The sequence below is a fragment of the Hippoglossus hippoglossus genome, chromosome 1 (genome assembly GCF_009819705.1).
Source record: "Hippoglossus hippoglossus isolate fHipHip1 chromosome 1, fHipHip1.pri, whole genome shotgun sequence".
Taxonomy (NCBI): domain Eukaryota; kingdom Metazoa; phylum Chordata; class Actinopteri; order Pleuronectiformes; family Pleuronectidae; genus Hippoglossus; species Hippoglossus hippoglossus.
The window spans coordinates 918,521-1,152,500 of record NC_047151.1 but is presented as its reverse complement, the minus strand read 5'-3'; the positions used below and the strand labels follow the sequence as shown (position 1 = coordinate 1,152,500).

Below are 233,980 nucleotides of genomic sequence, written 5' to 3'. Positions count from 1 at the left end.
TATGGGTGTAGGCAAAATGTGTAAATGGTGTGTGTCGGCCTCTACACATAAAGTGCATAATATTACACAAGGAAAGCATCATTTCTGTTTAATTAATTAAGATGATTTATTTTTTTACAATGGACCCTTACAGCCTACATTGTATTATCCGGTAGTGAATTACAATGTGCATGTGCTGCTCGCCTGCCGTCTCCTGTCACAGTCGGGGCAAACAGTTCAAAAACACTCTGACCCTCCGCCACCCCGCAACAATCCATCACACACACACACACACGCACGCACACACACACAAGCACACGCGCAACCACACGCGCACACACCAGTAGGGACGTCAGGATTGGACGCAGCAGGGGATCCCCAGCATTCCGCTTCTGCCTCGCTTGGCGTATCAGCAGCATCCTGCAGCGGGGGAAGAGACTCTCGCCGGCTCCCACTTCACTTGAGGAGGGCAGCGGTAACAGAGGACGCGCTTGTTTCTCTGCCCGTGTCTCAGTTTGCCTGTGGCCGCCGGGCCAGCGCAGAGAGCGAGGGAGAGAGCTCAGGAGAGAGGTGGTTGTCCACCACAGTGACTTCTTCTTAGAAACAAAGCGACACTTTGGAGCGGCTCGCAGAGAGAGAGAGAGGAACGTGTCATTACGAGACTTCGTCATTGCACTGCGCGTGCCGCTGACAGCCGCGCGCACCGCGCTGCCTCTGTTGTTGTTCCGCGCGCGCCCCTTTATGTTTTACAGAAAAGATCCAAAGAGCCCAAACAACGAACTAACCCGTTGTCTTCTTTCTGCTTCTCCAAATGAGCTCGGTGGGAACTAACTGATTGTGACGCGAGTCAATTGAAAAGGACGGTGCGTCGCTCTCATGTGCTGAACGCGCTTTTTATTCTTTTGCGTAATTTGCCAGCTTCGATAAAGAGTGAAGTCGACGCTGAAGAAGTCGCAGAAGTTGTCTTGGGGAAACCAGAAGAAAAGCAGCGAGCGCATGGCAGCGAGGACCCGCCGCAGCCCCGCGAACAGGTAGGACCCACGCCGACAGACACGCCTGACACAGAGCACAGCGGGAGGAGCGCTGCGTGGCGGCGCGGGGACTGTCCGCAGCTCCCCGCGCCTCCACTGTGCACGACAGATGCGCGTCTGTCCCTCGAACCCGACCGGTCCATTCAATCCAAACACCGCAGCTCAACACGACTGGGACTTCCATGAGGTTCTTGTTTGTTTCCACCGCCGCGAAGAGCGAGACGAGCGGTGGACGTGTTCGAAAAGTTCTGTTGATTTGAGCAGACTTGGCACTTCTCGGAGAATCTACCTTCTAACTGTTTTACATTTGGAACAAGCCCCGAAGCTGAATTCCCTGTCATGGCAGAACGTCCCGTGTAAGATACAAATCATAGCTTTGTCTGCGCACTTAATATCTCGTGTTTGGGTGGATGCTCGGGTCGTAATGCGTGTTACTGTCTCAATGAATTGGCAAATTGTCGAGACAGTGTGAACCTGATACTTGTCCAATAATAATGAAGGCGATCATGTCAGCGTGTGGAGGGACACGTGAAGGTCACACACAAGAGGAGCTGGGTTTCCGACTGAAACAATGAGTTCTTTAGGCTTAAAAAACAAACGCACATTAGAGTGAAACCTGTGACAGGAAGCTGTGTGCATCTGCGGAATTCTGCTAAAGTTTGCATCACAGCACACACTCCAATTTGATAGAATAAATTCCCACACTGTCATATGGAATGACGGGGATTTTATTAATTGAATTTAGAAGTGGAGGGATCAGTAATACAGGTAAAACAGTTAATGCGCACTGTAACGTTGAGAATTTCTTGTGAATGAAATAAAACCGGAACGCACGTTCCTCCTCTGCACAATCCACCGGCACACAGTTAGACAGATTATTACCAGTGTGTGTGTGTGTGTGTGTGTGTGTGTGTGTGTGTGTGTGTGTGTGTGTGTGTGTGTGTGTGTGTGTGTGTGTGTGTGAGAGCGAGAGAGAGAGTTTGAAAGGGGAATGTATTGCCATCTTGCTATGAAGTATTTCACAGGATAGTGAATGAGTAGGTGTCCCTCGCCTTGTACTTCATCTCTTCTCCTTCTCTCATATTTCTAGTGGCTATGTTTCCTTAATTCCCATCATTTAAAATGCACAATAGGTATTTTTACAATCCTGTATTTGCATTTTTGTACTTTAATTTTTCGGACTATATATAAACATTCAGTCCTTCTTCTCTATGGATTGTATAGTACAGAATGTATGTCCTTGTTTCTTTTGACAGCATTTGATGAGCGGTACTAACAGCATCTTTGCTCCGCTCTATTATTTTGCTTTGGGATGGATGGATACGGTCCTCAAGTTAAATTTCACGGAGTCACTTGTGTAAAGAAGCTGGAGCTTTTGTAGTTACTGTACAGCAACCGTGTGGATGTTGCAGCAAATGTGTAAGGTGTGTTAAAATATCCAAGTACAAAGGTTTTATCTTTTTTATTCAAAGAAATCATATCCTCATATGGCTTTTGTTTGTTTTGATTCTTTTTAATTCTTGCTACTCGTGTCCTTGATAAAATTAAACTTATCCCACACGCACATCATGAGAAATATGATAAAAGGGCAGTTGTGTGGAAGCAGGAGTGTTCTATATTGTGTAAAAAATGTAAGCTCATTTTAAGTGCATTGTACATATATTCAGAGATTACTGTAGAGCAAGGCACTATATTTATATGATATTGATACTATCTACTCTGTATCTGTAGGATACCGATTCCAAAACATTGTCTTTTCCTTTAAGTGGCTGCATTATCCCTGAACTACAGAGGTTAACTTGATGTTTATTAGTACCTGAAGTCCAGAAAATGTGTTATTAATCTGTACCATGATCTAGATGTAGAGTCCCACACAGAAGAGTCATGTATTAGAGCAAACAGGCTGAAGAGGAGACAAATGACTGTACACTACTGTAAGTTTCACAGATGTCTCAAGCAGCCCCCTTGCTACACGCACAAAGAAGTGAGCAGGTGTAATACTGCTTGATGAAGACAGAACTGAAAACATTTTTTTCTTGAAATTAATAGTAGGTGATAGTTTCTGGTTTAATAGAACAGATGGCAAACAGGTATGTGTCTATGTAGATGTTCTGTTTAAAGGATACTAAATGCCGTATACAGTATATATTATTTCACACTTATATACATTTATTCAACCCTGCAATGTTGTGAAGTTGCCATCACAACAAAAAAAGACAAAGGAAGTTACACGGTGACACCTGAGGTGAGAAAGTACATGTATATTCAGCAGCAGCAGCTGAAGCAGAGAGGGAGAAAACAAAGCAAGAAAAGAGATAAAGCAAGGGAGAAAGGTAGATTTTAGAAGAACAAATGAACTTTGATTGATCTTTATAACCTTGTGATATTTAGTTCCACTGCTGCCGTACTCTGGTGGCCACGCATCAGGCATGCTGGGAGACATGGTGTCCAGTCGCAAAAATGCTTCCCCCCTCTGCTGGAATTTTTTTTTTTTGTGATTACTGAAAGTTAATCTGCAGGTATGATTAATATGGCAAGAAAATCATGAACATATATATTATTTTTGTTATACAGTATTACTTTCACACCTCATTCAGGTCAATATAAACCTTTCACTTAATACTATAGTTAAAATGAATTACTGTGAATAAGAATAAAATCTGGAGCTAGAAGCTCCTAACATGAGAATATTTCTTTAGATTTTATTTCTTGCATTTGCCTAGTATAACAAAAACAAAAAAACAGGGACTCCATTCTTCGTTAATTTTATTTGAAAAGTCTGCAGGCATGGCTGTATTTAGGAAGATGTGGGAAGTTTTTACTCAATGACATTACTCGGGAAAAATGAAGTTCCTCTTGTAAAACGACTTAAATTAGGCACTACTTTTTTAAGGAATTATAAAATCAAGTGCATCATTTTTTAAGGTTAATTATTATGGTTTGTATTGGATGCTTTGTTTCACAGTCAGCTTGAAATGCTACATGTTAAAACTTAGCTATAGCACTTTTAGTAGAAGAATGTGCACCACTATCAAGTGATTTTATTCACATATCCGTTTGGTGCATCTCTCCAACTGCAAACACGTTTCAACTAACCTGGAAACCTATCAAAATGGATTCCATGTGTGTTTTTCTTACAAATTCTAATAGAGTAAACGTTTATTTTAACTTTCATTTGTTTTACTGGTTGATCACCAGTTGATAAATGAACATAGCGCCTTCAGACTGATCACATAGATGTACAAAATATCTCAGTCTGATCTTCTGAAATTCAGGATGTTCTAGTCATTGAAAGTCACTGTGTGTAACTGTATCCGGTTCAAAATCCCTTGATTTGCCTTGGCCTTATTGCAGCAGAGAAAGATCTGCTGGTCTGTGGATGTATCTTCTTACAGTGAAGTGCTGCTATGTGTTTACATCACATTGTGTTGTGAACATTAGACGTGAGACTTCACCTGATGTAAATATAATTGTAATTGTTCGAATGAACTTGTCTGCTGTGTGTGTGTGTGTGTGTGTGTGTGTGTGTGCGTGTGCGTGTGCATGTGCATTTGTGTGTGTGTGTGTGTGTGTGTATATGTTTGTGTTATTGTTGCACTGTCTCTTGCTCTCTAACTGGTTGTGCTAATATATTCACACACACACACACCTATGTGTGCGCCTGTTGTTGGCTTGTGCCTCATGTGTGCTTGTGCCTGTTGTATGCTTGTGTGTGTGTGTATTTTCAATGATTGCCATGAGAGCCCTCAAACTGAAGATTTATCCGCATAGTGTGTGTGTTTGTGTTTGGGTGTATTATCCAGGGAGTGCTCAGACTGAAGATCCAGCTGATGAAAGCTACCTGGAGCTTCATAAATGGATCCTTTGTCGAACGGTGGAGCCTGCGTGCAGGGCTTCAGGGCTTTCCACAATTATATAGAGTAGCACGGCAGTGGGAAAAAGGTAGCCAGCTAAGGGGGTCTGGAGGCATGTGAAAAACTTTGGCCATAAAAAAGTCTAAATTTGGTGGACACTGGATCAAAATAATGCCACTATTCAATCATATACACTGATCGTTTCCTACCTGCTCTATAAAACAAAAATACTTAGTCTTATTCATGTCGCAGATACATTTCAATATTCTACATATCATTTAACATGGCATCAGTCAAAAAAACAACACAACACACAATATGTCAATCCTGTAGCCTTCATCGAAAATGTAGCATCATTGTGACTGTGGCAACTGTAATGCTGTTTGCATTTTTCAGAGAGATGTTTTAGGTCCCGCAAAACAGCAAAGAGGTGAAGCAGTAAAAGACATGACTTACACCACATCCAGTTAGTCAACTCTGTTTCTCATAACAAGAGCGGTAAAAGCACCGGGTGTAAACTCGTCCTCATCACTTGCCGCTGCTGAATCTGTAAATTGAGTCGGTCCGGACCAAGCTCCTTTCTACTCTTTTCTTCATGTCGGGGTGTTTTTGTAAAGAAATCACCGGATTTGTCGCAGTTCCCCTGAAGCTGGTCGGCTCGCAGGTGAATTTACTGGCGGACGTACCTGAGATGGAATCGAGGGTTGACCAGTCACATTAGATACGTAAATCAATACCTATTGACTGTAAATAAAAGTTGGAGTGTCCGGGCTGCAGAGAGCTGCGTCCCGTGGAAAATCTGCAACAACCAATTTAAGAGCATCCATAGGTCCCGTGGTTGCCAAAACTATCAGGACCTCCATTTACTTTCATTTGTACGGCGCCCGACGCCAGGAAGTATATGTATTTAGACAGAAATTTACCAAATACGATTTGAAAACAAATAATATTTAATGCTCACAGCAATTACGGTCTACCAGGAGCATTGTGCGAGTAAACTATTATTATGTAATTAAATTATGTTTAACATTTGTATATAGGATTTTTTGTCTCAGGGTGTTGCATGGTGCGGCGCCGCAGCGCCCCGTATTAACCAGCCGCCACTGGTGTTGAGTAGATAGAGTGAATGAACATTTTTCGGTGAATGGTTTGCATTTATATATCGCTTTTTTAGTCTTGATGACCACTCAAAGCGCGTTACAGTACAGTTTGCCATTCAGCCATTCACACACCCATTAATACAGTGCATCTATTAGCAGCCCTTTTTTTGTTCTATGAGGGGCAATTCAGGGTGCAGCATCTTGCAGATGGGCAAGACTGGGGATCGAACTGACGACCTACTGGTTGGAGGCGAATGCTCAACCACAGCCCCCCCCCAACTATCCCTTTCAGAAGGCATGCGCTGCCCCTGCATTTTGTGGAGATGCTGACCAGATTAACAAATTTGGGGACATTAAAATTGACCCCTAAACTTATTTAACGTTAAGAAATACTGTGGCAAAAATGAGAACACATCACAATGGCATTTCTGCAAATGTCACTGGCCAGCCAGCGCCAAAATGTGGGTGTATTGCCACCCTAGTGGTCTCTTTCTTACACACACACGCGCATACACACACACACACACATCACCATCACCACCACCAACATGCAGTGCGTTTCAGCACATTAGTTGTGTGTGTCTCTTGCTGGCTGGTTGGTTATATTAAACGCTGGCTCATTGGTGCTCAGCCACTCGTAAAGAGTGTGTGTATATGCTGGTGTACTGTAGTGTGTGTGGGTGTCAGTGAAATATTCAACTGGAACATGGTAGGCCATAAGCCCCTTTTAAACAGAGATCCCACTATATTGCCATAAAGAAGACTCCTCATTATTCTATTTTTGCTTGTTTACACTGATCCAAACGAGCAGGTTTATTAGTGCCTATTAGAGCAAGAAGATGGAACTGCAATGCCTATAGCGATAACAATTTTTTATAACTCAAGTGAGTATAATACTTTTTATCATATATTTTGTTTTATAATAGCCAAATTTTATTGGATATTTCATTATTTCCTCTTGCACATTTTTCATTTCAAGTGTTTATTTTTTTTAATTTAAGTTTCTTTGAGTTTCATATTTTTCCTAGTGGCACTTTTTCTTCAAGTCAAGGTTTTTTTTATTTTCATGACAATGCCGTTGTCCCTGCCCTCTCCCCTTTCAGCCACTCATGTGCTCCCTGTCTCTTCAGCATGTAAACTTAACTAGATGTAGCCAGTTACCCAGAGTAGCTGAACTGACAAAGACCCCATTCAGACCTGGCATTGACATCCTTCCTGTGTGGTTTGATCACAAGTGGACAGTGCTAAGTACATGTGTGAACACACCCAAATGCACCCTCAATGGATTGTGAGATCCGATCCCTCAGAACACCCTCCGGATGTGGTCTAAGATGCATGTGGCCTCATACCTTAAACTGTGTGAACACAAATGTGTTCTCCTAAGCAATATATGAAGAACCGCCTACTCAACCGATGTTCCCTGACTCGCTACAGCAGACCTAGTCAACTACTGGCCTGTGGCCCATTAGATTTTTCTAGGGCCCACATGACTGCCTGCAAATCAGGCTGGTATGTCTGTGATATGATAAACCTCAGGAATATTTGAGCATTTTGATGCGGTCCTATTAGCTTTGATTCTCTGTCTTCTCTTCCTATGGCTGGACTGCATATGCGCACATACGCACACAAACACTGCCACAAGACTTGACTTTCACTCCCACACTCAAACCATTTTCAGAAATGACCTGCGGTTAAAGTCCAGAGAATTGAGTCTGGAGTTTACCCAGAGTCTGTCTTTCACATATGCACAATGCAGCGGAAGGTTCTCTGCACAGACGCATTCACAACAGCAACAAATCCTCTGTATTATTCAGGTGAGAGGTGGAGCAGCTGGTTGCAGCAGACAGAGGCAGGAAGTGATGTATAAACTCTGTAGAGATCATGTGATCATGTTTACAGCACCTCAAAGTCTCTTGACATCTTCGTCAGTGGCACCGCTTTTTATCTATCTCTCTAGCTATCTATCTATAGATTTGATAGATTTGATAGATAGAGAGATAGACAGATAACATGCACACACGCACAGAAACACACATGAATGCACTGAGAACAAAACACTTCTGCATAGTAAAACTAGATAAAACATAATTTCGTCCTAGTAAGAAAAAATGCACGAAGTGAGACCTGATCTGGTCACAGGAGACACATCAGGACGCATTTTAATGGCAGGATGAACAGATAAACTTAGCACCCGATGTATAGAGGATTTAATCCTCTTGCACTGGCTGCAGGTTTGGTTCCAACCAATCTGTCCAATCAAAGAAAGGATAAAATGCCAAGAAAGTGTGTTATCAAACAAACCTCAGACTCAGATGATGCAAGATGCTTTTTCCCTTGAAACACCATATGGCAAAGAATCATGAAAAACAGCTGCTGTTACATCTCAACATCTGCAAAAACATGGACACAATTTACAGAGCAGAGAAAAGGTAGTAACAAGTAACAAGAGTAGCAAGTTATTAGCAACGACATACATCCTTAAGTGGATATAAAATGACCTCTATCAGGATACAAGGTTTTGGTAATAATGACGATATTATCAGGGTGATACTCCATGTCATTTCGATGGATTTTGATTTTTTTGGGTGTTGGAGGTGTTGAAAAGTGGATGACAATCCCTTGTGCAGTCCTTTCCTCAAGGGCTGGGTGTTGGCCAAATAGCTGCTTCTCTTTAAAAGTCCAGCCTGCTCCTTTATTAGGCTCAAATAGTGAACAGAGGGTAACAAATAGAGCTTTATTAGGTGCGGGCTTGCTTTTGCTTTTCATTTTAATTCCCTGTTTGATATGTATAGTTGGCCATATTAAAATAAGAATTTTGATCCACTCACATCTGCCCTGATTCTCCGTCCTCTCCCATTAGGGCAGGGCTGCATATGAATGCACACAAACACACACAAACGCACACAGAGGGATCAGAGCAATGCGCTTTGGTGGACACCACTATTCAGTTCAACATATGGACATGTTTTAATTTTCTGTCTCTCACCTAATATAGATAAGCTGATCTATGAAGCAACATCGTCCAAACCATGAATAAAATACGTGAGCTTCTCCAGAAACTTTTAGACCATTAAACAAGACATTTTACAGACTTTTTTAAGAGCTATCTTCTGATGTGGAGAGACAGATATTGGTAAAGACTGTTTTGACAACACCTCTCCAAGGTGTTTGAAATCAAGCTGTCTCTTTCTGATTGACCTTACAAATTTGGGCCCAAATTTAACTAAAAATTTTGCACGATTAGCAGGGCTTGCAGCAGTGAAAGAATTGGTCCCTCTCTTATTTGTGTGTTCTGATGTATCTGGACATTTTTTACTTTGAGGCAGTGACTGCTCCACAGAGCCACAGAGCAATCAGGTGTAGAAGCCTAGTTGTCAACTGTACACTCAATAAACCTCAAAACATTTTACAATGATGTCCCATAAGAGAGGATGGCCCTGATCCAGCTGGGTGGGGTGTGCCTGGGTTAGAATAATGAGTATAAATCAAATGAGTGTGGACAGACGATGTCACACCTTGTTAAAGCCCTATGAGACAAATTGTGATTTGTGAATATGGGCTATACAAATAAAATTTGATTGATTGATTGATTGACACATGTAAAGCATAGAACAGCAAAGTGATTCCACTGATCTATTTATTTATTTATTATTTCTCATAGCCTAAACACTTTTAATCATGTCAGGATAGTGGACAATGATGACTCCAGTGATGTTTCCATTGATCTGATCGAGCTCTTCTCCGGTCTTCTCAAACTTAACTTTGCCCTAGTAAGACGAGAGCTGCCCCAGGTCCTTAGTATTGTGTAGTATTGTGTAAGTTCAGATTGGATGGCCAATGCGTTTTCTCCCTTTTACTCTCCTAGCTGCTACTTTTTCCCACTGGCTTGCTACACCATATTCTAGCAGAATGTCCTGCTTATGAGAATTCCTGATGACAAGAAGGGAAGGTCAGTTACAGCTTGACCACAGCAGTGGGCTTACATTGACCTGCACCCAGAGAGTTGTTGCATTGGCTGCTGGGGCAGCAGAAGTCCAGAGGCTCTCACTCAGACATTTGTGTTCTCACATACAGCCCCTCTGGAGAATATCCTGAGCAAAGCACACAAAAAAAGAGTAAAAAAAGGAGTTTAAGAGAGAAAAGCCCAAAAGTGAGCGAGAGCTGCTACAACAGGCTGCCACTAAGGAGGCAGCATCGTGCCATTTTAATATCTATGCTTTGCATTTTAGTATCTGTGCTTTGCATTTTAGTATCTATGCTATTTTAATGGGTTTTTGCGTCAATGCATTTCTTGTGTTTGTTACCTGCATTGTAAATTCTGATTATCTTGTGCTACACACCAGCTCAATGTTCAGACAGAGCTGAGTACACACAGCATGATGTGCAGTTTAATAGTATGGTATCTTTCATATCTTCCAACAACCAAAACTTACTGGACCAGCAGCCAAAGAAAAGCAAAAAAAAATAGCAACATATATAAAGTAAACCCTTGTTGTTTTGACACAATTATTTTTGTTTTATTCCATAACTCTGGTACAGCAAGTTAATCCAATGTCCCCTTGTCTGTTTGATATAATAACTTAGATTATTCTTACAGACCTTGTTGTTGCAGAGTTATACTATATTCATTTTGGCCATGTCCTTTTCGAGCAGGGGCCTGGGAAAAGGCCTGATTCTAGTTACTAAATGTTGGTTACACCCCATGCCCTCATCATCTGCATGTGGGTTAAAATATTTTTAAAATAAAATTAGTTTTGAATTGATTGATTTAGTGACTGCAATTTATTGGTGATCCATTCATTAGTCAACATTACACCTGACCAACCACAGGTATGGAAGAAAGATTCAGTTGTATGCTCAACTATTAATACTCTTACTCACGATGAGTTACTTCTTTGTGATCTCTTTGTGATATAAGAACAAATAAAACAAACATGTTGGTTCAGTGAAAAGCTGAATGACCTGCTGTCTGTGTTCAGAATTAGATCCGACCTTATGGGTCCATTTGGTGCTAAATCATCAAAACAGTCACCTGTTCAGCTGGTGCTCACAAGCACAGATTTACAGGCGTGAATTGTTACTCTAATGTGACATGGTTATATTTAAATATGAGAAAACATTGCAGATTGTTCAATTCTAGCCCAGGTAATTTCAGCAGGTCACTGTAAGACAGAAAGACTGCTACATGGGATTTACCTGTTATTTTCTGAGATTTATCTGTTTTAATAATTTTATAATCAGTACAATTTTTATACCTCCCCACCAGCAACATCCAGTGGCCAGAGGAATTATGTTTTTGAGTTGTCTGTACATAAGTACACCCCAAACATGATATATTTAGAACGCGTAGAGGGAATTCCTTAAAATGTGGCACAAACGTTTAGTTGAACTCAAGGAGGAATTTATTATATTTTGGTGGTCAAAGGTCAAGGTAACTGTGACCTCACAATCACAGTTTTTGTCTTGTGAATCTCAGCAACACCTTGAGGGAATGGGTTGGGCCTCTTGAACTTGATATCTAAAAGTCTGGAATATCTTACAATTTTGACCAGTTGTCACATGGACTCGAAGATTAACTGATTTGATTTCAGAAACTGTTGACGGAGGTATACTACGTCATGCCGCTAATTCTAGTTTTTTATAATTTATTATAATTATTAATTACGATTTTTGTCATTCTTTCTCCTGTTTATCTCCTTTTTCTTTGACAGTGAAATCTCTCAAGTATTGAACTAAAAACGCTACACTGTTTGTATTGTATTGTTATGTAGTTTCATAACAGTGCATTCAAGTAACTCAACAAAGAAACCCGTTTCTCCTCAAATTCATGACAATCTTAACCTTCCATGAAATGTAAAATTACTTGTTACAAATCTTTACAGTAGGTTATAACTTAAAACAAGTTACTGAAATATGTAAAAAAAAAAAAGAGCAATATTTCAATAATAACCTAAACCATTGGAGAAAGGCTCTTTCTGACCAATTGCTTTATACATGTAAGAAAACTGCAGGTACTCAACAAGAATAACATTTCTCTTCTAAAGTAACTTGAATCTCCCAATACTTTAAATAAAATATTAATTACTGAGCTTATAAGGAAAAAACATTTTCAAATCAGAGAATGTGACTCCCTTCAGCAAATTTCTTACCAACATGTTTGTTTGTTATTACCGCTGTGCACTGCTGAACAACACTGATGCTTCAGTGTAAGGCTCCCCTCTGCATAACACCTGCCAGCACAGGTAATGATGTATGACAGAACACATACAGACACATAAAAACACAGGCTACGTCTGCTGCAAGGGTTGGTAAGGAGCTACGGTTGCCAAATAGGCCAGTGTGTTTACATGAGTGTGCATGCTTGCGTGCAATGGTGTACACACAGCCCACGTGGACCAGAGAACAACTGGCTGAGTTTAGTGCACAGGGAGTTGGTGGAACTCCTGAAAAACGTGTTTTAAGCCATACAACACCCATCACACAGAGCTAGAGCTCATTATTCAATTTTCACAAAACATTATCCCAGCAGTGCTGTGGTGTCAAGTTTCCCTATGGCAAAGTTTAGGTGCATTCCTGTTTTTTCCGCTTCCCTCTTCCACCACCACTACTATTGGGGATTGGAAGTTGTGCAACTATTTGCCCTTCTTCATCTTGGAGAATTAAATTGATAAATTCCATATTTCCTTGGGGGTGCATAAAGCCAGACAGGTTATCCTGGATAGCTTTCAGCTTTGAGCTTCAGCTTTTTTTGGGGAGGAAACCCTTTTGCCAGTGTCGGCACCATATGTAGGAAGTTTACACCTCATGCAACATGTGTGTTCAGACTGGTTATGAAATTACATTTTTGGCATTTGTGTTTGGAATGTATGGCACAGTCTGGCAGTGGGGGATTCTTATCAATTTTTTATATCCTAGAAAAATATCCAGAGCTTGAAAAATTGGCCCTATCGATCCCACAATGCAATCTACATAAGTCATGAATTTCAATATGAAATAAGAGAGCTGATGAGGAAATTGGTAACAAAACATACTATTGAGGAAACAGCTTTTAATGGACTATTGTTCTGCGTTTTGTTGATGAAAGCTGCACCATTAAAGAGACACTCCTGACAATCTCAAATGTCAGATGCAAGTGATGCAACCTTCCTACACAGACTTTTCAGTTTGGAACTTAAAAGAGACAAAATACAAATCACAATGGGGCCTCACTTATGTCAGGGGGACTTGGTGGGTTTCAAAGACTCTTTCATGTTGAGCTGGACAGAGGATTCCCATATGTTCACTCTTCACTGCATCAACCACCAACTTTACTTGGTTGTTGTTTTGCCATGTCCTCAGAGAGGGCTTTTAAGGATTTCTTCAGTATCTGTAATGTCCTCCACAGGTTAACAAGAAAGCCCAGTATCAGAGGAACTCACTGAAGTGTATACTTGAAGAGTCCTTTCACAATATATCTGAAATACTTGCATAATAAAAACTCTGGTTCCAGCAACGGGCAAAGGATGGAGTCAAACGGGTTATGAGAGTTATTCCTTTCTCCTTAAAACATGGGATGTACTGGGAATGCTGGGTCTAGATGTTCCAAATAAATGATGATATGTAATCCCATCTTTAGCCTTCATGCTGTTATGGTGTGTAAGATATTATCCATTCTTCAGCCAATTAATAGAATGCTAGACAGTTGTCAATACTGTTACACAGTGTGTTATGGGCCTGCACACTGAATACATATTCATGGAGTTGTGGCGTGTGCAGACAGAGGCTACTGACTGCTGCAAGAGTAAGAGAAAGTGCACTGTCAACAGAAACTCAGATGTTTTGTTTAGCAGAGATGAAAGAACACAAGAAAACCAGATTTCAGCTGCGTTGATGCAGTTCCAGGGTAAATGGTGCACTGCTTCGGAGAGTGAAACAGTGCATTTATTGAATGTACTGCTTCCCTTTGCACAGAGAGAAACACTTTTCAGGATCCAGAGGGAACTATGCTCATTGATGCAAACTTCACTGTCACTTGACACCTCATTCACAAGCACAAAGATTGAAAAGCTGACCAAAAAATGCATGACAGAGACGAAACACAGTTTACTGAGGAGATTCCATTCATCAGCAGTTTTATGTTCAGTCTGAGCCACTTCTATTAAGAAGACCACAGTTGTTTTACTGAATTGTCATCTTGATAAGTTGTTGTAATATTCAGACTGTTTCATCTTACCAATATTAAGTAATAGATACCTAAGAGGTAGAATAAAACACATCCTGAGCTGGCTACAAAGTGTTATGGTCCTCCTTGTTTGGTGTGTTTTGTTGGTCATGCTTATACAACTCTCACAGTGTCCTTTTTTTGTGACTTTAAGTGAGATCAGTGCACTAATTGACTGAGTGTTTGTTTCCGTGTTAGTCAATTTTTTCAATGTTTCAAAAGAAAGGATCACGAGCGCAATAAAAGACTTGGTATGAGTTTCAAGGTGAATTAATCTTCCCCATTGTTATTTATGACACAGCAGCATAAACCATGAAATAGGCTGCTGTGTTTTCAACTATTACCTTTACTTTAAGCTCTTTCCCTTTATAGTATGTTTCAGATTTGATTGAATTGCTAAAGGTTGACCGCTACCCCCTAATCCACTTTTCTCTCTCCTTACTTCCTGATTTGGGCCCCTGAGGTTTGCCCTGTGGTAGCATAAAAGTCAATCAAGTGGCTTTAACTGTAGAAAGGTGGTTCCTGTGGGACCATAAAACCACTACAATGGCCAGGAAATATTAGAGGAAAAGATGAAGAATTCTCTTGTTTGGTATTAATCACCACCCTCTTTCGCTTCTTACATGTGCTTGTGTTGTGCACATACAAATGCTCTTCAGCTCTTGTGTAGTTACTCTGGGTGCTTTGTTCCAGTCTTTTTCCAAGAGACATGAGTGATGAGAATGATCGCATCCATCCATTTCTATTGTTCTGTGACAATAGTCTTTCACCTCCATGCTTTGAAGTGTGTGTCTATGTGTGTGTTTGTGTGTGCTTGCATGCATGCATGTTTTTGTCAGTTGTGGACAGGGCTGTCTACAATGAATTAAAGTCAATACAAAGTCTAACAAGGATAGCTGATAGAAAAAGATGAACATATGTTCATTCTAAGTATGGGGAGGATGTTAAGTTCTATAAACCAGTTCCTGTCTTTACGAAAGTAACTGAAATGGAAGCTCCATCAGTGAATCACAGTGGGACACACAGTAGCATGTCTTGCTTACTTTCATTACGCTGATGCTTTCTGCTTTGGCCCTGAATTTAGCTAAAATAATTTTGAACCAGATGCTGGTACAATTTCATCTATAGCTATCCCATGTGAGTAACTCTGTAGCTGACATAGTTGTAAAAATTGTTATATCAAGTGTATTTCCTGTGTTCTATTTGCGAATATGCAATGCCTTCATGCACAACTTACATCAATGCTAATGAGTCCAAAGAAGATTATGACAATGATTGCAATGAGCCAGACAACTACCATATATACAGAGGGGTATATAGTTATATATATACCTATATACTATAGTATAGTAGTAGTGATTTCTTTAAAAAATATAACACAACTGTCTTATTTTAAATAAAACAGCAAAACATCCATGTGTAGTATTTTTACAAGAGTAAATATAAATGAAACCTTCAATGAACATTATTGATGTTACCTCCTGCCAGTTTATTGACCCCGAACTGTAGTAAGGAGTGCAATGGTTTTGTAGCTTTGCTCGTTATTAGCTGGTAACTAGCTTAGCGGTCCGAGCACTTGGCTGGAAGAGGGGGAGGAGTTGGCGTGCTGTGTTCAGGAACAGGCAACTTTATTTCCATACACAGGGGCAAACATAACTGTCAGCCTCCAAACACTGTTCAGCTGTCTCGATGAGCTAAACTTTGAGCTAACTATTCGCTACGTGGCATACACTCTGACTGCAGCTGCAGTAACATGTGGCACTTCACACTCAAACACAAACACATGTAGCGAACACTCTCCTGCGCACACACACACACACACACACACACACCTTAACACCTCTAGAGGCCTACGTCACACCCTCATGGCTGCCGTACTTAAAGGGAAGGCTTGGCTGGTAACATTGACAAGCTATTAGTAAGTTAGACAGACAAATTATGACATTTCTTCTCACTCTCCAATAAAACAAGACTATTGTCACTGCTTTCGACCATGTTTTCATTGAAGCAAACCCATGGTGCATGAGTGGTTTAGCTTTAACTTCTTGTGTCATCCCATGTTATCTGTCATGGTTTTTGGGCTAGTCACAACACAGATACAACAGCATACCCATGTAGTTCTTAAAAGAGACAGTGTGCTGCAGCTGTGCTGCACGTTTAATGGTGCTGTAAAAAGCAAGCGAAAAGAAGGAAAGGGTTAACATTATTTGTTGAAATGAAATACAATATCATAAAAACATTATTATAATTGATGTAAATCCCATTGCCCTGACTGCCTGTGTGGTCCTGGACTTGATTCTGTTTGATTCCATATGGATTCATACTGTTGTTCAGTTCATTTAACACACGTGTTTTATTAGAGAATAAAACCCATTGAGGCCCTCTAGTTCCACAGTAATCAAAGCCCGCTGTTAATTACAATCCAGCTAGTTATTAGCAAGGTCTTGTTAATATATAGTTGATGTAATTGCATAGTTAATTACTAATTAGGTGGCTAATTGCTAATTGCATTGGTTGGACTTGTAATTGATGTGTGGGGATTTTCTTGATACACTTGTGAAGTGTGGAGAAGATTTCATTGGGTGTGTCTCTGCTGATTCCTGACTGTTTTCAGTTACAATATTTCAAGTGTTTGTGATTGCAGGTTGAATTCATTGCCTATATAATATTGTGCAGGATCAAATTCTGCCTGTTGAGACCAGTTTGATCATTTCATATTTTTGAAAACCCATTTATGTCCATGCTGCATCACAAACTGCATTACAATAGGTCAACGCTTCAACACGCTGTCCTTTGTTGTGTAGATTCTGTTGTGTAGCTCTTAGCCTTGGTTGCCATGGTAAGAGTGCACCCTGTATAATACAATTAGTACACACACACACACACACACACACACACACACACACACACACACACACACACACACACACACACTACAAAGTTGTTTCTGTGTTGGCACATAGCTTACAAGAAATAAAGGGAGGGAGATAGCTAACTGAATTCATCAGACTTACAGTGGAAGGGCAAGGGAGAAAGCTGACATTTTTTAGACTGTTGAGTGCAAACTTAAACAAAATATGATTGCAGTTACAGGAACACAAATAGGACGTCTGTTACCATGGTAACTTGACATAGAGTTCAATGTTTAGTTTAACAAACCTTATTTCATATTGATATACAATTTATATGATTGAACTGATGTATATACATTGAGTGATACAAATCAGGATGAAATAATTTTGAGCATGCACACATTTATTATTGATTAGTTATTATTTGTTTGGGTCAGTGTTGGTAACACTTTTATCTCTTTAATTTCATATCACACAACGGAGCGTCGGAATGGATCTAAATATATTGTTGAAACAAAACAACATGAATACAGCTACAAAATGATTAACAATAGACTATTATTTTGAAATTATTATTCATTGTATTAGTATTATAATTTAATTTATTGATTACCTGGACAGGTTTTTTATATCCACTGTCTCCAATTGTTTGCTTATTGTGGGTTGGGTGGTGTTGAGTGTCTCTCTATAATATTGTGTAAGATCTTGACACTATTAAGTTGATGCACTCTGCTACACGTGGCATCTATCTTCTGTCCGTCCTGGGAGAGGGATCCATCACATGCGGCTCTCTCTGAGGCTTCTTTTAATTGAATTAAAAACAGTATTGTTCTGTTATGTGCATCAAGCCTGTTGCCGATAATGTCGTAGTGGCATTTAATTATTTATAATTACACAGGCCAGGTTCCAACACGCAATGACTCAGGGCCTGTTTCCGTGGCGTATTTTATTCTAACTCAGGATTTTAAAAATTGTTCCCAATGAGGAGATTTTATAAATAGCTGCATGCAGTCGGCTTGAGAATATTTTCTGCACCCAATGTGTTTTTTAGAGCTCTAAAGCTTTTTTGGGTGTCTATTCTGAGCACTTCAATTTCTGTCCTTTTCAGCCTTTAGTGTCATTAATGTAGCTACTTTTCAGGCAACCACTCAGATGGGTGAGACTCATCACCTGGTAACCAAGAAAATGGATGAAAAGTTCGCTCTGGTCTTTTTATCTACACCAAGCTGAATGTTGTAACAGACACTATCAGAACAAAGACAGATAATTCAATGTGTGGGTTCTCTGAATGTTGCTTTTGTTTTGTTGACATATAAATAAAAACTATGTGCAGCACTTTTTTGATGAAACACTGAGATGAAGCACTTCACAGAGCCCGCCAGCTCTTTTCTGCGATAGGACAATGTATCTGTAATTAGTGAGGGTACACTCGTAGCTACAGTGCAGGCTGGTTACAACAGTTAGGATCAGAATCTGTTTTATTAGCCAAGTATGCAAGCATACAAAATGTGTCTTAGTGTTTGCATCACAAATACAACATAGAAGAATAAGAATAAAAACAGTGAGGCAATATTTATTAATAAGACCTTAAAGACAGGAATTGGATACACATGTGTAAAATTAAATATGGACTGTGCTGTGGAACAAAACTGAGATAAATTATATATTAAAGTGATCAGAGCTAAAATTAACAACACATGAAATTGTTAGGTTAAATAACAGTTGGAGGTGGAATGGAGGAGGAATGTGTACTCTGTAAAGTCGGTGATCAAATGACAACTGTGCAGCCCCTAAGTCAATGATATGAAAGTGGAGGTGGGGTGTAATGTTCATTGTAGTCCGTTTGTTAATCATTTAGTTCAGCTGTTTATCTCTCCAATGTGTTCTTGGAGAGATGCTGCTTCTTTCTGCACATGGAGGCTTTCATGGTTCAGTGTTTGCATAAGGGAAGAAATTCAAGTCCATGTCTTGGGTGGGATAGGTTGGAAGTGATCTAGGCCTGCATTGACCCTGCTGGAGTGCAGCTGCTACATGGCTGACAGTTTGCAGCCAATCTTCTGGGCTGAGCGAATTATGTGCTATAGCCTCTGAATAACTGAAAATGTGCAGCAACAACAAATTATTGGTTAAAATGAAAATGATCTATATCTAATTATGTTGAAATAAACTGTTTGTTACAGTATTTGTTGTCCACAGCTGCTTTGTATTGATTTAATTCCTTTAGCATCTGAGGGCAGCAGGACTAATATGGTATAAAATCAGCAGTGTTCAAAGTGCTGTTTTAGAACACAGTGCTGCTACACACACCCGTTTACCACACAGGCTTTCGGTCACACGTGTGTGTGTGTGTGCGCATATACATAACTGACTTGGATTAATCACACACAGAACAGGCGGCTGGGGCTCAGGAGGTAGAGTGGGATGGTTGGTGATTGTACTTGCATGCCGAAGTGTCCTTGGGCAAGACAATGAACCCCAAATAGCTCCTGACAGCTGTACCGGGCCGCGTGTGAATGAGATGCCTGACTGGTAGACAAAGCACTGGATAGAAGCACAGTGTGAATATGTGCATGAATGTAAATCTCTTTGAGTGGTGGTTAAGACTAGAGAAGTGCTACATACATTTTTTACCCTCAACTAACACGTCATATCTATTTTTTATTGTGAACACATGACAAGTTGTATATATAATGGAAGGGGATGTTTTTGCATCTCGTCCTCCATTACCTTTTCAAACCCCATAGTCATAGCGTGTGTGTCTCAGATTGTGCATTGATGGCTGAATTTGTTTTTGATGTACCAACAGCGGGGCAAAGCACATCAGTTTATGAACTCAAAGGCACATCACATTTTGTTTCTGGTGGATTTCGATTTTCAAGTGGGAAAAAAGTTTTTTGCTTCATTGTTCCCCAGCGAGTGGGTGAAATTGACTTGTCACAATATGTTACTTTAGTTCCATCAGCCTATCACTCCATTTCTCTGTGCCTCTGTCCACTTGTCCCTGATGCAGTTATACCACATATATACTGACAATTGATGTAATCTGTGGTTTGGTTCTCTGTGCCGTAGTGTATGTGTGTGTTTTCAAAAGCAACACAAGGGGAACCAGCCTGCCAAATGCTGAGTCAAGGGTAAGGCATAAACACTTAAAATTGCTATTGTAGTGTGTTTGCAATTTCATATACATACACAGAGACACAATGACATTGTCATCGGCTATTCCATTTTGTACCTGCTTCCATTTCATTTTGACCCAGGTCTGGGGAATGGAAAATAATTTCAATACAATATTGAGCTTGCATAAACAGTATTTTCCATGGCTTTAATTAGAGGATGAGAATGCAGAGACCACTTTTATCACAAAATGCCTTTTAGATGCAATGGCAAGTATGTGTGTGAACTATTTGGGATGAACTGTTTTTGTATTAATTGTGCTTAAGTGCTTAAGATGACAACTCCTAATGAATTCCAATGGACCATTCCTCCTACAGAGCTGCTCTTTGGCAAACTCTAGGTTCCTTGTTTTTGTTTCTTCACAACATGGTGTCCAGCGACCCTGCGTTGTGACATAGCATTAGCTCTCTCTGTCTCACTCACTCATCTACTCTAAACACTCTCTCACACACACACATACACAGACCAATTCGAGCTCCTTCCTGGTTTTTTACATCTTAAATAGTTAATAATCCACTCAACTTTCCAGTAAAAGTTCAAACAATGAAAACAGTGGACAAGGATAATACAAGAATTTTAATTGTAACTTCAATCTCACATTTTAAGACTAGTTTATAAACAATTCCACAGGGTAAAACATTTTTTTGGAGCTTTATGATAAGTTATTTATCAGGCCTTTTGAAGCGTGTTTATTAAATTTGATCATGTACTTCAAGCGATAGTTCACCCAAAAATTTAAATGTACTCATTATCTATTCACCACTATGCTAATGGAGGGGTGGGTGAAGTGTTTGAGTCCACAAAACACTTTTGGAGTTTCAGGAGTAAAGAACATTGCAGCCAAATCCAGTACAATTAAAGTAACTGGGGGACCACTTCTTCAAATGTAAAAAAATAACAGAAAAACATAAAATGCCTCCATACTGCTCCTGTGGTGTCATCCAAGTGCGACATTCAAATTCGACTCGAAATGGCGTCATTTACACCGTGTTTTTATCCTAAATGTCCTCTGTTATCCTCAGCCTGGAGCTGCTCGCGCCTCCATGCTCTTGCCCAAGGGCCACGTTTTTTCTGTTTTATTCTATGTTCCAAGAAGTGGTCACCATTTGTTTCAATTGTATTGGATTTGGATGCAACGCTGTTTACCCCTGAAACTCCTAAAGTGTTTTGTGGACTCAAACACTTCACCCACCCCTGCACCGGCATAGTGGTGAGTAGATAATGAGTGAATTTTCATTTTTCGGTGAACTATCCCTTTAAGACTAGAAACATTTCCATATATTCCTTGCAACAGACAAAAAAGTTAACCAAGTCACTGTACAAGTCGCCATGTAACCTGCCCCCAACTCACCTGAATGAAATGCAGACCTGCATTGATTTGGCATTCAGCGTAATGTGTTAGTGTTTTCTAAAGAGAAAACGTAGGAATAGAGCAGCCTTTATGTCCTGATTCATTATTATATTTTATTTTGTTACTGATGAAAAAAGAATATTGCCTTCTACTTTCAGCAGCATCCTGGGACTTGATGCTCATTGAACTATATAAGTGGGCTCATCATGTTGGAGCCCACCAAAAGCAGGGCAGCAACACTTTGGGTCCCAAGCCATAATAGATGAATCACAGATCCACTGCAGGTATTTAGATCTGTCCCAGTTCAGCTGAACAATATGCATGTGCCTCTAATTGGCTCTCAGCTCTCTTCAGAGGCTCAAATTGCCTCAGGGACGTCATCAACCATCCAACTTGCTTGGGTTAATCCAGGAGGGGGGTCTCCTGAAATGCACTCACCTCCACTTTTGCGGACTTTCTGCAGATGTTGTTCTAGGGGTCCAGGCAGAAAAAGTCTGCAGGATCTTTGGATACTCTCACACAGACATTTGCGTTCACCCATACTTCTGAGATATCACATTCTTTATAATTTAGGTATATATATATATGTTGCACCAACAACACACTTAAAGTGGTTAAAAAAAGACCACAATCACCCAAATGGACGACTAACAATTAATTTATGATTGATTATTACTATTGATTTTTGATATGGGTGACAATTAATTGAAAATGAAGGTAGGTGCTATTAAAAAATGTCAGCATCATGATATTGACAACATTTAAATCAGGTCAAATTTAACCAAAATAAATCTGATTCAAAGAATTCCTACTGCCTATAGTATTTGCTTGTATCACTGTAATTTTACTTTATCTCCTGGCCCTTCAGTAATTGCTAAATTAACTACAGATAATTATGGTCCCTCACGGCCTCTTAAAATGTTTTTTATGTTCTGTCAAATATTATTTTTTATTATCCCTAGATGATGGAATGTTATAGTCTTTAGCCTTGGACCAGGTTTTAATAAAAAATCAATATCACACCCATGTATCTTCATAATGCAAAAAATGCATTACCATATTAACAAACTTGAACCCATTCTAAACAAAGTAACCAATCCTCCCAGTTCTGTAAGAACACTATGTTTGTATGATCACATACAGTAGATCAGCCCAAGGAATGAAATGGATGTCAGTGAAGACATGAGCAGCTTCTGTCTGGATTACCAAGCTGCTGATTTTACATATCTACTGCTCCTTGGTGCCCTGTATTTTTGATCATGGAAGTGAAAAAGGCAGAGAGAAACAAAATGTGACAGGTCTGTGTGTGTGTGAGGGAGAGAGAGGAGACGTATTTGTTTGTCTCTGTATTGTGTGCACGTGTGCGTATGTGTTCATGTATAACATAACTGCAGGCGCTGATCACAGATAACCTTCTTGGTGTCCTCTCACTGTCCCTATCACACACCTCCAATGTGTGTGTGTGTGTGTGTGTGTGTGTGTGTGTGTGTGTGTGTGTGTGTGTGTGTGTGTGTGTGTGTGTGTGTGTGTGTGTGTGTTTGTCCAGATGCTGAAACCAGATGCTTTCCTTCAGACTGCAGGCGCCTCTGATAGTGACAGGGAGCGAACACGCACAAGGTTATCACCCACAGACTCTCAGGCACACACATCTCAGCTAGATTTCCAGGTCACATTTTGTGCTCTATGATATATCATTGTATTACAGTATTCATTTGTTATTATTATCAGTACTCTACTAAAGGACACGTTATTTACTTATAGGTATTTAGAGATGAAGACATGAAGTAACCCAATCTAGGTTCTTTTAGTTTTTTCACAACATCCTGTTTTCATACATATTCTCCTATCTGCAGAGTAGCATTACTCTAATGCTGAGGAATATGTCCTATACAGATTATTTGAAGCTGTATGTAGGATTCACATATATCTACTTTAATACTTAACTTTATACTTACTACTTATATATGTGTAATAACAGAATATCCACCTCTGCTGACCCACAACTGAGTCAAAATGTTTCCCTTTAATTTGTTTTTCCTGTATTTTTAAATAAAATGATGCTACTTTCTTGTTATGGTGGAAACGCCTTTGAGCATAATCTGATGCATTTATGTGAAAAGTTCTTCCAGATTAAGGAGCAACATTTTAAACATCTCTTTAAAACATGAACATCATCCTAAATGACAAAGTTGCAAACATTCCAACATGTATTACTTGTTGAATGAGCAGTCCCAATCGGGCCAAGGATCCTGATAGTATAAATTACAAAGATAAAAATTCTGTCATTTGTATGTACTTACCTCTCTAAGCCTAGTTTCAGCTTTTACTATGACTGCGAGCCTTTGCATGCTGGTGCACAGTCTGTTCAGATGTAGCATCTGTTGAGTGTACACATAAATAGTTTTTCAATGGAGTGTGATCACAGCCATTTTTTCTTTATTTAACTTTTTTTCAGCATTAAGTTTGTTTAGCCCGTTAGGCTATTTGGACAAGCAGTTTTGGTTGCTTAGTAACGGCAGCCGCACATGTAGTGCAACTTCCTAAGCGACGTCCATTGAAGCATGAATGCAGCATGACTGGTATTTCTCACCTGATGTACCCACTCCACCTGAACAGCCCCTAATACATCTAGCACACACATGCACACGAGCATACAAAAACAATCCTTGAACACATATCCACATATTTGCTATCATTTTCAAAAGCAGAAATTATCTAAATTCCTCACACGCACACACACACACACACACACACACACACACACACACACACACACACACACTTTCAGACACACAGTGACCCTGTAAAGTAATGGTTTCATGAATAAATTACATTGCGGTAATGGAACAGTGTGGTGTTTTGAGAAAAAGGCTGACGCTGCCATGACAACCTCAAGGGTCATGTGAGGTCAACCGGAGCTGTTGCTGCGAGGCCATCAGACATTTACCTCTCCCTGAATGTTTGGATTCTGGGGTAACCATTACGGCTGCACGATTAATCGGGATAAAATTGCACATGGTTATGCAATCTCATTTCTAACTGTAATTTTAATTGAGAGAGAGAGAGAGAGAGAGAGAGAGAGAGAGAGAGAGAGAGACAACAGAGTCAGGAGGAACTGAATAAATAATGAGCTGAAGATCTGCAATGAAGAAAGATTTGACACAATTTAAAAAATAATTGAAATTATGTGTTGATCAGTGTTGTTAGTGTGGCAGTGGCCACAAACAAATCAACTTCTGATCACTGAAATTCATAAAAACACTTTTGATTCATAGTGAAACTGTAGCAGGCCAACAAAGTCACCTGAGTAGGTGGTCCTTCATATGTGGCCCAGGATGCATTTGCTTTCACACTGGTAAAAGAATGAGGCCCCTTAGGACTGAATGGGGTCTGAGTGATTGGATCTCAAGACATATTGAGGATGTATTTCCGTGCGTTCAGACTTGGGTTTTTGGATTAAGACAAGAAGATTAAAGTCAAAACCATGTACATTGCAAGCAGTGTTTTGCCATAGTAGCAGTACTGCAGGGAGACACCACACATTTATATAATCACCTTAAACATCACCACAAAGCAATGTGGATGCAGTAATATAATGAAGCAGTAAAGGCCAAGAAAACATTGATCCCTGCCACCAAACAACACAGACATCCATAACAGATAGATATTTTTGTTTTTTCCATTTGCAGGTCAACGATCACAATAAACATTTATATAAAAAAACAAATTTCTTATCTCAATACAGAAAATCTCTCAGAAAATGGTGATTCAATTTTTTTTCCAAAATTGATATTTTTTGGAAAAAGTGTTACTTAACAAATTATCTTTTGATCACAAGAACAATTGGCTGGAACATGTATTGTTTCACCTGACTCATGACACAAGGCAGATGTGTGCATCCATGTGTAGGCATATTGGGGGCAGTGTGTTTTTGTTTTCCTTCTCCTTTGATTGGACATTAACCCTGCAGTGCCCGTTCTAGTAAAGTAAGTAAAGACCAGCTGCAGGTCTAAATGTGCAGAAGCCTGAAGCCACAGCACTGCTAATGCACATAGAGCTGTTCAACCCAGAACTGGAGAATCAGATGCTGTTGCCATTGTCGCGAACACACTGTTGTTGTAAAAGATAACCTCATGTTAATGAGTCCGAGTCCCACTGCTACAGCTGGTCGGTGGTTTATTAATATTTTATCAATATTGAATGTATTATGTGTCTAAATTGCATCAAAATCGGCACTGCACTACATTGGGCCTTTAACCATACACATGCAAAGTGTGAAGCCGATAACAGGTGCAGTTCTCAAGATATATGAGCCACAGTCAGACATAGATATAGATATAGATATATCTATATCTATATATAATTAGAGTAATAACAATTAGTTGTCATCCTAGTGTTATATTTATAATATTTATATTTATATTTTATTTATAATAGTAGACACACGACACCCATAATCTAAACTAAAGCTAAAAATATAATTTATTTTATTTTATTTTCATGAAGCAGATCTCTAATATTACACTGTCAATAAAAGTCCAAAACATTATGAAGCCGGAAACACACTGAATATATATTAACAAGTTTTTTTGGAATAATTGTGTCTTTTTTTATTAATCAAATCTTTATTTATTTCCAAAATTAGACAGGAAATTACACCATGGCAGTCGTTTCACATGCAGTAAGAAAAAAATGTACTCAGAATCTAACTCAGAATCTAACGATGCTTCTAAAGTATGACTGTACAAAAGATGACTAATTGTGTGCGCTACAAATAGGAACCTATGTACTGTCAACTAATCTAAATATACAAAATATGTTGTATGTGTTGTTATTTATCTGTTTTGCTGTTGTATATGTGAATGCAATGTAAATGAGGTCAAAAGATAAACTAAATGAGTAAATAAATAAATAAACTAAACTGAGTGCAGGAGGGTTACCCACATTTAAAGGGACTGTTTGGCAGCAGGTGCAGCCATCACATGTTCCATAGATGTACCCTGAAATCTTTCCTGTTCCTGGAACATGGTTTGAGGGGATTTGAGTGTCAATAGATGATGGTTCAGTTTGTGTTTAACCACACAATTAAAAAAAAAATTTGAGTTAATAATTTTTTTAGGATTTTTGTCATTGTTCCACATCATACTGCCCCATTTAATGTCTGTCATGATGTGTTTTGCTGCAATATGAGTCCGCAGAAACAAGACATTGATACAGATTGTAGACAAAAAAATGAACTGTCAGGATATGAAAAACAAAAACAAGGTGGATTTTTGTTTGAAAATGAAATACTGTTGCAAATGTACTTACAGCAGTTTGGATAATTTCACTGATCAGCAGGTACTATGGGAAAATGGACAGATGGATAGATGGTTGGAAGATGAAGAGATAAAGTGGGAGGGGGTGTGGAAGCAATTCCTTGCACACCTCTCAGTCATAAATATGGAAAAGGAACAGTGCGGCTCAGCCAACCCTCCTACGAGCAGAATGTTATCTTGCTTCTTTGGCAGGGTAAAAAATACCTCTAGCTAAGAGAGATGCAGAGCATAGATAAACAGATGAATGGATTTACTTACAGAGAGAGAAATACAAATAAACATACCAATGGAGATCTTTGTTAAGTTGCTTTGATTCCATCTATCTATGTGTTTAGTTAAGTTATGTTTGACATTTTCTCAAAATGAACTATTAGACAGTTGATGCTGAATCACAAGTGACCAGTTGCTAAATATGAAAAACAAAGAACACTAACATATCTTTATCAAAGTAAAGATTTAACAGCCTCAATGTTAAAACTGTTAACTGCTTTTAATGATGTATACCTAGCTACTGGAGGACACAATTGGTCACAAATCATTCATATTAGGAACCCTTAATACTGCATTTATGTATATTTATTGTCATTCCAAAGCAATAGGCAAACCTCTGCTACCATAATATCCTCCACTCTTCTGCACCAGATGTTGTATCCTGGCTGCAGTGATTTGATCCTGTTCAGCCATGAGAGCATTAGTGTGGTCAGCCACCATGATGATGGGCAAAAAGGGCTGACTTGCAGTCAGGGTTCCTGTTTACTCTTCAGTATAGTTAGCTTTCTATCTCGTTAATTTTGCTGAAATTGTTCATTCTGTTCTCACCCTTCATCTGATTAAAGAATAAGAAGATTAACACCAATTTGCCTTGATTGGGCCATTCTTCTCACAGTTCACAAACAAAAACGCCGAAGAAAAACAGGCTCTGCAATCAGCCAGTTCAAATAAGTTCAAAAGTTATTTTATGGCTTTGAATTTTTCTGTGAAATGGTTAAAAGTGTTAGAGGTCAAACAGAGTTCTCCATGGGGAAAATGAAAGCATGTGTTGATACCTTTATCTTTATCTTGATAACTCACTGATGTGTTTGCATGCTTATGTGAAGAACTGTTAATAGATTCAATATAAGTTGCAGAACAGGTCAAAGATGGAGAGCTTTTGCTGAACTGGAGACTCAAAGGTTTCAATGTGTTTGCTTGAGTGTGTAAACATGAGACAGACTCTTTAGCCATTTTCAGACAGGCTGTGTGCACAATTGGGTCCGGACTTTCTCTGGAGTTTGTCTTTCATACATTAATAATCTGCTGCGTTCACAACAGCACGGAAATCTCTGGAGGATTCAGGTGAGGGGTGGTGCAGCATGCTGAGGCAGGACGTAACGTATTAATTCCAACGCAGAGATCACATGTTTTTGTTGACAGCTCATTGACACGCGTGTCGGCCCTTTTCACCAAAAGTTTTCTTGACATCTTCGTCAGTGTCTTCTATATATGGCAACACTTTTTTATCATGACACATTTGTATTATATATTTTTTTTTTTTTTCATTTTTGCATCATAAGTATGCCAACTCACTCTCTGATGAATCCTTCTCAGGATCCCCAGGCTGTGTTCACACATTGGCTCATTCTGACATTCTTTTGAGTTTTTTACAAGAGGGTTGGCAGGAGAGACTCCTGAGAAACAGACATTTGTGTTCTCCCATACAGCTAGTTTACAATATTCACTACAGTAACAAGTGTATTCCCTCACATACAATAAATTATATTTGTCACAGGAGAAAGCACACATTTTCTTTCTCTCTATAGCATTTGTATTATTTAACTATACCTTTCTCTAAATGTAACTGCATTTAATAGCGAGCTGTGTAAGAAATGCCAAGGTCTAGTGTGATAAACATTGTATGGACAGCTTGAGGCCTTTTTCAAACATAATCAGAGTCAAATGTGTCATTGCAATTCAGATTTACTTCATACTGCTTTTCAATCGGGTGGTGGTGCCCTGCTGCCTAAACTTTTTGTATCTTTTGTAAAGGAGTTGGCTTTTGAGTGTGAAGAGTGGTTATGGGGTAAATAGTTGTTTATTCATCGTCTTGGAGTAGATGTGGCTGTTGACATGCATTAGTGAGTAAATAGGAATGCTTCTCTGCACTCTAAAAGCTCTTCTACTGATTAGTGAGAACGTAGGGGAGAGATAGAGAAGAGAGGGATTTGTTTATCAAACACTTCCCTCCCTCAAATCTGATTAGCTCAATGTCACATTGAAGAGCTGGACCTCTCCAGTCTCCGGTGCGTTTGTGTATGTGTGTCTTTTCCGACATGTAACTGTTTTGGCTCACTATAAAAACACAAGTTGCCTTTTCTCTCTCACTCAGATCTGTTGTGTATGTTCTGTGCCTTCCTCTTCCTGTTAGCCAAAACCCTTTTCTCAGCCCACCTTTACACACCTTTACTTTGTAAGTGAGTGTGTGAGTGAGGGGGGGGGGGGGGGGGGGGGGGGGGGGGGGGGTACTCATGTGTATTTAACCTTGACATTGACAAATGCTGTCAAACTCAAATGGAATAGAAATTAATGAAAAAATTAAATATTCATACACTTTTATTAGTGACCAACAGGAAAGTGGACACCTTACCACATGATTACAGGATTTTCTTTTTCCCTCTTATAGGACACGTTTCAACATCAATTCCTCTTTTTGTCATTCACATTTTCTTGCCTATCACCCATTTTATCAGAATTGATCACACTTTGTTTAAAAGTTCGAATAATAAGAAAACCCTTGATCTTTATGGAAAATGAGACCGATTTGCCACAATGAAGGCCATATTTTATTGAGGTTGCCTTTACCGAGCGAATTCCTCACATCTCCAGGATCAATGTGTGTCGTGTTTTGTATTTTGAGCGCAAACAAAAAAGTATATGAATTCAAAAATACTGCACCTGTTGTTGTGCACTAATGTCCTTATACTCTCAGTTCTGTCATCTTGACCGTTGTTTAAACGATTAAATAAACCTGCCACTCCTCTCAGTGATCCTGTTTGTGTTGAATCTAGATCAATCTAGTTTATCTAGAAAGGATTGTGTTTTTCTTGTGTGTGTGTGTTGCCACCACTGTCAGACTTCACCAAAACAATCCCACAGACATTCCTGTTCCTTCTTATCTGGTCATCCTCTGTACACTTACAATATCCTTCTAACACGTCTGTAAACAATATCTCAACCTAAGTCAGTTGCTAAAAGTTGTCAAGTCAGCCTGAACTAATCCGAGCTGTGGACTATGATCCTGATGTCAGATGAACCAGTTTCACAGTAAAAGGAAATAAAGAAAAACTTGCTTACAGTCTCATTAGATATGTTTAGCATTTCCTGCCAAGAGACCTCCTGCGGTTATGCATATAGCACCAGTTGTTTACTAAAACAGCATATGTAGCCCTGTAGAAGACAGAAGAATCATGTCTTTATATGTCACTGAAAACTGGGGGAGGGTCGGAGAGGATGTTTTGAATGGTGGCATGTCATTTTTTTTGCTGTTTACATTCATAGTCAACCCAAAGTCAACATTGGGTTCTTTGAAACAATGGTAATGGGGATTTTTCCCTTGTCTTAATTCAACCAATGGGGTTCTTGCCGTGCCAAAGGGCTTAAAGTGTTCCAGTTGTTATTGTCTTTTCCATTGTCACAACTTTGCTAATAAGAAGAAATGAACAAATTCTAAGATATGGTCGTACTGTGTCAACAATGAACTACACTGTCTGGAACCGACAAGCATATTGGAAATAACTTGTTTCTGATGTTATACTTTTCCTTTTTTTCTGTCCTTAGCTTGGAAAGTACAGAAGGGAATGACACGACTTAACAGCAGATCAGTTCCACTCATCTGCTAGACCGCTCATCAAGTTGGTAGGTTCAACTCAAACCTTCTTCTTGTCTGTGCCTTCATCTGTTTCTCACTCCATCACTGTATAGCTTTTGTCTATCTGCCTCTCGTCTGTCTCTTCAGTATAGTTAGCTTTCTATCTTGTTCATTTTTGCTGAAATTGTTCTTTCTGTTTCTCACCCTTCATCTCATTAAAGAATAAGAAGATTAACACCAATTTGCCTTGATTGGGCCATTCTTCTCGCAGTTCAGAAAATAAAAACGGAAGAAAACATGCTCTGCAATTTGAACACGTGCAGCAAACAAGTGATTGCAATCAATAAAAAAGAGAGAAGGAAAAGTGGGGAAAATGAACAAGTGAAGCAATGAATTGCCAATTTTTGTTCCTGTCAAGTGCTTTTGGAAGGCAGCTCTTGAGGAAAAGCTGTTTCCGCTGAAGGACTGACAGCAATTCTGTGTGTGTGTGTGTGTGTGTGTGTGTGTGTGTGTGTGTGTGTGTGTGTGTGTGTGTGTCAGTCAGAGGGGGTGAGGATGGTTGCTCAGCATTCAACAGAGCCTTATTATTAGCCTTTTTTATTTTATTTCCACAATGGTAAATGTGAGATTACAAATGCTACTTTTTATGATGCATGACAAGAAAAAACAAGTGTTAAGGTCAGTGTGATTCCAGGTGCTGTTTTTGTGTTTCACATCTTTTTAAAATGCAGCTTGCCGTCTGCTTCAGTGTTTTGGCAGCACAAAGGATGTAAAATAATCAGCATAAATTCTTACTTAGTGACACTGTGGGCACCAGTGTAACTCTCATTTGGTTGTGATGGAGATACTGCTGTCATATTTCTGTTTCAGTGACAAGTCAACAGCACATGGTTGCAGTGCTGCAGGGAAATAAACTGACTTTTGTTGACATTGTATCATGGTACTCAGGAAGAAAAGGGAAATGTATACATAATGACAGGCTATTTCCATGTCTCCCCTTACACTTCAGACTTGAAGTAGGTTTAGTTTAAATCAACTAAGAAAAGAACATGGTGGAGATATAGACTTTTTAATCCATTGCTTGGGCAGCTGTGTGTCATTTTAATGTTATTTTAGGCATACAAATTGAGGGGAAGTTGTCATGAAATATGAGGAGTAAAGACCTGAGACTCAAAAAACTAAATCTCTAAGTTGGTTTGCCAAAATCAATGGTTGGATAGATTCTGATAAAGCAGTTGCTCAAATGAAACCAAACCCATGTCAACCAATCACATTGAACTTCACTCTACCAAGACATGTCAGAGGTAGACCCCCTATTTTCCCTGGAATTATTCTTCTCATTGCAATTGATAATTGTTTATTGCCTTTTATGTAGTGAGACAGTCAGCACAAATGTAGGGAAGTCAGATGGGTGAGGAGGGAAATCGATAAAAAAATGTTACCCAACAGACAGAAAGGAGAGGGGACAAATGAGAGGCGCGTGAGATAGGAGAGATGGAAGACACAGGAAGAAAGACCGTGAAAGACTGAGAAGTTGTGAACTTGAAATCAATAGGCTTATTGTTAACAACACACATAAGACCTTCACTCTCCCTCCATCCATCACTCCAGTGGCTAAGGGTATCTGCTTATGTGTTAGTTACTGAATCCATCAGCCACCTCACATTTAAGCTAAAAGCGCTAAACAGATGCTTGTGGGAAGTACTGCTGTTTGCATACTGAGTTCAAAGTTTCAAAGCTCTTAATAAAAAGCTCATTAATAAAGGCAGTTGGTGAAGCTAGTTCTTCAGTAACTGCAAACCTCAAATGATGAAAGACCAAGTGGAAAACTTGATTGAAATACTGTTTAATGTATTAATTTCTGTTGGTTTCTTAGATACAATTCATAAATTTGGTTGGAGATGCAGGTTGCATTTACGGTATCAGTTCGAGTTCAGTACAACAGACATATATACATTATATTTCTAATTTCTGCTGGCTCCAAAACATTTGTTTTAAATGAACTAAACTAATGTAAATATAAATAAAAAGTAAGCAGATATTATTAAGATCTTTTTAATTTCACATATCCTGCAAAACTGATGATATTATTCTTGCTTGTGAGGCACCACTGCTAAATTAATGTACATGACAAAGCTCTATTAAAAGAAGTTGGGACTGCTAAATTACCACTAAATTTCTATGTTTGGCCAAATTAAATCTTTGGTTGGTTTCATTGTTAGCCTGTAATAATAACAAAGCCCATGTGTCTACTTGTCTATTTTTATCAATGGCAATGCCCAGTGGTGGTATAAATAAAGACAGCACAGCACAGCACACTGCTGCCACCTTTCTGGTCTTCCGTACCTGCTTATCTCACTTCTATGTCAAGTCAATTTACATTTATTCACAGTCAAATGACATCATATATTATCTCAGGGCACTTTCATGTAGTGCAGGTCTAGACTGAACTCTTACTGATATATTTACAGAGACACACACTTGGAGACGATGGCAAGGGAACATTTTTAGTTTTCCAATTTTTTCACCACAGATGTCCATGTGAGCGTGTTGTCTCACAGACGGTGGCATCCATGCAACTGTCTTTCTTTTATTCATCCCTCTCTCTTTTTTAATCCCAGAGGAGAGAGGGGGATTAGATGGGAGAAGGGGAAAGGTAGGGGATGGAGAGAGAGAGAGAGAGATTATCCCAGCAGATTTGCACTTGTAAACTCTCTGAAACTCAGGTCAGATAATGTGGGAGTTATATGAACAGAAGGAATGAGAGAAAGAATGGAAAAGAGGAATAAGACAAACACCAAAGATAAACAGGAAAAGGGGAGGGTGAAATGATTGGTGGAGTAGATAAAGAAAAATAAATGTATGGATTATTTCAGATGAGCATTGTTGACTTGATTATTGTGCAGCTTGGACAGATGAACAGACATCCTAAACCTAAGAAAACCTAACCTAACTGCTTCTTCTCAATAAAGCACTTACAGAACCCCCCCCTCTGATATTATCTATGATAGTTTTTACATAGTGTTTACATTTTGCTGCATTTTAAAGTCTGTGCAATTTTATCTGTAGCTGAACTATTAGTTTTTGTTATTGTCTTTTCGTGTACTGTGGGAATTCTTCTTTATTTAAGAGTTGGATGCAAGTGTGGAGTAATAGATTTGTGCAAACACCATTGTTAACAATTATTTACATGAAATGACACGTGTCAGCTCAGTATCTGCAGAGCTCTTACTTTGATCTTTAACATTAGATCTGGCTGTAGGCAGCCTCACTCTTGTGGTGCACTTAAAGTTGTGAGTTTGTTGATAGAAGTCCTACCTCCAGAGGCTGCCACCTTCGTCGCACTACAAGTTTGTGGATTGCCTCAATAATGTCATAAGGCTGGATGGATGATCTTTTTTATCCCCAAAGGGCAATTTGACTTGCAGTTGTAAACACCAGTGCACACATTATAAACTAGAAGGGAGTTCAGAAAGCGCATATACCTCCAACAAGCTTAACTGTCTATAATGCTATGTTAAAGAGTTTATATGAATCTGCTTGAAAATGCAATGCGTTCTTTTTGCAGTCATGCCTACCCCTCCACCAAATTTCATGGAAATCGGTCAAGTAGTTTTTGCATAATCTTGCTAACAAACAAGCAAAAGCAGATGAAAACATAACGTCCTTGGCGGATGTAACAATATATAAGACAAAATAATAAACACAAACCAAAAAATACATAGACATACACATGAAAATACAATGAAATTGAAAAAGTGCTGCTAATACTAGTAAAAAAAAAATACTTCTAAAAAGACTGCTCATTCCTCCTTAGAGAGGTGTTCTTTCTTCATATTGGCAAGAGACAAAACTCTGGGTGAAGAGGGTGAGTGTCAGCCGAAATGGCATTTGCCCTCTGAGTGGCTCCAACTTCATAAACATAGTGGATTATTATTCAAGTTAGAGCAGATGGTATTCTGGCAGAGTTTTAAAATCTCCATCAGTCTGTTCTTGTTAGTCACAAGGGTTGCCAAACCAGCAGATAATTGCAAAAGCTAAAACAGACTAAATAAAAGATAAATAAGAGATTTTCTAGAGCAATCTGTCAAAATGAAATCCCCCCAAAGCTGTTCTCTTCTAGCATCAGGTTAAATCTGAAATGTGACAGCTTTTTGCTTCTCCACCGAATCCTTTCCTTGTTGTCAACTCTCCTCTCATCCACTGATATGTGATGTGACTCTGCTGCTACACTTAACAGTTTATAGCTGCAGTGTCAGACTAAGTAGTTATAACTGTATTTTACAAATAAGAGTTTTTTTATTTGATCAACATTGGCATCTTTACTGCAAAAATTTACCAAATGGATTTCATGTCTATAAAAAAAGACAGTTATCTAATTGAGGTATTATTGTTTACTTTGTAACACCAGGAACATGGCGGCAACTACAAATAATTATCTCAGGCCTAAAAGATAGTGATCGAAAAATGATTTGCTAATGTGCTGAAACTTGGGCAATGCCATAACAAAAGGTAGAATAAATATAATTTTTGTACCACTACTTCAAAAGGCCCACACTGAGCAAAGTATATTAAGATTGTAAGTCATACACAACAACGTCCTTACTTAGCATCAATAAACAGTAATTAGGAGGCTATTGAGGGAAAACTCTTAGTTGTTGGCCTAGTGGTTTTAGAACGTTATCATGCAGAATACAAAATGTATAATTAATAACAAATAAAGAGCAAATACGCTTTTGATATGAAGTGAATGGTGAAGTGTACCACTATGTGTGTTACCAAAAAAATCAACTGTGGATAGCATCATTATCACTACCATCTGACATCAGGTGTCGCGTACAGAGAAGCAGTTCAAGATGTTCATTAGAAGGGTTATGTGTGATATTTGCTCAATGATTGACTGTAGCTCTCGAAAGATGTTATAAAAATTGACATTGCCTTTTGGAAAAGGTCCCTCGTCTTCACAAGAAGATATCTCTCCTTCACCCATTTAAAAGCTGCTATTCGGCTGTCCAAAATCATGCCTCCCGACAGGTACTTTGAAAATATTGCACTTTGTGTTGTGCATTGATCGTAAAATTCTTTGCAGAATTACAAGAGACATTTTCTCCCAACTCCTCCATCATCATTCCCCTTCTCATCTGTTCCATCTCGCAGTACATGCTGGATGTTGATATCATCTTGGAGTCTTTCATAACAGGAATGCGTTATGAGCTCTGGCAGTACCTGGTCTCCATGAACAACCAATATTCTCCTCGCTCTCTCACCAGATGCCATGGTTTGTGTTGAAACAGGCAGTGTATCATCCAAATTCTGGTGCTCATTTTCAAAAAGTCTATGAAAACAATGTTGCTGCTCTTAAAACCATCCCCACTGGGCACCCTCTGTGGAGTATAGTGAAATGACATTAGGGTCACAGTGCTTTCAGAAATATCTCTTGAGAGCTGACATGAAGAAGTTTACAGGGCTGTGGCCACACTGAGAGATGAAGTGGAAGACTGAATCTGAAACCCAAATCTCTCCAAAGAGCCAAAACTGTGCTGTGACTGAAAAAGTCACTGAGGTCATCCATCCTGTGAAACAAATTTACACTCATTACACCTCTGCTATAGCTGGTGAAGGGTCATCTGTGGCATTTGTCTGTCCTCTCGTCAAAAGACAAGGTCACAGTGTGGGATCCAATTTTTGATGACAATTGAAAACACATATACATACATATACATATCACAATTCTCTTTAATTCAGTTACACATTGTTTAACTTTTTCACATCTTCTTCTGCAGCATTGTATTAATATCTACACCACACATATATCAACACAATAAATATATTCTGCTCATCGGTCTGTTTTGCTGGCCTGCATTTCTCTTTTATTTTTCAAGTTCATTTTAACAATGTAGCACATATTCAACATTAAAAACATGCTGCATGGCTCTAACATTTCTTTGAGTGCATTTCTAGTTCTATTTGTCATCATCATAAATCCATTATATACCAAACAAGAGTCTTGAGTTTATTTTTTTAAAATATTTTTTATACCTGCAGCAATCTCACCATCAGAACTTTAATTATGTCTGTTGAGACCGTCTGCTACGCACATTTATACACAGGCCACACCCTTCCCTCCTACCACTACAATGATTGGAAACTCAAAATTTCCACCAGGTTAACATGAGAAGTCTTTCCACAGTGAAAGACTCAGGGCAACTCCTCAAACAGTCAAATGTACTGTCACTTGTTTATCGTTCATGTGCTGGACATGGTGTGCAGAGCTTTTTATGTACACTATGGTGCAGAGTCAAGTTAGAAAACTTTGAGTTTATCATATTGTGATAAATTAAGATTGTTTTTCATAAAATGAAATAGAATTTTCTTAATTGTTTTCACGTGCCTGACCTCTGTATAATGATTCAGATAACAGGTCTTATTTTTTTACATCGAATGTGAGCTACTTCAGAGGCCTGTTAAGGTTCTTACTGTTACAGAGCGCTGGTTGCTGGTTTCCTACATTTTTATTAATGATGAATGTATCGCATTTCCAAATCACACCAAACTCAGCACTGCACTTCCCATGACCACTGGGAATACACATGCCAAGTCAATTAGATGAATAGTTTGCAAGGTATGCGTTCCAAATACAGAATTTCAGACAGACAAAAAGAAAGACAGACATTTGTTGAATTTGTAGGTAGATTGAGATGAACATTTTCTATGGTTTTAGGGTTAATGGAATATTATTTGCTGCTAAAATATATGAATAAAGATGACAAGTAAAACCAATTTCATCTGTCAGCAGTTAAAAATTAATTAATATACTCAAATAAAGAGGAGGGCTGAGCTGTCTATTTAATCCCTATTAGTTTTTTTTCACTGTTCATTGATGCACAAAGTTCTTAATTAACAATTTGATTATTGATGATACATCTGATCAAACTCTATTAATTTACACATTAAGCTAAAAACAACAGCAAAGATGTATTCACTCATATTTTCTCTTCCCCTCTGCTCCCTTCCCCTCCCTTCCTCTCCGTCTCTGTTTCCCCTCTCAACCTCTCATCTCCTTTTTCAGCTCTTCCCTCATCTTAATAAATTAAATATACCTGACACATGTTCAACATCGGATCCACACTAGAGAATAATCAGACAGATTCCGGGACTAATTCACCCTTCCCAACAATTGCAGGGGTGTTGCTGATTCATGGCTGATCCGAAAATTCTGGCCAAATTATTCCATAGTGTGACAGGTTTCTCTGTAGAGGCTGTATGTGTGAATGCAAACTTCAGAGTGAGAGCCTCTGGAGTTTCTGTGGAGTTTCTTTGGACTCTCTCCATTCGGCCCCCTGGTATAAAGTCCACAGAAAGTCTGAAGGAGCCGATGTGAGAACACAGCGAGTAAAGCGCTTTGGGTGGTCATCAAGACTAAAAAAGCGCTGTATAAATACAAACCATTTACCATTTACAGCTGGAGATCCTCCACAGGATTCAGTGAAGGGGCTTGGTGTGTTGATGACATTTCTAACACACAACAGAAGCAAAATGAGAAAACAAAAGCAAAACCCCCACAAATATTTCATGTCAAAGCGGTGCTATACTTAGAAGACACAGACGAAGATGACAATAGAGTTTGTGGTGAAAAGAGCTGACGCTGTACACAATGTGCAATGTGCTGTAAACGAAAACATGTTATCTATCAGAATTAATACAATACATCCTACCTCTGCCTGCTGCACCAGAATGTACTCTTATTGATGTATTTTGTATTCATTTATGTTAAGTACAGTAAACTACATGCAAAAATACATAGATAAATAAAAGTAGAGGTACTTATAAATCCTATTTCACTACAAAACTACTTTATTAATTATTATTTATTTTTATCTATGTATTTAAGTATTTATTAATGAATGCCATTTACTTCTTTATTCATATGTTATCAAGTTGTTTAAATCCATCTTTTCATCCATTATTTAAAGCTCTGTCTCAGGAGGTAGAGTAGCACTAACCAGAAGTTTGGCGGTTTGACTCCCGTGTCCCCCATACCACGTGTGTTTGGGAAGGATACTAGGCCCCAAATGGCCCCTGATGGTTGTGCTGGCAGTGTTTGATTGATGCACGATAGAGGAAGAAAATGCAAACTGTGAGGCAGCAGTGCTAACCACTGAATGACCGCGCTGACCAGTTTATATGTTTATTATTTCTGATATTAGCCGTTTCAATCCTACATAGTATGCTGTGGAGAAAGTCAAACTAAATTTCTAGATCTGCACATGTATTTGGATGTGCACCAAAACGTAACGGGTTCTCACCTGACCTAAAGATACTGCATTCTTCCACCAAATGTCACGGTAATTTGTACTGTAGCTTTTGCATTGTCCTGCTCATCAACGACAGACAAACATAACCTCATTGGCTAAGGTAATTCAAAAATCTTTGGAAAGTTCATTACAGAACCATGACAAGGAGTGGGAATCTCCAAGGTTTCATGCATATTAAACCTGTGAACCAGGACCAAGTACTGCATGAAACTTTAGTTGTGTAATTGATCTGATCAACATTTAATATCATGCAGTTCTTTCAAGGGAATGTTTTCAGTCTGTTGCTACAGGTTGTGAGATTTTTCATTAGCTGTATTAACTTACACAAAGATTGAGAGCTTAATCAAAATAGATTTGATAAGAGATGTCAAAGATTTTAGAATGAATATGTTTTGAACCAAAGCTTTGACACCATTCAATTGTAGCCCTAATCAAGTGTTGCTGTGACTAATGTTTTATGTTGGGGTCAAGTCAAGAAAAAAGAGGAGCTATTTGTTGTACAGCCAGCAATCAGTGCATGACCAAACAGACAATAGATAATACAATGTAAATAAATACACTACAAAAATCACATGGACTTATTTGAATGACAGCAGGGACAAATTAGCTTTTAAATCTGCTTGTCCTGCACTTAGTGAATCTTTTCTAAGGAGTTTTATCCCAGCAAGAGTCGGAGGCATACAGTGAAAAAAGTATTTTATTTAAGTACATATAGAGAAATGGTCAAAAAGAAAAGTTTAAAAAGTACATCCTATGGAGAATAGCATATTTCAAAGTGACAGAGTTATCATTGCTACTGATACTATGTCACAGGATATGCACGGATGTATCAAATTTGTATCAAATGAGCTGAGCTCAAGTTTTCCATTTAAATTCATGGGTCTGCCGGCCAGGACCAAGATAATCATTCACTCTTCTTAATTATACAAACAAATTATTGATTTATCCCTGAATTGAATGAATATATCCTGTTCATTCATTACAGAATAAGATGCAGAAGTAATTTGTTAAGAACTGTCTGTCCTGTCATCATTCATGTTGTGTGAAAAGAGATGGGAAACAGAGAGACATGGTGCATATGAATTAAAAATTAGGAGTGAGGAGATTGAAAAAAGAAAGAGGGTTGGATGTCACTGAATAAAGAATGTATGTGTTCCTGGGAGCACTTGAAGTCGAGCAATGCACTGGACATAAAAATCAAGAGCAAAGTGATTAACAGTAGCAGCAGCACACAGCTCGACTCGACAGAATATGTGCTTCTTACAGTACGTACTGGTCACAAGCCGGGTCAAAATGGGATTTTTAAAACAAGCTGCGTTTTTCAAACTAATTAACTTCATGATAAACTAACTGATAAAAGTAGATATCTTTTTCTTATATTTGCCAGAGAAATCATTTTGCAGATCTGTTATAGGAGGTATTGAGTTTCTCCTAAGTGTTGTGAGACTCAAAGGTTTAGGTGAAATGTTTTAATGAAGTTAAACATATTTTGAGTAGGAATGTAGATCACAGCATTATGCTTTAATAATGTTATGGCATTTTAAAGAAAATTCCACTAAGTTGTAAATGGACCAGATACTTTCAGTGAGTAACAATATATGCATTATATACCTAATGAATACAGGTGTGAAATTAAAATCCTGTTCTGCTGAGGGTTGATTTCAGATCAGTAGTTAATATGTGACTATGATCTGGCTTCATGGTGAGCACTTCTTTATACTCTGACGTTCTTGTTATGTCTGTGTAGGCTTCTGCCTGGTGCTCCTGTTGTTCTTCTAGGACCTCAGGTCGTGTGAAGTGGGAGGTGGAGACTCTGATGTCCAAGGTTTCACTGACACAGACATATACTGACTAGAAATAAGAACATGTGGTTAATGAATGATTAGGGTCACTCCTGATCAGCTTTATTCCTCATCCTGCTCTTATTCAAGATGTGATCATACAAAATGAGATTAATTCCCATAGGCACATGGTTAAGTAAACACTGAGTAGAAGGTAATGGACAAACCAAAGACTCTGGACAGTAAAGTGCATCACACAAACAAACCTACACATCAATAGCACACATGCATAACCATCCAGAAGGAAGGGGATTTAAGGCTCAGTGTCTCAGATTAAGTTGATGGTTTATAAAGCTGTCTGGCCACGACTGGCTGTCATTTCTTCCCCCCCTTTCACTGCTTTACTCAACCTCTTGTTATACCTGAACTCAAGAGGTTGTTCTGAACTCAGTGATCAATATTTAATTTGAGTTGTAAAGAAAAAAATTCAAAAAAAAGAAAAATTTGATTCTCGCACATTTTTGCATTCCTGTCTCTGTGTGGGGAATACAAATCCAGCAAGTCTGGCAACCGATTGTACAATAATTTTGTGTGGAGGCAATTTAAAGCTTTGTGTAGCAATTGAAAGCTAACTAGTGCAGTGCCTGTTGTAAACCTGCCTGTTTGGAATAGGTTGTTTGTTTGGCCTGTGTTGATGCTCTGGAGCTAGAATTATTTCTTGTCATTAGTGAGTCCTTCTCAAACAGTTCGACTTGTTATTGTTTGTGTGCTGGACGTTGTGTGCAGAGCTTTTTATAAACAGTCTATGGTGCAAAGTGAAATTAGAAAACGTGTTTATCGTAACTGGTTTAAGATTGTTTTTATAGTCAATGGTTTTTTCATAAAATTAAACTGAATGTGTTTTATTACTCTTCATGTGTTTTTTATTGAATTTTGGATGATTTGATTGTGTTTTTATACATGCACGTCACCAATACCTTAAATTAAATCCCAGAAAGGTGTGTGGCCTTTAATAGAAATGGTAAATTACTGGGATCTATTTTTTAATGAATCATTTGAACAATTGATTAATTCAGATATGCAGCTGCATAAGAGTGATGCCGTCAGTGAAACTGACAAATATTACACTTGATTAGGAGGAATAAACAGTGACAGGTTGTTAAGTCTTAAAGGGATAGCTCACAGAAAAATGAAAACTCACTCATTATCCACTCACCACTATGCCGATGGAGGGGTGGGTGAAGTGTTTGAGTCCACAAAACACTTTAAGAGTCTCAGGGGTAAACAGTGTTGCAGCCAAATCCAATACAATGTAAGTAAATGGGAACCCTTCTTCAGACATAATAACACAACAGGAAAAAAACATAACATGCCTCCATGCTGCTCGTGTCATTCGACTCGAAACCAGGTCATTTACACCGTGTTTTTAGCACACGAGCAGTATGGAGGCATGTTGTGTTTTTTCTGTTGTTTTATTACGTTTGAAAAATGTATCACCAGATGCTTCAATTGTATTGTTGGTGTATTAGTGTTTTTCACCCACCCCTCAATCGGCATAGTGGTGAGTGGATAATGAGTGAATTTTCATTTTGCGGTGAACTATCCCTTTAAGCTTTGTCACATATTGTACAGAACTGGGAGAAGTCTTACTTTGTAAAGACTTTCTGTGAGGACAGGAAGGGGGTTATTCATTTACATTCATGAAAATAACTTCACATGATAAATATGAACATACATGATATGTTTTACAGTTGCATTCATGCATTGATGAATATCAGAGCAGGAAGCTACATCACACATTACACAGTACATTTAGATTGAAAGGTATGATGGTGGCTTTGTAACCTCCATACTTAGTAGGTTTTTTAGGTGTTTTTGCTATTCAGTAGATATAGAATCCACATTAAAACTTTGATTGAAAAATCAATCAACGGAGAAGCATTAATACAAAAATGAATAGAAGCATACGACATGAAGTGAATGTCTTATTGTTAATTAGGTGAAACTACAAATCAATATTTCTTTCCAAGCTGATATGCATGTGCCTCTCTACATCTTCATCCTTTTTTATGAACACACTGGATGTGCACGACTCAGAATTTGTTTCCATGTAATAAATTAGTGCAGTTTTAATGCGGATCATACAAAAATACTCAGTAATCAGACTGTGGATTGTTAATGTCAGCATCAGCATGTCAGGAGCCCATAATGTACACTGTAGTTGAGTAACATGCATTGATGTCACTTTACAGTATAACAGTCACTCTGGAATGGTGCCTTGTTGTTTTGGCACTTTTCTGGTCTTGATGACCACTCAAAGAGCTTTACAGTACAGTTTTGCCATTCACACACACAATTCATACAATGCATCTATGTGCAGCAAGGACACTAAGCACACGGAATGGTGCAGACCATGATCAAACCTCCAACTGGTTAGTAAACAACCCGCTCTAACCCCTGAGCCACTGCTGTGTATCATTGTGTTGGCTACAGTCCAACAGCGCCTTCCTCTCTCTATCTGAATTTCTCTGGCTTCATCCTTTATCTTCTTTTGTCTTTGTTCCTCTCTGTGTGTTTGTCTTTCTACCTATGCAGCTGTACAGCAGCATGCCTCTATGTTTGCCTCCAGCACAAGCAGAAGCATTATGGAAGTGAAAGAGCGACGTCCATACTGCTCACTCACCAAGGGCCGCAGGGATAAAGAGGGACCGTACACTGGTGAGAATGTTCAGATCGCTCAGTGATTCCTATTCATTTATTTTTCTCTCCATTCACTTGTTAGTTTAGTCATTAAATGTCAGAGATCAGTTCATTCAGAATCAAATCCAGAGATCATTTGCTTTAGGGAATAACACTTTCCAGAAAACAATTTAAAGTTCGCCATTGTCTGATTACTGCTGCTATGATTACTGCAAGAGCAGGAAGTATTTATTAAAGTGCGTCATTTTCATATATCAAGAAGAGGACCAAGCTGATTATACAATATTATAGAGGGGAAAGTCTCTAAATTTAGAAACAATTTATGTTCAAGTTTTGATCCAGAACTTTGGTGAATACAACAGTGTGGTAAAATAGAAATTTCAAACTAAAAATAAATAACAAATATTCAAAATTCTTAATAAAAAATAAACTGTCAATTAAAAACTAATTTAATTTTGGACTTCTTTTAAATAAAATGCTTAATTTCATTTTTGATATTTGAAGTCTTAACTTTTCAGATACAGTTTCAAACATTTGGCCTGGTTCTGGCTTGGGTGGTGTGGCATCTACTGAGAGCATGCATTTCTTACCTGCACGCTGGTACCAGCAGGTTGTCTTGGTGAATTTTAGGTGGATATTACGCTGCGTTGACAGTTGTGTAGAAGTGGGAAACATCAGTTCATAAAACTCTTAATTGTTTTACTACTAATTACAACGGTGTCAGTTTGCAAATCTCTTCAATAAGGTGTATATAAAGTATAGAGTCACACTTTTTGCAGTATGTTCCCAGAAGGCAACTTGATCGATAAAGTTCCCCAGCTTTTTGTGTTGGACTGTCACTCAGGAATCCACACTCCTCTCAGTTGATGCAACGCACCCCACGCTAGATCCAGACCTAAAGTTTTGAACTTTATTGAAAAAATACAATCTCAAAGTAAAAGTCCTGATTTGGCTCCAAATACCTCCCCCAGTTTGTCATCAGACAAACCAGCATGAAAGTAGCAGATGGTTTACAAGTCACAACCAGTAGCAACAAGGAGAATCAATGTCCTAGCATAAATAGCCCATTGAAAAAGTGAGGACTGGCAAAACTGTTCTCATTTTCCAAAAATGTCCTCGTATAGAGACTGTGGTCCTGAGTAACATATCAGTACAAGTACACACACACACAGTGGTGGTGTTTTGTCATAACAGCCATGTCCTATCATTCTGCTTGTTTCAATCTAAAAGTGCCAAATGAAAATACAATATTAGAAATATAACCTCTGAAGGCATAAAGCATATCATTATTATAAGTAGTAGTAGTAGTATTAACATTCAACTAACTAACATTTCAATTGAAAATTCATGATACTTGAGTGCTTGTGAATGTCCCTACTAGGTTCATCAGGGGACAGTGAAGACTGTACCATTGGCTCTCAGGGACTACGAGTCCCTACTCAGAAGTCCTACTCGTCCAGTGAAACACTCAAGGCCTTTGACCAACACCAAGACCAGACCAGGTAAGAACTGCCATTACACACAAAATGATGTCTGCTATCTTGCACTGAGAACATTGTTATTTTATCTTGAACAATGACGATTAAGGCTTCCATTATTTCATAATCCAATGGATATTGTTAGACCTGTATTGTGGATATATCAAGCATCAGAACATATATTTAAATGACCATTTCTACTGTACAGTTTTTGCTCTTCTGGAACGATTAGAGTAATGACTTTTTCTAAATTCCCATATGTGCTCACTAATGTCTACTTCTTTAAGCTGTTATTACCAATGATTCTGTCTATTTTGATTATTCAGTAGGCTAATTGGCTAAGACACAATTGAAGTCAAAATGTTCCACTCTTTGGAGTTTATGTATATTTGGTTGAGAATGGCAATGTACTATATGAGGTGCAGCACATGCTGAATGGATATAGACTTTATTATCACCTTTAACTGGAATCTTACTTCAATTTGAAATATATATTTAAAACTTGAAAGCCACCTTAAAAAAATATTTTATGAAATGTTTTACAAGAATCCTTAACTATTCAGTTAAGGTCAGTGGCTGTCCTTTATTATAGTAACACAACTGACAAATTCTGTCCCTGGTCGTTGATAGGTTACTGTACGGGACAACCAAGGGACACAAGGACATGGTTCACCGTGAACAGGATGATTATAACAGACAAGGTGAGTCCATTCACACAGACACAGACACAGATGCTGTCTTCTTTCCTCTCTGTGGTTATCTGTGCAGACTTATAGCAATAGGCCTCACCTGATTAATTAAACAGGTTACCTGTACTGCCTTGCCATCGACTCCTTGAAATGTCACGTTAATTACAAACATTTTGTCATCTGTATTTTTTTCCTAATATGGGTTATTTTTAAATGTATGATTACTATGACATTGACACACATTTAAATGTCACACCATGTAAATCCTGATGGAGTATATCCAAACCTAAAGCTGTAGTATTTTATTATTATGTATTAGGGCATGTATTTGTTGACAACTTAATTGTAGTTAAAACTTGCTTAACTCAGGAATGGTCCACAATAAGAAGGAGCATGTTAAAGTGATATAGATTATTAAGTTTGTTTGATGGAGGCTTTAATGAGCCATTGAAAGTGACACATCAGCACATTAAAAGAGAAAAATACTTAACTAGAGATACGATCCATTGTTCTCCAGCTCCAATTAACACAGCGTCAGTATTTGAGGAAGGAAAAAAATCATAATTACTCAGTCTTCTTATCACCTTCGTTTTCATTGCTGGCCTAATTGGAGCTAATTTAAAATTAATATAACTTTTAATTGAACGGCAGTACTCGCTATCTCTTGTTGTGCCATTAATTACAGAAAGCTTTTATAATTTCCCTTTTCATATGCTGATTAAAGATGAAGAGGCACAAACTCAGATTTTACAGATACTTTGTTTGTCTTCTTTTCATTTATATTTTAGAGGATTGTCACACATGTTTTTTGAACCTGAATTCAGCCCATTTCCAACTGATGTGAAATAGGTACACTTGATGATTTATTAAATTTAATTTCAAAGGAAATCCGTAAATTTAATCTACTTATTAAATACTTTCCCCAGTCCACATGCTTTACAATATTGCTGGCAAATGGAAATAAACAGAAGCCCATTTTAAATAAATGACACTTTTAACTGGTAAAACAATAATTGTAGACTTGCACTGGTGAGATGACAGGCAAATTGGATTGGCAATTGTGCAACAACAGTCTATGGTGCAGAGTGAACTTAGAAACTTTACATTTATCATGCTTGGTTTAATTGTAATGAAGATTTTCTATAAAATGAAACTGAATTGTTTTTATTATTGTTCTTGTGTGACATAAGTTTGAATGATTAAAAAAGTAAAGTGCCGTAACTCAGCTCGATATGAAGCATTGCAGCAAAAAACAGTTGTACATAATAATGATAATAATAATAAATGTACAGTTGATTATATTAATGTTAATAAAGATGAACATCAACATAATCTGAGTTGCACTACCGTCTCAGTTTATCTCTCCAGGCCTCTTCTCCAGTAACGAGGTTTTTAAGGAATCCAATCAATTCAATTAAATTTTACTTGTACAGCATCAAATCATAAGATACATTTTTTAAGGTGCTTTACATAGTGAGGTTGAGACATTAAAAATGTATGTAATTGAATGTAGTCAAGCCTATACTCACCTGTGTGGTTTGCTTTCTTGGTGTCTGCTTCTGTTCTCTATGGCTGCAATTGTATTTTTAGGAAAATTGCAGTGTGCGAAATACCCAGTCAAAATCGGAGGGCCCCCCCAGAACCTAGTGCTCCAGTGCAATGCTGAAGTACCCCCCAACCCAGATCATAATCTGCCCCCCTGAAAAAAAAGATAAAATAGTAACATCAAAAGTGATGATTATATTTTGATTATTTTGACACGCTCCACATGATCGTTATAAAAACCTGCTGAATTCATATTAATGTGTTGATGGATAAACGGGGCGTCGCTTCTTCTGCAACGTTGAAATTAAAACACTGCGCTGTGTCATAATCTGCGGAAAGAACTCTCCTATCTGCAGGAGTGTGTGTGTGTGTGTGTGTGTGTGTGTGTGTGTGTGTTTGTCTGCCCGTCTCCGTCACTCTTCAAACATACTGACTGTCACATGTATTTAGTTATTAATTGATGGTGTCGGATAATGAATCAGATTGCATGCGCGCAAAATGTTGATCTGTGTTAAACCAATGTGTGTCTGCCCCAATCCTGAAGCAGCGACGGGCCGCCTTTGAAAAATTAATGTAGCGTAAACCCTGCCTACCCTTTTTTTTTTCCAGAGACCCTCTCAGAATTTTGCGAGGTGTCAATCAAGGGGTCTTGAAATTGTCTCATATTATTTACCATTAGTTTGAAGGGAAACATACTCACTAGTGTGTATAATGAAAAATTTAGATTTCAAATGAATTCCAGGCTGTCTAATAATTGTATTTATTTCAGGTCAGCATTTCAGTCTTCGTCAGCTGGGAATCTGCGAGCCACCGTCACGTCGTGGCCTGGCATTCTGCTCTGAGATGGGCCTTCCTCACCGTGGGTTCTCCGTTGGAACAACCCCTGACTTAGATACTGAGAGTCAGGCTGTGATGTCACCGGACCGTGCCATGCGGCTATGGGGCCGCGGCGGTCTGGGTAAATCATCCGGGAGGAGTTCCTGCCTGTCCAGCCGTTCCAACTCGGTGCTGACTCTTACTGATACCGAGCATGAGAACAAGTCAGACAGCGACAATGGTAGGGAATCATCTTAACCTTTTCTCTCTTTGTTTTTTCTTTCTGTATGCTCAAACCCTCACCTAATAGATTTTTGTACTTTTTCTATTTCTTAAATTGAATGGCTTTGATTGCGGTTAAATTGTAGTCTGTTATTGACTGGAATACCTCCCCTAGAGTTACTCATTCAATTTCTACTTTTCAGTCTTGATTGTGGTGCTTTGGAAGTATGCATAGGAAGCTTGTTTCGATTGGATAGGTATATGTCCTGACAACTCTAATGTTCACCGCCAGCATGTCTAAATACTCTCATATGTATATTTGGACATTCCTTTCTTTATTCTACGCGCTAGAAGTGGCTGCCTAAGTCATTCCAATGCCCTGTCTTAACACTAACAGGATACACCACGTTTCAAGGAAAATATCTTTGGGCTGGAATCTGTTTTTAATGCTCACATTCAATTATTAATAAAATTGAAGAAATTGAAGAAGATTTGAATGCTAAAAATAAAATGCTGGTTTTGATCTTATACTCTAGAAGGAGTATGGGACAAGAGTCCTTGGATCTTGTCGTTTATTTAATCAGAGAATTGAACTTTTTCTGTAGTTCAATCAGAATGTGGCTCTGCTGGATGTGTGTGAGAGAGAACAGGAATAAGGTGTGCTTACCTTTTTTGTTCTGGCAATTTTTCTTATCTCATCATTCTCTAAAGACAGTAGCAGTGGTTAATGCCATTGGATGTTGTCAAGTAGGTAACATTTGAACAATTACACAAAGCTTATTTCCTATATTTGTATTTATTTTCACTGGAATATTTGCGTGGTCTGAGACAATTTGATTCCATTCATTAAATGCTAAATAAAATAAGAAAGTATGATTTAGATGCTCAACCCTGCAGTAGATGTGATATGTTTAATTTCTCATTGACTAAATACAATTAAATATAGTAATAAGTAATGGCCGTTTTTTTCTAGTTTGGTAATATTAATGTGATTGTGTTTCTGAAAACATTAAAATGATTTGTTGCTGAATAAAGGATTTTGAAATTGAAGCATCCATTTAAATACATGAAACAGCCACAATGAAAGAGGGGAAAAAACTTGGATCAGGGTGAAACAGGGACCTCTCACAGTGGGAATTACTGTAATTGTAAACGTCCACTGCCTGCCTGGTTTTGGGGGGAGGAGGCAGTAAATGGGGTCAAAGGGGGGGGTGCTGAACACAAAAAGTTCAGAAAATTAATTTAATGTGTCTTGATGTGTGTCATGTGTATGTATGAATTATATTCAGCATCCTCAAGTTAGTTTTCTTTAGCAGGAGTAAATTATCTTCTTCATAAAGGACTTTATTATTACACACAAAGACAGTCTGACACACATAAAAACACAAAGAAATACACGATGAGCTAAACAATTTCACACAATGGATTGTCATTAGGAGATGTAATGTTGTAATTAACAGGGAGATAAAGTGCTGACTCATTGTATTTGTAATATTAAGTTTGATAATGTTTTTATTAAATGGCATTATGCTGTCGACATTAATGCTTTGGAGGTTTCACCCATTTCTAAAAGTGAGTCGTCGTCAAGTTTTCAGAGGCTAATTGACTCTTTATAATGCAGCTGTGTGTGTGTGTGTGTGTGTGTGTGTGTGTGTGTGTGTGTGTGTGTGTGTGTGTGTGTGTGTGAATGTTTGTGTGTGTGTGTGTGTGTGTGTGTGTGTGTGTGTGTGCGTGCGTGCGTGCGTGTGTGTGTGTGTGTGTGTGTGTGTCCCTTCTTGCTCTCATTTGTTTGTGCCTATGGACTGCAGCTTGTTGGTTTTGAACATTTTAATATACGAAAGGTAGACAGGGAAAACAGAGTTTTTAATCAAAACTGGACAGACATATTCATTCTTCCCACGGGCAGTTCAAAACCAGTAAGTCTCATATGTTCTGAGACCATGGTGATTGTTAAAAGTAGCAAGGTAAAACCAAACTTAAACATTCCAGCTCGGCTTTAGAATCCTTACAGGACAAGAAGATTTGTGAGAGAGAAACCTGATTTACACTATATGTAAAACTTTCTTGTAAAATTAAGTAGTTTTATGTATTTTATTTTTTACTTGGCATTAAAAAAGAACATTTATTTACTTAATTATAGTCCATCCGGCTCAATGTGGGAATTCAAAATAAATAAAATACTACTGCTTTATACTTTCTTTGAATCGACAGTCAGTCAAACGGACATTGATACATCTAATAGTTCAATATATATTGCATTGAATCATACCTCTATAGACATTATGGTCTTCTGGACCTTTGCTTGCAGACATGGTCTCTATCTGGACCTCTGAATTTTAAATGAATACCTCTTCCTCAGGGTATAAGAGTAAATTACTGTGGTGAAAACACCTCACTTCATGTCTTACTGCAACAGCGAATTGTCTTGTAGGAAATTACCGACTTTCTTTCCTCAGACCCAATGTTATTTTAAAGAGTGAAGCTGCAGCATGGATAGCAGGTGACCTTTGATTTAGTCAACTACAGGTCTTTGGTTAAGGTCAGTGAAAGATGGGGGTTAGGTTAAAAGTATATGAAGAGGTTAAACAGTATAGTAATGCTGGAGTCACTACAAGTGGTTATTGAACTATCAGGATATTGAAAGAAAACATATTGTCTGTGAATATGCCACTGATACATTGAGTGTAATGTTTTTGCATCTTATCAAAAACCTCAATTAACAACATGTCCACATTATGTTAATAGAAAATACAATGTAGTCCTAATCATGTTTCCTATTATAAGATGTATATAATTGTAATTTGTCAAAGACAGGATTGCAAATGGAGCTTAAAGTGATGTTATTGTGCTTTAAACAGCAGAACATCACATTACATATCATTCAGCTAACGTTAACAATTGGTTAACTCCACTGAGGCACCTATTGTTGCTCAGTATCTTGATACTGATCCTGGTTCAAAGCAGACTGTGTGTGTGTGTGTGTGTGTGTGTGTGTGTGTGTGTGTGTGTGTGTGTGTGTGTGTGTCTGTGTGTGTGTGTGTGTGTGTGTATTGTTGCATGTTTGTGTCTATGTGTGTACAGCTACAACAAAAAGTATGAGATTCTATCACCAGCTCTTTGCACTTTGTTCCAAGAGGAAGTGAGAGAAAGAATAGATATCAGTGGAGGAGGGTAAAATGGGAGAGAAGAAGATCAGAGAGGAGGAAAGTTATTCAGTGGAGAATTTTTATTGAAAGAGAAGCAGGGAAAGTTGAGAATAAAGGTAGAAATGGGGAAGGGAGAAACCTCTGCATTGTTTGTTCTCCTGAGAGGAAACTTTAGACCAGAGACGTCTGGCTAGCTCCCCAGTGGACACACACACACACACACACACACACACACACGCACAGGCACACACACACACACAAACACACGCACAAGCACACACACACACACACACACACACACACACACACACACACACACACACACACACACACACACACACATGCGAACATAAACTCTTTTGTGGCATCAGGATCCATGGGTGCCCAGCTGCTGCTTGCCTGGTTACTTGATACTGGCGACCTCAACTACAGGGACATAAAACAGAAGGTATATTTACTGTTTTAGTAGCCAACACACTGTTGCAGATGTGGCTGTCTTTGCAAAAGTCCTCTGGTGTACATAAGGTGAGGCTTTTTAAATATAAACTAATTGAAATGTCTGACATTGAAGGAAAGCTGAAACAACGATGTAATACACTCAAATATTGTGAAGATACAGCATATGTGAATTAAACAACAGATGAAAAGGGCAACATTTTGGAGGGACCACAGGCAGATGAGCAGTAAATGGTGAATGATCTGTATTTATATGGAGATTTTCTAGTCTCCATGACCACGCAGAGTGCTTTGCAGTACAGTTTTACATGCATCCACTAACACACACATTCATACAGTGCATCTTTGTGCAGCACTTTCTTCTCTATCAGACGTCACTCACACACATCCGTCAGGGGCATTTGTGTCAGTGTTTATCCCAGGGACAGTGCAACACGTGGAATGGGGGAAACTAGGATCGAGTGGCCTACGTTCTGGTTTGTGGACAGCCCGCTCTACCTCCTGAGCCACAGCAACCCCCTTAAGTTATATTGGCTGACCCCCACTGTCTAAACGCTTTGAGGTTAAATGTGTTCTCTCGAAAGTGTGTGTTTATGGCATGTGAAGACAGCAATACACAAGAGATAAAGTGGGGGAGTGAGAAAAACATGATGTGATGGAAATTTGAAAAAGACCAACAAAGGAAAGAGTGAATAGGTGAGATGGAAAAAGATAGAAAGATAGAGAAGAGGTGTGTATTTTGTCTTGCTAACCAGATTACTTCACTATATGTCAACAAAACACTTAATCCATTTGGCTGCACTAAGCTGCTTAACACACACACACACACACACACACACACACACACACACACAGCTATCTTTGTTAGGACATTATAGTTATGACATTTTGCCTCATTGGTCTCAGTGTGTAGGGAAGTCAAAGTTCAACCTTAAAGCCCTTACAAGTAACTTTTCAGTTTCGTTGATATTGGCCCCTCTGTTGACCAAAGCAGTGTTTCCACCGTCTCCAGTCGTATAAACCTCGGTCTGTCCAGCAGGTGCATTTGTTTGGAAAGGTGTGAAAGAAAAAAGACACAGCTGTTTGAAGGATGCATTGCGATGAGGTCATGCATCTTTTTGTTGCTGTATGATTGATAACTAATATAACAACATTATGAATTTGTTTTAGCACTGTTCATCTCATCTGACCTTGCCAGTGGTCCGACCCGACCACAGACATTTAGAATAGTTTATCAAAAAAGCCAATTTTCTTTCTTCCGTGGTGTTGTAGGTCACACAGAGGCAGTACTGTTAAAATGAGACAGTTTCATAACCAGTTAAAAACAGGTAGTATGTTGAAATTAGAGCTGCATACTGCCCATGTGTGGAGTAGGTGTGAGGCATGATGTGATGCTGAGTAATGGGGAAAGACGGAGATTACTAAATTGAGTTGATTAAGCAAGTCCACATTATTTTAGAAAAAATATCCATACATACATAGGAACTAACATACTTTGTTAGTTCCTACAGTTTTTTGGGCAGAGGTTTACTTCATTAATTTAATCCAAAATAAATATCTAGGCTTGATAAGACATGGGATTAAAACATGTTACCATAAAATAAAGATTGCAGTGATGGTTCTAGTCAAACGATACCGAACACCATCATCCTGACATATCTTGATAAATCTTACTGTGAGGGTGTCTATGAATAAAATCAATAAATGAATAAAAATATAAAAACCTAAATGTTTTTTTTTTCCCCTACTGGCCCTCCTATGCAATTTCCTTGTGGAAATCCACTGCCACCTGTCAGCTGCAGACCTTACAGTGTGTCAGCCAGAGGGTGGGATGTGTCAACTGAGAGGGTCTCCAGTGACATAGCCACAAACAGGAAGGTAGACAGATGGAGACAGACATTGATGGATGGATCTTTTCACACCATGATTTCTCCCAGTCTTTCAGTGAAATTTGTTGGTGGTACTTTTTTGAAAGGGATGCAATCGATGGTGTGATACAAACAGAAAAATACCAAACTAGAACGGGATACTGTAAATATCCTGTAGTCATTTTACATTTATTATTGATTTTTTTTTGTCACACTGAATAACACACTTATACTGAAGCAACAGTATTAGGATGTTTTGGAGAGAATAAGTCAGTCACAATGTTCTTCACTATGTGTGTGTGACTGTGTCTACTCCCACTCATTCTAAACAACAGTGCCATACCCAGAAATAATGTTATAGATGGGCACAAAAGTGGGTGGGCCATCTTTTTTGCAAAAAATAGAACTATAAAAATGTAAAATGAAAGTGAAACAAAAAATAAAACTAATTTGACTTAGCAACACTCTGCATTACAAAGACAATAACAGGAAAACACTGCCTAAACAACCCGTTTTGGGTTTAACCCTCACAAGTCGACGATGTCGAGTACGACATCAAAAACTAAATACTGTATCTCAGGAACGATGCATGCTCGAAACTTACTTATTTTGTTCAAAAGGGTCGTATTGTGCCATTTCAATAAGGGCTCTGTGGTGATCGTATCCCTTTCAGAATGTTTTTAATCCAGCCTTGAACTTTACTGTCTTTTTGGAGACGTAAATCCATAATGACTAATCCAACACTGGATGTTTTCTGTGATTGTTTATCCATTGCTCCGTGTTTAAAACAGTTACTGTTGTTGTTAGCGTGGTGGTTCCTGACTTGTCGACCAATTAGTGGCTGTGTTTCTGACTGGGCATGTGTGTAGTAGATCTGCAGGTTGAGGTTATACAAGCATTATTACACAAGGAGACCAGGCAAACCAAAAATAGGAAAAAATGACTTAGACTCCAGAGGATTAACCCTGATTTAAAACTATCCATCGTGACACCAACAAGAGTGGGCTTTATCTTGATGCTGCGGATGGTCAGTCTGACTCTTTTTTTAAATTTTCTCTTGAATTTGAATTTTTCTTCATTTCAACGGTTCTGTTTTATTTAGAAGACAAATAAATGTAAACTTTCTTTCACCTCTTTTGATTTCACTACTGTCCTTATGTGTGAAAGTGTTATTATGTTATGTTAAATATTATTATCAAGCCACCACTGAACACAATTGGCAGGATATTTAGAAATCATCTTCGCTATTAAAAGGGATGAACAATGGCCACAGCTGAAGTGCTCTGTGAGGCTGTAGAAGTGGCATGACTCTAACTACTGTGTAGTAATGACATATTCTTGTTCTTTATGGTTTATTGCATTCCAAAAAAAAACTTGCACTAAAAATCAAAGAATCTGCTTCCAGCAGCAGTATAGAGTCACATCATAGAGTAGTTCAGTCTGATCATGTGACCAGAGGAGATGATGAAGGAGGATAAGAATTTGATGTTATATTACGCTAATAACTCATGGATGTTTTGAAGGTCCAACAGTTCATCGACGTGTTAGATAGATGGATAGAGAGAGAGAGAGAGAGAGAGAGAGAGAGAGAGAGAGAGAGAGAGACACACAGCAGTATACTCTTCATTGAGGGGCTGCCTGCAGAGACAATTAATTTGACAGATTTCCATAAGCGCCTAACAGACACTGAGCCAACTCACATCTTTTCTTCAGAGTGATGGGTAGCACCAGTTTGTCATACGTTTCTTACTGTGGCATCCCTATTTACAAAGTAATATTGTCATTAGGAGAGGCAGGGACTTCTGCTGTTAAGCAGCAGTGCTGACTTTTCATCCATAATTACCTGAGATGCATATGAAGGATTTGATTTGTTTAACTAATATTCAGATTTCATATCATATATTTTATCATGTACTATTATCTAAGTTACTATATTACTATAACTTTAGGCTATATATTACATATTTTATTATTAATGTTTTCCAAAACTTTTTTTTTTATATAAGATGGGTATGCACCATTATATAATACCAGAGAATGACTCTCATTCTGTATTATTTTACAGCATAAGTATATCAAATTATCACTAAACCCCTCAAAAGACACTAGAACATATGAAGTGCCAAAGCAGACAAAATCCAAGCTAAAACTTTCATGCGAAAACAACCTTTTTTTGAACCGTTATTAAAATTCCCTGTGGCCAGGAGACACACTACCCGGACAATCAATCATTTCTGTGTTATGTGAGGCATGAGATGAATGCATATTTCCAACTTGCAAGTTTCTAGGTGGAAAGGAAAAGCACCTTTTCAAGGAAAGAAAACTTTCACAAAGGGTTAACTGAATAATTGAGTGAAGAGGGCTCCCAGAGCTAAATACATAAATAAAATAAACTATATATACACACACACACACACACATATATATATATATATTGGATTGAGTACCAACCCACAGCTGTAATAATAACAGTAGTAGTAATTAGTAATCATAACCAGTAACTCTCTCTCACATGTGTATCACTTAAAGTTTTTACACAGTATTTGGTACAGATTGAGGGGAGATTGTCCACTAATCATGGATAAAATAAATAAAAATGACAGTAAATAAATACTTTTGCAGCCATTTGTTATGTAAATTATAATTATTATCCACTTCAATGATCAACTTTTAGGATTGGTATCATATACTTAGCTATGCACTTATTTGTCCATGTAAGTATAATCATTATAGTTCTGTTTTTCTGATTTCAGAAAGTTATTCCTTTTAATATTGCACCAGTGCTGCTGATACATTATTATATTCTCTCCCAGGAATGTTCTTGAGTGTGTGTGTGTGTGTGTGTGTGTGTGTGTGTGTGTGTGTGTGTGTGTGTGTGTGTGTGTGTGTGTGTGAAGTTCCCTCTGTGCCAGGTGTACACTGAAAAATTGGAAAAAAGTTTTCCACCAATAACTCAAGTGTTCAGTAGCTGAGTTCACAGGATACAAGCCCCTCACACACACACTCACACAAAGCCCTGGTGCCAGTCATATTCAATACAAATCTAGTGCTGACCAGAGAAATCAATGAATAAGAGACTAACTGACTAGATGGTTTAACTTTGGCGCCACTAATGAAGACACTTCATTCCATCAAGTGCCTTATAATAAATCATTAACCATACAGCATCACTCTCTGTGCCCCCCCCCCCCATCTATTCTTCTATTCCCTCCTCTCCTTTCCATCTGTGGAACAATACAATTCCTTCTGTTTCAGATGAGTTTTACTCACAGCACAGTGGAGACAGACATCACAACAAGACAGTGCAATTCTGTCTGATAGTCAACATTCAGAGTTAAGGTTTTATACCAATACATCAAGGTGAGTCTGAAACCAATGGGTTGTGAGCTGGGATAATTTAGGGGCTGTGTGACAACAAAACATGAATACAATTTACACAGACATTTGTGTCCGTAGGTTAGTTGGTAAATGTTTCCAATGTGATCAAATAAAAAGCAGCACACTGATACACTCCTGTCCCATGAGGATCCATAATGATAAAACATTGAGAATTGTCAATATTTGACAGAGCTTTTCTACTCTGACAGGTGCAGCTTTTCTAGCCTTTATTGCAGAGATTTTGCAGCCCAGGACACCCACAGACCAATTGCATCTAATTTACATCATCTCACATGGCACCACCCACCCAATCAAGGAGGAGTGAGTTACAGAATAGTAAGAAAAATAACATAACATGGCTTGCTCTGAAAAGAGAAAAGTAGACGAGTCCTTATTTAAGACTGGACAGACTCTTACATGTTCATTCTTCCAATGAGCAGTTCAAAACCAGTATGTCTCATATGTTTGGTGACCAAGGTGATTGTTAAAAACAGAAAATAACATTTCTGCACAGATTTAAAATCCTGGCGGGACAGGTGAGAGCTCATTGGCTCTCACTGAACATGAAAAGTGGGGGTGAAAAATTAGAGGAAAAGAAGAGAAAAGCAGTGTTAAAGCTGTTCAGTTATTATTATTTATTATTAGGATGCGTTTTTAGCAAATTTGTTGAGGCTCTTTTATATGATGCTTACGTTAGCCAAGGAGTTTTTTCTTCTGCATTTGTTTGTTTGTTAGCAGGGTTACGCAAAAACTAGTCAACCGATTTACATGACATTTTATGGAAGGATAGGGGACCACCCAAGGAAGAAGCCATGCAATTTTGGAGCAGATCTGGATAAATGGGCAGATCCAGGAATTTGTCTCTGTATTTAACATGGCGAAATGGGCCATTAACCACTCTAAGAAAAAAAGGTTCTTCACAAGTACTCTGGAGTACTTTGAGTACTGTGGGGAACCTTTTCTCGCTTAAGAACCTTTTTTTGCTGTTTATGGTTCTTTGAGGGAACTGAATTCAAAAGAAGAGTTCTTCAACCCACACCTAACTGCTCTTTTGGTGTTTTGAAGAACCTTTTCATGTAAATCATCTTTTTTGGAGAGAAGAAGAATGTAACGTCGCCATTTTGTCTGTTTCCTCTGGTCTGGAGCTGGAGATCTACAGTCACAGTAAATTCAGTCAAACGATGTGATGAAATCCTTCTATCTGTGGTGGAGTCTAGGTTAACTGCGATTAAATTTCACCCAGAATCACACTTTTACCTCATTGTAATGTTTTTGTCTCACATCGTGTGATTAAAGAGCGAACTATGCATTAGCTTGCTAGTTAGCGTTAGTGTGTTAGCATTAGCTACATTAGCATTAGCTGTGTGAGCTAACATTACCCACTAACCCCCATTCATGAGGCTGTAAAAGTAAAGGTCATGACTGACACACAATTCAACAAATAATAAAGCATGGACATCTCCCTTGACCTGGCTGCTGCCTTTATAATCTATCACTTCTTCCATGTTGAGTACCCCAAAACCTGAGAAAGACAATGCCCTTTCTGGATGCCTTGTGGTGTCCTGGATGGTTACTTATGTTCAACCATACATGTTTAACTTGTTTTTGCTTTTACATATGTTGTAAGGAGAAGCTAAAACTGTTATTCTGATCACCAACACAATGGGGAAAATGCTATTGTCAAGGTAAGGTCTCTATTTCCATTGTGAGGTTGAACTACTAATTCAAATGAGAAAAAAAACACTGGACTAAATTGCTTTTTCAATTTCATTTGTTCAAATAGTTTTTATTTAATCACTTATGTTCTGTTGTATTTCTGAGGGAAATACCTGAAGGTTCCTGCGGAACAATTTTGTTCAAACAAGTAGATTTCAAAATAATGAGTTTTAGTTTTATAAAAAATACAATTGTAGATTTTCAACAAACTCTTTATGAAAGGTTCCTGATTATGTATGTATGTATGTATGTATGTATGTATGTATGTATGTATGTATGTATGTATGGATAGATAGATAGATAGATAAAAGGATAGATAGATAGATAGATAGATAGATAGATAGATAGATAGATAGATAGATAGATAGATAGATAGATAAAAGGATAGATAGATAAAAGGATAGATAGATAGATAGATAGATAGATAGATAAAAGGATAGATAGAAGGATAGATAGATAGATAGATAGATAGATAGATAGATAGATAGATAGATAGATAGATATATTTATATATAGATAGATAGATAGATAGATAGATAGATAGAACCACTTTTGGTTCTAACTTGAACCTATGGTATTTGCTCTTCTAGTTTATTATGTTATTCAAGTACAGCTCATTGTTTTTATAATATACTACATAGCAAAAACTGCCAAACATTGAAACTAATCTATCTATAAATATATATCTATAAATTTTAAACTTATTAAAACACCAATTATTATTATTACCAATTACCATTATTAGATTAACACGAACAACAAGTCTTCCATTCCCCTTGCCTTGCCTTGCCTCCCCTCCCATCTTCTTCCTCTCTTGACCTGTGTTTCTCAGAATCCATTCAACTAAATCCATTACCAGAAGTGCAGAGGGAGAAGGAGTGAGTGAGGTATAGACAGAGGGGAATGGAGAGAGGGAGATAGAGGGAGAGTTCAGCCTAAAATATTCTACAACCATCTTTGTGAGTTTCCCTGAGTCTTGGGATCTGATCACTGCAGCTTGACACACAATTTATCTTTTGAAAAATATAAATAAAACAGCATTTCTCTGTGTTTTGCCCAACTGCATCTTGCATATGCAAAGAAGGTGTTGAACTTCAAATATCTGGAATTTGAATGTTGCCTGGCTTTTCGGGGACAGTCGAATGTCAAGATTTTCATTAAAAATCCTAAGAAGGCATCCCACCCAACTCTGTTTTCTCATATTAAAATATACAATATGCTTATTCATACAGTTATAAATCAATCAAATTGTATTTGTATAGATAATATTCACAAATCACAGTTTGTCTCACGTATACTTTTAGCGTATAAGACACATGTTATTCTTTTTCTTTTGCTTCTTTTAAACATGGGTCTTGTGTTTTTGTGATAACATGAAAATTAGGTATTTGAATCAGAGGTGCAATTCTTTCATCATGTGAATAAGTAGTACAGCTGGGAGATTTCTGATAACTATAAAGATGTACTGTGTGGTGTGCACATTAATGCGTATGAGTGTGCGTGCAAGTGTGTGTGGGTTGAATGCGATTGAAAATATTCAAGGTGAGAACTAAGATCGGCTTTCAAGCAGATCAGGTTCAGATTGGGTTTCATATCTGTCACATTGTAATAGGAGAATTGTTAGAAGATACACACGCACACACACACAGACACCCACACAAAACATCTCCATAACATTTGCTGTTTGAAATTGTTCTTCTCTTTTCTTTATACTATTCTCTTCTATTTATTTCTCAAAATTAAATTTTGTATTCATTCTGTATGTCTTTTGTAAAAACTGTAAACTACCTGTTTTTTTTACATGGTTGTTCCATCTCTCTGTATCACAAAAATGCATGCGTGCATGTACACACAAGCACACACACACACACACACACACACACACACACACACACACACACACACACATACACACACACACACACACACACACAATCATTAGTATGTTGAGATGTGTAATAGCTGGATCAATAGCCATGCTGGTCTTACAGGATCATTTGCACTCTGAAGCAAATTCTCTGACAGCCACTACATCATTAGGACATTGCTTCTCGCCTGCGCCCTCTTACCTTCTCCTCTTCTCTCTCAGTCTAACACTGTCCTGTAAAAAAAATGTTATGCGACCTTTTGTGGCCGGTGAGGTGGGATATAGGAGGGTTTCTGAAGGATCGATTTCTACACTGGACTTTGACACAGGAGACAGCTGTAGGATATTGTATTGTTGTTTCCTTCGATCATTATTGGTCTTCAACTTAAACTGTGTGTATTGTTGTAATGATGACAGCATACCTATCCTAATGGAAGTATTTATTTATATTCCATATCAGGATCTTTCCAGCTCTAACCAGCTATTTTTTTATGGCTCAACCAAACAATAACCAATTCCCAAGCTGAACAGTGTGCCTGCTATTGGTATGCTCCTATGTGACGCATTATTATTACCCTGATAACACAGGTGTGGTACATATGGTACAATCCTACTGGATGTATCAAGACTAGGGTGCAGGAGAAATTCCTATTGAATATGAGGGCCGAAAAAAACGCTTTACTTAATTTTGCATGGAGAGGAGACCATGGCTGTTCTTTCAAAGAACTTCTAGAATACCGTGTGTTGTATGTCATTATGAAGAAAAAATACTCCTGATGAGATTGATCCCGTTAGTCATACTTTCCATCCTCTACACAATGGCCCTTCGATGTTAACTCTCATGTTTCTCTCACCGACGGCCCAGCAATTTATAACAGAGAATTACATCATCATATACTAATGTTTTTCCCCAAGGGAAAAGGGAGCCATGTGGTCATTGAAAGGATCGTTCAGTGTTTATTTGCCTCTCTGTGTCTTCATTCCTTCCTTTTGTCAGTTTGTCATTTCTACTGTTTACACCATTATGATCCTTTTCTTCCTCTTCGTTTGATACTTTTCAATTATATTGCACTTACTTTACTTTATTTATGTTTAATTTGTACATCATTGAATATAACTTAGGACTAACATGGGAATGATAGTCATTTGGAGTAATGTGCAGTTGTGCCTTTGCTTGCAGAGAATGAAATTATTTGTGGCCTCCCAGTGTGATTACTTTTAAGATTAACCTTTTACCAAACTAAGACAACAATGCCGAGCATAGTCAGCTAATACTGCTGATATTGAACCCTATAGCAAACTGAAGGGATACAAAGGAGCATTGCAAATATACACTTAGATTTCAATTTTTTAATTAGGGAAAGGAGACTTGAATTCAATGTATCAATGTTGTTCACAGTGAATGGAGAGATAACTACCATTTTCTGAATGTCTCACCCTGCCTCCCTCTGTTTCTCACATACACTCACACACTGACATGCTAGTCTGCCCGAAAGTGTCTGTGACGCTAGTGATAGTGTGGCTGACCTGAGCATATGGATTATTTTACTGAGAAACACACACACACACACACACACACACACACACACACACACACACACACACACACACACACACACACTCCTTTTTTTTTAACTCTCTTAGTTGCATACAAACTCACACTACCACATCGCCTTGTCTGTCCTTGGCAGCTATTTCTAGTGTCATATGGCTCCTAACGTGATTATGACACTAACAAAGGCGGTTTAGCTGAATATGTGTGTGTATGAAAGTGTGAGTGTATGCAGGCCTGTTGAGTGGGTTGGCCAGTCTGTCTGTCCCGCAGACTAGTCAGCTTAAAATGACACTTAGATTGTTCCGCTTCTTTCACATACTGTCTTCTATATAGCCTTATGGTAATATAGAGAACAGCATTAGGTAAACAAGTAAATAAATAAAGACAAAAAAACTGTAATATTTCAGTGAGACATGTAGCTCACAGCCAAAAATGTAGAAATATCCAACAGATACTGCAGATATTTGGTTGGGTTCCAAGGTTGGGTACCGTTCACATTTAAACAGATACAGAACCGGTACTGTTGCCTGGAATTCAAGACCAGTACCAGACGTAGACCAGACTATCAAACATGGTACAATCATTAGTTTTGTACCAGTACATATTTTTGTTGTTGGCCTGCAGGGCCACCATTGCATTTTCATCACAAATATTGCAACTGCATCAACTTTTAAAAAGTTAAACCTTCCTTGCAACCTCTTTTGACATGCCCTGTCTTACTATGTCCTCATGATAGAGCTTCTGTAAATGATTATTGTGACCAAAATAATTCACAATAGCAATATTAACATAGTAACTGTAAAAAAAAACAATTGAAAAAATATTAAAGATGATGCCATCAGTCACTTTCCTCAGAACCAGATCCAAAAAGAGGCTGGACCCAAGGTGAAAAGATGCTCCTGACAGTCCAGCACATAGCAGCGGGGTGTAAGATGCAAGCTGGGACAGCATGAGGCATAACTGGTGGGTGGGATAGTGTACAGAAATATCTGTGCAGAGTATAGATTAGAGGTACCCAATGCGACATACCACTGAAAGTGGTTGAGAACAACAGAGCTTAGATCCTGTGCAACTTCAAGTTCCATACTGACAAATAGTCACTGACTAACCAACCAACCAGACAGGTTGACAAAGAGCAGAAGAGGGCAGTATAGATGAGGCAATTCAGCTGATATCAGGAGGAAGGAGCACAATAAGATCGAGAAGAACAACTGAGGTGAAAGTGAGCCCTGTGGGAGGAGTATTAAGGAATCAATACCACAAACTGGGAGAATGGTCCCAGAAGATTCGAGGTAAAACATCTGAGGGCTATGTCTAGAAGAGGAACTGCTAAGAAACTGTGCAGTACCCTCAAACTCCAGGCATCTATTTGAGGATGGAGCTTGAGGAAGGCATTCACACCAGCTCCAAAGAATGTATTATTTATGTGTATATTATGAACGATTAAGTAAGAATGTAATCTAATTAAATTAATACAGACCATAAACATAATTATTCAATATCTTAAACCCTAATTCAAACCTGCCTGTATACTAAATAGGCCGTGTGTGTGTGTGTGTGTGTGTGTGTGTGTGTGTGTGTGTGTGTGTGTGTGTGTGTGTGTGTGTGTGTGTCCGTGAGAGAGCGAGAGAGAGAGAGAGAGAAAGAGAGATGGGACAGGTTAGTGGTTTGTGCAACAGGAGGTGAGGAGGAGGTTTTTGAATGGCACCTCTGCTGTGAGCCAAACACACTCACACACACAGTTCAGAAGGGCATTCATATGTTTCCACCCCCATCATCATGATGAGCGGATGGAGGCTTTTAAGTAATCACATCATCTAAAAGGAGAGAACAAAGGTGAGAGAATGAGAAGAACAGGAGTGAGACAAAAACTCTAAAGCTTGTGTGAAGGGAAGGTGAAATATGTTGTATGAATGAGTCATGCACTTTTTATTCCTTCATTTTTTTTCTCTCTCTCTCCCTCTCTTGGCCCCTTCTCCCCATCCACTCCCCCAACACCACCCCACTCTCTCAAGTCTTATCTCCCTCATATTGCACTCTCAAGGTATTTGTAATCTGCTTATACTTGTTCAACCTTCTTCTACATTGTAACTTAATATGGGTCATGCCCCTGTATGTGTGTGTTAGATATAAGCTGAGAGTATTACAGTATTTGCCACCTGCCATTTTTCATCTCGACCTCTCTCACAACACATGCAATGTGAAAGGTTCACACCATACAGAATTTTTGGATGGATAAGATCTATGAGAGCGATTGAGAACAAAGAGCAAAGGGGGAAAAGAATAGCAAAGTGCTTACTTTGAAGGTAGTATGCAGGCTGTCGTTCCATCTGTCCATTCACTGCTCCAGTGGTGACTTTATGTGTGAGTGGGGCACCTATTTCATGTTGTCTTAGACACACACACACACACACACACACACACACACACACACACACACACACACACACACACAGAGAGAGAGAGAGAAAGCTGGTACTGAAATACAAAGCCCCTATCTGAAACTCTCTGTTTGTTTATAACCCTGCTCTCCTTACACTCAGAAGACAGCATTCCAGGAGCCAGAAAAGGAAAGAGTGAGAAAAGGAAACTGTGTTTATTAAAATGCATTTTCAGTTGCTGTTTTAAATAACGTGGAATTTGAATTTCAGTTTGTTCCTTCAATCATTTGGTTTCATTACAGCTCAGATCTGATTAAAATGACCTCAGTGACCACTTAACTCTGATTACTTTGACCAGCTCTGCTCCGGAAACACAATCCACATCAAGATCAACATCTACCAAAAAATAAAGTACTGGTTAATGTTTCCCAACCTCGGATTTGGATAGAAATAAATGTTTTAATACAGTAGAGTAGTAGTAGACAGCAACCATAGCAACACTCTGAGAACAGGAGTTTCTTGATTTTTGATTAGGAACATGGGATTTGTGCACCTGTAATGAAGACATTGAGAAGGTGTGTGTATTTTTGGGAAAGAAAAAAAACAACAACATTGCTCCTACAGCATTTTTCTCTGTGACTCCATATTTACTGATACACATGGGTCACTGTTTTCTATAACTACAAATTCCAATGTCACAGGCGCACAGGTGTTGAGAACGTCATGGTCTCTGCAACGTGCACAACGAAAGCATTACCATGTTACTGCTTTGAATGTTCTCTTTCTTCTTACAGATCATGGCATAATGATTATTGCTTTGTCTTGCTAAATGGTATACTGCCAGCACAGTCACACATGTAAGGTACCTCAGTGTTGCTTTCCAATGTGTGTACATTTAAACTGCTTTCAGTAGAAGTGCTTATTCAAGATGCTGCACTTGTAGTCTCCCTAACAAAGCTCATACTTTGTATGCAAGTGTAGTTAGCCTCAAATTTTAATTTTAGGTCGAAAATATAAAATTTGTAATATTAATTTATAATATACCAAAGTCCTGATGACAAATGGTGACGTAAAAGCTGGTTACGGGCTTCCTGCGAGCACTAGGCTGTGATGTGTGCGAAGCGCAGCACACGTCGCAACTACTCAAAATGTGCTCACTTAATAAATTTGGGACTTCCACATATGGAACAGCTGATGTCCTCTGAGCTGCTACAAAGAATCAAAAGTCTATTTACGCCTCTTGCTGCCCAAACTTTCTACTCTCACTTCCTTTGTTTGTGACTACTGTCACAATCTCATCACTGAACACTACATAATTCTTCATAGCAGAGCTGTGCACAGCTCATTGATCCACTCAGCCCCTCCTGACTGCTCTCTCTCTCTACCTCTCTCTCTTTCACTCGCTTGTGCCGACACAATGACAAACACATGCACAGACATAAATACAAGTGTGTACACACACATTAACAGTGAACACATCTGTATAGACTTTTAGCGAACATAAATAACATATTTCATATGGAGCTGGGAAGTGAGATCTAATATCAAACGGTCAATGAAGACACATTCAAGACATATTGTAATGCAAGGTGTGAATAGAAAAACTTGTCTCCCACAAGTAGATTCAGTGGTCTCTTTGGCACACACCTATTGAGCCTTTTCAACAGAAACACAAAGGGTGTGTGTTCCGGTTATATGTCACACATCTTGTGTGGCCATGAATTTGGCATATTTTCCATCATGTGACTTTGAAAAGATAGTAATCTGTGTGGGTTTATGCCTTCAGTTGTGTCTGTGTGTGTGTGTGTGTGTGTGTGTGTGTGTGTGTGTGTGTGTGTGTGTGTGTGTGTTATGATGTGTTTAAACCACAGGTGGGTAAGCAGCAGGTCGCCATCATTTATCCTAAATGGTTTAGTCCACCCCCATATGATCTTAGTAATCACTGTTATTTTGAATGGACTGCACAGAGGTTGACAGGGTAATGTGTGTACACATACACATGCACTGTTCTCTTCTGCTCCCTCACACACAGCTACAGGGTGCTGGTCAAGATGATTACTGTTATTTTGTAGTCTGGCCAGGAGGCTAAAATGTCCCAACTCATAGTGGTGCACGCACTGGGAGGTGCACGGCTTCATATCCTAAGCTGCTTTCTGACATGCACTGAACTCCAGATCGCAGGCAGATCCTCCGCGTTTTCTCCGGAGGAGGTGCATGCGAGATCCTCCGCAGAGACTGCGGACTTGGTCCGCCTGGCCTCATGGTATAAAGTGCGCAGAAAGTCAGGAGAATCCGATGTGAGAACACAGCAGGGAATCCCCTGCTGAATTCACCGTGGGCGAGTGGGCTGGGGGGCGTGGGGCGCGCGACTGACGCAAACAGGAATAAAAACAAAAAGAAAACCAATATATCCCGGTTGAAGACACAGACGAAGATGTTAAGAGAGTTGGTGGTGATAAGAGCCAACGACGGTGTCCGGGTGCTGTAAACATCGTCACGTCATCCACCTCTCGCCTAAATAAATAATGCTGAAGATTTGATGCCGGTGTGAATGCGTCTGTGCAGAGAACCTCCAGCTGCATTGTGCATGTGTGAAAGGCAAAGTCCGGGTAAAGTCTGGAGAATTGGGTCCGGCAGGTTGAGTACATGGCTACTTTTTTAGAGGAAATACATAAGTCATACCAGAAATGTCACATAGCAGCTCCGCAGCAGACACACTCCCTGTGGGAACAACATACGCCTGTAAGACGCAGCCGCCATGCGCTGCACACGCACCTAGTGTGGACCAGACATGAGAAACATCATATGTGCCCGATCGCATATGGTGAATTCTGTGGACAATATCCTGCTGCATTCACTCATTCGGACATCATCCTGGCAAGACGAACTGAGCTTACTGACTGACATTTGCATTCTCACATACGTCTGATTTCAGGAGAATATCCAGAGTTTATTGCATGTCTGAAAGAAGCTTTAAGGATTAAGAAAGAAAGACATCTATTATTTTCCTCTAAGATCTGCTGGTTTATGGCTCTGATATTGCTTTACCAGTTACTTTGTTTAAGCTACTGTCCTTCTCACCTTTTTCCTGGCACAGCTCTTTTATCCTTTCCTTACTCAAAGGTTGTGTATTTGTCCAGTATTGGTCCCATACAATGAATCAAAGAGGGACCCACACTTACACCCATATACACACATGGGCTTTTTTATTGCTGCTCAACTGCACACTTAAACATGTATATACACACGCGCACACGCACACGCACACACACACACACACACCCTCTCACAAACACTCTGAAGGCATATAGAATCAGTATTGTGTGGGTCAGTGGGGGGCACCAGCAAATACACTGGTGTTAGAAAAGCCTCACTGCTGGAAGGAGGGAAAACTAAGCAAGAAAACTGCCCAGTGAGTCCAATCCTGCCTCTTCCTGCAGGGTATTGGGATCTAAAATAGCCACATAGAAGCCTGCATGGAGGATGTTTTTCTCCCTTCTTCTCCTTCCAATGTGGGAAAACATTTGTTTCAAACCTGAACAGTAATAAAGAAAATTCAGTTAGATTTTTTGAAAAACATTGACTATAAAATCAAAGCAAAAAACTGAATCAGAACAGCTGTATCTGGTTTGCAGTTAAACCAGATAGGATGAAAGCTACGTTTTCTAACGTTCTCTCTGCAACATAGAGTAAATATATAACGCTCTGCACACAACATCCAGCACGCAAACAATAAAAAAGTGAATATGGAACGTAATATGTTCATTATTAATAAACTTTAAATATCTGTAGCAATGGCAACAGCAGTGCTTTCGCGACAGTGGGAGAATTCACAACAATAACAACAGATTGTCCAATTGGGGGTTCTGTGTACTAAGTCGAGCTTCAACTTAATTTGAATAAACATGTTCAGAATGGACACGATAGACTAATAGGCAGAGTGAACATTCTCATGTGGTTTGTAGTGATGCATTTTGGTTTGCGTAGATATTTATTTTGCAAATGCAGTGGCTGTTGTGCATTTGCTTGGTATTTGTAGTGTGAATGGACAGTGTAGCTGCCTTCAGACATGGACTGAACTCTGGAGATCCTCTGGACTTTCTCTGGAGGGGCTGTATGTGTGAATGCAATTATTGTGTGTGTGTATACTGTAAGTGAGGATTATAATAATGTATAGATTGATAAAATATTTAGATCCCACACAACCTGTATCATGACAAAATTATTATTAATAATTTCTGCCGTCAAAAGCTCAATGTACGTTTCATAATCAAATGAGCTTATAAAAAAGTACTGGCTAAATAAATGCATGTATTTTTGTTTATTGTTGCACATTCATCTCATGCTTTATTTTTCTGCCTTTTTTCTTCTTGTCTTGATGTAATAGTCAACATTGCAAAAGCTCAACAGGCCTTTGGGCTTTTAATATGACCTCTGTGTGTGACCTTAGCACTTTCTATGAGTGTTAACGGGTTTGTTGAAATGTATATTTTGTGTTTATGTTGGTTTCATGTCATTTAAAGGAACATTTATACCATTTTTCACAAAAGATAAGACTGAAAGTGCCTGAAAATGTCAAATGGTGTAACTTCAAAAGAATAAGAAATATTTTATATTTTATACAACTTAAGTGTATGTAAGTGGACTAATAAAAAATATATATATATTTTAAAATATCACAGGAAAATAATTATTTATTAAGATTATGTCAAAATATACAATTGTATACGTTTTTGCAATATAGAACGGGCCATATGCTGAAAACACTGTTTGGTTTCAAATTCTTCTTTGACAAATTGAGCACAAACTATTAAAAACTATGTTATCACTCTGCAATAAAGGATAACATTTTATTCAACATTTATTTTCCTGTATGTTATTATATTTTTATAAAAAATACTGGTGACTCTTACTGACACAAACCAGTTACACAACCTGACCATGTTGCTTCTACAGTCAAAGGTTACTTTTTGTTGAAGAAATTGGCACTAAAAATCAAGCACGACTGTCAAGAAGATCAATTGAACATTTTATTAATATTTTGAGGAATAAGAAAGAATAAGAATTAGAAAAAAAACATCTCATAACAAGAAATGGATGATTCATGTCTTCTATAGTGAACTGAAACATCTGATAATAACAAATCTTTTGAAAAAATATTTTCAGAAATTGTGTGTGTGTGTGTGTTGTTGTTTCCAATTAGTCCTATGTCCAATATAAACTGTATTTACCTGCAGTGTCCAGTCTCTGTTTTCAGTTGTGCCTAAGGAACTACAATCAGAGGTTTTAGGCTTGGATAACTTTTTTATTTTTGCTTGAAATCCAATTTATCCTGCTTTTAAAATTGAATATTTCCATCCTTCCATTATCTATACTGCTCATCCTGTTGAGGGGCGTGAAGGGAGCTAGAGGTGATCCCAGGTCACATTGGGCAAGAGGTGGAGGACACCCTGTTCAAGTCGCGAGTGTATCTCAGGGCCAACATACAGAAACAGACAACCAGTGACTATGGTCACTTTAGAGTCTAACTCCCCCTCTGTGGGAAGAAGCTTTGAGAAAACCACTGATGTATATATCTCTCTTTATATATATATATAAACATATGTGTGTGTGTGTGTGTGTGTGTGTGTGTGTGTGTGTGTGTGTGTGTGTGTGTGTGTGAGAGAGAGAGAGAGAGAGCGAGAGAGAGAGAGAATGTGTGTGAGTCCTTGTAAAATACCTTCATGCTGCTCTGTTACCGAATCCTCAGTTAAGCCCAGTCACTCCCTCTCTTTCTCTCTTAGTACCTTTGGTATATACATCAGTCCAACACACACACACACACACACACACACGCCCACGCCCACACACACACGCACACGCACACGCACACGCACCACATTTCTGCTTGTGAGAGTGAGACAGAAAGAGAGAGCTCATGTGTGAGGCTGAGCGGGGTAGTTGCTGTGCTATGAATACATATGCGGTCGGGAAATCGGGGAGATCAGGGCAAAAGAATGCAGAGAGAGAAGAGAGGGTGAGAGGTAGAGAGGGAGAGCGAGAAGAGAGGGAAGAGACAGGAGAGAGGGAGAGAGAAGAGAAGGAGAGAGAGAGGAGAGAGGGAGAGAGAAGAGAAGGAGAGAGAGAGGAGAGGTTGACAGAGAAGAGAGGGACACAGAAGAGAGAGAGAGAGAGAGAGAGAGAGAGAGAGAGAGCGAGAGAGAGAGAGAGAGAGGGAGTGCCCTGCGCCCCGGTCCTCCTCTCATCTCCTCTCTCTCTCTCTCTTTCTCTCTCTCTCTCTCTCTGTCCACTCAGAGTCCCTCCTTCCAAGTATTTCCTCCTCTCATGATTCTCACCATTTCTATCTCTCTCACCCCCATCTGTGTCAGCCAATCACATTCTTCCCTCTGCTCCCTGTGCGCCCCCCCCCCCCCCCCCCCCCCCCCCCCCCCCGCCAAGACTCCGCCCCCTCTCTCGCTCCAGCAGCGAGTGAGCTTGAAAGCGACAGGGGCGCAGGAGAGAGAGGGAGGGAGCGGGGCGGCGGTGAGAGTCAGGCAGAGGGAGGCAGAGGGGCTCAGAGAGAGGGAGAGACTGGTGCACTTTCCTAAACTGACGTAGAGGAGGTAAAGAAAAGGAGCGACGACATTCACATTTGCCTTCTCCTCCTGTCACCTGGAGGCGCAGTGGCTGCACGAGAAGAAGTGAGAGACAGGAGCGAGGCAGAAAAAAGAGACGTCAGGACACGCGGCGTGTGCTTTGTGAAGCTTTTCCAGAGGAGGAAGGAGCGAGGGGAGGCAGGAGGAGGCAGAGAGGAGGCAGAGAGGAGGTGTGATGTTATTTTCCCCTCAGCAGCGGGGAGACTCGGTGTTCATGCTGCCTGGAGGGACCCTGTGTGCTTTTTGGGAACATTAACTCTTCCATTCAGGCGAAACTGGAGTACTCACACAGACAAGGTAGACCACTGAAGTCAGTCCTCTTGTTTTTCCTTCCAGCTCCCCTGTGTGTGTGTGTGTGTGTGTGTGTGCGTGTGTGCGTGTGCGTGTGCGTGTGTGTTTACCTCTCATTGTTCGAATTGGCTGACTAATTAAAAACTCATTGACAAAACCAAAAACGCGCGGGTGTGTTTGGCCTCATGGTTTGTTTGATTTGTTGAGGAAGTGGCAGGAGAGAGAGAGAGAGAGAGAGAGAGAGAGAGAGAGAGAGAGAGAGAGAGAGAAGATGAGTGTGGTAGAATTGCCATTTGTGTTCCTGTATTATCTTTCGTTTTTCTTTTCTATTTCCTCCTCTCACCTGTTTCCCTCTGAGTCTCTCGCCTGTGCTCTCACCGTCCAAACTGGAGACTTCAAAGCTAAATCAAGCGGACAGTTGGCGAGTAAGCCGACAGTCTTTGGTGCAGGCAGCTCTTCAGTTCTCTTTTCTTTCTTTCCCCAGTCACTTTCTAGTCCAACACGAGCAGTCACTCACACATCAGCTCATCCTAAATCACTGTCAGACTCTCCTCCAGTAAGTAGCCTGTGCTGCCAGCCAATTAGGGACTACTGCCTTTGTCTCCTTGCTGCAGTCCTCTTAAGCACACACACCAAATATTTCTGTGCTCAATCATACACAGGGAGCATTAGCTTCAAGGCTGCTTTAGATTTCGAGGCCATTATGTGCAGGCAATATTTACAGAGAGGGGATTGGGAGTATTGGCATAATTAGAGTAGCAATCAATGTGGAGGACATAATGAGAAACAAACTGCTGTCAGTCTGTCATGAATTTACACCAGCAAGTTTTCTGGAGGTTCTTTCCACACAGATAAAAGAAACTGTGACTCTGAACAAGAAGCAGCTGGCCCTTGAATTCATTTAAGTTTCAAAAATGTGTTTATTTGTTCCTATTTGATCTATTCTTGTTCTTCCTGTTGATGAGGGGTGCTTTGAATTTCTACTTTAAACATTCAAAATGTGAAATGATACACCAAGTAGACTTTGAAATGATCACACTTAATATTAATATACTTCACAGAGCTGCCCTCGTGTAACACACCTCAGGCTTGGTTCCTAATTCGTGATCACTCAGTGTTGCAGGCTTTCAGCAGTCCTCAGTCCATTGCTTTTTGTTGTGATGCCATCAAGTCATGTTCGTACCTGAACTGGTCACATGGTGATATGGTATTGTTTTTTTTCGGTCTTCATATTTTAGCACTTGTGAAGTTTGGATTTTATCTCAGATGTAGAGAGTATAGGTGCTATTTGTTTTATTGATTCAAAATACTTTCCTTACAAGTAGTAAGTCTTGGTTCTAAAGTGTAATTCAATTTTGAATAGAAGGAGGAAATATGTTCATCCGTGCTGTCTGTCACCCTGACAGAAGTGAGTCAACTGTATTTAACCAACGAGGTAAAACTCAGGAAAACATCTGCAGTGTGATTTGGCTTTCAGGCAATTTATCGTGTCTGCTTCTAGCATTTTGTGCTTTGAAACGCCTGTTGGTGTGTGTGTGTGTGTGTGTGTGTGTGTGTGTGTGTGTGTGTTGTGTGTGTGTGTGTGTTCGGTGTGGCGTGTGTGGGGGGGGGGGGGGGGGGGGGTTACAGTGGCTGGACTTAGTGCTGCTGCTCAGAAAAACAGAAAGAGAGGCTTTTGCTTTTTGCCTAATCATTTCCAGACATGGAGATTTGCATTCCATAGCTTTCCCCTGTGCTGTGCGCATGTGTGCGTGTGTGTGTGTGTGTGTGTGTGTGTGCGTGTGTGTGTGTGTGTGTGTGTGTGCGTGTGTGTGCGTGTGTGTGTGTGCGTGTGTGTGTGTGTGCGTGTGTGTGGTGTGTGTGTGTGTGTGTGTGTGTGCCTGTGCACGCATGTTCGTGTGTTTGTCTCTTTTCTCTTTCTTTTCCCTGTGTTCTCCTCTGAAGTTTTACCTTTTCAATTAGAAACATAAATTTTGAGATGCTCCTAAGAACGTGTGTGAATAATGAAGCGAAAAGGAAGTCGGTGATGGATTGAAGGAATTAAACTGTCACTGTGGGAGGAAACCTGCTTAAAAACGACTTTGAATGGACACATCGTAAAGAAAGGAGGCCAGAGAAAGTGGGAGAGAGAACATGTGTAACTTATTAAGATTCCAGTGGGTCCATTAGGAATGAAACGCCACAGCAATAATATTAGTATGTCACAGTTGAATGTAAGTATGAAAAATGTTCACCTGATTCATATTACTTATTAGCAGCAACTATTTTTCCATTCAATTATTTTTTACACAGTATGATTTTAATTAGTTTTGGACAGTTTAATAAGTAGAGTGTAGGTCTATGTAAACATATAATTCTTTTTTTTTTGCTATTTTAATTATCGAGTGAATCAATTTAGTTAGAATTTATTATTATTGTATTATTACAACATTTTATTATATAAGATACAAAAATAAAAATAACAACATAATATAATCATCTTAAAGACTGGCTATCGACCTCCCTGACTTCAATATACAAGCATCAGCCATTGAAAAAATTCATTTTCATCGACCACTTGAAGATTCAGCATAAGAGTCAAAGCGCGACAATAACATTAACATACTTACTAATTACTAACTATTTACATAATACATATTATATATTATACATATATATAACACATGTTATATATGTTTTTGACCATGAATCAAAAGGCAGATGCAGATGTTAAGAGGATGTTTTACATGAAGACGAATATTTTTGGGGTGTTTTAGTTGATGATTTTAATTGTGAGTGTGCATGTGGCTCAGGTTTTCAGTAAGAAACCTGACAGTGCCCCATATAATTAGCTGATGTGGAAATTCCTGGATATATTTGATCTGGATCCTTCTTGTTCCCACGTGGGCTTTTTTCTGGTTCTCTGGAATGTTTGTGAATTCAGAGGACTGGGAGTTTCGGACCTATCACTTTCAGGGACTGAGCTCACTGCACAGAGAGATGTTACATGTTGGTTGCACTAAGGAAAATACCAAGAAGAGAATGTCGGAAAAATGAGTGTAGAACAGCACAAAGTTTTCACCAATATGATTATGGAGCACCCTCCTTGTTGTGATGCTCATGCCATTATAAGCTGTTTTGACACACATAAAAATGTGTGATTATATTATTTTTATAATCAAAGCCTGAAAGAAAAAGTAGTACCAAGGGATTTAAATATAATACACCAAATAACTTTCTATTATTAGCTCTCTATTATGACAGCTAAATAATAGTTATTATTGTACTGTTAAAACAAAGAAGCTTCCATGAATGACAATCAAAATCCAAATTTCCCCAAAAATCGAATTAAACAGTAAACGCGTAAAACGTACTGTGCCGCTTGAAAATTCCAAATGGAATGTGTTTTTACTTTAAGCAGCAGTATTAGTATCAGGATCATTCAACGATACTTCTTATGGAAAAATAAATTTGCAGGATACATATTTAATAATTTTATAGCTACAACAAATTGTAAAACATGTAAAACATGCAACCTGCATTTATTGAGATTTTCTATTTATTGTTATGCCAATTACCTTATTGTCATTGTTATTACTCAAGTTAAAACCTATTTGGAAATTTCTTATCCAAATGGAAATTAGACACAAGAGGTACAGCAATTTAAACAATTAAGGGGTTTGCTGTGTGAACTCATTTACAGCTTTTCAGGTTGCATTTACTATTCTTTGACTTTGGTTTTTATCTCTTCTAATTCTAATGATATTTTATTGCACATCACTTTGGTCAACTCTCTCTGGTTGTTTTTATGTTATTGATTTGAAACATGATAATTGATACCATCTGTTTATTACTATCAGTAGAAATTTAATATTTATGATGGAATTTTTTCTAGATGTTTTTAGAATGACAACAATGTGAGCACTAGAGCCTGTGTAAATGTTATTCTGTAGACTCAAGGTACATCGTTTCTGATATTTTTTGTTTCAAATAAGAATTATGTGACCAGTCAAACATTATATCACCTGTTTGATCCCACCATTAATGCAATTGGTAGACACACACACACACACACACACACACACACACACATATGGCCATCTATGTTATTTACAGATATGTAGACATTCAGTGAGTGATCAAGCATGTCTTTACATTGTTTACATACTTTGTTGAGGGTTAAGGGCAGAGGATGTCACACCTTGTTAAAGCCCTGTGAGACATATTGTGATTTGTAAATATGGGCTATACAAATAATATTTGATTGATGGATTGATTTACAGAACACACACATTGTTTGTTTCTGTCCTAGGTTTAAGAAACAAGCTACCGATGTAATTTACTGTGCGACTGTGTGGGTACATTTTGTATATATATATATATATATATATATATCCATCTAAGTCTATATACACAAATATATAGATAGATAAAACACAGGTAGCTCAAATCTGTCACCATCCACAAATAGAGCGTTATCCCTTAGCAACAATGCCTTTGACAGTCTATTTTGAGAAAGATATCATGTCTGTGGTATAGGGGTCTGCTTTTGTGTGTGTGTGATCATGCTTCAAAGCTAGATGATGAAATACAGCAGAATGACATCACTTTGAAACAGAAGTAAAAGAATGATTGCAGTGTGTGTGTGTGTTTGCATACTGGTATAAATTTCCTTATTACATGCTTACATTACATTACACACACTAGGGCTGTCACTTTTTCCTAAAATGAACGATTGGATGTTACATAACTTGCAATAACTATATGAAGATATTGTGATATATGTCATGATTCTCCGCTCAGTACAGTATTGTTTAGTTACGTCCTCCATTCACATAGCAAAAGAAGTAATACCACCGGCTTACTTACTTAAGTGAGGTCAAGAGGGCATGTAGAAGGTCAAGCTGATGGTGAGTGCCCTCTGCTGGATCATGAGGCAAACTACTTCAGAAGTTCTGATGCGCTTGCACATCTTCAACATAAAAGAATAGTTACAAGTCAAATCTGAATATTTTTCTCATGTCGGAATGAATGTTTGAATTTTGAATAAAAACAGCCCTCCACACACACACACACACACACACACACACACACACACACACACACACACACACACACACACACACACACACATCCTCCCTCTCTCTTTCTCTCAAATTTAAATAAGCTTTATCGGCAAGGCAGTACAGAATATTAACAGTCACAAATAATGAGCAATAAATGTACCATCATTTTAAAATATCCACCATTGTTTAATACATTATAAAATAAAACATTAATAACAGTTATATTTGACTCATGATTCTATAGGACCAGGACGTATAAAAGGAATGTATTTAATATATAGAAAAACATGGACAGCCGCATCTTACTTTACATTTACAGATGTAATCCGTCAGAAACAATTGCGGCAGAGCTTGTTCTCCTTGTGCGTCATAACAATCAATTTATTTTGCAGCTAATACTACACGTTGAACTGTCTCACGATACAGGCTAGAAAAGCTGTTTGGCAATGAATTCCAGTGTGACCTCCATAATATTGTGTACCACCTTAGATAAAAGCTGACTTTAAGATAATAAAGCACTGATTCAAAGAGCTGCCCTCGCTGGATCACTGTAACATTCTTGACCTCAAACCATTAACTAGAACTAGATTTTATGGCTAAAACTTGTGGGGTTAGTATTGGAAAGATTAATGAGATTAGGAGTAAATAAGTAAATATTGAAAAAAGAGGTAACATCACTGAGAAGCATGGTGCCAAGAGATACTGAGTGACTAATACAATACACGCACATGCATGCGCACAAACACACCCACCCTCTAATCACCTCTAAATACAGCACCACCTTCTGCTGCTGATGTGCTCATGGTTCATTTTCCCATCACATCGTCAATCTTCATTTCCTAGAGCAGCCAGATAAGACCTGAAAGGAACCTGCTAGTGATACAAGGGTGTGTGTGTGTGTGTGTGTGTGTGTGTGTGTGTGTGTGTGTGTTCTATTTGTATTGTTGGAATGCAGGGATAGGTTTTATATGCTCCACAGTGGGCATCCTTCAAGGAGCCATTCCTTGGTGTTTTATGATAAAGCCAAATATATCAAGCAGTTGACAACTAGTCGCTAATTTGTATCGTTCATGTAAATATATTTTGAATGAATAGTTGGCAGCTTCAGCTGCATTTAGCAACAGAGTAATGTCAGTGTTAATTATATTCTTTGTGCCTGTATGGTGTGTGAGGAGCTGATAATTTCTGCTGGCAGTTTGAGTATTCTACAGAATACAATGCAGAGCAGTGTCTTAAAGATGGACAGGTGTCACCATAGTGTTTGCTTATTTTGGATAGGGTTGGGTATACATGGCCGATACCTACCAGACCTAAGCTCAGCACTAAAATAATTAAACAGCACAGCATGTGCGAAGATATAGATAGATAGATAGATAGATAGATAGATACATAGATAGATAGATAGATAGATAGATAGATAGATAGATAGATAGATAGATAGATAGATAGATAGATGGATAGAGTTTATTGTTTGACTGGGCTCAACAATACACACACAATTCAAAGTTAACATTACATTTAACTCTGGTGGCAACACACTCTTTACATAGATGGGTTAGGTTTTATTCAGTGTGTTATGTGAATATGTCGGAATTTTTGCACTTACATATATTTGCATATTTAAGTATATTTTAAACTGTTAATGTGATAAGTTTTAACTTCCAATCTGCATTTGCAATTTTTTTTAAAAATCACCCACCATCATTCTGTCTATTTTCCCAAGAAAAATGGAACGGGTCTGGCTCCATTGTACCACAGCCGTTTTAAAGTAATTAATTTCGCACTGGTATCGGAAAAATCCCAAACAATACCTAACCTCAGTTGTGAAAACTGTTGGGTATTTTTTCTATATCCATTTCCTGAACTCCAGAGAATGTCCGCACAATGGGGTCTGGACTTTCTCTGGAGTTTGCCTTTCAAACATGAAGAACGTAGCGGGAGATTCATCATCATCATTATCTATATTTTTTAAACCTTATCTTCTTTGTCACGAGAAAAGAGTGTTATGACGTTTTATAATTTTCATGTGTCAGCACTACTGATTCAGAACCTAAGTGAAACTGGAAGTGTCTGCTCCGTGCAGAGGATCTGGTGTCAAAGGCATTAAAAAGGTTTGGTTCTGTTCTGTTAAACCAGTCAACACAAACATAGACGTATCAACATGCCTGTGAGAGAGTAGCACCACTGCACACATGAAACGTTAACAAACACAGAGTTAGAGGTCTCATATAGTATTATGAGAAGTAAGAGACTATTTCTGATCATTATTAAAGTATGACTAAGGTGGGCCCCAAAAGTCTAAGTATATAAAGTGACACACTGCCCACAACTTCAAGCGTACCACAAGAAATGAAACTGCCCACTGCAGGTCTTCCATGCGAGACGTGGTGACCACTGAGTAGTACCTATATGGTAAATGGTTTTGTATTTATATAGTTTTTTTTTTTTGTCTTGATGACCACTCAAAGCTCTTTACAGTACAGTTTTACATTCACCCATACATTCATACAGTGCATCTATAAGCACTTCGGCATGCAGATGGGGAAGACTGGGGATCGAACTGCCGGTTGGAGGACGACCTCTCTACCCCTCAGCCACAGCCGCCCCAATATGACAAGCAAAGAATTTGAATTTCTTGTAATAGGCTTACTTGAGTAATTGTTTCAGCTCTAACGGAAACCGAAAGTCCTGTGGTTCCCTGACTCAACTTTTCTTGGAATACATGGATGATTTAAAATGTTCACAGATATCTACCAGCTTTGGCTTTGCCCTAGGAAAGTGGCTCTGACATTTCTATACTAATTTAGACAACACATACGCAACCTTCACGCACCCATACAAGCCTACATTTCTTATCATTTAAAAAAAGGACAGAACTTGCAGATGAGATGCACATGTACATACACAAACAGAAAGACATTGTTGCATAGTATACCCTCATTGAGGTCATGCTTGAGCAGAATTGTTCAACCTAAACTGAGACGCCTTGCACTCTCGGCTACGTAGCTGCACATGCGAAGAGCACTTAACGTTCAAGGCACTATCTAAAATACCTCAAGATATCCTTGAGGTAAAACAGTGTTTTATGCCAACTTTTAGTAACAGGTTTATCCTGTAAATGATTGATAGGAATTATGGAATATTGCCTTCTCTGAAGGAACATTCCCATTTTTAAGTCACAAATAATAATCACTCATTTTTTGATTTCTTTCCAGGGATTCTTATGTAATTTATCAGCTTTCTTCACTCTTGTAACACTGATTTACTTGATAAAGTAGTACTGCCTATTTATTTTGGCACAGTTCTTCATGCACCCTCGTACTCCTAAAGCAAGGAGAAATAATGCCAGATTGGATTGCATCATTTCTTGGGATGAAATGGTTACCCGTCTCATGGCAAACCAGGACAAAATATTCAACAGTTCTTATCACAGTTGAAAATTGTAATCATCTTTTTAAAACTGTTTTTGATTATGTGGGTCTGAAAACTGACATTTAATACTGTCCAGCATCCACCAAAGTTGGAAACATCTCCTAGAGGCAGGCATAATATGCAATGTGGATTTGATTGCATCAGTCTGATGTGGTATTGTATTTTGGTTTTATAATGTGCACTTTGAATGCAAGTTAAGTAAATCTTTAGCTCAGGATGGGGGAAATGTCATGGTTTGTCTGTCTACCTTGCTAATAGCTTGTCAATAATATAAATAGCTTTTAGTGATGCTACCTGTAAAGATTATACTTCACATTGTTTTGCCTCTGTTTGCATTGTGTCTGCAGACCGTTCACACTTTGCACTCAATACCATAATGTAGTTCATTTCAAATCAGTTGTTGAATTAGTGTGCCATTAGGAGAAATATTGTAGAATCACATTCAACACTCCTCTGTCCTTATGCCATTTATTAGGCATTTCAGTTAAGCTATTTTCAAACATGATCTCCTGATAATGTCCAGACCATGTTGTACAGCGAGAGAGAGACAGAGAGAGCAAACAAACTATGGGAGGAAAAAAGTTATTGACATATAGTAAAATAAATGGGGAAGTACAGAGACAGACCGGGGGAGAGAGTGCTCAGTGCATGATGGGACTTCCCCCGGTAGTCTAGGCCTAGATTGGCATAACTAAGGTTCAGGACTAACCTGATCCAGCCTTATAGCTTTCAAAAAGTAAAGGTGTTAACCTTAACCTCCACTCTTTTGTGTGTGGTTGGTCCCTGTGTCACCCCCCACTGTTTGTCAGTGTGTGTATTAGCTCAATGTTTTTCCTATACAGAATGACAACCCCCATCCCGGCCAAAAATATATCTTTTTATTTAACTTTGCAAGACAAGAGACAAGACAATACAAGGAGGACAGGAACATGACTATGTGAATACAGGCCAGTTAAGATATTGGAATGACAAAGCATTGTGCGTGTGTATATTGTTTTCTATAAAGACAATTATTATGATTATTATTTAATAATAACAATCAAACCACTTTGATAATGAACTCATCATTACAACAATAATCCTACAAATTAATAATAATATGACTCAATAAAATGACAATTCAACCATCACTATAATAATATTTATTATAAAATTATTATTAATATGATAATAATGATAGGGATGCACTATATGGATTTTTCCGATAACAGATAATTACATGCTTCACGTGGCCGATACCGATACGACCAATAATTTCACGTTTCTTGAAAAGAAGTTCATAGCCTGTAGTTTATGCACACCTAAGGGTAAACTTGCAAAATACAGTAAGCAAATATGGATGAATTACTATTCCATTGTTAACACAACAAAAACAGTTGTGACTCACTTCTGAGAGTTCATTTAGTACATCAGAAAACTTCAAACAACTTTAGGTGGAGGAGGGAAATTTCTCCTTTAAAAGAGTTTAAATTAAAAAATGTTACATTTCTAATAAGACATGTCAAGCTATTAAAATAGTAATTCAGATAGAATATTGAGCTGCAAAGCTAGTCGCCAGCAGCTTTGAGTTTATGTTTTCACCTGGTTAATTTAATAAAGATGCTGAAAAGCACCAGTACCGTCTCTGGCTGTGTGTGGGACACCCCGGTGGCATGGTCTATTCACACAGTGGCGCCCAATGTGGGGCTCCACGCAGCCAGAGATGCGAAACGGCAAGCAGAGATGGCGCTTGTACGGTTTGCGGAGGAGACCAGACGGTGGCTGGAGGCTCTCCAGAGCCAGGCGGAGAGGGAGACGGCGCTGATGGAGCGTCTCCTGGCCCAGTCGGGGCCAGCTCCGGCTCCTGCCTGCCGCACCAAGCTGAAGCTGGGGGCGAGATCAGCTCCGATTCCGCGTCCCCTCGTGGCACTGCTGCACTGACACTCACCTAGGCCGTTACCGTAACGCTGGCTGCATGCGCCTCGTATTCTCACCATACATCATCGTCGCAATTTGATGCAAATTGCAACCCTACAGTCCGAGGGTGTCTCTCATGCTGAAACATCCAGCATCCACCCTTGTAATTTTCTGTTATGAATTGTCTCTTTCATTGCTTTGTAGTCAAAGGTGAAAAAGGAATGTAGCTTACCTCCGTACAGCACAACAGTTGCGGAGATGTAGATAGCGTACCTTAGCAAGAGAGTAGTTCTGAGCAGGGTCCTGCTTCCTCCAGCTGAGTCGATGTGGTCAGACGAGGGGGGAAAGGTTGTTTGTGTCAGAACTCTAGTAGCATGGCCCAGTCATCTTGTATCTCACACCACCTCGTGAGAGTAGTACTCACAGGGACATAGCGACAAAATAAACTGTTTAATAACAAAGTGAAAAATAACCAGTGCTTTCCACAAGTGCCTGCTTCTTATTGAAGTTCAGTTGGTTACTATATTGAGGCTTGTGTGGCTTTTATTTTTAATTCCCTGTTTGATCTGTACTTACTACAAAACCCTGTTTTGATCCACTCCCATTCGTTCTAATCCTCTTTCCTCTCCTCCTGGGGTGGGGCTGCTTATTCGCTCACACATACCATGGAGTGATCAGAGCAGACAGTGTTGGACAGTGACCTAGGTAAAGTGACGTTAACTTGAGATAACTTGAGTAACTATTATAAACTTAATGCGTAACAAGTTAACTAAGTAGAACAGTGATAGTTGTAACTGTTTTGACTGAAGTCTACAGATGACATGTTTACACAACCATGTCATGGTTAAGCTAATTTAAACAACTTTTAATCCAACTCATTTGGACAAGCTTTTCCAAAAACATACACAGACAGGTGCAAGATACAAGTTAGCTAAAAGAGGCATAAGAATACATAAAAACAAATACAGATTAAATAACAAATGTAATGACAATAAAAACATTTAAAATTTAAAACAAATTCTTAAAGCTAAAAAGAGGGCAAGGGTTTAAGGCAGATTGAAGGAGGGATACACGATATAGAGTAGCAGGTAGTGTTACAAAACAAAACAACACCCTGAAGGCAACAAGGAAAACTCACTAGTAAGAACATATTCAGAAGACTGCTTTCCGGAGAATATATGGTTACAGAAAGAACTTGGATCTCTTTGTTTCACTCTTGTGATTATAAAACAGATTTTGACTTTTGTTTAGGCTGTTTCTGTCTTTTATTGTAAGGCTGTGAAACCAGCTGATGAGAGCGAAACACAGGAGCCTCAAAAAAGACTGATACAAATGACAGCGATTGCAGGGCTGAGAGAGTGGGAAAGATTCCCTGCTGCCCATGTTTCACCATAGCATATCAAATTTAAGGAGATCATAGTACACAGATATTTATATGATGTCACCATTTCTACTATATAACTTTTCCTCGATAGATATTTAAGACACGTCGATAGAACTCATCCCGTCCATGTTTTGACGGACAACACAAACAGCAAATGAGAATGAGCATAGCGCCACGCCGCACCAATCATGTGGCTGGAATAGAGTTACAACCACATCAGGTTAGGTTGACGCACACAGCACAGAGCGGCGGTGGAGCAGCAGCACATGTGTTACTGTTTGGGTTCCTGCAGAGAGGAGGACGACTCTGCATCGATGCAGTAACTGAACATAATCATGTTTTCACCTACGTTCATAGTTTTAGCAGGTTTCCACCACTGATTAATTATATCACTGCTGCTTCAGGATCAGAGAGACGCTCATTAAAGGTCCGGTCATCCTGTGTCAGAGTCTCTGTCGGAGCTTACTCCTCCTCTGACCTGCGCACACTATACACTTTAACAATAAACACCAGCCCTGGTTTCAAGTTATTAGGACATGTACAGGACTGACGTTTACTTTGTGTTTGTTTGATTCTCTAGAGTTTATGAGACACATGTTTAAACCTGCTACACAACACGAGACGTGATGCGCACAGTCAGGACATCAGGGTTTAAGTGAACGGAACGATCCGGAGACGTGATCCGACATCATCGATTAATAACTAAATACATGTGATTATCAGTTTGTGTATGAGGAGGGACGAGCGGACACACACACACACACACACACACACACACACACACACACACACACACACACACACACACACACACACACACACACACACACACACACACACACACACACATGCATTTGGACTTCGGCATTTGGACAGAAGAAGCAATACCCCGTTTATCCAGCAGCATGAATATGAATTCAGCAGGTTTTTTATAAAGATCAGTTCTAAGTGTGAGTGATTAGAAAACATCAGTGGAGCAGAGTCACTTGTTGACCAGAGTGATGCGCCTCAGTGCAGTGGAGCTGATTTAAGATAAGATAACACTTTATAGATCCACACACCAGGAAAATTCTGTTGTTACAGCAGCGGGCACGGAGTAAAGAAATATTAAAAGGCAATAGAATAAAATATAAAAAATATAAAATAAAATTATAAAAATTCTGAGTATGTTCATTATATACACCTTTTCACTGTAGTAGTTTGTATGAACCGTTATAAGTAAAGTGCAGTGGCACAGTATGTTTTTACAAGCAAGTTAAATCTGTTTTGTGCATTAAAAAAAAGCGTTTGTGCATAAGAAGAACATTGTACATAAACACAGCTGTGCAAAAAAGTTGTTTTCTGGTTTTTTGATTTATATCGCGATTTATATCTTGATATATATCGATATCGACTGATTTTTTTCCCATATCGCCCAGCCCTATTTATACCCTTTAATCATGTATAATGCTTTCTTTGACTCCATCTGTGTTACGTCAAAATTGGTCCTTGGTTTTATCTGTAACACAAAGACATTAAGTCCGTCAGAGCATCTGCATGGCCTGATACAGAACCATGAAGCCGGGGAAGATAAAGTGCAGCAATGAATCATGCTCTCAGTGTTGATGACATGCCATTTATTGTAAAGGTCATAGTTTACAGCTTCTTTTTTTTTTGCAGTAAAATATTTCTGTAATTGTTTTAAATGAGAGTTTTTACTTCTTGCTTTTGTTTTTCTGAGTGCCTTTTCAACTCTTTGTGCCTTCAAGTTTTTTTTGGAGTACCACCAGGCCAGAAATCCAACATCTGATTTTTCACCTTATATTTTCTCCTTACATTTATGTTTGGTTTGCCTGATATTGCCGCAGCTTTCCTAATATGTCTGCCTGCAGCACCCGGGACACTTGTTTTTCACTGTACCTACCTAGGTCACAGCAAGTCACAGCAAGTATTAAAATGTGCATTGTGACTGCATCCTGCATCTGTATTCATGAGTCAGGAATCAGTATAAAGTAAGGTAGTAGTTCAATTCACAGAAAATATGAATTCTCATGTTAATGAGTAACATATTGCTTTGGAATTAGAATTTCTAATACATTTCCCCACTTTGAGCATTCTCTGCTCAGTAATCGAAAGCATAATTGAAACATTGTCCAAGAAAGAAATTTAAAGGTTAGCACAACCAGGAAAACAATCATTTAAAAAGTAATAATGCTTTAATCATCATAGGTCTACCATCTACACAAACATAGTAGCTCCATTTGGTCACTCGTGGCCATTAATACAGTCATATACCAGGGATTGTTTTCTGGTCTGGCCAGGGTGTCTGTGGCATTCTGATGCAGACCCCTTCTTGGTCAGCGGACTGCGAAGATGGGATTCTAAATTCTGTCATGCAAAAATATATTCATTTCTATTCAAAATGTTATTGTCCTCACCCCTTTTTCAATGATAAAATCGAATCATCTTCCTCATAAGAAGCAGAGGCACTTTTTGATCACAAACCTGGTAAAATCAGGACTCAAATCTTTTTCCAGTTTTCACAGACAGTGCATCACATTCTCTTTTGATTACTCTTTGGCTATGCCCCTGTAGGTCTACAAAGGCATTTTTGTTACCTCACTCTGCTGTCTTCTCTTGAAAATAATCATTTTGAAAGAATGGACTCACTGGGAGTCTGGTACTGTATGTTGTGGGGTTAGGTCCTTCCAAGAGTTTCTGTTTAGCCTCCTCCTCTGAAGACTTTATGAGGCTTCATCACATCTTCGATCAGTTAGATAATTTGTTATATGTTCCATCTGTCTTTTTCTAAGTTTGTTCATGCACGCCATGACATGTTGAGGTCCTACTTTGTAGATACTAGGCCCAAGAAGCTCCCCACTCTGCCAATCACATTGTCACATGTTGCCTTCAGTGAGTGTCCTTATTTTAAAGCAGAACATGGTGTATTGTATCTGTTCTGAGAGACTTGGTGAAACCAGATGCTTTTCTTGGGGTTTCCACTGCTAAAGAAAACTTGGATGGCACCAACACTTTTTAAAGACTCTTTGTGGTCAAGTGACTTGGCAGTAAGTACAGATCTACCCAGCTCCCTCATCTTTTGACTGACATGACCATTTTTTGATGCACCGGGTCAATTGAGCTATTGTTCTTGTTATTTCTTTTACTTCAAGGGTAACTATTCTGCTTAAAATTTTTGAGCACCTTTGTGATGGCTTTCCGCTTTATAGAAGAAGAGATGAAGTCGTAATTTTTCTTGGACTCAACTCATTGAGTTTCAATTTCTCATGTCTTCATAGCTCAGATTTGAAGAAGAACTCAAAACACACATTGCACGGTAAATAATCTTCTACATCTGATGGCATATTTCCTGATGGCTGTCTGTAGGTTTCTGTCTCAACCTGCAACACATTAATGTTGAACGTAATTACCCTGCCTGTGAATTTTCTTTAATATTTGGCAATGTTCTCTAATATTTGGCAATGTTTCTTGGATTTTAGTGGAGGAGGTGTGGCCACTTCTTTTTCAGTGTTGTGGGTCCTTATTGCAATAGACACAAAAATGTTTCTTGTCACGCTTTTGTTTTTCAACATTAATGCAGGTTTTCACTGTGACATGTGACCTACCCTCATCTTCATCCTCATCCTCAGTGTCAGCATTGTAATCTGTACTTGTAGTGTTCAATGAGGGTGGATGTGAGGTCATTTTTTTGTTGTTACTGTATATGTTAATTATATTCATTTAATCTGTATGGTTTAATACATAACATTGAGAATTATAATTTTTTTGTAATAGTTAATAATAGTTATAATTATGGAAGCAACAGTAGTTGGCCATTATACAGTCTATTAGTTAATATTAGTTATATTTATGTCATTCTAATAATAAAATAATCTATGTATATTAATGTAATTAAGTCATTAAACATACAAAAATCTATATTTGCTGTTGTTTTCTGGTTGACATCTTCTACCAGCTGTAAGTTGCTGCAATCTGGTTCCTGTGCATTCACGAATCCCAATCACAAGCCCCAGCCTTAACCAAACGGAAAATTGGAATGCTGGAATAAAATTTTACCTGCAGTACCGGGCTATGTTCTGTAGGGGGCACTGGCTCTCACACGCATTTCAGAGTGTACTATTTTTGTGCGGACATCTTGTTTAACTTATACAGAACAGTCATTAGGTCCAATGGAGGCTACCCTTGGATCAGGGCTATTCACTTACAAATTCAGTTGGGCCAGATTTTCAAACCAAGAAATGCAGCTGGGCCAGACATTTTCACCGGTCGGTAAGCAGCAGGTAATGACAAATTTGAAACCAACACAACTGAATGTTTTGGAAAACAAGCAATGTTTAGTCATTGTTTCCCTTTAAAATGTTGTCACATCTGACACAGGCACATCAAAAAGTGCATTAAAAACAATTAACAAATGCTATAACTGTACAGAATCTGTGGTAGTATCAATAGTTTATTCCTCTTTTGAAATTAAAAAAATTACATTTTGGTCATATCTGACCCAGGCACAACTCAAAGTGCATACAAATAAAATAGTTCACAGTATTAGCAATAACTTGTTTCCCTTTTGAATTAAAAGAAATATTTTGGTCATATACCCAGGCACATCACAAACAGCATTTAACAGAATAAATAAGAACTATCAATGCTATCAAAGCTATCAGTGCTCAAACCCATAACAAGTGTTAACAGTAACTCACACACATGAATACAGTTTTACTACTGATAAGGCATGGCTTTGTTACACATCCCACAGTATGTTGATTTGTAGGCTGCAGTTATCCTGCTGAGTTTCTTAGTGGAAGAATCGAAAATGTTTGTCCTGAACAAGAGCAGTGGCTTTTGTTTCGTAAGATGTCAATGCAATCCGAAGGCATTGGTGAAGAGTGCTGTCAGTCCGGGAGCTACGAGAGCTGCTTTTTATTGAGTTCACGTGTGAAAAGCTTGATTCACATCTGTATGTTGATCCAATTTAGGCTCTCTGTTTTTGTCCGCGTATCTTGCGGGCCACAAACACACACATACACACACATACACATATTGATAGCCACTACCAATTTTTTTTTTTTTAATTACCCACACGGACAGGTTTAATTGTTTTTTTGTGCTGCATTTTGAATTTGAATATGTGGTGCAGAAGAGTGGATATGGCCTTCTCAGGATACTGTATAAGTTGTCTTTGACAGAGACATCCATCCATCCATCCATCTATTCATCCATCTATCCATCCATCTATCAATCAATCAATCATACTGCTTATCCTTTTGAGGGTCGCAGGGGTAGCTAGAGCCAATCCCATCGGACAGTGTGCGAGATGCAGGGTGCACCCTGATCACAGAGACAAAAAAACATTCACTCTCACATTCACACCTACGGTCAATTTCCTCTTCAATTAACCTAACCCCGAATTAATTACAGTACGTTTTTAATGGTAGAAATATATAGCCTACTTACTGTGTGGTATATTTACACTGTTCACCTATAGCACCCAATTCACTGATGTACCACTGCTCTGAGCTAAAGTGGGAATTTCAGCACAAAAGCTCTAATGATACTCTTCTGATTGAATTTGTGAAGGCACCTATAACAATTAGCTGGTTAATGTGTGTGTTGTGTACATTCACATAGCCTGGCTTATTCATTCACAGTAACACTCAAGCTAATTGCCTTGAAACTAATTGACCTCGAGACTCAGCAATGTCTTATAGGGAGGCCTGCTGCAGTCTAGCCATGAGATATTTCATTATTTTCTCATTAGGCTCTGAATCCAGAGAGACAGACTAGCTTTTGTGTGTCAAGTTCTAGGTGGTCGAAGTGACACCCTAAATACAGGACTGAACATCTAGTAGATTGGATTTTTACACAAAATTTTGAAGTGATATCATATTCACTAGTTCTGGAAAGTATATTCTTGTTTTTTTGCACATGCTTGTGCTACAGAAATTCAGATAAATCCAAGACTTACATCGTTATTACCCGTTGAAAAATGTACACATAATGTTGTGGCAGCCTTCATCAGGATAGATAACATTTCTCAATGTTGCCATTAGGTGAGTGCTTTTTAATATTCACAGAAGAGAGAAGTGGTTCATTTTGCCCAGACTTTAAAAGATAAATATTCCGTTATTGTGCAATTAATAGTGGCGTAATGGTCAATATGGATTTTTGGGGGCTGATACCGATATTAGGGAGTAAAAATTCATGCCAACCAATATTTTGGTCGGTTTCTAGTACAATGCATAGGGTTACTTGCTACCACATCTCTCAGACTTTAATTCCTAGATGCGAGTGTGTGGCCGTTGCTGTTTGGCTTGTGATTTAAAATGGCAACTGGGATTAGTGTTGGTTTGTGTGTGTTCTCGGTTTACTTGATTTTCCACTGCTATACTGGCTCATGCTGTACTGTCTAAATAAATATGAGCATTAATATGAAAAGGTTCCTGAAAACATCAAGTTGATGATGTATATTCCTCTCTGTTTCTAGACCATCCTGTAATTTCTCTGTGTTTCTGTTCTTCCCATGTCAAGATTTAAAAAGATTTATTGTCATTCCAAAACATGAGGTATATGAGAGGGAACAAAACTAAGTACAGAGGTCCCGGTAAGCAGCAATGAAATAGAACAACGGAATTTAAAAACTAAGCAGAAGCAGCAAAAAATTACAATGAAATACATCATTATAATCTCAAACTAAACTTAATCGCTTTCAATGAGCCCGGGTCCAAGAGTGAGTTTTCACAGTATTTACTTTTCAAGGTCTGCAGTAATACATTTGTTGATTGGTTGTGAACTTTGAATTCAACAAAATAGATAGACTGAGCAAGCTGGCTGTCAAACTCAAGAGAAACTAGAATTGCACTCAGTAGAGTTCATACCTTCGCCAAGGCCCAACAGTCCCCTAATGAAACCACATTTTAGTGGTAATCCATCAGAGAGAGAGAGAGAGACAGAGACACAGAGAGAAAGAGACAGAGTGAGAGACCATTGCTGTGGAAACGGATTAGTGACCTAGATCACAGCAAGATGCCATTCAGGTGCACTGTGTTTGTGCACATCTGTGTGTGTGTGATGTGCATGTATTGTAGTCAGCATATTGGTGCTTCAACAAAAACTGTGCAGTGAATAAAATCTGCGTAGTAAATGTTGAAAGGATGTGTGTGTGTGTGTGTGTGTGTGTGTGTGTGTGTGTGTGTGTGTGTGTGTGTGTGTGTGTGTGTGTGTGTGTGTGTGTGTGTGTGTGTGAGAGAGAGAGAGAGAGAATCAGCAGGCTTGTCAGGAAATATTAGGTACAAATCGGTGAGAATATAAACTCAAACAACTCCGGCCATTTACGTTTTAGCTCAGTCTGATTGAGTTAGTGGATTTATGGCTTTGAGGTTGTTAGCATGAATCACAAGTAATGAAGTTTGATTAATATCTTTACACTCAAAGCTTTCTCTTGTTCGCTGCAATCTTATCCAGCTGGGAAGTCACTCTAATCATTGTTTTACATGCATTCTATTCACAAGAACTCTTGTACTTTTCAATCACCTAGTCAGGTGAACACCACAATAACATGAGATGTCTCGTGTGTCAGGTGAAGACATTGCTCGGGTATTGTCGATATTAAACAACATGCTTTTAAAAGTATCAACAGAAATCTGAATAGTCTTCAATAGACCCTAAAGTGACACCTGTGCTGTTGTTTTTTTCTCCCTCTAAGCCCTAGATTAGCATTCATGCTAATAATGTTCAAGCAATGTCATCTAGTGTGACCAGTGAAATGTCTTTTAAAACAAGAGTGGACAAAGTTTAGGACTTTAGGAAATATTTATATCTTACAACTTGTCTTAGCAGATGTGCCTCAAATTTTGTCAGAATAGTCCAAGACCTTGATGATAAAATAGAGAAAAGCTTTAGATTTTTCAAGAAAAGTTGTTTACGTGGCAACACATTATTTGGACCATGAGGAGTTGCCTCAGACTTTGGAATACACATCAGGAGGCCAAAAAGATGTATAATCTGATGGGGTTTGCCAAGACTTTGCCTGATGTAACTCCCCAAGGTCTCTTGGGTTTGGGCTGCAACTAACAACTTTTTAAATAATTGATTCATCTGTTGATAATTTTTTGATTAGTTGATTATTAAATAGGATAAAAAGACACAAGCAAAATATGTTCCTTTCCAGCTGTTTATTTGAAAATCAACATCCTCATCTTCTCTCAAGGCTGCAACTTAATTATGACTATAATTCCAGTTTCAGATATCTACAATTAAGCTCTTATTAGTAATGACTCAAGTTCAAGTGTGCACAGTTGTTTGCAATCCTCCAGTAATGAAGAATTCTGCAAAGGTATTTGACAGCTTGATTAAAGCCTTTCTATAAAGATTGTCAATTGTTCATCTCTGTCAGCTCTGTAAGGCAAGCTGCTCAGAAGTGGAAGATTTGACCTATGCCAGCATTATTTGATGCTTTCCACCATTTTTATGCCTTAACATCCTAATGGCACAACCAACTGACATATACAAATGCCATGCCATCAAAGCTGGAGTGTCATTCACTGTTTTTAATGTCAGTCATTGCTGTCTGTCTTTGTAATGGTCTGACTGAGAAGAAATGAAAGAAATTTAAAGAGATGACGGCTGTCCAAAAAAAGTGATCTTTGACAATTACATGCCTCACAAGAGGAGGACATAGAATGTGACAAAGCGACATAAAGATACACATTGTGTCTGAAGTAGCATATTTTATTTCCTAAACAGATGGTAAAGATAATGAACGAGAAACTGAGAAAAAGGCAGACATTTTTATCACGCTATTAAAATTCTGATACGATGAAGTGATCTGTCCAGCTAACTGGTTTGCCCTACATATACATCTATCTCTCTGAATCCCTAACTTCACTCACACTACTCAGATGGTAGAGCTGAAACAATGGATGGGACACACTGCTTCACACCACACACACACACACACACACACACACACACACACACACACACACACACACACACACACACACACAGACTCATGCACGCACACACACATCTGAATGTGGACTTCCATGTGAAATGACAGCAGGGTCTGCGTTGGCATTTTAACTGCTGACCCATTTGTCTGGATAAAGCGCATTGACCCACACATAAAAGCAAGCCTAGCTGCAGCACTTAAGAAAACAAATTATTATTAACACTATAAAAACAAAAAAAATATGAAAACATACCTCCATATTGCATTTAGTCTCATATCATCGAGACAATTTTCCAAGAAAGAAGTTCTATACATGCTCAAATAGAGATATACTCACACAGCGGCTGTGTGTGTTGACACGTAGTGTGATTGTAGCTAGCTCCATGACCCTAGGGTGCTTTGCTTCATATTCAGTCCGTTAAATCGATCTTGACACAAGTAGAATTAGATGGAGACAAATGACAACAATAGAGGCCAGTTATAAAAGGCCCTTTGTGTTCGTCAGGGCTCTGCTTTGTGTGTCCATGCTCTTTTTGGGGGCATAATTGTGAATAAATCTTTTGTAGAGCTGATGGATTATGTAGCTCTGGGGAAGGGTGTGTGTCAGTTTAAGCTACAGTATCTACCTTGCAGGCTCACACAGCTCTCACATAGGTGGTCAAGCTGCTTTTTTTTTTAGAACTAATACATCCAGTAGTTGTACATCTCATCCTTTGAGGATCGCAGGGGGCTGGAGTCAATCACAGCTGAAATTGATTGACAAATGCTCACACATATGGGGAATATGTAGTCACCAATTACTAGGGATGTTGCCTTTCTTGAACCAAAACCGAAATCGCGGTCCAGACATCCATGCATTCGGTTCGCGATATGCGAAGACAGAATCGCAACACGTCTCCTTGCCCAACCCCACAAGCTGCAACAGCAGCAGGTGCAGCCTGATTCGTCTGTTCATATGTGTGTCCAATCCAATCAGAACCCTGGGACCACAACCCCGCGTAATCAGAACCAACACACAGACGTGACTAGTAGTTTCAGAGCAATGAGGGCGTAGGACGGAGAGGATCTTTTACCTTTGCAAAAGTGCGTTGTAAAGTCGGTGTGTTGTTGTCGCTTTGGAGCAGACGCCTCGTGTCTGAAGTCGGAGTCAGGAGGATTGTTTATTCCTTATGGAGTTTCCCTGGAGCTGCTGGCCGGTTTCTGTCTGACTGACTGACTTGACCATCGACGGTACTGTGAGTGCCCTGTGCATATTGTATATAGGAACGCTGTTGTTATTGTAGCGACAGGACTCTTCTCTTTTTGTTTACTTTCCTGAGTTGTTTGTTTATGAAGATTTGCGGTAAAACCCGGAAGAGATTATTTTTTTTATATAATTGTTTTTCGTTGTTTGAACTGGATTAAACTGAAATGTGCTGGGCTTGTGGGGGAGACTGAAACAGACTGCAAATGTACGGATTGAACTCTGGACGTTGAGACTATGGGAGACACACACATACCTTACTCTTTCCTATTCTTTCCTACATGTACTTTAGTGTTCTTCTCTTTACTGTTCAACATGAAGTTTGTGTGTGTGCGTGTGCGTGCGTGGGTGGTTGTCTTTCTATAGTTATGAGGGCCAATGTTGGTTCAATAACATCATTGTCAGGACATTTTGACTTTGTGAGGTCATTTTGGCTGGTGCTCACAAATTCAAAGGGTTGTTTGAGTGCTAAGGATTTTAGGGTTAGAATTAGGTTATGGTTAGGGTAAGGGGCTGGGAATGCATTATGTCAATGAGAGAGAGAGAGAGAGAGAGAGAGAGAGAGAGAGAGAGAGAGAGAGAGAGAGAGAGAGACCATGTCCTCTATCAAAATTTGTTATAATAATTTGGTGTCCAGCATGTTAGACTAATCTGTTACCCTTGAACTCTCCACCTGCACAGAAATAAATCATCCTCTGTGTGTGTGAGGGTGAGACTGAGTGACTGTAATAAATCACTTTTCCAGTTCTGTGCTGCAGTACACTGATTACAGAGGGAGAGAGAGAAAGTCTGAAAAAGAGGGAATGAGCAAAGCCAAACCAGAATCCCTCTAAGGACTGGTCAGAGAGGAGGGGATGGTGAGAAAGTGTGTGTGCGTGACAGAGAAGATGTAGCTATGAATGGACTCACTCATTTTAGAGGTCTATGTGGACACACACACTCGCTGTTGGATACAACAGCTACAAATCTTAAAGGTATGATTGGTAAGTTGTTTCTGAAACTAAATAACTATTATATCAAGGGATAAAATCCTTCTTACGTCCCGGTAACCATCAATAAATTATAAAAAAATTATTAAGCGATAATGCTCTTTTTTTATCTTATTTAATTCAGACTGATTGGCCTGCCTACCTATCTGTCATTAACTGACCTGCCTGCCTGCGTGCACTCTGCCAATGCTCTTACGGCGCATGACCTGAGTTTTCACAAACCCGGAGAGACAGAGAGTCAAACATCACTGAAGCACAGATGATAGCCAAAAGTTTGCGAGCGAGTCACAGAAAAGTCGGCTTGTAGCAGTTGTAAGGCAGTGCACGCTAATGTGTTTTGGGGCCGTATCTTTGATGAGAGGGCTGATGGCAGGGGTTTGGAATTGTCGTATGCATATATTGTAAGTCTAGCCATGCTCTTGCTTGCTTTTCCAGGTTTACCAACTCTAGCTTTAACCTTGGTAGCATTCATGTTTTACTCCAGAGACTAGAACCCAAAATTGTCTATCCACTAGACTGTAGTGTCAATTTATTTTGTGTAATCTGTGTCGTAAGTGTGCGTCAAAAAATGTTTGGGTAATTAAGGATACATTGTCAAAAGTTGATTAAATATAAGTGAATAAATGTGTTTTGCTGAACACAATTGTTTTAGGATTAAAGATTGAAATAAACGATTAGCTTGTACCCTAAAATGTTTAATTACCATTAAGCATTACATTACATTTTTTTAATTGTACCTTTTTGCTTTTAACCTGACACAGTATTGTGACACAGCCATAGTTAAAAGTGAATGTAAACTGAAATAAATGGAGGTCAGATTAAAACACAGTGGATTATTCAGCGTCATAATAATCAGAGACAGAATGGCATGTGTCACATGTTGCAGTCATTAAGGCAGCATGCAGCTCCAATCAGGATAATTATGAGTGAGAGAAATATAGACGATTATTGCAAGTGGTTATCCACATGGTACCATCTGTCCTCCTCTGCTGCTGACACACACTCACACAAATGCAAATTTGAAGACCGGTATGCTCATATATACATCCATACAATGCAGCTCTGCAGACACACAGGCTCTCAATGTGAATGTATATTAGGCACACCCACACTCACTGTAGGTAAGACTGAAAGAAAGGAAGCTGGTGAAATACAGTGTGCAGGACACATGGCGACTGAGAGATTAATAATTTCATTGACAGATGCGGGATGGATTTCATTCCATTTGGTCAGCGAACAGAGCAACTTCACACACCAGCAGCTGGGAAAACATGAATCTAGCAGACAGTCTTACTAAAATGCTGCATTTTTTATATTTTGCTTTCACGTAATCCATCATGATAGCATTTCTGTGTAGAGTATAAATAAGGTAAAAGAGATTGTTAGAGAGCATGATTCACATTTAGATGATATGAGTCTGAATGACAGACTATATACAATATCCTAAAATACAAAAAAAATGGATATGCTGCAGTCTGTCAAGAAAATATAAATGACATAGCTTGAGAGTACATTATTGTGTTCCAAGGCTTTGATTTGACAGTGAGAATATCAGCTTGATCTTTACTGACACATCTGCAACACGGAGCATTCAAGTGAGAATCCCGCCACAGGGGAAATGGCCAAATGGTGCTAGACATGTTTCCATTTGACAAACTGCTGATTTTGGCTTGCTGAGATGTGGGTTTAACACAAGCCAATGAGTTGAAACAATTGCACATGATATAGATGTGGTTGTTAAGGTTTGAGTACTTCCGCTTAGCAATATAGAGTCACATGCATATTTTGAAGGTAGTATACTGGAATATTGGTTAACAGCATGTCCTAAGGGATGGAAATTTTGAAAAACATTACACACGTATACATACATCAAATTAATATGAAAGATGCACAAATAAATGACCACTTTTCTTATGTACTGCATACTGTAAACACAGCTATACCTGTAGTGAGATATAATCTCAGCCGAAAGCACAACTGAAACAGAGCCATACAGAGACCATCCATCCATTGTCACTGTCCAAGTCATGTAAATAAGTCATTCAGTGTCCTCCCTCATACCTTGACAGTGAACAGGTGTCTCCCCCGAGCAGAGGAGGGAATCTTCAGATCAGTATTGGTGGGGATAGGCTCAGGATGCATAATTTAAACACTTCGAGCCCTAGTTGCTCGAATACATTTGCTGCATTTTGTTGAGTGTTTTGTCAATATCGTTCCAGCGCTAGGTTAATAGTCTCATTTGCATACACTACACATTAGCTGTTTGTATTCCACTCCCACAAGCTCTGCAATGACAAGAGATGTAGACCAGTGCCAGGGGGTACACACACACACACACAGTGACAGAAAGGGACTCAACTTGGAGGTTAATTTTAGCCTTAGGGCTAAAGCAAAGCAGTCACTGAACACACAAGCACACAAAGGAAGTGGATAGTGTATGTACATGTCTTCTCATGTATGTTTGACCTGGCTGGCCATTGAGGCAGTGTTTTCAGCGTACACTATTGTGTGACTGTGACTGCTCCTGTAGCAGGATGCACAAGAGCATAGCTGACTGTCCACAGAAATTCATACACAAAGAGACACACCTTACTCCTCTGTGTGACATAAAGCAGCCATATCCTGGCCTCAGTTATCTGCTCAAACTGATGTTCATGTAAATGGATACAAGCTCAATCTATTGAGTAAGTGCATCCATTGAGATTGAGACAGACAGAGTGGGGATGTACATTTTGATTTTTTTTTTCTCAACATTAACCAACGCCCATTTACAGACCAATAATGGTCCGAAAAAATTAAAATGTTTCATCTGTATCTATGTTCTATTGGACTGAAAGGGTCTTTGACAGATTTAAAATAAACCAATACATTTTTTCAAATAACATGGGTTTAATTTTTACATTTGCAAATAACTGTGTAACCAAAAGAACTTAAGGATTCACACACTGTGCTGCTGTGAATGGAGTAAGACAACATAATACAGACCTACACAGTGGTCCCCAATCAAAACCATTGACTGTGTATAAAGACGGAAGACATGACAACCCCCTGAAGTGACGCAAAGGTGTCTCGATTGGCACCCGGTGGCTGGCTGCGATATAGGTCCTACATCCCGCCTCCTCCATGTTAGTGGATGGGACCCTTAAATAAAGTCAAAATACATATGAAATACATTTTTCTCAAAGATGATTTTTGTGCTGTGGTTTTGAAAGTGAGAGAGAACTTCATCAGTCTGACAACACATGCACGGCAAATACAAAACCTGCAGCAAATACTCACAACAAAACCAAACACTCACAACACAACCAAATACTCACAACACAACCAAATACTCACAACACAACCGAACACTCACAACCCAACCAAACACACAACACAACAAAACACTCACAACACAACAAAACACTCACAATACAACCAAATACTCACAACACAACCAAACACACACAACACAACCAAATACTCATAACAAAACCAAACACTCACAACACAACCGAACACTCACAACCCAACCAAACACACAACACAACAAAACACTCACAACACAACAAAACACTCACAATACAACCAAATACTCACAACACAACCGAACACTCACAACCCAACCAAACACACAACACAACAAAACACTCACAACACAACAAAACACTCACAATACAACCAAATACTCACAACACAACCAAACACACACAACACAACCAAATACTCACAGCACAACCTGAAAAGCAACTTGGGAGTCGTATTTTACTTAACCACCTTGAATTTTATCAACACATTATTGTACCTTTAACAATTTTTATGTGTCAAGATATTTTCTAACACAGTTGTTTGGATATTTAAACCAGGATAGTTTGATGTCAATTACAGCTGTGGATGTGTTTTACAGCTGGAAGCCAAGACACACATAGTAACTTCTCCTACTTCACAACTCTATATAGTTATGGTAAAAAACGATCTATGAATGTTTAGTTGCCACCAGTGGTGAAAGACAAATGAAGGAGCTTAACAACTGGTACGAGGAAAGATGCACATTTTAGACATTCCCACTTAATCTATGAGAGATTAGGAGATGTAGTTTGCTGGCTGCCTTGCTCTGTTTGAGGAGGCAGACAAATTGTGGCTGTTGAAAGAAATGTTAATTATTGCTCTCTTTTGTGGAGTCCCCTATAGATAGGCCTATTTATACCACACAGACACGCACAAATCATTCCATCAAAGGACACATTAGCAAATTATGTTAGGGGACAGAATACACTTTGTTTGTGTGTGTGTGTGTGCAGGCATGGAAACAGTTGATTATACACCATAGTACTGTATATTATAGACATGATTGGTCAACATTTCCTCTCTTTTCACATCACTTATATCGAACACTACAGCCTGGATTAGCATTTTTTTTTGTCAATCTGGCTCTGCCCCTCTCTGACATGATTTTTAAATGCTATTGCTTGCTTGTTTGTTTGCCAGTGTTAAACCAATCACAACAGGGCTGAAGTGAAAACAAAAGGAAAAATCAAAAACAAGAAGAACTTCAGCAATTTCTGAGTGTGTGTGGCCAGAGGATTTATCACGTGTCTCTCTCTAGTCACAGTTGTTTATGTAACTGTACCCAGGGGACACAGTGGCTGAACACTCACTTCTAGTCCACAAGAACAAAAGGCTGACTTAATCTCACTCCTGAAAAATGAAGACAGGAATAATGGAGAAGGGAGAGTGAAATGGGCCACCTCTGGCCCAGTTTGAGTTTCTTGTTCTTTTTCATTTTCCTCTTATCCATCTGTGTCCTTAAAAGCGGGGTAGTGACAAAACTAAATCATCTAGCAAGAAAGGAAGAATGTCAGTGTCTTGTGACGGTTATACACTTTTTTCCCTCACTGAATCAAAAACATAGAAGTCAATGCGTGCATGTGTGTGTAAGGAAGGATTTATCTGTGAAGAGATAATTGTGTCTGGCCTCAGACAAAATCGTATGACAATATGTCAGGGTGAGATCAAGATGAAAAAGAGGTGTCATAAATGTGGAAGACAAAGGTGACATGCCTCCTGCATGCACTGCCCAGGAGCCACCCCTCACCCGAATGCTCTGGAAACGTTCCTGTTTTTGTGAATGTTTCTTTATCACTGAAGACATTATTGACAGTCTTACTTTTTTCATGAGATCCTTAATGTCCTGAGCAGCCACATTTAGATTATCCATGTTGGATAACGGCTCTACATACACCATTAGATCAACTCAAATCACAACGTTTTTTCATTATTTATTAAGACGCTGCCGATTCATGCATCATTTGTTTAGTTTGTTTACTTACATGTACAATCTATTTAGTTTTCTTAATATCAGAACCACTTCATAATGAATTTATGGTGAGCTTTGTGTCAGCAGTAGCCAATCAAAGCACACTATGTAACTGAAGTTGTAATTGTTACTGGTGAAGTCCACCCTTCTTGTTACAACTTTATATTATGCACCCACACAGAAAACGATACATTGAGTTCAGAATTTGTGTGTGTACATATATATACATACATACATACATACATACATACATACATACATACATACATACATACATACATACATACATACATACATATATTAGATCAGTATCACATTAATTTAAAATCATTCAATTTATATTTTTTATGGTTGTACACACTGACATTTTTATCAAATATATAGATTGTTTAATTTAGCTGAGCTACTCCACAATATCTCAGGGAGCTCTATGGCTGTGATTGACTTGCCACTTAAATGTTATGAATTAAACTAATTACAGGGTGAAATACAGCTGCAGTGGTCAAACATAGTAAATAAGGCAATGTCTTAGTGGTTAAAAATGCAGCCCAGCTGCATTCTTTTATTAAGTTGGATAGGATTTTTATTTCATTGGACTGCTTATTTGATTATCAGTTGGGAGGTGCATGTGTTTGATAACTGCATATTTATTTGCCTCTTTTTGGCTGAAAAAAAAAAAAAAGTATATATATATATATATCAGTGTTTTGAATACAACTTATTTTAAAATTACCTCTTCTTCTGCTAAATTTGTCCTTCAGGGAAAGTTTAAGAGTCAGTGACAGTCAAAATATAGTAACATTAAGTTGGTTTAGACTAAATGAAATGTATCTGTTATTTATTTATCAAGGGAAAGTTCAGCAAGCAAAATAAAACACAACTAATGTGCTCCATAGACAGGGTGACCAGTGTGAATAAGATTTCAAAAAGTAGTGGAAAAGACTAAATAGAAAGCCCAGAAAAACAGTGAGAGAGAGCTTCATCGGGAAACTTAAGTTATCACATCTGTGTGTTTGTGTCTGTCTGTGCGTGTGTGTGTGTGTGTGTGTGTGTGTGTGTGTGTGTGTGTGTGTGTGTGTGTGTGTGTGTGTGTGTGTGTGTGTGTCAAAACCAAGCCAAGCAAGGATGAAGAATGAGGAGGCACTGAAGGAGCCAGGTGTTCAAAACATAAAAATACACACTCTCTCTTCAACAGCTGCGTAAGAGCTTAGATTGCATTTGTTATGTGTGATAAGGCTGCTAACATTAAAAATAAAAAAATAAAAAATAAACCTGTTCCCATAAATTAAATGTCTTTAATAAATACAGTTAAAACAAAACTTGTGGCTGGTGCTCACAAATTCAAAGGGTTGTTTGAGTGCTAAGGATTTTAGGGTTAGAATTAGGTTAAGGGTAAGGGGCTGGGAATGCATTATGTCAGTGAGTGAGTGAGTGAGAGAGTGAGAGAGAGAGAGAGAGAGAGAGAGAGAGAGAGAGAGAGAGAGAGAGAGAGAGAGAAAAGCAGCTCTGCCTCAGAAGATCAGAAGATAGAGCAGGTCATTCACTAATTGGATTGTTGATGGCTCCATGGCTCCTTCAACCTGCATGTGAAAGTGTTTTCATCAAGATACTGAAGATGTAGAGGCTCTGTGAATGTATGTATGGAAGAGAACCACCATATGAATGTGTTAGACACTTTAAATAGTTGTTAAAACTAGAAACAAAAGCACACACACTGTATTCTTCAGCACAAGTGTTCTGGGCAGCTGTGGCTCAGGGAATAGAATGGTCGTCCTCTAACCAGAAAGTGTGCGGTTCATTTCATGTCTTCCTGATTCCGCATGCTGAGGGGTCCTTGAGCAAGATACTGGATCCCAAAATAGCCCCTTCTCATAGAGAAAGTGTTGCACAAAGATGTATGAATTTGTAAATGGCAAAAATTATACTGTAAAGCGCTGTGAGTGGTCATAACGACGAGAAAAGCGCTTTAAAAATACAGACCATTCTGAGCCCCCTGCTCTTTCTTTTTCATCTTGTGGCCATTCCTCTTTATCTTCTTCTTTTCTTTCTATTTTAATTGTACTTTTAGTTGATATCACCCAACCCAACTGCTTTTGTCTCCTCGTCTTCGCCTTCAAAGTTTTGGACAGCATGTTTTTTTTCCAGTTTGCAACCTCAACTGTCTACTGTTGATTACAATCATGCAATCAGTCAATCAAATACGCCTCTAGAGCCACCTTCTAATGACACTATGCAGACTAGTCTGTTCACTCCAAATCAAGGAAATGCAACATTTCAAAATGTTGCTTCTTCATGGAACCATGGCTTGGGACACTTCTTGAGTGTCTATTTGATCACACTATCCACCCCGTCATTCATATCATATCTACATAGATAAGTTGCTACCATTCCTCATGCTAAAGAGCCATTGGGAAGATACATTTCCTCTGACGGCTGTGCCAACAGTGTAAAAGTGACGTATGATAGAGAAAGCGCTGCACATGTACTGTAAAGCTTTTTGAGTGGTCATTAAGATTTACCATTTACATCTCAGGAACACCATGAGAGAATTTCTTAAAATTTCGTACAAACGTTCACCTGGACTTAAAGATGAACACATTAGTTTTTGGTGGTCCAAAGTCAAAGGTCAAGGTCATGGCGACCTCATGTTCTTGTGAACAAGTACATTAGGGACACCCATCCGACACAAACATTCACTTGGACTCGAGGATTACCTGAGAAGAATTCGGTGGTCAAAAGTCAAGGTCATTGTGGCAAACACAAAGCCTCTTTTTGCCTCTTGATCATGATATCTCAAGTTTGCCTTTTGGGAAATTTCTGGTAATTTTGACCAGTTGTATCAAAAAGTTACGCTGCAAATGCTACGCCAAAGAAAATTGCAATTCTTTCCACCCAAAATGACCTTTTATTGATTTTGTATGTTGCCTTTTTCGGTCCTTCCTCCGAAATGTGAAAGATTTAGAATAAGAACACACTTCTTCTGTAAAGCCAAACACCATGATAACTATTCACTTCTTTGTTTCTTTTTCTTTTTGTTTGTTGCTTTTCAGCAACTAATTACACTCTTTGTGGAAACACATTTGTTTGAAGATCCATGGCTGGACACACAAAGACTCCTAAACACTAATGTGCAAAAACAGAACGAAGGGCCACTTAGCATTCAGAAGTTACTAAATGCCGAGGTTGCCACATCGATACACAATTGATTTTGCACACTCTGCTTGTAAGACACGGCCTTGACCTGATGCTCAGACTGACACTTGACACAGTTCAACAGCTTTGGCCAAGTTCACTATCAATTATAAGTGGGTGATGGTGAAGATTTGTTGTGAAGTTTCATTGTAGGATCTGTAGGGCCGTAGAATGAATGTTGACAAACTGGGAATGGGATGAGGAGGTACAGGGACGATTAGTAGGGGAAATCTGAATAAATAGTTTTCGTTTTTCAGGCAGCAACTGAGTGATGATGCTCTGACTGTGTAACATAATATAATAATAACAATACATTTATTTATACAGCACCTTTCATACATAAAACGCAGCTCAAAGTGGTTTATAATAAAATGACGTGAAATAAGATAGATTGGTGTTTGGTGCGTTTGGTGCATGGCAAGCTAAGAGAGAGCTGCTTCCCCTTTGGGGACTTGACTCCAATGTGACAAGCTCAACCCAGGGACTGTCCCTCACTTGCTGTAACTTTCTTGCTTTTAACTCTCATGCAAAAACTTTAAAGTCACACCATCAGCAAATATCACCATAATTCACTGCTCACTCATACATTGTTTTAAGGTTTTGTTGCTTTTGTTGTTGTTACTTTTACTCATTCGTAAAATTCATCATTCCTTTGTTTTCCTTTTTTTGGTTGTATTCTTTTATAGGTTCTCCCATGCCCTCCCCCTTCTGCCCATCATCTGTCATTGACCAATCACATCCGCAAACAGGAAGTCCACAGGACAACCTGTTATTAGGCGACACGATTGAGCCAGACTCAGAGGAAGAGGAGGAGGAACAAGAGGAAGAGGAGTATGCAGCCCAATTGTACTCATCAGTAACACATGGTAAAGGGACATTCATTACTTCATTAACAACCTTTTAAGAAGCTATTTAGTTTCCTTTTATAACCTGAACAGGATTTCTTTGGTTGAGGTGTCTCCATGACACTGGCACATAATATTTAGAGTAGGAAAAAATACTTTTTTGCAACACTTGCATATGTGGGTGCAAGAGACATATGCATGTCTCTTCTATCAAGACATTTTCCCAACCCTTGATGTGTTACTTTTCCATTATACAGAATATAATGGGTTGAAAGCTTAGCTTGTCCCACCAAGTTTTGCCTGTAAAATTGCATCATGGGAATTTTTATGCATCACTTTTAAACTGCTGCAGGAAATGTTTTGCAGCATGTGTTCTAATGCTTTTGTCATGGCCCGGCTCCCAGGTCATGACAAAACGTGTAGTATGTATGTCAGTAACATCAGTAATGTAGATGTGAGTGTGTGAGCATAGTGAGGTGTAAGGTGGTGTGGAGCCAAAGCATAACAAAAGTCAAACAAAAGCAAAGCGTGCAAACGCTGGCCGGGATGAGTCCAAATGACAAAGAGAGAGAGAGCGCAAAGCCGACTGGGCTGTTATCCTATGGGAGCGCTCTGCCAAGGTGTTCTGAATAGGCTGGCTGTCACCAGTGCGCTCCTCTGGTACCTTCAAGGACACATGGGAAAACACAGTAACTGTCCATCACTTATTAAGGTAATGACACATTATTTAAACATTTTGTTGTCCACATACACGACACAAACATACTTAGAATGATTTGGTGGATGTTAAGTGATCCATGATGGAAACCGAGGTGAGGACACATGTGGGAATAAGTGTAAGACACCTAATACAGACAGACAGGACTCTGAAACTTGGGTCGAACCAAAATGTAATTTGATCGAAACTAAAATCAAGTGACTTTGTTTTGATTAGAAACCGAAAATGAGTTAAGTGCAGTGTGGAGACTATAGTTTCCATTCTTGTTTCAACAGTGGGAACACCAGTCCAAGCATAAGTGCTTGCTTGAGTTTGACACTAACAGGATCTCCTGTAGCTGCCATTATACCTGCTCCTTGAGGCTCTCCACATGGCAAATGTTAGGGTGCAAGTTCAGAATGAAACCATAGTGTGGCTGTTTGAAACACTGGGGCCATAAGGGCTGATTTTGGTTCAAATCAGAGTGCTGAGCAGAGACCTGTTTGCCTGTGGAGGTTGACAAGCACCAGATGCTATGTCCCCTTGGCTGGCCTGTGTCTCTGAATCAGTCTTCTTGTACTTTGAGTTTGATAGGAAACAGACTTTGATGGTATGAAGAAAGGAACTAAGTTGACCACAAGTAGGGTTGGACTACATCAGGAAAGGGGGCTTAAAAGGGAGAAATAAAGAGGAAGGCAATTTGGAAGAATGATGCAAAGACAGCTGCATACAGTGATGAAAAAAGAGAGACAGACATATGTCTCCTCATATATACATTGCCATATAAACATAATCAGAAACAACCATGAAATAGGGTCCTGAAATGGCTAAAAGGTTGTTCATTTGTGTTTGTGGATGTGTGTGGTCCTCTTTCCCCAAAGTAGTCCCAGTCTGTCCTAACCAGGCAATGTTCAGCCAAGCATTTAAAATATCGCTCTTACCACTTCCTGCAAGTTTTAGACATGCTCTTTATTTTTTAACTTAATCACTTATATCTGTCTATGCCCTTTACTCCAGTTCATGTTTTTTTCCACTTTTGTTTTTGTCTGTTTCAGTCAAGCAAGCACAGAAGCAAAGTAAACAAGAGGCCTTTAGCTGCATATTTTCTTGCAAGACAGCAACAAACGCAGAAAGCTGTAGTTTTCAAAACTTCTTGTTTTCAAAAAGTAGAGCAGGAAGAGAAAGCATAAAATATGAAAAGAGGGGAGAGAATACGGTTGTTTTTTTTAACTCAGATAAACATGTTTTATTGGCTGTTTACTGGGACAAGTCCTTTATGATGCATCAGAGACAGCAGTAGGAAACTGCTTTTTTCACTATTTAAATATGGCTCATGGAGCCAAACAAACATTCTCCATAGCTTCTACTCTGAATCCTGTTATGGAAGTTTTCTGGAAGCTGGTGAAAGGAGAACCCAGGAAGCGGCTGATGTCTTATGCAGAAGAGTTTAATGTAGACTTCATCAAGGAGACCAGAAGGTGCAACAATATAACAACGTCAACAGAGTAACATGAACAATTTTCATCCCCAAGTCTGAAGATGTCTCCCACAGCCTCCCCGTATATCTCCCTCTACCTCCCTCACCATTCCAACAACACATCCATGAAAGGCTAGAATTGCCTCCACTGTATTGAGTAATCTCTGCGGTAATGTGCCACAGTCAGCTTACTCTGCCTCTTATCGGCAAGTGCAACAATGTGTAATTGACACCAGAACTAAGTATTACAGTATGTTAAATTAAAGTGTTTGGACATGTCCACCAGAAATGGCTAAGCTAGCGGACGTTAGCATTTCCGACAGTCCCTGAAGGCACCTTGGTGTAAATGACCTCGTTGAACTAGCCCTTTAAGTATGCATACCTAAATCACATTGTGTCCTTATGTCTTACCACTGGTGTAATACGCAAAAGAGTTGGAGTTGGTGCCTCTCTGTCTGGGGCATCTGAATTAGATATGAAAGTCCCTGAGCGTAGACACTAAAATGTACTGTTGGTTGGCCCTTTATCTATAACCTGAGTTTGGGTACTGCTTGGAGAGAGAAGGGAGTATGTGTGGAACGAAACAGGCCCCACTCTCCCAATGGTGTACAGATGTAATGTGTGAGGATGGTCAAAAATCAAAGATCCTCAACAAATCCCATTCTCAATGCAGGACAGTGAGGCAGACTTTTAGTAATTACCTTTGTTAGGCAGGAATTAAATTGAGCTTCAGCTCCTTCAAAATAAGTATCATCATATCATACTTGTAAATTCCCACTAAATTTCATTGGTCCTATTGAGAAATGCTCTAGACCAGCGGTCCCCAACCTTTTTTGCGCCACGGACCGGTTGGATGTCAGACAATATTTTCACGGACCGGCCTTTAAGGTGTGGCTACGGAGCCTCACTACGGAGGCCCTCTGGTACGGCATCTGGTGACATCGGTAGATTTTTTTTTAATTTAACGAAATTAACGAATTGTTAATACGCGGCCTCAAATTAATTATTGCGTGGCCACGTATTAACAATGCGTGGACACGAATTACTAATAATAATAATAATAATTCATATTTCGAACGAATCACAATATAATTATTAAACGAATTAACGAGATGACGCCCGTGCACGGAGACGGACGGATACCAAAGCTCCATTACGCACACGCTGCGCCTCTGTGCGCTTTGGAGAGGTTTTGGAAGCGTCTTTACGCATTTTAATATATTATTAGTTGATTAATATATTATCAATATATTATTAGTAATATATAAAGCTTTCTTAACAACAGCATCACAATATAATAAAATAATAACTGCAGACTCCAAAGATGAACAAAACGAATTATGCACATTGGCATGTACAGTGTGTGCAGGCTCGGTGCGTAAATGTCACCAGACGGAGAATGAGGGAGTTTAAATCATGAAATTCAACCACGAAAATCAGGTGTAAACAATAATGGAATGCACTGTAAAACAGCCCAGATTGTGAAATGTACATATTAGCTCAATGACGTGTTATAAACTGCAGCGGTTTAGAATAATTCGTCTGCGTAAAGACGCTTGTGGCGATAAATCCATGTTTCAAGTAGGACTCCTGATATTGTCTGTTAAATGCAGCTTTTTTTTTCTTGGATGTCTTAGGCTCTTCCTCTGTCTCCTCACTTTGCCTTTTCCCCATCGCAAAAAAGCTTCCCAGAGACGTTTGTTTTTTGCTCATTTTTGCTACCGTGTGGGTTTGTGTTTAGCGAAAAAGTCACGTGACTGAGACAAGCGTCATGACATGCGTAAAGCATGAGTCATAACGGAGAGGATCCGGTCATTTTTCAAAACCGTTCAGAATCAGATAATAAATAAAACAGAAATAATGTAAGTTGTTTATTCTTTCTGTGCGGCCCGGTACCAAATGCCCCACGGCCCGGTACCGGTCCGCGGCCCGGGGGTTGGGGACCCCTGCTCTAGACTACAAAGAGATTTTTTCCAACTCTGAAGTCAATGTCAATAATAGGTTACTTGTATCAAATGTCATCAAATGCTTCAAAATAGCTTGTTATCACAATATTGTTGGTGACAAAAGAATTCAAAAGGAAAGTTGAAAGTGTATTTGTTGAAGTTGAAGCTGTTGAGTGCTGCAGAAGCTGTTCCATTCTGCCAGAGTTAAAAAGTCCCTGGTACCCTATTATCCATTACCTCCTACATTTGTCACAGCAGCAAAGGCCACTTACCATGGATAACTGTTAACACAACAGGAACACGTTGACTAGATTGAGCTAATGTTAGACATATTTTGGGGTAAAAAGGTCACACAATGATCGTCAGTGTAAGGCCCTTTCCCAATTCACCCTTTAGCCCTACCACTTGGCCGTAGCCCTTCGTTTTGTGCGTGGCCGTGAAGGGGTAGTGCTGTCCCATTCCTCTATGGGATGTAGGGGTTGTGGCCATCTAGCCCTACAAACAACCCTTCAACAGTAGTGTATTCAGGAACCCCCTAAAAACGAAGGAGAAGACAGAAATTCCAGAATGCTTTACAACAAAGCGAATCAACACGGTGTCCACTGCTCATAAATATAAGTATGAAATCTTGCAAAATTAACATAATTTTATATACATCGTTTTTTAATACAGTAGTAAATGAAAATGTATTTAAATCGCTGTGACAAGCGTTTCAGGAAACAGTCTGAGTGAGAGTAAAGAGCAGGTGCATCAGCTGCACTGCAAAACATCTGGCGCTGAGTCCAGGGGGCGGGGGGGCGTATAGATTTCAATATTTTGCCCCTAGTTCCTTGTTATTATTGTATTAATGTGTTTATTATTTTAATAAACTTATTAATAAAATAACTACACAATGTCCCGAATTCCAAAAATCTCAAAACATGTAAGGATGTGTACTTTAGTATTTCCACTTTATGCTATTTAATACTTCTACTGTGATCCATTTCAGGGAGAATTATTCTATTTTCTACTCATTACATTTATTTGACAGCTTTAGTTCCTTTTAAATTGAAAATTTTAAACAATAGATAATACAACAAGCTGTTAATACACAATGTTAACATCTAAACCAGTGGTTTCGAAAATGTTTGGCTTTTGAAAAAGCAATGAAGCAATTTCAAATGTCTGAGTAAGCTTTTTCCCTCTGAAGTTCTCAAATGATGTGATGATCCAGTACCTCAAATCAAAGAGAGAAACAAGCTCTCACAATATATCTTACGTCCCTGTATATAAAACTGCTTATAATGTTTTTTACTAATGGATGGGCGATATGGAAAAAAATCGTATAATTTGTGTATGCTGAATACTGTGCAGCAATAAAGAATAGCTAAAACCGCTAGCTCAATTCTTCATTGAATTCCTGATCTAACCCAAAATGTCTAATTCGATTCAAATAAGGTTAATATTTATAATAGATATTCAATAGTCTTAGTTCCTCAAACTGTTAAACCAAGCTTTGGCATTTGTTTTAAGACAAACAAGTAAGAGTCTCAGAGACGCCAATGCTATTAGCTCTGAGTGGAAAAAGCAACAGAAAAAGACAGGTTTCTTTGCAAACAGCACGATCACGCCCAGGCTTATTGACAATGTCTATGCTGAAAGGGAGTAAGGAAGGTCAGACTGAGGTGGGGCGAGAAACACAAATAACACTTAGTGCATTTTATGTTGGGTCCAAGAAGGCAATTCTCCTCAACACCAGAACTAATCAATGATCCATTGAATGAGCTATTGAATGACAGAAAGGAAAGAGAGAGGGGGGGAGTAATGGAAAAAAAAACATTTCTCCTCAACACCAGACCTAATCAATGATGTTGATGGGAGGAAGAGATGGACAGAAGGAAGGAAGAAAGAAAGAAATGATCCCTGTTGACATGAGAATGAATCAATGAGCCGTTGATAGAGAATGAGGGAGAGAGCGGAGTATAACGATAAAACAGGTAATTGGGAGGAGAGGAAAGGAAAAGAGAGACGTCAATCATTGATCAGACGATCGAACCTTGGGCTGGGATCTAAAGCAGACACATAATGCTTTTTCAGTTTTTCCCTTTCCTCTTGTGTCTTGTATATTGTATGCCTCCACGCCAGCAAAAGCCAGTGGCTGGATGCATTATGTTTTTGGGTTGTCTGTCTGTCCTTACATCCCATTCTTGTTGAACAAATGTTCAATTGGATTCAAGGATGAACTGATTTGATTTTTGTGGTCAAAGTTGAAGGAAACTGTGACATCAAAAAGCACAGTTTTGCCTTGTGAACACAATATCTCAGGAATACCTTGAGGAAATGTCTCCAATCTTTGTACAAATGTTCATTTGGACACATAGAGAAAGTGAATAGAATTTAATGGTTAAAGGTCATAGTCACTTTGACCTTACAGAACACGTTTTTAGGCTTGCGAACTTACTATCTGCATCAAATAATTTCTTTTAATTTGGTACAAACTGGTGGAGTGCCTGTTGAAAACATGCCCTGGCCTGTGGTAATCCAGGCTACCCAGTAATTGAACCTGGGCAAGTAACGACTCAGTCTGCAAAACCATGAAGCTGCACCACTGCTGCTGCACAAAGACAATTCACCATTTTTTTCTAAGTTCAATGTTGCTTGACTCAGAACACAGAACCCAGTTGCCATTTTCGCTTGCCTCTTGTTTGCTTCGTATCTCCAGAACTTCTCGAGATAATCCTTTTGCATCGCTGTGTTTTCGTCTGGCGTCCACAATGCTCTGGAGATTTTTACCTTGAATTAAGTTCGAAAGCACTGTTGGCCATGTTTTAGTTTAAAAACTCTGGGGCTGCATTGTAGTCTGGACTAGGGTTGTTGAAAAATTATAAATACTTATCACGTTAAAACACAATCTCCGTTAATTGCACTTTCGATAGTACCAAACATTATAGCAAAGGAAAAGGGTCTGTTGGCTGCTCAGGGATATTTTGCCTAGGAGGCAGATTCTCAAGCAAATGTGAAAGACGCCAACGAGCCAATTTGTAAAAGGTGTTACAAATGGGTGCCAACCAGAGGAGGAAATGCCACAAATTGTGTAAGTTATGAAAGTGGCCTTTGCTGCTGTGAAGAATGAAGGACGATGTAATGCTGCATGAACAGGGACTTTCTATTTCTCTTCTATGATGGCGAACACAAAAACATTACACAGCCTTGCAGTCATTAAGTGTATAGTCAAATGTTTCGGCTGACTAAAGTCCCCCTGACTGTAACTATACTATTTTGTCATTAGAATATTTGTAATCATTAAAAACTTTCTTGAGGTGAAGCTTGTTTTTCAGTATTATGTATAGGAGTGACACTTTTAATTATTTTCATCTGCTAAGTCCTATTTGACACTTTCACAATGTTTTCTCCAACAAGACCACTGCACTGTGATCCCAAGTGAAGCAACCATAGAGAAAAAAAAATACTAAAGACAAAAATGACATAAAGAAGGTGTAGGCCTAGAAGTCAGGGAAAACCTTTAAGAATAGTATTAATAATCTTGGTATGTGTTCAGAGACTTTTCTGTACCAATACTGTGTATTTGGTTGTTAACAAAAAGAAAAGACGTGTCTTATTTCTGTTCGTAGAACCTTTTTTCTTTTTATCAAATATTGAATATGTTACAGTTTTAGTTTTTTGTAGTATTGAAGCAAAGTTTAAAATGTTGGTATTGTGATAACCCTAGTCGGGATGGACAAAATGCTTACTCTCAGTAACAGTTCCACCAAAGAAATTAATCCCTCATCTTGCTTTTCACAATTGTTTTTTTTTTGTATAATAATCTGTAAGCAAGCAACTAACTCCAGAATTCACAGTGGACGGAGATTGTTTTAATTTTATAATGCTGTTTTAAAATAAACGCATGTTAGTGTGGATGTAGCCTTTAGTTTTGGAAATGCTGCCCCAATTTTAGTTTGAAAACCACCTCGTTTCGGTCTGACACAAATCTATGATCTTACTTTTGACCACTGCTGTTAGTAGTATTTACTTTAATTTAAGGACCCAACAACAAATAGATGTGTGCCTACTGTTTACATTGGCAAGTGCATGACCAGTGAACGTGGACGGATGGATGGTTAGAGGATATAGGTGAAGGGATGGAGCGTGTGACAGGCAGTGCAATGAAACACAGATGGAGGAATATTTTGAAATTATATACTGCAATGTTTTTGTTTTACTCCACACGCAGCTCTGTTTGTTCAACTTTTTTCTGACTTATCACTTACAAGTCCTGGTTATTGGTATTTGTGATCACATTATTATTAACTACTTGTTATTTACTCATCTTGGAGAAGGATTAGGGCAAATGTGTTCCCACCAGGTTCTAAATGTTTTTGTGATGTCCTCAAACTATCAAAGTGAAATTCCAAAAAAATGTTTAATGTAGCTTGTGCAATTTATGAGCAAACTAATATGATCTGTTATAAACCCAGTTTTGTACTCCTCATAAACAATCAAGGCTGCAAAGGATCAAGGGAACCTTTTTGGTGTTCCTATATTTTTATAAATTCATTCACTGTGGCCATTTTACATCATACCTTTCTACAGGATAATGTTGGCTTTGCTTCTGTTGTGTGGATTAGGGATTTATAACCACAAACCAGGCCCAAGGACACCAATTTGCACACATATGCAAACAGTGAGTTTGCATATGAATACACTTGGTGTCTCTTGTAGAGTATGTAAAAGGCTTTAGCAGTAGCCTTACCCGTCTTGACACTACATGTTTCAGATGAAAAATGTTGTAATCTATATGAGCCACAAGAAATGGAACTGGAAAATGGAAATCTTTGAAATGTATATGCACTTGACATTCCCTCAGTCTGTGTCTAGTGTCTGTATGTAAAGCCTGTTCATCTGTCAGGAAGAACATGGACTCGCTGCTATAAACAAAATAGGTCAAAACAAACCTGCCGTCACACATCTAATCTAAGCAGAGTAATTATGGAGGAGTCTTAGTTGTCAAAACTTAGTTGTTAAAAACTTCTTCTTAAGTGTAAAAGGAAACAAGCGAGCAATTGTAGGGCTTGCTGTGAACACAATGACATGGGTTGCTTGAAATGCTTGAAAAGAACATTAGAATTGAATGTAAAAGGACATGCAGAGGTTGTGTTCCTCATAAATTAAATGCAATTGTTTTAAATACTGTCTTTTTTCTTCGTGGTGATTTTGCAGAGGGCCTTCCAACCTATATTACCTATTATAAAACTACTATGTCCTAGTTATGACACATACAACAATGCAACTGGGGCTGCTTTATAGAGGTTAGGGAAGCGAATGGTCATGGTTAAAAGAATTAATGCTGACCGTAATTTCCTTATGTCAAAGTCAGACTTGACTGACTTTGACATAAGAACTAACAACCACAGGGTTACTTTTTACAGAACTGTCTTGATTAAAGACACAAGTGATGTTGTGATTTCCCTGGTGGGTACCAGGGGGGGAAGGTAAAGGCCATCTGCTGTAAAACTCCGGACAACAGCAAAATTGTCTGTGTGTGCCATTCACCAATTTTCACGTTTCAAGTGGCTCACCAATTTGAGTGCAGTTTTTTATATAGATAAAAAATGTATTTCAATACTCTGGCATTAACTTTCATCTAATACTCAATTCAATAAAATGAAGAGTGTTTGGAAAGCCGACAAAACAGATATAAAAATTTGACTGCTGGCTGAGAGGAAAAAAAGTATTGAAAACAAATTAAAGAGTAAAATGGCAAAAGCAAAGAAAGACTGTGATGATTGAGAGGATCACAGCGAGAGTAAAAGAACAGAGAGGGGCCACTGAGAGACAGATGGAAGGGGGAGTGGATGACGGGTCAGTGCATGGGTGCTGCAATGAGGAAAGATAAAGTGGGGGACTGATGAGAGGCACTGAAAAGGCTGCAGCTGTCCATACTTCAGAACATAGTGGAAGATAAGATAGTGAAATGAGAGGTCAGATGAAGAGGATTGTGTATGTGGGAGGGTCGTGAAAACAGAGATATGAAGGGGGAGAAAGAAAAGATGAAAATCAACCCATGTCAAAGTTTGATGGTCGAAGCAGAGAAAGTTCCTTTTGGCTGTGTTTTGTCCAAATAATTTTCCGGTAGAGAACAGATATTGATACTATCCTCTATCTCTTGGTTTATGTCTGAACATTTAGTGAGTCTCCTTTCCTTGTTCCCATTACAATAACTTTCCTTACTATCAGTACGACCTTTCCCTCACTCTCCTTTTCCATTCGCAACTAAATGAGCTGTTTTGGCACAAATCTCAGATAGACACATGACCTGGGCAGCTGATTTGATTCAAGTTACTAATCAAAATGACAGCTGTAGCCTGGTCAATGGAGAATATGTCTTTGTTCATCTGCAGACGACCCAAGTGCAATTTTGCACTTCATCATGTTTATCCAATGGAGACACTGAAGAGTAGGGAGCTTCCTAACTGGTTCAATCCATTGTTTTGTTCTTCAAGGCCATGCTGCATTTCAGATGTCTTGTTTTCTATCAATACTGAAATGTTTTCAGACACGACCTTCAGATAAAGTCCAGGAAATTGGGTCCGGATTTAAACCGGATTTACCTTACACACATGCACAACCTTGTGGGAGGTTCTCTGCACAAACGTGTTCACAACAGCATCAAATCCTCCACATTATTCAGACGAGGGGTGTGCAGCTGGGTGCAGCAGGCAGAGGCAGGAAATAACGTATTCATGCTGCTGCAGAGATCACGTGATCATGTTTACAGCACATCGTCGGCGGTATGGCTCCGCTTTTTCACGTGGAGATTTTTGTTTTCTTGTTTGTGTTAGAAGCGTCATCAAAACCTAGAAAGACTAGAACGGTGCTTTATAAATACACACCATTTACGAGATCTCTGCAGCAGAAATAATATTTTACATCTTGCCTCTGCCCCTGCATGCTGTGCCACCCCTCACTGAAAAGCTCTGGAGATTTCTGTGTTGAGCAGAGAATATGTTTTTTTCATGTGTGAAAGGCAACTCTCGAGTGTCTGGACCCAATTTTGCAGACATTCATCTAGTTCATGTCTGAAAATTATGTTGGCGTCCACTTACAAAACTTAGGTCCTCTGACCCGGGCTTATTGATTGTCCCTCATGCTTGTCTATGAAGGAAAGCTTGAATGTGCCAATGAAGTGTGTCATTTCTATCCATACCAGTTTCTTTTCCAGTTTTTTTAAAGGTTTTTTGTTTTTTCCTTCTTATTCCCGAGTATGGGTCAGTAAGCAGAGAGGTGCACTCTCCCCATGCATATAGCACCGCTCAGTGAAGAAGCCTGCCTCACTCCCCTCTCCTTGCCAGGAGTTTAAAGGTGGAATGAGTTTTCACGCCTCAAGAAACACAGGTCTTAACTCTTCTCCTGACCTCTTTCCACCATTTCGACTACTCTTTTACCTTTTCCAGGATCTATTCACTCCTCTCTTCTTTTTTATCCTCTAAATCTCTCACTACTGCCATCCTTGTGTCTGTCTTTCTGCCTACACCTCTTGCTGTGCCTCTCTTACAGTCCATGTTGATCTCTCTCCACCTCATTTAATCTCTGTTGTTGTTTCTTTTGAAACTTTTAATTGACTTCCTCTGTCCCCTCCTGTTCTTTCTATACCCTCTTTACTTCTGGCCTTGTTCAGTTTTGTATCAACACTGATAGAGTTTAACCCAAATACAGACCTAAGCTTCAACTGGATTTCCTTTATTATCTTGTTAAGTTTATTCTGTCTTGATTTTTATATCATAATATGAATACCTTAACAAATTTAACATTTTAGTTTGTATATTTGCCTTTTGAAATTTGTTCACCTTTTTGGTGCTTGTGATATTTGTTCTTGCTTGCACGAGGGTTATGACAAATAACAAGTCCTCCAAACTTTAACAAGCTACCCTCCAATATCACCCATACAACTGTCTACTGAAATAGTGCCCCTTTTGTGTTGGACCATTGTTTTTGGTTATCATGATAACGATGAGGGACCCGGACCTTTAGCGTCATGATGAAAAGAAGAAGCATTGGTTAGGTTCAGGAATAAAAACAACTTAGATTAAGGGAAAACTTACGGTTAGTTTGAAAATAATTACTTCCTTTAGATTAGTGGAACATCTCCATCCTAGTAACAATTGATAATTTTGTACTAAATGTTTAACAGGCTGCTGTTCTGCATCCAAAATGGTGGCTATCGATACTTGTTCCAAAATAGCACCTACCTCCTCTACATTGATGCCATCAAGCTGTATGCCAGAAAGACATTGACTCACTGGTCCACATCACCAGGATCTACCAAAAACAACATCGGAAACTCATCCGGGATAGATAAGTGTCATCGAATGGTATCAAAGAGAGGCAAAATAATCACAACTGAAGGTGTTGAATTACCAGAAGGCAACATAGCAGATGTTGAGGACAGCTACAAATACCTTGGGATCCCACAGGAACATGGAAACCATGAAGACCACAAGGAAGTCAGCCACAGTCAAGTACCTACACAGAGTAAGGCAGGTCCTGAAAAGTCAGCTGAATGGAAAAAACAAGGTCCAAGCCATCAACATATACACCCTGACAGTCATCAGATACACAGCTGGTGTTGTAATAACATGGTCAAAGGAGGAGATAGAGGCCACTGATGTCAAGACGAGAAAGCTCCTCACAAGCACTCTGGCACTATACACTACAGGATTTGATGTCTGAAAACGACTTAAGTGGAAGGAAGGTTGTCAAAGACTGGTGAGCGTCAGAGCAACTATTCTGTAGGAATGAGCGAGTACACCATTATCTGTATCTGTATCTGTATCTGTTCAACCAACTAAATCATCCGTATCCGTATCCGTACTCGGAAGGGGTGGGGCTTTAACCGGAAGTGGGCAGAAGTTTGTATTTGTATTGTTTATTAGAAAACTATTTACAGAACAGCCTTAGAATTGAGCTTCAGATCAATGTTTTTGATCACACGAGTAAGAAATCTATTCAAAAGTTTTTTATAAACTTAAGTATTAAGTAAAATGCAGGTTTTCCTAAACATACTCAACTAAACAAGTTTTCATACTCAACTTTTTAAAAATTACATTTAAACAGTGTGATGTTTGTGTGTGTGAGGGCTTTTTTACTACCTGTCGTAGTTTCTTTTAGGGTTCTGTATTTTTTATTTCTACACAAAGTAAAACACAATGTTAATTATGTGGTGTGGGTGTGCGTGTGAGTGAGAGAGAGAGAGGAGTGCTCGCTCCGTGTGCGTCTGGCCGGGCTGGGTGCGCGCTGACTCGGCCAGTGGAGCTCATGCACGCTGCCCAGCTCTCTGTCCTGCGTGGCTTTGCGCACCGCGACTAGGCCTGTGGAGCCCGTGCACAGCGAGTGGCTCTCTGTCTGTCTAGCCGGGCTGGGTGCACTCTGATTGTGTTGTGTGGCGCTGCAGCAGTGAACTTTTTCATTCATCACCAGTATGGATATTGACATATTTTACTCGGATGGTACTCGTGCTTGTATAAGTTCATTATTCAATTCAATTCATTTTTATTTGTATAACGCCAAATCATAATATACATTATCTCAAGGCACTTTACATTGAAGGTCAAGACCTTAACATTTTTTATAGACAAACCCAGCAGTTCCCACAATGAGCAGCACTTTGGCGACTGTGGAGAGAAAAACTCCCTCATTAACTGGAAGAAACCTAGCTGCTAGAGTCTAGCAGAACCAGACTCAATGTGGGAGGTCATCTGCCTCGACCAGCTGGGGTGAGCAGGGAAAAGTGGGGAGGAGAGGGGAGTTGGGTGGAAAAGAGGGGAGAGAGGAGAGAGAGAGATGGGGGGGGGGGGCACCAGGAACACTTGTGCAGCATCAGATATCAGCACTGACAATAACAGTGTAAAGATGCTATTGATTATTAATGATAGCAGCAACAGTTCATATAGTAATTAAGTAATAATATGTATTATTGTTTATAATAATAGTAGTAATAATAATAATAATAATAGTTGTTATCCTGCAGCTCTGGAGTCGGAGATACCTGCAAAGAGAGAGAAAGATAGAGAGAGAGACTATGGAAGGAAAAAGACACATAGTTAGTGACATGTAAATAAATGAATGTGGGGGCAGAGAGACAGAAAGAAGGGGAGAAGTGCTCAGTGGGTGGTTGGAGTTCTCCCAGCAGTCTAGATCTATAGCAGCATAAGGGATGGTTCAGGACTCACCTGATCCAGCACTAACTATAGGCTTTATCAAAATGTGTGGTGCACAGGGTAATGATAGTCTGTGTGAGGAAAGATGTGTGATAGATGCAGGTTATTTTATAGCTTGGTAATATTTCCCTCCTCAACCACGATAATCAACCATTCTGACACTGGCTACATCTCCAACTCTTTAGTATCTGAAGAAAAAGAGCACAGACATATGAAAAGTAAGATAAGGTCAGGGTACCTTGTCTCCAGAGGCACATTGCTACCCAGCACCCAGCTGTCTTGCAGCGGGACACTCTCGGGGGGCGTGGTCTGCAGCTCGGCTGGTGATTAAAAAGGTTTTAAGTCTAACCTTGAATGTAGAGATGGTGTTTGCCAGAGTGGGAGCTGGTTCCACAGGAGAGGAGTCGTAGCTGAAGGCTCTACCTCCTATTCTACTCTTACAGATTCTTGGAACAACAAGACAGCCTGTGTTCTGGGAGTGAAGTGGTTCTATTGGGACAATACGGTGTTATGAGCTCTTTGATATGAAGGGACTTGATTGTTAAGGGCTTTATATGTGAGGAGCAGGATCTTGAATTCTATTCTGAATTTTACAGGGAGCCAATGCAGAGAAGCTAATACAGGAGTAATATGATTTCTCCTTCTAGTTCCCGTCAGCACCGTACCGTACCGTACCAAATACTTGTTTCATCCGAGTATTCGGCTCAACCCTACTATGCTGGATGAAACCAAGATCAGAAAGAAGAAACACAATGCTGATGATGATGAGGAGGAGGAAGAGCAGTACTGTAACCATCATGGAAGGACAAGCCCCTGCATGGCATGAACTCTCAACAGATAAGAAGAAATATCGAGAAATCCTACCGGTGCCTGGACAAAGCGGGTCTGACAGATAGCACAGAAGTGCTGCTCATAGCAGAGAGATTGATATAGGTTGGGGTCTACTACACTAGACAGGACCCCAGGTGCAGGCTGTGCAGAGATGCAAGATGCCCCTGAAACAGTTCAGCATATAACAGCAGAGTGTAGGAAGGAATGGTGTACATGGAACAGCAAACGAGTTAGAAAAGATGTGGAAAGCAAAGGTAAAGCAGCTGGGTCTATGTGTTTGTTTTTCTCTCTACAATGTGATTTGTTTATTATGTTGTGATTTGGCTCTTGAGTTGGACTGAATGGAATATCTTTTATTACAATCGATTCTTCATTTTGCCATGGACTTTTGTGTGAAACACTTTGTAACCTCGTTTAGATAAGTGCTATACAAGTAAAGTTATTATTATTCTTATTTGTTCTGGGAGCTGAATAAGTTTTTCATAAAACTGAATGTATATGAAATTTGTACTGAGGGGGTTGAGTAAAGATGAAGTAAAGTTTTCTAGTTTCATTCATGCAAGAGAAAAATCCATATTAAGAAAAGTTGTCAGTTCAGTTTTAGAAGCATTGACGTCTCAAATCAAAGTGTATATACTAGCATAAACACTGTGAACTGTCCAGTAATTTGTTATTAAAATGTGGAAATGTATAAATTAATTCAGGTTATATTCTTAATAACGGATCATTTATTGAAGTGACACGGACCCCACTAGGGAATACTACTTTCCATCATTTGTAGTGCACATAGTGAGTTTACTCAGATAGCTCATGGTAAATGCTAATTCCCTATGTAAATCTTCGACCATCAGTATTTAACAATACGCTCGCTGTGTGAAAACAATAACTCCCTCACACATTTTGAAAGACGGTGGGTTTCCTCGGCCAGTGGTTTCATCCCTTTTCCCTCCATCAGTCTCTTTGGTGTCTTCCTTGATTTGCATACCTTATCTGTCCTTTTCAGGGTCTGTAGCTCTCTCTTTTTCTCTCTCTCTCTCTCTCTTTACTGCTGATCTGTCTCGCTCTTAATCTTTTCTGTAACTGTTTTTTTTCTCCTGAAAAAAAAAGCAACTGGAAAGGGGGTGTGTGCGCGCGAGTGCATTTGTGCATGTTGGTGACCTGAATGTTTATTATCCTGCAGGGATCAGGACTTGGGTGAATGGAAGGGGGATTTAGCAAAACAATGTTTCGCTCCCTGACCAGGAAACTGATTAAAACTCAACAAAAGCTTTATCCTATATTAGGATGTCCCTGATGGTAGAGTTGTGCCACATTAGTTAGATCAACAGGAGAGGAAGAAACTACTTTAATGACTCAGTTCAGTGGGTACCACAAAAAACCACCATGCACATAACTTTCATATTTTAAAGTTGAATATGAACCTGTGACCATGTTTCACTTTGTTGCGTTTTAATTTCCACTTCACTATTTTTTGACAATACCCTCAACACAACACAAGTAGTTCACAATTTACTGAAGATCAATTGCTCCTCCACCTACCAGGCAGATAATTGTTCCATCTCCAGTAAATATGTATCTGCATGTTAAAAAACTGAATTGGCAGTTGTATTAGATATTGCATGACGACTGTGGGAAACAATGGCAATCAATGGCTCTCGGGAAGACCTTGGACACATATCAGACAATAATGATGGATAAACGCTTCATAGCCCATTTTCACAAAACATCTGAAGGGGGTGGAAAATCCTAAAAATAATGATGATGTCAAAACGTTAACACTTCTTCGATGTTATAGTAAAGGTTTTTCATGCAGCAGAACTTTTCTTTCAGGAGGATGAATAAACATACACTTAATTAACCCACCGTTAATGCACTCCATACTCTAAGAAAAAGCTGGTGTACTGTCCATCACAGGCCTATGTGTTGTAGAAACTGTAATACACATGCTGCATAATAGAGCATGTCCAGAGAGTGAGATGACTCCCATGTTTTTCTGGAAAATTGTTTGAGGATGCTGCTGGACTGTCCCCATTCCTCAGCTGAATGTATCTTTGTGTAACACAGTAGTTGAACCTGCAGGCTATGACTCTTCATATCCACACAGAACCAGGATTTTTTAGTTTCAATACAACATGGAATCTACAGACATACACATCCAAACTCTTTTTAAGGGATTAAACACACTCACACACAGAGGTGATAAGCACACGTGTGGCATTCAGCATTTAGCCTTGAAGATCAGCATAAATGGAACAATTACTTAACTGGAAAACAGTGTATAGAAGGGGGGGGGGGGTTTCCCACAACCAAAAAACCCCAACGCTCTTGCATATATCACTTCTCTTCTCTCTTTGCTGTCTATTTTCTTTAAAGTGAGGGCAGTGGAGAATGAATAACAGCAGGGCTGGGAAATGGAGACGTGATGCTCTTTATGCAAATCAAATACCAGCATAGCCATTCATTTCCTCCTGAGCACCTCAAGGGCAGCAGAAAAGCTGAGAAGCAATGGGAAAAACTGCAGGAAAAGTGGAAGCCAGGTCAACTTAGAGCTAATATTTCTACACAGAGAAATGCGTAGGCAGTATTTAGCCTGGCTGAGATGAGTGCAGCATTGGAGCATTGGGTTGTATTTCTCACCACTTTGACCAGTCTGAATCATGATACATTAATCAGTGAATTTGAACCAGATTCAAGGATTATCAGTAATAGCATTGCATTTCATAATTTTTTTTTATTGAATTTTGTCATCACCATGTTTCATATTATTTAGATTGAATCTGGCATTGACAGTAACAAGAAATGCGTGAGAATGAAAACCTGACTCTGTTAGTAGCTGTTTGTTCTGGGGAATGGTGCCTGAGGGCTGAGCTGGAACATTTCAGAAAGGAAATGAAAGGACTAGGTCACAATCAGTGTGAACTATTCCATTGTTTATTCCTATTTAACTGGGATTTGTGGAAAAACAGCAGAGATATGCTGTCAGTTAATAGACTTTTTCACTTTAAGAATTAGTACTCAAACATGGCTTCATAATTCACATTCTGAGTCACAAATGGCCTGAAGTACACACACACACACACACACACACACACACACACACACAGATATCTAACATGTAGACATACACTGTAATTACCTTACATTTCATCATCATTATCTTCATAAAGTTCTGCAGTTGATCTTGCTCAGCATCTTCAATCTGTCCTGCCTTGAGGCTTATACATTTGAAGTGGCTGTCTTCTCAACAGGTTGAGAGTTTGCTAATCAGAGCATCACAGGAATTCATATTTACCTTCATGAATAGAAAAGTCTATATTATCTTACGGAAGTGAATATTTGTTTGCTTTGGTGATGATGAAATCTAATCTGAAATGTTTCTCTTGTTAATGATGCAAATGTTTAATCATGCTTAGAAGGGATTGCAAGTGTGGAGGCTGATAGGTGTCTACAGGTCTGACTGTCCCCCTGAGAGTTGAAACAAATCATAAAGCAGCTATGTTACAAATGGCAGCTCTACAACTAAAGGGGCTTTCACACCCAACTTGTTTAGTCTACCATCTGGCTTTTCAGTTTAGTCTAACCAAAAGAGGTGGTCTCGGTCAAAGAACTATGTCTCAGTTCTTTTGTAGAATACACCCCTTCCAAACTCCACGATCCGCATTTTTAGGATAGGAGGAGAAAAGGAAAGGTTACACATAATTTGTCATATAAATTCTAAGGTGTTGACTTAAGGCACAGTGACACAGTTAACCTGTTTGAAAGTGAAAATCTTTAAACATTAGAGACAGCCTCCGCTCTCATTTCTGTATGCATATTTTTGTATTTTTACAAGATAAATTACAAAACAGAAAATAGATTGAAAGCCCAGATTTTCTCCTTCACCTAAAATGTTCTCAATAGAAAGTGAAAATGGGCCTTTGCTTTTTCTCATTTAAAGTTTGAAAAAGTACCAGTTTACATTGCTCGATGGCACGTTGATCAGTTAAAATGCAATAAATGCAAAGCAAAAAAGAAACCCTCCAACCATGCTTCCCTTCTGTTTGCAGAGCAACAATCCAATCATCACGGCTCCACCCTGCCTCCTGTGCCACCCCCTCACCGCCAGCAGGCCTCAATAACAGCTCTCAACCAATCTCTGGGCTCGACGCACCACGCTGGACAGACCCTGAATTCATCGCGGCAGCTTAACCCACCTACTGGAAGCTCGGCCCCTGTGGCCGGCCAATCACCAGCCGAGCTGCAGACCACGCCCCCCGAGAGTGTCCCGCTGCAAGACAGCTGGGTGCTGGGTAGCAATGTGCCTCTGGAGACAAGGTACCCTGACCTTATCTTACTTTTCATATGTCTGTGCTCTTTTTCTTCAGATACTAAAGAGTTGGAGATGTAGCCAGTGTCAGAATGGTTGATTATCGTGGTTGAGGAGGGAAATATTACCAAGCTATAAAATAACCTGCATCTATCACACATCTTTCCTCACACAGACTATCATTACCCTGTGCACCACAACTGTGCGTGTTTGTGCTTTTTCACCCTAATAACAATCAGAAAGCCAAGTAATTCACATATAATCCTTCAGTGCAACATCTCCATGTTAATGGTAGGTTAGCTTACCTTCCCCTAGCCTTTTACTTGCACAGCCTATGTAGCAGCTGTTAGAGCAGAGCTGATACATAAAAATAATAGTCATGAAATACTTTTTATGTTTCTTGTTCTGCTGCTGTCACTTTATAGCCTCATTGACTTTTTATGTTTCTCTTATGTGAATTCAGTCTTCCATTCTGACAAAAATTAAACTCTACTTAAAGTTTCACATGAACAAAACTTTGTCATGGAAATGTTTACAATTATTTTATTCTAATGTTAAGGGTCAATCAAATCATCTCAAATATATCAAAATGTATCCCTGCATGATTTTGATTCTGATTATTATCCACATGCATATGAATGATCATCACTGTAGTGTTTAGTATTCAAATGCTATGTCACACTTCATGTGCCAAATCCATGCATTGACTTTCATTGAGTGATGCAGCTACATGTGATGTATTTTAAATATTAAGTTAAGTGACACCCAGTATTTTACAGCATTACTTCAATACTTGACTGGAAAAAGAATTAAAGGAGGAAGCGCTTATTTGAACTTGACTATGTGAAAGAGTGGAATAGAATAAACAGTTTCAAGTAGTTGAAATTCTTTATTATTAGGATTAGTCCCTTGAGATGTATTTAACCTCAGATTCGAGGGGGTCCTGAACACAATATTACAAGTTCATTTAGACAAGATATTTAACACACTGCTATGGTTTGGTTAGGTTATGGCTTGAAACAAATTGGTTCATTAAAGAGACAGAGAAGAGGGAGGGGATTGAGGATAGACATGTGTATTCCTTTTAGATTTATTCACGCCAGTCTTGTCAGTTACTGTACTGTAAAGTGTTCATCAATGGTCATCAAGACTAGAAAAGCGCCATATAAATATACAGATCAGACCATAGAGAACCATGTACCACTGCGAGTGGCAGTGGCTCAGGAGGTTGAACGGGCCAATGAGTAATCAGAAGAATCCATCCACTCCGGTCCACATGTTGCCCAAATGTTCTTGGGCAAGACACAAACCTCAAATTGTGGAAAGAACAAGTACTGTGTGTGTTGTGTGTGTATGTGAGAACGTGACCGGTAGTGTTAAGGGCTTTGAGTAAGCTTTATAACTGTAGTCCATACACCACTTTCATCACAATGACTCACATTGCAAAAAGGAGTAATGCTGAGAAGAATGAGTTAGTGATCTAATGCCGGCTTTGTCTGTGGCTTTTTGGCCTGAAAAGCTCACTTTGTTGCAAACAAGATCACCATGGTAACTAAAGGCAGGTTCTGACGAGACTGTGTGTCATGCTGTGAGTAACCATGGTTAGAACAGGTGCTGCATGAACATCATTTTAAAGGGTTAATTCAGCAGGAAAACATACCACAATGTTTCAGAATTGTATTTACTGTATTGTAATATTATATCCAGCCATTTTCTATGTTTATACTAGAACAGTTTCTAAATGTACCGTATATGATATATTAATGGAAGGACAGATCATTTCCTGCTTCCACTTTATTACCGTCACACAGTCGCTGTTCCCCACTGTGTTCCACAAAGCCAATGTACAACATCAAATGAAATAATGTCAGATTAGGGCTTTTTGAGAAAGATATTTCAAAACCATATAAATTAAAGTGCACTTTTTCTGTTTGATGTTGGTAACAACAAATCATTTTAAAAATTGTAAATTAAAAATACCATTGTGTGCAAACCACAGAGAAAATAGTCCAGAGCAGCTGTTACTGTGGAAACCTCACTGAACAATAACACTCACATCACAGGAGGAGTGGGAGCGATTCAAAAAGACACTGAGTAAACTTCATGTACTGATCAGGTCCTAATAACTGATGAGTGTTTATTAGTTAAAGTGAGAGCAGGTCCGTGTGGAGGAGGACACAGAAACTCCAGCTCGGTACAAACCAACCTTCTGATCATTGAGCAGCTAGTCGATCATTGAGGAAAATCTGTATTTTCACTGTTTCCACTGTTCTTCAACAAAGTCACTTACCGGCTTCACGTTAACGCTCCTATTATCACACTGTGAGTGAGGGGGGCGGAGCTACGGGACCTGTGTGTGTGTGCTCGGAGCAAGTTGGAGTTTTCACACACACAGGTCCCGCTGGAGTGAACGTCGTTCACGTTCATCATTTGTAAACTGATTCATTCGGTTCAACACTGTCAATAACCGTCTCTGAACTCTCTTTAACTCGCTTGGGCTCTTCACCTATTCACCTCTCCATGCTCTCTTCCCTCCTCTGCTGATACAAAAATATGCATGCGCGCAGAAAGAGAACAGGAAATTGCTGCTATTTACATCTGACAGGGAATTCAAAATGAAATTGCACTATGAAGAATTAGGCCACTTATTCAGTATCCAAACTGGATTTTCAAGGTCCATTTGTGTTTTTACATGAAATAAATAAATAAATAATGAAATATATGAACAAATTATAGTACAAACAAGTATACAGAAATATCAATAATCAAATATTTTTCAAATAGCTTACTATTTTCTTGCATATTTATGCATTAGGCACATTTACTAGGCAGACATCTGAATCACTTAAATTTAAAGGTTTGTGTGGATGTTTTTAGGATTTTAGGCATTGAGAGAAAAAATCAAGTAAAAGAAACTGATATTCAAATAACACTTGCCACAGCCTGTAGTACGCAGCAGTTGTGTGTGGGTTATTAGTATGTATGTGGGATTATATGGAGAAAGCTGTTGTCCATGCTATTGTCACAGTGTTAGGTTTGCCAGCTATTGTTTACACATCCACGCATTAGTAACAGTCACTTTCTTCCTGTGGATCCGTAAGCTATGTCTTCCCTATTGTACTTAATGTCACACTTTGTTACACACACACAAAGGCCAGATTCTAAAGTACCAACCTCAACCCCCTTTGACACTCCTATTGTCAAAATCACTTAAAAGGCCCAGTGTAAGTAGTGTTGATGTAATGTAAATGCAGGTTGCTAGAGCAGTGCATTTGAAAGGCTGTTATTATTAGTGGACTACCAGATTAGTAATGGTTGATAACATTCTGTTCTCAGAAAAGCACACTGTGGTTACAGTCATTTTACACTTGATTATCCAAACACTGTGTATCTGCTGTAATTGACTTACACGCACAAGACACATATATATACTAGTTAGTATTCAATCTGCCACCCTGCTCTGTGCATCCGCATTATGAAAACCTCATGTGTAATTTCTAAAGAAATGCTGTCTCAGATTACAGTACCAAGACAATTAAATGTTTGTTACTCTTTATTTAGCAACCAACAAACCTTAAAGGTCCAGTGTGTAGGATGTAGCTTGTCCTACATGCTCGGGGAGGGGTATATTGATTTGTGGACCCAAGGAAGAGTTGTAACTACCTTGGTAGTGGCTAATGGGATCCAAATAGATGAATACAAAATGGTGAGATTAGTGTTAATGAACTCCACATTGTTCCAAGAGACTGTATAGCTTGTCTGAGGGTCACTTTTCCATCACTTTGAGGACCCCCCCACAGTCTCCACATATATAAAAACTCACAAGGATTAATTAAACCAATACTATATGCTATAACTGGTCATCAATGTTTATATACGCACCTCTACAGCCAAGTAAACACTGAGATGCTATCATCATGTATGACTACCCATAAACCCTTGGGTTTCGGGGGATTTTCTCAGTTGAGTTTGAATTTTATACTGAATTTTATAAAAAAATGTCATCCCTTCCCACTCTCTTCTTTAAAGTGAAGACATGTTTTAAAGTGAGTGTATGGTTGGGCACATTGTAGCTATGTTTAAGTTAAGTTAAGTCGACTCCTCTCCTCTCAATCTCTCTTACTATAAATGAAAACATAATTTGAAAAACACAGCCACACCCATTTCATATATGATGATATATGAACAGAGTCTAATTGGCATAAACTCTCACATTTCTGAGCAAATCTGTCATTATTTGATTTGTTCTATCACACTTGGTTTTTGTTTATGGATTGGAACAATATGCATTGGTGAATATGCACAAATGTCCCTATGTTGCTGCTGTGGCTGAGTGGTAGAGCGGTCGTCCTCCAACCAGAAGGTCGGCAGTCTCCAGTCTTCCCCATCTGAACCCCGAATTGCCCCTCATAGAACAAAAAAGTGCTGTCCATAGATGCACTGTATGAATGTGTGTGTGAATGGCAAAACTGTAATGTAAAGAGCTTTGAGTGGTCATCAAGACTAGAAAAAACACTATATGAATAAATACAAACCATTTATATGTAAATCATGCAATACATTCTCCATTAAAGCAAAGTAAATGCCATATAAGGCAAACAACTGCAACAGCTATGCAGGTTTATTAAGAGTCTGTCCTAGTTTAGTTAGCAGGATTACGAAAAAACTAGTATCTAGGTCTTGATGTAAAAAATCTGTTACGTTTAGGGGACTGATATTTATGAGTGTGTGCAATTTGATGCTGATTTAAATTCAAATCTTGATCTCGTGAATTTATATGTGGTTTTAGAAGGGGACTGTTGGGCCTTGTCAGAGGTATTATATATATATAATATGTTATTATATAATTTGGAAGGACAAATGTTTGGGACTTTGTCACGCGATGACACAGCTGATATGCTTTATGTAAAGCACAGTGTTTTGGTGTCAATAGAAAGACTTCTCTTTGTAACTCTACAGTCGTGCCACTCTCTCGATTCCAAGAGATTTTCTTGGATGAGCTTGACGGACAATGTTGACAATGTATCATCAGATGTACCCTGAAAATTGTAGCATTGATTACACTCATTATAGCATACTTACTTACATAAGGCAAATTTATTCAAGCTACAATTTATGATTCTATAATTATACTAAGCCTGATGTATTTATACGAGAGATTTTCTGAAAAGGGAGTTAGTACCTTTTCGAAAAAGGTGTCGCTCTGCACCACTGGCGAGTGAAACTATCCTGATTTGCATTTGTAAAGATCACAGTTTTGTAATTTACATGTGAAAGTCCCCCCTAGACCTACTGTAGTTCAGCATCGCAGCTCATATATATTTGTTTTTGGCTGTTGTTTGATTGAGTTACTGAGTACATCTCATGTTTTTGATTAAATGCTTGAAATGAAATTCTGTTTTAACTGCACAGCAGAAAAATGCACCCCTAAGCTTAAGCTGAAGTGCCTCTACCCTGGAAATTCAAAAAATGCCTTTGCAACACTGTTCTAGGAGGTGTGACTAAGATACGTCTACTAACTCCTCTGTGCAGCGGCTGTGTCAGTGTCTTAGTGCATTGACTGTGTGTCGATCTGCTCATCATGGGGCTCTGATCTTGGAGACACAGTCATCAGGAGAGAGTCAATATTCCATGTAAAAGCCTCTGCACAGATCTGAAAATGTGTGCTTGGAGATGCACTAAATCATGAAGGAAGCTATTATTTTCTTTAGTTATATTTCTATAGATTGGTCATTTTTGCAGTAACTACTCAATCGCCTTACTAATCCACACAATCCACTCACTCCACTTGATTTGACTCCTCTCCCACATCTGCACAGTCAGACTCCAACGTCTCCAACTGTCTGATCAGTCTAATTGCAAAAGCCGGGTTCCAACCAGTAGAGGGCAGTTGCTTTGCATATTTAACATAAAGGGTGGAATTCAAACTCTTTGTCAAGATTTGGACCTGAATCAATCAACAACACTACTAAATATCCATATACATGGGTTTTCAGCTGAAAAGGGGGCTTAGGGCTTTAGTTACTCTTAAAACACTTTATATCTTTCTCTCACTGTAGTGATGTTATTCTCTTTCTCGTTCATTCTCACCAGTCTGTCTTCTTCCCTCTTAATATTGTGCATAGAGGCCGGTATTAACTGAAGATCCCTTGTCACACTGTATCTAATTGTTCATCACACTCCCTTATTGGACTTTTCCTAAATATTTCCAAAGACGAAGAATAGATAAGAAAATCAGAAAGCCATATTGATGAATAATTTGTATAACACACTGGCCCTTGGTTATGTGGTTCCAATGTGATGGTAACACATGAAAAGTTTTTTTATAAACCAGAAGATAATGCCTTGCTGACAGACCTCTTACTTTGAACTTTTTACTCTGAATGTTATCCCTCAGCAAATATGTAAATAATACTGACAGATAGTTGGTATGCTTTTGTAAAATCTACATCATTCCACATTTAGTTGAGTCAACTCATCTGGTTTTCAAGCAATACCTCATATTTTTGTTTCATCTAAATTTCTTACCATGATAAAACCCAATTTCTTTAATACCTTAAAGTTACTTTTGTATGGTTTAACTGTGGAAGCTAAAGTAGTTCAGGACTGGTAGTAGAAGGTGGCTATTGATGAGAGTAGGGGTGCAGAATGTTAAACAAATGGCATAGGGTTAGTGTGAATAATGAAGCTATGAGAGTTAAGCATACATAAATACAAAACTCTGCCAAATTTTTTTTTAGGTATACATTTCAATCTGGGTTTTATTTGTATTTCAGCGGTTGTTGACATCTTCCAACCAACATGGTCTAAGATCAGCACAGCTACTTATTCATTATCCTCAATAGTGCCAGATACCTAACGAATGCACAAAAGTGCTGTCTTTGGATATGGGCCTGACAGAAATAATCATGAAAAACAGTATGCATGGTTAAGATGGGTCATTATCCAACAAAAGTGGCTTAGGGGTTGTTAAACATAAATGTGGTCTGTAGCTTAATGGCATAGCTTTACAGCTCTTGTAGCCACTACACTAATCAAAATGTACGTAGTTACCTGATGCCAGCAAGGGGCAACATTCTGTGACAGATTTGTACAGCAGTACATTTTCAGTGCATCGAAACAAAGCCAGTGTCCCAAACTAATGTACCACAAGTAATTCCTCTCATTCTCCTCCTTCTCCCTCCAGGCACTTCCTTTTCAAGACCGGTACAGGCACCACCCCCCTCTTCTCCACCGCTACTCCTGGCTACACTATGGCTACAGGCTCAGTGTACTCTCCTCCGACCAGGCCGTTGCCGAGGAATACGCTGTCCCGCTCTGCCTTCAAGTTTAAGAAAAGCTCCAAGTACTGCTCATGGAGGTAAGATAGAGTGAGCAGGGAGGAACCAAAGTCCTGTTGTTCACTGCTTAACGCTGCAATATGCAAGGTCAGGACACAACCTCGTCGTGCTACCTGTCATAATCAATGCGGGAATCTGTATTAGGAAATATTAGGAAAAAAAGACTAATTTGCCTGTCCCTAAATCCCTATTTGAATTAAGAAGAATCTGTTGTGTTGTGATGGGGTGTCAGTTTATGTGATGAAGGCCTTTTAGAATTTGAGAACATGTCTGACAAATATAGATGGCTCGGGCAGTAACCTGCTTTCCAACCATAAAGGGAGTTGAAGTTTGAGAAGAATCTATCTATCTATCAATCAATCATAAAGAAAAAAAGCTCATTGTCAGTGGAATGCCCAATAACAGACCTTCTGCACCTACTGGGCTCCACGAACTGGATCAATGAAATAAATGGGTGACAGCCTTCTGAACCTATATCCATTTATCACAATGACTCAGACTTATCAAGGCTAGATTTTCTCGCCTTGGATTTTTTTTTATCAGATAAATGCTGACACAATGAACATGACACAAAAATACAGCCTTAAATAGTCACTTTAACTTAGTTGTATTATTTTCCCATTGTAATGAGACGTCTAAGTAATTGTAACTTGGATAATTGTTTGTTGATTCTTAACATTTCTCAGGACGACAGCCCTGCAAAAGTGTGCCTGTTGCATGATTGTCATAATATAGAATTTATTCTAATCTGTTAATCACAAAGACTAAGGTGGACAGGCAAAACTGGTTTGGCTGGGGATCACAAATCAGCAGGCAAACGTAACCAACCCCTTCCCTCTTTAGATGGAATCTAAACGTGCACACAGCCGACATAACACACTGACTTGCTGCATGACCTCACCTCCAGTAACTTAACCACCCTTAATCCCATGCATTTCACTGTGGCTATGACTGTATGCTTGAACTTCTCACACACCAGAGAGACTCACATTCCAAAACATCACCACTAGACGCATTGTTTATGGAGACATGTGACATCAAGAACAGTAGCTATTGGAGGCTTGATTTACATTTTAAAGTTTACTGAATATTGGCAGCTGAAGTTGATCAGACAATAGAGATCATACAATTAGGAAGCTGTAATAAATCAAGGATATTGTGGAGGTTATTAGAAACAAAACCAATTCTGAAGAAAGCGAAAGTACAGACAATGATTGTGTTTTCTTTCAGGTGTACAGCCCTCAGTGCGGTAGGACTATCTGCACTGCTCTCTGTCCTGCTCTGCTACTGCATAGGTAAAAGTGCATGCACGCAAACACACACACACACACACACACACACACACACGCACACACACACGCACACACGTACACAGAACATGTTTCTGGCCTCTTGAACATGTTATCTCAAGTCTGCCTTCAAATCTTCACCAGTTGTTATTTGGACTCAAAAATGTACTGATTAGATTTTAGTGGTCAAAGGTAATGGTCATTGTGTTATAGTGCATGTAATATGTCAGGAACACTTGTGGGGATTGAAGCTTTAATTGAAGGAGGCATACAACCACAGTACGGTATATCTAGTTTGTAAAGGTCATCCATACACTTAAGATGACATGGGAGTCCAGGGATGTTTTGTACCATGGTCAGTGGGTGCTCCTACTGGACTTACAGCCACATGTTCTTGTTTGGTTAGTTTAGCCTCACTTGTTGCTATTCTGTTGTTATTTCTTGCCTCTTTCCCTTTCAGCAGAAAATCTGCCTTGAGTAAAATCACATTTGATTCCTTTACACCATCAGCCACCTCCAGCAATTAATGTTCATGTTCCAGAATGTTTTACTGTTCTTTGTTCTTTAGTTTTACACTCAAAGTACATTTTTTTGTCCTATCTCTATGGCTGGAAATACTGTCCATGGGGCTTTACATTATCATTATTATTATTATCATATTATCATCTCCTCCTTTGTTAGCATTCATAGTTGCTACACATTAGGAGAATCAGTTATTGTCAGCAACTTTACCTGTGAGTATTGCACTGTGAAAATCGGAGTTTCTTATGTTCTTGAACCAGTACCTGGTGAATCAGACCTCGGACATAGTAAAGGCTGACAGTGCACCTATAGCTTGTTGATTCCAGGTGAATAGAATAGAATAGTTTGTCCTCCATCAATCAAAGCACTTCTACTGCTGCAGGGACTTGTTTCCCCAAAAAATCTTCCACAGGATTTTTTCCCCAGCCCTGGCTTATCGTCAAGTCTTTTGCAGCTCAACAGTTTAATATTTTTTTTATAAAAAACTGAATATTGGGGAATTTTTTTAAACTGCACATAATTTAAATCAATTTCCGTCAACTTTTCACCAGAGCCCTATGATGTATGGGTGTAAAGTACATGTCAAATTACCATCACTTTGAATAAATAAGAGTTTATGGTTTTAAAGATTTCAGCGAAACTCGTCACTATATTTTTTAGCTTCTTTATATATAAAACTATATTTATCTGAAATGTTCTGTTACTTCCTAAATATCTCAAAAGGATTCTGGCAGAGAGAACCATTCTTGCATGACTGTTACCCTGGCCAATAATCCTCTTACTTTATCTCTCTCTCTCGCTCTCTCTGTCTCTCTCTCTCTCTCTCTCTCTCTCTCTCTCTCTCTCTCTCTCTCTCTCTCTCTCTCTCTCTCTCTCCCTCATCGACAACCCAATACACACACACACACACACACACAGACACACACAGCCCCTGTCGATTAGCCAGCACTCTCCCGCGACCCTTTGCTCCTGTCCTCACCAGGAGGGGTGTTGGGTAATGGGTTAGCACAGCACGGCTCTAATTTAATGAGGCAGAGCAGTGTGTATGTGTGTGTTGGGCAGGGGGTTCTCACTAATTGGTCCGACTCTCTCTATGATATCTGCTGTGTGAGGAATCCAGTCCACACTCAAGACTACATTCCTGTACAAAGCCACCAACACAAACAGAATACTACTTTTGATTTTACCACTTTTGATTTACCATGTTCTGTCGTTGGACGGGGTCCTTTCAACATATTCAATATGTTAGTTTGTTTGATTTGGCTGTTTTGAACATGATCTAAATCACCAAAATTAATTATTGTGGTCTTCCTATGTTAAAGGATGTGTTACTTTAGGTAAAGTTTACATCTTGTATTTGTTTCCTGTGTCTCATTTCATAGACTGTGAATAGTATGACCATACAAGCCTAGCTTAGATTTCTTTAAAGTTAACACACTCCACTCTTTCTATTCCTGTGTGTGTGTGTGTGTGTGTGTGTGTGTGTGTGTGTGTGTGTGTGTGTGTGTGTGTGTGTGTGTGTTTTCATATTTTCTCTTTTGTCATCAAATATTTCCTTTTATATCCCTCCATCATTTCTGTCTGTCTTCTTTTTCTCTCCTGTTCTGTTCTCATTTCCCCCATTTTTATCTTAACTGTCATATCTTTCGCATCATTGTATTGTTCTCTTTTCTTTCCATAGCCCTGTGCAATGTATTAACCTGCTTGTTCCTGTCCTTGCTCCCTCTTCCTCTCCACTTTGTCTTTATCCAGCTATGCACCTGTTTGGTCTAAACTGGCAGCTTCAAGAGAGTGAGGTATATGGAGCATTTGAAAATGGAGGAGGTGGAAGAGATACAACCCCTAACACCTTTATGGTGTCCACAGATAATGGTAAGTCCCACTTTAATGCATTTGTATTCTTTCTTTCCTCAGGAAAAGCAACAAATAATATAAGAAAGGTTGCCAACAAAAGTGTTGGTTCCATTTTATGTTTTTCTGAAAGACCAGAATTGTTCAAGAATCAGTGTTGATGATATTGCATAATACATGATATTGCCATCTGCTGGTCTCTGCAGTGCCTCTTGCTTTGTTTGCACTTTCTCAATTCAAGACAAAATGTAACTTGTAACATGAAAGTGACACATTTTTATTTTCTGATATTATCAATTTGAGGTCTCAGTCTACTCGTAATAGGAATTAATCACCTAGATCCTTCCGGAAATTACTAAAAACTTTTGCGGGTAATATCACTTTATTATGAAATATATTTTAGTTCATTATAAAAGCCAATTGCGGCAGAGTGGATAAGCAGGACCCTTCTCACCTCTACCACCAGACCTTACAATGATTGCTATTGTGTGGAATTTGTATGCCTTTGCATGGGTGACAGCCAGTGGCCATAGGCATTATGTTTTCAGGTTGTCTGTCCATTTTGGTGTTCAAAGGTTAAAGGTCAAGGTTGCTGTGACCTCACCAATCACAGTTTTGCCTTGTGAACATGATTGATTTCTCCTAACAAACACGAAAGAAGAAACAAAATTATTCACAATAGCTGGACCCTCTGTTAATTTGTTTTGTAATTTGTGCAGGTAAAATGTCTCCTCTAGAGAACAACACCATAGACACAGGAGAGGTGGATGTGGGTAGACGAGCCATACAAGATGTCCCACCAGGTCGGTTACACACAAACACACACACACACACACACAGACACAGACACACACACACACACACACACACACACACACACACACACACACACACACACACACACACACACACATATATCTTCCTGTCCTCTCATCCTATTTTTCAAAACAAAACAGGAATGAGTGAATTACTCTGCGACATATCATCCCTTAGCCATTGATATATATAGCAGTTCTTGGCTGACCAAAACTTGGTTCAACCCAGGTTTTCCTCATCAAGATCTGAGCGTGTGCACATGAAAGGGGTGTGTTTACTGCGTATGACCAATCACAGACATGGACAAGTGTATCGAACTAGAGCCACATATTTCACAACGAGGAGAAAACTGTTATATTAGAAAATATGAGTAGAACAAACACATTATTCAGACTAAAAGAAACACACTTAAAGCTGCTTAATGCAGGAAGAACAGCTGGTAGAACATCTCTGATTGAGTGAATGTATAAGTTACAGAGCCCCCCGGTGACATTGGTAAAAAATATATATCATGTGACCACGATCAGATTACTCGTTCAGCATAAGTTACCATGGTGATTTACCTGAAAAGAAGTGAACGAGCTTCGTAGGACGGGAAACCCTGAATTTACCCTGAAGTTACCCCGATAAGTGCAAATCCAGCTTCATAGTACAGGGCCCAGGGCAATTGAGAGCAAGTATTATGATGAATCACTGTGTAACTTTAGTTTACCTGCTACTGCTACCTATAAGTGCTTATGAACAAAAGACAAATACTTTCCACATGCATCTATGTGTATGTGTATGTGTATCATAATGCAAGCAATACCATTACCTATCCCAGAACACTGGGAGCTGAGTCAAGGACAAACACACTTGAGCATAATGAGCTATAACCAGACATCCCAGGTCCCAACCTACTTTCCCCTTTGCTTGAAAAGCTCCAGACTTTTGTCAATGGGACAGGTCACATCCACAAAAAAAGACTGTATGACACAGAACATTGTTAAGATCAGATGCAAGGATAGATGCAGCTTCCACTTGGGTATATTGACTATTATTCTTTATTATCAGATGTCCTTAATATACATTTTCCTGGAGATACAAAAAATATGGGAAATTCTAATAGAAAATGTAAAATGTATATATTGCATTGCATGTATTGAAATGTGAGTGTTGGGTTTTGTCAGATCCATGACTTGTTTATTTCACTTTAATGTGAGCATATTGATTCATATATGGTTTATTGAAGGAAAAATTCTGAACATGAATCAAAGACTGTTGAAATACTGACTGAATTGACTGGTTTGTTGTTCTATTCAAGGAGTATTTTGGAGGTCCCAACTATATATTGACCAACCACAGTTCTTAAAATTCAACATCTCCGTCCAGAAAGAGGCTCTTGTTGGGGTGTATGGACGTAAAGGCTTACCGCCCTCACACACACAGGTTGGTCACACAAACACATGCATGTGCAATTACATTTTTATTCATTTGTGTATCTTGAGTAAGTTTCATGAATTTTCTACTGCCAAACTCTTCATAGTGTATTTTTTTTCATACATGATAATTAGCGAGAATGAATCCATAATTCTCAAATCAATGCACCCAACTTAACACTATGACTTTCAGATCTTATGCATTGCGGTAAAAGATAAAAACAGGCAGACTATGTTGCATTTAAATTAACAATAATCAATGAAATTGATGTAGAAGTCTTCACAAAATGTATAGTGATCGAAATGTATGGTTTTACTGTGAGAAGCATATGTCAATAATAAGGGTTTTACTCCAAGTAAGAGGGAGACTGAAAGAAATCTTTCTTCTTCATTGCTATCATATATATATTAGAGAGGAGTCATGTATCGTCAAAAGTATGGGAACACTTTACATTCAAGACTTCAAATAAGATAGCTGCAAATGTGCAAAGCTGATTTCACCTGGAACAGCAGCACAACCTAACTGCATTATGAACCTGAAGGAAAACATGTCTCGGTTTACTTGCAGATCGCAAACAACCTTAAGGTTCATACCACAGTGATGCTCTTTTGCTGTGTAATCTGCTGTGCACAAGTTTTCTTTTCAGGCTTTAATGTAAAATGTTCACATAGGCTACTTTTAACAACTGTTGCTTCCCCAGCTCAAGGAGGAGAATGAGAACAGCAGTGGTTGAGAGACCTATAAGCTAAATGAATAGAGCGAGCACCAACAGTGAAAGTAGTGAAACAAAGACAGAAAAAAATGTAATTTACTAGACCAGCTTTGTTCTAAAGCACACAAAAAAATCAGCTGGAAGATCATTGCCAGGTTTTCTTTAAAAACAGTCAGACATGAATTCAGCTTTTTAAACTTTTGTTAACCAAGTTTGATTATCCAGAATTAAGTTAACAGTTAACAACAGTTTCATTTCAACTAGTTGTTAATTTTGTACTTGTCATGTCAGATATCTGTAACATCATTCTGACTAGTTGTGACAACATTTTTAATTCTGTTTTGACCACTCATAACTCCAACGATGAACAGTACCAATTTCTAAATAGGTTACATCGCATATTCTTTGTTGTAGAGTTCTGAGTGTGTCTGTGATATTAGTTTATCTAATATCATTGTGTATTTGTTTCCCTTGGACAAACCATGTTTGATCTAGTTTTGTTAGATCATCCATTTATCCATTATCTAGACCACTTACTCCAGCTGACAACAGCTGAGAGGCGGGGGTGCACCCTGGACAGATTGCCAGGATATCGCAGGACCACTTTACAGAGACACACAACCATTCACACTCACATTCACAACAGCCGACCCTCCCACCCTCTGTTAATTTAGATGAAATACAGTAGTTTGGGTTATTATTGAGGTAATTAATTGGTAGTCTTTATTTAAGTGCAGTGTTATGCAGATGACGCCCAGCTGTGCCTACTGCTGAAATCTTTTTAACACTCATTCAGTATTAATCCCTCAACTGCATTGAGGCAATAAAATCCTTAATGGGAAAAAATCTGATTCTTTTGAATGCAGTCTTTTGTTGTTGTTATGGGGGGGGTAAATGGTGATGAATACAGATGCCTGCTGTCATTAAAAGTATTTTGAGATCAAAACATCAGCCACCCCAGGTTTGAAGGTGGGAGGTCTGATATGTGTTAAGTGTTGATGCAGTTATTGTGAGTGGCACTGGAGAGGCACTTGGGAAGTCCAGGTGAAATTTCAAAAAGGAAATAGCAACCCCACTGTGTGAGCCAAAATGACCATTGGGGGAATTGTGAATGTCTAAAATTTGATTCTGCCACTATTGACTTCCCAGTGGAATTGATAAATGGTGATGAAAAGGAGGGGTGCTAACAACATGAGGACTTGTTTAATCTTGTCTTGAAATGTAATGGATCAGTGGAGGGCGAAAACAAGACAGCTAACTCTTTACACAAGATTGTGGTCAATCCACATTAAGAGTTTGATTCATTCCATATTCTATTTTAGATCAGTTGAATTTTGGGAATAAAATGGAATGTGTGGGAGACAGTTCTGTCACCCTGACATTCTTTGCAGTTTGCCCGTTGGACGTCCTCCTCAAGGTTGCCTTTTATGCTAAATGAAAGTAAAACTAATCTTCTAAAAATGTTTGCATATTTTTGTATTTTTGTCTTCCAGTATGACTTTGTGGAGCTACTGGATGGTAGTCGTCTCATTTCCAAAGACAAACGAGCGCTCAGTGACATGGATGCAGGAAATTCATATCCAGCTCGTGTGCATGAGGAGGAGTCTGGCACCCGACACATACGGTCCGTGAACGTACACGAGGCTGGTTTCATCCAGTATCTGGACACAGGAATCTGGCATCTGGCCTATTACAATGATGGACGCAATACAGAACAAATCATTTACAATACCATCGTCATAGGTGAGACAGCCATGTATTCTATAAAACTGTATGTCTTGTAATTACTGTTGAGTTACTGTTAATGTATGTAGGTGCGCCTCTACAGTAAACAAATCCATACAACATTGTCTAATAAATGTGATCACTACCAGTTAAACTGTATGATGGAAGAAGGCTGTCCTAGAGATTTGTTTTATGTGTGAGTCTAGGTGTGTGTTGCTCGAGCTGGCTGCGCAACTGAGTCTCAGTGGAGCTGAGAGTGTAACCTACCGCAGTGTAGTTTGAAGGTTACCAGTAGCAGGTTCAAAACAGGGTCTAAAGTTGAAGTGACCAATTCTTTCCGGTTCAGGGAACCACATTAGCAGCCAGGGTTTAGACAGGAGCAGATTCTGAGAAAGAGCAGAACTATTTCCTTTCCTTATTGGACTACAGGAATATATAAAGTCCTTGGATGCAGTCAGAAATTTCATTTAATTATTCCTCGGAAATCTTAAAGTCTGCTGAGTCCATAATTTTGGCCAATTTGTGCCGTTAGGGCTTATGTTTTCAGGAGGCCAAGGCAAAAAATTATATTTTAATAAAAATACACTGGCATTCTAGAATGCCCCGGCAGTACAGTCAGACAGGCAATTTCCAATGAAGAAAATCCAAAAGTCAAAGAGGAGGGAACAGAGCTGGAACATGAGAAAAGTCCAAAAGTCCCTTTCAAGGGGCCGATCATCTACAAATCCTCCTCTAACACGTAGTGTGTAAGTTGGGATGCATAGTATAGTATTTAGTGTGTGTCTTTTCCCTATCTACATTGTATTAAGGCACATGTCATTTAAATTATTTGCGACATGATGATGTGATATGCCTCACATAATGTACATTTTTGGTGACTGAGTCTTTATTTAGTATTTTATTTCTCTCTCTCTCTCTCTCTCTCTCTCTCTCTCTCTCTCTCTCTCTCTAAATCAGAGTCAATTATGGAGTGTCCGCAGAATTGTCATGGAAACGGAGATTGTCTCTCAGGAACATGTCACTGTTTCCCAGGATTTCTTGGGCCCGACTGCTCTAGAGGTAAACACACGCACGCAAGCAGACACACACACACACACACTCCCACCTACAGAGAGGCTGTAATTGTTGGGAGGTTGTTATCCCAGTAGTGTGTGTGACTCTCACACTCGTCTGAAGGCTGAAGGCTGTGCTGTGTTACTTTTCTGTTCCTCTCCACCTCCACTGCCTCAGTTTGTTCAGCCATTTTGTTTCAATGACTGGTTTAATACTAGGACAAACAATATCCAAAACACTCATAACAGTTTTGTGGCTTCATCAGAATCGGTTCATCTCTTTTCCCACAGACTCTGTAGCACTGCAGTATTGAAAACCTGCAATACATCACACTGAAAGCACAGGAAACTGGCTTTATACTACCTGAGTAATTAAAAGACAGTATTATCCCCTTAAGCTGAACCCCAATCCAAACTAATGATGATGATCTTCCTTTCAATAAATGTGTGCCATCTCCCAGCAAACTGTTCCTAAACCAAGTGGTTGTTTGAATGAGTCAGAGGAAGGCCATCTTTTCTCGTGCCACATGGCAGACAGGGATGTTGCCTGTTTGTGTGGTTAGCGTTGATGCAGAAGTGCTTGCAACAACAGACTGATAAAACATTTGGAGGAGTTTATTGCACACATTAACTGTATTTACTGTAAAGAAACTGTCTAAAATATGCAGAATATTTGAAAACTACATCATATCATCCTCTGTGTTATAGCTGGCTTTTCGCTGTGCACATTTGATTTACAATGTGGTCAGACAACATGTGTTAAAGGGTCTTAAAGGTTATATACACAATACTCACTGCTACTAGATATTGCATCTCGACCAAAAAAACAACCGCAGAGGGAGTGTGACTTCATTCTGTGCTCAGGACACCATTGCTCCACTAAATCTTTACATCAACAGTATTATTGGCTGCAATATTAATGTTTAAAATCCCATATATATAATCCTTAGGAACTGCCCGAGAGACCATTAATAAAGGACTTCTTACTCTCAAAAAGGCCATAGGGCAATTCAAAGTTTTATGTTACCATGATGAATGACTACATGAAGGGCATAATGTAATAAGTTGTCATTATTACATTATCGTGCACATAGACAGTCATTTCTTAAAATAAAATTAACCCAAAATTTGATTTAAAAACAATCTTATGTTTTTAGGACTGACTTATTGCATGGTGCAGACGGTGAAGATGAACAGTGCCTAAAGGGCCCTGTGGGGTTCAGGTTTCAGTCCATAAAGCCAATATGTCCACAGTAACTGATCCATTTCTCTGAATGTGTCCAGCTGCCTGTCCAGTGCTGTGCAGTGGTAATGGCCAGTACTCCCGTGGACGCTGCCAATGCTACAGTGGATGGAAAGGTACTGAGTGTGATGTGCCAGCCAACCAATGCATTGACATCCACTGTGGAGGGCATGGCATCTGTATTATGGGTGCCTGCATCTGCAATACTGGATATAAAGGCGACAACTGTGAGGAAGGTAAGAACAATTTCTTCCAAGAAATCACAAAAAAGCTTAATTTGGTGAGGTTCTATGTTTCTGGCAGTCGTTAGCTCCCATGCTCTCTCTATTTTGACTCTCTTTTGCATAATTGTCTGTCACAAAGATATATAGCTCTGTGAATACCTTTGAACATATTTAAACAGGAACATAAATAATTGATTTAGCTCACACTTATGGCTGCCCATGATATTTACCTTTGAAACCGAAACATTTATCCAATTTGTTATAATTGAATAATAATTTATCAATCGTTTCACTTGCAAATTTTACATATTTTTACCTTTACCTGTTTATTTAGGGAGCCTGACAGGGCATTTAATAAATTCCTTCTACTTTTTAAAGCACTTTCTAAATTATTTTTTTAATTGATAAAAAAGCAGCCATGTGCAGTTATATAGAAAATTGTGGATGTGATACATTGAAATGCATCGATGAGGCTCGTGAGGCTATTGAAGATGCACACCTCTAGCCCAAATTTGCCAGATCCGTCCATATAGATATATATGCATATAGATATAAGGATATATCTATATATATATATATATCTATATACATACACACACACACACTCATTCAGATATATTTATCAGGGGACAATAACCAGATTAGTTTCATTAGTTCAATCCTTGGTCACGCTAATCCCTTTTTAGTGAGCAAAAGATTAAGAGAGAATTTGCACTGAGCAAAAAAGGTCTAGGTCATGTTGTGGGAAACTCTGGAATGTGGGATCTGTTTACATCAGGGTTGGGGAACCTTTTCTCTCACGGACTATTTTCATTTATACAACCTTCTTTGTGGACCCTACGGAATTATTGAATACACTAACCTCCTTGCAATGGCCGGAACTGTTTATTTTTGGCGTGGCTTCTTATGACAGAGGGAAGTGATAATGACTCTTAGCAAAACAACTTAAAACAAAATCAAACTAAGCCTCACCCTCTGTAGTAACATGAAATTTCCTGTGGTGTCCTTCAGTTTTTTTCTATTACCTTGTGCCATATCAGTAATTAAATATAATTCAATTAAATGCTACTTTATTTATATAGCGCCGAATCACAACATGTATGATGTCAAGGCACATTGCATAGTAAGGTCCAGACATTATTATTGTTAGAGAAACCCAACAGTTCCCACATTGAGCAAGCTCCTGGCGACCGTGGAGAAAAATAAACTTTTTTAAAAGGAAGAAACCTCTTCTGCCTCGATGGGTTGGGGTGAGAGGGGAAAAAATGGGTGAGAGCGGAGAGAAGAGAGGGAGGGAGCAGGAAAAGAGGGTGAGCAAGAAAAAAAAAAGTCCAAGGACATTTGTGTAATTGTTGTATTTAAGCACCGTTAAATTGGTTGTTAAAATGAAAATAATAATAGTGATACTCAAAGATGATTTTATTAATAATCACAGGACCCAGGTATAGTAGCAGTAATGATAATGATGGCAAACTATGGCAGAGAGAAAACACAAAGTGAGTGACATGTAGTAATGTGACAAAAATACGTGGGGGGCCAGAGATGGAGAGACAGAGAGAAGTGCTCAGTGCATGATGGAAGTTCCCCTAACAGTCTTGGCCTATAGCAGCATAACTAAGGGATGATTCTGGGCTTTATCAAAAAGGTTTGTGGTCTAACCTTAAAGATATTGTATATTGTCTGCTTCCTGTACCCAAACTTCCTTGGTTTGGTCCTTAGCCTTTTTCTTTACAACTCATCCTGTTGAGCTGCATGTATCAGCTGTAATGATGCCACTGCGAGCTTCAACCCTGGTTTTAAGGGGGGTCATGCAAGAGGGGTCAACTGACACAAGTTGAATCCTTCAGATAGACCCCCAATGTGGGTCTAACAGGAAGCTGAAGCATTACCCTCTCTCTATCTTGGAGATATGCTCAATGTTTTTGCAAAAGTTATATATACTTTTTGGAGATCTTAATGGCTGCGATTTGTATGTCTTACTGCTGGCACCAGACAACATATATATATATATATATTAGGGCTGTCAAAATTAACGCATTAACGCAGGATGATTAATTTGTGGAATTAAGGAGTTAATTTTTTTTTTTTATGTTAAATGTTCTAAATAATATCATCCTATATTTGCTCAGAGGCATAGCAAAGAGACAGCCACATTTAATTATGATGTGGTATGTTTTAGTTTGAATGATTTTTCAATCTTAATAACTCTATCATTTGGACTTGTCATCAATAAAAAAACAAATGGTAAATGTATATATCCGCCTTCTGTCATTTATCTTTCCGTTCCCACAACAATATACACAGAAAATGTTTTTTTTTCGGGCATTTAGAAATGGTGATTAATCTGATAAAAAATATCTAATATATATATATATATATATATATATATGTTATAGCTACAACATATAAAGCTATTTTATCTATTAACTATGTCTCTTCCTTTTCTGTCTCCAGTGGACTGCATAGACCCACATTGTTCAGCCCATGGGGTGTGTATTCATGGTGAGTGTCACTGTCAGCCAGGCTGGGGCGGAGCCAGCTGTGAGATCGCCAAGGCCATGTGCCCGGACCAGTGTTCAGGTCATGGAACCCACAACGCAGAGACCAGCATTTGTACCTGTGACCAGAACTGGACTGGACCCGACTGCTCTTTAGGTGTGTGTCATGTTTAATATCATGTGGTGTAACAACATGTTACTATTTACATTTTCTTTCCATTTGATTCCTTTTTTTCATTTCTTACAGAATTGATAAAAACAATAAACAAGTATCATGGCACTATGCTTTAGAACTTATTCAGTGCTTTACAGTCATTAAACAAGGACAAAGAAGAACCGAATTCGCATTAAACTGATAAACATAATAACATATGCAGATTAAGAGTGTTAGAATTGTGAGCCCCTAAGAACACACATAGAACACACAAATTAACCAAACTGACCCTAACCCATAGAAGATGGGATTTACTGCTTGTTAAACAACTAGTTAAAACACAAAGTGAATAAGAAAGTCCATTAAAATGTCTATCTATTAGTGTGTGTTTAAGGGGACTGTTGGGTATAGACTCAGATAAAATGGCACTTTTTGAAGAAATTAATGTAGGCTGCTATAAAAGGTGAATTTCAGTTCAGAAGAATTACAATAATTTGTTGTTTGTCATTCCAAAGTGACCTCTATTAGTTTTTCTGACCTGATGCCTCAGTTGATGGCACAATTTGACAATGTTTTCCAAAATATAGACGTGATGGTTGTTTTATGATCTGCAAATGCCAAGGTTATAGTCATTAGGTTTATCAACAAAATCTACCTCCACACATCCTGGAAAACCTGGAAATTTGGAATGTACTTTCCCAGCCAGTGGAAACAACCTGGAAATGACCAAATATCCTGGAAATAATCTTTATAGTCCAGGATTGCATTTAGCACCTTACATAGCCACCTACGTAACATAAGAAGAAGCTGTGCAATATGACATAGTATGTTGTGTTTTCCCCTGTAACGCAGTGTCTCCACCTTGTGTTGGCTGTATTCTCATTACAGAAGGCAGTGAAGCAGTGCAGGAAGTGTAAATCAATCAATAGAGCTATAGGCTTCTAAGGGTGTTTGGTGTGTGTGACAACCGATTACACTATGACCTGTTAAACAATGCTTTGACAATTACTTGCATAAGGAGCTTTTTTCCTATCTTTATTCAAGGGTGTGGTCTTTCAGCTTGCTTTCTCTATGACTTTGTGGAATAAAAGGACACGGGAAGTCCATATAATAAAGCCGTTTGGGGGCGGGAGTGGATGAACCCGGTTAAAGAGTAACAGCCCGCTCAGGACGATCTGAAGTAAAGCGAACGCGCCCACAACGAGGAAAGGATCATATCATTCATTTCATTGGTTGACCAGTGGTCAACACCTTACCTGGCATTCTATTGGTTGGGGAATTTCGAGACGGTTGTCGTATAAAAAAATTCCAAGAGCCGAGGATAAATCTGAGAGCAGACGATGAGTGCAAGCACACAGTTTGAGCAGAAGCAGAGCAAATTTAAGTGCAAACAGGGGTTATTTGAGTGCAAGGGCAGGATTTTGATGAAAAGTAATACACAATCTGAACATAAATTCAACAAGTCATGCGCTCAAACTGAAAGACCACGCTCTTGAATAAAGATAGGAAAAAGCTCCATACTTGCACCCCTCAGTGTACCTCATAGTGTGATTTGCTGTATTTTGAAATTGTCAAGGAGGTAGTGCATAATCATTATTTGGTCATTGGTTCAAGCCACTGTTTAGAATGACTGCTACAATTCAAGTAAGGTGGTAGTGTTTATATGTTGAGGAGACATTGGTAAGAAAGTAAAAAACAAAATCACATTCATGACTAACAAAAAGAGGTCAGACAAACTCATTGTGCAGTTAGTAATGATGGATGTTGCCATCACCTGTAATGAAGAGACTACATCATGAACCCTGCGTCCTAAACAGGAGGAATAAAAAGGTCTACTGTTGAATATGCCCAAACAATTGGTGTCCTGAATTATCAAGACAAAAGGGTCCTGGAAGATGATTTCTTAAAAACAGTGGGAAGCTGGCATGTAAACAATGTGGTCATGGATAAAGGAAACTCAATTTGGCTGTTGAGAAAAGGGGAACAAATAATGGCCTCTGTTATTATAGTCACATTCATCCAACCGAAGCTTGTGTGGTGCTGTAGCTATGCTACAGTATTTCCATCATGAGTCATGATTTTCATGGCCACAAAATGTAAGCATAAGATAATGACATTTGAACAAATGACAAATGCCTTTTTTTCTGGTACTGAAGAGAGGGAGGAACATAAAGAGAAAGGAAGAGAGAGAGCTCTAAAGTGACATAAATGATGTAAAAAAAAGAAGTGAGATGGAAAATCACTGGAGGAGGAATGCAGATACAGTAACAGATGGCTTGACATAAAAACAAAGACAAGAGGAAAGGTGTGTGTGTAAGTGTGTGTGTGTTTTATTTGTATTACCTTGAGCTGTGCGTATTGTTTTGTCAAAACCATCGAACACACATCAAATTAAGTACTGTCTCATTCTAAAAACACTAAAATACTCAAATGCAATACATTACATATGCACACACATATTCACAGACACACACTGGCATAGGCCCTGATGTGTGGCATTTATGCTTTCTCTTTTTCTTGCCTCCCTCACTCATGCACATATTTTGAATTAAGGGATTCAGTTCAGACACAAGAAAGCATACAGGCAGAGTTCAGTCAGATAGCTACACATGCACAGGTACAGGTGAATTAGAGACAGACTTATCACACATTATCAGGACACGTCATTATGGTTAGGAGTAGAATCAGAGCTTTCTCCTGTGTTTCTTCTACTCAGCTCCTCAGTTCAGTGTAAATGAAACGTTATGTGAAAGTGATGTATAACATATGGCATTATGTGGATTCAGGTGCTCCCATTGAGATTATCAGTGAAGAGATTTGCCAAGACCCTATCACATTCTGGTGTGAGACAGTGAGCGGTCTCTAGTGCCATTATTTCCAATTCAATCACCAACATGCTATGAGGTTTGATCATATGAGTTGATGTTTGTGGTTGATATTTTTCAGCTTGTTTCCATGGCTTGGCTTGTGATCATGGCAACTGCAGGTTTTCATGATATCTGAATTATACACATCTTCTTCAGCAGCAAACAAATGATTTACTTACAGCAGTGTTGAGTCATCATCCCTTTTAAGGTTTTAGTATCTATTAGTGCCAATGAAATGTTTATCCCAAATGTATATGTGTAACACTACTAACCATATCCTTAATTTCAGATGGCTGTATTTGGCCTTATGAAGAGATAGAAGCAAACATAGAAGCAACCTGGACTGTATGGATGTAGGATTGGATGCTTGGTAGCTTGTAGCAGCTGAGTTGTGCCCTGCTGCCATCCATTCACAATACAGAACAGCATCTTTGTAGCATTGCAAATACAGCAGCACTCGCTGTCTGAAAGTGGTAGTAGGTTTACAAACATGAGCAAAGTTAGAGCTATAGTGTGAGTGAGACCCATTCACCAGAGAGTTTTCTGATGTCAAGGACAATGACCTGCAGGTCACATAGTATTGTCTGGGATGAGTTGCACAACTAGAGCTACCTGTGTTGGAGACAGAGCTTTTTCACAAACATTCCTCTGACTCTCAGATGGGAGATGAAAAAGGTGCTGGCTGCTGCAGTCTTCCTTTCATAGTCAGACTAATTTGTATTCTGCTTGACATCAGCTCCTCGGTTTGGTTTTTAAAGCATAAACATGCCCAAACAGTTTGTTTCACCCTCTGTACAATTGTCTGCCCCGAGTTCTTCACCCAGTTCCTCTCTGCATGAAAATGTGTTTGCTTTAGCAAGAGAAGGAAGCTTATTCTATACTATTATACTACTATTATTATTATATACTTGTTTACACATACTGTACATTTTTTTATTCAGATTTTTCACTAGTGGAATTGGCTAAGTACACATTATGTGATCATGATGTATATTTCACACCATGCAAATGTATAGTATTGTATATGCTGTAAATGACATTTACTTAAGGAATGTATTGATCCTCCACAAATCAGTGAATGATTTGAATGCATGATTTTCTTTCTTTCGCCAACAGAGGTGTGTGAAGTGAACTGTGGCAGTCATGGAGTCTGTTTTGGTGGTGTGTGTCGGTGTGAGGAGGGCTGGACAGGGACTGTGTGTGACCAGAAGGCCTGCCACCCAATGTGCAGCAAGAACGGAGTGTGTAAGGAGGGGAAGTGTGAGTGTGACCAGGGATGGACAGGGGAGCACTGCAATATTGGTGAGTCGATCATATAAGCACACATGCTCTAAAATACACACACACACACACACACACACACACACACACACACACACACACACACACACACACACACACACACACACTACAGGATAAAGTGCAAGAATGGAAAGTAAGAGTGGTACTAAGAAGTATCACAGTAGGCATAATTATACGAATGGAACTTATAAATTTGAAAGCAAATATTGTGCACAAAAAAAAATGAGCATGTTTTCTGGAAGGTCATGTATACAATGTGTTCTGTGCAAAAACATAGAGAAAAACAAAAGTTTTACCTTTGAATGGCCCGGCTGCACTGAAAAGGTTATAACATTACACTCATGTAGCAGAATGTATGATAGATATATTATTTCTTGTTTCATCATAGTTGCTGCAGGACAGGATTAGATGAAATGTTGCTTCTAATTATATGGATGTCCACGTTTGTGTAAGGTATTGTTGCCATTCAACAAAACTGGAGCTACAATAGTACCACTAGGTTGACAATGCCGCAATAGCCTTTAGAATCCTGATCAGTGTATCAGTGGGAAAGGTTGCCAATAACTCCTTTTATAACCTGATGTTAGGCCAATAAGTTAACAACCCTGCTAAAAGCCCCATCTCATCACCTTGTTCCTGACTATAATCACCCATATAATTGAATTTATCCACTGGAATTGAAATGTATATAATTTATATTAAAAAAAGTCAGTCCAGGATATACATTGCAAGAATAGTATTCATCTGTTTTCATTTAATTTTGTTCATTTATATTCTAAATATTAAATGTAAATGGGGTATCCAGTTCCCGCTTTGATCTGCTTTCGCCATCATAGACTCTAAATTGAGACATGACATAACAGCTCCCAAAAAGTGAAGCCAAATCACCGTGATCATCCCCTGGTGGCTGCCTCTCTATAGTTCATGAACCATGCCTCCTGCATGATAGCAGATGGGACTTCGACCAAAGTGAAAAGTCAATGTTTAATCATTTTTTTACAAAGATAATTTCTGTTATTTCAGTTAGTTCTCATCACACTGATGTATGTTCAAGTGTTGGTTTTAATAGTGATTTGATAGAGGTTGAAAGGTCATGATTGAAAGTTAAGACTGTGTGAAATTCCAGAAGCTTTCATTCGATCCTTTGCGTTCATAGCCCCTGCAGAGAAACTCTGGAGGATCTTAGGAGTTCAATGCATAACCACTGATAAAATGAGTAGAGTGACCTTTATGGCAGCTCTATTAACAGCTGCTCATTGGTTTTAGATGCTGTCACTAAGAGTCACACAACAGTGATATGAGATGAAGTCCATCAGGAGCTCATAGTTTATTTGTTCACACAGATTCTACAACTAAGGATAGGATTTCTGCTGCTGTCCCCCTGTCTCTAACCATCACGTTTACACCTTGCATTAGACTCTCGGGGCAGAATCGTTTCCACTTCAGAAACTGGACATTGCCCAACTTACATTATGTCCTTTGATTTTTCCGAAAGCCAGAGCAAATCATTGTTTAACTAGTAAATAATGGAATATAAACTAGTCAGTCTGACCCTGGACCCTGAATATTCACTTTTCTGTTTCTGTCTATCTTTCTTTCCTTTCTCGGTTTCACTGAACCTCTTTTCATTTGTATCTGTTGCTGCTTTCATGAATCACTTCTGTGATCAGCTGCTGCTGATATTTGTTTGGGTAGTTCCTCTGCCTATTTTTCTGGACTAAAGTCTCTGTCAATCCCTGTCTTTCTTTTTCCTTCCTTCTTAAAGCTCACAATCCGGACATTAGAGTCAAAGGTACAGTACTCTTCTCCTCTCCTTGTCATGAGCTTTTTTCTCTTCCTTCCTTCATCCTTTGCTATTCTCTTCATACTGTGGTATTTATATTTTCAGACAGTTTTCTTTCAAATTTTGGATATCTGGAGTACATGTTTTTTGCTCTCATCCCCATATCATTTGCCAGCTCTGAGGACTTGCACTTAAACATTAATGAATAAAATGTAGTCCTTAGCCAAATAAACAATGGCTTTATTTTTTATTTTTATTTAAGTAGCAGTCTTGGATTTTTAAAATAGAATATAAATTAAGAATATATGTAACTGTCTCTGTGTATATTGTTCAAGTAGCTTTACTTTTTTTAGTTTTAGAATCCTGTGTCTCTCTCAACAAAAATTACAAATTATATTGGTGAAAAAGTCTAAGCTGAGCATTAAGCAGTATTTTGTTTTATTGACATCCAGCATTAGCTTTCTGGATCTTTTATTGTTTTATCATGAATTGGTTTGACATTGATGACAACTAATATTTTAATCTTTACGTATGATACAAGTCCTCTTCACCGTCATACTATAATATATGTTGATCAAAAATGAAAATAAGCAAAAATAACCTCCTTGGTGGAGGTAACGGGTACTATTCCACTCCTCCAAAAACACATGAATGGTTGTTCAATTCATTCCTATGTTGATACCGTATGTCGAACTCTCAGTGGCTTGGGGCAGTGCAATGGTCAGGACATGTTTTTAACTCTCAGAAAACAAGTTCAGTACAAGCATAGACAAATATAATATTGAAAGTATGTTGTATGATTTAGAAATCCTGGCTTTGCTTTAAGCTTTGTTTCCCTGTGAGCTGTCCCCTCTGCTGTCCCTGTTGTCTCTTTATGCACAATTGTATAGCTATGTGTGTGAATGGGTTCAAGCAGTCTGACTCACACAAACAGCTTTTGTACTAAATATGTCATTCATAACTTATTTCAGACATGGCATTTTTGTGATTGCAATTTTTTTGCACAAGTTGCATTTTTAATTTAAATGAACTTAAGCTTCTGACTGCGCAGCATGGGAAATTCTGTGTAAAGACTTTATGTATAATTGCTCAGAGGCAATTCAATGACCAAAACCAACAAGTTTAACTATATTACGTCTATCAGAAATCTCCTGGAAGTAGCCTGTAAAATATTGATTTTTATGATAGAATGCAAACTTTAGCCAAGTTGAATTTAAATTGAAAAAAATTTGATGTTTATAGCACCAAATCCTAACATACATTATGTCAAGGCACGTACCATAGTAAGGTCAAGACCTCACAAAATGATAGAAAAGCCCACAGGTCCCTCAAGAAGCAAGCACTTTGGTGACTGTGGAGAGAATACATTCCTCTTAACTAGAAGAAAGCTCTAGCAGAACCAGACTCAATGTGGGCAGACAACTGTCATATTTAAGTTCTGTCAGACTAGTTGTTATTAACATATTAACAGTGCTATTTATTGATGTCTTATATGATAGCAGTGCCAGTTAATAAAAAATAATCATCATCATCATCATAATAGTCATAATATTGAGTCATGTCAGATGAGAGAGAGAGAGAGAGAGAGAGAGAGAGAGAGAGAGAGAGAGAGAGAGAGAGAGAGAATACTAAATAAAGACTCAGTCACCAAAAATGTTACATTATGTGAGGCATATCACATCATCATGTCGCAAATAATTAAAATGACATGTGCCTCAATACAATATAGATAGGGAAAAGACACACACTAAGACAGAGATTATGCTTATCCCCCAAATTAGGTCAAGCCACATCAAATTGCACACACTTCTAGATAAATATTCCTGCTTTTTCATCAAGACCGATGCATTTTTCTCTGGTAAATTGGTGAAAATATCAAAACAACACAAATCCTGCAATGTTAAAAAAAAGTGAAAAAAACATCCCCTGATCCAGATAAGCAACAACATATAATGGGTTCTTCCGGGACCCTTACCTCATCATCCCACCAAGTTCTGTGGTAATCCATCAAGTAGTTTTTGTATAATGCTACTTACTGACAAAAACACAAACAAACAAATCCAGATGAAAACATAACTTAATTACCATGTCACATTTCATACAACATTCAAACATCAAAATGGTGTGTGTGAGTGTGTGTGTGTGTGTGTGTGTGTGTGTGTGTGTGTGTGTGTGTGTGTGTGTGTGTGTGTGTGTGTGTGTGTGTGTGTGTGTGTGTGTGTGTGTGTGTGTGTGTGTGAAATTTCTGTTTGACTGATGCAATATCACAAGTTGTTTAAGAATCGTTCTCTGGATGATTTATAATAATTTTATTAGATTTTTTACATTTATTAGATTTTTTATCTGCCTTTTTGTCCTTCTTCCCTCTTGAGTGATTAAAATCTGAATGAAGACAGAAGACAGGTTCTACTGCCGTGTCTCTCTCATCTTTATTGCACCCCCAAGATCAAACTCTTCCTTCCTGTCCTCTTCCTTTGGCTGCCATTTCCATCTGTCCATCACAGAGAGTATATTTGGCGGTGCTGCTTTTGTTTCAATTTACTTTTTTTCCCTAATTTTCCTCCCTCTCTCCCTCGTGCCCTCTCCTATACTCAGGATACAAAGGTAATTCATGCCAAAAACTTAATAAAGGCCTTACTGTCCCAAAATACAACCACTTTACGCTCTGCTTTGTTATCTTGAATTTTCTTTGATTCAGTTTTTTTTCCTAAGTCATCCTATTTTTCCTGTTTTGTCCTCTTTTTGTCCTTTTTTTCTTTCAGTCTTTAGTACCACTCAATGTATCTGTTTGTCTTATCGCGTTATACTTCTGCTGTTACTTCTGCAGTCTCAATTTTTTATTTGTCCTGTTTGTTTTTCTCCGATCATTATTGTACCAGTCTCTGATTCTCACACACAAAATAAAAAAGAAAGAGATGATGATGCACGCACGTACATAAACACAAACACATACCCAAGGTGTGTGACTCCTGTTTTGTCTTGCATCCACAAGCCTGTTATGTATATATGTCTTAATTCAGCCAACTGCTCTCTGTCTTTCTGTCTTCCATCTAGCTATCTTCACATCCCTGTCTATTTATTTCTCTTTTCTCACCCTCTGTCCCTATATCTTTACCTCCATCCCTCATTGTCTCTCTCTTGCGGGGCTATGCTTGGTTCTCTCTGTACTCTCTGTTTACAAATCTGTCTATCTGGTTGCCAGCCTCAATGTCTATTCTGTGATGGAGGAATGTCAACACAAGCATAAAGTATAGCCTTCGGAGGCATGCAGTCCAAAACCCTTTCCTCCCTATACTTTGTGCGCTGTGTATCTGTCTACCTGTTGTGTTTTCACATGGATTTCTAATTTTTTTAGAGAAGCTGTTATCTTTCTCAGCTGGCTGGATGTAAAATGTCCTAAATATCTGATTAGACTTCCCTTGGACGGATAAACTTTGTTAAATGAATGTTGAAATTGTTTTTCCACACAACTTTGAAATTGTTTTGTTTATATGCCCTGATTTCCCTCCTCATATTATGTAACAATAACATATTATTTCTTTCCAAAAGCACACATCAGCAATTTAGGCTTTAGGAAATCTTAATGAATCATGTGAAACTACAACATCAGTGCATTTCACCGAAGGCTGTCTGTCTGCCAGTCTGTGTCCCTCACATGTGGGTTAATGGATTGATCATTTTTATATGTCTACCTATCTGTCTTTCAGTCAGTTCTTCTGTTGGAGAAAGGGTCATCACACAGGCCATATGCCTTTATACACATCAGGATTAAACAAATATGGGTTGTTGAAGTCTGGTATTTTTGAATGAAGCTGCTGACAGCTTTTGTGCTCATGTGCAATTTGTTTAAACCTGAAAACTGTTGCTCGTGCCATAAACAAGCATTGAGTTCATCCTGAAAAGTCTGAGGTGAAATTGCCTCTGAAACAGCATTTAGACATTACAGGACATTCAAATTCTCCCAAGTAAACCCCCGGATGTTTATAGAATTATAGAATGTTACTGAGCTGTTAGTGGAACGATGTAAGTTGTGCTGTTTAGTTGGAATCGACGCTTGTATGCATTTATGTCACTACCACCAGACAGGTGCAGGTGTTGGTTAGAAATGATGGTGATAATGATAACAAAACTGTCATACTGAAAAGTTCAGCTTGCTCATAGCGTGGTCTAATTTAAGTTTGACATTGACTACGTCTACAGACATAATTTGTTATCTAGGAACAGACACACTGAACTCCAAAATTATCTTACCGTTATTTCCCTTTGCTCTCCTCCTTTTCTCTCATCTTTGTATTTGTATGAAGTCAATTTGATTTGTGAGTAATTTCCCTCAAGTTGAAACATTTTGAATTGTATGCAAAAATATGTCTAATAACATAATTCTATTGACTTTGTATACAGTCACATAATCTCTGGTACTGCTTCATAAATATAAATGGAATTTTCTCCTTATATTATACTTAAAACTGCTGACTTCTATCAGACCATGAGTATTCACAGAGTGCCTTAAGCTGAGCATCTAAAAGCAGTTTGCCTTGCGTTTAACACTCTGTCTTACCTTTAAACATGTCTCAAATGCAACAGCTACACTTCAGTTGAATTTACATATGACCGTAAAGAACATATAATAGCTCAAACCTCTTACATGCATAATTACAATCTAAAGTATATTTTTGCACATGAAGTCTATTTTCCCCAATGTAGGCTGTGAACACTGTTGAAATATGTGTCATGAACAGGAGTATGTAAGACACTGTTAAGCTGCTATTCTGCTTTCACATAGCCATTGTAGACCATCCTTGGATATTGGGCAAGAGGCAGGATACAGCCTGGACAGGTCGCCAGCGTATCCCAGGGCCAATATTTAGAGACAAATACCCATTCAGACCTACAGTCTAGAGTCTCCAATTAACCTCATTCCAATCTGCATTGACTGCAGGAGGAAGCTGGAGAACCTGGAGAAAACCAATATAGTGGACACAGTCAGAACATGCAAGCAAGCAAAGTCCACCATGTTCCCCTCAATTTAGACCAAACATGACAAATTACAACTTGATCTTGAACTTATGTTTATGAATTATTTATTGGTTTATTTCTAGACAATACTGCATGTATGACGTGTTTTTATTATGACCCATGTGTGAACTGAAAAATCTCTTCAGCCTCAGATGGATTTTGTTCAGCAGTGGACATTTATTTTGCCATCATGGTCTCATTGCTGTTTCAGAGGTGTTTTCATGCTGAGAGGGAAACACTGAATATGATGATCTTTTGGCAGGAAGATGATATTTTGTAAACAAAAATATTGATTTCAGAGCTCCAGTACTTCATCCACCTTCAAAAAATTTCAATTGTTTGAAACCTATTTCACCTCTTGGCCACCTGTGACCCCATTCCCCTCACTCACATTGGTCCTTTTTCAAATGGATGTCTGTTCCCTGTGTGCAGAGGGTTGCCCAGGACTCTGCAACAACAACGGACGATGCACTCTGGAGGCCAGTGGCTGGCACTGCATCTGCCAATCAGGATGGAGGGGAGACGGGTGTCATGTAGCCATGGAAACACTCTGTACTGATGGCAAGGACAATGAAGGAGGTATTTATATACATATATGTACATACACTGTAAGTGTGCAGATAGATCCATCCATGTGTGAGTCATTATGTCTTAAAATGGTTTTACCTTGTTTTGGTCTGGAGTAATTTAAAGCTGCAGATATGCATAAATCTGAAGAAATAAAACTACCCTAACAACATCCAATCAGCTGATCCCCCATCCTCACTTGACACCAAGTAATACAAAACAAAATAAAAAATACAGTTAAATATATTTTGCCAGAGAAGAAGTCGACTTACACTGTTGATAAGTGAGTCAAATATGTTGTATCAGTTAGCAGGACAGCTGTGATCACGTTGTGATTCCTACATATATGGAATAAACGGTGTTCTCTCTTACTGTGAACTGTTGATTACAGTTTCACAGACTTATATCTAGAGCAAAGTGTGATTTCATTCTATGATGGATAGATTGATGCATACATTACAATGTATGTGGATAGATGGATGTTCTTGGAGTCTTCCTCCTTAGAAATCCACCCTCCTTCTTCAAGCTGCCACTGCTATGCTGTTGGTTCCCTCTCCAGATTTGTCAAGGTCCTTACCTTACATTAAAGATCCTCCAGAGCTGATGTAACAGCTGGTGCGGTGCTTGTACACTTTGTAGGATGTTCCGCTTGCTCCTGATCCTGAGCTAGGCCTCGCTTTCTTTACTACATCCTGAACTTCTTTCAGGAGTGGCTCTCTCAAGTCAAATACCTCAACAGGATCTGGTGGTCGTACACCCTCACAGTTCCCTAGGTCTAGGTCTCTGGGGTCACTGAAGGATTTGTAAAGGTGTATGTCGACTTCCTCCTTTAAACACGCTAGACGCGCACAATGGTTAGTTGATGAAGTAATCCTAACTGCTTTTAGGTGAAATACTTTGTGTTGCATTTCATGATGTGTGTAAATAAAGTAAACTTCCCTCTCAGGTTTGTGAATATAATAACTTGCGTGTTTCAGATGGCTTGGTTGATTGTATGGATCCAGACTGCTGTTTGCAGTCCTCCTGTCAAAACCAGCTATACTGCAAAGGGTCACCTGACCCAGGAGAGGTGCTCGGTCAGTCTTCGACATCATTGGCTCCTCAGCAGGTAAAAAGCTCCAATTAGAAATGTTATCAAAAAAATCACAAGTGTTATTTCCAGGTAAAAACTGATATCATTTTTTCGTGTAGAAAAAGATGCCAAGTAAGGGTGACAGGAAGCATCATCACTCTATCTTCTTATCTCCTTTTATCTTTCTTAGGCTGCGAGGTCTTTCTACCAGCGCATTCACTTTCTAGTTGGTCCTGAATCCACCCATGTAATCACCGGAGAGAGTCCATTCAATAGAAGGTAATTATGTACAAACTCACACAAACAAACACATTTCAGACCATGTAATTGTAGATTAATCTACAGGTCAATCAGTCAATCAACTTTTAGCTCATATCCGCAAATCACAATTAACAAAAAGTTTATGTTCAGCTACTGTATTTGCTGGGCAATTTCTCAATGCAATGGGAAGGCTTTGCATTCAAATAATAATAGTTAGGTTTTAATAGCTGTTCAAATTGTGATTTAATACAACTTTCATAACCAGGGGATTTAAAGGGAGAGTAACAAGTTATAACCATCAGGTATGATTTCCAAAGTTACCTAATTACCTGTGTGTGTGCTGTGAGGCTTCTTTTGGTTTTAATTATTTTACGATAAGAGACATGTTCCCCATACTCACTTGGAAATAAAAGTGACATGGCTTTTGGAATCAGGGCTCCTCAGCTCTGAATCAGTGTCATCTCAGTTCATTACAATAAAATAACAAATTATTTCTTAAATTACGTAAATATTGAATGATGAAGATTTATTAAAGCTAATATCTCTCTCTCTCTCTCTCTTTCTCTCTCTCTCTCTCTCTCTCTCTCTCTCTCTCTCTCTCTCTCTCTCCAGCTTGGTTTCTATTGTTCGAGGTCAGGTGTTGACAGCTGATGGAACACCTCTGATTGGAGTCAACGTGACGTTTGTTCACTATCCTGAACATGGATTCACTGTAACTCGCAAGGATGGCATGTGTGTATTTATTTATTATTTATATCTATACACAATATGTATAACCTTGGGTTTGTGCATCCCGTCATAAAATTGTTGCAACTTGGTTTGTTTTTCAAAATTGATGTTTTTCCCTCTCAGTTTACTAAATTACTGTAACTTGAGAATTTCTGGAACATAGAACTAACAAAAATATATAAGGTACCTGATGATTTGGAGGAGAGATTCAAGGCTGCGAGCACGTCTGTCCCCGACGGGCTTCTGATTGCACATCTGTTGCTGAAACAAACCAAGTTGTTTTCTGTTTACATACTGTATATACTATCTGATTTCTCCCCAGTAAAGTTATTCCACAGGTGCTGCTGTCCATTCTGCACCTCTTCAACATTACACAGTTCATTCACAGTTTCTATCACAACTGTACCACTCGCTCATCTCACTTCATCATCCTTAATCATTTCCAGTGTTAATGGTAGATAAAAAAAACTTTTTTATTAAAGTTTTTTGAGATATTGCTAAGGCTCATGTCCCACCCACTTGTTTCTCATATCCTTAAAGCACTCATGCACTGTTAGACTGCTTATACATTCATATGAAGCAGATCAGTGATCAGTACTTTGTAGTCTAGTTTGCGATGTGAGAGAGACAGGCAGGCAGACTCATGCTCTTCTTCACTGCACAAACTGTGGGACTATTTGTCTCTTTAGTATTTGAGTATTATGAAAATCACATTAAGTGCCATATGTATATGCCAGAAACCTTTAAATATAAATGTTTTTTTTATAATTTACAGCTTATGTAGATAGTCCATTGCCTGACTGTCATGTCTATTTAATAAGATTATACGATTTATAAGATTCAATTCTAGACATTGAGTAGTTTTTATCTGCACTTTTCCATCCTCTTCCTCCATCCACGCCAAGCAATGGCTTCAATCTCAAGTGCATCTGCCAAAGAGGTTGTAATGTGTAAGAGTGTAAGACGAAATAAATTGGATTCACATGGATGCAATCAATCACTGCAGAACACACATTCCATTCCACATACACACACACACACACACACACACACACACATACATTGTTATACATACACAGGATATAACATTGGCTTACCAGAACAACTTCTGAACCTAACCCTTACCCTGATCACCAATATCTAACCTTACCTTAAAATGCCATGATTAACTTTATGGGGACATTTTAATCCACATACTGTGATTGTGTAAACAGGTTTAGGTTCCCTCAACATGAGTGATAACTGGACCACCCAAATGCTCACATACACAACAGCATATGGATATGTAATCATATGCACTCATAGTACACATGCTAAAAGGAAATGGATGGTAAATTACAGAGGCAAACATATAATGGAACAATTTTAGTTAGTCAATTACAACTTCATAGTTTAATACTGAAGAGCCAAGTTACTATTGAGGGTAAATCCTGCTTTCATACATGCTTCAAACATTTCTGGGCTAACACAACTCAGTCAGAAAGTTTGAATGATTTTAATTTGTTTAGATTATAGTTGGATTTGTCTTAATTTGATAGCTGTGTGTTTAAACACTACACATTTATGTATTAATCTATGGAGCACATTTACATATTTCTTTGTTTGTTTGTTTCTTATCTATTGAAGGTTCGATCTCCTGGCCAATGGTGGGGCATCTCTGACACTGAGTTTTGAGCGTGCTCCATTCATCACTCAGTACAGAACGGTGTGGGTGCCATGGAATGTCTTCTATGTGATGGACACACTTGTCATGAAGAAGGTGGGTGGTGTCACTGCCATCTGTGTAGATATTTAATCACATTCACAGGGTCATGCACTGATGACTCGCAGCATACAGATCAAAATCTTCCTGGACTTGCTTGGGTTTTTGAAGACATTTCACCTCTCGTCCAAAAGGCTGCTTCAGTTCTGACGAGTGGGAGGTTTCAGGTGTTTAGCCTTTGTGAGGCTGTACATATGTTGAGAGTTGTTATGTCAAACAGGTAGGTTGTTAAAACCCCAACTAGTGGGTCGTTGGGGTCCCCTGAGTCAAGGCGTTAATGCCTCAACAGCCAAGTGTGAGTGGCCGTTATGGACACTATTCAGAATTACCTTTAACATACACATTAGACCAAAATCATTCGTAGACCCTGAAAACCACTCACACACACACACAAGTAAAATGCTCTCAGTGAGGTGAACTATGCTAACTAGCTACAGGCGTGTGAATCACGCTCTCCTTTCTTAACCACTTTTCAACTGTTGTTTGCAGTCCTGTTGGCCAGGCGTCAGGGAGGCTAACATTTCATATAGATTAAATCTGCCTTTCATCACTGTCACAACAACCCCCTCGATCCCACTCCCTCCCTGAACTTCCCCACAAATATAAGTAAATGAATTTGAGTAAAAAAATAAATGTTTGAAGTCCAGAATTCATTGAATACTTTCAACTGAGGGAAAAAAACAAAATGTTGAATTCCAGAACTAATTGAATACAGTCAATTGAGGCAAAAAGACAAAATGCCTTTTAGTACAGAAGTCATTGAATATTCAATGTATACTAAGCTCTGACACTTACTCCACTAACTGCATAATTTTTTTAAAGTGCTAAAAACTGGGCAGGGTTGAAGGGGGTGAAGGGGGATGTGAGAGTGATATATGAGGAAAAAAAAAAAAATTTCACCTCAATTTAAGATACCTTAAATTAAGTTGGAACTTCTGAGAATGGTGCCGTAAATATCATGAACTTGAATTATGAATAGTCAGAATTAAATTGTAGATATCAGAATCTGGAATTATCATTGTAATTAAATTGTAGAAGTCTGCAAAAAATGTAGAAACAGCATTGTACAAGGAGATGGATTCACTTTTCGAATAAACTGCTGGAAAAGGTCAAATGTAGCTTTTTCTTTTTGTTAATTAATCGATTATTAATTGGAAAAATAATCGGCACATTAAGTGATTATCTAAATAACCATTAGTTTCAATCCCTACACAATATTATAAGAGAAAACTGTTAATAATCATGGATGTTATATTTGATCCATTAATGAACATGTGAGAAGTGCAATGCTCCCATCTAATGATCCTCATGCAACGTTGTAAAATTACAACTAAGACATAAGAAACTCAAAATCCAATTTGATGCATGCATTCTACATGTTCTAGACGTTCTAACAAAAATAAATATATTAATAAAATATTTCAGGCATTTTGCATGTTTATATATCTAGTTCAGTATAACAAGGTGATGCGCTTTGAGGAAAGTTTGTAGGTTGTGTGAGTTCATGTTCTGATAGCCAGACCTATATACACTCTTACTATCCAATAATATTGCGCGGCTAAGCAATAGGACCTATTGACTATGTATATGTAGTTTTTTGGGGGGAAAAAACCCTGATTTGTTTTTAGGAGAGCTGAAATTGATGTAATTTGACAACAGGGAGCTTAACAGGGTTAAGAATTGGAGGACTTTTATCAATCACCCAAAACCATGCTGTCCCAATCAACCAAACAATGAAAATACTAAATTACACAAATAGAAACAGTTTATAAGATTTTTTTGCAGTTGCAGCAGTACATCCTATTAGGGCTGAGGCAATTAATTGAATTTCAATTACGATTACAATTATGGTTTCCAGTGATTATGAAAACAAAGTAATCGTCATAAAACAGTTATTTCCCATGTTTTGTTTCACAATGAGGCTCCTGTTTTGTCTTACCTGATGACACCCGGGCCACACTGCCTCTATGAGCGACAGTCATGGTCATCTGTTGTTCACACAAGCAATGTGTTTGTTGTGTGTCTGTTGTGAGTCTGCAGTGATGCTGCAATGAGAGGTTTCTGGCATAACGACTGGGTCAAAGGTTAAGGTTACTAAACTCAAGTCTAGCGCTCTATTGTTTTCCAATGACTGATCTAGAATTTATAAAATTTGTTACTGACATAAATACTTGATTACTACATAGAGCAGGGTGACATCTCTTGCTAGTCTAATTTATCTTTGACTCACTAATGAGGCTGTAGTGACAATTTAACTCTGTTTTCACAGTCAACGAACTGATGACATGTTATGTCTGTCTCTTTCAGGAGGAGAATGAAATTCCCAGCTGTGACCTGAGTGGTTTCATCAGGCCCAGTCCTGTCATTGTTGCCTCTCCTCTGTCTACATTTTATAGGACTTCACCCGAGGATGGCCCCATCGTACCTGAAACACAGGTTAGAAATACCACAGAGAAGGTGTGGTAGCTTTTTACAAATATATCTATCACAAATAATTGTCAATAAATTTACAAAAATACGTACAAAAATGATGTTCCCTATAACTGCAGTTATAATAATTATCCACATATAGCAAATTCACCTCACCGTCAGTTTGGTAAAATGCTAGAATTTACTGGCTAAAAACTGGGTTTAGGCCTTCAGTCTCAGTCACTGAATCCATGGAAATATTATGCTACCTAGATATACTGTATCTCTAGAAGCATTATGGGATCTGTTGTTAAAATTGGAACATGGTTGTTCCAATGTTGTACAATGTTCAGAGTCTATCCTTATCTTGCTGCATCACTCAACCTCCCCTGAGCTTTTACTGATGACACTATCCTGACTGTTGCGTCCGTCTGTCCCATTCTTGTGAACGCAATAGCTCAAGAATGCCTTTAGGGAATTTCTTCCAATTTGGTATAAATATTCACTTGGACTCAAGGATGACCTGATTACAATTTACTGGTCAAAGGTCAAGTCACTGTCAACTTCTTCAAACACATTTGGCCTTGTGAATATGATATGTCAAGGGAATACTTTCAAATGTGGCACACACCCTCACTTGGACTCATGGTGGTCAAAGGGCAAGGTCACAGTGGGCTTACAAAACATGTTTTTGACCGCTTGAATGTGATATCTTAAGACCGTGTTTTAATCAGTTGTCACTTGGACCCAAAAATTATCCAATTAGATTTCAATGGGTAAAGGTCACTGTAACCTTGTATGAATCAGAAAAAATTGATGTAGATGGAAACTGTGCTGGTTGGCCGAGGCACAGAGCAATAGAGGGGTATTTCTAGTTTCTTTATACAGTATGTTTTATCCCTCTTATCTAACGCTCACCAGCTTTTATACATTTTAACAGAAAAATAGTCACAGATTGGTTTGCACAGATCTTTAGCCACACATGATTGATGTCTTCTGAAAGAACACTTCCATCCATCCATCCAGCCAGCCAGCCAGCAGGTTAATCAAGTTGGTCCGGACATCCTTATCCTCAGCAACACTCTCCAGCTCCCACTGGGCGATCCTGAGGTGTTCTGAGGAGGTTGTGTTGTGGGTCAACCCTGAGGTCCCCTACCAGTACGATCAAAGCTCATGACAATATGCAAGGGTTGGAACGAACATCACCGGGTAAATTAACAGTTTTGCCTTCCAGCTCCACAGGTCCTCCTTCAGAAAATGTCCTCACAAGATCCAATTACAACTACAGGTGGTGATTAGTCAACAGCTCCTTTCTTCTCTGGGGTTCTAAGACATATGGCTGCAGTTCTGATGATAAAGCTATCTTAATTCTAGGGTGTTGTGGTACCAAGTACATTCATAAGAGTAAACTATATCTTCTGACAGTGTGCTGTTTAAATGCTTACAATAACAAAGGGAAATTAAGACAAAGAGTGGCAAAATATGATTATAGGCCAGAGTCCTTAAGACAATGAATTGGCAGCTCTTGATAATCATTTAAACATTTGCACTAGCTTATGTGATTATTTTCAGCTTTTCTCAATTATATTTCATTTTATACTGAATACCTTTTTGGTTTAGACTGTTGTTTGGACCAAATAAGATTAACGGAAATATCAACATGGATTTTGGGAACTTTTTTAATTAAGCCATTTATTGAATCCCACTTTTTATCTGGAAAAATTGACTGAAAATATATTTAGATTTTATAAATATAATTAAAAGTACATCCATAGTGACAAAATAATATGAGCCCTAATCTCATAATAACTGATTTGAAACCTCATTAAAGCAAACATATATTTAAGAGTTTAGCAACATAAACACCACTGATATGAGATAGAGGCTTTTGACTGTCTGTCAGAGAAGCAATTGGACACAAACTAATTTAACAGGTGTGGTCTTGGACTTGCAGACAGGAAGACGTGTGTGTGTGTGTGTGTGTGTGTGTGTGTGTGTGTGTGTGTGTGTGTGTGTGTGTGTGTGTGTGTGTGTGTGTGTGTGTTTAAGGTTGTTGTGAAAAAAGTGACCATAATACATTGAAATGATATTAAACTACAAGATATTACAATCATTATCGCAATTTTTATATCATTATTAAGGGAGAAAATACTACTTTCCTTGGGTCTGTCTCCCAGCTTGCCGGTGATTCGCAAGGCATCCTGGGTACCCCTCCGTTCGAAGTGAGGGTCTAAAAAATCTCCGTTTGGAGGGGTATAGAGCCCTACCCCTCGGCCCTACCCCTCCGTCCCAACAGGTTTTGGGACATCCCTTGGACAGCCTACCCCTACATAGGGCCAAGGGGTGAAATGGGATTGTGCCTTAGTGTACTTTTATATATTTTACAACCCTTAACCAGCATTTGATAATTCTTTGTGCACGGCCATGTGCATGTCAGCAGGCTGACAATGAATGAGTGTGTGTCTGAGTGCAGATCAGAAGTACCTGAATAGAGAGCTGCTACTTAGCTCTTGGTGGAGTCCATTAGAGAGGAGAGCAGTGAGAGGGCAGTCTTAAAGGGGATGTAATGGATTTGTAATGCACACTAAATGCCTGGCTAATTAAAAGGCAATGGTGCAGTTTAAGAGTTCATACCAGAACAGTTTCACACCTTAAAATATATCTGTTTTTTCGGCCATTTAATTACAAGACCCCCTCTAGTAAGGTAGGCCAACCACAGGCTAATCAGACCGACAGTAGTAAAAGTAAATTAAAATGTGTTAGTATGGAAGGAGCCTTAGTCCTATATCTCTTTTGTTATGTCCAAAGCATTTGTTTGTTTGACAGGGACACTCATCTCCTGTTTTCATTTCCTGCTCCAAGTGGAGGTTTTGGTTTGAGGAAGTTAGGTATGTAGAATGAATGCAAATGCAGGGAGTAAAATTAAAAAGCTGTAAGGAAAATAAATACTCAAGTAAAGTACAGATACGTGAAAAATCTACTGTGCAGTAACAAAGTATTTAAAGTGAAGTTATATTTTTTGGTGAACTGTCCCTTTAACAGTGAATAGTGGAAGGTACGAACATGAGCTTCTATGGGCAGCACTTTTTCTATGAAGGGCAATTCTGGGTTCAGCATCTTGCCCCAAGGACACCTCGACATGCAGATGGGGAAGACTGAGATCGAACTGCTGACCTTCTGGTTGGAGGACGACGGCTCCAACCCCTCAGCCACAGCCGCCCCCATAATACTATAGATACCGGTCGGGAAAGTGAAATACTGTTATATGGTGATATGTTTTCTGTGTCATTTTATTATTCCGCAGGTTTTACATGAAGAAACCTCGATTCCAGGCAGTGACCTAAACCTTATCTATCTGAGCTCCAGAGCAGCGGGATATAAACCAGTCCTCAAAGTCACCATGACACAGTCATCGATACCTTTCAACCTGATGAAGGTGAGAGATGTAATCTACAACATATACCCAAAGCCACTGCAGATCAGTACAGAATGCCAACAGTTACCTGCCTCAGTCTGCTGCTCAGCATCACTGCAACTGTAAATTAACTGCATTCATACAGCACTTTTACCATTTTTACAACCACTCAAAGATCTTTACCCTAAAGGCCCTTTCAAATAGATTGCAACAGCAGCACCCCTGCAATCCGACACACATTCTTTTCAATGGCAGTGATGAACACTGGAATGTTCAATAGAAACAAAGCATTCAGCTGGCACAGAATGCACAATGGATATATTATATTGTTTGAATGCTGTTCGGGCCACATTTTCAGAATCTATCTGAACCTGAGAGCAAACTAACAGAGCGCAATCAGAACCTGACACGCATTCTTACTTTTTTGTCTGAACCTGATCCAAGCGCAATGTAATGTGAAAAATCAGCTCAGCCTTTATAACTGACCCAACACACTTTGAGTCAAGTAGACGCATGTGTCAGGTATGTTTTACCAGTCACGTAGCTTGTTGTAGGTAGGGAAATTGTACAAACAAACAAACAAACCCTAAACCCCAACATTGGGTGCTGGAGGGCTGTGTGCTGAAAACTGTGGCAAGTGCAAACCGCATTCTATCTGAAAGGGCCTTGAGAATCACTTTCACCCACACAGCTTTTTAATATTCCTCAGCCCGACCATTTAGTGACCTTTGTTTCTAATGCTGTTTCCCCAGGTTCACCTAATGGTGGCAGTAGTGGGTCGCCTCTTCCAGAAATGGTTCCCTGCCCAACCAAATCTATCGTACACCTTTATCTGGGACAAGACGGATGCTTATGCCCAACGCGTCTATGGACTATCTGAGGCAGTTGGTGAGTTCTTCGAAAATTTTCAAAATCAACCTTGAAGTAGACACAACCTTTCCAAGTACAGAGGGGCCAGATTTCCAAAGTAAGATTTTGAAGCTGAGCCTACATTCATTCGAGCATTGGTTGCATGTGTCGTCAAACAACCATGGCAGAAAACCAAGTAGCTTGTTGCTCATTTTACTGCCATGGATTCAGTATTAAACACACACACAAAACTTCTCAATAGTAGCCATTATATTTACGTTATTAAAACTTCTCAAGGAAGATGTCATGGTGTTGGTCAGTGATAATTCAGCTCTCTGGATTTATAAACTACATAAACGTTATTTATTTCATATTTCTCCAATCTCCAGGCAAGTGTACAAATGATGCTGCCTGCATTGCAATCACGTTAATATGTATGTGTTAAATAGGTCAACAGTTCTGTTATTGTTAAATAATGGGTTGATGTCCACAGTAATCGAAGGTAATACTATGACGGCATTTCTCTTTCCATTTAATTATGCACTTATTCGTCTATGTACTAATATATTGTTTTAATTCCTGTAAACTACTGGCTAATTTTAAACAAAGAATTAATTGAACTCATGGATTAATTGAGGTACAGTATTAGATACAATATGTCTGAATCATCAGCAGCTGCCCCGGTTTTTGCTTAAATAATTACTTTGTGGACTTAATGTTTGACCTTTTTTTTATATTTGTATGGACTTTGAATTTACATTTCAGTTCTTTGGACATTTAATTTCCGTGTGTTTCATCTTTAGATATTTGGTTTTGTTTCTCAGTTGTTTGTATTCGGGATTTGTTAGTTCCATTTTTATTTGTAGCTTTTCTTGTGTTTCTATCACTTACTTTATTTCCTGTCTGTGTCTGCTTTCCCTCTTTGGGTGATCATATGATGTGTGGTCACCTGTGGTACATTATCCTTACCTCTCCAGTTTTGTTTGTTGATTCATCTGTTCAGTTATAACTCCATCTGTTCATTTGCCTGATGTTTCCTCATCTTTGTGTGGGACGTTACTTACTATTTTGCCTACTTGCTACCCAGTTAGTTTGCCTGCCCATCTGCCTCCATGAAAGACAGTAAGCCAATACATTTAATTTAATTTCCTCACTGCTCCCATCTTCCAACATGTGGGTCCTGTTTTCTACATACAGCATACCATGTTAATATTTTCACCTTAAGTTTGACCCTTTCTTTAACCCAGGGATGAAAGTAACAAGACACCTTTAACTCTGGAGGAAAATTTATAGTACAAGCATTGGTGTATGACAGAGGTGGAGATGAAATATAAAGTGTATTTGAATTGCACCAGTGAGACAACCACAGCCAAGGTCAAAGAGGTTTCGCAGAAAGGCCTTGACAGGGACAGGGCTTGTAGGGCATGCTTACCCCTCTGACACCTTTATGAGGGACAAGTCCAGCAGTATGGCTTATTATTAGTTATGGTAAACTGGCGCTATCTTTTGTAACACTTCTGATATGAATACTGATTAGTTATAATAAGAGAGCATTAAGATAAGTATTTTTAGATTGCATGTCTAAAATCAGAGCTAACAAATCAATCAATCAATCAATAAAATTTTATTTGTATAGTCCATATTCACAAATCACAATTTGTCTCATAGGGCTTTAACAAGGTGTGGGGAGGTAAATGTTATTATAAAGCCCATATTCACATATCACAGTTTGCCTCAAAGGAGCGACATCCTGTGCCCTTGACCTTCAGCAAGAGTAAAAGGCAAAAGGTCTGTATTAATATAGCACTTTTCTAGTCTTGATGACCACTCAAAGCACTTTACAGTTCAGTTTTGTCCAGCACTTTCTCTATTATACATCATTCATACAGTTCGGTTTCTTGGGTTCAGTATCTAGGCAATGTCAAGATCATGGTTCACAACACGCCTTCATCTCCTCTGTAAACATTGTTGGCTCTCACCTCCCACTGCTTCCACATCTGTGCAGCTGCCTTAGTCCTGGCCTCAACTCTGAAAACTTTGGGACACTGGCACTTCTGGTGTTAATGAACGTTACCTTCACCCCGGAATTGACAAAATAGTATGGGCTCAAAAAGCCATAAGTGCAAATACCTAAAGAGATGGACTATGATCCTCATGTTTAAATAAAATGCTGCATTCGAAGTGGTTGGCTGGTGCTGCAGTAGACCATGCCACGGGGCAGCAGCCAAAGACAAACCATTCGGTCTTCAACATTCCATAATCTGGTGACGATTTAGACTCATGGTTTGACCCAGGCAGTTACCGACCACTGCTGTAGTTATATCCAATAACATAGAAGGAGACATGTCCAACTTGGTCTGCAGACTGAAGGCACACTCATACCACCACTGACTACAAGGCACTGTTTGATATGTATTCAAATTCCTCTGGCGATTTACAATACACATGCCAAATGTGAAACCGATAAGATGAACAATCCACGAGATATGTGTTCCTCATGAAAGCAGATAGACAGATAGACATTTGTGGAATTAGTTGATAGATGTACCTCTCAGAGATAGGCTGACAGCCCTGCCAAGTATCGTCTCAGTTGAAGAAACAAACGAGCATGTGTTTGTTCGGCCAGCGAATGAAGTCCCTTTTTGAGCAGAAGGATGAGATTAACTCCACTCCATCTTCAAATCTGTTTTCTATTTCCTATGGCCTGAATCACAGAAGCTTTCCTGTTAAGTTTGGTTTGAACTGAGCACACGTCAAATAAAAGAGTTGACTAACTTCTCTTTGTGCCTGTCTTAACAGTGTCAGTGGGGTTTGAATACGAGTCCTGCCTGGACCTCATCCTGTGGGAGAAAAGAACCGCCACTTTACAAGGCTACGAGTTGGATGCTTCCAACATGGGAGGGTGGACGCTGGACAAACATCACATTCTGGATGTACAAAATGGTAGGTGTCACAACAAAACACCACTTGTTCTGTTAAACTGCAGCTACTTGTTCACATACTCTTATATAAGTGAGAGGGTTGAATGAGTGTTGAGATCAATGTCAAACACTTATTTATGTGAGAAACCGTGTGAGAAACCCCTACTGCCCTCTCTTTCAACACAGCAGGGAAATTTAGAGTTCCTCATTTTTTCTTCAATGCTTGGCCCAACCCCCACCTCCTCACACACACAAATGTTTTCCAAGCAGGCAAGTATTTGGATACCTGTGGAGAGTGCAGTACAGCATGAGTGAAACCCTCCTGGCTCAGCCTATGTTGATCAATCAACATTGACTAATGGAGAGCAAGATGAAAGAGAGAGGAGGAGATGATAGAGGGAAACAGAAGAGGGATATAGAGGTAGGTAGGTAGATAATCTCCTGAAATTATGCTGATGGGCTGTATATGAGAACAAAATACTGGATAATCAGCGTGAGTCCATGTGAGAATACAAAAGGAGATTATCAAGAGGATTCAAGTGGGCAAATTGATGATGTGTATGTAACACATCATCAGAAAACATCACGCATGTTTTACATCACGCACTGACTTCTGCATGTTGCACCACCCAGAGATAATTATATTGTTGTGAATACATCTGACAGAATCTCCTGCTGTGTTCGTTTTTTGTGAAAGGCAAACTCTGAACCCCATTGTCCGGATATTTTCCAGAGTTCAAGTCTGCAAAAAGGCTTTACTGATATGGAATTTAAGCGCTGATAGCAACATGTCATGCTTGGTTTGAAGAATTAAAAAATCCATCATATTCACAGCTGAAAGTGCAAGAGATTTAAAAAGTTTGCTTCAGAACTGTTGCCCAGAAACTTGCACCATGTTAACCAAAATAGGTCTATCATTGGTCATTCCATTTCAAATCCTCCTCAAAAAACTTACATTCTTGCTGAAATTTGGCCCGCTCATTTGGTCATATGAGAAACCTATAGAATTCAACTTTTATGTGTCTTAGATTGCAAGTAAGGGATACATGAGCTAAAGTTTGAACTTCTTGGGTTGACTTGGTAAATTTGACTGCACAGCACTAAGTACATGTGTGAACACAGATGTAGCTTAAGTGGCTTGGTGGGGAGTCACTGCACTGAGCTAAGAGGATAAGGGCAGTGCACATAATAATCCTTCTATGGGTTTTGCTATTCTCAGGCTGAGGCTTGACAAATGTTATGGCTCTCCAGAGGCAATTCAAACTTCTGTCTGAAACAGATTAGATGACTTCCCAAAGCTTAAAATAGAGATTGTCAGAGGCTCCAACAACTTGGAGATCTGCTCCTAGACATTGAAGTGGCAAAGCATGAGGATACTTGCCAGGTCTCAGCTTTCTTGACACAGCAAGTTGAATTAATTAGATTGTGAAGAAATTGCCTCAAAACATCCAAGAGAACTGCATAGCTGTGGTTTCATTAAAGAGGGTGCATCACGCTCCATATCTCACTTTCTCTTTGTTTGTGGACATTGTGTATCACTGTACAGAAATAAGGAATGATACTAGCCTAGCATTCCCTACTTCCAGCTCAGCTGCATCCAAAAGTGATGGGTCTTGATCATTGGGAAAACCAAACCTCCTATATAAGTCACCATGACTGAAGTAGGAAACCCCTCTTTGCAGATATTTATATGTCAATAGATATTGAAACTGTGGTGAAAGATCATTCTCCCTGGCTATTTTGCCTTGAACTGCTCGTGACTCATGGAGAAAAAGGTGAGACCCCGACTCTCTAGAAGAGCAGAGTGGCTCACACGCAGTAACTAAATGATGATATGATATAATTGAAAGGCAGCTGTGTTTTCTCTCGGCTGCCTGTCTGTGCTCCTATTGCTCATCTTCATATCTTCCCTCCACTAGGTATATTGTACAGAGGTAACGGTGAGAACATTTTCATCTCCCAGCAGCCCCCTGTCATCAGCAGCATCATGGGTAAGTACAGATCAAAATATGATTTTAAATGGTCATGTGATTTCTTGATTGTTGGTCATTAACTTTGACTTGCGTGAGTGATTTCAGGGAGCCACAGTAATCCGTTGTCACCCAGAACAAAACATTTTCTGGTGTCAACAAAACTCTTTACATTAAGGAAGGTCCTTTATTTAAATAGAACCTTCCCAATATGAAACCGTGATGAGTTCTTGTGAAATCATTATGAACTTTATGACAGAATTGAAGATTGAATGTACTGTGTATGTAGACAGAATTATTGGTTCTAGTGGCCATCAGAGGAACTTCAACTGTTGTGCTTTTTTTCATGAAGTGGGAATGTCCATTTTCTTATCTGCTGCAGTCCTTGGCACCACTAAATCCTATTGCTCTGACCCATGGTGTCAGTGCCCATTTGTTTTTACCTGAAAGTGTAATAAAGTAACACCCATAACGGTGTTCAACAACCTGGTCTGATAAAACTTATACGGAATGAGTCTTCGAAATGGCCAGTCTCTCATGTGGAGCAGAAACCAATGAAGCAATTGGTAAAAAAATGATTTCAACATCCTCTTCTAGGAAATGGGCGTCGACGCAGCATCTCCTGCCCCAGCTGTAATGGGCAGGCGGAGGGCAACAAGCTCCTGGCCCCTCTTGCTCTGGCCTGTGGGGCAGATGGCAGTATCTTTGTTGGAGACTTCAACTACATCAGGAGGATCTTCCCATCTGGGAACGTTACAAGTGTCATGGAGCTTAGGTAAGAGCGCAAAAGGAGGGAGGATGGTTGGTGATAGTGGTACTAGAATTTCATTTGGACTCGTGCTCTTACAGAGCAGGGTCCGTGTTAAGCTGAGGTCAGTCTCCCTGCTGAAAGCTTGTTGTGTTAACATGCGCAACAGTGTTTACTGAGTTAATACTGAATCCAGCCTGTCTGCTGAGGATGGTAGAAACTTTATAGATGTTTCAACTAGCTACAAATGTGGGCAGGATTCTCCTGATGCTGCTGAGGATCAGTCTAACTATGACAGATGGTCAGTGTGTGTGAGAGAGAGCACAAAAGTGAGCGAGATACACCAGGGCACAGGTCTTCAATGAAGCAACATAGCAAAACACTTAAGTTTGAGATGTTTTATGTTGTGTACAGAACAGTCCTATCCTTAACTATAGTGGGACAAATAGTATATAGTGTATACGGTATATAAAAGAGTAGTGAATGACCTTGGTGCCCGTATAGAAGATTAGAACGAGAGAGAAACTGAGTGGTATAAAGGATGTGGGGAAAGCCCAGCCAAATTAGTCATAGTGGCAGCAGTTGTAAGGGTAAGTTCCCTGTGTGAGGCAGACATAAGGTATTGATCGTGGGGATTTAGGAGTGCCTTTGTCCATGTTTCATCCAGGTAAAGGCAAAGACACTCCTAAATCCCCACACACACCATTAGATCTTTCCTTACTGTAGCTGGAACGTTAACTTGCCATGATGAATAAACTCAATCCACTTCACTTTTGGGTCTTCTTTCGCGGGGGTTGATGTAAAGATGTATGTTTCTCTGTGTGGTCAAGAACAGTGCATCTTGTGTACATTTTGTGCTCAGTCCGACATATTTCTACAGGTCCAGCGCTTGTGGGAAAAAGGTGAAAATAGGCAAAGATTGTTTTGAATTTGTGGGAGGAGACTCGGTGTAGATTCTGAGGGGGGGGGGGGTGGTCTAATCCCAATTATTGTCATTTGGGGATCCATATCTAAACATTTTACTGATTGACATGTTGTCAGACCTAGGCATCCTATTTTGACATTTCTGCACTAGTAGCCCAGAGACCCAAATACATATTTAAAGTAGAGAAAAGTTGTATTGTCATTTAGTCTCATGCATTTTAATTAATTGCTCTGCCTTAGTTCTCTTGGAATCATTCTTTCCTGCACTCAACTGTTCAGCTCCACATCATGATCATGTGTCTTGGAGGGCATTTAAGCAGTGCCTGAAAGTATAAAGGTAGAGTAGGAGAGATGCATTGCCAGATTGGGCACTTTACCACTACTGTTATAAACATATGAATACTTAGACTTTACCCAGTGTTAAAGGATAAGAAAAACATGACATTTAGAGTCTGCTTTCAAAACATACTAACATGCTTCTGGCCCACTTGAGAGTGCTAATTTCTTAAAAGTTCCAAACAGTCTGAAAACTATTCCCTGTTGACTCCAATGAGCTATAATTCCATTTCCAAACTTCTAATTGTTCCTTTGTTTCTCTGTTTTCAAGTAAGGTTTCTTTTATTGTAATGTCTATCAAGCATCAATGTCGACTAACTCTTGTTTCTTCTATTTTCTACCCTTGCTTGCTTGCTTGCTCTGTATTAAAGAAATAAAGATTTCAGACATAGGTAAGAATGACTAATCCTTTTCAACCTCTAACCTTCTAATTTCACTGTCCATTGTATGTTGCTCGTACACCAGAGTCTTGTCTGTGCATATTCCATCTTTCAATAAAAACAATCATTGTTACTAATTCCAAGCAGCTTTTAGACCTTAGCAGTGGGTTGCAGAGTATCAAGGAGACCTTAACATTAAATTGTCTAATTAATATAGGTCTAGTAATACTGTCATAGTGCTGACTCTCATTTGGCTTCCGACAGCATGAACACAGAGTCGAACACAGACTGTCTACCCAGCAAATGATCACATAGGCATCTTCTGACATTAACATTACTCAACATTACCTCTTCTACTAAAAACTGAAGCTACATTAGTAATGTCCTAAATTTTGCCCTTTTGACACAAAGTGTCAACATACAAATAAATAACAAATAACAAAAATAATTACACCAGCTCCCCATCTGAATCACTTTCAACAAATGGGTTTCCTCTGGCCCATTTTGATATAGGATACAGATCTTGACTATCAAAAGGCATTTTGGCAAATAATTCTTTTTTTTCCTGATCAACTGTTCTGTCAAGACTGTTTTGACGTCATCTTCTACCCTGCGTAGGGGCATGCCGATGCCCCTTCTGCTCTCTGTGTGTTCTTGCTCCCTCGATGATATGTCGTTACCATTCCTCTCTGAAAGAATGTTTATCGGAGGATCAGTATTGATGACATCAGTTTGACTGTTGAAAATAATTGGGTCAGTGACAGTGTGTGTCAGTTTGTTTGAGGCTCTTGGGTTTGTAGTAGCAGCTGTCACCTTGCTCTGGTGAGTAGGATTGGAATACAACAACTGCATTGATCTCTCCAAATCTTTTTCATACCAAGAGGCACCATTAGGTAACAGTTTGCACTGAGATGCATGTCTATCCGCATGTCGTCAACAGCACCTGGTATGGTCCTGTCCACCAGGACTGATACCAGTATTGCCTCTGAGATCTTTTAGCACAGTGATTATACAACTAAGATAGCAGAGGTTTCAGCTACAGCCACAACAGAGTGAAACTAGTGGAGAGGAGAAACACTGTGTCTTTTTCAGATTTTTTGCAAGCAAGGCATTATGTGCTCTCTCAATTGTCCAGCTCTCACTCATCAGCAGACACCACCATTGCTCACAGAGTCCTTTCTTTAAAGTTATCTCAGAAAAGTCTAATTTAGCCCTCTGTATGGTGTCAGTCATAAGACATGCCCCTATGGACAAGTTTAGAGTAGCAGATGGGGAAGACTGGGATTTTGACCACGTCCTTTATCCTTTGCTACCCTTCTGGCTTGTTGAACAGTTTTGCTCAAGTGGAAGGACACTGTCCTGCCCACTCACACCCAGTAGTTGACAGATTTATGTCTTACTTAAACCTTGAAAAAAAAATCATATACATGGAATAACTTTCTAAATTCATTCCAGACTCTAAATATGTGAATATTAGGAAAAGCTTAATTATATTTCACATAGTCCATTTATTCACTCTAAGTTGTTGGTGTGGCGGGTAGATGTAGTATAGTATAGATAGAATGTACAGCTTACTGGCAGTGGCTTGGGAGGGATTGTTCTGTTATTCATTGTGATTGTTTAAATACAGTACTCACACATCCTTTGTAATACTCTGATTGTACTCATAGATGGCCCCTCTGTGCAAATTATGGCCCCATTCTGACCCCTGACAATGCCCAGCACTGTCAGCGATAGACAAAGTTTTAACAGGAACTTCTCTTTGAGAGATGTTTGTACTTGATTCTAAAGACGTTTACATACACATGAATGTTCTCTACCTTTTTTTCACACACAACCCCCCCTAGAAGTCACTGCCTTTGCCTTATTTCCTGAGAGGGGGTGGAAGCCATTCTTTGTGAATAGGGGCAGATATGGTAACAGTAACAATCATGTACTGTATGGGGTAATCTCTATATGTGACCACTTTTACATTATACCTATAGTCATTTTATCTATTTTCAGTTTAAAACCATTGTTACATTATTACACAATTATTTGAATCAAGGTTTTACAGGGTAATGATCTGATTTTCAATTACAGCGGAATGTAATCCGCATCTGCTTCCCCTCCATATCTGGGGCACTGACTGTGATAAATGAAAGTATTTACTTTATGTTGACCCCATGACGTCAAAGTGCTCAGCAAAAGCACCTACATCATCGCCCTTAGTTTCATGCAATGCAGCCAAGTTCCTCTTTTATCTCTTTTCCTGTGCTATATATCACAGTCATCATATGATGTCAATGTAACAGATTCTGGCTGATATAATTTATATATAATTTATTACCATAACCGCACCATTATTTTTGTAGCCATTCCAATACTTACTAAGTTACTAACTAAATTTCATGTCATACTGTAAAACAGATTTTTACACAGTGATTTGCAATGTTTTGGAAGGCACAAATGATGCCCCTTCAATAGTGGCATAATATCAGAAAATGCTTGTAAGGTTTTTTCTAGAAAGCATAGACAAACAAAGTAATACGTAATTTAATTTAAAGACCTTTTTGCTCTTTTCTGTGCCGTAGGCTTATTGTTTTATTTTTACTGTCCTTCCTTCTGAAAATGTAATTTAACCTACTTATTTGTCTTCTCATACACTTACAAAGCAGTGCTATACCTACAGCTACTTTGCCACCGGCAAGGCAGTGTTTGGATTCCTGGATTTTTTGACTCGTCCAAATATAGTTTTCAATTAAATTTCACTTTTTAATTAAAAAACAACTTTCTTTTGGCAGGCCTCATCATGTTGGTGTTTTTATTACCTTTGGTCACTCCTTTATGTTAACTGATTGTTTTTTCTCTCCCTCCTGTTTGAGTTCTTTATTCTCTTAGCATTTACCATTCACAACATCCTTCATTCCACGTATACATCACTTAATTCACTTTTTACAGTCATGGATGCCTTTCTTTATTCTCCATTGCCTCGCATGTTTCCCTTATTCTTTATTTAATCTTTATGTCACTGTGTATGATGAGCAGACTTTACGTACATTCTAACACAGCAAATGATGAGAGTTTAAGTGATTTCTGCTTGTAAATAAATTGTGTAGTCTGACTTAAATCATTGATTTGATCTGAGTCTTGACAATATTTAGATTTTAATGGGACATGTCTGAGCCTCACAAGTACAGAAAAACACACACACTGTCTGTTTAGCTGTCTTATTTACCAGCCCGCGATCATCTACTGTTTTTTATTTATTTTTATTTTGCTTTTAGGATATTGTACATGTATATATCTGTGTGTGTGTCCATTTTGTCTTCATTATCACCAACTCATTTCACATTATAATGCTTTTGAGATTAAGTTGTAAATCTGCTCTGTTGAGTTTCATTGGAAGTTCATTATCCATCTGTAATATTGTTACAGCCATTAACTTTTTGATCTGGATCATATAGTGATATGTCAATGGATCTTTGGTGTCTGTGCTCAGAACTCGGTGTGTTTGTTCAAAAGTCAAACAGGATGTCGGTGATAGCAACATAGTTAAAGATACAACTTGAATGAACTAATTCTATTTTGTTTCCTTTTTTTCGGTCACTACCCTCCATAGCAACAACCCTGCTCACCGTTACTATTTAGCAACCGACCCAGTCACAGGGCAGTTGTATGCATCGGACACCAACTCACGACGAATCTACCGACCCAAGATGCTCAGTGGAGCCCGTGACCTCATCAGTAAGCATTCACTTCATTTGTTTTGGTGAAATGCCATGTTGGAAGAAATCAAAGTTTCAGTTGTACTCACACATACTGCTTCAAATGTTAAACTGTCGCAATGAATGCAGTGTTTGCGTGTGTGTGTCCGTGTGTGTGTGTGTCCATGTGTATTTAATTGTGTGTATTTGTGTGTCTACTCAGGTAATGGTGAAGTAGTTGCTGGTACAGGTGAACAGTGTCCTCCGTTTGATGAAGCACGCTGTGGAGATGGAAGAAAAGCTACCGAGGCACAGCTACTGGGACCAAAGGGTACATTCCACAAGAAATTTCTAAAGCTAGAGAAATGTTAGACGTCACCAGCACTGGGCATGTGCACAGAGAGGAATGCGGTGTATAGGATAAATTTTTAAAGAGCAATTTTTTGATGTGATGTTCATAGGAATCAGCCTTTTTAGACTGATTGTGATGTAATTACTCCACTAAACTTTAGCGAGTCCACATACAGTAACTAACCGAGAGTTCAGAGTTTTTTGCATGCTCAATTGGCAACAAGAGAATGTAGCTACTGCAGTGATGATTTGAATACTAACAACTCAATTTCAAACACATTTGGTCAGTAATACCAATACCTTGAAAAACACTTTCTGTCTAACTTTACATAGTAAAGGTTGAGTGTAGTCCTTCTTGACAAGTACTTGCTGTGCTGTAATGCATCAGGTGTTTTCTGTTCATTCATCATCATTGGTGCATTGCTGTGGTGAGACAGTGGAAAGAGATTGGCCCACCGAAAGCAGTACAGTAGTGGTTCAGTGTTTCACAGTTATTTTAAGGTATACTATCAAAATATGAATATGTTCCTACATATGTGAACATGAACATACATTCTGCTTATAACACACAGATGATCTGCTTATGCATCAAGTGAAAATGTTTCCTGTGCAGAGAAGTGTTATCTCTACCTGGCAAATCCAGTATTACAATCGATATCCATGATATGGTTTTCTTTACTTTTGTATTGTCTGCTGAAGCTCCATCCTGACTTCCCTCCAGGAGGATTATTAAATTCAAATCCTCCTTCATGTCCTTGAACTTATGTATTTGTAATAATAATGTTCAGAATAATAATAAAATTGATTAACAACCTTATCAACTTGATATATTGAAATCGTGAATGTGCTCTTGGGTTTTTTTTCTTGAAGGGATTGCAGTGGATAAAAATGGCTTGATTTACTTTGTGGATGGAACTATGATCAGGAAAGTGGATCGTAACGGAATCATTTCAACAGTGCTGGGCAGCAATGACCTGACCTCTGCACGACCTTTGACCTGTGATACCAGCATGCACATAAGACAGGTAACAAGCAAAAACTACCAGTGTGTGTGTGTGTGTGTCTGTCTTTAAATGGTCTCCATTCATTACAAGTCACTTGCACCTATGCTGGAATTGAACCACAGGTCTGTCCTCACTTGACCCATTTTATGCTGCTGGTTAGCTCTGACATAATGAGAAGTTATACTGTATTTTTCATTCATATTTTTTTCATCACATTTTGAGTAGATTAGATTCAGTATCACATAACAAAACACACCATCATTTTATAAAATTATTCAGAATTAGAGTAGCATATGAAGTGAAAGTTTCTCTGCTTCTCATCTTTCATCTCTACACCCAGGTTCGTTTAGAATGGCCCACAGATCTAGCCATCAATCCCATGGATAACTCCCTCTATGTCCTGGACAACAATGTTGTGCTGCAAATCACTGAAAATAGACAGGTAATGTTTCTACACACATTGATACAATTTGTTTGTTTGCAATAACAACGTGAACCATATCAATTCTTAACTCGTATCCATGTTTGTATGTGTTCAGGTTCATATCGTGGCAGGCCGCCCCATGCACTGCCAGGTGCCTGGTATAGAATACACTATGGGGAAGAGAGCCGTCCAGACCATGCTAGAAGGAGCTACAGCCATAACCTTGTCCTACAGCGGGGTCCTGTACATTGCAGAGACAGACGAGAAGAAAATTCACCGTATTCGACAGGTAATCTTCAGGGAAAATATTGACACATTCTTGTTCATCTTTTTCCAGATTTTTAGAAGTAGGGCCTGTTCAATAGGTAAATTTGAATTGTTTGGCTCTACAATGACTGAAATATCCACTGTGGTCAACATAAATAAAGTTGTATCAGTTTGTCTCGCAAATACCCTTCTTCTGCCTTCAACAGACAATATTTAATTTCAGGTGCAACAAAAAAAATGTTGTAAGATATTTTTTGATTAAATAAAGAATTGAATGCATTTATGCATTTTGATGACCACTGAAATGGCTTTACAGTACAGTTTAGCCATTCAGCCATTCACCCACACATTCAAACAGTGGCTCTATGTGCAGCATTTTCTCTCTCACCCACCATGCATAGCCTTCAGGGGAAATTTGGGGTTCAGTAACCTCGTCCAAGGACACTTGGTCACGCGGATTGAAGGAAACTGGGATTGAAACGCAGACATTACGTTTAGTGGAAGACTACATATATACATTCTGTACAGTATTTGTGGACCGCTCCTAGCAGGACTTCATTGTCAGTGTCTTAAGCACAGTTTGGCTTTACAATTAATTAGCATACCGCAGTGGTCATTAACAGATGGGTTGCCATTTATCATTTTATCCTCAAGACTCTGGATTCAATGGCAACTGCTTTAAAGAGCAGAATAAAGAGCAGTAGCAAATGGCCTTATAATGTGCAATGAATTAAACTATTTACAATTCAGCTATTGTGGATGTGATGGAATGTAATGAAAAACATCTACTCAAGTCTCTACTTAAGAAATGGAAACCTCTGATTACAAAGATGACTGAAATGTACTCTGAATGATACAATCACATTGCTCCTTTTAGCTGAGGTAATGTTAGTCATGTAGAAGATCTAGATGAATGTGACCTTGCGTGTTAGTGCTGTTAGAAAAATTCAGACTATGATGACTACTCAAAGCTCTTTACCGTACAGTTCTGCCATTCACCCATTCACACACATTCAGACTGTGCGTCTATGTGCAGCATTTTTTCTATGAGAATGGGCAATTTGGGGTTCAGTATCTTGCCTAAGGACACTTCGGCACACAGCATGGGGTAGACTGGAATCGAACTGTCAACCTTTTGGTTAGAGCACGACCCGCTCTCAACCCCCTGAGCCACAGCCATGATGATTATCATGAATATGGAACGAAAAAACGTCCTCATTAACTGGAATAAACCTGTAGCAGAACCAGACTCAATGTGGGCGACCATATGCATCAACTTGTTGGGGTGAGCAGGGAAACATGGGGAGGAGAGGAGAGATGGGTGAAAAAGAGGGGAGAGAAGAGAGATATGGGGGAGGGGGAGGAGAGGGATGCAGGGTTGTCCTTTCATTCTCTTATATTGGCAACAAAGGGCAAATTATTTCATTCGTTGCGAATAAAATTATTGTGGTGGCTTTTTTCTTTTGATATGAGAGGACTTTATTGATTGATTACTATCGGGATGTGAAGAGAATTTCAACAAATCAGACAAAATGTGTTTCAGAAACAACTTACCAACCCTACCTTTAAGAGTAAAACATATGTTGCATTCATTTTCATTCACACTGTTTAGGAGTGTTATCAGACCACTTCCCTTTTTCTTTTATATTTCTACTATATACTAAACAATCATGTACAGGATTTTTCAGCTTTGGCAGAGGTATGCATTCTACTGAGTGGCATGCTAGTTTTACTAAGTTTAAAAATGTCTATTTCCGGCTATCATCCCCACTAGGTGTCGACTGATGGAGAAATTACCCATCTAGCTGGAGCGCCATCTGAGTGTGACTGCAAGGTACTGTGCCACAACTCTTTCACTCCCTGTTTTTTGCTTTGTCCATCAGCTCATCAAACCCTCTGAAGCTCAAATGAATGTGTGGCAGTCAAAACATTATATGCATTAGATTACATATATATAATATATCTGTATATTTGTATAGAAACATTATGTTTGTATATAGAATAGAAAGCCTTTATCGTCATCGTATGGTGATACAACAAGATTTATAGTGCCACTCTATAATGTGCATAGGAACTTAATCAAATAAATAAAATGACTCAAGATGAAACTTATTTCGTACACATTTCATGCACATTGCCCCATACACACAGACATAAAGTGTAAATACATAGGAATATGTATGTAATCTAATCCCAATACAATACAGTGGTACAATGACCTAATTCTTTCCTATACCCTCCATAACACATGCCAAGTTTGTGTCTCACTTCTTTTTTGCTACTTCTTTCTTTCCCACTCCTCACCTCCCTCTGTCCTGCAGAATGATGCCAACTGTGACTGCTATCAGACTGGAGATGGCTATGCTAAAGACGCCAGGTTTAATTGCCCTTCCTCTTTGGTGGTGTCTCCAGATGGGACACTGTATGTCGCTGACCTGGGAAACATCCGCATTCGAGCCATTCGGCGAAACCAACCACCCACTGGTATGTACAGAATACAGTACAAAAACATTCTACATTTCTCTCTCTCTTTTTGGCAGGGTGAAAATATGAGTTAGTAAAAATCAAATGGGTCCCCAAATGGTTGGACATCAACACAGTCGTTACAGTTGTATTGTTGTACAACGCTGCTGTTCATAGGTGGCTTTAATAGAAGCTCAAAAGGATAAGCAATCCCAAAATGATCATGGGAATATTATGCTGAAGCTCTCTCAGAGTTACTAGCTGATTGTTATTAAGATGAAAACACCAACAGGCTGTATATGCACAGTCAATCCCCACCACCTGACCCTCAATAATTCAGTTGCAAGAAAACGTATGTGAAGCCTTAATGTAAGCCATAATTTTAGACACAATGTGCTTAAGAAAATACAAATTTCCATGTCTTCATTGAAACATTCATGCTGGTGAAAAAGCAAGTGAACCCTTGATAGCTGGTTGAACCTCCTTTGGCGGCAATAATCTCAAGCAAGTGCCTCCAGTAGCTGCGGATCAGACTTGCATAACTTTCAAGAGGAATATTTTACCATTCTTCCTTACAGAACTACTTCAACTAAGCAATATTTTAGTATGTCTGGTGTGAACCGCTCTCTTGAAGTCATTCCACAGGATCTCTTTTGGGTTTTCTCCTTGGGAATTTATTTTACCCTTGATGATGGTGAGCTGTCCAGATCATGAGGCAGCAAAGAAACCGCAAAACGTGATACTTCCCGATTTAGATGAGGTTTTAATGTTAGTAAGCAGTGCTAGATTAAGCAATTCAACTTAAGTTAAATCAGTCCACAAAATGTTTCCCTGTAGCATTGTGAAGTGTCAATGGGTTTTTGGGCAAACATCAGCAATGGAGCAATGTTTTTTGGAGAGCAGTGGCAGAACACCACAGAGATGTTAGCCAGTTCCAATTATTTCTTCAAGCCGTTAGCTGTTACTCTAGAGTTTTTCTTTACCTCATTGATGATTTTGCCTTGTGTCATCTTGGCCGGATGTCCACTTGTAGTGAGACTAACCACTGTACCTTATTGTATATAAGGTTCATTTACCTTCCATTATGCTACAAAGTGTTTATTCTAATCAATGCTGCAAATACCCTTATCTTTCTGATGTTCTCCTTTACACTTGACATCTATTGCACTTCTGTCCGTCCTGGGAGAGGGATCCCTCACATGTGGCTCTCTCTGAGGTTTCTACTTTCTTTTTACCCTGTTAAAAGGGTTTTTAGTAGTTTTTCCTTACTCTTGTTGAGGGTTAAGGGCAGAGGATGTCACACCCTGTTAAAGCCCTATGAGACAAATTGTGATTTGTATATGGGCTATACAAATCAAATTGGATTGATTGATTGATTGATTTTAACCATTTATCGAAGTATTTGGGATAATTTTTTTATCTTTTCCAGTTTAATGAAAGTCAACTACTCTTGATCGTAGGTCTTCTGATATCTTCTTTTTGTGAGGCATGGTTCACATCAGCTGACGCTTCTTGTGAATAGCAATCGCAAAACATTTTAGTGTTTTTTGTAAGTCAAAAGTAGCTCTAACCCACACCTCTGAACTTCAGGTTTGTTAACTTCTGACTTGTAGTAGAAAAAATTAACTAAGTATGGTTGACAAACTATTTTGGAATTAGAAGTAAGTTTTTACAGCCTTGTCTAAAGACTTTTATGACCTGTATCTACATATATAAACAAACTGTTCAAATGCTTTATGACCTGAGCTGTTTTATGGTCTGAACTGTGTATGACCTGAAAACTGCCAGACCCTTTTGCCACTTATTTACCCTCCAAAGAACTGAATGTATGTCTCCTTAGGAAACACATGTAAATCAGTGTTTGTGTTTAGATTCCTCTCTCTCCTGCGCCTACAGAACCAGTCTTAACTGGTTCTGAGAGACAGCCTTAGTCCTCCTATATAAGATGCTTGCATTTGAGTGTCCTGCATCTTCACTCTGAGATCCTTGTGACTCTCTGTGTTGATCCTTTCTGCAGAAAGCCCCTATTAAAATACACGTGGATAACTTTGGTGTTTCCAGCCTCTTGTATTTCCAGATTTCCATCACAGACTCCAATAAGCTTTAGTTAAGTCATTAGTCCAGGGGTTCATGTGTGAATGATGCACTCAATATGGAAAAGAACAGTGCAATAATTTGTGTGGTATTAATTAAAACAGATTGTGTGTTGTTCAATTTTGTAACCGAAGACCATGTTGAATGTTTTAATTCAAATTCATACATAAATGCTGGTAATTCCAAAGGGTTCACTTATTTTTTCTTGCCACTGTATTTGTAAATCACCCCACTGAACCAGAAAACCTCCTGCTTCGTCTCTCCTCTGTCTATCTTACTGATTAGGAAAATCCTCCGGCACAAATGTTCACTGAAAGATGGCTGAAACTTTTTAGCCCCTACCCCTTGAGCCAGGCTGTTTGCATTACATGTAAAATAAAGTTCAAAGTGACTGGGTGACTCCGTTTGTCCTTGTGTCATCAGGCTCTCTGGCTTCAGGTCCCAGCTTTTATGAAGTGGCTTCTCCAGCCTCTCAAGAGCTATATGTGTTTGACGTGAATGGGACTCATCAATTCACCATGTCTCTGGTCACTGGAGACTACAAATACAACTTTAGCTACAGGTTAGTGTGTGTGTGTGTGTGTGTGTGTGTGTGTGTGTGTGTGTGTGTGTGTGTGTAATTTAATACATTTTTGCAATGTAAAAAAGAAAGTGATTAATACAAATACATTTGCTAAACATCCCCTGCAAAACCTCTCCTTATTCATCATATCTAAAAAAAACATTATTTCTGCAGTCTCTTTGTTTTTCTCCTTTAAAAATATAAACACATTTTTAATTGATGTCATTTTCCTCCCTTTATTCCTTGACTCTCAGCAACGAGGAGGATGTGACTGCAGTGACAGACAGCAGTGGAAACACCCTCCGTATCCGTAGAGATACCAACAGGATGCCTGTACGTGTGGTTGCCCCTGACAATCAGGTGAGATAAACAGCTCTTGACCGAATGCCTCTTCATATATTAATTTCCGCAAAAGACAAAAGTGTCTTTGATGTATGTTGTATGTATGTTAGATACATATAAATCTTTAACAACAAAAACCAAAAAGCTGTCTTATTGTCAAATGTAGTCTATCTGGATTTTTTAGTCTTGCACTAATGTCACACACTATGTTTTTATGTCTTATGAGAATAGGAGAAAGGATCATGTTTTGTGAATTAATGAAGGGAAAACTGGGAGAATCTGAAAATGTAACCCTGCTTGTGTGTGTGTCTGTGTGTATTATCAGGTTATCTGGCTAACCATCGGAACTAACGGTGGTCTAAAGTCTCTTACGGCTCAGGGTCAGGAACTGGTCTTGTTTAGTTACCATGGCAGCAGTGGCTTGCTGGCTACCAAGAGCATCCAGATAGGCTGGACTACCTTCTATGAGTGAGCAGAATTACTGTTTGATTGTATTTCTGAATGGCTGGGATCTGGTGGATGGATGGACCTTTGGATTTTTTAAGTTCTACAATACTCTTTTACAGCAGTGAAAAAGAAATTCCAGCATTTTTGAGAAAAATGTATATTCTGATTGCTCTCCCTCAAACCAGCACAAAGAGGGCAACATCTGCTAGGTGTCAAGCTGAACTGAAAAAAACATACACTCCTTCTTTTCACCACTATGAACAAACCATTTGTCTTTTTAGAAGAGACACTGAATAATGAAAAAGTAAAATCTGCCTCATCTAATTTAACTAATTTAACAATTTTTTGTAATTTTTCTTTTTAAATCCATTTTAAATTGTGCCTTCATTAAAATTGTTTGGGTATCAATCAAGTATGTTACTGTAATGGTAAATAACGTTCATTTATTCCTTTCTCCCTGCATCCTCACTGTCCTTGAAGCTATGACAGCGAGGGTCGTCTGACTAATGTGACCTTCCCCACCGCTGTTGTGACCAATCTCCACGGCGACATGTCGTCAGGAGCTGTTGCTGTGGACATTGAGACGTCTGGGAGAGATGAGGATGTTTCTATAACAACCAATCTATCATCAATCGACTCCTTCTACACTCTAGTGCAGGGTAAGGTGCTTACACAAACATGCATGTTACAGAGAAACAAAGACAGAAGTATGATGTTCCGGCACAAATTATTTATTATTTATTTCTCTGACAAAAAAACAAATTGTGTGTTCTGTTATACAAATTGTTTTCCACAACATTTCCCTCTGGCTAAGGTGAATGCACCATGAAACCACTGTGTCTCAATAATGTACTAACCTGCACTTAACAATATTGATAGAATCACAAACATTTCTGCTAACACTTTATATTAGGGAACACATATTAACCATTAACTAGTTGCTTATTTACATGCATATTAGTAGCATATTGGCTCTTTATTAGTCATTGTAAAGAACTTATTAATGCCTTATTCTGCATGACCTTAGTCTACAACCACTAGGCCATTAACTAAGAGTTTTCCCTCAATAGCTTCCTAATTACTGCTTATTGATAGGAAGTAAGGACGTTGTTGTACATGAATTACAATCTTAATATGCTTTGCTCAGTATGGGCCTTATACGGTGGTAGTACCACAAGAATAGTCATTCTCCCTTCATAACACTTAATAAATATGTTCTCTTCACATGTAACAAAACATAAAACTGCAAGTGTTAATAGTGTCCAAATAACTCTAAATGATGTTCCCCATTCTAAAGTGAGGTTTTGCTCATAACTAATTCACAAATAGTTTGACACTTATTAACCCACACAGGTTCCCTTTTCTAAAGTTTCCTCTTCCCACACTTAGTAAATCCATCATAGCACACAACTACTGCAAATACCAAATGCTGTTCTTAAGTGATGGGTTACGTTACACCATGAAAAACAATGGAGGTCTACTGAGATGCACAGGTTCTAGAAGAACAGAGTCAGCACAAGAAGAACTATCTCCTTTATTAATGGACATAATTCTATGTATTTGTTACAAACCTAACATGTTCTGAGTCCTCTCAATAAATACAAATTCTGATTAATCCAAGACCATTTTGTTCTCTTATCCAAAATTTCTACTACATTTGTTCGGTGTGGGGAGTTCATAACAACATAAGAATTGTAAAATGTGTAGATATGTGGTAGTTAATTACCATTTTATAAGTCCTTTCGTGTTCTTAACTCGTTGTTTTCTGTCATTAATCCTCAGTGCACTTTAGTATTTTACAGGGATTTTGAATAAATACCTTAAAACTTGCCCATTGAAAAGAGAATTAATGTGAAATATTGTAATGCTTCTGTCATGATAACTGTCTCTGTCTTTCTCTCATACAGACCAGCTTCGTAACAACTACCATGTGGGTAATGACCATTCACTGAGGGTCATCTACGCCAATGGGATGGACACACACTACCAGACAGAGCCCCACATATTGGCAGGTATGCAGTTTAGAGCACATTACCCCAATTATGTAATGTAGACTAGTTATAGGTTTCATGTCAACTTATGTTACAGACAAGTTGAAATCTAAAAGAATCCGGTGTAGTTAAAAGACTTAGTCTGTGCAGTGTGTATAAGCTGTGTGCATTGTGAATTATATTTGATATTTTTATTATCAGATTTCCATATGAATGGAAATTCCACAAGACAATGCCCTCACATGGGGCCTCATTTATAAAAGTTTACATGCGAACCAAAGGCATATGCCATACGTATCAGATTTATAGAACCATGCTTATGCATGCCTGTTTCCTTTATAACTCACAGTCTGCCTGGAAATGTATGTTAATGGATGTGCATACTATCCAGCCCTCTACACACCCACATTCAACCACAAATGGTGCAAAGCACCTCATGAATGTGAAGTGATCCGAAGATCAATGTGATTTTCATGTGAATCATTACATCAAGGCAGAACACGAAGGAGTGCAACCTTTCTGACACTCTGCTTGTGGGTGACATATTGTTTGGTGGTCACAGCACTGATATATTGGTAATGTGTTGCTGCTGTGGCTAAGACTGTAAATATGAAAGAGAGGACAGTGCCTGAAATAAAAAAGAGGTCAGATTTAAAGCTGAAGGCGAAAAGACAATCACTTTGCACCGTCAGAATGTGAGGGGACTTGTATTAACTACCTATTTTAGAATTAGAAACTGCAGACATTGTTAAATTCAGAGAAAGCTGCGATATTCCCATTCTATAAATTTTAACTCAATTATATTATTTCCAAAAGAGGCTTTAGACAGAATAGGTTATATATACAGTGTTCACCCAGAGTGGTGACTACTTGTGTTTGTACTGGAATGGTTCCGTTGGACTCAGTTCAGCACAAAGATCCAAGATCACAGCTGATGTCATCGTATTGGGCAATCTTAGAGAACACTTGTTTCCTCCTAATCCCTCAATACGCATAATCCTCCAGCAATGGGGCGGTGCTCCACTGACCAAGCAGTCACGATCAGATGCCACCATAATCCACAATCAAGATCCACTGCCTCCATCAGGATCCCCCATCAGCTGCCACCTCGATCGTGGTCCACCGCCATATTCTGTTTTATATCAACAGAAGGGACTGTAACACTGTTGTGGGCAGAGAGAGAATATGTTCTCCACATATGGAACTGTTGACAGTGTCTATCCGCCCCTTTTATTTCCAAAAACTGTTCTGCACTAGTGTATATACATCTGCGAGCCAATGTGTCAGCTGATGCCCAGCTGATCACTGACATCACACACAGACTGGATTTGACTTGGCCCTAAATTTATCCTCTGGGATTTGAAATACTGCATTTTAATTAAGGTCCGCAATAATACCCATCCCCAAATAAAAAATCATGAATTCCAAAAAGTGAATTTAAACCAGTCTTGTGAAGAAATGCTTTAAAAAATATAAAAAAGATGAAATCATCTCCCTAATTGATGACAAACTGGACCAATTACAGTTTGCCTATCAAGCCGGGAGAGGGCTGGAGGATGCATAGTCATCAATTGCAGTGAGACTGGTCACAGCAACTGATGTCACCAGGGTCCAAGAGCCAGTCCTACTGCTCTTCTGTTACTCATGTGGACCCAAAAGCCTGTAGAAACCCAATAGATTCCCATTCCTGACGATATTGACTCCATAAATACTGTATATGCCATTCACAACCCAAGTGTCATAAGATTTGAGAGTGACACCAATCCCAAAGATAACTGTTTGAGTGGTTTTCAGCTATTACATTGACCTTGACAAAGTGTGTGCATTGCCACAGATGGTATGCAACACATCCTGGATTTTGCAATGAAGTAAGAAACAACCTATAAAATTTAAAAGGTAAATTTAGGAAATACCGGGACTAACTGAAAAGAATTAAACTGTCGGATAAACTATACGCTCAGCACAGATACCACAATTACATGTCAGCACGTACTGGTTGTGAACAGCAACAATCCAATGTGCTGCTTTTTTTGCTTTGGATTTGCTGGTTTAGATTGTCCTGTGCCACAATAGTGTTTCCCTTCATGTCTTTTTCATATCCCTCCCTAGGTGCTGCTAACCCAACTGTAGCCCGGCGCAACATGACACTCCCGGGAGAGAATGGCCAAAACCTGGTGGAGTGGAGGTTCAGGAAGGAACAGACACGAGGAAAAGTCATTGTCTTTGGGAGAAAGCTGAGGGTGAGAGTTCTCCAGCTAAAGCATGCCATAAATAGACAACAATAGCATGTCTCAGAATTGTCATTATCCATGGTATATTAGTTTATTAACTTAGAGTAATTTCAATAACTATAACTTCTCATATGAAGAATATTATAATTCTCATAAGTAATTGTGCCATTAATTATGTGTTTAAATTCCAGCAAGAGGTTATGGTTGCCCACTGGAGAAGAAATTGTTACAACATAATAAATAAATAAACACAAACTTGCATCAACATTGTAGTATCTTGTAACCCATTCCTTAAATAGAAATTTGTATCATAATTATTTTAACCAGTTGTGTTCCCAAGTATGTAGCACGGTGGTGCAGTAGTTATAACTCTCACCTCATAGTTGAAGGCTGGAGGTCTGAAGTTCACTATGTGTGAAATGAACATGTTGTTCCTGTGCATGCGTGGGCTGCCTCCAGGTACTCCAACTTCCTCTCACAGTCCAAACATATGTAGGTTAACTGTAGGTCAAATTATTATTTTTGATGGGCCAAGAAAGTTCCTTCAGAAGCCACAATGCAGTGACGGGGCTTAATAATAATAAGGATTATAATAATACATTTTATTTATACAGCACTTTTTAAGGAACTCACCTACATACAATTTAAGACAGACACACGTAACATAAAAGCATAACAGCATTACATAATTATACATTGAAAGTAGTAATAGGTCAGTGCAATCTCTGACGTATTCGGGGAGAGAGTTCTAGAGGGAGGGGGCAGCTATTGACAAGGCTCTGTCAGCCCATGTCCGGTGCTTGGTCCTGTGTGGTATGGAGAGGGATGTGGGCGTCACAGGAGGCTGGAAGGATTGTGGTAGAGGAGTCTGTGAGCTAGGAAGGAGCCTGGTTGTGGGGGGCTCTGTGGGTGAGGAGGAGGACTTTGAATTGGATGTGATGAGTACCAAGAGTCTGTGGAGATTCTGGAGGATAGAGGTGATGTGGTCTTACAACATTGAACTTTAGACCAAACGCACTGTTTTCAAAAGGTGAAGCAGTTTGTGGAGTACAGGGTGTTGCAATTAAGTGATACCAAACACAAGAGCAAGTAATACCAAACACAGGCAGAAAAACCTATTTAGGAGTCATGAACAGAAACCTAATTGACATGAAAAATAGCTGGAATGCTAAGGCAGCAAAGCACAATAGCTTTGGCGTATGAGTGGGGAAAGGGGACCACTTGGTAAGTCATTTTAGGAGAATGCTCGTGGTGTCTTGAATGCCTTCAGTTGGGAAAGCTGTGGGTCTGAATTGCATGTGGATGCTTTAGCCCCATCATACTTACCTGTAAGTCTAGTAATCAGCCTCTTTTTTAGTGAGATAATAAGCAGCTTGTTAGATGAAAGAAAGAAAACACACACACCGAACCTGTAAGTTTAACAAGATGATAAATTCATCATGTAGGGCAATCAGTAATTTCCAGATGTATTTGTTTACCAATGGCAACTTTTGCTGTCAATTCTGTCTAAAGTTTATGGATAAAGTGATAGAGTGGATTCATTTCATGATACATTTAACTATAAGATTTGTTCTAATGTTTGTGTTATAATGGTATCATTTATTAAATTATTGTACTTAATAGGTCAGTATCAGATCAAAGCAAGAGGTCCAGCTGGGCCACTCTTTTGTGATTGAACAGCCACTTAGAGCGTGTGTTGCAAATGTCACATTTCTTATCCAGACCCATCCTAATCAGCTATGAACACTGCTGTAGCCATGGTAACAGTGGCCTTGCCAATACCAATCAAGCACTTAAGGGACACTACAGGCACTTTCTGTAAGAGAGGACTTTGGCCTTTGTACAGTGGTTTTGTTTTTGCTAAACTACGGTGGGCTAATCCACACAGTAGAGGTTTTCAAACCGATACATTTCAGGGACGTAAAACAACAAAATAGAACTCAAAATACCAGCCATTAAACTACTTTCATTTCACTCTTTTTATCATTCATGCAATTATAACCAGTTCACTTGACTTCATCAGGCACATCTGTCAGCTACAAACTACATACTACACATCACGCCATCTGTAATGCTCCTCTCGTGTGCACACTCAGAGTGAGAGAGAGAAGGAGTGAGCAAGAGTCAGCACAGATAAATTAATCAATCAATCTGTTGCTGTGGTTGGAGGCAGAGTTATCAATGATACGCCGTTCATCCAAAGCCTCGGTCCTTTTTTTAAGTGACCTAAAAGACATGTGACAGAACACATTTGCCACACTAATATCTGGATAGTGACTTCTAACGTTAAATACCAGTGGTGAATGAAAGGCAGATCTGTTATTGACCACAGACCAGTGTATTGTGCAACACTGTGTGCATTATGTTGTTGGGAGGAGCAGGCACTGTTGTGCAGCTGTTGTGCATTAACCCTAAGTGTGAGAGCTTTGGGCTTAAAGGTGGCATTACTGATTCTGGGGAATGACTTTCGGTATTTGAAAACAAATACGCCCTCCCTTCACTGCTACCTCAGAAGTTCCAGCCCCGAGAATTATATTATATATTTTTTAGCAAAAGTGTATTGAATTAATATGCCTTACCCTACCTTTAATGAGAATGAAAGATACTGGTTTATGCTGCTGTTTAATATTCTTGGTTGTTTCATAGTGTGGATAACACAGTTCTTGGTGAGGCTATAGCCCAAACAAGCCATACCCTGCCACTGTTGATGCATCTGTAATTTAGCAGATTTATTATATTCACAAAAAATAGCAAGGACACCCTGTAGGAAAGAGAAAGCCAAGTAATAAAAAAAACCATACAGTCACTTGAATTTGCACAAAACCTCATAAAGAGTTTCTTTATTAATTGGTTATTAATGTGTTTCCAGGTGAATGGTAGGAACTTGCTGTCTGTGGATTATGATCGTACACTGCGAACAGAGAAGATTTATGATGACCACAGGAAGTTCTTGCTGAAGATCATCTATGACACCCAAGGCCATCCCACTCTCTGGGTTCCCAGCAGCAAGCTTCTATCGGTCAACTTGACTTACTCCAGGTAAGCCCTACTGTAATGGGTGTTATAATTTGAAGATGTGTTTTTGGAAATTTAACAGCACACCCTGACTTGTACTGAATCACTGTAATTTGCTGCAACTGATCGTTTGTCCAGCAAGAGAGGAGAGAAAGATCCAGTAGATTATGTTGAGGTATTAATTGAGGATAACATGACTTTTTGTCTAGTTTCCTCTGCTCAGGAGTTTGTTTACTGAACTGATTTCCGTGAAATTGTGTGGAGGGGTATGGCATAACCGAAGGAAGGCCGCCTAAATTTAGGTGCAGATCCGCATCATGGGGCAGATCAAGGATTTTTTTTTCCTTTGCTCTGTTTTTTCACTTTCTTCAACATTTTGAGATGGTGTGTTTAAACATTTTCCTTGATTTCTCAGAGAATAATCCATGGAGTTTGATGAAAAAAATGTTTTAAGGAACTCATATTGAGTGATTGTGTGCAATTTGGTGCAGATCTAAATAAAAATCCTGATCTAGTGAATTTAAATGTGGTTTCATAAGGGGACTATGCATGGGCTTTGGCACCAAGTGCTATTCTAGTTTTAGAACCCCTAACCTCTACTTTTAAGTTGATTACTCGCTGCTCAGTGATAGAGTACAGTCCCATTTTCCCCATTTTCACAGAAATGTTGGCATTTGGTAAAGAGGAGGTGCACTGACTTTAACCCATACAACCTTATACAATCCAATGCACACTGCTGCGCTTTGAACTTTATTATATTATCAATTATGTGTTTATACAGTTATAAATTTTCAGCTTTTTTGTTCACATTGTCTGAAATTAACATGTGACGTGTAAATGCCAAATGTGTGTTTGTGTGTGTGTGTGTGTGTAGTACGGGGCAGTTGACAGGCCTCCAGAGAGGTCCAACCACAGAGAAGTGGGAGTACGACAGTCAGGGAAGAATTATTTCCCGAATCTTTGCTGATGGAAAGACATGGAGCTACACTTATCTGGATAAGGTGCAGTACACTTCTAAGGCTTCGATAAGAGCATGTATCATCACTGTATACGTATCACCTTTCATGTGTAAGCTGTATATTTCAATGATGTAGTGCCACATGCATGCACATGAGCTCATGCACAATAGACTGTAAAGTCTACAGAGATATGATAAAAAAAGATAGATGACATGCGGTACAGGTACAGGTACTCCATTGTCCTCTCCAGTCCAAACACATGCAGGTTTACTGGTGACGACATGAATGTGAGTTTGAATGGTGGTTTGTGTCTGTGTCAGCCCTGTTACAGACTGACGACCATTTGTATCCCATCTCTCGCACATTGTGAGCTAGTGGTAAAACTAATGGATAGATGACATTCAAATGTATAAATTATATAATGACCCTAATCTGATTATGGTAAAACACCATTATTATTATCTATTATTATTGATGAGCAGATTTTATACGTGTGTGTGTGTGTGTGTGTGTGTGTGTGTGTGTGTGTGTGTCCATACCATGCCCGTTGCCGTTGTTGATTTACGCACACACACACGCATATATATATATATATATACCTTACTATGTAAAGTGCCATGAGATAATACATGTTATGATTGAACACTAACCTGTTTTCCCCATTCCACTCACAAGTGTTCTTGGGCCAACAGTTTACGAGTGATGTATGGTACTGGTACGAGTGATGAAAGAGAAAGCTGCTGCACTGTATGAATGTGTGTCCGGACTGGTGGCAGAGCTGTAATGTAAAAAATCGCTTTGAGTGGTCATCGAGACAAGAACAGTGCTATATAAATGCTGTGTCTCAGTACTCTAATTCAGTGGAAGGAAGCTTTGGTGAACAGCTTTCCAAAGAGAGCAAAGCCCAGCTTTCTAGTTGACTACCTTTACATGTCATTAGTCAGCTGTGTTAGGAAAGTGTATGAAAGCATGCCCAATGTTCCACATCATGTAAAGTGTCTTTTTGTGCCTTTTACTCTGTCTGTACTGTTCTGATCACACGTTTCTTCAACTTTCTCTCCAACAGTCCATGGTCTTGCTGCTGCACAGCCAGCACCAGTACATCTTTGACTATGACTCAGGAGACCATCTGTCAGCAGTCACCATGCCCAGTGTGGCTCGACACACCATGCAGACCATCAGATCTATAGGATACTACAGGAACATGTACACCCCCCCAGAGAGCAATGCTTCTGTCACTGTGGACTACTCTGAAGATGGACAGGTCTGTATTCATGTTTGTGAGGAGTTTCATTTCACTGCATAGAATTTCTGTTTTTCTTCTCTTTAATTTTCCTTTTTATTACACAACAGCTTTCTCACCATTTACGAGAAACCTGAAAAGATAGTTGTTTCCAATTATACTATATTACCCATAATATTATTATAGTATTGTACTTATCTTTCACACTCTGTATCTCCATCAACCTACATTATACCGTTTTAAGACTTTAAGAAAGTCCTACATTTTTTTGCATCCCAAGTGTGACCATGGTCAGTTCTGACAGGTTTAGTGCGACCCATTATCATTTTGATCATTTTAATTATATTCCAATGGCACTATTCATGTCTACTGCTTTCTTTGTCTCTTTGTAGCTCCTCAGAGTTGCCCATCTGGGAACTGGTCGCCAAATCCTGTACAAGTATCGCAGACAGGTATTTATGTTTTTACACATAAAGAATACATAAAATAACATTTATCTGTATGGATTTTTATATTTGTTGCACATCCAGTTTATAATTAATAAGTACAATGTTTCATGTTGGTAACAATAAATGCTATAAATAATGCAAATTTAAATAAAGATATAATTCAATATTTGTAGTAAAACTTTTTATCTGTTTCTAAATTCTTAATTTTTATTTTCTGATCAGTCAACTCACAAATGAAAAGGTTGTAAGATTTATTTTTCCTAACTAACCAGATCCAAATAAGATAATGAGATAAAGAGATTAGGTGGAATAGATGCATTAATGCTCTGTTTGGTGTAAATGAAAACCAAAGCAAGGACAGATCAATATAGCAAACAGATGGAGAACCATGATGAAATCATGTGTAAGAAGCAGCTGCAGCAGGAAATGAACAGAAAGTGATGGTGTAGTGGATCGTGGATGTGTGGCAACAGGTATTACACAAGGTTCATTATTGTAAACACATACTGCATTGTTTTATTTGTCACATCAGAACAAGCTGGCAGAGATCCTCTATGACTCAACACGGGTCAGTTTCACTTATGATGAGACCGCTGGCGTGCTTAAAACCGTCAACCTGCAGAGCGAAGGCTTCATCTGCTCCATCCGGTACCGCCAGATTGGCCCACTGGTCGACCGGCAAATATTCCGCTTCAGCGAGGATGGGATGGTGAACGCCCGCTTTGACTACACCTACGACAACAGCTTCAGGGTTACCAGCATGCAGGCTGTAATCAATGAGACGCCACTGCCCATTGACCTCTATCAATTTGATGATATATCTGGGAAGGTGGAGCAGTTTGGGAAGTTTGGAGTCATCTATTATGATATCAATCAGGTAAGACAGGATTCGCAGCATTATTTAAATTGCTGTTCAATAATTGATAACTAAGAAAAACTACCTTGGATCAATTTTGTATAACTATTGTAATACTAATCAGGCTTTAATTCAGTCATTTTTTTGTATAGCACCAAACCACAGCATCTCAAGGTTCTTTCATATTTGAGGGAGGAAGTAAAACCATACAATATTATTGAGAAACTCAACAGTTTTCACAGCGAGCAAACACGTGGTAACTGTAGAGAGAAGAAACCTCGAACATAAAGGGACTCAATGTGGACTGCCATCTGCCTCGACTGCTTGGGGGAGACAAAAAGATAAGAACAAATGGAGGAGAGAGGAAAGACAGGTCGAAATGGGGGAGAGAAGAAAGAGAGATCAGGAACAGTTTTGTAATTGTCATATTTAAGCTCTGTTAGACAAGTTGTTATACTGAATATAACAATAGTGATACCTGTAGATAAAATTATGTTATTGTTTATAGCATCACCAATTAATAATAATAATAATAATAATAGCATCAGATCTGAATATTGATAGTAAAGAATTACAGTTGTCCAGTCTAGAGGTAACAAATGCATGGACTATTTATTCAGCATGCTTTTGAGAGTATTGGTCTGACAGAACCTTGTGGAACTACATAACTAACTTTTGTGTGCATCGAAGAGACCTTGTTAACATTAAGAAATTGGAATCTATCTGATAAGTATGACTGAAACCCTCCTAGTGCTGTCCCTTTAGGAACAGAATCTTGTGATCAATGTCAAATAAAGCACAAAGATAGAGCTGAACTAGTCGAGTCCATTCTCTGGGGCCACAAACAGGTTGTCTGTAACTTTCAGCAGTGCAGTTTCTGTGCTGTGATGGATTCTAAATCCTTAATTAGAGTATTCAAACATAACTTTGCTGTGCAAATCATTACATAAGGGTTAGTGTTAGCCAGTTATTAGATATCAGATCAGATATATTAATCTGGGGTTGTTCATATTTTTTCTGTTAGTGATGAATAATAGGAGGTTCTGGCACATCAGAGGGCACGACTTTTGATAGTGTAGGAAGACTTGTTGAACTTGCCTTCCCTCTGTCTCAGATCATCTCCACAGCAGTGATGACCTACACCAAACACTTTGACCAGCATGGCCGCATCAAGGAGATCCAATATGAGATATTCAGGTCTCTGATGTACTGGATCACCATTCAGTATGACAACATGGGCCGTGTCACCAAACGTGAGATCAAGATTGGACCTTTTGCAAATACAACCAAATATGGTTACGAGTATGATGTTGATGGACAGCTGCAGACAGTCTCCCTCAATGAGAAGATGATGTGGAGGTAGGATTATTACATTAACCTGATGAAAGCACCGTCATTTGATGTTAATATACACTGATGGTATAATTTTCTGGGTTTCCAGGTACAACTATGATTTGAATGGGAACCTGCATTTGCTGAACCCTGGGAACAGTGGTCGATTAACTCCTCTACGCTACGATTTGAGGGACAGAATCACGAGACTTGGAGATGTTCAGTACCGACTGGATGAAGATGGTTTCCTGAGACAGAGAGGAGCTGAGATATTTGAATACAACTCTAAAGGTGGGAAATAATATTTAGCATTTTGAACTTACTACTAACCTAACATAGCGCTGTAAAGGCCCTTAAACCCTAAAGAATGAAAACAAACATTGGTTAAAACCAACATGTGGAGAATTTTATCATACCATATCAAAATGTCCTTATGCTTCAAGTGTTTTTTGCAGAAAAAGGTTACAATCCCAATGAAATTGATACTACTTTTGGCAACCACCAAAGTTTGCAATTTAAGTATGCATGACAAGTTGTCTGTAGTGTTTCTGTTCTGTTCTGTTATGCACTCTTTGATCAATGTGCTGAACGGCGTGTGAGGAAGCTGTAGCTTCCCTTCTATGCAGGATTTACTTGGATGAGTAGCTTACTGCAGATGAATGATCAGAATCACACAGATGTCTCCACTTCAAGTGTCTTTATTTCCACCACCACAACCACATTTGTTATTCACAACCATCTGATGATTGAGTGGTTCTTCATAAATCAACAAAATAACATATAGAGAAAACTGTAAATATCACAGAATTTCATGCAATCTATGAAAATATAACAAATAGAAATCTCCTCAGACCATATCAAGAATATATACACCCTAATGGAGTGCAGAAGGACTACAGCAGTACACAAACATGAGAGGATAGGCATTCATGCAAAGACGAGGCAACTCTGCCCTCTAGTGTCCAGATGATGATGTGCAGCTTACATACATAAACTGCGCAAGTTATGAAAGGAATAATAACTCTCAGCAATTGAATCATATGTCACATTTATAATAAAAACACACAGAGAATTCATGCTAGTGACTCTTTTAACTGACACAAACACAAAGGGAACTCCTCAGCAGCCGGCACTACCAGTTAGCAGCTAGCACTAGCAATACAACTTCTATAATAAAACTGTTAAACTTTCTCACTCACTTGTGCTAGACGCACTTCACACCAGATGACAGTTGGAATAGAACTTAATACCAGTAAAGTCCAGTAAAGACCTGAGCATGTAACCACTTCAGGATTGGACAATATGGCTGTAGCTCTGTTCTGAAGTGCCTGTGTGGTGTGAAGCAAAGTTCAGGTGGAAAGAAAGGTAGTGAGGGAGAACTGACCTTAAGTCACCTGTAGAGGGGGCCTTTTTCACACAGCGAGGGTCTTTGTTGACCATGCTTCTTACATGCAGAGGGATGAATTGCTCCCTCTCAATAGCTGTGTTGGCCTGGTGCATGTCACACACATCCCTTCTTTGTCAGAATCTTTAGGCTTAGGGCGTGCCACAATAGGTAAGTGTTGTTAAGCCTGTGACCTCCTCGAGGATGTCATCTACCTCTAGCTCATTCTCAACATTCTGGCAGATGTGGAGCAGTAGCCTACAGGTTGATGTGGTTGGCATGTTGGTTTGTTGTCAGCATTTATGTAAACTTCACCTGGAAGTCTTTCAGCTTTACAATTACTTGAAACAGTTGTTGGAAAGTCATCCATGTTGCTACTTTGATCAATCCCAATGCCTTGTAGTTCAGAACATTGACCCTGTCCCCCTTAATCACAAAGAAGGCACACATTGGCTTTTTCTGTGCTTTCTCAATGTTGCAGTTGAAAGTACCACTGGCTAGCAATGGAACATGGGAGTGGAAATGGGTAGTTCTATAGCTAACGTCCTTAGTTTAGGGTGAAAGCTTTCCTAATTTTCCCCATGGTTCTGAAAATGTATACTTGATACTAAATGTTTTTCTTCTGTGAAAAATATGCGCATATCTTTTGCTTTGTGCATATTGCATATTTATCATCTTCTGCTGCTAATGTGTCATATATCATGCACTTGTTCTCTAGTTACATGCAGAGACAGTACTTTTGGCGTAGCATCTCTGGTAATTTCCATTGCAGTGGTTTAATTTTGAAACCTTTGCACTCATTTGGTTACTCAAATGTTAGATGCAATAAATCTGTTTGTGTAGAATGTTTGAAGACATCTTTTTTGTTCTGTTGTGTAATTATATGTTTGTCTTTATGTGAGGTAATGGACGTCTTTGAATGACCAATTTCAAAAGAGATTCTGACAATAAAGTGTAATCTAATCTAATCTTATAATTATTACATGCACCATGAACTTTTTTTTAGATGCCTGCTGCTTATGATTACCTCCAACATGTGGCATAATTTCTACTGTGAACACATAGTGCTAAAGTAAACAGCACATTGTCATTCTTTACATCCTCATTCTTTCTTTTTTGTCATTTGTGTTTCAGGTCTTCTAGTTCGTGTCTACAGTAAAGCAGCCAGCTGGTCAATCCAGTACCGCTATGATGGTCTGGGTCGGCGTGTGGCTTCTAGAAACAATCTGGGTCAACACCTGCAATTTTTCTATGCTGACCTGAACTACCCAACCAGGATCACCCATGTCTATAACCACTCCAGCTCCGAGATCACATCCTTTTACTATGATCTGCAGGTAGCTACTCTGGAGAAGATTCACTCACTCTCATTCTTCATTACTTATTAGTCTTTTTGGAGGAGGTTCCACTCCATTAATAATGTGCACTACTATCCCAATAAGAGAGGAGGGGATGGTTTATCCAGTCGCCATCCCACATTATCGCATAAATGTACTTTTCCAAACTACTTTTGTTACTGTAATTACTTAACAGGTAAGGAAACCTGTAACAGCGACATCTAAAAATGAACTGGTTTGTTGTGATGGATATAGTTACCAAATTGGAAGCAATGAGAGCAACATTAATAAAAGTAATAGTGACTTCATTATTTTATAAACTTCCTGTTAACATTTGTGGAGTTTTAGAATAAATATTCATATACATATATATATATATATATATGATATATAATACAATATATGATCATTATTATTATTCTCCTAATCTGTGTGATTGTAATGTTCACTGTTGCACAGGGCCATGTCTTTGCTATGGAGATCAGCAGTGGAGAGGAGTATTATATAGCATGTGATAACACTGGGACACCTTTGGCTGTCTTCAGCAACAATGGACTTTTGCTTAAACAGGTATGTATTTGAATGTGTGTATTCTCATGGTGCGAAGGTAGAAAGCACTTGAGTGATCATTCGCTGTCTGAATCACAAATATCTGTGTGTGCAGGTGCAGTACACAGCATATGGTGAGGTTTACTTTGATTCCAACCCAGACTTTGTGCTGGTAATTGGTTTCCATGGAGGCCTTTATGATTCTCTGACACGACTTCTGCATTTTGGAGACAGAGACTATGACATCCCTGCTGGGAGGTAGGCATTCTTACTTACACATTTTCAGTCCAGGCATGACTGAAGATGACTGAGATTTGATGTAAAAAGATGCTATTCCCACTTTGTAATTATCACATCTGACCAATTTGTTTCTTACAAAGGTGGACGACTCCTGACATTAGCACATGGACACGTGTTGGTAAAGACCCCCAGCCCTTCAACCTTTACATGTTCCGAGGCAACAACCCAATCAGCAAGATCCACCAGGTCAAAGAATATGTTACAGGTAACAAGAGATTTGTTTTAGGTCTTGATGATCAACTGAAGAAAGCAGGAGTTTTCAGTATGGGTTCTATTATGGGTCTGATTTTGTTCATTGTGGTTTTGCCTAATTTCCAGACACAATCTGAAAGTTGAATTTAGTTTAAAATTAGATGTACAGTATGAAGTTAGAATTTGTAATAGTGGTTTGAAATGATCCAGCAGTTAAGTTCTGCTTGAGTCCAGCAGTTATTATAGATTGTGGACAATAGTGATTGTAAGTAAAGGACTGCAACATTGTGAAGACAAGACATAAGAAATCCACAAATGCATTGCAGTATAGTCAGTGTTTCCCACAGAATTCATTCAATTTATGGCGGTAATAGGGGAGCACATGAAGGTCACACTCATGCACAAAAGATTCAGAGTGACAAGTACACAGACTAAAGAGTGAAAGATAAGTTCTCGTGTGAGAAAAAGGACTACACTGATGCCACAACTTCAGCTGAAACTATAATCACCAAGTCTGTGCATAGCACGAGCATGTGGCTGCGCAAGCAAGTGGTAGTGCTAGCATGCAGTAGCATGACAGCACATGCTAGCATGCGGCTTATAGCACTGTAAATAGCTCTGAACACCAAGATCTCTCACGTTATTATGAAAAATGTTTTTTTTAAATTGGTTCATTTTGAAACTGTGGCGGGACAAAGAAGGATAATTTATAATTACAATATATAATTCTGGTGCCTCTATTCAAATAATCAAAGTAATATGCTAAACTGACTCTTCAACTGCTTTTATTTTTCTCTCTCTGTCTTCAAACCCATTGCTCACTTTCTATGTAGATGTCAATATCTGGCTGGTTACGTTTGGATTCCATCTTCACAACGCAATACCAGGATTCCCTATTCCTAAGTTTGACCTGACACAGCCATCACTGGAGATGAAAAAGAGTCAGCTGTGGGATGACCTACCTGTATGTATCCTATGTGCTTCTATTAAAGAAAGGTTGAATGCATGGAGACTACTTGAGAAACAAACAGTGCAAGTTGAGCAGTGCAAATTAGGGTTTGAATTCATTCAGAACCTCTTAATAGCAATGATGGCAATTGTGTAGTCCAGGGCTATCAATTTTAAGTACTATAAATACTACTTCAAAGTACATTGCTGAAAATAGTTTTTAGCTGTAAATTAGCTGAGCATGACAATGTGTAGGAGGTTTCCACACTCTAAACACAAAGGAAGTCAGAGCAGGGTTAAGGATTAGGAATCTGAGGACAAAGTCAGCCACCACTTTCTATTGCAATCTATGCCAGATTGATGGTGATTTACCTCAATTTAGGTTTAAATCTTATATACTAAACATCAAATCAGTCAGATGATCACATTTTCAGACAGAAGAGGCTTGTGGCTACCAATTGATGCAGAGTATGTGCTTATTGGGCTAAATATGTAAACATTTTTTGCTGGGCTCTACAAAACACTACTCCACTCTCAGAACCGTCTTCTGTTTTTACAGGATAGTTGTTTTCAACCCAGTGTCAGGCCACAGAATAGCTGTTATAACAACATGCCAACATAGCAAACTCAATAATGAGAATCCCATTGACAATGTTTTCTGCTCACACGCAGTTTTAGAACTGCAGCTCACAGAATATAGCCTGTTCTTTCCTGCTCTCTTGCTGTTTATTTTAGAGTAACCTAATGTCAAACTGCAAATGCATTGCATGTTTTTCTGAAAAAATCCCAGCATTAAGCAGCAACCAGAACATGAAGTGAAACTTTTCTCATTCTCTCATTCACAGTCTATCTCAGGTGTCCAGCAGGAGGTGACTCGTCAGTCTCAGGCCTTCCTGTCATTTGAGCGCATGCCAGAAATTCAGCTCAGCCGGCGGCATTCAAATCACGCCAAACCCTGGCTGTGGTTTGCTACTGTCAAGTCTCTTATTGGAAAGGGAGTGATGCTAGCTGTGATCCAAGGCCGTGTGGTGACCAATGCTTTAAACATTGCAAATGAAGACTGCATCAAAGTGGCTGCAGTCTTAAATAATGCCTTTTACCTTGAAGACCTGCATTTTACAGTAGAGGGACGAGACACACACTACTTCATCAAGACCAGTCTACCAGAGAACGACCTCAGTGCACTGCGGCTCACCTCAGGCAGAAAGTCATTAGAAAATGGTGTGAATGTCACAGTGTCCCAGTCTACAACAGTGATGAATGGGAGAACGCGACGCTTTGCTGATGTGGAGCTGCAGTATGGCGCTCTGGCTCTCCATGTACGTTATGGGACAACATTGGATGAAGAAAAAGCAAGAATCCTGGAGCATGCAAGACAGAGGGCGCTGTCGAGTGCCTGGGCCCGCGAACAGCAGCGGGTAAGAGATGGTGAGGAAGGAGTTCGGATGTGGACAGAGGGAGAGAAAAGGCAACTGCTGAGCAGTGGCAAGGTGTTGGGTTATGATGGCTACTACGTCTTGTCCATAGAGCAGTACCCCGAGCTAGCCGACAGCGCTAACAATATGCAGTTCCTACGCCAGAGTGAGATAGGCAGGAGGTAACACAGCATCAACACATGTCAGCAAATGATTACACCTGTGACTGTCAAAGACTAACTAAAGTTCAGTTTTCACAGAAAATGGATGTCAACGAATGAACTGCCTTGAGACTCAAAAATTGCCACTGAAGAGATCCCACGTTTGCAAAGATGTTTTGTACTGGGAATGGTCAGGTAGAGTAACAATAAGAATAGTAACAATCACTTCAACGCAGCGGACATGAAATGTTATGGAACAACAATTGTGAGGACTCAAAACAGTTTTCATGAGTGCAAAAGGTCAAAAGAAAGTTCTTTTGGGCAATGCATTTTCTCTCTTTTTGTTCCTGTCTTCTTTTTCTTGTCTTTCTTTCACCTTGCCATCTGCCTTTAAACGCATGCCCCTCTCCCTCCTTCTGTTCGGCAGGGCTATCATGAGTGTTGTCATAGCTGTGAAACAGTGGGATGCCAACTCTTTCAAACAGCCAAGTGAGCATTTCAGCATTTTGACAGTTGTAAACTGTCAGAGCTGTCAGCACAAACAATGCGGATCACTCACCGATGTTACAGGTATCATATTTGTCTGGACCAGATGTGTCGCTTGGGGTTATAGACCTCTGTAAGCCATTGAATGGAACTGTTGTGGACTTTCTCTGAGAGACAGGCACAAAAAAGGACTACGATTTGTTTGAAGGTGAAAAAGACTGAATTGTGTTTGTTTTTATATATAAAATTGCATTTGCTTCAGACAAAAATGGGGATTTTAATCATCAAATGTTTACATACTATTACCTATACCACTATTACTGTTATTACTACACCACCACCATCCGGATGGACCATGAATTGAGCTAAACAAAACCAGAAAACGTTTGTGCTTTTGTTTCTTTATTACTTATATCTATGATCTGTTTGATCAGTTGTAAAATCACTCCTCCTGTGCTTTTACAAGGTCTACAGCTTCAGACAACAGCACTAACTGAGGAAGCAGGGCAACAACATTGCCACAGCTGTTTCTGATTCTTGAGGATGTACACTTTGTGGACCGGGTGGGCTCTTTGGTCCTGTAAAACACTGCTCCACGGTCAGACCTGGAATCCTTCACTTCTGTAAAATGTGACTCTGACTCATAATGCAAAGACTTTGTGCTTATATTGGTCAAAGGTAGTAGTATTGCTTGCAATAGAAACATGTTGTTATGGCTTTGGGGGGGCAGGTTTACCGTGAGTAGTAACTAATTGTTGCTTCTCTCTTTGTTTTTGCTTGTTTCTCCTTAAAGGGACAGTGCATCACCATCAGTGACATTAACGAGTAACAGTAATAGATCAAAAATTGAAGTGGATGTTTTCTCATCAATCATGGGTCTCATGTAGAAGAGTTTCTTTGTGTCTGTGTTTACAATGGTGGGAGGGCAACTTTAATCTTTTTAAAAGGACAGAATGAGAGAATGAAGACCAGTTGACAATGTTTTATTGGATCATCCTTTTTTATTTTGAAGTTGGGAGATTCCACTTATCCGTACATCAATATTAGTCTCAGAGAAAATAATTTATGTACAGTGTTTTTACGGAAAAAATAAAAATATTTGAAACCATTGTTTGTTTTTCTGTGTTTTACTCCCATGTTACACATTCTATCCACTCCAAAAACTATACAACGTGGTGTTAGTGTGATGCTCACACCAATGACAGAGAAGCATGTTCATTCTGAACTGCAGTCTACTCGAGGTGGATGGTCTAATACAGCAGAAGACAGTGAAACGGTGTATACAATTATGCTTAGTCCGCTGAATGTTTGCTGAGGATGCAGATGATTGTAAGAATTTGTTGACAGTATTCAGCATGAATCCATAGTCCCAAACTGCATAGTGTATTCCTGGTGGCAGAGTAACTAAATTCTCAAATTAGTAACTCAAATGAACATGACAATGAGTTTGAACATGACAATGAGTTTGGAGTCCTCCCCAGTCACTAGTAGAAAACCAGTAGAACAACTTTCAGAACAGGAGATTGGCAGCATAAATATGCAGCTGACGAATCTGCAGAATTGAGGTGATACAGTCAAGCTGACACAGAGAACAGTCTCAGTGGAAAGTGTCCAGCATCTTGTGGAATCCAAATGAAGGAAGTATTAGTGTAGTGTCCTCAATACAATATACTATATATATTTATTATATGTAATATTTATTGTTTTAAATTTGATGTTAATAATGTGATAAACTGAAATATGATCTCTGTTACAGATTGAAGCAGTGGTTGTCAAACATGTTGTCTTTTGCACTTGCTCTTGCGTTGTGATGTTTAATTATGTACCGGGGGATACATTTTTCTGCCACATATGTAGATTGCCTTTCATTTTGGAGTACACCTTGTTGAGTACTTGTGTATTTGTTTTACTTAAGTATGACTTTGAATGCTGGAGTTGAATTTTGTAATTGAGTTTTTCATTTTAACTTTTGTCAGTTTTTCCCCTTTGTGTTCTTTGAAACCTGAATCCTGAAGCAAATCCCTATATTCTGCACCATGATACCTACTGTGCCCATGTCATTGTGGCAAACCACAATGCAACTGGGGTCTCCCAACAGCAACCAGATCAAAACCATTCAGGTTTTACCATCATTTGCCTTTTGAATCCAGGGAGAGTTAATTCAATCAATATATCAATCAAATTTGATTTGTATAGCCCATATTCCCAAATCACAATTTGTCTCATAGGGCTTTAACAAGGTGTGACATCCTCTGCCCTTAACCCTCAACAAGAGTAAGGATAAACTACTAAAAACCTTTTAACAGGGTAAAAAGAACGTAGAAACCTCAGAGAGAGCCACATGTGAGGGATCCCTCTCCCAGGACGGACAGAAGTGCAATAGATGTCAAATGTAAAGGAGAACATCAGAAAGATAAGGGTATTTGCAGCATTGATAAGAATAAACACTTTGTAGCATCACTGAAGGTCAATGAACTGATGGATTATTGTCAGTAATGGTCGAGTATCTGAGTAGAAATAATGTATATCAAGCAGTCTTGTTGTAATCATAGTCCACGGTCAGCAGCCACCATGATCATGATCCACCATCGGAGGCCACTATAGTCCACAGTCATTGTTAACCCATATCCTGATGATAATGACAGATTGATTGTGTTCAGTAACGAACTATCAATTAGTGTCAGAATTTCTTTAAGTAACTTTGTAGGAATGGGATCTAAGATACAAGTTATTGGTTTAGAACATGAGATTATTTTGGTCAGCTGATCAAGGGTGATCAGAGAGAAGCTGTCTAAATAATTGTTAAGATTCTCAGCTGTTTCTGAGATTTCTGTTCTTGATGGTGTATTAGTGCCAACTGAGGGCAGGAGATGGTTGATTTTATTTCTAATAGTTAGAATGTTATCATTAAAGAAGGTCATAAAGATATTGCTATTCAGGGATCGAGGAATACTGGGTTCGGTGGAGGTGTGACTCTCTGTCAGCCTGGCTACAGTGCTGAAGAGAAACCTGGGGTTGTTTTTATTCTCTTCTATTAATTTGGAGTAGTAGGCAGCTCTTGCTTTGTGGAGGGCCTTCTTATATGCTTTAACACTATCTGTCCAGGCGAGGTGATTTTCAACATGGTTGTTGGAGCGCCCCTTCCTTTCTAGTTTTCTTGACGCTTGTTTTAATTCATGTGTGTTGGAATTATACCAGGGAGCTAATTTACTATGTTTTACACGTTTCTTTTTTAGAGGTGCTATGGATTCTAATGTTAATCGTAATGACTTTACAGAGCTATCGACTAGATGGTCAATCTCAGTGGAGCTAGGGTTTTTAAAGAATTCGTTGGTTATATCGACGGATAATATGGGGCTAAGTGTAATTGGAATTATTTCCTTAAATTTAGCTACAGCACTATCAGGTAGACATCTAGAAAAGGAATTTTTTATTAGTGTCATATATTCTGATAATGAAAAATCGAAGGTTATTAAATTATGGTCTGGTAGAATCGGATTTTGTGGAAGTACTATTAGATGTTCAATTTTGACACCGTATGATAATACAAGGTCAAGTGTGTGGTTACAACAATGAGTAGGTTGGTGTACACACTGACTGAAACCAATTGAGTCTAGTACTGAAATAAATGCTACGCTAAGGCTATCATTAGTATTGTCAACATGAATATTAAAGTCACCAACAATAATAATTTTATCGGTCTTTAGGACTAGGTTTGATAAAACGGGAATTCCGTTAAAAATTCAGAATAAGCCCCAGAAGCACGGTAAACTACAGCAAATATGATTGGCTGTTGGTGTTTCTTGGATGGGTGTGGAAGACTAAGAACAAGACATTCAAATGAGTTGTAGCTTAGTTTAGGTTTAGGGTTAAAGACCTGAAAAGACTGGAGTTAAAAATAGCAGCAACTCCACCTCCTCGGCCAAAGTCTCGGGGAACGTGTGTATATATATGACTGGGGGGGGTAGATTCATTTCGTCTCTATGAGGTTGTGGTTGTGTGACTGATCCAGAGGGAGCGCAGAGAAGTGTGTAGCACTGCAGCTCTGCGTCCTGGTCCCGACTCTGGGTTGTCATTTGGGATTTATAAACTGAGTAATATTCCTAGATAAGAGAGCTGTTCCATCCCAAGTGGGATGAACGCCGTCTCTCCTAACAAGACCAGGTTTCCTCTATAGCTGTTTCACACCACCTCTCTCACTCATTAGTCTCTGTTTAAACCCCGAATCACTTCCATAGATGCGCTCATAGAATAGTCCATTGTAGTGGGGCCACTGGTAGTTCGGGCCCAAGGCAATTGCCGACCTTTGCCTGATGGTTAAGTCCCCCTCTGACAACTGGGAGGTGGGAGGTGCTGCCTGCCTGTCTGACGTGACTGCCGATGACTGTGTACTCACTAGAGGTGGGCACCTTATCGAGCCTCACGATTAGATTATGATTCAGTAGTAAACGATTCAAATGCACAATGTTGCATTTTTATGCACCTCAATGCATCATATATATATCATATATATGCAAATATATTTCAATTCAATTTTATTTGTATAGCGCCAAATCATAATATACATTATCTCAAGGCACTTTACATAGAAGGTCAAGACATTCAAATTTATAGAGAAACCGAACAGTATAATATGAACTCTGTTTTTATTAAGAAAGCGCTTTAAAAAGTATTATAGATATATAGTGTTCAATTAAAAAATATGACTACAACACTAAGTCTCTGACAGTGGTTAGTGCTCTGAACACTGATTTGACATTCATTCAGTTTAGAATTGTGTGCTGCACTTAAGGCTTAAAAAGACTAACTCTGATTATAGCCTTTACCGTATCAAGGTGGCCCCACCTGGCCCCCCTTGGTAGCGCCACTGCACTGAGGTGCATTACTCCGCAGGTCTACAAGAGATCCTGCTCCTCTGATGTTTTCTAATCACTCACACTTAGAACTAATCTTTATAAAAAACCTGCTGAATTCATATTTATGTTCCTGGATAAATGGGACGTCGCTTCTTCTGCAACATTGAAGTTTAAATACTGTGTAGCGTCATAATATGCAGGAAGAACTTCTATCTGCAGGAGTGTGTGTGTGTGTGTGTGTGTGTGTGTGTGTGTGTGTGTGTGTGTGTGTGTGTGTGTGTGTGTGTGTGTGCGTGTGTGTGCGTGTCTGTTCGTCTCTGTCCCTCTTCACACAGGAACTGATAAACACATGGGATATTCACGATCTAGTCCTAGCTGGAAACCTGGAATTCCAGGGTTCTCTGGATGTTTAGAACACACTAGCATGATCTGGCACCAAATCCAATCAGCCAAAAGTGAGAAGACAGATCTACTGGCTCAGGCTGTTCCTCTAGTGTGTTCCCTTTTATCTCTGCTCCCCTCCTATTCACCTCCCCCCCATGTGTTTATGTGTGAGTGTGGCAGTCCTGGCACCTGGCGCGAGTCCCACACCTGGATGCAATCACCTCATCAGCAGCCCTACAAGAACCCTGTGTTCTCTACACCCAGTTGTTCCGTCACACACTCTCGGACGATCTAAAGACGTCTTCTAGTCAAAACTATTTTGTATGGCTCTCGTAAAACCTCCATATGTTTTTTTCTTTTTTGTGCCTCAGGATCGCCAGAGCCAACCTGCCTGCCTTATCTCCAGCTCACAGGATCACAGGCTCAGTCTCAGCCAGCATCCAGCTTGTTACCTGCCTGCCTCTGCGCTTCATTAAAAGAGTCTTTGTTCACTCACAAACCCATCCCTCTCTGTGTCTGCTTTCGGGTCCAGTTCAAAAACAAAACCTCACATCTACATGTCATCTTCCTTAATCTCGCTAATGCGTTTGGGTCAGTAACACATAATGTCCTCTGGGCTGCTTTCGACTTCTTCAAAGTACCAGAGCCCATCACAAATTTGATTAAAGCCTACTTCAAAGATCTGCAATTCTGCTTTACCACAACAGATTTTACCACCATATGGCAGCATCTCAAAGTGGACTTCAAGGCTGGCTGTTTAAATGCATCAAGACAAGGCTGGAGATGACCCTCTCAGAGTCCAGAGACACATCTATATGGACTGTTGTACCATCATTGACAACAGGACAGAAATGGACACCAAAAGAAGCAACTCAACAAGCAAAAGCAGCACTCGAACACGCTGACATTGTGGGCCACGTTCAAGAGGGAAGAAGAGGTTTGGGCCTAGGTCAGAGCAGACCCCTGTGGAACAAGGCAACTCCTTCACTGCGGTGAAAATTGGTAGTCCTGGAAATCCGGTATCAGGAAGAGGCAGCAAGATGTGCAAAGGCTGTCACTCAAGCAAGACAGGGGCAATGGATGAAATGGAAAAGCATAGAGAAAAGAAAGATAAGCTGGAAGGACCTGTGGGAAATGGAAGCAAGCAGGATTAGCTTCCTTCTTAGAGCAACCTATGACATCCTTCCCTCACCCAAAAACCTACAGCAGTGGCTGAACGAAGATCCATCCTGCCCACTCTGCTCAACTCCAGCTACCCTCAGGCACATCCTGACTAGTTAAATAAGTCTCTCCCAAGGTAGGTAAATGTGGAGACACAACCAGGTACTCGAATTCCTTGCAGCAAGAATAGATACAAAGAGAACTGCTACCAATGCCGTGCCATCAAAAACACCAAACGCAGTCCAAAGGACAACTTTTGTCCTAATTAAATTCTCCAACTATACCAGTTGAGATTGTTTACTTAGTTTACAATAGATTGGTCAATCCCAAACATTTCTAGTGCCATTAAATTGAGCATCTGTTGCTGATTTTAACTTATTAATTGGTAGCAGAAAATCAGAACTTGCCCCAACTTGCCAACCCCCAAACCCCTCAAGAGGTGGGCTACAATGACATCCACGCCCACACACGAGTATGTTTCTGCTATGCTTAACTCATCAACTGGGAAAGTTCTGTGGTGATATGTTTTATTCACCTGCAGTGCCAATTTGCAAATGTATAGAAATTAGTCCTCTGTTCATCACCACTCACCTCCACACAAGACAAGAAAAACCACCACAGCTGGGACCGGAGCTGGGAGGTAGCTGACTGTCCGCGTCACCTCCAGTCTCGTGTTGTGTAGCAGGTTGTGTTGAGCATGTGTCTCATAAACTTTAGAGAATAGAACAAACACAAATTAAATGTCGGTCCTGTTTGTGATCAGTGGTGGTGTTTATTGTTAAAGTGTAAAGTGAGCACAGGTCAGAGGAGTGAGGAGGAAGCAGACTCTGACACATACAGGACGATAAGATTTAGGTGAAAGGGATCTATTGGCAGAAATTGAATATAAAATAATCCTAGTGATGTTTTCACATCTGGGAGGTTGTAATGGTGCCAATTCAGAGTTTCAGATATGGCAGTGTTAAGATTTACAGAGCCACACGTCCCTTAAGTTTATTTTCTAACTCGCGTAGCATATCCACCTATTTAAGCATGTAGTAGGCTAAATGCTCTGTATATGCTCTGTATTTATACAATGCTTTTCTAGTCTTGATAACCCCTCAAAACACTTTACAGTGCTATCCGCAAATTCACCCACACATTCATGCAGTGCATCTCTGCAGCCCTTTCTCTTTTATACATCGATCATACACTGCCAGCACAGCCGTCAGGGGCAATTTGGGAATCAGTATCTGGCCCAAGGCACACGGATGGGTGAGACGGGGACCCTCTGGTTAGTGGACAGCCACCTCTACCTCCTAGGCCACAGCCACCCTACGCTAGTCAGAAAAGAATGTAACTGAGGGCTGTGGTGCACATAGAGTGTGGTTGAAAGTGGAGTGTCACACAGTCTAACCACCTGAGGGAGACAGGGAAAAGCACTGGATTGCTTCATTAAGCTTTTATTTTGGTACTTCTGCTGCCCTGCCCTGCCAAATATTTTGTTAGTGACTTTTAGATTTCGAATTCCCATTTAACATTTAGATTTAGACTTAACATTTGCATTTAGATTGAACATTTAACATTAAGATTCAAATTTAATATTAGAATTTAACATTGATATTATCTTTACATAATTCTTCACAAATATTGCTGTTAATTCAGGTTTAAAAAAGGCTAAGGCTAAAGCTAAATAAAATGTTGCTGTTATTTTCAACATGCATCACTTTACAATTGGTTTCAGACCCTTGCTGCCGACAGTAATTGGACTGTTCTGCACAGTCAGGGGGAGAGGAGTTCCCATACCTGGCAGCAGGTATCATATATCCTTCTTTCCCTCTCCCTGAGTACGAGCATCTCCTCCGGGTTTCAAAACCAGCTTGTCCGAATCATGGACAGGAATGATTGAAAAATGGCAGTCAACATCCCCAGTGCCTAGTATGAGTACCTGGTTATATATTTTTGTCTAACTAATGGCCCAGTAGTGTTCCAGGCCCTGGTGATGATAAGGACATGAACAGTTTTGTGCTTGTGTCCCTGGACAGCATTGTTTTGTTCTTTTCCAAGGATGAGGGGGAGCATGTTACAGGTACAGGTCCTTCAGAGGCTGTTGTTTTGATACAGGTGCATGAGCTTTAAAACAGACATTCATAGTTAAAATGACACTTTTTAAAGATGTTTGGTCAAATGAATGAAAACTCTGGCACAAAGAAATTATATGATACAGCATAATAATATTAAACAACATTACATACATGCTAAATATCACATATCAAATTTGAAAAATAATAAAAAATCCTAAATAGATGAAATAAAACTTTTAATGTTTTAATTTTTACAAGTTTTAACTGATTTTACTATACAGTTATGATAAATTAAAGTGAAAGTCTGCTCAAATTGCAATGAGACTATTTAATAATTTCTGCTTATTGGTGACATGAAACTTTCAGTGGATTCCTGTAAAAAAATACCATGTCTGTGAAGTTTCAACTGATTTGTAAAGTTTTTGAGTAGATAAAGGGTGAAATTGTTGGGTCTCACATTCATAATTTACTAATATGAAATATTGAATACTAAAAACAATAGATGACATTGAACTTTCACTAGATTGAGCTTGGATGAATAGTAATATTGCTTGGAAGTTTTGTCTGAGCCCGTTTTGTTTGAGGTTTTGTCCGAGAAACTTTTTCATTTGACATCTGAGACCTCTGACACCTGAGGATGTCCTTATATGAACAGCATATCAGTTACAACAAATCATTCGAAGAAAAATATTTTCTAAGTGACGTGCTGTGAAGCCCAGGTGTAATGGAGTCAGATACCATCGATGGAAACACATGGAAGCACCACAGGAAATACCCACTTAAGGAAAATAGTCAATGTCAGCAGTTTAAAGAGGCGACGTCAGGGCTTTAAAGAGCTGAGACATAGAATCCCTTGCTCAGCTGTGAGAAAAATCCTGTCTCAGCAGTGTAACTTCATGTCGTTAACAAATTAACCAATCAGTGGTTCATGAACCATCAATTTCAAATGTGATACCACTAAAAATAACTAATCTGATAAAACTTAACAAAAATATGGGTGGCGATTCCACAAGAGTCTTGCTGCATTAAAGAGGAATTTGCACACATTCTCTGTAGTCTGTCCCGACAGGCTCCGTTTTTTTTTGGTTGCTGTCTGATAAAACCAAATAAACTCTATTGCAAGGAACTTTGAACGAATCTAGTGGAAACAACAATACTTGGACACAATGTTGATGTAGGACCCAGGTTTTTTTCTGGCCCTTTCATTTAGAATATAGGACGAGATGTTGAATATCCCTTGTACATAAGAAGGTCTTCTGCACAAGTTAGGTTAGCAACTACCAGTAGATTTTAGCAGGTGTTAGTGGCCACCAGCGGATGTTAGGGACAAAACCTCAGTTGTGTGCTTTAGCTTCATCAAGTGTTTTGAACTTGAGGGTAGGCTGAGGCTCAAGGTAAATCTGACTGGCTACTGGCTTGTATGGATAATTGTTCTGAAGCTGGTTTCGAGGATCTTTGCTAAAGCAAAGTTGTCGAACACTCTCAGATCACCAAACACCATCATCGAGCGTCTACTCGAAAACATATGGGTCGAAATCAAGGATGAAGATTTTGAGATCACCCCAGAAAGGATGAAACACCTTGACAAAGCCGTTTTCAAAAAAATCTGCAAAAAGTGGCACGGTGTTGTAAGTGTGCTGTTTGAATTGGAAATGGAAGACCCAACACTGGACAAATATATTGTCTCTGTCTTCAAAGATCTGCTTGTGACACCACCATAAAGATCCAGCGCCATCAGTAGATTTTTCTCCTCATTGTGCTTCTCCAAACTCTTTTCATGATTATTTCTGTTTCTTTGAGAATCAAACACTTAAAAACAGAAAACAGTAAACTAATAAAAAGATATTCAATATATCCTCATTTCTTGGTGTTTTTATTTATGCCTCTTAAGCCCTTACTCCTTTAAAAGAAATGGTCTCTTGTCTATTACAAAAGATTTAGGAATATACATATATAAATATCCATAAATTGTCTGTCATATAACTCCATATGTATCTCTTTTCCACATGACAATGTTTCCTTGTATAGTTTGCTGACATTCTCAACAAGGTCATTTATTTATGTTCTAGTTTATATTTCGAAAAAAACAAGTCGGCAAAATAAATCTAAAGGACAAAAACACAACCTACATGATCATTACTAACTTCACACGAACAATCTCCTGAACAAAACTGTTTTAACGACTGGAAATTCAAACTGTAAAGTGTAAATAGAAAACAGGTAGAGATCAAAGACATCTCATCCTCTTTGGAGAAAAATAGGCAGCAGGTAATTGTTCTGAATGTGTACGAATATAACGTAAGATACTTCATGTGTTCAGCCAATCAGGACAAAGTTATGTTGTCACAGAGCTGGTTCCATAGACTGTGGTTCCCAGGTTCTGCAGCTGAAGGAGAACAACTGCACGGTCTGATTGCAGCTGACTCGCTCCCACAATATTTTAAGGTCATGTGACATGGTGATGTTTTGCAGCGCTGGTAAAAGTCAGACAAAATTTCTAACCAGCATGCATCACGTTAAATCAGTGCGGTGCAGAGTCACATGAAGTCAAAAGAACCCATGGTAGCTACCGCTGCTACAGCAACAGTCAATATTTGGGGGCGTGGCTTGTTGGAAAGCCTGGTGCTATGATGTCAGACTAGCTGCTTAGTTATCTTTGATGTGTGTGTTCTCTTTGGTGCGTGTGTTCTCTTTGGTGTGTGTGTTCTCTTTGGTGTGTGCTATAATCTCATCTCTGATATCTCCTTTGTCCTAGTTGATCAGTGTATGGTAGGGGTAGTACACAGAGAACAGAGAGAGCACTTCCGACAGGAATAGTACGATTTTCAACCCGATTTTTAAAAACTAAGCCAATAACAGAAGTATTGAAAAACAAAATCAGAAACATGAAGATGGACATCGACAGCATTCTGCCCATTGTGACGTCCTTTTTCCAAGGCATGACATCAGAACAATGGAATCTTTCGAAAGCAGGCAAACCTGATGTGGCTACAATGACCATACTCGGAGAGAAACTGCTGGAAATTGTCATTTTGATGACACAATCCATCATGAAGGGTCTTGAGAGCACAGCTGTGCCTGTGTCTGAGAAGAGTGTGATTTGCTCTTTGGGCAACACACTTCCTCAGGTTTTTGCACTGGCTCTTGATGTTTCAGATGAGATCAATCTTGTAAGTTCAGAGAATTTGACCCAGTTGACTGCTAAAGAGATTGCAGAGTGTGTCAACTCTGTCCTTTCCATGAGCGTGGACAGTGTGAAGGCAACTACTCCTCGTGTCACACCTCCAAAAAGACTACAAGGTATGATTCAACAGGCCGGCAAAATGATCAAAGGACTCATGAGGAATCTGAAACGTATGTGTGCACCTTCTAAGAGCAAAAAGAAGGTCTACCAACAACTGGTCAATGAAGATGACAGTCAGTCATCATCCTCATCCCAGAAGACAATCTCAGAAGACAGGGAAAGTATTCTGTCTGCAACATCCAAAACTGTCCAGGAGATCATTAAGGAGGATGTCTCTCAATACACAGAATCTACTTACGATGAAATATCCGACTATGATTATGATCAGTTGGAATCTGGCTCCACTCTGGAGATTAAGAATGTTGCAGATGACGTTGCTGAGGTGATTGTTGATGAAATCATGTCGCAAAAGAAAGATGATCTAGAAACAGCCCAGAGCACACCCTCTCTGAAGAAAGTGTCTGAAAGGATGAAGACATGCTGTGCAATGCAGTTTGCCCAAGCGTCCATTCGTCATATTGTGGGCAGACTGAATAACAAGTACTTTGACAGCCTTTACAACCCAGCCTTTGACAAGGTTTTAAGTAGGCAGTCAATACAATCTGTCATGAGTGATATTGACGCTCTGCTTCCAACAGCAGTTGGTGAGATACAGCAGGGGCAGAATGGGTCTCAATGGATGGATGATATTTTCAGTGGTGAAACCCTCGAGTTAACCAACAAGCTGAATAATATCCTCAACAATCACATAGATAGGATGAGATTTAAGATTACCTCACGACCAAAAGCCTCACAACCACAGTGCACAAGCATAACGGTTTGTCCGCCACGTGCTATCATATCAGCTGACATCCTTGCCATTGTGTGGTGTTTCCTTGGAGTAATGAGGTGGTGGCTTCACACACAGTCAGAAACTCTCACTTCCAGGGTGATAACACATACTTTAGAAAAAGCTGTGTCAGAGGGCCCGATCGGTGGGGCCAGTCTGCCTTCGACACCTGGTAAAGGGTCTGGCTCAGAAAGCAAGGTGACCACTCCTGAATTCAATGAAGAATACAGAGAAGAGCAAGAACCAACAGTGGAAGGAAGGAAATTACCCATCAGGATAATTGTTCTGAAGCTGGTTTCGAGGATCTTTGCTAAAGCAAAGTTGTCGAACACTCTCAGATCACCAAACACCATCATCGAGCGTCTACTCGAAAACATATGGGTCGAAATCAAGGATGAAGATTTTGAGATCACCCCAGAAAGGATGAAACACCTTGACAAAGCCGTTTTCAAAAAAATCTGCAAAAAGTGGCACGGTGTTGTAAGTGTGCTGTTTGAATTGGAAATGGAAGACCCAACACTGGACAAATATATTGTCTCTGTCTTCAAAGATCTGCTTGTGACACCACCATAAAGATCCAGCGCCATCAGTAGATGTTTCTCCTCATTGTGCTTCTCCAAACTCTTTTCATGATTATTTCTGTTTCTTTGAGAATCAAACACTTAAAAACAGAAAACAGTAAACTAATAAAAAGATATTCAATATATCCTCATGTCTTGATGTTTTTATTTATGCCTCTTAAGCCCTTACTCCTTTAAAAGAAATGGTCTCTTGTCTATTACAAAAGATTTAGGAATATACATATAAAAGCCATGTGGCCCGCTCAGTAGATCAGACATCATTACCTCTAAGAAGACTGGGAACGAGACAGGATTAAGGTGTTAATTGTTGTGTTTACAATGATTACATTGCAGTTCATCTAAACAAAGTTACTGTTAGTCAGTCTTCCCTTTACAGAGGAGCCTGTGTTATAGTGCAGCACATGTGCTGTGCATTATTTATGAAAGACGTCTCTCCAGTGTCATTTGTTATTGGTTGTGATTTTCCCTGCTCCAAGATTTCCCAACCGAGGTTTGAAGCTTTATATCGGGCAAGATAGCAAAGGGGTGTGTAGATAATGCAGACATAAGTACTTTTTAATCAAACTGAATTTGTATAATGAATTTATTTTGGGATTACTGTATTTGCATGGGAAGTCATCACCAAGACGCAATATAAAAGGACACTTTTTTTTGTACTTGTTCGAAGGCTGTTTGTTTCCGAAGCATCATTTGTTAGAAATAAGTTATATATAGTATATATTTGACAGGTGTGTATTGTACACAGAATGTGTTTTTATCAGTTCACGCTTCCACAAATTGAACAGGTGATTTATTTATCTGATGTATCGAACTCCCAAACGAGAGGCCAGCTCTGCAGCGTTGGTCTTCAGAGGTCCACATACTTCCACCACGTGTCCGAGGGTAACGACCCCCGCCAAGCAAAACAGCTGCTGCATGGAGGGTCCTGCTGCTTGCTTAGCGTTGAGACGGGTGCCGAAAACAATGGGCTCTTTTAAAAGCAACGTCATTGAAATACATTTTATTTTGTCTCTGTTTGTTGAATATCCCCCACACAGTGAACACTCCATGGTAAAACTTTGGGAGATTGATCAGTTTGTGATCCCTCAGGTTCATTAGGAACAGAGGTTCAGCGAGGCCCGGTCCCCCTCCTCGACTTAGGATGGCTCGGGCTATGGGTCTCCAGGTGAGGTCTGTGGGTCCGACGAGGAGTCTTTAGATGGACTGAAGTCGAAAGGCATCACCCCTGTTGGCCAGGAGAACCAGCCCCTGTCCACCTTCCTCCTTTGGTAGGTACGGCACGCTCTGTGGGACCCAGTGCAGACGGTCCCGGAAGAAGTCCACCAGCACCGCCTGCATCTTGGCCAGCAGACGTGCTGGGGGGGTCCACACATGCCAGTCAGTGCCATAGCATGGAAGACACCGGGTTGTTAATAATAAGGGTGCTCTCTTTAAAAGATGTGTGGTAAAAACTTTTTTTAAGTTGTCCTTCTACCTTCTCTAAAACATTGTCCCAGTTTTTATTCATAAAGGTTTCATCCCCAAGATACACACCCAGATATCTGAGACCTTCTTTGTTCCAGGTAAACCCCCCAGGTAAAACAAGCTCTCTGCTTAGCTCAGCTCCCACTACTAAAGCTTCACTTTTTTCCCATGTTAGTTTTTGCAGATGATATTTTGCCAAATTGATCAACAATTTCAACAATTTCAACCAGGATATTGATGTCATCTTGTTGATGAGGACGATGACATTGTCAGCATAAGCATAAGCAGATACTACATTTTTTGGCAACCTGGGAGATTTACACCTGACAGCTGTATGTGGAGGAGGACTGGCTCTATGGCTAGGGAGTACAGCCTGCCAGAGAGAGAGCAACCCTGTCTGATTACATCATCTGGCTCTTTCCGGGCACGAGCGAATCAGATGTCCCTCATTTCCACAGCCGAAACACTTCATCATACCTGATGTTACATGCAAAGTGTAATTGAATTCATCAATTTTAAACCTGAAAACCAAATTTAGTTCTTCCTCGTTCTTTTTTAGAACCATGAACACATGTCTCCTGAAAGACACAACATGTTTAAGGTGGGGAGATTTACAGTAGATGGGGATCATTTTTATCGGGCCATTAACTGTCCATGTCTCGCCAGCTCTTTCTCTAAGAGATCGTTTTTTAGGAACAGGGCCACATTAGAGATTGTGACCTTTTTAACAGGATTAGCCAGTGACAAGTACAGGTGTGAGAGAGCCCTGAATCACGACTCCACTCTCTAGAAAAATCACCACTGCGCTGTTCATTCTTGAAGCAGACTTCACGCTATCATAGCCAACAACCTCACCTACAGCCAGACTGACCTCTTTGACAGAGCAGTCCACAGCCGGACACAGTTTGATGGTGTGTCAGCGTGTTAGCTTCGGCCTCCACCTGCAGCAGCCATGCTGCACAGACAAACCGGCAGCCACCACCTCCACCAACTACACTTCTACTACACACACTACTACTTACACAAGAAGAAAGAGCAAAAAAGGAAGATAGAAAAATATAAATTAGCCCAAGATAGAACCAAAAATCAGGTCGTTCTCTACAACAGAACAAAAAACATTTTCTTTGCACCAGATGCTTTTGAATTGTTCCAGATTGTTTGTCAAGCTGTAAAAGTTGTAATCGATTTTTAGTCTGGTTTTTATCATTCTGATAAAAATTGTGTTTATGTCAGTTTGCTGAGTTCTCCATTTCGTGCTTTCTACTGATGTAGATCGCCATTTTAGATTGGCCGAGAACAAAGTTTAGTAGTTTACATTGGATTCTTTGCATTTTTGTGCATTTGTGGCCAAGGATGTACATCTGTTCAGAAAACATTTCACCAAACTTCCTGAATATTTTCTTCAACAGCTGAAACAGAGGAACCAGTCTGCCACAGTCTAGGAAACAGTGAAAGATGGTTTCTCTCTCTGAGCAGAAAGGGCATTCACTACTGACATTGGGGTTTTATGTGCTCAGTGCATGATGGGAGTTCCCCAGCAGTCTAGACCTATAGCAGCATAACTAAGGGATGGTTCAGGACTCACCTGATCCAGCCCTAACTATAGGCTTTATCAAAAAGGAACGTTTTAAGTTGAACCTTAAATGTAGAGATGGTGTCTGCCTCCCGAACCCAGAGTGGGTTCCACAAGGGAGCCTGTGTTCTGGGAGCGAAGTGGTTCTATCTCTTTGATATATGAAGGGGCTTGATTGTTAAGGGCTTTGTCAGAAGCAGGATCTTGAATTCTATTCTCTTGGTAACATTTGTTAAGACCCCATCACAACGTATTGCTCCCAGTTTCGTGAGCTAACGTGCTTGGTGAGAGATGTGCTGAGTGCGGAAAGTGTCCTTCAATAGAAGCAACGGTTTTCCTCTCCAGACTGCTGAATCAGGTTCTTTTTTTATGCCTCCTTGTTACAAAGGCTTTATCACAGTGTTGTGAGCTAATGCGCTCGGTGGGACCTACACTGAATGCAGGCAGTATGGCTGGCAACGGCCGCGGGGCGATCCTCTCCAGCCAGCCAAGCGGCTTGTCTTTCCTCACACCAGTGTATCGCTCGCGCCGTCACGACTTCTATTGTTACGCAGATGACACCCAGCTGTTCTTATCTATGAAGCCTGATGAATCTATCACTCATTTAAGCTTCAGGAATGTCTCAAGAACATTAAGGCCTGGACGACCCAGACATTTTTAATTCTAAATTCAGACAGAAATTAGGTAATTTTAATTGCCCCTAAACATCTCAGAGAAACATTGTCTGACCAGATAGTCACCTTGGATGGTATTAGCTTGGCCCCCAGATCTTATAAGGATGTCCCAGTAAGTCTGTGAAAAGCCCCCAGTTGGTTAAAAATGCTGCAGCACGAGTGATGACAGGAACTAGAAGGAGAGATCATATTACTTCTGTATTAGCTTCTCTGCATTGGCTCCCTGTAAAATTCAGAACAGAATTCAAGATCCTGCTCCTCACTTACAAAGTCCTTAACCATCAAGTCCCTTCATATCAAAGAGCTCATAACACTGTATTGTCCCAATAGAACCACTTTGCTCCCTAAACACAGGCTGTCTTGTGGTTCCAAGAATCTGTAAGAGTGGAATGGGAGGTAGAGCCTTCAGCTACCAGGCTCCTCTCCTGTGGAACCAGCTCCCACTCTGGGTTTGGATCAGGTGAGTCCTGAACCATCCCTTAGTTATGCTGCTAAAGGTCCAGAACGCTGAGAGAACTCCCATCATGCACGGAGCACTTCTCCCCTTCTTTCTGTCTGCCCCCACATTCATTTATTTATCTATTTTACACCATGTCACTAACTTTGTTTTTCTTCCATCCCATAGTCTCTCTCTCTCTCTCTCTCTCTCTTTCTTTAAGTCCCTTATTATTATTATTATAGTGACATGTTCATTATGATTTGGTGCAATACAAATTAAACTGAATTGAATAAGCTAACTTTGGTTAAAATCTGATCAATAAAAAAAGATTTTTCTTGGAATTCAACTTTAACTCTCATTTTATTTATTTTCATTCATAATGCTTTCCCTTTTTATATTGAGGATAGCATACAGATAACAGCTTAAGACAAAGCAGCTCTCCATGAGACCACCAAAAATGGTTTAAAGACAATATTCATAAAACACCGGCAACTTTTTGCAAACTGGTTTGATGAAGCAAAGTTCAAACTGTGCTTATTTTAGAAAAAAATACCTGTATAGTGGAAATCTAAATAGTTAACCCAGATATATTAAAACAGAGCAGCTCCCAAATTTTAACAGAAAAGTCCGATTTATTATTCAGTTTCCTCTGTCATAGTGAAACATCAAATGAACTGAATATCAAGACTACTTGACCCCGTTTAAAGGAGGATAAAAAACACATTTCATGTTTTCCCCTTAGCAGATAACTATAAAAAAAATCTGGTTGACAACACAAAAGAGATTAAACTCAAACACACAACTCATTCAAAGTCCCTGTATATTCCTCAACCCAAAAGAAAATTCTAAAAGCTAAAAAGGTTCATTTTAATCTTGACAGTTTCTTCTGCCTCCTCCCGTCTCATTTTGCAGCTTCTTGTGGTGAGCGGTTCTCATTTTCACATGGCTGAGCTGTCTGGCATTCCAGGGTGGTTGATGGAATTAAAGTCAATGACAATCTTGGTCTTCTTGGGCTTGAACTGCCTGCAAAAACATTAAGGACAACAACAAGACAGATATGAGAGTATTAAGACACACATTGAAAAAACGAAAAGAAAAAATATATATTGTATGACATTCACAGTCAACTTTTCATTGTCTTTTGACCTGGACTGGTCCTTTTGTGACTCTTTCTGTCTTTATATGCCAACTGAGGAGAACAGTGTTTTGCTCCTTTGTACGCTAAAGACGTTTTCAGACATGACGTTCGGGTAAAAATTGAATCGCCGGAGATGTGGAGGTGAATTTTTCCATGTCTTGGCCCTTATTCATGACAGTTACGGTGCAGTCAGTTGATGCATTCATCAATGTAATCCTCAAGGTCTAGAATTAAGGTATTTTCTTACCAGTCTCATAGAAACATGAGGTCAGTTCCGAAGGCTTTTACCAATACTAAATATAAATACTTCACATTGGTTTTTATTTGACACCCATCTGTGCATGTATACAGGGGGTGTCACTGACAAAAACTCCACAACACATACATGTATATATACACAACAAAGTATAATAAAGTGCCCTTCTGAAACGGTGGTTGGGGGATTTGTGCGTGCGTACGTCTGAAACGGGTGGCTCTGCAGGAGGATGTTTCCCCACGTGCAAGAAAAAACTTACTACTCACCTAAATTGAATGCCTGCCATACTGAGTAGCCTTCTGGAAGCAGTCATCTCCGGTGTGTCATGATACTTGTCAGACAGATAGACCACTTCCTTAATACCTGAATAGAGGGAGGCATTATTAAGATACGCAGGAGGCAAGAGTGAAAAATCAAAATGTGTCTTCTTAGCAGTGACCTGCTTACTGGGTAAAAACAACAGAATTTGTGAACTTAGTTTGGCTGGATTCGGTTGGCAGTGCACAGCGCGAGTGATAAGACACAGAGAGGAGCTGTAAATTACTGACAGAGCTGGTAAAACTGTAAAAAATAAAAAATGTACCGTCCAAACATGTATGAAAGACCCAAATGACACCCGTAAGTGGACTACTTGATCACTATAACCACATTATTTAATCAGCATTTGTAAGGGAACTTTTTGATCCATATAAATGGTTGAACACTATATTCGTGATCACATTGTACTGATAGTTGTTTGTGTATTTCATGACTTTGAAACTGAACTTCATGGGAGTTAACCACAGCCCTATCACAAGTTGTATGTTCATTGGACTGACCATTGCCAAGATATGACATCACTTATCATTACCCAGAGGAAGACATTTCTAAACAACTTCATATATATAACGTAAATTTATATCATCGTCCTTCAAAACTTGGTGTCAGTCAACAAATGTTTACGAGTGACTGGCGTGTAAGAGTGTGTTTTGTCAACACTCACCAGCCTGGATGATGAGCTTGGCACACTCATTGCAGGGGAACAAAGCCACATAAATGGTGCAGCCTTTCACGTCAGCACTGTTTTTGTTCATTATGGCATTCAGCTCTGCATGGCACACTGTAAGAAGGAGAATCGTAATGGTATCCAGTCAATACGAGACACTTCATGTTTTCTTGTTCGAAGTCTAAGAATTTGGTTGTATTACAAACAAGGCTTGTAGCAACACAAACAAAATTCAGTTTACCTCTGGTCTAAATATCACTTGGTAAATTTAGTCTGGCCATCCCTCCATCTTACATTTGCTTTTAGTTTTTGAAGCCGATTGTCAGATTCCCATGGATTTAACTATTGATATTCATCATCTCCAGCAATATGGACATTTTCACTTGTAAGAAATCAATTAAGAACGGCTTAAAGACTGTACACCTAAATTTCACTCAGCAGTTTTAGTTTTATTTATTCCCACATATAAAGAACCCCAACAAGATAAAATGCATAACATTACAGGTGAATTTCATAAGAAACACTCCAGGGTGTGGAAAAATGGCATTCTGTAGGGAGAAAATTATAGGAAACAGGTAACAACATTGAATATGCAAATTATATGTCTCAATAGCTTTATTATCCATGCAAACTCCAAAAATGTTTAGTCTATTCACCGACTCCGCCATCTGCATAGTGGTGGGTAGATAAGTGAATTTATTTAAAATTTTTGGGTGAACTATCTGTTGAGGAATTGTTGACCATCCTCACACATTACTGTATATGCCACTATATATTATGTATATTACATTATATCTGTACAGAAGAATAGTGCCTGTCTAATTCCACACATTCTCCCTTCTCTCTTTAAGCAGTACCCAAGGTCAGGTTATAGATAAAGGGCCAACAAACACTACATTGTAGTGTCTACGTTTAGGGACTTTCATATCTAACTCAGATGCTCCAGACAGAGAGACACCAACTTCAACTCTCGCCAACTTCAACTCTTTTGCGTATTTCACCAGTGGCAAGACGTAAGGACACAATGTGATCTAGGAATAAATATTTATGTTCTCTACATAAAATCTAATGTTACATAGAGAGTGACAGCAATTCTGGCCATTCATGGATGTGCTGTTAGAATGGGTGACGCAAGTAGAGGAAGATATATGCGGATGCTGTGGGAGACATCTGCAGACGTGGGGGTGACAATTGCTCATGTTACTCTGTTAGTGTTGTTATATTGTTCCACCTTCTGGTCTCCTTGATGCATCAAGTCTACATTAAAACCTTCTGCATAAGACATCAGCTGCTGCCTGAGTTCTCCTTTCACCAGATTCCAGAAAACTTCCATAATACTATCCCTTAAAGCACATCCTCGGCAGCTGCCCAAAGGCCTTTGCAAAAAGCTGCTATAACTGGCAGCATTATTAAGCCCTGAGAGCAGTTCCAGACAGTAGCCTCAGCCATAACAACCACCGGGCTGCCAAGTGTTAAAACCCTACAGCCTGAATGTGTGATAGGCCTCCTTGCCTCAGCTGACCACTGGCAGTTTAGAGTAAATCTGTGTCAGGCATCAGACATGTCCGAAACACATCGCCTAGAGAACTCGTAACTTATACATGTTCAACTTTCCAGACAAAATCAAAACAGGTGATCATGGTAGATCGCACCATGAATGAATGAATGAATCACAAGAGCAGAAACGTTCCAAACAACAGGAGCTGACAGAGCAATGCAGGAGGCATAGTTGCATCTGACTGTCGGGGCTTTGAAGCTGGTCACTCTGCTGGAGGAGATGCAACAGCTGACACGGTGTACACTCGCTCGTGGTGAATCCAGAGGGGGATCCCCTGCTGTGTCCACACATCAACTTCTCCTGGATTTCTACAGACTTTATACCAGGAGGTCAGGCAGATAAAGTCCATAGAAACTGCGGAGTGTCTCACTCTGACATTTGCGTTCACACATGCTCCTCCTCCGGACTAAATACAGAGGATCCACAGAGTCCAGTGCATGTCTGAAAGCAGCTTATGTGACACTTTGAATCCAGAAACAAATACAATCAAAATTAATACATATTGTCCAAAACCAAAGCAGAATGCTAAAGAGTGCATGTAAGATGTCCTCTCACCATAAGGGTATTTTGTGTTGAGCCGATCATCAGCAGTCCGGGACCACGGTAGTAGATCATCATCACAGCCATTTGGCATACCATTGTAACCAATGCCAACTATCTTATTCTCCTGGTTCACTATACATGCCCCAACCTGCAAAGAAGTAGAAAGGTTGTTCAGTTTGATTTTTAAAGGGCTACTTCACCGAAAAATGAAAATTCACAACACTGTTTACCCCTGAAACTGTGTTTCACCCACCCCTCCATCGGCATAGTAGTGAGTAGATAATGAGTGGTGAGTAGATAATGAGTGAATTTTCATTTTTTTCGGTGAACTAGCCCTTTAATTTGCTTACATTTTTTTTTTTTTTTCAAACAGTACACTGTCCACAGTCATATTAACATATTATAAAGGCTTTGACATTAATAGGGTCCATTTATATTCTGCTTAGGGTATGGCTTTTGGTCTTTCTCCTTGAACCACAGAACTACTTTTTTGTTTTGTTTCCTCCTATTTTTCTACTTAATGTTTGTCATGCACCAAACACCAATGTTGAAAATATACTTTGCAATAAATCTGATTCTGATATGGTAGAGCCCTATGCCCTGTTCTGAAAAAACTTGACAATTGACAGCATAACCTTCAAGTATCTCAGAGAAACAGATTCTACTACGGAAAGCAAGGACAACTATAACACATTTAACTCTTTCCTATATTTTCCGCAACATCTTTACTCAATTTTTACACATTCAAAAACACACGTACCTGCGAACTTGGGTCTTTGCTCCTTTGGGCAGAGAGAAAAGCGACAGCCATAAAGTAATCTGGCCATTCTAAGTAATCATCTCTCTTCTTTGTTACACAGCTGTTAAGAAACACACAAAAAGAGAGAATGAAATAAAAAGGTTTTGTGATTTGACAAGAAAAATCGATCCTTTAAGCAATTTTTGAGTTAAGAAGCTTTCCTTTTACGGAATTCACAGCAATTTTTTTCTGAGCAGTAATTCCCTCAGTTTACACACCTTTCCAGGTTACTTCATTTGTATTCAACTTGTATTCGCAGATATGTGCAGGCCCAGACCCTTGGGAATTATTTCCAACAAGATAGTCATTAGCACATTCCATTCAAAAACCACAGAGCAATGGGCCTCATTCGCCAAGTTTTTTAAAAATTTATTTGAAAGAAAAAAGTTCCTAAGAAAACTCTTCTTCAGATTCATGATGTGTTCTTAAACTGCAAAACTGTTAGCACCAGTATTCTTACATTGATAATTCTTGTTATTTTAGTAAATTAATAAACATCTGCAATTTATTCCTAATTAGCATAGGTAAACACCCATAAAAGGTCATAAGATAGCAAGGCCTTGTGCACACACAGAAATCACAGAAATGGAGAAGAAAATTAAGAATGATAATCAAGACACTGGGGCACCACAATAAAACTTTAGTAGTTTTGAAGTTGAGGTGCTGCTGCAGGAGGTCCAGCAAAGTTGTATTTAGTAGTGTCAGCAGTGGATGTATATAACATTAAAAATAAAAAGGTACATGAGATGCAGTTACACGTTCAGTGAATGTCATATCAGGAGAAAGTTGCAAAGTTGATAAAGTAAAAATATAGGGGTTTTATCTCAAATCTGAAGCCAAAGGAAATATTGCCAAACATCAGAGAAAGAAGCAGACCACTGGAAGGGGAAAGGTTTGCCTAACTGGACCAAGACATAGGGACCATCGTTGGAAACAGCACTCTCAGGTGTACCCTCAGGTGAGTATCTGGACTCAGACCTGGGCACTGTGTCAGCCGTTGCATCTCCTGGGCACATCTTCCCTCTCAGAACCAGAAAGTAAGATCATTTTTCAGAATTAATAGGCTACAATTGGATTGAACATTCTATCTAAAATCTGTAGCTGTAAAACAAGGGAACATGTGAAACAGTTTATATGTAAACAGCAGTGTGTAAAACCTAAAGATGGGTGACTATTTTTGTGATTAAGTGTCCTCCTCTTCAACATGTGCACGCGCACAAAAAATGTTTTCATGATAAGTTTGCATGCAAAATGTTATTTGCTTTTGCAGTATGGACCAAACATTATATAATTTAAACAACCCAAAATAAAAAGGACCCTATCATGGTTTTATTATTGTCATTTATGTACAGATGAACTCATGTTGAGACAAACACACTTGGAACCTGGTGGAACCTGGCACTTGCCTGCCCATAACTTCCATCAGGAGTACCTCCATGCACACCCCCAGGTCCCGCTAAACCACCCCACGCCTCATCTAGGATGCTGTCCTTGACAACCAAGAGAGAATAGCCAAAACCATCACCATCAGAAATTATGTTTTGTGTGATTGTTTCACAGCTTTGTGTTCACTATCAGTGCTCACCCACTTCAAAAAAAAAAACTATAAGCCTTTCTACCACTGCTCTCTCTCCTCCTTGAGCCAGGGAAGTCATAACAGCCAGTAAAACTGTAGAAACACTTTACATTAACATTGTCACACAAAACATGTGCAAAGTTGATTTCACATGACACAGCAACACAATATCACTACGGGATGGAACTTTAAACTGTTTACAATCCACCAGTAAACTAAGAGAAGAAGAAGAAGAATGGCTCCAACATGTTGTCTCATGTTCATACCACAGTGGTATGCTGCTGTTTCCATGAGAAATTAGCTTGGTGCATTTCGCAGCTAATGATCTTTCTAGAAGGCTTTAATTTAAAGTGTCCCCACACTTTTGATGACTTCTCTCCGCTGTATCATTTGCGGTGTTTGCCAACATTTACTCCAGAGAGGAGACGCCATTGTCACGTAAGCTATACAAGGCACTGTATTGCCTGGGTGACTACCCTCACCTCAGGAGACATTACAGAGTGAACTTTATATTATAACAAATCCAACTGATCAATTATGAATTTAAAAGCCAACTTTTTTATAATCCATTTTTTATCAATAACCATAACTCTATGAAATAAGTTGTTGCAGCCTTCAATAGAAGGTTGAACATCATACCTTACAGTATACAACTGTTTCAAGCAGCAAGGAAACAAGCTGTAGATGAATTTACTGAAATCTCATATATCTTCTTTATGGTTTGTGCCTAAGCTCTGCAGAGAAAAAGCTTTTGGCTTAAGTTAGGCTTGGTTCAGGTTTGTCAGCATTCCCAGGAGCTTTTTGACTTCTGATTTTATTTGAACATTAACACAGAGTTCCAGTGTCAACACTAACATATCAAAAAAAAAAGTCTAGACAAAATATTATTGAATCTGTTGAAACATATAACACTTCTGGGGAAGATTTCACACACAAAACATTTGATTAGCATGCAAATGGGATTTATTGTTATAGATTAATTGAACAAATACGTTAAACTAACGTGACACAGAATTATTTTTCTGCACAAGTAGTACTGAGGCTTTTACTAATAATACTTTAAATTCCGTCTTGCCTGTAATTATTATGTAGTTTAAGATTTTTTTGTAGGACCTTAACTTCAAATATATACATACACTGGTATTTCTACCTTCACGAGTAAATTGTCCACCACTGTCACAAACTACTACTCATACTACTGTCATACTACTCATACTACTGTCATACTACTCATACTACTGTCATACTACTCATACTACTGTCAGGACACTAATCTTAACATGTGCAGTGTGTGTATGTATGTATATATATGTGCGTATATATGTATGAATGTACGTACAAGAATTCTTGCACAAACTGTTACGTCAAGTTAAAAGTAGTTACCTGTCCACATGAGCACACTTCGGCTGCGGAACTTCGTCCATACTTCCAAACTGGGGAAGTTATTTGCTTTCCTCTGCACGAGGGTTGTGATGGTTGGATGTAAAACTCAGCCGTGGCAACAGACTGCGACTAAACCCGGAAGAAGACATCAAGCAGGAAGTAATTCCTCCGTCTTTTTTTTTTTTAACTCCAAACTTTTTAAAACAGCTTTATTAACATCACTAAGATGTTACTGCTACACCGGACGTTGTAGTTTCAGGAGCGCATTTCTCGGACCCTGGGTTTTCGTGACACTGCCACCTAATGTTACCACTGGGGAACACGTACCCCTGACGGCCAGGGGTCCAGACAGCAGCTGTTCGTGTCTCCTCGGTCAACAGTTTATCAAACTAATGAAACACCCACTAACCTGAAAAGTTCATCAGATTAGACACATTTGCACTTAGATTTCCCACCGCTGTAACTGTAATCTACTCGGATCCCTTTCTTACATAAGTAGTTTATGAGCCTTATATTTTTGAAATTCATACATCTTAAACTACTTATGTTATGAAGTTTTTTGATTGTGCTGTTTTTGAGAAATCAACTGCCAAAGTCACTCCTATCAAACAAAATTCTGCCTATTATTTTAATTAATTATTTTATGAGCCTTATATATATTTTTACATGAGTACATCTGAAGCTACTTTTCCAAATAGTATAAAGAACCTTTACTGTGTAGTTTTGAAGTAACCCACTGCCATAATCCCTTCTACCTAACACAATTCAGTCTCTTTGTCTAACTTTGATGGGGGATGAAAAAAAAAAAAAATGTCATAAGTAGTTTATGAGTCAAACTTTTTATGTTTTCAAGTACTTTTAAAAATATTTGTATAAATATAAATCACTGTTAGTGTTGTTTTGGAGTAGTGCCAAACACTACTATAGAACAACATTCGGCCCATGAATCTAACTTTGTTTTTGGATAAAAAATATTTCTTCCATAAAAAACACTTGTGTATATTTTGGAGCAATCCCATGTCAATTCAGCCCCGAGATGGGATAATACTTAGACATGTAATATTTCCACCTCCATAACCCTTTTTGGGTTTAAAACAATTTAGTACAGTCGAGTCAGTATAGAGTCTTGGATCTTATGCTCTTGACTGAGACCTAGCTTCATGTTGGTGAGTCCACATCTTTCTCTGAGCTTCTCCCTCCCAATTGACGTTTTTCTGCTCTCCTCAGACCACTGGCAAAGGTGGAGGGCTAGCCACTGTATTTAAATCCATTTTTGGTGTACAGTCACCTAATGTCTGTAAATGTCACCTACTACTACTACTGCTTTGAGCTGCAGTTCTTTGAGTTAAATGTCTCCTCTCCCATGCTGTGTGCGGTGGTATACCGTCCACCCAAATTCAATATGGATTTTATGCAAGAGTTTGCTGACTTCATAGCGGGTATTATGATGGAATAAAGTCCGTTTTTTAGGGGCTGTTTTCATGTAAAATCAATATACTGTGCGGGTTTGTGTACATGTGGATATTTTTGATGTGTAATTGTTTTTGAGTGTTTTCTTTGCCTGTGTATTTCAGAGCAGGCTCCTGTCTCTGTACAGAGTATATCATATAGCAACTACAGACATGTTCCACAATAGCGGACCCTCTACAAACCATCTAAGTGGGTACACAGGCTGCCACATCTGCAATGATGTTATCACGGCACACAGCTGTCCTGGGGTACAAGCATGTGAGAAGCAAAGGTACTATGCACAGACATATTATGTGTATTTAAATTCGACATACAGTACTGTAGATATTCTACAGCACCAGCACTCATCTGTGTACTATATATACCAAATAATGCATTTGACATTTTCGTAAAAACAGCTCACACTATGAATGCGTGATGAAATAAAAGCCTGTAAAATCGTCTCTGTATCTATAAAAGTAAAAATGTATAGAATTTTGTAACAGCTTTGTTGTGTGCTGCTCAAAAGTTAAATTATTGACAAACAAGATGCCAAGGTTCTTTGCAGCAGGTTTGATGTGATCCAATAACAGACCAGCAGATGGCAGTATTTGTTTTGTCATGTGCTCAGGTCCAATTAAATGATCTCAGTTTTGTTCAGCTACAGAAAGTTTCTGGACATGCAGCTCTTAATCTCAGACAGACAGTTGTTTAAAGAACTCAGCATACCAGGGTCTGTGGGTCTAACAGGCAGGTACAATTGGGTTTCATCAGCATGAAAATGAAATGAAACACCATGCTTGTTATTGATGTGACCGAGGGGCAGAATGTATAAGGAAAACCAAATTTGACCCAAAACCGACCCCTAGGGCACACCATACTTTACATCAGAAAAAGCAGAGACATCATTATTTACAGAGACGAGGTACCTTCTGTTTGTCAGTTAAGATTTAAACCAATCTAAAACCATACTAGAAACCCCTACCCAGTGCCTCAGTCTGTCCAATAACATGTTGTGGTCAATGGTGTCAAAGGCTGCACTCAGGTCCAGCAGTACAAGGACTGAGCACATGCCTTGATCAGCAGCCATTAAAAGGTCACTGGGTACTTTAAGCAACGTTGTCTCTGTGCTGTGAAATTTCCTGAAACCAGATTGGAATTGTTAAAAAATATGAAGATTTTCCAGCACAGCAAGAAATCCATTGGACACACATTTTCTTAATTTGGAAATAAACGGTAACTTTGAAATTGGCCAAACATTCTGAGGGAGGGAGGGATCTACTCCAGGCTCGAAAATATGCAGTTTTAAAATAGTCAGGGACACAACCATTGGACAGAGTAAAAAAAGGAAAGCAACCAGGGCCCAGCAGATTCCAGTACTTTAAGTAACAACATTGTAGGTACCACATCAAAAGTGCTGGAAGACACTTGTATGTGATACTGTATCTAAAAGTTCAACTAAAGTATTTGGATAAAACTGGTAAATAATAATAGATAATGATATATTTGTAAGCGCTTTTCACAGCACTCAAGGTCAACTTAAAAGGCAGAGATAAAAACAGAAGAAAAATAAGGCAGAGGTGATTTATGTTACATAGATCGTTCCAAGCAATGTACCCCTTTAGTATGCATTATACATGTATATAATCCTAGACACTGAATAAGTCACCACAAAGTTTATTATTTATCTCATTCAATTATTTTTCTCTCATATGCCCATTTTAGTTTTGTGGAGCCAAGTGTAAAATTATAATTAGGGCTGTCAAACGATTACAATTTTTAATCAGATTAATCACAGGGTGGCTGTGATTAATCTGATTAATCACCATTTCTAAATGCCCAAAAAATCCCCATTTTCTGTGTATATTGTTGTGGGAACGGAAACATAAATGACGGAAGGCAGATATATACATTTACCATTTGTATTTTTATTGACGACAAGTCCAAATGATAGTTATTAAGATTGAAAAATCATTAAAACTAAAACATACCACATCATAATTAAATGTGGCTGTCTCTTTGCTATGCCTCTGAGCAAACACAGGATGCGGTTATTTAGAACTTTTCTTTATCAAACTCAAAGAACCTTTATCCTAAACAATTGGGGGTTCTTAGCCTTTGCGCTCTTTTTTTTTTGTGACCAGAGAAACTCTGTGTTTCACTGTTCTTCTACAAAGTCACTGACCAGCTCTGATCTCACTGCGTCTGTCGCTCTGAGCGAGTGAGTGGGGGGGTATGGGTACATGGAGCAGGTCATTCTGCACATGCGTTAATGCGTTAAAAAAATGTATGTGTTAATTCCACAAATTAATCATCCCGCATTAACGCGTTAATTTTGACAGCCCTTATTATAATATATTAAAATAATACAACATAATAAATATAACAGATGTATTTCCTAACTCATGCTGTATGTGTCCACAAGTAGTTCTTAACCCTCTTTTGAACAGGAAAATACTGTTTCCCCCACACCTCTTCCTTATCCCATCACAACAACCTCTTGCCTTTGGTATCTGTACATTCTTTTCTAGTTTCTGTTGAGTTTGTTTTTTTCCTTAATCAAGTCTAATAGCACACATATAAGTAGAGACTCACTAGCCATAATACCATAAAGGTTTTACAATAATAGAGACAGTTAATGCCACAAATGAATTTACATGCACCTTCTGACAGTCAAAACCAAAAAGGATTGCCATGTACTTTCTAAGTGTTATGGAAGTTTTCTGGAAGCTGGTGAAAGGAGAACTCAGGCAGCAGCTGTTGTCTTATGCAGAAGATTTTAATATAGACTTCATCAAGGAGACCAGAAGGTGAAACAATAAACAAACGCCAACAGAGTAATATGAACAATTGTCACCCCCAAGTCTGAAGATGTCTCCCACAGCCTCCCAGTATATCTCCCTCTACTTGTGTCACCCATTGTAACAGCACATCCATGAATGGCTAGAACTGCTGTCACTCTCTATGTAACATGTAGGTGTTCACATCCTATTGGATAGTTAAGCCTAAATATTTATTCCTAGATCACATTGTGTCCTTACATCTTGCCACTGGTGAAATACGCAAAAGAGTTGAAGTTGGCGAGAGTTGAAGTTGGTGTCTCTCTGTCTGGAGCAT

The 233,980-nt window shown here is 39.1% G+C and overlaps 2 protein-coding genes across 12 annotated transcripts; one reads left to right on the top strand and one right to left on the bottom strand.

The window, feature by feature from the left end:
• Nucleotides 1-529: 529 nt before the first annotated feature.
• On the top strand, nucleotides 530-205,018 carry LOC117771240 (teneurin-3). 11 transcript variants are annotated; one of them, XM_034601399.1, is made up of 58 exons: nucleotides 531-1,010; nucleotides 30,673-30,750; nucleotides 43,395-43,517; nucleotides 44,881-45,001; nucleotides 45,608-45,678; nucleotides 47,981-48,268; nucleotides 103,653-103,832; nucleotides 123,005-123,272; nucleotides 130,451-130,624; nucleotides 131,835-131,899; nucleotides 134,168-134,287; nucleotides 134,986-135,069; nucleotides 136,386-136,510; nucleotides 138,707-138,956; nucleotides 139,896-139,997; nucleotides 141,275-141,469; nucleotides 143,912-144,112; nucleotides 148,093-148,278; nucleotides 150,044-150,070; nucleotides 152,657-152,665; nucleotides 155,510-155,656; nucleotides 156,622-156,752; nucleotides 156,907-156,995; nucleotides 157,590-157,709; nucleotides 159,333-159,465; nucleotides 161,776-161,904; nucleotides 165,182-165,313; nucleotides 166,045-166,180; nucleotides 168,941-169,084; nucleotides 170,982-171,053; nucleotides 171,630-171,807; nucleotides 173,412-173,432; nucleotides 177,022-177,146; nucleotides 177,330-177,437; nucleotides 178,328-178,482; nucleotides 178,802-178,903; nucleotides 179,001-179,174; nucleotides 180,927-180,986; nucleotides 181,474-181,636; nucleotides 184,133-184,271; nucleotides 184,526-184,631; nucleotides 184,939-185,081; nucleotides 185,541-185,719; nucleotides 186,968-187,072; nucleotides 189,161-189,291; nucleotides 192,152-192,321; nucleotides 193,172-193,298; nucleotides 194,323-194,520; nucleotides 194,892-194,951; nucleotides 195,481-195,825; nucleotides 196,919-197,163; nucleotides 197,246-197,427; nucleotides 199,655-199,857; nucleotides 200,317-200,427; nucleotides 200,522-200,664; nucleotides 200,787-200,911; nucleotides 201,732-201,862; nucleotides 202,692-205,018. In XM_034601399.1, exons 3-58 carry the CDS (start codon nucleotides 43,415-43,417, stop codon nucleotides 203,445-203,447), a joined length of 8,487 nt encoding a protein of 2,828 aa, XP_034457290.1. In that variant the 5' UTR covers nucleotides 531-1,010; nucleotides 30,673-30,750; nucleotides 43,395-43,414; the 3' UTR covers nucleotides 203,448-205,018. The 11 variants fall into 11 exon arrangements, with proteins under 11 accessions (XP_034457465.1, XP_034457290.1, XP_034457379.1 ...); XM_034601488.1 differs by having other exon boundaries at nucleotides 44,890-45,001; nucleotides 202,692-203,447; XM_034601574.1 differs by lacking the exon at nucleotides 152,657-152,665 and having other exon boundaries at nucleotides 530-1,010; nucleotides 202,692-203,447.
• A 16,491-nt stretch (nucleotides 205,019-221,509) lies between these two features.
• dctd (dCMP deaminase) lies at nucleotides 221,510-229,631 on the bottom strand. Its single transcript, XM_034609221.1, has 6 exons — nucleotides 229,415-229,631; nucleotides 226,417-226,516; nucleotides 225,669-225,804; nucleotides 223,553-223,669; nucleotides 222,837-222,933; nucleotides 221,510-222,199 (listed from the first exon to the last, which is right to left on the bottom strand). Exons 1-6 carry the CDS (start codon nucleotides 229,453-229,455, stop codon nucleotides 222,115-222,117), a joined length of 576 nt encoding a protein of 191 aa, XP_034465112.1. The 5' UTR covers nucleotides 229,456-229,631; the 3' UTR covers nucleotides 221,510-222,114.
• Nucleotides 229,632-233,980: the final 4,349 nt, after the last annotated feature.

Bases quoted from the DNA above. Each gene is read 5' to 3' on its own strand.
- dctd (XM_034609221.1), bottom strand. From the start codon at position 229,455: ATGGACGAAGTTCCGCAGCCGAAGTGTGCTCATGTGGACAG. The intron at 225,805-226,416 runs GTACGTGTGTTT...ACTTCTTTGCAG, and splicing joins GCAAAGACCCAAGTTCGCAG to GTTGGGGCATGTATAGTGAA. The intron at 222,934-223,552 runs GTGAGTGTTGAC...CCCTCTATTCAG, and splicing joins CAAGCTCATCATCCAGGCTG to GTATTAAGGAAGTGGTCTAT.
- LOC117771240 (XM_034601399.1), top strand. From the start codon at position 43,415: ATGTTTGCCTCCAGCACAAGCAGAAGCATTATGGAAGTGAAAGAGCGA. The intron at 148,279-150,043 runs GTGAGTCGATCA...TCCTTCTTAAAG, and splicing joins AGGGGAGCACTGCAATATTG to CTCACAATCCGGACATTAGA. The intron at 200,665-200,786 runs GTAGGCATTCTT...TTTCTTACAAAG, and splicing joins TATGACATCCCTGCTGGGAG to GTGGACGACTCCTGACATTA.